Here is a 288,358-nt window from a genome sequence, read left to right as displayed (position 1 = left end):
AAATTTTGAAATTCAGGCGTAGGAAGAAGCATACAGTCTATCGAAATATTTGTTAAAAAATTATGTAGTGTATATGTTACCGTGAAAGACCGAAATTGGAGAATGTCAACTTTCACCGGAGAATGTCAACATTCACCAAATACGTCGGTGAAAGATCGAATATTTCTTTACATTCTTGTACATTCGGACCCTCACCGGTGTATGTCGACAATCACAGATATGCTCTGGTGTAGATCGAAAAGAGAGGAGTATATGTATACGCTGCCATTCCAAAAGGAAGTGTTCCACAAATAAATGCAGTTGTAAAAGCAAGGGCCTCTTGTGCAATTCAAAGTGTCATAATAGTTTAAGTTGTTGCAATAAATAAGATTTGAATCACATAATTTGGTAAGTTTATAACTTCTATTATTTTCCTTTCTCATTTTGAATGTACTGTGTGTTTTAAGTTCTTATTCTGAGTCTCAAGTGCGTTTTTTCGCGAATGAATTACGGAGAAGGAAATATAATATTCTTACATGTTCAACATTCACCATTAGTATATGGTGAATGTGGACATTCACCGGTGTAAGTCAGAAATAAGAGTATTTGGAAAATATTTCGGACATACACCAAGCGACTATGTGAATGTTGACATTCACCGGTGAAAGTCGACATTTTCCAGATTTCGGTGTTTCACCGTAACATATACAAGCAGAAGAAACAATAACTATTGAATCTAGAATTTTTACTCATTTCCGATCACTTTCATCAATTCAGCGAAAACTCAGTTATGATTGGAAAACGACTAAGATTACTAATGCGACTGGATGCACCATCGTATTATTGTCATGATGCTGTAACTAATATTCAGATTTTTTAATTAATTCAAATTTACAAATTACGATAAAATTATAGTGTATCAATTCAGAGACGAATTCTTTCGGGCTTAAAAGCATAAAACTGAACGTATCATCATGCGACAAAGTTTGCTTTTGTCATACATTTTTGACGCTTCCAAGAGCTTCTCCTTTAATTAAGATAATATTTCGAAATTAAAACTTCTCCTTTATTAAAATGAAAAGAACATCCGTTTTAACCGAGTAGTCTAGTTCTAACCTTTCGAATCCTTTGTATTCTATGATATTTAAATGCTGAAATCGCGTACATAGTAAAAATCCAAAATACATTGCCTTCAATGAAGAATAAAAGAATGTATTTTGTTCGGGGAGTTTTCATTAAATATATTATGAAATCATACAGTTTTTGAGGAATTACCAATTTGACCATACGTTCTGTTGTGGTGTAAGTTATTAGGACATCTAGCTAGCAGTTGGAATGACCGTGATTCCGTGTCGACATACGGTGTATCCGACACGGAATGTCCGTAATTCAAATCCCCGCAAAGTCTCCGTTGATCTTTCATGTCTCTTGCTTCGAAAAACGCAAAAGTTTCTGCAGTGATGTCCGAACTAAAATGTAGTAGACAATCATTCGTCATCACTTTCTATCTACTTGACTAGGTCTCGTGTTTCTCCCCATTAACCCTTTAATTGGGGAAGAATGTAAGGAATCAAATCATCAAACCCCCTTGACTGCTTTCGTAGTATAAGCGATTAGCTCATCCAGCTAGCCTTTGGATGATACGGGGTTCAAATCTTGCTGAAGGTAGGGTTGATTACTCATCTTTATCGCTCTGAAAAATTTAAATAGTCTCTACAACTTACGCCATGTGAAATTGCCCTTAACCATGTAAATCCTCATTTTCATCTGTTTCAAAGGGGAACTGGCTCGGATATATGTTACACATGGGGATAACCACGAAAACGCCCATGCAGCCAACCCTTTCGTCGGATTTCGAGCTGCGGACCGAACTATCAGTGTTCAGCCACTTTACCGAGCCGCGGGTAGGCCCACCCAATTCAGTGCAAAGTAGCATACATACTACACAAAAAAATGTAACTACCATCTCTACTTATAAGTATCAAAAATAGGTCTGAGTTTCATTTTAAAGATATTTTACATATTTTCATTAAACGCAATTTCTCTCATTGCATACTTTTCTATTTTAATTATTTTCTGAATATTTTTTGTGAATATATAATTAATAATGAAAATTCAGGTTATTGATTACCTGTCAGAGAAGTGTCTGTACCGCAGGCATTTCAGGCCCTGTTCCGCCGATCTTAGTAAGAGAGGTTTCTTGCTCTGGAGTCAAACTACCCTTTTATACTTTTGCATTAAGTCATCTGTTTCTTTTTTGGAGTTCCATAATTAAGTTTATTTCTTTCAGGTCAATGAATTCACTTTTAAGGAAAAACACCCTTGGCCCATTGGGAGTTGGCTTCAACCCCATGACAGTCATATACCCAACACCACAAATATCGTGAAAGGCCGTTTATACCCAACATCATTCACATTTTTCCATCATGTTCAAGACGAAATTCGAGATATCTTTCAATTTCAGGATACCATCCGACACTACGCGCAAAATGTACTACGACATGTGAAACGCTTACGGCCTTGGACTGAAGTTTACATCGGGGTATGTCATTAATACTTTCTTAATAATCACTATTTAAACTAGTAGTAAAGCACTTTAAATATCCCATTTTCATAATTTACGTTATAGATAAGAGTGCGAATTTCTCCTCAAAGGCTAACACAAGTTAAACACTTTTATTACTTTTGGCAAGCTGAGTTTCAAATAGATTTAGATTTCTAAATGAGTTCTAAAATTTTTCTGAAGAGCATAAGATTTATCAAATTGTGGTAAACATTCTAAGATATCGTACGATTTGTATTCTTTACATATATAAAGTAAAAGAAATCGCATAGAAACTGAGAATGCATTAACTGTTAGAAATGATGTTAATAGTTATGTAGAAACCGTTAGTTTTCTTTTGATACATGATTCAGAAATTTCATTAATGAAGAAAAAATAATTGAAAAGTAGTTTCAGATACATGGGATGAGAACTTTCTAAGGTGTCATATGACTAGTAAATCATATATCAATAGCACAGTGTTGGAAACATACAAAAAACATCCATAATGTTATTATTATTATCCTTAATGTTCTTTTTTCTTTCTTCATGCCTTCGTGGTGTAACGATTAGCAAAATCTGCGCGTATTCGAGAGGTCCAGGTTCGAGTCCCGGTGAGAGCACTGCTCATTTTTCATGTCTCCTTCTTCTAAATAACCTAATGACGATACAATGAATTCCTTTTATAGTTTGTACTGCATTATCATCCATATATATAGGACGGAAAGGGTGAAAGCAGAATATTGCTGTCTATCCATATCGATATGGATATGTATTGTGTGTTTACAGTGTTAATCTATTCGATGTAAAATCTGGCAAAATAAAAATAATGTAATAGTTCAGTTTTCCAGAGTTGTCATATTCCATTTACAAAAGAATGTCAATAACGTGTTTGCTGTAATAGTTCCTTCTGTAAAGGAGAATAAAAATTAATTTTCTTTTCTCTGAGTGAAGATAAATGAATAATTCGTCTGACACTCAACATAGTGGTGACACCCGGACGTGCTCTTTGGGAAATGGGGTCAGTTTGTTTTTCTATTCAATTTTTTTTCTTAATTATTGAATTAGTGTTCTCAATAGATGTTTTAGTAAGAAAAAGGAGGCCGATTATGGCTGAATTCACCAAAACATCCAATTACTTAATAGAAAAATAAGGAAAGCAAAAGGCTAATTTTCAAGTTATAAAATTACTATATTAGACCGTTTGTTTATTAAATTAAAAATGGTTGACGCTGATACTTTTTAGAAGCCAAATGACACAAGTTAATATTTCTGGTTTCGCTAGTTCACCGCCAACTTCCGATAAAAGAAAATTGCGTTTTACCTCAAAGTGAGCTGAAATTTTTCGGGGATGACGAAGTAAAAGACTGGCTCACTTTTTGAAACCAGTTCAAAAGTATAAATGAAGATCAAGAGATGGAAAGGAAAAACAAATTTCATTATTTGTTGCAGACTGCTATTAACGGTACGAGAGCTTGGGATATTGTGGAAAGCCTTCCTGTCATTTCGGAGAATTATGAGAAAGTTATTGAATGTTTTAAAAATAGATTTGATAAATAAGATAAATAGATTTGGTTTGATTTTTAAAAATAGATTTTGATTAGTTTTATGTAAGTGAATTGTTTAGTCTCGTAGTAAAAAACGCTACCGGAATTAAGCTAAAATTAAATGTAGCGATTTTATATGATAAATTAGAATCCTATTTAAGAGTATTAGAATTAGTTCGAGTAATTAGTAACAAATATGCCGCCATGCTGTTTCCTTAATCGAATCAGGCATTCCTAAAAAAATATTAGGAGTTTGGTCAAGAAATAACGTAACGATTAATAATCAAGAAAGTTCTTTCTACGAAACGCTTAAGGCAGTTACTTTTGTTTTTGAGAAATGAGGTCGAGAGGGAACAGAGAATTTTGCTTAATAAGTTAGTATTTAAAATGCTTGAATCAATATTATATAAAGAAAAAAATATAAAGAGGAAACGCTTATTCCCACAGCAAATGATTTGTTTTCGAGGAAAGGGATGCAAAATTAAATGAAGTAAATCTGTGCATATTTTGTAATAAATATCATGAAATTAAAGACTGTTTTTTTTTTTTTAGTATAAATCTAGTTTTAGGATTGGGCATCGTGTGAAGCATTGTAAGTCTAAGGTGTGATGATTAAATTTGTTTCAAAAAGACATTGGGCAATTGTATATCCAGAACTGACAACAAATCAACAAGTTTCTGAAACTGAAAATCCACTGAGTAAAATCCATAGAATCAAATAAATTCAACATGTCATTAGCTCATTCCTATTGTGCTGAAGAAATAGTATTTCTTCAAACTTTATTAGTAAATATGGTAATCAATGGAAAAAATCGCTTTGCTCGAATTTTAATCGATCCGAGCTATCAACGATATTTTAAAAACTAAGTGAAGGTCTGTAGAGACATTAGGTTTTTTTCGAAGCAGGAGATATAAAAAATGAGCAATGCCCTCGCCGGGACTCGAACCACGGACCTCTCGATTGCGCGTCGAGTGTGCTGACCGCTACACATTGAAAGCATGCTAAGAAAGCAGGAGAAATATATTTTATATACTCCCTCTATTAAAGGTCGATTGGGGGATTAGGGGATCCAATCGCCAAATCCTGGTGGTGGAGAATCATCATCGAGCACATTTTTTTTTAGTTCGTACGCAACTGTAGAGACATTAGGATTTTTTGGAAGTAGGTGATGTGAAAAATTAGCAATGTCCTCGCCGAGACTCGAACCACGGACCTCTCGATTACGCGTTGAGTGTGCTGACCACTACACCACGAAAGCATGCTGAGAAGGCGGAAGAAATACCTTATAGGTCAACTACAAATAGTAATTTAGATGGGTGCTGATGAAGCTGGAAAATTAAGCACTAGGAAACTATATAGTCTGTCCCAATGCACTTATTATACAGACTTAGCTCGATTGAGTGATAATGGGGAAATGAGCGGACTTTTCTGCAGTCACAGTCATTCTAAAGAGCTAATATCTCTAGTCACTCAGAGTAAAATTCTGGAATATTTATGAAAATTAGAAACTATTGAAATTGCAGATGCATGTGAAAGTATTTTGAAAAGTGAAACTGGAAAAAAAAAAAAAAAAGGCCGTTATTAGACATTTTGAGGAAACAGTGAAATCGAATTCTGAAGGAACTACCTTACCTTGAAAACGAAATTACCTTACCATGGGTAAATGATACAAATGATCTAACTATAAACAAACCATAGGCCGAGAAACGATTTAATTCTTAATTTACACCTGAGTTTATCTCATGCTGGGTTACACCGTATTGATGGCAAAGTTGAGGGAAACCTTTTGGATTATGAAAAGTAGGAAAACAATTCGTAAAGTACCAGATGTGTATAGTGCACCAGATGCAAAAGACATGAAGACAAAAGATTACAGTGAGTTCTAGCTATATTACCAGAAAATAGAGTCTGAGACAATCTCGCGTTTGAGATGCTAGGTCTTGATCCCACAGGACCTCTTATACTGAAAATCAAGAAAAAGGCTTTAGTAATTATATTAATCTGTGCAGTACAGAGGAATAACCGACTAAATCTGATAACATCTTTATCTAACCCAAATGTTTTGCTTGGACTCAGCAGATCCATCGCAAGAACAGGATATTGAAAAATAATTTATAGTGACAATGGAAGCAGTTTTGTTGGTTCTTGCAGTCTTCTAAAATCATTTGACTGGAAGGTGAGAGAGGTGACGACATCTATAAGAAGAATTCAGTGGATTTTTGCATCCCCTTGGACGGGTGGATTTTGGAAAAGAATGATTCGGATGGTTAAAAAACTTCTACGCAGAGTCTTAGATTGACATTACTGAAATACAAAGAGTTAATGAGTATTCTTTGAAAATGGGAAGCTACAATAAACTCAAGAGCTTATTCTATTGATATCCGCAATGTTTACGAACGACACTGTTGAAGCGGGTGTGTCATATTAGATCATCTTAATTGGGGAAATCTGAATAAAAAAAATTGGATATCAGCAACGACTGAGAGATATTTTGAAGGAGAGATTTAGAAATGAGTATCTCAATTAACTTTTACAAAGGAAGGAAAACGTTAAGATACAAAAATCGGAGATAAATTCCATGGAGCATGCCTGAGACATTAGCCGTTGATGTGTTGTGTATAGAAATCATCATTCCCGAACATTGCAGGTTCTTCAGTATCACCCTGAGTGATGGAATGAGACATTATGACCCAAATTCTCCTTATCAGTTTAGGGAACAGAATAGATAACAATATTAAGCAGAATAGATAATGAGGGATTGACACCTATCATAGAAGATAATATACTATAATGAGGGATTAATATTCGCTATCATTCCAGGGAGTAGAAACATTTTCCATCCTTAAATTACTCCAACAAGGAGTTTCTTCTTTTTTTATCTTCTTTTTCTATGCTGCGAAACCTGAACCATTTTACGGTTTAAAGAATGTATAATAGCGTCTTTTTCTAAATACATGTTAAGTCAGAAGTCAAACAACAAAAATCAGCGTTAATTTACAAAATTTTCACAGGACTAGTTTCGATGGTTTTACCGAAACATCATCTTCAGCTGCAAAACCGCAAATATTTGCGGTTTTGCAGCTGAAGATGATGTTTCGGTAAAACCATCGAAACTAGTCCTGTGAAAATTTTGTAAATTAACGCTGATTTTTGTTGTTTGACTTCTGAATTAGTATTTATTCGGCGTGTTATTGTGTCTTAATTACATGTTAAGTTTCAATTCTTCAATCAATATCTGTTATTCATTGTTCCGAAATTATGTCTATTCTTTAGCAAATGACAATTAGTGTACCTAATTTTCGCCAATTTTCGTTTGAAAAAGTGAATATATTAAATTTTGCACTTAATCGCTAAGACATGTAAATTTCGCATTTATTCGGGTCTATTTCGTAAATACGAAACTTGCGTATTAGTAATAATGCAACATTCATTTTTCCTAATTTGGTTTTATGTACCATAGTAAAATATCGTATTTAATAAAATATTTTTTCTCTCATGCTAATCAGAAACAAATTAATTTAAATTAGAACCTTGCTCTTATCAAATATTCAGTTATATTTTTATTCTTTAACGTTTATCCTAAATTATGAGGGAGATCTTTTTGATGGAGTGTTTTTTCTGGGGTCTGAGTATGCGATCGGCATGGTCTTATCAACAGGGTAAATGCGGTAAATTTCCAACTCTTAATTAATAATCGTTGTAAACCAAATAAATATAAATTGGAAAAACATGTAAATGTCAAACGGACAAATTAATTTTTAAAAGTACCCACTTCTGTCAGTTTAAGATTTTAGAAACGAAGACAGAAATCTTAAGATTTCACTTATTACAGTTATTCAGTCACTCATCACTTACATATCAAAATGTAAGTAGAAAGAAATGAGTAAGAATTAAGCTTAACGGGAAGCAAAGAAGTTACACTGAAGGTTGTAGGTGTCGTAGCCTGAATACCACATGTTACTGTTAAAAGCAGAATACCTTAGATTTTAACCAAATCATTAAACTGTCTTCCAAAATTTATCAGTAGTTGAACGAAATTGGTAGACATAAGTGCTACTTTACCTTTTAATCTCGCTAACGTCGCAAAGCTATTGTTCTCTGCTCGGAAAAAGGTGAAGTCATGCAAAAAGCTGGTAAGTCGTTCTCCCTGCATATAAAATTTGAGAAGCGTAATATCTGATTTATCTTCGCACTTTTCTTCATGCAATATAATCTAAGCTTGAGGTAAATGGCTTTTAAAAATCCTCTAGAAGAACTTCTGGTCGAAGCAAATCATTATTTTGCTCTTGCAGGTACACGTGCGCAGAGGTGATTATCTGTCAAAGTCAAAAGGTGGATGGCTCCGAGCATTCGAAGGTAGAGAAGTGGATATAGAATACTTTAGAAAAGCTGTTGACTACTTTCGACGCAAATATAGTAATCTCACCTTCATAGCAGTAAGCGATGACCGGCAATGGTGCAAAAAATATCTACCTCAATTCCATATTCTGACTCTCCCCTTTTCTCCTAGTCCGGCTCATGACCTGGCTATCATGGCTGAATGCAATCATACTATCATAACTTACGGCACTTTCAGTTTCTGGAGTGGATATCTGGCTGGAGGTGAGGTTATCTATTTTTCAAATTTCGTAAATCCGAAAAGACGCAGCAACTTTCCAGAAGAGAAAATGTACCCTCCAAAATGGATAGGGATCTCTACTACACCGAAAGGATTCTGGGATTCATATAAAAATCCATTTCTTGATCATGATGGAAACAATGTAAGCGTCTCAAAAGAAATCATACTGTAGCTCAAAAACGAAACATTGAAATCTAAAACAAATATTTTAAATATAAAATTCACTTGAGCTTGGCAACATTATTTCTACTAATTCAGAAATGCTAAAACTTGAAGTCTTTAGCACAGATTATGAAAAGAAACTTTGTTCAGAATAGAAAACGATATTAAACTGCTATAATGCATTGAAACCACAGTGGGAGAAAAACAGAGGTTCTTGGAAACCGTAAAAGGCAAAAAGTGCAACAGCCAAAATGCATTACAATCTAGTGTCAAGTCCGCCAAAAAGTATCACAATCCAGTGTCGAGAAATATCGAACTTCATTAATCCTGTGTAGTTTACAACCATTTCTTTTTTCTGCTAATAAATGTTTCACAATTAAATTGTATTTCCAATTAGAAAATTTCTGTTAAAAATAAATATTTTTCAGCTGATCAGGATAAAAAAAAGTTGAATTTTTGGAAGAAATACATTGTATAATAAAAAGATGTTCAGGTAGTTGTGTATTTTCTTATCTTCGAAGAAATAAAATACTAATGGGATGTTTGTGCACTTTTTATTATCATTAAGGTTGCCACATTATTAAGAAAGTTATACAATGAATTTTAAATTATTTTAGCTTTATTTGTCCACATTTCTTCTAGAAGAGCGTTTGTTGCCATATTTACTGATGTCAAACTTAACGGTCTAGCTCGTAGTCATTACTCCAGTTCATCCCAATGGTGTCTATGGGACTGAAGTCTGGGATTTCAGCAGATAATATTTTTACTCAATTGTAACACCATCAAACAAATGTAACCCAACCTACAAATACAGACGGTCTCGTAATCAATTTGAAACAAAAACAGACCTTCAAAAAATTATTGTAACAATGAAGGACCATGGAATTGTCTAAAATAATTAAGACAAGGTCCAGTACGTAACAGTCGAGTTCATGCTTGCTTTTCCATTCAAACTAACACGGTGTGAAAATGCACTTCATTAAAAAGACTTCATACATCATTCAATATGAACTATATTCTAATGAATAGTTTTAATTTTAACTAAGGATTGTTTATAAGTAGTTAGCTGTGTGCGCTATAATTAAAAGCATTTGTTTAACTTCATAGAAATGAATAAGCAGCCTCGAACAGCAGGGAACTTTACTCTCATCGTTGGCCCTCCAAAATGGATAGGGATCTCTACTACACTGAAAGGATTCTGGGATTCATATAAAAATCCATTTCTTGATCAAGATGAAAACAAAGTAAGCGGCTCAAAAGAAATCATACTGTAGCTCGACTGTTACGCACTGGACCTTTTTCATGGTGGCTGCAACCATGAAAAAAAAAACCCAAAATATTACGGTTTTACCAACAAACTCAATATTTGGGTATAATACAGTAGGCAGTAATATTTAAGGTAGTTTTCAATAGATATTCGGTTACCGGTAAAAACATTGCGGGGAAAAAAAAAAAAAAAAAAAAAAAAAAAAAAACAAGCAAAGTTATGTTTGTCACTGGGTGTTTTGTAGCTACTGTATTTTTGCAGGATATTTCCTTTAACGACATTTTGAAATTACAAAGTTTTGTACCTTCTCTATTTACTACCATAGTGTTTTGATCTCCTCCATTACAATGTTTTGCGCGACGAGGGAATGTTTCCTTTGCAATGAATGCAACGTTTCCCTCGTGACGATTTTATTGTAATGTTTTCGACAGATACCGTATTCTCATCTTATACATCATAATATATACTGTAAACCATAGAAATGATATACGGTGAGATGTTTTGCGGAAATTTAAAGAAATTTGTATTATAAACTCAGTGATATAAAAACAATGCGAATTAGGAACGGATAAGTCCAGGACAGTCATTAAGAACATCTGGTCATGGCTTGCAAAGACTGGAACGTCAACATTAGCTAGCTATAATGATTGATGAACTCTCACATAGTACCCAAGCCGCATGGAATGAAGTACTCGTATTTATCATACGAACTCGACTTGAAGCCATGCACAGCAGGATTGCCGCCGTTGTTCTGCGTACTGAATTCTGCATGGTGTGTACCCCGGACCACCCTCAATTTAATCATGTCTTCCTCCCATTATACTATGTTAGAGTAAATAGCATTCTATTGCTTCCTTTCCTTCATGATATGGAAATTTTAATGGCTAGCAGTTATAGACTCCTCAATTAATACAGACCTTTTTCTAATCAAGTCGTCCTTATCCAGTAAATAAACGATATTGTTATAAAGTTTATACTAGTCCAGAACTCTCCAGACGTATTCATGCATTTTAAGCAGTTATCAAATGTAACGTAATCATTATATAACAGGTGTTAAATCTTCGAAAACGACAAGCCTGTTTTTAGGGGGGGCTGACGCTCATCTTCAGTAACCGAAACTAGTTGCTGATATGAAGTGAGAATAATCCAGATTCTAGGATGAAAACCTATTATTTCATATATTAAGAGGCATCTTTCAGTGAAAATGCAAATGACACAGGTTGCTGAAGAGAAAGTCTTGTATTTATTGACTTTGTATTTTATTGACATGTTATGCAATGACATACTTACATGTCTTAAAATCCTTTTGTTCTGATTACATTTCAAGATTCTTAAATGAAATTTTCTCTATGAATATTTTTAGATCGTGGTAATGAAAGACTTTCTCATATTAACAATTTCTAATATTTTACTTACTACTTTCGCAGAGGCATTCTTTAGGCTGTACTGTATATGGGACATTTTTTGCTATTCTTAATAGAAAAAATGACCAGCATAACTTAAACAGATTTTTCAGTGAATCACTCACATTCTTGTCAGCGGTTCTCCGGAAAATCTATTTCTCTTTCATCTCAATTAGTTTTATATCTCAAAGTATGTAGTACCAAGAAAGTATATCTGTGGTTGAACCTATTCCTTGCCATGAGTTTGATCACATGCTTGCTGGTGACATTATGTTTTTTTATAACTCATGTACTGTACGGCGAATCATTTACTCATTTTTACTTTATTTTGGTGCATTGTTTTTCTTTTTAATAAGTATAGCTGACAATTCATTTGCATGTTTTGCCATTTTTTATATATTTACTTGAATATCAGTTTCATCCGCTTATATCATCAAACCTATTCAAAAATTAGTTAAATTCGAATTTCTACACAGTTTTATTTGTTTCATGACAAATACTATGAATTTTCAAGTATTTGACCCTTGCAGTAATGAGCTATAAAAGTTATTTTCTTTCTAACAAATCGGAAAAAACTGTAAATGACACTGCGTTCTTTGATAACGATAAGGCTACAAATATGATCAATGTTGTGAAATTTCCAACTGAAGATGGTGACATAACGTCTCTTGCAGATACCGACGAAAATAAGCACAAAGAAGATATATCACTTGAGATGTCCTAGGAGCGATAAAGCTTCATGATCCTGAAGAAACAATAACTAAGGCAATTTTACTGAAAATACAAATCTTGAGGACCTTCCATTGAAAAAAAAAAATAGGAATACTAAACCCATTGCAAAGTGATTCTTTCTATGAAAAATGATGTCTAATACAGACATTAAACATACTATTCATTATTTTTGTGATTTATCATTAGTCTGAAAAATTATTAATTCTTTCAGTTACGTTTTCGGAAACATGCTGTTAACAGACAAAAGTTCATTTTTTATGCGGAATAAAAATTTCCCTAGTTTAGAAACGAAAACTGATTTAATAAATAGGCATCTAGTGATCACTAATGAGTAAACCGTTGAAACAGAATGGACTGGTTTTATATATGTGTTTGCCAATAAGTTCTTCACTGACGCGTCTGCCACACAGTACTGAAGTTAAAAATTTTTACTTACTTAAAAAATCAATAATCACATTAGCAAAGATCTGCACCCTCGTAGAAAAAAGAAGCTTTAAAGAAGATAATTGGTCAATAGATCTTAAGTTAAACTTTAACCATGCAAAATCCAAGACCATGTTTATTGATAGAAAAAATACTACTTATGAAGGATATCAATTGCTTTTAAATGACAATCCCCTTGGTGAATGAAATTAAATATTTAGGTGTTTTGTTGGACAGCAAATTAAACTGGAAAAAAGCATATTTACTACATTTCTAATAAATGTGAGAGACTTCAGCGTGGGCTGAATCGAATTGCATGTAATAATAGTATTTTGCAATGTAATAATATTTTGGTGTTAAATCGAATGTTAGCGCAATTATTTATAAACAAGGCATTGTATCCTTTATTTCATATGGATGTAGAGCTTGGGGATTGTCTCTAAAAAAGAAAATTAAACGCCTGCTTCGAGTTCAAAGACGAATTTTGCTGCGAGTTATAAGGGGATACCAAACTATTAGTTACAATGCTGTTTTCTCTCTTGCCGGATTTCCACCACTGGATTTGTTTATTCTGACCTTTATAGATTACAAGAATAGTCTTGCAAACTACTCCAGTTCTCATTTTGATCGCTTATTGTCTTTGTCTGTTCTTCCACATCCTTCTGTAAGACAACCAGTACAGATTCTGGATAGTATGGACACTGATGTAAAATCATTCTCACTTGTGTTGTATACGGATGGTAGTAGGATTGATGATAAAGTTGGTTTTGCTTATGTTATTTTTGAAGATGATATTGAAATTGAGTGTCATCAATTTCGCATTAGAAATGAATGTACTGTATATATTTCTGAGCTTCTGTGTATTAGTTTTGCAGTTAAGTGGATAATTTGCCAGGATGGACGTTGTTCCAGCTACTTAAATCTGTACGGATTCACTCTCTTCTCTGGAATCCCTTAAAAATATCTCTTTATGTAATGATATTATAGTTAATATACAGCAGTTTCTCGGAGATCTAGAGAAGAAGGGTATTTCAGTGTTTTTTACATTTGTCCGTGGTCATTCGGGTAATTATGGGAACGAGAGAGCTGATTGGCTTGCTAAGAATGCAACTAAAAATGATATTAATGTTGATGTAAATATTCCAAAATCTTACTTAAAAAACATTCAAAGTTAAAATGATTGAGCAGTGGAACTGTGATTATATCTCTTTTGATAAGGGATCTGTTACAAAAACATTCTTCCCAACTATTTTTGAAAGACTGAAAAGTAAGGACTTGTTGCTCAGTTTTAAAGTAACGCAATTTTTGTCTGGACATGGTAAGTTTAATGTTTATCTTGAACGAGTTAAGCTGACATTTTGCAATTTATGTTATTGCAATCTTAGCGTTCAGCAAAGTGTTTTCCACCTGCTTTTTGACTGCCCATTGCTTGATAAAGCAAGAAATCTACTGAAATGCAGATTAAAATTAATTGGAATTCATTGGTCGCCGAAATGCTAATTTGTGTCTTCAGCTTCGGCCTACCGAGCTTTCAACGATTTTGTTGACTTTTATTTTAAACATTGTATATGATTTCTCTATACAATTTTATACTTATGTATTTACTTTTTTTTTGTGTTTTTTCTTTGTGTATGATTTCATTGTATTATTGAAAACTGCTGTTATTACTTACAATTTTGCCTTTTTTACTTACGATTTGTAAGTCTCGTGTGATACTTTGTGGTGCACGAGGATTTCTTTTCCTTTAAATAAATATTAAAAAAAAAAAAGGAGATAATTGCAATCACAATAAAAACTTCAACAATCTAATAGCAAATGGATGCGGAAATTGCCAAAATATCAGATGTGGCCAGTATATGACATCCCGACACTTCTACGCTTTAACAACGAGCAAAGCATCAAGTGATACTTTACTTAAAGTTAATTGCTATTTAAAACATAGAATTGACTGATTGATCGTTTGTAAATAAAATCTAATATGTTTACAAAGTTTATGGTTCAAATGTTAATTATAAACGCTACTCATTTTTTATTATTCTGGAATAAATGGATTATTCTGGAAATAATAAATATAAAATGCAAAATGATAACTATACCTGCTCACGAACACTGCGGGGAGGGGGAAGGAAAAAAGTAATAGCTCTATAGCTGTATATCTTCTGTTCTATTGGGCCGATTCACGAAATTCAACTTGCGTTTTTCATGTCTCGAAAGTGCGACATAGGATATGTATTAGATTTATACATAGCGCTGTCCTAATATAGGTATTTTAACATAAAATCGGACTTTTTCTGAAATGACATGCCAATGATTTTTCATATTTCGATTCTACAACTTAAATTTTGCCAAACTGCCAAGTTTTGTAAAAAAAAAGACGAGAAAAAATTAGCTCTCAAAATTTTAGCTCCTCAATTTTAATTCAAAATTTGGTATGTATTTATTAATATCTCTTTTTTATTACACTTACTTGATTCTTCCTTTCACATTTCGAAATTTAGATTCGTTCCAAATAAAATTCGTCCATCTTTATGATTTATTTTTAAAATTTGTATTTTAAAATAATTTTTATAAATTTTTCGAAAAAAAAATTTGAATTCCAATCTATAAAATTTTTACCATCATCTTCTAAGCATACCTGCAAAATATTAGAGCTTTTTATTCAAAATTTCCGAAGATATACGTGCATTTATATGTTGGCGCGTTTTGAAATTTGGCGTATTTGTTGAAAGCGATAATAATATCTAATGCGGTTTACGCATTTTGTTAAAATTATTTGAAAGTAGGAACGATGTGACCTTTTTTCCACTTATGCACAATTTAAAAAGGGAAAGAAAAGTATGTGAAGTTCGCCAAGTGAATTATACTTGGCGCAAACTGAAAAAAAAATACGCCAAGATAAATTTTATAATTTCTCCCTAAATTTCGCACCAAATTTTACAAAATTTAGTATTTAAGCATAATTTGAGTAGTAGAATCGGAATAGGGAAAATAATTGGCATGTTATTTCAGAAAAAGGTCCGTTTTTGTGTCAAAGTACCTACATTAGAACAAAGCTATATATAAATCTAATATATGTCCTGAGTCGTGCTTTCGAGATGTGAAAAACGCAATTTGAATTTCGTCAATCGGCCCAGTAGAACAAAAGGAAGATATAAAACTGCCCCCCCTTTTTTTTTTTTTTTTTTTTTTGCGGTGTACATATTCGTTTTCACACTTTCATTTAAAATTATTGGATCGATGGTAGTATATCCTATGGTCATATAGTGTAAATCAATGACTTAAAATCACAAAATTTTTAAAAGCCGACTATCTTAAGAATTCCGGATAAGTGTTAGCATACATTTTCCAATCTTTTCTCAATTCATGATATCAACGTTCAGTTTTCTTAACAAGATAGCATCTTTTTTTTTTTTTTTTTTTTTTTTTTTTTTTTTTTGTCTTTTGCCATTTTAGCTCTATTTATTAAATATCACTTTCATTGCACTTACGCGGCATAAAATGTAACAACAGGATCATAAAATCTTTAAATGCACTGTATATTTAGAATTCCCAATACAGTGTTAAATGTTGTTATACATTTTTTTTTACATTCTATATACTACATATATTTTCTATAGTTTTTCTTTAAAAATACATAGCGATGACATTTAATGGCAGCATTATTTTATTTGAAAAGGGAAACGGGCACAAATTTGAGAACTGAAGCTAATACTTCGATAGCTCAATACAATACTGACTAGTACTCATCTTCATAATCAGGTTATTCCCAGTGTATTTGGCTTAATTCCAAGAATGCATCTAAAGCTTATTAATGTAATATTTTGTTCTCAGTTACGTACATGCTTTAAGTGACAAATCTGAGAAGTTTCGGATTACCTCACAATATATTTTTTTCTATATTTATAATATTATGTGTATTGCATAATATGTTTATAATCTCTCAATATGTTCTAATACATACTGTAAATCTGTTAAGAGCTTCAAGTAAAGTATCACTACCAGTTTAAGCCAAAATCTAATTGGTGTTTCCTATAAGTCTTAAATACTAAACTTAAAGTTAGAAAGTTTTGGATTCTATTTTAATATAGTTTTTCATTAAAAACTGTTACGGACTGCAAGGATGAGGCTATATTCAATAGGGATGGCATATTCAGTCACCACAATCAAAATTTGTGGGCTCAAGAAAATTCCTATGATGTGCGGCACCACGTGGCACGAGCAGCGCTTCAAAGTTAATGTGTTAATGCCTGCTCATCTTGAATTGGATGTTCGTAGCCATTTGAACAGATCATTCCCGCATCAATGGATTGGGCATGGTGGACCGATTCCCTGGCCCCCACGCTCACCGGATTTATCGAGCCTTGATTTCTTTTTGTGGGGAGCCATCAAAAGTATCGTATATCACGATCCTGCTGTGTCTGAAATGGATCTCGTGGCAAGACTTGCCTGCGCAGCTGCTACAATCAAAGAAACTCCCGGTGTGTTTAAACATGTTCGGCAATCAATGGTCTGTCTGTGTCAGGCATGTTTGGCGTCTGATGGTGCAAATTTCGAGTAACATTCAAGCTATCGTACACCATTTGTATTCATGTCCAATAAATGTATCAAATTAATCACTCTCTTATTTCTTTTCCAATCTTTTACCTCTGCCACTTACCCCTGACATTTCCGAGCATGAAATCCTACGTAATTCTTAATCCTAATGATGTGCCCTACCGCGAGAGGTAAAAAATTCCTTTGAGGTAAATGAATGACCTTAACTAGAAGGAAATGAGAAAACTGTTACTTGATTTTACTGTCAAAAATTTGATTTGATCAGCCCATGATCTCCCGCCAGTGCTATTATTAAGACATGAAATTAGTGGGATAGGAAATGAGCTTTAAGTAAATTAAAATCACTTCCATTCAATTCGTTTGAAAATACAATCTAATTTGTTTAAAGACTTTAAGGCTCAATGCTAATTATAAACACTACGCATTTTTTTTATTATTCCATCCTCCATGAACAATGATAACTATACGTATCGTGTACACATCAGTTCTCTTGCTTTGATCTGAAAATATCGCATCGATCGTAGTATACCTTCTGGTCATACACTGTTTTGGTTTCACAAATCAATGATTTAACAATTGCAAAAATTTTAAAAGCAGCATACCTTTACAATTACCAGTAGAGTTAAGTGTTACCATACATTTATTTTTATATTCGCTATATTACTTATATTTTCTATACTACTTCTTTAAAAATAATACGCAGAGATAACATTTGGTGGTAACAGCCTTTTACTTGAAAAATAATTCGATACAAAAGTGAAACGAGCACAAAATTGAGAACTGACGCTCATATATTTAATTGTTTCATAGCGAGAACTTGCTTTCATAATGATCTTATTCTCGTAGCATTTAACATATTTCCAAGAATGTAACGCGTTGTTCTCAATCATATACCTATTTTAAATACCTACTAATTCGAGGTGTTTTGGATTATTTCATAATATATTTTTTACGAAAGTCCATTTTTACTCCCATTGATACAAAACTATTAAATACTAAAACTGAAATGATTTGAATTATATTTTAACATAGTTTCTCATTAAAAACTGTTATGAACATCGTATAAAGTACCACTTCCAGTTGTCCATTAGAGACTGCTATGGGCTTCCCATAAAGAACCACTTCCGGTAGCCCAATTTCATAAAAAATCTAATCGACACTTAATATGAATGTAGAAAGCTTAAATACGGAATATTTATGTAAGTTTCATGTAAGAGTTATCATGGACGAAAAGAAGTCATCCACAGACATCATTCTACAAATAGTAAAATGGTGGTGTGTTGTGCGAACCCTAATTCTTCCTTATTCACTGAAAACTCACTACAGAATTTTTGGGCAAAAACATTACTTTCCTTGCCGTATTTTTAAAGTTATTAACTTACATAAATACATTTAGACAGAATTTAAATATCGAAAAATTAAGTTCTAATAACATTCTGTGATATCTGAACTCTGATTTAGAGATTAACTTAGAATCCATACGTCTTAAAATTTAAGTAGATGCGTAACATAGCCTAAAGCGTGTAGCAACGCTGATCTGAAAAATCTAACTTTAAGAATAACTCCTTTTTTATTTCTCATTTTTAACTACAATCCAAATTATGGCATGATAAAAAATGTCTTAAACAAAATACGGCTTAACCAAAACAACTGAGAAAAATGTCATTGAATCAGGGAGTCCGAGAACCACTTATCTCTAGTTTTTAAACCAACTTTTTCATTGCTTAGTTTTTTTTTTTTTTTTTTTTTTTTTTTTTTTTTTTTTAATAACTGCACATTTTACAACGTAAACAAGCAATCTCAACGCACTGCTCTGAAAAATAGTAGTCTTTAGAATTTCTAAATAGGAATGACTTTCAAGTATTAAGTCACTTATTGAATCCCGTTAGTTAAAATTTACTTCATACTAAAACACAAATCTTGTACACTTTGCACGAAAAAAAATTGGAAAGATCTGTATCTCCCATTCTCAATTGACGAAATTTAACTTGCATTTTTCATGTCTCGAAAGTACGACTTAGGATATATATTAGATTTTTATATAGCATTGTTTTAACATAGGTATTCTGACACAAAATCGGACTTTTTCTGAAATTACATTCCGATTTTTTTCCAAATTTCAATTCTACGACTCAAATTATACCAAAGTTTTGTAAAAATAGCACAAGTAATTTTAAAATAAAACTAACTCTCAAAATTTTAGCTCCTCAGTGTTAACTGAATTTGGTTGAATATTGTATATATTTATTAATATCCCTTTTTCTTATTAAACTTAAATGATTCCTTCTTTCACAATTCGAAATTTAGGTTCAATCGAAAGGAAATTCGCAGCCTATTTCTGATTTATATCTTAAATTTTTATTTGTTAGTAATTTTTATAAATTTTTCCAAAAAAATTGTTTAAATTATGATCAATAAAATTTTTACATTATCTTAAAGTAGATGTATTTCTAGTCATACCTGCAAAAAAATTAGTTTTTTATTCAAAATTTCCAAAGATACACATGAATTTGTATATTCGTGCGTTTTCAAATTTCGCAAATTTGTTATAAGTGATAATAACGTCAAATGTGATTTACGCACTTAGTGAAAATTATTTGAAAGAATGATCGATGCACCTTTTTTCTTCCATTCGTGCGCGGTGAAAAAAAGGGAAAGGTGAATAGGTTGCTATGTATATTAAGAATTTCGCCAAGTAAATTATTATTAACGCAAACTGAAGAAAGTGCGCCAAGATTAAGAAAATTTAAAATTTCTCGATAAGTTTCTCACCAAATTTTACAAAATTTAATATTTGACCATAATTTCAGTCGTAGAATCGAAATATGAAAAACAATTATGCATGCCATTTCAGTTGATTCACGATAAACGGCAATCATTTTTAAAATTATTGCCACCAAATATTAGAGTCCTGTATTATATTTGAAGAAATTAGATAATGAAGAGTCTGCATAAATGCATGTATATTTCTCGCATTGTGATAAAACAGCGGTACCTAAAGCTATCAAATTTTGAATAACGTACATCTCCACCTGAAAATGGGCATCTGAAAGCTCAAATTTGGAATTTGTTTTATTATCTATTTCATATTTTGTAAAGCATTTATGAGTTTTTGATTAAGAAACTCAACGATTTCAAAGTGAGCAATTGCAACACTGTACGGAAGGGAAAAAAAAAAAAAAAAAAAAAATGCCTCCAGCGCGCGAGACTGTGCATCGGAAATTCTAAAGATATGCTCTTTTAAATATTTTGTAATTTTTCTGTTGAATTGAATTTTCTGGTTTAAGTGCGAAGAACATATTAAATAAATAAAGGTAATACACAAAACTTTAAAAAATCCCACTTTGGGCGTAATTTTTTTTTTCTTTTTGTGCAAGGTGTACATTAAAGATACAAAAATTGTAGAACACTTTCATAAGATTCCAAATGAATTTTTGCCATTCTTGTCAGTGGATTACAAGAGCATTCTAGAAGAGAATTTTTAAAGCTTGATTTACTTTTTTATGAGATCAAATGAGTACTTCCTTTTAAACTTCATAATTTTACAAACTGAAGCATTTTGAAAATAATTTTGTGTATCACCTGTAGCGACTTAGGATATCTATTAGATTAATATTAATATTATATATTAATTAATTTTTATCATGAGTTCTTAATTTCACTTAGCAGTTGGTTTCGTAATTTAAAAATAACCGTTGTAAAGAAATAATAAATTTTAAGAATTACAAATTGAACGGTTTCCTGTACGTGGTCTAAATGAAAATGACAAACTGAATAATTAAATAAAAATGCTAAATTGGAAAGAAAAATGCTTAAGTTTATTTTAGACTAAAAGTATGCATAATGTCGAATATAATATGTACAAAGATGAGTCCTTTCTGTTTTAACGAAAACGGAAAATAAATTTTATTTACCTGTAAGCAAAAAGTATGCTATTCGAAATAAATCAAGCAACGTAGGTTCTGATAAATGCCATTCTACTGTAGATTTATTGTAGAAAGTGGCATTGTCTATTTTATATACTACTGTAAAAAGCGGATGTACAGTATTTTAAAGTCAACAAATATTATTATTCCTCATTTTGGCGAAAATAATTATTTTTCTTAAACTTTTAAAAGTAAGAATTATCAGTTTTTCTACAGCAAGTGGAACCTTTTGCTTGAATTATCCTAAAGATTGTTAGCTTTCATAACTGTTTGCATAAATTACTGTATTGGCAGTGTTAAGTGTTTTACTGTCTTAGAACTCAATAAAAACACTTAATATTAAACTCTGCAAGAAAGTTGCGGATAGTAGGAAAAAGATAGTGATAAAAATATATGATTTGAATATGGATGCCAATCTATTCAGTCCCTTTGGGGTATGTATGTATAATATCTCGATGCAGCAGCAGCTTGTATGAAAATTATTTTATTCTTTGAGTATAGTAGATCACTGATATTAATTTTAAGTATAAATACATTATTTGCATTTTTACATATACGTAGCACCCGCAGAAAGCGATAAAGAACTTTCAAAGACAGGATTGTGTAAGATGGTCACTCATCGGAATTGTCTCACAGTGTGTTACATCTTAATAACTCACCATTAAAAGCCACGTATTTTCTACTGATTATGTATTTCTTTTTAACTTAACCTTAGTCTACATGTTTACGATATTCATTTATCCGAAAAGTTATTAGAAGTATTGCAGTTATGCTTGCCATTAAAGTAAAATGACTGAATTTCTTTTTCATGTCCAGGTCAAAGCAAATATATCCAAAGAAGAATAAAACATAGTTAAGAACAGTGGATTGATCTGAAAAATCGAATAAATTTTAAAACGCTTTTATGAAGAACACTAAAATCGCACGTAACAAATAAAAAAGATAATAACATTCTTTCTAAAAAAATTTAGGTTCATACACTTTAAGCGGATGTACATTTTTTTTTAAAACTTTCATATGTAAAGAACTGTTAATAACAATTTTATTAATAACTGTTTAATTATTAGTAACCGTTTTCAATTATGTGGCTGTTTAACTGACAGTTCTTTCAGAGAATTCACTTTCTAAATTAAAACTGAGCATACGTACGTCCTTAATTGTTCAAGCATTAAAATCCTCTTTATAGGAATTTTTCAGTATTTTTAGTGTTATGTTACGTAATTTACCAGGGTATGTATCATCAACACGTCCTAAAATTTTTTTCCGTTCTTAAAAAACATCAGATTTTTAACTTAACTTCCATCCTTCATGTGTCGTGGCAAACACTTCTCAGAGCTATTACCAATCGACGTGACATAAATTCTTTGATTTACGTTTCGAATCATAATGGTAGTTGTAGACCATTTCTTAGTCATATTTATGACAAAAAGCACATGAAGATAGTGCAACACATTCTTTACATATTATCTATTTTCAGTTTTCGCAGAAGGAAGAAAATTCTTAAATTAATATATTGGAATCCACCAATACCTTTGTATTCATAGGCAGAAAAGTAAGGACTTACTTCGATTTCACATTTTACTTTGATTTTATATGCTTATTTGCTTTAAGTGTGCAATGAATTGCAGGTATAAGTAAGCTACCTGTTTTTAATTAGAAGTTAAGAAAAAGCAAACAGAAAGAAAGAGAAGAAAAAGCAATATTTCTGTGCAGTTCTTATACATACTGCAAGCAAGAAATAAGTTCGAAAAAATTTCCCGCCATCACTAATTTACAAACTACTTTGATTATATGCAAACTGCTGGCAAATTTAAACAATTAGGAATGACCCTTAATTGTTTCATAAGCAATTTATATAGTCAATCATTTTTTTATAGAAAAGCTTTATGATAGCGCCTGCAGACATTTCTTTGGATTGGATTACTTAATTTAGTCAAATCGGAAGAGGATTATTTGTTATTTCAAGTTCCATTCTAGTTTTCAACCGAAGTTTGTCCAGGGAATGGGATATGACAAACTCGTAACTTTCATCCCGAACCGCATATCTCTCTCGAGAGCTTCTGGACCAAGATATTTTTAAGTGTTCCCATTCCTCAAAGATACTGTAAACACAAACGTCCATGCCCTTTCTGGGATTTGAAGTTAGACCCAAATCAGTACGCAGTTAACCTTCGCTAACCCAATGCTGTTAGGAAGGCCAATATTTATTTAGAAACATTGACTGTAAGTTTGCGTACTGCTTTCTGAAGTGCAGCAGTGCTGAGAAAACTGAGTTTAATTCAACTTCTGAATTTCTTTTTGTTATTTCAAACCCTTGAAGGAATGTTGGTTATAAAAGATTCATAAGTTTAGCCCTAAGAAGGTATGTATTCATTTTTCCTCATCCACTCTGCATTAGAATAAAACACAGTAAAGTTTTGTAAGACATTCTTTTGAGATGAATTAGATTTTCAAACATATTATTGACAATAAGATCTGAGTTCACCTGGCACTTTATTAAATCACTTTTTGTTTATGTGCTGCAAGAAGTTTGAGGTACATGCATCAAATAAATATTATCACTGTGGCTTTAGAGGCAACATTGCACTTCAGGTACTTGTTAATGTAATTTTGGAGTACATTACATTATGGTGAGCATTGCTATTTCTGTTAAGCACTGACATCACTATTTCGGCTATGGAAAGTGCAGGCTTGCATCTGAATATTGGAAGAATGAATTTACTTGACTTCTTCTGGAAAAGGCCCAGCCATAACAGTTCTTGCAAAAGCTATAAGAGAAAATATTTTTTTTGTAGTAGAGTGAACATTAATAAAGATAGAAAATTTACATTAAAAAAATGAATAATGAAAATTTATTTACAATTTTTATTTGATTTTTCAAAATTTTTAAGAATAGCGTTCTATTTTTAGTTTTAATGAATCAGAAGCTCTTATCTTATTTAGGAAAAGAGTAGTTTGATTATAAAGTCACTGATTACATATTGCTATATGTTTTGTTTGAATGTCTGGAGCAGAACTAGAAGACATTATAACTTCCCCTACATCCTCCGTATAACTCTTCCCTTATAGCTATAAAGTTGGCGGCAGTATAGAATTACTTATCCCTACATATGTTGTGTTCTGATGTGTTTCTTAATATAATATAATGGAGTTGTGCTACTTAATTCAGGAGTGGTAATATTTAAACCATTAAATTAACGTACATAGCTTATTATTACTTCTAATTTCAGTGAAGTAAATCATTAAAAATCTGATTAACTTACGTATGACATTGTAACTAAAAATTTAAGAAACTTTCAATTATTTTTATTATTTTATATTTGTTTTTTGAATAGATTAGATCAGGAGTTCTCAAGCATAGAGGAATTCGCCCCTATGGGGGGGAGTTCCTAGTTTCAGGGGGGAATGCGGTCAGCCTTTTATCCCCCTATTAAGTATACAGTTTTATTTTATGAATATAAAAAAACTACTTTTATTCAAGTTTTGGTACTTATTAACATTTTCTATACTTTTCTTGTTTAACTTATGAAACAAATTAAAAAATAATCTAAATTTAAATAAATGTATATATAGTTTTCGAGTTTTGGAATGAGGAAGGGGAATGATAGACTAGCAATGGTAAAAAGGGTGCATGAAGCAAAAATGGTCTGGAACTCCTGACTTAGATGAAGTGGATTAGTTAGATTACTTAAAGCATATATAATAAAATAATGCTCTTTCAGGTATTCTCAAATTCTCATGCTTGCCAATCCCATTCATACGTTTTTTTCCTTTCGTAGAACTCTTTAGACAAAAATGATTTTGATATGAACAGTTGTTTATATAATAATAACAATAATAATAATTGTAATAACATAAAATGAAACATACAGAAGAGAATATATGTTCATGTAAAATACCCATTTTTACAGATCCGTTTTTACCTATATCTTTACTTATTTTTGTTTATTTTTATAATAATTACATTTCATAAAACAAGTTGTTTCTTTAAATTATTATTTGTTTGGAAAATGGAATTAACACAAGGTATAAAATATTAGGGCAAACAATTTACTTGGCTACAACTGCTAACTGTTTCATAATAATGATTACCTTTTAACGTGAAAGAAAAATTTTAGCTTCTAAGTAATATGGCATTTTAATCAGCTTTGCTCTTAAAGGAAATTCAGTTTGAGATATTTTACATCCAGACAGACGTAAGATCCAAACTGGTACATTGATAGCAACAAGACTAATACGCACTGAATAGCCTTCTTTCAATTTCTGATTAAGTCTCGCATGTTTTTCTTAAGTAATTAAATGATTCCAAAAAGAATTCTGAAGTAATTAGATGATTCAAAAAAAAAAAAAAAAAAAAAAAAAAAAAAGATAAAGTAACTAAAATTGCACAGTTTTTTTAGGAATAAATCAGTTTCTAACGTAAGCAATTTCTTACCCAAAGTATTATATGATTTTCTGAGATACGAGAAATGCTTTCAAAGTTATTAAAAATTTTTTCCTATGTTCAGAAATTTTTCTCTACCTTTCACGATTTTATCAACTGAATCGAATCTTTCAAAACATTAACAATAAAATTTATCGGTTATACTGAAAAAAAGAAAAGAAGTAACTTTAAAAATAAATTACACATAAGCAGTGAAGGGATTCTAATAACTGAACAACCAATTAGCTGTCCAAATAAACAATAATTCACTATATTAACTAAATAATGGTCAACTGTCAAAATAATTATTACAATTTGATTTTAACTCAGAGTAAAAGAAATAGTTCTGCCGAATCGATTGTAACCAAAACTAAAAATTAAGAACAGCCTTGAGATATATAGAATATAGAAGTATTTAAAGAAGAACATAGTATATATTACTTGTATAAATAATTAGAAATTAATAAAAAAATGCTCTTAAGACCTGTTACAGCATTTATAAGACCTGTATTTTAAGATTCTATGTTCTTACAGCTATCAGTAGAGCTGCATCTCGTGCTCACATTATACACAAACTCCCTCAGCTAGTGAGTTCAGTGAAGCAGTAAGGAATCAAATGCGAGCTGAACGCCCAGCGTTCAATTTATGTTAGATGAGATTATTTGAACATGATAAACCACACGAGGGCTATTTGTCTAAGGAAAGGAATGCCTTCGTGGAGAGCTTTCTAAGGAAAACTGGCTCATGTTCAAGTTAAACATGGAGAAAACCGTGGAAAAGAACCATGCAGCCGGCCCCATTCGCTTGGGTTCGAATCCGGGATGAACTCAATAGCCTTTAACTGCCTAGCCATGGTAAGCCCAGCGTTCAGTAGAATCAACCGCCAGTGAACTCTATTTCCAAAGTATTTCAAATACATTTGTTAGAATTTGGTATTTGCTTCATTTCTTTGCGTCCTAGACCGAAAATAATTAAATTTAGAACTTCTGTTATAATAAAATTAAATTTACAGGTTTAAATTCAGATAATACATTCTCAAGCATTTATATTGCTGAAACGGAAAACAACAAAGAAATATGCAGTCCGGTCACATTTAAGCTTAACAGAAGCTGAGGAATAATATTTTGTTAATTACTAAAAGAATCAAATCATTAGTGAGCACCTCTTAAGGTTTGACCTTTTCGCATTGATAAGTCTATCGATCCTCAGATATTTATCCTTTAGAAAATTCCTGGTTTATGTTCACTTATCACTTCCAACTAATTTTTAGCATCCCTACTTTCATACATTCATAAATAATGAGAATCTACAAGACAGAATTACTGCTTCTTATCAAGCATATGCTTAAGGGGGAAAAATTGAACGGAAGAAGTTTGTTTTAGCTGATTCATCACCAACTAACTCCCCCACTCGATTAAAATAGCCATAGTGAGGAAGACGGATATTTGGGAGAGACTCGTTAAGAGAACCTATTTTTAGTTACTTTCGACTTATTTGAAACACTAAGTTTTTTAGATTTACCCAAACTATTTTTGCTAAAATTAATATATATATGTATAAAGATACCAGTTTTTGTTTATTATAAAAATATACAGTTTCAGAATTAAAAAAATAATTAAAAAATCATAAAATAAAATTACTATCGATAAAATAAAAGATTTTTGGAAATGAAACTTAGAAATAATGGATATGAAGAAAATCAAAATCAAGGCAAAATATGGCGTGCTCACGTTCATATTTCAGAAATCCGTCATCATCTTCGGTACCTCCACATGATCTTAAAATATCTTCGCACTCAGCGTCTGTCAGTCGTTCACCTAAACACACAAGGAGTTAAAAATATAGAAGTTTAGGGATCTTACAGATATATAAAATATTAGCATCATTTTTTAACAGCACTGAAGACTAGCTTGACGCTATTTAACAACAAGCCAGCTAAGAACCAGAAGTTACAAATTTTCTTTCATTATAACGCTTTTTAAGTTACTAGATAAGATATCGAATATGTATATTATAATATAATAATATATTTATGAAAGCGCACAAATGAAAAATGTAAGCAAATATAGCACACAACTCAAAAATAAAATCTTCAGTGTAAGTTTATTATATTCAGAAGAGTACAATAATTTGCTAAATATGTGTTAAAGTACGTAAAATCTTTACTACAAGAATTTTATTAAAGGTAACTTTCAGATCTAAATACGGTAAAAAAATCACACAGATATATAGTAATTTAAATATAGATAGATATCACATATTAATGGAGATTAAGCAAAGCTTCTAGAGGATGTAATAAATTAAATAAGAACTGAGCCCGCCACCCAGGTGGTATAGTGACGCTGGCTACTGTGCAGAAAGCACGGGCTCGAATCCCGGAGAAAGCGTGGATGTTTGTAAATGCACAGTGGTGGTGTATTTAATTATGGCAAAGCACACTAGGGCTATCTGCCTAAGAGGGAGGGATGCCTTTCGTGGAGGACTTTCTAAGGGAAACTGGCTCGTATACACGTTACACATGGGGAAAACACCCATGCAGCCAGCCCGTTCGCGGGATTCGAACCTCGGACCGAACTACCAGTGTTCAGCGACTTTACCACTCGGCCGCTGGTGGGCCGTAAATGCACAGTGCCTTCGTGGAATGGGGGCACACTAAATATGCGGCGAACCGTGTAAAGACATTAGGATTTTTTGGAGCAGGCAAGATGAAAAATATGCAAAGCTTTCGCCTGGAATCGAACCATTGACCTCTCAATTACGCGCTGAGTGTGCTGACCACCTAAACACGAAGGCTCGCTAAGAAGGCGGGAAAAATACCTTATATACTCCCCCTTTTAAAGGGCGACTGGGGGTTTTAAGGGAACCCAATCGCCAAATCGTGGGTGAGGAGAATCATCATCCAACACCTTTTTACACTCATGTCCATAAATTAAGGATAATGCAAAATCAGGCAAAGGAAGAGTTAGAAGCAAAACAAATTTGACTTATTTGTAAAGCTCATTTATTAAACAAAAGGTAAAGAGCAAAAAAAGATGCTATATGTTTGATATTATTTAAAAAATTAGCGATTTTTTCTCCCTGGAGAAAATTACAAAAAAAGACCTATTTACAAAAAAACAATTTTACATGGTTGGTATGATTGTTAATACATTGTATGTCTCCCAGACGATGCAATAGCCTAGGCATGTTGAGTATTAAATTATCGATCTGATCTTGGGGGATATTACACCATTCAAAAAGCAATGCTTTCCGAAGTTCTGGTAGACATGTAGGAGGAGGTTGACGGGCTGCAACTCGTCGGCCAAGCATGTCTGACACGTGCTCTACTGAATTCAAGTCCGGTGAGAATGCTGGCCAGTCCATACGGGTGATATCCTCCGATTGAAGGCATTCGCTTACGATGTTTGCACGGTGAGGACGGGCATTATCATCCATAAACACAAATTGTGCGCCTATGGCGCCCCGAAACAAACGTACATGTTGTTCCAGAATGACGTCCCGATAGATTTGGCTTTTCATGGTTCCAATTTAAAGATGCAGGTCAGTTCTGGAACCCAGAATAATTCCACCCCAAACGAGCACACCTGCACCACCGTAACGGTGTCATTAAATGATGTTTTCTAGGTGGTAACGGGTACCTGGAGCTCTCCATATGAAAGTCCGGCGAGAATCAGACTGCAAGCTAATCCTGGACTCGTCGGAAAACATCACACAAGCCCACTGTTGCGGTGTCCACAATGCATGCTCTCTACTCCAGGCTAACCGCAGGCGACAGTGAGTTGCAGTAAGTGGAACACATCTGACAGGTCTACGAGCATATAGACCAATCTGCCCTAAGCGTCTGTACACGGTCTGCCTTGAAATTGTCGTACCAGTGGCTGAAGAGAGCTCACGAGACAGGTCTGAGGCTGTGCTCCGCCTGTTTCTTGTGGCAGTAACTACCAAATACCGGTCATCATTCGATGTTGTAACTCTGGGGCGACCTGTGCTGTAACGTCTACTCACATTACCATCATCTTGGAATCGTTGCCAAAGCCTGGAGATGACACTCTGGGCCATTCCAAGTTCTTCTGAAACTTCCAGTTGGGTACGCCCACATTCCAGACGGCCGATAATTCTACCACGTATAAAGTCATCCATATGCATCCTTTGTGTCATAACTATTCGGTTATTGCACTGAAATGCTTATAAAGCGCCTGCGAACAATTTTAGTTCTTTGCCTGTATTCCTTATATATCACTCTCTTACACTCTCGTCATTGTGACGTACCATCGATGTCATCTGGTTACTTCCTGAAATTTGCATATGATTCTTGAAGATGTGTGTAGTGATTTTACAGGTGATATATTTATTTTAGAGTTCGATTTCCGCGTGACTCCGAATTATCCTTAATTTATGGACATGAGTGTAGTTCGAGCGCCACTGTAGAGACATTAGGTATATTTTTGGAAGCAGGAGAATTGGAAAATTAGCAAACGCTTTCGCCGGGAATCGAACCACGGACCTCTGGATACCGGCCCAGTGTACAGAACCACTACACCACGAAGGCACGCTAGGAAAGTGGGTGAAATACTTTATAACCGAAAGTCCTATAAAACAAACTGAAGATATTGCTATTTATTACACATCTTCAATTTGGGCTTGAAGAATAAGGCCTAAATTTATTTCAATACTTATTTTAATTGTTTCAAAATATTCTAGGACATAATTTAGTTTAATTTTGCCTAGACAACTCTGAACAAACAATTTTTATCTTGGAAAATAAATGGTATTAGTAAATGTTCTAAGATTACGGCGCTGTTAAAAGAATTGTGAAAGCCCTTACTGATACCTATTCTAAATACCGATTTCTGTGAAACCGTAAAATTAACCCTCATATATATATATAATTAAACGAAAGCATTTTATTTCAGCATTAGTTTTTCCGATGGTCAAAACGAATTTAAGCTGTATGCTTTTATTCAAAAGTCACTTTTTGAAATGAATATTCCTTTTAATGGGAAGAGTTAAAACAGCAAGAATCAGCGTAATGTTCATAAATTTGCAGGATCAGTTTCGAAGGTTTAAATTTGTAATGAATATTACGCTTTCAGCATGTTACTCTCAAAGTTTGAAATCTCTGCCTCAAAATATATACTTACCATTATAGTACAAATACGTCGCAAACATATAAACAATATGAGTAATAATGGGAAAAGGAAACGCTATCTAGTTGGTTTGTTAACTGAATTGCACCAAAATCAGCTAACTCTGAGCTTTATTAGGGTTGCCTACGTAGGACTTCTGCATAAATAAATAAACAATAACAATAAACTTATAAACAATATGAGTAATAAACAATATGACTTATAAACAATATGAGTAATAATGGAAAAAGGAAACGCTATCTGGTTGGTTTGTTAACTGAATTGCACCAAAATCAGCTAACTCTGAGCTTTATTAGGGTTGCTTACGTAGGACTTCTGAAGCTTGGTTCCTAACCATATTGCACATGGGGGGGGGAGAGTCCCCAAACCCTATGCAACTGGCTTGTTCGCCGATAACCGCTTCCAATTGCAAATTTTCAGCTGTCGTTTCCACTCGGCCAGTAACGGATCGGGTAAAAAAAAGGAACATGAACTTAAATAATTTAGTTTTGAGTAAAACAGGTTCAAAAATTAAATTAAATTGAAGCTTGGTTCCTAACCATATTGCACATGGGGGGGGGAAAGTCCCAAATCCCTATGCAACTAGCTTGTTCGCCGATAACCGCTTCCAATTGCAAATTTTCAGCGATCGTTTCCACTCGGCCAGTAACGGATCGGGTAAAAAAAAGAAACATGAACTTAAATAATTTAGTTTTGAGTAAAACAGGCTCAAAAATTAATATTTTTTTAATAATTAAAAAAATATTAACTAATTAACTAACTATTAATTTACTAATTAAATTTTAATTTAATTAGTAAATTTTATAATTGTCAACAATTGTAAATTTTTACGAAATGCAGTACTAATTTTGGGCAACTGATATCTCCTTCAATACTCGTATTTTAATTTTGCATTATTCTGATAATGTATGTTTATTCTCACTTGAGCATTTTCTCCTCCGTAACTTATTCATCTTCTAATTTTATTCACTTCCAAATTCCAATTTTTCGAAACTGCAACATTTATTTATTTATGCTGAAGTAAATCAAGGAAGAGCATCATAATTTTTCAATTTTACGTTTCCAGACACGTAAACCTTATCCAGAGAGAGGAATTTAGGTCATAGTTTACAAAATCATTAGGGTTTTGCATATACTTGAAAAATTATGAAAAGGCTAATTCTCTAAATACTGATTTAAAGCATTACATGATAGGAAGAAGGATACATACATGCGAGTCTTGGTGTTAGGTGTAAAAATAAAAGGCTCCTATAAAATAGCAATGAATCCAGAGGGTTACAAAGTATGACTAAAAATATAACGTTAGTGCCCCCCCCCACTTTAATGCTACTAAAAAGGCAACAAGCAATAGTCGGTTGATTCTACGAGAAATCGAGCAGCAGTATAAAAATATTGCTGCAATCTACGGGTTCGTGGATTTAGAGTGATGGATGACAACAGTTGGTGAAGAATCAAACACACAATTTATTCGTTAGTATTCCACAGGACAGTTCCAAAAACAGGTTTACAGTCCTCGAAAATCTACGACAAAGACGCTGATACAATCACCAACACCGCCTTCAGGCTACAACGGTGAAGACAGCTTCCCGGCAAAGCACTACAGTACAGCTCCTGACTAGGTTCGGTCGCTCTCGGAGCTCAACTCTCTCAAAATACTCTTCACGATAAAACTCGCGATACACTGACAATAAATTCACGATGCACTGCTACTCCGCATACAGGCAGAGTTTATAGAGCTTTTAGCCTGCCTTTGAGAATGCGTATCACCAATTTTGTCGCCAAATAGGCGATTTCGCGCCAAAACTGACAACCCTGCCTCTCCTCGTCATTTTCTAGCAACACTCAACCTCCTTTGCGGGGAAGTTATCTTACCGCGGCTAGGCATTTCGTAACAATATGTATACTTTATGGCAAAACCAAATGAAAAAACATCTAAAAAAGTAGTTCAAGGCAACAGGGGGATTATTTAGAAGAAACTGTCTTTACATAATTATGAATAAGCTTAACACTGCTGTTGGAAAAAGGGAAAAATAAAAGCAAAATGAAAACATGGCCTAAATACTTATAGAGAATTGGGTGAGGTACACGAAACTGTTTTTTATATTGAGAATCCTACTAACGTTACATTTAATTTGAAAGATATAGAAAAACATCATTATGAACCTTTAATTTTTCGCCTCAATAAAACAACGTGCCGTAACAAAAATGTTCGATATTATTTTGTACAATGATATTTTAAAAAAAATTTAATCATTAATTTAAAAAAAATCACGTAATTTTCCGGCTGCAAACGAAAAAGCTGTATTGAAGAAGTCAAGAGAAAGAAAGAAATTTAAAATGAAAATCGTTTAAGAAATCTGAAAATGAAGCTTTTATCTTTATTAGAAGATTTGTTTCGTTTTTATTTTAAGAGTTATAAATTTCAAATTGCTTTCGATTTCAGATAATTTTGAAAAAAAAAAAAGAAGAAGAAGGTGAGAATGTATGTGTTGGTGTATTTAATTATGGCAAAGCACACTAGGGCTATCTGCCTAAGGGGAGGGATGCCTTCGTGGAGGACTTCCTAAGGGAGACTGGCTCGTATACACGTTATACATGGGGAAAAACACGAAAACGCCCATGCAGCCAGCCCATTCGCGAAATTCGAATCGAACTACCAGTGTTCAGCGACTTTACCGCTCGGCCGCTGGTGGGCCGAGAATGTATGTGAGAGGGATAGCTAACACATTAGCAACTTGACAAAAAAGCAACCCACCCCCGAAAAACAAATTCACAGTTTGAGGTGTTTAGATCATAGGCTCTTAAAACTTCCTATTTAAGAGCTTTCAACTAAACAATTTCTGCATCAGGAACCTGGTAACATGAAGAACTCTACTGTCGCACGCTTAAACATACGTTGCTATTGGCAGTGATCAATATCTCGATGTTAGGTTGGATTATCGTACAATTGGGATGATATCTTTTTGCATGTCGCAACTACTCAAGTGACGTCGCTAGTACTTATACAATGCCCCCCTTAAAAGAATTAAAAATAAATAAATACATAATTTTTTTTAAATCAGATTTTACATTACGCCCAAAGGGGCTTTTTTAACGTTTTGCGTGTCTTTATTTATTAACTATGTTCTTCCACTTAAACCAGAAAATTTAGTTCAACAGCAATGTCCCAAATTATTTAAAAATGCGCATAGCTTTAGAATTTCCGATACGCAGTCTCGTGCGCTGGCGATTAAAATGTTTTTTCCCCGCGCAGTGTTGCCATTGTTCCCTTTGATTTGGTTTGGTTTTATTAGATTACGGCAAAGCACTCGAGGGCTATCTGCTTTAAGGGAGGGATGCCTTCGGGGAGGACTTTCTAAGGGAAACTGGCTCGTATACACGTTACACATGGGGAAAACGACGAAAACGCTCATGCAGCCAGCCCGTTCGCGGGATTCGAACCTCGGACCGAACTATCAGTGTTCAGCGACGTTACCGCTCGGCCGCTGGTAGGCCTTGTTTCCTTTGAAATCGTTGAGATTGTTAATCAAAGATTCACTAAAGTTTTACAAAATATGAAATAGATAATAAAACAAATTCCAAATTCGGGCTTCCAGATGCCCATATTCGGGTGCAAACGTACGTTATTCAAAATTTGATGGCTCTATGTACCGTTGTTTTATCAGAACGCGAGAAACACATTTATGCAGATTCTTCATTGTTTAATTTCTTTAAATATAATGCAGGATCTAATATTTGGTAGCAACAATTTGAAAAGTGAATCAACGTTCATAGTGAATGAACGCAAAATGCCAAAACGAAATTAATAGTCCTTCTCGGAAAATTGCCCCTTTGGACTAAAAAAAAAAAAAGAAGGCCGACGCATATAGTCAACCTTGGATACATTTGGTAGCCATGATGCTATGGATATATGGATATCAGATATTCTACGTACAACAATTCTGAGAGTGAAAAATATTTTACTAATCGCACGGCTCGATTCCAGCCATATATAGGTCACCTTAGGTATGGTAGCCTTTTTTATGGATGGGTTCGTAGAGCTATCAGACGGTGGCTTGCCTCTGCATATATTTCGTCATCTAAGTCATATAATTACCACAGTTTGGGACATAGTTTACAGATATTCTGCTATATCATATAAGTCTCCTGACAAAATTTTGTTATCAATAAGCTCATTCTCAAATCAGATTTCACTTGCAGAAACATTCCCAAAATAATGGTTTCCTTTCTTCTTTCAAAATGAAATGAAAACACAGCGATAAAAAAAGCAATATTTTTCAAATTTTAGAAACTTACCTAGTGAAAGTAAAACATGTGCTAACTCTGCTGCGAGCATAGTTCCATTCTCTGCTTTATCGTATACTTTTAGACCTTCCATAAAATCTTCTAAGGTGCCAATTTCTTTTTCTTTCCTAATCTGACTATAGATTGGTAAAAATTCTTCAAAGGTTAACTTCTTTTCTCCTAAAATAATGCATTTTACAGTAAGAAAGAAACATATTACTTCGAAAAACAGTTTACAATAAAAATTACTTTGAAATAGCCATGAAATAACTTGCATTTACAGTTCCGCGTATTAGCGCTTATTAGAATGTTGATTTGTAATTATTATTCGTAAAATAATAAACGTAAATTTAACATTTAATCACAACTATTATTAATTTACAAATAAATCAGCTAATAATATAAATAAATTAGTTTAAAAATTTGGTCAAAGTTGTCTTAATATTCGTTGTGATGATTTCATTTATACACAATCTATTCAATTGATTTTATTTATAGTATACAAATGAAACAGATTCTAATTCTCATCATCAAGTTTGAAGAGCTTTTAAATAATAAAAATTTCTCCAAATTTAACGCGTTAAAAATTGTTCTTGAGGTTGACGTTTTAAATAAAAACGTATTAACTGAATATATTGACTAGTGTAAAATACTCTAAGTCATCCTATGCGTAGTCATGCTATTTCAAAATAATCGTTTTGTGTAATACATGTAATGAGAATGGAAAGTAAATATGTGTGAAACATCTTAGTCAGGTAGTTTATTTATCTAATTTGGTTCCCTTAGAAAATTTTTTCTCGATTAGTTAATCGATTTCCCTTTCCCGCACACAGACACCTCAGAGCAATAGCCCAGAACGTTACGCTATATATGTCAATGAAGTTTCCTGTTACAATCGAAGTTCTATTCTCATTTCATATTTCAACAGAGATAAAGAATTCGTGGAATTTTGATAAATGACATAAGTTAACGAAATTTTGTGTTTTTCACAATGATGATTTTCAAAACACACCGCATAATTTATGATATTGTTTATTTTGTAAGAAGAATTACATAACATTTTACGAATGTTTTGCTTAAAATTCATGTACGTATAATACAGCAGGAAAATTCAAATGTTCGGTAATGTAGTAAAACTTTGAAAAGTGTAATGATAACAAAAAGGGTTCATTCGTACGATGCTTATGAATTAGTTTTCTTCCTCATCAAACATGCCTGATAGCAATAACTCTTTTAAATAATTTTCTACTTTAAATATGTAAACTGTTTTTTGTTCACTAAAATAAAAGTTGAAGATAATCTGAGAATTCAAGAAACATACAATAATAAAACTAGTGATGTGTGGTAGTAGGTTAAATGTGTCTTAGCATTTGTAAGGAGATGTAATAAATAAAGCAGATTAATTCACAATTACAGAATAAAATTGTTAAGAAACAATATGTAAGCAAGTTAAAAATGTAAAATTCTATTTCCTGTTCACAAAAATTATGAAATAGTTGCCTTTTTCAAATATATAGCATGAATTGTAGTGGGAAACGAGGAGGCTATAGAAATGAATAAATTAGAATGGAATGAAAGAAATTCAAGAAATAAGTAGTAAATAATAATAATAATAATAATAATAAATATAAAAAAAAAATGGCTTTTAAATAACGGTAGATAGAAATCATTTCCACCGTTCTTAAAATAAAACTGTTCGTTCCAACTAAAACACTAGGATTGTATAAGTAAAAAATACGGAAATTACAAAATTAAACAAATTATGCGATAATAAATTTAAAAACACAGTTTTAATTAACTCCCTGCTTTTGTATTTCTATTCTTTACTATATATTCTGGACCTATATATATATAATGAAACACGTCGTTCGGCATTCATTAAAAGCTTCAAATGTTTCAAGTTTTTTTCAAATGTTCAAATGTTTTAAAAGACGAGTTTAAAGTATCAAATGCTAACCCCTTGAAAAATTCTGTTTGAAGCATTAAACATAGGTTAATTAATTGTTTATTCGTACTTTTGCACTTTTAAAAATTTTTATAATTTTTTAATTTAGTTAGTTACACCAATTATTAAATTTTTTAGCAGTAATGACACTTAGGACGACTGATTTACATCTCAAGCTCAAATAAATTTGTTTCACTTCTAATTAGCAGGATATAATTTATTTCCCCTGTTCATTTTTCCTCATATACATATACTTATCACTTAGATATGGATATTAGAGAAGAAACGCAGAACAGAATCAAAGCAAAAAAGCCTTTACAATATATGATTGCTGCACACTGGAATTAGTACGTAATTTTATTTTTTCATGCCTACAAAGGTAAAATTATTTCATTAGAATAAAGACAAGATCCATTACTTGCCACAATGCATTGTTTAAATATACCATCACAGCACACTGCATAAAAGTTGTAATAAGAAAGGATTATGAAGAACGACACTAAAATGGATATTAACACCAAATACATTGACGAAAGAGATAATGATATTAAGTGATGGATTTCCATCATACTTGTAATAATATCAAACTATGCTAAAGGAAGTGCCTTTATGTATTCTGTAAAGTTCAAGTTTGCTAGTCAGAATCATGATCAGTTTAATGGTCAGGATTGCTATTTCAAGAACAATACCTTTCTTGAAACTAATAATATATTTTAAATAAAAGACTTAATAAAAAATATAGTTAATATATACACACACACATATATATGATGTGTTAATTTTTACTATGAATTAAGATGTTATATCGAATCAAACGGAATGTCAAATAATGGCATTCTACAGTGTACAGTGACACTACTACAGGGTGCTATACATTGTTGCCACCTGGTGCAACCTTCGCCTTTCTAAATTCTGCCGTCCAGTTCTTCCAAAATTCCGAAACATTACTGCCTCTGATTACCGAAAAACGGTGCTCCGCTCTGGCGCCAGCCCTGTGCAAGATGATGAACCTTCATGAAGAGAGATGCCTTCATGAAGCACTTTCTGAAGGACACTGGTCCCTAGTAACATTACACATAGAAGAAGCTACGAAAACCAACCATTTAGCCAGGCCATTAGCCTGGATTCTAACCCAAATCAGTTCGAATTACCAGTATTCAGCAATTTAAACCACTCAGACACTGGTGGGGCCACTTTGTCCACAAAACTGTTTGCAGAATAAAACAAACATTGGCAAATAAGGCAAATTTTTATTTACTGCAGCATGGTTAATGCCACTTAATCTAACTTTCTTAAACTGTGGGTGTGACACCCAAGGGGGTCGCGGGACCTGCAGCAGGGGTTGCCAAAAATTTTAGCAGTTTTGATATTTCTTATTATAATAATTTTACAATTACCAAATATTTTTACACAATGTATCTGAAAAAAGATAAAGAAAATACAATACAGACAAAGAAAAAAACGACAACGTTTCGACGGATTCTTTTTATAATATAAATGTTCATTTTCCTTGCTTTGTGTGTTCACGTGACGTTGTCACTTCGTCTGTTATTTATTTAGAATTTTCACATTGTTCTATGTCTTAAAATTAGAAATTAAAGTTAATGACCTAAAACTGCAGTAGTATATTACCGTACAAGTGAAAAAATTGACAGTTTCACTCACGCGTGCGTCGAATTTGCGCAATACTTATGGGGTCCCACAAAAGTTTTGTAAATATTATGGAGTCCTGGGAGTCGCGAAAAAATCTCAGTAATAAAAAGGGGCCGCGACTGAAAAAAAGTTTAAGAAACCCTGATCTAACATAAGAATATTTTGAATGCAGTGTCGTTTGAACGCCTTAGAATTTTTAGTGCAATTTTTAACCTTGGTTTGTGTTGTTGTTCACTAATACTGTTATACAGGACTGGATTAAGATTGCGACAACTGGCAGCAGGAATTTTTTATAGAGCCCGTTTTCCCTTCATGTCCTAACCACGTGCTTATTTTGCCGAACGGTTAATCCGGCTCTGCTGTAATTCATACTTTAAATGATTCACAATTAGCTAATTTTTATAAGCTACAAAAAAAAAGTGAAAAAGTGTTTGGAAAGGAATTTTAAATTATTTCAACCTGCCTTAAATAAATTTTCCAGTATTTTATAAAGTGTATTACCTTGAAATTTGCGTTAAACAGAAACATTTAAAATTACAGGTAACAGCAGAAATGTACAAAAATAATAAAGAATTAAGTAAAACTAAGTTTCTTAAGAGTCATATTACTAAAATTATTCCTCAGGAGATTTAAAATAATTATAGTGCTTAGAACCATTCTTGATATGAAATGGAGAATTATTTCTTACGTTTTCCTTTACATAATAGGCTATGCATATTCAATGACTTTTTAACATTAGTAATACTATATAATCACTCACCTTTCTTTTCCGAACCACCATTCTTTTTAACGGTAGCAAGAGTCGGCTTACAGTCTAAAGATCTTAGAAGATCCCCTAAGTCTTTAGCATCGATCTTACCCTCTCCTTCAAAATCATAGATTTCGAAGTGTTCTCGAGCCTCTGTTAAAGAAAAAATATATATATAATAAAATATATGTAAAAATAAGCTTAATTTTTCGTAGATTATTGTGAATTCCACGATTCCTTTCAAATAAAGTACAGACATTATTTGAATAACGAAAGGAAGTAAAAAATTTAGGCTTTTATCTTATTTAACTCAGTCATATTATTCTTTTGCCATTATTTTCACTTCTACTTTCGTCAGCTCCCACCAAAACGCAAATTCATTAAGGTACACTGCGCAAAAAAAGGGGGGGACAGTTCTGCCGTCTTCCTGGGCCAATTGACGAAATTCAAATTGCGTTTTTCATGTCTCGAAAGCGCGACTCAGTATATATATTAGATTTATATCCAACATCATTTTAACATAGGCATTTTGACACAAAATCAAACTTTTTCTGTAATGACATGCCAATTTTTTTTCCATATTTCGATTCTACGACTCAAATTATGCCTAATATTAAATTTTGTAAAATTTGCTGCGAAAGTCTCTTGAGTACGGAATACGGTCTTTGACAGCTGTCATTGAGAAGTCACTTACTTTGGAGGCCATTCATTAGCGTCTATCCGAGCTGGTTTACTTTAATTAATTTGATTACGGCAAAGCACACGAGGGCTATCTACCTAAGGGGAGGGATGCCTTCATGGAGGACACCGTGAAAATTCACATGCAGCCAGCCTGTTCACCGGGTTTCGAACCCCAGACCAAACTATCAGTGTTCAACGAATTTACCGTTCGGCCGCTGGTGGGCCTTATGCGAGCTAATGGAGAGAAATGTCGCAAGCAGCATAGATTCAGGAAGACGAAAACCCAATTTTTCGGCACAAGGAAATTACGATTTTCCAGCTGAAAAAACTCAGTTTCGTGCCAGAATATTTCAAAACAAGCTGGCTAGTAAAATTCACATAAATTTGTAGAGACATTAGGTAATTTTTTGGAAGCAAACAGATTAAAAAATTAGCAACGCCTTCGCCAGCAATCGAACCACGGACCTCTGGAATACCGGCCCAGTGTGCAGAACCACTACACCACGAAGGCACGCTAGGAAAGCGGGAGAAATACCTTATATACTCCCCTTTCTAAAGGGCGACTGGGGTTTTTAAGGCGCCCAATCGCCAAATGCTGGGTGCGGAGAATCATCATCCACAACTCTTTTAGTTCGGGCGCAACTGTAGAGACATTAGGTATATTTTTGAAAGCAGGTAAGATGAAAAATAGCAACCGCCTTCGCCGGGAATCGAACCACGGACCTCTGGAATACACCACGAAGACACGCTAGGAAAGCGGGAGAAATAAATACCTTATAAATTAATCACAAATCCTACAAACAGACGTTTACAAAATGACTAAGTAACTAGACTCACTGAATGCGGTTGGTTAGTTTTGCCTTCCATTCAATTCCTAGCAGCTGCCGTGCCATTTCATTAAATATTTCAAAAAGCTATTTTTAAAGTTCATTTTTTCCCCAATTTAACTCAGAAAGGTGGGAATACCTTAATATAGGGTAGAGCAAAAGTTACTTTACGATTTTAAAATGATACCATGCAAATGTGTTATAACTCATGTTTCTTTACTTTAGTTCAGGTTAAAGTACGTCTTAAGGTATTCGATTGCGTTTGGCCCTGAGATTTTGAAAAATAATACAAATAAATCTGTTATTAGTGTTATTTAGTTGAATGCTGCTTAAGATGACTGAAATAGTGGATAAATATATTATCAGAGCATAATTCTTTCTCTTTTTTTTGCATATTTTGGTTTAAAAATATGTTAAAATTTCAGGATTACTAGATATATTCCCACAAAAATATTTATAAATATTTTACTTTTATTTTTTTAGCTTCCATTTATTAAGACATATGGAATTAAAGGGACTAAAATCTAAATGTCAGTTTAAAATGTCTACTAAATGTACCTGTTCGAGTGCATGCACTAGCTATTTTTTCGAGAAATTTTTCTCTTTTCATTTACAAAGTTGTTTTTCAAAAATTTTAATACGTACATAAACCTAAGCTTTTACTCAATTTAATTCACATTATTTCATAAAATATTTGCGGAACATTTCGTAGAACTACTATATTAATATTTTAAGTTAGTTTTTTTTTTTTTTTTTTTTTTTTTTTTTTTAACAGAAACGTTGAAAAAAAAATGAAATTTTTCAAAACAAATAAGTTCAATATAATGAAAATAAAACGTTGCCAAATCTGTTTCCGAGCTAATCTTGTTCCCGAGCGCTTAATAACAAATAGAAAGTTTCAGAGCCATCTTCTGAACATCACCAAAAGTATTCAGAGGAAAAATGTTCAGTTTGAAGGCATTTAAAATAATATGTGTCCCTTTTAAACATCAACGTCCGGGCTACTTCTGGTTCACGGTGTAGAACATGAACGGCCGTAACTCTGTTTCTAATCACCGCAGAGACAAACCCAAAGTAGTTTCGGGAAGCTTTAAAATATAGTAATAAAAAGAGCTGAAAATTTTCATCCAAATTGACGATTAGAACGTAATCGGCTACCTCCATGTTAAACAAATCTACCTTAAGGATATTTGTTTAACATGGAGCGGTATACACCTAGACAACGTGCAAAAATTGTGCAGCTATTTTTTGAATATCAGCGTTCCACAACACAGCGAACTTAACGGTAAATCAATAATATCCGACAGGCACCCTCGAAACCAGTCATCCGAAATCTGGTTCAAAGATTTCAACAGTCGGGGTTCTCTGCCGAATCAAGGCGTGTAAAGGAAGACCGAGAGCTGTTCGATCTGTGGAAAACACTGACGCGGTATAGACAAGAGTTGCTGAAATCTCAGAAACAGAATCGTGTATCGTTGTACCGATTTCAGGCGTCATTAGTTAGCTATTATTTTTTAAATGTTTTAAAAAAATTGAAAGAAAAAACCTTTTTTTTCGTCCTAAATAAAGTAATTCTTATCCTCAATTATGTACGTTATGAGGAAAAAAACCGGAAAGTAACTTTTGCGCAATCCTGCTTATGCATATTCTGAGTATGCATTCGCAAGGCAATAATGATTTTAATACACTATGCATGAATGTTTCCAAATTCCTTTCGCAGGTTTGTAAAGAAAAAACTATAATTATTTTAATTTAAATTTTATTTTAATTTAAAATAATTGTTTTCCTTCAGTTTCGTTGCATTCTTTTTTATGCATCTGTAATTAAATACACCGTTATCGTTTTTATCGAATACTTTCAGATTTTTTAATTCTACAAAATATACATTTTTTTTAAATACCAAATTTCATTTACAGATTAATAATTCTATTAGTTACGTCCTATCAAAATTTTTGATTTGAGGTGCAACTGCTTTGGATTTCTTGTTAATATTCTCGAAACGCTTTTAACCTATTTTATGTCTAGCTCAAATAGGTTGGATAGGTCTAGACGCTAAATTTTGCAACCTTCGGGTAGTTTGCTTTTCTTTTCTTTCTACTTTCCTTTTCGACTAATAAAACTGGGTTTTGTTTGAAAGCTTTTCAACACAAAACATAAATTTATGAGGCTTAACTTGAAATGTCAGACACGATAAATTTCTGCTGCCTGGCAGTCTTTCTGTAAGCAAATGCGGATGCGGAAAATTTCTTTCCACAGGTTTTCATGAAATAAATTTCAAATCATAAAACCAGCAGGGAGCGAGTTTCCAGAGAAAAAAAAATAAGCATTGTAGAGAGAGAGAAAGAAATTTTAAATTATTCAGAATATATTGTGGATGATTAAAAGAGAAAAGGAGAGCCTCCCCCCCATTCAAAAGCTGAATGATACAGGCTATGTTTCAAATGTTGCTTAACAGAAATTTCACTGTTAAGCAACATTTGAAACATAGCCTAAACACATGCACTTAACCATGCACACCTGAACACATGCACTTAACCAAGCCAAATCGCAACCACATTTATTGGAAATCAAAGAAAAAACAAATTCACAAAACAAGAAATATTCCAAATAAATTCACTAAAAGAGTAAATGCAGATCCCTAATTAATGATGAAACTTGGTAGAGATGCTTTCAGAAGCTGACATTCCAAGCAGTGCAGTAATACAACATAAATGTTAATACTCATGGAGAAAAAAAAAATAAAACAAAAAATGTGCTGCTTTAACAACTTACGTTGAATCTACAAAAGTTTTGTTAAATTTACACAGACACAGTAAGTTAACTAAGGTACTCGATCAAAGCCGGCTCTTAGCATATGCGACTTAGGCAGCCTCATATAGCACCGATTTTTTTTAAGGCGTCAGCTAAATTGTTCTCATAAGCGGCAAATAAAATAAAGGAATACTTTAAATTTTTAATTTATACGAGCGCCCAACGAACTGACTACTTAGGGCGCCGAAAATGCTGCAGCCGGACCTTTATTCACTACTTATCCCACAGACTATATACCACTACATATCCCACAGTTTGCGAATAATTGTAAATATAATTATGAAAAATCAATAATAACAACACTGAACATTTTAACGGAGCTTTGTATGTTAATCTGGCATTATTGCCGGGTATAATAGTTTCCTTCTTTAGCTGTGTGTATGTTTGTATCAATGAGCAATAAAGAAAACTAAAAATCACTATCTGAAAATGATGACCTAATACCTCGCTTCGATGACATGTTTGTGATGACCTTATAAGGTATTTCTCCCGCCTTCTTAACATGCCTTCGTAGTGTAGTGGTCAGCACACTCGGCGCGTATTCGAGATGTCCGTGGTTCGAGTCCCGGCGAGGGCAATGCTCATTTTTCGTGTCTCCTGATTAAAAAGAACCTAATGTCTCTACAACCTGATCAGAAACAACATGACATGTGAGGGAATACAGAGGACTGACCATCTTCTGATTTGCAATTTTCTGATTCATGATGATGGAATTAAGGTAGGTAGGTTTCTCTCGATTCTGTTTTGAGGTATTATGATTTTATATGTGATAGGAAGTTATGATTTAATTACGGGCGATTTAATTATTGGTTCTAGTGAATTATTAGAAGTTAGTTTTGAAAACGGAAATGCATGGTGCAAGCATAATGAAGAAAGTGAAAGGGTTAGACATAAACGAAAATGTGTTAGGCAACATTTTTCTAATCTGTAATGTTGTAGTAACTCTTCTAAATTAAACTTTGAGAACTTTTATGGAGAGCAGTTCTTGATCGAATTCATGTGAATAGCTTATTCATGATAATCATCCTTTAAGTTAAAGTTAAGAAATTTTCTTATTTGAAATCATGTTTAGAAGGCACCGCTTGTCAGAAATTTCAACTTTCTAGTTAAAAACGAAAATTGTATATTCCTCAATAAATTGTTCAAAGAAAGATTTGATAATGAGTTGGTGCATGAAACAAACCTTAGTTAATAGATGCGTAAAAACATACGCCACATAACAGCATTGAGAAGAACGTGTGATATAAATGAAATCAATTTCGATCACTAAAAGCTTTTGGAATTTTAGCAAGCACTCACAGAAGTCTGTTTAGTCCAGTGATAGTGCGAAGAATTGAATTTGAATAACAGTAGACAACACAATGCGGGTGCGTTATTTTATATAGAACAGTTTTTCAAGAAGGAAGTCAAAATCAGAGAAGCGTTATAAGGTATTTCTCCCGCCTTCTTAGCGTGCTTTCGTGGTGTAGTGGTCTGTACGCTGGGCGCGTATTCCAGAGTTCCGCAGTTCGATTCCCGGCGAAGGCGTTGCTCATTTTTCATCTTGCCTGCTTCCAAAAATACCTAATGTCTCTACAACGTCTTCCTTGTTAGTAGTTAAAAAAAATTAAGAGAACCGAAATTTCATTTAGTAAAAAGGTACTTAGTAAAAATTTACAGAGCAGAAATTGCATATACTCAAAATGAAACGTTTCGAAACTACATATTCCAGCAGCCATTGCTTTAACAACTACAGTAGTAAATAATTTTTTTGTTTGTTTGTTTGTTTGTTCTAATAATGTAGTGAAATTATAAAATGTCTTTTGTCATTAACAGAGAAAAGATATTTTTTAAATACAGAGCATAGAAACGATGTTGTATATGTCTGAAAAAAAGACATATAAGGTATTTTCTCCCTTCGTGGTGCAACGGTAGCACACTCGACGCGTATTCGAGAGGTCCAGGTTCGAGTCCCGGTGAGGGCATTGCTCATTTTTCATATCTTCCGCTTAAAAATAACCTAATGACTTTACAGACATAACAACATAAATCAGAATTTTGCTGAAAAACAGACCACCTGTGCAAAATTTGTGGGATAACATCAAATTCATTTGAATCAAAACAAAATGAACCCTTATTAAATAAGCTGCAAACTTTGGATTGATTCCAGACTAAGAAAGCATAGCAAAAACTGAGCTTTACTTAAAGCTCCTAGTTTTTTAAAACATGGAAATGTTTGATCGTTTATGAATAAAATCTAATAAGTTTACAAACTTTATGGCTCAGTATTAGTTATAAACACTACTCATTTTTTATTATTCTGCTCTCCCATAGAATTGAAAATGATAACTATACGTGCTTATGTATACATCCGTTCTCATGCTTCCCCTTTGAAAATATCACATCGATCGTAGTGTATTCTCTGGGCACATAGTGCTTCAGATTCACAAATCAGACTAAATAATCACAAAATTTTTTAAAGTAGCATATCTTTAGAATTCACGGTAGAATGATAGGTGTTGCCATACACTTTTCCCAGTCTTTGCTCAGTTCGTTATATTGAAGTTCAGTTTTCTTTATAAGATGACAACTTTTCTATTTGTTCTTTTAGCTTTATTTATTACACATCGTTTTATTACACATCATTACACAAGCCGTATAAAATTTAAGACACAAAATCTTTTTTTGAAAGCAGAATATCTTTAGAATTCTCAATAGAGTGTTAAATGCTATCATCCATTATTAGCCCAAAGGGACACAGTTTGCCCAGAAGGGCTATTAATTTCGTTTTGGCCTTTTGCGTTGGTTCACTTTAAACGGCCTTTCACTTTTCAAATTGTTGCCACTAAATATTGGAGCCTTGCATTATATTTAAAGAAATTATACAATGAAGAATCTGCATGAATGTATGTTTCTCGCACTGTAAAAAAACAACAGTACCTAGAGACATCAAATTCTGAATAACGTAGTACTCCACTCATATGGGCATCTAAAAACCCAAATTTGGAATTTGTTTTATTGTGTATTTCCTATTTTGTAAAATGTTAACGAATTTCTGATTAACACACTCAACGATTTCAAAGCTAGTGATAGCAACACTGTACGGGGGGGGGGGATTATCTCCAGTACGCGAGACTCCGTATCGGAAGTTCTAAAGATATGCTCATTTTAAAATTATTTTGCGATATTGCTGTTGAATTAAATTTTATAGTTTAAGTAGGAAGAACATCATATTTAATAAATAAAGGCACACACAAAGCGTTAAAAAATGCGCTTTTATACGTAATATAAAATCTGAATGCTTTCAGACTTTTTTTAATTTAATTTAATTTATTTTTATATTCGCTATTCTACTTATATGTGCTACATTATTTCATTAAAAATAATACATGGTGATAAAATTTGGTGTCAGCATCTTTTCGCTTGAAAAGTGATGCGACACGAAAGTGAAACGAACGAAAACTTGAGGATTGAGTCTAATATACATTTAGTTACTTCATAACGAGAACTCATCTTCATAATGAGTTTATTCTCGTTGCATTTGCCATAATTCCAAAAATATAGTATGGCTTATAAATGTAATATATTGCTCTCAATCAAATACATGTTTCAAGTGCCAAATTTAAGAAGTTTTGGATTATTTCATAATATAATTTTCTCGAAAATCTGCTCAAAGCTTAAAGTAAAGTAAAACTTCCGTTTTATCATTTTGAACCAAAATCTAATATGTTGTTCCCATCGATATAAAAGTCTTAAATACTAAAATTAGAAAATTTGGGTTACATTTTAGCGTTTGGAGGAAATATACGCTATAAAAATTAAACATGAGACTAAATTGTACTGGAAGGATATTTATCAATAATCATGAGACTGCAGAAAGTCGTTTAATCAGTTTAAATAATAAGTTTAGACATGATCCATATTTACACATTCTTCACAAAGCAATTATAAATGAGCATTTAAGGTGAGGTACAGTTGATTAAGTCGAATTTCAACAATTGGGTTTTCATCATGCCATAGTAGGCGAATCAAAGAAAAGTACAAAGATCGAAATCTTGTATTATACAGATACAAAGGAAGACTGGACTTTGGCTCAATTACTGCTCATAATCCCTTTAATCTCAATCAAGATTTACTCATAATTATTTTAAATTTAATTTTGCAAATGATATTCAGAAAGCATTTTTAGAGATTGGTATGTGAAAAGAAGATTAAAAAAAAATTAGCTGTTTTGATGGAAAAATGAGAAGCAAAAAAATTAACAAGCTGCAGGTTTAGAAATTGAAAATACGTGCATTCGAAAAAGTTTAGGAAGCCGAAAGCTTATGGATGTTGCAAACTTCAAGATTAGATACTATAAAAACATGGGAACAAATTTTATAATTTCAAAATGTCGATTAGTTCCACTCAGAAAATAACTTGACAGTGATTAGAACTGTTACGTGCCTTAGTTAATGTATGCTTGTTTTGTTATATATTATTCACATTTTCTTCCTTGAAAGAAAGTGATATTTACTTGTAAATTCATTGGCGAATATGTGTAGGATTAGAGGAGTAGAAGATGATTAGAAACAGTTTGTCCATTGCAAAATAAACTTCTTTTGCAGCTAATTTTCGAAGCAGAACAAGGGATCTTACTTTCTTCCCTAATTTGATACGATATTATTCGGAAAACTCTTTTCTCATAAGCCAACCAATTTTTAAATTCAAATGTTCTTAAATTATTTTACAAACCGAAATTCTAATAAGGAATCTTAACCTGTCACGAGATGATAGCTTTGATAACTAATCTTCCAGAACCAAGTTACTTATTTTCTTAATTTTTCCTTATAGAGAGAGAGTAGGAAGCTATTAAAAAGATGTCCAATAAACATAACATAATAATGCGCTATCGTAGAAATTTTAACAACTTCCTAACATCTCTAAGCATTGAAAAGTTATTCGATATAAAATGTGGAGAAAGTGGGCTGCGAAGTTTGAAATTTAATTTTAAATTTTCGTAAGTAGGTAATTTTAGCATAAAGTTTTCCGTTTTGAGAAAGTACATTTCATAATATACAAAATTTAAAAAATACTTCAGTAGCTCTAAAAAAGCGAACTAAGTATAACTAAATGAGAGATTTCTCCCCAAAATTTTCAGTCTTTGCAGGTATCAGGCTAGTAGCTTTGCAGGTACCAGCTACGGTTTCCGATAGAAGAGAAACATGGTTTTAATGAGCAGATTTGTAGAATATGCATTATTTTAGAAACTCTCTGTTTTACCTTTTTTATAATAAGATCAACATTCTTATAATCTCATCGAAAAGGTCTCTAATTCCATATTCTTTTACGGCAAAATTTTATGATTCTTTTATAGTAAAATCCTTTAGATATTGGTAGAGAGATCTTGTACCACATTGTGTGATTTTACTTCTGTTTAAACTATACGTAATAAATTTAGCAAAAATAGAATGTGATCCCCCCGGCGTATTTCACTTATTATTTTTCTTTCGTTACATGCATATATTTGTATGAATTTCTTTTATAATTCTTTCGCCCGTGAAAGCACTTATTTATGCTGTTAATATAAATATATTTAAGGCTCCCCATAATTTTAATATGCTGTATAGTTATGTGAATACCTGTACCTGTAAGTTAATTGCATTCAAACCGCGTTTAAATCTTAAATTGACTCTATTTAAAGCAAACGTTTAATGAGTGTCTATAAAAGCTGAATGATATATTACTAAAGGAACAGCACTACATGTTTATGTTAATTTATAATAAAGAATTTTTCACTTTCCCCGCTGAGTGAGCCCATGGTATAATTCTTAGCACATCCGGCTAGCAATCGACTCCGACTAAAATGTGATGGATGGATAATTCGTCATTACCTGAGTTTGATGACTGGGTCTCCTCCTTCCCCAGTCGCCATTCAAGTGAAGAGAGCATTAAGAAGGTTTGTTTCCCCCACTGCATGCTGTCGTAGCGTAAAAGGTAGCATAGCAGGCCAGCAATACGAAGATCCGGAGTTCGAATCCCAGCGAGTACATAGCTGCTTTTTTGTGCTTCCTTCTCCAGATAAATATCTAATACCTTTACGAACTTATTTATTTAGAGAAAGCACTCAAAAGCTATCTGTGTTATATATCTCTTTACAGTTTCTGTAATAATTCCATTATAAGCTTGATAAAATCCGATTATTTTCTTTAAAATACTTTTGCTTTAACAGTATTTTTTTTTAAAGTTTTATTTGATACAGGATCATAATCTTATGCAAGTAATGATAAGATTTTTCGAAAAACCATTTTTAAATTACCGTAGCTCTGTTCTAAGAGATATAGATGGGCCCATCATAAGTATAAACAACAGAAATTCAATAGTTATCTACATATATATTAATGCAAACTAAATACATTTTTTGTAATGTTTTTCATAATTTTATCTGCTTAAATGAAGTTAAAAAATTCGATCGCGTCTTTTAAATGCCGTCGATACCACACAAAGAAACGTATAACTTCACTGCAATATTCACCCAGAAGTGAAATGCCGCTCTTTAAAAAAAAAAAAAAAAAAATTTGACTGATTATACGTCGCCGAGAAAAAGCTCTCCGCTGTCTTACAAAGATTATACTCTTTCATCTGGGGAAATGAACTTGTATTTATGGTACATACGATCAAAACAAAATAATCATGCAGGCAACTCATTTAGCTTCGATAGAATAAATTACATAAAGCGTAATACACTAAAATTTTTCTCATTTTCTACAGAATACACAGAGGTATTTGTTTCTTAAGGAGGATGGGATTTTAAAAAAATCATGCATTTATGGTACATAAGATAAAAACAAAATAATCATGCAGGCAACTGATTTAGCCTCGATAGAATTAATTACATAAAGCGTAATAAACTCAAATTTTTCTCATTTTCTACAGAATACACAGAGGTATTTGTTTCTTAAGGAGGATGGGATTTTAAAAAATCATGCATTTATGGTACATAAGATAAAAACAAAATAATCATGCAGGCAAATCATTTAGCCTCGATAGAATTAATTATATAAAGCGTAATAAACTCAAATTTTTCTCATTTTCTATAGAATACACGGAGGTATTTGTTTCTTAGGAGAACGAGATTTTAAAAAATCATGCATTTATGGTACATAAGATTAAAAAAAAAATCATGCAGGCAACTCATTTAGCCTTGATAGAATTAATTACATAAAGCGTAATAAACTCAAATTTTTCTCATTTTCTACAGAATACACAGAGGTATTTGTTTCTTAGGAGGACGAGATTTTAAAAAATCAACTGTGCCGTTGTCGTAACTTGAACCCGAGTCTTCACTACATACTATTGTTATACTGACCACTGCGCCACAAGAATACAAAGAAGGAATGTCTTAGGTATCACAGTTAGCCACTCCAAGTTAATGACAAACTATCGTTCACCTTATTTCAGTATGGAGCGCCACTTTAAAGATATATGGGTTTCTTGGAAAGTCTCGAAAAATCACCAACACTTTTGCTAGGAATCGGACACTACTCGACACAAACCACTGATATCTTGACCACTGTTTACTCCACAAGAGCACTTAGGAACAATGCCTTTAAATTCTTACGTTTTCAATCATGTAAAGTTCTGCAAGTTATTTAAATTACTCTGTATGCTTTAATAGTAACCCATACTTACCTTAAACAAAATTACCTGTAATAAAAGTTTACATTCTCGACCACAAACAAGATATAATTCTATCTCGAGAGATCTCCATTCTCGAGAAGTTCTGTTGTTTCGGAGCTCCTAATTCTCTAGACTGGTTTGGTTTATTTGATTACGGTAAAGCATACGAGGGCTATGTGCCTAAGCGGAGGGATGCCTTTATGGAACACGCTTATAAAGAAACGTGCCATGTTACACATGGAGAAAACTATCATACAGCATAACGTGAATGCAACCAGTCCTTTCATATCCAGGTCGAATTATCAATGTTCGGAATCCTCCAGAAAAATTCTTAAACTGGAGAATTTAAAAGGAGTTACGTTACCTTTAACAACAAGTAATTTCGTAAATCGAAAGGTTTTCTCTGCCAAAGTGTGCAAAAGAGCTACAGCTTCTCAAATATTTGATTAAATGGAATGAAATATAAAAAAAAGTACTGAAAATTTTTAAAAAGTTAAACAATTTATACTTAAAATCGTTAATGAGATTACTTGTGACCGTGAAGATTATTCGTGAAATAAAATGACATTACACACAATCAGCAATAGTCTCGCTTCGAAGGGCAAGAGTTTGCATGGTGCAAACAAAATGTCATTTGATATACCCTTTATCAATCAGAACTGAGAAAAAGATGATATTACAGGGTGGAGTGAAATTTAGCAAACCAATTAGTTTTCAAATTATATCTATTTATCGATGTTACTGTCTTTGTGCTGCTACAGGGATTTTATCATAACCATGTCGTGTCTCTCACCTATATTATATATGTAGAAAACCACGAAGTCTCCATGCAATCAGCCTTTTCAAGGGAATCGAACCTGGATTGGACTACCAGTGTTGGACTACCAGTGTTCAAAAGTGTTTAAACTACTTGGCCATTCGTTATCATGACCGTAAGGTTGCGTTTTCAGTGTCGACAGTAGCGTATGGGTAGAAAAATTAGAGAAAGCTTTTGTAGCAAAAATATATAATTTATGATTTAGAATTTAAAAAGGCTAAAAAATGCACTATTTTGCATAAAACTAGGTTAAAGGATTCTTTAACCTAAAAAAATGTTATTATTTTGGAAATTCGAGAATCTTCACTAAGCATTGCGTTCGGAAAAATTCAATCTCTAAGTATCCTTAACAACTAAAAAATTTCTCTTAAATAGTTATTCGCATTATTCCTAGTTAAAAAAAAATGTAGTGAAAACATCATTCATTACCATAAAATTGATTATGCAGTCCTTCACACTTTGATTTGTATTATAAGGTATTTCTCCCACTTCCTTAGCGTGCCTTCGTGGTGTAGTGGTTCTGTACGCTGGGCCGGTATTCCAGAGGTCCGTGGTTCGATTCCCGGCGAAGGCGTTGTTAATTTTTCATCTTGCCTACTTCCAAAAATATACCTAATGACTCTACAAGTGGCGCCCGAACTAAAAGGGTTGCGGATGATGATTCTCCGCACCCAGGATTTGGCGACTAGGTCCCCTAAAACCCTAGTCGCCTTTTAAAAAGGGGAGTATATAAGGTATTTCTCCCACTTCCCTAGCGTGCCTTCGTGGTGTAACGGTAGCACGCTGGGCCGGTATTCCAGAGGTCCGTGGTTCGATTCCCGACGAAGGCGGTTGTATATTTTTCATCTTTTCTGCTTCCAGTTAACTTAATGACTCTACAGTATATATTTTGAGAACTAACTGTATGAATTAAAATACCTTACGAAACACGGATGCTAAGTTACGATACTTGATTACGGTACTAGATAGTGACTGAGAGATTTGCATAACACAGTTTAAAAAATGACATCGTGAATGGGAAAATTCGTTATTAAATTCAGAAACTCATTGAAAGAATCTTACGTAACAAGGTGCATGATTGGTTACCTGTGATACACATGGAATAATTTAAAATATGTTCGACTCAAAATGTAACTTTAACGTTTTTAAAAATTCAAATTTAGTAATAAAATAATTTCATATTTTATAAAGCAGTAAATAAAAATACTCAAAATATACAAGGTGACCACCTCGAAATGGAATAAATAACAGTTTTAAAGTTAGGATAGTAATATTTGATCGTCCATAAAGTACAGTATGATTCTTCAACCACCTTTGAAATAAGACAGGATGAATAAATCGTATTCAACAGAAAGCTGTTTCATCGAATGTGAGATTTGGTAAAGGTATATTGAATTTAAAAAGTAATCGTAAATTTTTGTAATTTAATAGAATTTCATGTTACCGTGACCGATTATTTTTACCTGTATATTCAACAAGAAGTTTTTAAAGGTAACTTAATAATAGATTAAATTCTTACACTGCAGAATAACGGGCAAAATTTTTTAACTTAATTCTAAAGCCCGCTCTCACACATATGAGGAAGTTTCATTCTCTTTTTCTGTAGGAGTAAATTCCCATTTTTTCAGACTTATGTAGGTGAAGGAAGGAGCAAAGTAATATATGAAGTCTACGAATGCTTCACCTCTAAGTCACATGAATGTAAACATCATCATTGTAATCCAAAACTGCATTACATTTTTAAAGTTTTATATATTGAATAAAAAATCTAAGTACTATATGGATTATCTCTGATGATGTCCGTGTCCCATTGCCTAAGTCTAGAGCCATATGTGCCAAAAAGTTTGAAGTCCTTGAAATTGCAGTGAGGGATTTATGGTGCTGGGGTGAAGAGCTCTCTAGAGGGGAGGAGGGGGTGGAATGGAAGGTGTCTGTGATGCATCTTAACCGCTGAGTAAACAGCCGCTTTCCGAAGCCCTAGTATGAGCAGGCGGGGGTGTTATCTGTGCTCTCCCTAATAAGGTATGCAAGACAAGATCTGGAAGAGGTTCACGAGACTCTGTCTAAAAATGGCACGCGGAATATTAAGGGCCAAGCGAAAAACATGTTTTAAGAAAGTTCTGCTTATTCGCCAAGAATGTAACATATCGAGGCAGAACGTAAGAAAAACATACGTCACTCTAGCGGAAATCAGAGCACTCTTGAATCCTTTAGATGTGGGAGGAAAAGAGAGTATAAACACTTATTTTCTTTTTTGGAACTTTCGGGGAATGTTTAAACTCATTTCCTGATTTTTTTTTTAAAAAAAAAAAAAAAATGACACTTACTTTCAACTTCTGAGGATTTGAGGTCAGCCTGTGGAAAAAATATAAATGATTAAATCACATACTTGGAATTATTTTGTCAAAAGTAGATTAAATATGTATATTTAAGCACGAAATTTGAAAAATTAATTACACACGCCTAATCAAACCACATATTAAAATCAGAAAAATCATATTACTTCTACGCGAAATGCGAAACTTTCAGCTTTCACAAAAATTACTTCACATGCTGTGAATTTTTCTCATTTTACAAGTTTGTTGCTTGAAATGATCTTGTTAACAAAGGAAATGAGCATTTATGCCATATGTTCATAAGAAAATATTAGATCATTTAAAGTTATTAGACACTTTAATAAGCGGCTTTAATAGGGAAAGTTTATAATTAATTTGCTATGAGTTGTCGCTGTACAGTTCTTTTACCCACATGAAGTTTAATTAGACAATAATCAATGGTCTAAAACGGGTTCCTAGTAAATTAAAAAATTCTTAGGCTTCGTCAGGCCTCGAGATTTTCTAAAAGGCGAAGCTCTTATTATTTGTTTTAAAATAAGCTTAGAATTTCAGAAATCATCTTATTCCATTTTCTGAGATCCGTCTGATTTAAAACTACTCTAATAGTTTTTGTTTTACAGCAGGAATGAGGCTGTTATATTCTCTGACATTGTTGGCCTATATATATATATATATATACAGTTATATTTCCTTCGCTTGATTAAGGCTAAGACACTCTTAAAATCATTTAGAAAGCGCTTTCAAGATAACATTTAAATTCATTCGAAATCTTTACTTCAGCAGATTTTCGATGAGCTTCCCTCAGTTGTATTTGAATTTAATGAAAAAACTTTATGCAAATTGAATCTAAATTTATTTCAGGCGGCTTTTGATTTTTTTAACTTTTATCTTGTTAAGAGTTTTCAAGCAGTAAGATACCTTAAAATTTTTGTCACGAGTAACATACAAGCATTAGAGGGGGAAAAGCTTAAATAGAGTTTAAAATAAAGGAAAAGAACTTAAAAAAGAGCTTAAAAATAAAGGAAACCAATACTCAGACATTAGTAAAAGTTCAGATATTAAAATTCCTTTCCTTTTTTCCCCTCCCCTCTACATTTTTTTTACAAGAGTATACTTAGGAAACTACAACAAGTATAGTCACTGTTTTGGGGATCAAACTGACGCCATCCTAAAAGAAATGAGCAACTAACTCCCTTAATGTGATATCTTAAATTAAAAGAACTCTAATAATTTAGCAATGAATTTCACTATCTCGTAGTAACTTAGGCTTTTGAATAAGGAAAAATAATTCTTATATGAGAGAGAGATAAATTCGCCGTCTCACAAATAATATGAATATAGGTTTCGATTTTAGTGAACCAAGCAGCGGAGTAGCTAGAATTTTGCCGCCGGGGGGTCTCGGAGTTTGCCTCCTCTGGCGGTTCTCGAAATTGAGGCTCCTCTTGATATACAAACAATATCAAAACTACATCTAGAGAAATAAATTAAAACTCTACATCCATTTTTGTAAAAAACTTTAATTCCAACATTTTAAAATTATATGACTATTTTGCTTGTTTCTTTGTCTGCTAAATCACCAATGAGATTGTAGGGGTCTATTTGATTGCTCCAGTTGCTGTTATGTAGACAGTAAAGAAAGATTTCTTAAATACAAAATATATACTTGCAGTTCTTAAATACTTCTTAAATGAATTTTATTTAAAAAACGCTTCTCACAGCTAGCAACATTTACAGCAATTAAGAGGAAATTTCTCAGTAGCATTACAATATTTAGAACTTCTGGAGACTGTATTTTAGAATAAACAGCAAAAATTCAGACTGCTCTTCCAAGTTCCTGTTTCGTTTTCCCTAGCAGTAACGGAAATAAACCTCTCAAATGCCTTTTTTTTCCCCCCTTAACGAGAAATTTTTTCTTATTGTAACCGTGATCATAATTTAGTTGATGCTCGTAATTTGCATTCAAAAGTTTCGACGGAGTAAAAAATGTACAACAAAATGATGTGGTGGTTGTCTGCATGGCAATATAGAATCTAATTACTCTTCACCTGCCTCGACGATCCACCTGACCAACCCCAATAAAATAATGTTTTATGAAAAAAATTCCGCCCCTAAAAATGTGCCGCCTGGATCAGACCGCCTCTCTCTAGCTATGCCACTGCAACCAAGTGTTGCATACTCGCATAATAAGCTGTATTGAACAATCAGTTTAATAATAAAGCATATGGACTGCATCTCATTTGAAGCTCAAAATCGAAAGTTTGGATATGTTTCGAATTCCTTTGGAGATTCATAAATGCCAATACGTTTATGTTTTAGGCAGATGGCAGTTTAATTATTTGCATTATGTTAAATTTCTAAGTTAAAGAGAGCTTGGCTTAAAACGCTGTTAAAAACACTTACAATGTATTTTAATATTTTATCGCTAAATTAAGATTTTTTTCCCGAAGAACTGTCAAAGATTTTATATGCATTCCCCCTCCCCATATTTCTGATGTATTATAACCGATGATACAGTTATAAATTTTCAAAGTCTGCATGCTTTGTTAAAGGGATTCAGCAAACGGCTGTATAGTTAGTGCAGCAAACCCTGCGAAGGTTATCAATCTACGAGAAGAATATTCCTCTTAAAAGACTTCATAAGCTTTCGTCGATACGTTACATTAAAAGAAAAACGCGAAAAGTTTATTTTAATTTATCAGTTAAATTGTATTTTTGGCTTTTCTTTACTCCTGCTTTCATCAACTTTCACCAGAAAGCAAATTAGTATAAAATATATATAAGAGTTAGTTTCAGAGTTTATCAGAGAGCATTTAGCAGCTTAAGCTGACCGTTACTGTACTTTGACATTCTTCTGTTTGCATTACAGTGGCGGCAAAATTTTAGTTTAAGTTAGCTTTGCTTAAAAAATAGTTTAAGTTAGGCTTTGCTAATAGTGCGAATAGCATTCTGTTTAACTGGAATTTATGTTGAGAAACTGTTATTCTACCCTCAATATAGCAGACTTTTCTTTTTTTTAGTAAATTTCAATTGTTGGAACCATCAGGGCGATTTATTAAGAAATACGTTTATTTGAGATTTTACGTTGGTTGTAATACTTCTAGCAAAAACGTCACAAGGCAAGAAAATTCATTAACAGCCTTTAAGAATTGTAAAGTAGTTAGCTGATACTTTAACTATAACATTGTATCAAATTTTATTGCGTATCGAACATTTTACGCAACTACCAGAGTTTAGTGATATAATCTATTCGTTCACTGGCCAGCCAATTATAGCGCATAAATAGTTCGATTTATTTCGAGTTGAAAAATGCACTGAATGATTGTTTCTTCAGATTACAGACGATAAATTGCACCTCAAATGCTCTTAAAACGATTTTCAAAAAATGATGCCATTAGATACTATCTTTTGTATTTGCATTTTTATACAGAAAAGCAATGGTTACACTTTAAAAAGAGAATGCGCCAATTTGGGAAATTTAAAATAGGGCATATCCAACCTCACATTGATGTTAACTGTACAGAAAAAAATACGTTTTTCAAGGCAAGATGACATGAGTCCTTCAGAATACGGAGAATCTTTTTATAAAGCTCTCCTCAAACGAAAGATGAATTTTGTCTAATTTTTAAACAGAGATTCTTTATTTACCAAAGCATTCAAATATAAAAGTCGCTCTCCTTTGTTCGATTCATATTTAATCCGTTTTAAAAGATCTTTCGCACTAATCAAAAGGAAACGTTTAAAGTTTTAGTATTGGCAATATTTAATGGAAAGAAAATGTAAAATTATGTTAATGTGTTTAAATTAATGTAGAAAATAAACATTCCTTTAAACACTCATAATAATATAATACTACTTCTCTAAAAACGTGCTTTTCTGAAATGATGATGAAAACTTAAAGGAGAAATTCCTTGCTTATGTTTAAAATATAAGTTATTTCATTACAGTAGATTTCATCTGAACTTCCATTTTAAGACTTATTCTCTTGTCTTATGAATATGAACTTTCTAAAGCAATAAATGCAAATGTAATAGGGAGGGAAAAAGGGAAAAGCAACCAAAATATTTCGCCAAAATAAGACCACTATTGTTATAAAATTTAATATAGAAAATTTAAAATATTAAATTAAAAAGTGAATAATGACAAAAGAAAAATTTGAATTTGATAAGTTAGTAAAGTAGCAGTAAATTGCATTCAAATTAAAAATTTTCAGAAGCAAAATGAATATTTTTAAGTAAATAAGTGTGCTGAATATATATATATATATTCAAATATATTCTCTCTCTGTCTCTTCCTTTATTTATTTATTTATTTTTGATTTTAGAAAAGTATTTTATTTTCAGTACAGAATAATGTATTCTTTCAGAGAAAACAATTTTAATGCATTTATATTGAAATACAATAACCCAAAAATGTTATTTTTATTATAAAAATTATTTTCCTTCCTTTTTTGTATTCAAATTTTAGTAATAGTTTTTGAAAGTGTTAGAATGTAGTAAAAGTGTGTGGGAAATGGTCATAATTGTCTGTTTATTTGTTTAACTGGGAAAAATCACTATTTTGTAGTTCCTAAAAGAGCTATTAATATCTATAATTTTATTCTAATTTTTTTCAGAATTTTTAATTAAATTAACTAAATACTGGATCATACCAAATTCTTCCCTTAGCTCTCGCTTTTCTTTATTCATGCATTTCTTCCCGAACTAGAATCAAATTCTATAAAATTTAAAATATAAACGGTTTAAATCTCATGCCATTTTCCAAAAATCTTTCTAGGAAAGATTTTTCTGTAGTGTATATAATCTGCATATAATCTTAACAAAAATTGTGAGTATTGGAAATTGCATTATATGTCATACATGCGAAATCATAATAAAAATTTCTGCTTAAGATATGTGAAACAGTTTTCACTAAAAAAGAAATCTAATGCTATTTAGGGAAGGAGACAGAAAGAACGGGAAAGAAATATATAACAAAAAATATTTAAAAAATATTAATCTAAATCTCATTTGTAGCCACGTAACTTCAAATATTTAAAATACATTTCTGTCATTTTTGTTCAGTGTTTTATTTCAAGCATTTTTTAATGAAGTTTTATGTGGTAACAATTATAGAAAAGTGCATACTAAATGACAAAGAACTTAGTTTTCTTTTCTGATGACCAAAGAATATAATATAAAAAATTTTGAACACATAAAAACTTAAATATTTTGACCACGCAAAGACCTTTGAAAAACTTTTAAACTCACCATTGCTTCGAAATCTTGAAAAGCGGAAATCTGGAATAAAAACTTCAAACTGAAACGAAAGCCGCAAGAATTTTCGAATTATATACTTCTACCGGTTCACTAAAGATGGCGCTGCGAAAAGGATAGGGAGAATTTTTTGGAGGATTTAAAATGTTCTATATAATGAAAGTAATATAGCAGTTATTCATAGAAAAAGAAAAAAAAATATTGGCTTGGTAATTATTTCATTCTTGACATTGGTTTCACAAAATTGACATTGCTATTATTAATGACGTAACACAGCTGCCGATCTTCACATTTGATACTTTATTGCAGTTTTGGCACACTTTGAGAACATAGAGTTGGTACAAATTTGCCGATACATTTGATTGAAAAAAAAAATCAGTTTATTGAAAAAAAAAAGTCAGACTACTATTTTGAATAATGCAACTAAAAATTAATTAGTTGTATGTAATAATTCAGAATTTAGGTGATGGAATATTTAACAAAGCGTTGTCCGTTTTTTAATTTATGGCAACCAGGCTGGCGCATAATGGAAACGATCATGCCGTACACCGGATGGGGAAATTGTGATATAGTTATTAAGAGACTGTAATTGAGTGGAATTTTAAATTCTCTTTTTCGTTAATAGAAGTATGGTAATTTATATACGGTAGCAGAGCATTCATTGGGAGTTGACATTGCTTCATTCATCAGTAACTTAATGTGTGGACTTCGAGCAAATACTTCAAAATGTTTTCTGTGTATTTGTGGAAAGTACATACTGTAAAAAAGGAATACAGTTTTAAGTAGTTTAAAAATAAATTATGGCTGAAGTTACACATTCAGGTAATAAGTACATAAAATGTCTTAACTTTTATTTACGTTTTATCTTCCTGAACACGAAATTTAGATTAGCTAAAAATTATTGCCTGTTTCGTTTCGAAAAGTTACCTCGTATATATTTTCATTAGTTTTCTGTGAATTAGAAAATTTCGTACCTTTAATCAATAATTAAAATAATTTCTGCCATTTTAAGAGTGTCGAAGTTGTTAAGGCAAGTTCAGTTTTAAAATGTAGTGTAATTTATTGTGTTCTAAACTTTAACATAAGAAATGAATAAAAATAATTGTCCTTAATGTGGCTATTTTATTTAAGTATCTATGTTTTGATAAAACGGGGAAAGGGCCATATAATCCTGTCACTTCAGTGCATTCTTTCCAAAGCATAATTATATACTAAATATCTGGTAAATGATAACTTTTGGGGACAGTGAAAGTGTGTAGAATGTTTATATTCAGCTGTGAAATTTGGTAGACCATATTTTTTAATTATTATATGTGATTATAGTTAAGATAGTCTTGTGCAAATGAAATACACCAAAAATATGAATAAAACTGTATGTTTAAAATGATAGCAGGTAGTATAGGACAAAAAAGCAACAAATTTTAAAAATATTGTATCTTATTTTTTTATTTGTTTATTTGTAAATAAAAAAATATATTCTGAAATGTAATATTTTGTAAATTTTGAATAGGATGTGAATGGTCAGTGTCAAGATAATTTTGAAATTTTTTATTTTAAGAATGAGCTACAGTTAGTCACAAAAGTCTGCATACAGACTAAATTTTAAATTAAAAAAACACTTAAAGCATAGAAAAATGTATTTTGATCATTGCAATTTTTTTTTCTTCTATTAGCTAAAATTGTAAGCTTAAATAAAAAAGTAAATAATATCAGTGCAATACTTTTTACTTTTTTTCAAAAATATATTTTGTCAAAAAAACTCAGAAATTCCCTCCAATAAGTCTGCGTACACTTTCAAAAAAAAAAAAAAAACAAAAAAAAAAAAAAAAGCAAAATATAAGTTTTTTTATATTGCTTCAATACTTTGTAGGATATCCTTTATTCTTCAAAACAGCTTGCAGACGTCTGGGCATTGACTGAACTAGTTTTTCAGTGTCATCCGACGTAAATTTCGCCCATTCTTCCTGCAATTAACTAATTAGCTTATTTCGCGACGTAATATTGTGTTTTCGAATTCGTTTCTCCAATTTTGCCCACAAATGTTCGATTGGATTGAGGTCTGGTGACTGTGGAGTAGTACGCAACTGTCTTGGAGTGTGATAGAGGAGATATTCCTTCACAATTTTAGCTGTATGTTTCGGGTCGTTGACTTGTTGGAAAATAAAGGTATTAAAGGTTTAAATTTCGGGCACTGTCTCGTAGATTTTTCTTCAGAATATCCAGATAAACATACTTATCCATGACTTTATCAATAATGTGAAAATTTCCAACTCCTTTCGACGACATACACCCCCATACCATCACACCGCCAACTCCATGTTTGACAGTTGGATTTAAATTTCTCAGATTCAGTTCTGTTCCTGGTTTTCTCTATACAATAGGGTGGCCATTAACTTTAAATATTGTAAATTTACTTTCATCTGACCAAATTACATTGTTCCAGAAGTCCTGTGAAGAGTTTAAATATGTTTTGGCAAAAGCAATTATTTTCTTTCTATTTGTTTCAGAAATGTATGGCTTAGACCTAGGTTTGCGTCTACGATAATTGGACTTTCGCAGCACTTTTCGTACAGTTTTAGGAGAAATTTCCTTGTTGCTAGTTAAAAAAATGTCTTTTGCAATGCTTGCAGCAGAAAGTTTAGGATTTTGTTTAATTCGTAAAAGAATTTTTCTTTCTTCTCTCTCCGTTAGCTTCTTCGGTCTCCCACATCTTGGTTTTACAGCAAGACTACCAGTGTCAAGATAGTTTTGAATAACTCTTTGCACGCTAGAAAATGATTTTCCAATGGTTTTACCAATATAACGAAGAGTTTTACCTTCATCTCTCAATTTGATAATTAGTTGTCTCGTAACTAAAGGAATTTCTTTATTGGTTGTCATTTTCGTCAAAGAAAATAGAAATAGCAACTTCCAATCAACGTGAAATTTGCTTCGGAAGTCAATGACCTTAAAAGTGTGACCTTCTTTGCATTCTCAAATTTGAAGTTTAAAAGTTAGATAAGAAATCCCCCACCTCCTTCGCGTTGTACGCAAATTTATTAGCTTTGATTTCTGGCCACTTATCTTTTAAAAATTAGTGTGCATAAATTATTAGATATGAAAATATTACAATTAAATAGTTTCAAAGTCACTTATTGAAACTAAATATTTAAAAAATAAAACTTTAAGAAACTACCCTTTTTGCACCTTAAAATTTGGATTTGATATTACTTTTCTTGATGTACGCAGACTTTATTGACTAACTGTATTTGTTTGCAACTGATTCTTGGAAATTTAGGATATTCTACTCTTTTTTCAAAATCACTGAGAAAAGGGTGAGCTGATAGTTATGGATCCCTGAAAGTGTAATTTGTTACATACAGTCAAAAGTCGTTAATCCGAACTCGTCGGGACTTCGGTGATTCTGGATTATCGATTTTTCCGGATTATAGATCATCAGTTTAAATCTGGAAAGATGGCATGCAGAAATTACAAAATTAAAAATAGGAAACCGTAATTTATGAAATAAAGAACAATTATGATCTAAAGGATATCAAAATTTACAAAAAGAAAAAGCTTAATATTTATTTGTTTACTTTATTAAACATTTCATTCAATGTAAGTTGTTTAAGTTGCTTCGTTTCATGTGATAATACTTTCTCTTTAATTCTATTAAACAGACATAATTTCTTGTTTAGTTACAAAGTTCCGCTGTTGAAATCCTATAATTGCTGTGTTGAGAATACCGACTAATTTGTCAATCGAAATTTTTTTGTTTTCAATAACCTCTGGGTCACTTTCTTCACTATCGGAAGCGAATTATAATGATGAGGAACTTGATTTAAATCGTATCAAAGACGAAGTACATCGAGATGAAATACTACATTTAGTAAGGAATTATAAGGCAAATAAAATAAAAACATCTGCCCTGAAGATAAGGATAGTGCTGACAGATCAACTTCCAATTCATTGCGCGCCGCAGTGTGAAATTGATAAACGGATTTCGAATTTCGAAACATACTTTCGCTTTGTAGATCCTTTACGTATTAATAAATATATATCGGAAATTCTGTTTGACATAATCGAAAGTTCAAGCTTACTTTTATAAAATTGCTCTAACAGTCTGCAAAAAATAATAAGCCGGATCCAATTCAAAGATTAAGGAACAACGCAATCTGCAACATTAACTGAATTAGATAATTTTAGCTTATCTTATACCATCCGTTACATATTAAACGTGCATGCGCACACACATATTCGCAGCCGTAAAGGTCTTAACGCGCACTCGTAAACGCCTATGCGCATGCGTGAACGCGACGCATGCGCAGAAAGTTTGTAGCTTTGAGGTCCGGATTATGGGTGTCCGAATTAACGACTTTTGACCGTATTAGTTAGGGCTGTTTAATTTCTTACTTTAGCTGGAGTTAGTGTCTTTTATTTTAAATTTTTCATAATGTTGTTTGATTGCGTGAATGTGTTTTACTTTGTCTGTGTGGGAAAGGGTGTAAACTTAATACTTTTTTTTTTTTTTTTTTTTTATTTAGTGTCCTTTAGTCATTTGAATTTGGATGATTAAAATTTTAATCTAGTGTTCATTATTAGTTAAGTACTGTAGAATATCTTTTTTAAGTTATAAATTTTAAAAATTAATATTTTAAATTCAGTTTTACCAAGTTCTTGTTTTTTCATATGAGGAAAATATGTTGAGATATTAGCAGCATTTGGGTTTTGTTTCGTATTCTTTTATTTATTTATTTATTTATTGTGCTGTGGAGTTTTCTTGGATTAAGAAAAGTTGCGAAGTCAGATTAATATTTTGTAGTTCATCTTGCTGCCAGAAAGTGAGAATTTAACTTTATATTATCATAGCTGTATGTAAATCCTTTCAGTCATTGTTTTTAAACAACTAATACAGATGACTTCAGTTTGTAATTAAAAATATTATATGATATTAAAAATTCCATATAAAAATCAATTCGAATTCAATCCATATAAAAATACTATGGATTGAATTCAGATATTGAGGCTCTACCTGTACTTGAAAGACTCCGAAAATGAGTCGCCAACATTCGTCCAGCAGTCGCTGGATCATGAGGCTCCATCATGACTATGTGCCGAACCACAGCATCTTCGTTGTCATGAACTTCCTGACAAAATATGATGTCACACAGCTTTCCCAGCCACCTTACAGTCCAGATGTTGCTCCTTCAGACTTCTTCCTCTCCTCCTGACTGAAAAGGGTCATGAAAGAATGGCACCACGGCTCGGGCCAAGCCATTCAAGAGGCTGTAACAAAGGAGCTGAAGAGCATTTCTGTTTCTGGGTTCCAGGGAGTCTTCAGTGATTGGCAAAGTCACTGGAAATGCCATGTTGATGTTGCAGGGGCATATTTAGAAAATTATAAGACGATGTTTCAAAATTATGAATAAATTGTTTTTAAAAATTTCAGTCGTACTATTTTCTGGACAAACCCTGTATTCTGCTGCTTTAGCAACAAAATCACCACTCAAATGTAAACTAAGTCTGGATGCAAAGCAGAGGTCTCTGCGATTATGCAGAAAATTATGTAGATCATATAAAATCATTTGTATTCTGTAAACTGGGTAAGTTTTACGAGTTAGTTCTTGGAGGTTAACTCAAAGAATATAGGATTATTTCTAAGAATATGAGCAGCTCAGCTCTTCACATTGGATTAAAGATGTGCTTTTGAGGAAAATTTATTTGTGTGCCATTAAAGAAATATTTTCCCAATTAACTGAAGCAATTTATGCATGCTAGTTTGCAGATCTCAAATGTGAGCTAATCTCATTCATGACCACCAAAGTGCTAAAATACCATATATGCTCTAATTTGTATTAGATTGTCAACTTTGTACATCTAAATGCTTTTGTTATCTACTAATGAAGCAATTGCAACTATCACAGTAAAAGCAAGGGTAGAATGTCCTTATACAAGGGTAGAATAAGATAAATCTATATGATGCAAGATAAATTATAAGCAACTAATATAATAATTCTTATATGTCTTTGTAACATTAAACTTTTCGGTTAATCTTCGGATTATGGTAACTTGGCGATTTTTTGGCGACCAACCCTGCTACAGCAACCTGCTAGTTTTTTTTTTGGACGCCATTTTGTTTTCACGAAGTAAAGGCTTTTTTTTTACTCAACATTTTTTCCAACAATCTGCTAGCTGAATTACGCATATACTTTTATGGAACAAAAGTGCTTAATCATGACAAAGATTAGGTGCGAAATTGGGAGAAAGTGCAGAATCGCCCACTGCTTGCCGCGTTTTTAAGAATTGCACATACACGGTATCGTCCATGTACACGTCGACCTATTTTCACTTAAAAAAAATATCGCAGAATTGCACAAAAATGGCATTGCGCACCCTCTTAACTTTATCCATGTACACTGCTAAAGTACTAGCTAGTAACCTTTATCGCCTTACCAAAATGTCGCCAAACTACCCGTTACCATATTCCAAAGATTAGCCAACTTTTCTTATGTAATTTATGTATATATTAATATCTTTCAAAATAATTACCATTTATAATGTATAAATATTATAAATTGACAGCTAAATTTTTCTATTGTTGCTGTATATTATCTTAATTTTTTCGTGGTGGTTTTGGATTAGACTTGTGTTAATTTCATTTTGGAAGCATATAGTTGTTATGTAGTATGTTTTATATTTCTTTTCAATACTTGCAGTTGTTTTTTCATCTGATGGGCACTGGAGAAACAGACCTCCCAGCAAAATTCCCTCATTGTGGAAATCATATTGTATGTTGTTTTCTTAATTTTAGTAAAATTCCTTTTTTGTTTTCGATACTATGTGTTTTTAAGAATACATTTTCAAGGGAAATTCTCTTTCTTAGTATATCAGTTACAACAACAGGCTCCTATTCCAAAAAGAATTCTCTGTAACCGAGAGGTATGTTTTAGATCTTAAGCTTTATATCTATAATCTGGTACTTTCTTCAACTGTTAAATGAAATATAGTACATTTTTACAGATGTTGTTATTCTTTTGTAGGTACATGGAAAGCCATCGCATTATGGAAGAGAGTAAGCTATTTATGAAGTATATGTTTGAAAATAATTGTGGTTGACTTGATTTTATTTGCTGTGACGTAGTAGGGTGAACAGGATATTATATCCTGGATGGCACATTTTTTGGTGCAACAATTTCATATGAAATTTGATTTAATACTTTCTAATTATCCACTTGTCTACTAAAAGTCACCAAAAAATTATTCTTGAGGTAAAGCGGACTGTTGTTAAAATAAATAGTTATGTGGCAAACCATGATATAAAAAGTATTTATGTATCAACTCTGTTATGTGCATAGCATGTCTTTCTATTGTTTAATGCCAAATTTGTAGGATTCCGAGTTTGTGCAGTTCTCTGATTTTTAAGTGAAGACAGATCATTGTGCAGATGGGGAAAACAACAGAAAAAAAACCCCACCTAGGTATACAAGTAACACATGGTTATTTGGGCCAATTCGCAGTGCCAAAGTTGTGTTAGGCTGAGTTTGTGATGTTATTTTTAAAACAAAACATTGCCATGTACATGGGGAGAACAGTGGTCCAAAAAAAAAAAAAAAAAATCACAAAAATGGCAAATGTTTTATTACCAGTATTTCCTACTTTTTAATTGGTTGACTGTTCTTGTATGAAATTCTTAGAGAAGTGCCATTTTGAAACTGACTGTTGCCTTTTGTGCCATAGTTTGTGAAAAATTAATTGCAAATGAATAAATGTTGTGCAGTCAGTAAAAAGTTCTCACCTTCTTAGTGGTGATACAAATAATCAGAGAGTATACTTTATTCTAAAATACAGGAGTTAATCATGTGGATCATCAAAGCGGGTGAAGAATAAAGAGATTCTGTATTGCCATATAGGATTAAATTGAGAAGAAAAATAGTTTTTACTCTAGATAAGTATTAAATAAAGGAAATCAACATGTAATTTCAGCAGCTACATACTTTTGTTATATCTTCATTACTCTTCCGAAATTTCTGAATGTAAAATATGAGTATTGGCTAAATTATGATCGCAATTACTTTCATAAGGAAAAATTCCTCTTTAAGAGAGAAAATTCAAGAGTTTTATTTCCTTTATTTGTTAGGCTAAAACATAGGGACATGGAAGGGCAAACTTTTTGAACTTTTGCAGTGTAATTTTAAAATACATTCTCAAGAACAAAGTTCTGGATACTGTAATACTGCTGTGACCTAGCCTCATAACTTCTTGTAAGTGTTGCTTATTGTGAGAAGAAAGAGATAAGTAAAAAAAAAAAAAAAAAAAAAAATTAACCTTTTTTTGAGAACTAGGACATAATGTTTCATGTTTTCACTACATTAACCCCTTAACTGCCACGGAAAATGTATAAGATTCACTCCCTAGTGCCACTGTTTTTTTACACAAGCGCACATAGTTATGCGATGTATTGGGGGGGGGGAAATAAGTGCAAGTTTTGATGTCTAAAAACTGTTTACTTACACAAAATAAGGAATAAAATAAAAAATAAAAATACAAAATTTAATGTTTAGAATAAAAATATAATAAAAAATATGTAAGTGTAATAAATATTATTTTTGTATAATCATAATAAAAAAGATCCCCAATAATTGAGATTAATTTATTTTTAGACCAGTGTAAGTCTAAAAGTGTAATATCTGGTCTCAGTGTTATACCTTGTAAAATCAGTATACCTAAAAAAACATATTTCTTCTGTATTGGTTGGCTGCCAGGGTTTTGTTCTTGATTTTTCTTTTGCAGGATGTTGGTTCATATACTGGTTTGCAAAACAGTTTCAGTAACAATATGAAGGACGAGCAGTTTATCAAAAAAGATACGTGGATTTGGAACATCCGTTATCTTTCTTTATTCCCGACACACACTACGAACAGTAAACTAAAACAGAAGACCCGGAATAAAACAAATACTTTTTATTCAAACAGAAACACGAGCTATAACGGCACAGTTATTACTTTCATCACCACCTACTACAAAAAGAAACTGTTGCAAACAGTAAATGAAAACAGCAGACGCAGAATAAAAAAAAAAAAAAAATGTTTTACTCGAACAGAAATACGAGCAATAGCCATGCAGTCATTACTTTTCAGCGTTTTAGAAACATCCCAGTCTCGAATTCCTCCCCCTTTTTCTGAAATAGTATCTTTTGCATACTCTGTCAAAGTCATTGTGATGTTGCATTCCAAAACTTTGTATGCTGTTTTACTGGTAGCAGCACAAAGCAAATGATAGTATTTTGGAAGGGTGTATATATATGCCTCGGACAGTTAAAGCATCGGCTGAGTAAGGTGTATGTATACATTTGTTGCAGTTAGGGGGTTCGATAAGTCTTAAATTTAACTTTACTATGGAAATTTGTTACTTAATACGGAGCAGGAAATGGCAGACTATGTCAGTTTGTTGTTCTGTGCCATGCTAAATTGAATATTTGACTAAATGGCTTCAATTCATGAAAAAAATTAGTCTTGTGGGGAAAAGGTTAAAAAAATTATGACCTATGCTACCTAGATATGCTATCAGAATTGATGTTATCTTAGTTGGTGGAAGCAGTTTCTGCTTCATTCTGCAGGAAGACGATGCTCTACCACAATGGCATAAAAACGTAAACCACTACCTGAATGATAGTCAAGCCTAACCCTGAATTGGCCATGCTGGGTAGCGATATGCGATTGCTTTGTTGGTACTGGGTGTTTCATATTTAATGGGTACAAAAAGAGTAGCTTAGTACAAATTCTTTAATTTTTTTTTTTTTTTTTTTAAGTGAAAACAAATTTTGAAACTACAGTTATGCAAGTTTTATCTGGCAGTGATGAAAAATCTTCCAGTAACGAATCGTCATTACAAGCACTGTTAATCAAAATGGTGTCATCCATGCAGAAGAAAGCATACTATGGTTTCTTCTGCACCCAAACATCATCGTTTATTGTTATTTCAAAAGCATTATCACGCGAAATTTTGTAAAGAACCATCGAATGGTGGATGAAACACTTTGAGATCATGGGCTGCTTGTGCGGGAAAACCAGCACAAGACAAACACAAGCCAAAACTGAAGTGGTTAAAAAAATTTGTGAAATGTTTTCCACAAAATCAGTGTGTCATGGGAGTTCTAAACTTAGTGCCTTACCATATTTAGTACCCTGGGCAAAAAATAAATAAATAAATAAAAATTTTTAAAAAATCTGTAGTTGCTTTCTCCTAAAAATCAAAAGTAGCAAAATCATGATAAAACTTTTCACAGCAGATAAATATACCTTACTGTTAAAGATTTGACATTTAAACCTGATTAAATTATTGTATAGATATCTATAAAACTGATTTTAAACTATTTAAGTTAATAATTGAAAACTATATTAATCTTTTTGTCAGCAAAATCTCTTACTAAAAAGAAATGGAATGCCATTTTCATAAACCACCTGTGTTTTTAATGCCATTTTCATACACTGAATAATGTGCATATGATAAAAGTAAAGCTAGTGACTTATTTTATGTAGAAGCTGAATTATCGATGAGGAAGTCATTTGTCTTTTCTAGTAGAAATCTATAAAAAAATTTCAACTTAAGCAGAATTTTTGTTTTGAGAAAGTTTTTAATAAGAATTTAATTTAAAATTTTGGAGAACGTTTATTGAAAAGCAATTTATTAGCCAGCGGCAAATTAAATTTCGTATATAATTAGAATTCTCGAGATTTATTTTCTCAACATAATTTGACAAAAAATATTTAAATAATGGCTGAAATGTTTTAAAATTTTTCCAAAATCTTTATGGGGATCTGAGCAGACTAATGGAATTATCTTCTAGTAGAAATATCGGATTAAAATACTGCATGCTACTGAAAGGAAGCCATGGCTGAAGAGTTTAAATGGTAGACAAGTGGAGTTGTGTTTGAAACAGCACTTGCATATCATGGAATTAATTGCCAGAAACATCTAAGATTTATTAGTAGTTGGTTATCTGTGTATGGAATTATTATTGAGATGATTTAAGAGCTTTTGAGAAAGTACAGTTCAGTACTTGCTACAAAATTTTGGCCATTTCCAATGCATTGCAACATATTACTGAGACAGTGTGACACACAGAACTGCAATGAGCTGATACTGGTGACTTATTTACCATAAAAATTGTAGCAGTCATTTATTTATTTTTTTAAATGAAAGTTGCTGTACATTAATGAAACTAGTCTTTCCTGAGTTTAGTTTTGAAACATATAACGCCTTATTGGTTAGGATTCAAATGATTAGAAAAGTATAGATTGAATTTTTGGATCTTTTAAAATATTCATGAGATTGAAGCATTCAACTGTTCCATCTTGAATGTTTTTTCCATCGGAGACAAACCTTTCTGAATATTTTGAAACTTTTTTAAAACTGTTTTAAGGTTTGTTGTATTTTAACCAGTCTCAGCTTCTCCCAAAATTATCTATTTTTGATTCCAAAATTTGGAAGAAGAAATTTTATTTTTAGATGAATTGTGTGCAATAAATGTCATTCATGTGTGAAAAATAAAGTAAAGTAAAAGCCTGACTATCCTGCATTCAACTAACCGGAATGGTCAAATAGCTGAAATATTTTTGAATTTTAGCAGCTTTTTGTTTGTTAAAAAAAAAAAAAAAAAAAAAAAAAAAATTAAGCAAATAAGAAACTTGCAACTTCATCATAAAGGTCTATGACTCAAAGTAAACAAAACTTTCACTGAATAATGCAATTTAGTTCTAGTAATGACATCTCAATGCAATCGTAAGATTTTTGCTTCATCATAAACCTAATTAATTCCTGATAAGTTGGTTTAATTTTTTTTAAATTTTATATAAGTGAACTATTACGTAGCAGTTTTTCAGTGCCATTTTGAAAAATGGGTTAAATTTTGAGAATTGACTTAAACAGTATAACATACAGTGGAGTATTTTCAAGGTTACTGGATCCCGTTGTCAAGAAAATTGTGACTTTCATGAAAAGGGATGAACATTTGCTGTACAACATGAAAAATTATGATAAGCTATTTAAAATTTTTGTGTGTCTAATTTATACAAGTTGATTCTACATGATGTTTACTTGATAAAGAGCAATCTGCCACAGTGATTGGTGCAAATTTAGTGAGATCTCTGCCAGTTTTTCTGGTTGATGAAATTTTATAATTGAATGCAATGTTTAACTTCAGCGTTTATATCTGAAATGCCCTTTTTTCTTTCAAAATTTCACATACTTTAAATGTAAGTGTTTGATATTCAAGTTAACAACAAGTAAAATTACTGTTTTTATCATTTCAGACCAGAATTTTTTTTTCTTTTTCTATTGATTTGGCTTTCTACTGTGCACTGGCTATTTTATATGCTCATGTATATATAACTCATCATTTCCCAAGCTATCCAGATAGTGGAGCTTTTACTGTATATATGAAGAGAAGTTACAATTACCCTTATAATGTTGGCTTTTTGCACATGCCTAAGTATTAGTAGTAAGCTTATTTTATGTAAATTATCCTGTAATGTTGTCTAACACATGCGGGAGTAATAAATATTTTACATAGCTTTACATTTTGTATTTATTGCACATCTGGAATTTTTGGTGTAACTTAATATTACATTACTTTATGCTCTATTTTTTAAACAAAGGCTCAGGAATGCTATTTTTCGATAAATTATGAAACCAGGAATAAACAAAAATTACAATAATAAAACTTATGTTGTTTTATGCTTATAATAAGATTACAAAAGTTTAGTAATATGTAACAAAACTGTACTAAGTGAAATATTTAGCAAATGCAACACAATGTATCTACAAGAAAGCAAATGTTTCACTATGAATTCAATAGCAAACAAGGGGGGGGGGACCCTATGAATTTGTTCTTATTGTCAGGTAACACCATTTAGAAACAGAGAAACTAAAAGTAAATAATATGGAATAGTCAGTAACTAAAATGCTGAAAATGACATTTCTGAACCACATACAGACAAATCGGGCTGCACAGAAAAGGGATCGCTGATATGATGCTACGGGCAAAACTGTTAAGAGGTTAGATTTTCATTCAGCATTCTGTCTTTTAACAAGAAAGTACAATGTTAAGTAAAGTGTAGTATTTGCCATCTTTTTTACTTATATGTACCTAACAAGAAAGAAGAAAATATTTGAGGACTGGCTTATTGTAGTAAAAATGCCTTATTGCATGTAGTATTAACATTTCTTTTCATTGATTATTGCACTTCATTTTCAGATTTCATGGGAAAATATCGAGAGAAGAAGCAGAACGCCTCTTGGTTGAAGATGGATGTTATTTAGTTCGAGAAAGTCAGAGAGCTGTGGGTCAATATACATTAAGCATGAAGTACGGTACTTTATCTACGTAATTTATGCTGAATGTATTTTCTTAACAAAATCTTTAGTGTACCTTGAATATTATGGAAGTTTAAAACGTTTGTGTTCAAAAATTGTTAGAACATAAATATCTTTAATACTGGTACTTAAAAAAGGTCTTCCAATCTTAAATGTGAAATTGGTTTGAAAGAATGCAGTTGATTTGAGTGCATTTAGAATTGTCAGTTAAAATTAGCAGCTGAACCCACGTAGGTAATTTTAAAAAATTTTAAGTTTTTGTGTTTTGGCTGCATTTTTCAAGTAGTTTTATTTATTCATACATATTAACAGAAATTTGTATTTTTTATATGAATTTTTCCAAAAATGTGAACTAGCGCATCAAAAATTAAAACTTATTGGTATCCATAAATAATAAATGTAATGAATGAAACTCATAGCTGAACAGACTTATGTATATAAAGATTCTGTATGTGTCTGTGCATTTTTTTTTTGGGGGGGGGGTAAGGCCAGTTAGTTATTTGAGGGTTTGTCTGCTACAAATTTTTTAACACAGCTGCTGCTGTTTTGATGTGCTTAGGTACTTACAGTAGTCTCATTTGAAATGCTGAAATATCTGGATTACAAATTTACATTCGGACAGCCACAGAATTCAATATCCGTTCATGGTTTTCAAGTTATCTTGCTGCTGATCATCCTATTGGGGTGTCCTGGGCCAAATTATAGAATTGTTATAGACTATGCTTTGCTACATATACTAGAGGTTGTTATATATATATATAATGATATAATATACAATTCTTGCCCTGTTGATTGCATTTAAAAACTTTCAGTTCATTTACCTGATCTTTTCTTCCTTAATTGTCATTCATTACTTTTCATATGCCACATAATAGCAGCAGCAAATTCATTATTATTTCCAGAAACCTCTTCTGTAAATATTTATCACAAATGCATTGCAAGTTCTATGATACCGTTACAAAATACCCAACTGTGGTAGGATAGGTTAGGGTTTCCAGATTTGACATGAAATCACCCATTTAGTGACATGCCATAAACGGAGTGAGAATATTCCAGAACACATTCTTAGCGGTTTCCTCATAAATATTCTTTAAAGTATGCTAAAGCGATATATACCCTGAATATCCTGGGAGAAAGGAGTATCTTGAATTTAGTAGTGTAGTAGTGACTTAAGTTCAGAGATTAGTTTTGGAACGATCGACTGCATCGGAAGCTGAACTTTAGTGCTTTGCCGCGATAGCTGTCTTCACTGTTATAGCCTGAAAACTGTGTTGCTGATTGTTTCAGCATGTTTATCATAGTTTTTTGATGACTGTTAATGTGCCTTTCGAACTAACCTGTGTAACAGCACTTACTGGCTAATAACTTGTGTGTTGAGTTTTCACTAAGTATTGTCATCAATCACTCCAAATCCACGAACCTGTACAATGGAATAATACTTTAATTATCACATTTTGAAAATGCATTCTGTAAAAGATGTTTGGATTTGAATTTATCTGAAATCAATTTCCAAAGCACAGAGATGTGGGGCATTTTTGGTCTTCTAATTAAAGTGTCAGTAGAAATAGTCAGTAGAAATAGTTAATGAAAGAGTAACACAACATATATTTGTTAATTTCTTTAAACATATTTTAATTATTTAATTTATTATGTAACAGCACTTCTTAGTGTGTACTGAATTAGTTTTTTTATTGTGAAATTTTTTGTTTTTACAAATGAATGCAAAATAAATCTAACTTTTAAAATTCAGTCTGTTATTATAAAAAGAATATTGAATATTATTTGAAGCATTACCTGTTTTCATCTAAAATCTTTTTGTCATTATGGAGTTTTTTTGTAAGATATGCTTTCATTGATATAGGTTTGGGGGAGTAACGAAGAACTTTAAATTGTATTATGATGGAAAACATTACGTGGGGGAGAAGAGATTTGATACTATACAGGATCTTGTTGCTGATGGCCTCATTTCGCTGTACCTGGATGCTCATGCTGGGGATTACATTGCTACTATGTGTATGGAGTCTAAATATGAAGACAGTCCTTATATGACTTTAAATTCATACAAAAGAAAAATGACTCGAAATCATTCCAGAAGCACCTTTAAACATGCTAAAGATGAACTTGCTTTAAAAAAGGAATTATCTAAGCCTGAAACATTCCACGAATATGATAGACCTCCAGTAGAGGTAAAAATCATAAGTACTGTATTTTTTGTGAATATTGTGTCTGTACATATGTATTATTGAAATGCAGGTAAAAAATTTTGCATAGTGCCATAGACTTCACACAATATTTGTATTCTTAGCATGGATAATTATAGCTTTTAAATACAGTGATGCAAAAAACATGCAATAATTAAAAAAGTGAGGTGATAGTATTTTGAAAGTGTGGAAGAGAAATGCCATACTTTCTCCCCTTTTAAAAATGTATGAGATAAAAATCTACATATTTGTATTTGCAGTCTGAGTGAAGGAAGGGAAGAATTATTTTTAGACAATACTATAAAATGGTAAAATTAATTTTTTGACAGATTATTTTTATTGAAAATTTTAGTTTAAAATAGTGTTCAATAGATATTTTTTTTTTTCCTTTTAGTATTATAAGTTTTATCAGTGGTGTTACACAGAGTCTGCAAAAATACGTTTATACTCTTTAATATGTTTTAATATTAAATTTATTTATGCATTCATTATGAGATGAATACAGAGTTGCCTTTAAATTACAAATGGTGTTTGTTGTAAGCGATAGCTTTCAATGGGCAGACACTTATTACAATGGTGAACTGGTTCTCAAGCAGTGACTGTCAAAATTGTACATGGAAATTGTTATGTATGCTGCTTTAATTTATATAGTTAAGTCTGCCTGTAGCCTGTTTTCAGCATCGCATACTATTTATCATCCCTTATTATAAGAGTAAAGGTTTTGAATAAAGCAACTGCAGTGGGAATTCAAACGCTGTTCTTTCTGCTGTTCAGCATGCTTGGAAATTCTCATCCATGTAAGCCACACTTGTTCTGCTTCGCAGCGACACTGGCTGCCATATTTTTCTGTTCGCTTTGGGATCCAGAAGGCGTGGATGTTTGTGAGTGTACAATGCATGAGGATTTCTAAATTACTGGCTAGCCTGAAGTCCTGTAGATAGGCTTGGTGGTCCTGTAGATAGGAAAGAGGGATGGGAGATCCATGGATCCATCCCTGTGCTGTTCTCTTTGAAAATTTAAATAAAGTTAGTGTGGGATCAACTATGCCTGCAAAATCACTGGTGAAGTTGCAGTGTCCCACCCACTCTGTCCTGTCCAGTCCCAGTATATATAGTGTAGCAGATTTTTGTGGTGAGTGAGTAAACTTTTCCAACACCATTGCTAATAAAACAGAACTGTTACTGGGCAAAGCAGCCTGTTGAATTCTAACACATGTGTATCACAAATGATATGCATCTCAACTTTATCGTAAAGGTTCGTGAATGTCGTGCTGTAAGTTGTGTTGTGAATTCGTGAATCTCGTGTTGTAAGTTGTGTTGTGAATTTGTGCTGCTAATAACTTCAACTCCATTCTTAATCTTGAGATACATATTTAAAATGTTATGCTTCTTCCTAATGTAATTGTGTTTTGAAAAAATTAATTTACTTCTGTTATGTTACATATTCATTTCACAGACAAGAGGAGATCATGCTTCAAGTTGCTATCATTTGATGCAACTTCTAAAAAGATCTACAAATCTAATCTATTGAAATGTGTATACTTTTTGTTTCTTTTTGTGGACTCTGTGTAAATAACAGATGGCAATAATGATAGAAATTGTGTATATCAAAAGCTTATACGTATATTTTGCGACTGAAAGAGGGAAGCCCACCTAAATTACAAGCTAACCTTAGATGTAAGCATGGGTGAGAAATAAGTTGAGAATGAATGATGATTCAGAGCAGTGCTTTTTTTTTAAATTTTATTTTTAATTCCTAATGTGATAGATGTGTAGATTAGTCTTATAGATTTAGTATGTTATGTGTTTCAGGTGTATAGTTTTTGTTAAATAATGAAATACAAATTTTTGCTATATTAATCCCAAATTGAACCTTTTTTAGAATTCTTCCAGTGATAAATCTTTTCATGAAAATGGAGATGATATTGATGTAATGCAGTTTGAGAAACCTCATGTTTTTAAGGTGGGTATAGTAGTTATTCAGAAGTTTTGGATTGAAAGTAAAAAATGTATAGAATTGTTCAGAAATATAATTAGTTGTTAATATAAAATGTGTTTAATAAAACAAAATTTTGTATTTGATTAGTTAATACATTTCTTTGTTATTCATTAAATGTTACTATAGAAATATTCATGTCTAATCGCTGAAAGCATGCAGGCATAATTTACTAGTCTTCAGTGTAGTGTAGTGCAGTGGGATTACCTGAGTTATGTTCTTTTGCATGTTATGTAGTTTCATGTAGCTTTACAGAAGTATGCAACATTGCTTACATGCTTCTGTTAAGTTGCTGTAACTCGGACCTTTTTTGAAATACTTATTTGGTGCTACTCACATAGAGCCATTGTTACACGTTACACAAATGAGGCATTGCATAAGGCAGAGGTTTAAAAGGGTGACTAAAAGAATTAGTGTAACTGTGGTTATTTTGTTTCTCTTGCAATGGAATCTGTGTCTTGAGCTTCAGATAGGAAAGAAAAATCTATTTCTATGTCCATCAGCATAACTGTATTACATTTCAAATCATGTCAAAAACATCTGCTTGCTACTCCCACGTGTTGGATTTGTACTTCAAACTCAGGAATAAATAAAAATTGGCTGTGTAATTGCATAGGATGGTAAGTATGAATTTGGCTGTTCATTACTGTATGTGCAGCAGTTTAAGACTTTCTGCATATTTAAAGATTGCATCAAAGGAACTGATGGGCTTACCTCAAGCATCAGCCAAAATTCGGTCGTTGATTGTATCGTTAGATGAGGTATTCAACTCCACACCATTATGAACTGAATCCACGTAAGAGAACTGTCTTAAGTTGATATTCTAGATACCTTGATGTTTCTTAAAATTTTGCTTGATCTCAACCAGCAGTTAAATGTATAAGTTCACAAAGTTTTTTAATGTAATATATATTTTGTTAGCTCTATAACCATTACTTTTATACTTTGCTTAATGCTAAGTAGAGGAGTATTTTCTTGTTTTTCCAGCCATATATTTTTCATTGTGGAAATGATTAGAATCTCAAGCTAAGTTCACATAATTATAATGCAAAAATTTGCTCTGTCAAGAAAATAAATATTTGTAACAATAACATAATTATGAAAAGTAAATTATATTAATGCAGGATAGGTGATGTCATTTCTTTACTAGATTTGCTGTGTTTGAAATATGTATAAAGTGCAGGATTAAGAGCACGTAAGGACTTGAAAACTTTTGGTGCCTTTAGTGGCAGAGTTATGAATTTGGAGGTTCATCTCATGTTAACTTTTAGCAATCCCTCGTTGTAAGATGTAGGGCATTTTTTATTAAAAAAAAAATTAATGATTTATGAGTACCTTGAAACACAAGCCTCTTGTGACTGTAATTTGATCAACCTCTTTAAGTGTATTCCAAGTAATATATATATGTGTGTGCATAAACATATATATGAGAAATATATCTAGGTCTGTGAGAAAAGTGATAATTAGAGAACTTTTTATATACCAACTCCAAGGAACAGAAATTCAAACCGTGAATTATTAAAAGGAAAAACATTTTTAGTCAGTATTTTAATTAGTATTTTAAATTAGTATTTTCTGTACCTCTATTACTTGAAAAACTGTAAAGAAAAGTCCTTAATCTCAAAAAAAAGAAAATCAAAAGTAAAAATTTTAAGTATTGTAAAAGTAGCTATTGTCATTGATCGCAGATTAATTGACTTGTCAAGAGGAACAAACCAATCTACTGTCAATTAACAACTGAATTAAGCGAGTATTTCATAGTAGATTGGTTTGTTCCCTTTGACAAATCATTTAATCTGCAATCAATGACAATAGCTCCTTTTTCAATATGTAAAATTTTTACTTTTAATTTTGTTTTTCTTGTGATTAAGGATATTTCTTTACAGTTTATGTTTTTCAAGCAATGGAGGTATAAAAAATACTACTTTAAAACTTTTTTTCCTTTTAATAATTCATGGTTGTAATTGAATTTCTGTTTCTTAGAGATGGTATATAAAAAGTTTTCTAATTGTAAATTATTAGTTTATTACATTTCAACTTTAGTGCAGGTAATAAGCTTTTTAATTTACTCATAATTACTTTTATTTAGAATATATGTATGTAATAATTTAAGCTTTCAGTCGTGAATCCGGTACTTGAACTTCTGGCTGTAGACTTGGCTGGGCGGAAAAGGCAGGAATAAAATGTTGATAAAACTGAACTAAAGAATCACTATCTCTATTTTTACACATTTGAAATAATTTCTTTGGCAAACAAATTGCTTTTCAATCATCGTCAAGTACAATAAATTTTTATGCAATGGGAAAAAGATACGACGCCATTTCAGGCAGGGAAGCATAGCAGCGTGGAGATATTGGCATGGCAGAAACTAGGAAAAAAGAAAAGCAGTTTGTTACGAAGCAGTATTCATACTGCTTAAGTGCATATGTGAATCTAAGCCATTATTGTTTAATTTTACTTTTAGTTACCTTTTTTCAAGTAGTGGTATGTAATTTGGAATGATCTCAAATTTGGGAGAAGAGATGAATTTAGGGGTAAAGCATAAAATCTAGAATAGTTAATTTTGATGTCTCCAATTATTCTTAAAACAGTCATCGTATTTTATTATATCTTGCATATCACCCCCCTTCAAGGAGAAAAAGGGCATAGTGGCCTTTTTAAAGAAAAAGCATTAAAGCACCAGCAAACGAAGAAAAATGTAAATCATAAAATTTTGATCAACATAATTAAATAACTATAAAGTATAAATTTTGAATACAATTCTTAAGAGTCCTTTTAAATTTTTCAGCATTTCAGTCCAAATTCTCTTTCTTTGAGAGTTCACATAATCAATTCTTTGGGGAAGGTTCTTGTTATCACAGATTATCACAAATAAAAACTTTTACAGAATCATTATTTATAATTAAATGTAACACACATAAATATTTATGATACTAATTTCCATATTTATAAATTGTATTTTAACGCCGTAAATATAATAAGAGTGACTTTCAGAAAATATGGTTTCACCGTTAAGTTCTTTCATTTGCAATTCCTTACTTTACCAAACTGAAAGTCCTCACAGTACTTCTAAACAAACATTTCTATCAGTAGGGATATCCTCTTGAGCTAACCAGTGTGTACTTCTGCACCAGTGGCTCAGAAATGCCTAGGCAGTAACTTAAAAAGGCCTCTGTTCCTTTACATAAGGTAACTGGCCTTTGTGAACTGCACTAATACATTCCATAATAAAAAGTATAATATATAAAAAATTACACTCAATTATAAAATGAGAGTTTTCATTATCTTACATCAAGAGAGTGAAAGGAACAACTGTACAGAGGTAATAACAGGCCTCTGTTTCGGAACCAGTACTCCCTCAATATACTGCATACTTAACATACAGTTATCAATAAATTTAAACATGCATTTACCATAATTTCGTATTATTTATCTGTACTAATTTCACTTATTTTCTATATCCGCTTCATTTTTATAATAATTATAAAATTCTTATTCAAAATTTTCAACAAAAATTCAAAAATATAATTATTTATTATAACAGCCTTCCTTAAAAATAATTGAAAATCTAACAATTCTTTACTAAATTATTAGAATTTCTATCGTTAACCTTTGGAGGCCAGGGCTTTGGTAGCAGTATAAGCTACCAAAGGACGGGGAATCTTGAACCGAATACTTTCCCTCCTTTAAAAAATCCCCTCCTATTTGCAACAAAGATTCTTGTGTGTAGTATAATGGATTCTCAGAGAGGTGCATCTGTGTTGCAAAAGGAAGACCTTTGAAAGAGATAAGTGGTTAAACGCCCGTGACATTTCACCCCACTTTTCAGCCTGGAAAATGGGGGAAAAAGACATGGCCACTAAAGTGGACAACCCCGTCTTTTCAAAGAGAGGACTCTATGGCCACTATAATAGCCATCCCGTCTTGAAAAGTTTAAATTATATTTTTCATATCACAGTGCTACAATTTTAATATCTGATTTCTTAAGAAAAATATCAGTTCCCAATGTAGATTCAATTATGCAAAAGCAGAAGTAAAAATTTTCTGGCTCTTACTTCAAGTGTAATTTTAATCCTGTAACTGGCAAAAGAAGATCCTAATTTATTTGCGTAAAAGCCGGATCAAGATATGCAGTTCAATGACCTTCGAAGCACTGGAATGATTTGAAACATTGACACTCTCAAAAACACTCGTCATTTTGCTATAAACAAGCACTGGATTAATTTTTAACAGCTGGCACCAGATTTCATTTTTAAGCACTCGCAGCAATCTGATTTGATTTTTTTTCACATTTTGATATTGCTGTTGAATTACATTGCACTTTAAATCACAGCATATATTGAATTAAATTTTGAAGAACGGATTTTGACTTTATATAAGGTAGCATTAAAACATAAATTGTAACATTTAAAACTTGTAACACGCTTGTTTTGGCACAATTCGGAGCAAATGATTTGCTGATTCCAGGCTGCTCGCATGGATTGACGGAGCTGTAGATATCTTGAAGATTAGCACATGAAGGCATTAATTAACCAATTCTCTTTCACAATCATAGCCATACTTTCCATGATAACACTTCAGTGAAGTGTAGGTACACATCTCTCACTACATCGTTTTAGATGTAATAATTTAAGTGCACAGTAGTGAATCCGGTATTCTAACTTATGGCTATAGACATGGCTGGGTGGAAAAGGCAGGATCAGGGAAAATATCTTATGATGTTGATAAAACTGAATTGAAGAATCACCACCTCTATTTTTACATATTTGAAATCATCTCTTTGGCAAACAAATTGCTTTTCAGTCATCGGCGGATACAAAAAATTTTTATGTAACAGGAAAAAAGGTACGACATCATTTCAGGCAGGGAAGCATAGCAGCGTGGAGATGTTGGCATGGCAGCAGCTAGGAAAAAAGGGAACATGGTTCCTCGCAAAAGCAGTATTTATACTTGATAGTTGCATGTGTGAATCTAAGCTGTGATTGGTTAATTTTACTTTTAATTACCTTTTGTCAAGTAGTGTTATGTAATTTGAAATGATCTCGGATTTGGGAGAACAGGTGAATTTAGGAGGAGAGCATAAAATCTAGAATAGTTAATTTTGAGGTCACCAATTATTCTTAAAGCAGCCATCTTATTTTATTATACGTTATATATATGAGGAAAGTTTTTAATACCATCCCCAAGAAACATAAATTTAATTCGTGTTATGAATTATTGGAATAAATGGGAGATACTTGTATTATGTAGTATTATACACTGTGTTCATAAAAGTCCTTATCTGGCCTTTATTTTCACAAGAGTTGGTCGCAGGCATACACTTCCAATCATAAAATAGTTTTAAATGATGCAGATTCATGTTTGGGCATTTTCAACTTTTAAAAAAAAAGAAAATATCAATTTTGTAAAAATTACAAAATCAAAATTTTTATATGTTCTTCTAGTCTCTATATTTAGAAACATTTTGTACTTAAAAAAATAAAACACAAAGCTTGACCAAGATATTTGATGTAGAAATTTGGAATCATATTTAGGGGCCATAATCAAATTGTATGAAATATTTGCATTTATATGTAACAGAAATAAAATATCATTTAGAAAAAGGTTATGTTTCTGATGATAAAGAAATTATGTGAAAGCATTTCTATGCCATTTATCAAGAACTATATTCTTCAGAGTTCTTTCCCCCTCACCCAAAAAGGTGATCTTATTATAGTGTATCTTATAGAATTTGTGTGGTGCCTGTTTCCTTTAATGCCACAGACACTTGCTTATTTTGCTTGGTATTTAATTCAGAACTGTGTATGTGCATATCTGGCTTGTCATCCATTTCAGTTTTGGTATTGGCTTTTCATGGTGAAATATTGTCGTTTATTTTTCTTGTGGGAATTTGATTTTTAAATTAGGCATCATAATATCTAAAAGAAAATAGTTACTTTTTTGTTTAATAAACTCTATCTGTAAAAGCACATTACAATTTTGAACTTTCAAAACTTATGTTTATTCAAATAAAAAATGTGGCTTTTGAAGGTAATTATATACCAGCAAAATGTACTTTATTACTGTATAATGTAATTAGCTGATAAATGAAAATTTTTTAATAATCGAAACACATTTCCATAATTAAGAATGTAAACTAAAAATTTTTTTTAAAGAAATTCTGGTCAATAGAGCGAAGTTACATCAACAGTAATGTCTATTCCTGAGCAAATAATGCTGGATGGAGATGATTTGTATGCATACTTACTGCATTCTCAAAACATGGCATATGTTAATCTCTCTCTTTTTTTTTTCTTTTTGTAGACAAACAACTTTATAGGACTGCCTTGGTGTGATTTTTGTGGAAATTTCATGTGGGGCTTAATAGCTCAAGGAGTTAAATGTGAAGGTAAGGTGACATTTTCCACAAAATGAAATATATGGATTTAAAACATAAGAATTAAATGCATACTTTATATTTTAGATTGTGGCTTTAGTGCACATAAGAAATGTTCAGAGAAAATTCCCAATGATTGTATGCCAGATTTAAAGTATGTGAAAAGAGTCTTTGGTATTGACCTTATAACGCTTGTCAAAGCACATAACACTTTGAGACCTTTTGTGGTTGATCTTTGCATTAAAGAAACAGAGAAAAGAGGTAATAATATTTTCATTATATCTTGATATAAGTAAACAGTTGAATGAATTTTATGACTAGAGTTAGCTATAGAAAATGTAACTTTCAGATATGTATCCATTTATTTGTGATGTGTTTCTCTGTGGCTGCAGTATTGTTTAGCAAGTTTTCCATTTTTAGGATAACTGTGCACTGTTACATTAGTCATGTACATTATTATGATGACACTTCAACAAGCTGTAAGGAATAAAAAATAGTTTAAGTTAAAATTTCTGAAACTGCATGATGTAGAGTTTCACTGCAGTCTGTGGTGAAGGATATGTAAAAACTATTTTAATGAATTTATAGTTCTTTGAATGCATATTCAATTAATTTCCTAGTTAAGTTTGCACAAAAATGTTACTTCAGTAAAATTTAGAGAGCACTTAAGTAAATTTGTGTGTTTTTTCTATACGTGTATTATAATTTTCTGAAATTTGAATTATTTGTTCTCATCATGTGGAATCAGCTTAATCTTCAATTCCCATGTATGACAGGGATGAGAAAGAATATGTGGAATAATCAAGCTAGACATATTACTGTACTTTACAATTTATGCTAGTTTAAAAAATAATACAAAAAAGAGCTTGAAATTGAATAAATATTTTACCTGCAAAATCATAGAACAATGAACAATTTCTCATTAAAAGCGAAAAAATTATGAAATAAAAAAATAGTTGTATTTTTGAATATCTGCTTATCTGTGATTGATTTGGAACACATCAAAAACAAAAATAAATTGAAAAAAAAAAATAACATCAAGGCAATAATGTTTAATAGATATATATAAGCATTACTGTACTAGTGTTCAGAATTAAGGGATTATTAAATCCATACTAAATTTTTGGTACTGAACAAAAGAGCATGAAGGAAATGTATATAAATGTTTATAAACATATATTATACTAATTTAGAAGTCTTTATTTTTTTTTCACTTTTGCAGCTGAGTGTGATGGTTCGGTAAAGCTATCGAAACTAGTCCTGTGAAAATTTGAAAATATAAAGCTGATTTTTGTTGTTTGACTTTTAAATTAGTACTTGTTCAGCGTGTAATGGGAATCACAAATGTATTATGTTTGGAAGTTGAATAATGGTAAAAGATATGTGTATGATTTCTCGGATATCTTTCTCCTTAAAATACGTAAACCACCATCAAAGAAACTATGTCTTTCATGAATATAGAATGATAGATGTTATTTAAAGCTACATGTTAAAGTCTTTCTAGATGAAAGTAGCTCCAGAATCACTATTTCAACTGCATTCGGATTCATCCATGAACAGTCATCTTGCTTAGTTGACAATGAAGTAAACACCATTTTAAACACTTTCCTGTGGAATGTGAATTAAAATTTAACACAATATAGTAGTCTTCTGGGCATAAAGCCGTAGGTTTTTCTTATTTGCATTTCAGTAGCTACTAAGAGGCTCCTAAGTTAGTTGTCCGGTTATTGTGTAATGTGTGGTACGGAAATAATGATAAGTAATTACCTTTAGATCCTGTAGTTATTCTTTAGTGGTCTTCACAAACTGTTTGCTTAAAAAGCATCCTTGAATGTTTTATGTCATGCTTTGGGAAACATTCAACTGTCTGGTAAAGCTGAGCTCTGTGTGAGCTGTTCAAAGTCTTCCAGCACTTGCCACATGTAGCCTTCATCTTAATGTCTGTTGGACGTGATTAAAAGCTTGTGACTGCTTTCAAGCTTAACAGATTTGATCATGATATGTGCTTCATATCGAACATGTTTCCTTTTATCATTTGCTTATGTTTGGTCTTATTTGCATAGTCTGTGGATCTATTTATTTTTGCATTATTATATGTAATTATCATAATTGCATTCAGTAGAATTTTAATATCTTTGTGCAGTTAGCATTACTTTGAAAATTATCTGTCAGTTTTAAATAACAGTGTATGATAAAGTTATTTTTCCACTTGTTCACTTGATTAATTATACTCTTGGTCAAGGTTTACTGTTTATGAATGATAAATGCTACAGCTGTTTTTTGGGTCATGGAAAAACTTAAGGGCATTTGGGAATTTGATTGGCCTCTGTGTTCTTCAAGCCTAAATGCTGTATAATGTTAACAAGATGTTCTGGGATATGATAATGACTTATTAATTTACCATGGAAGGCATCCATTAGATGAAGACTGGGCTGTTGGAGGGATGAGTAGGCACCATCGGTGCAGAATAATGAATCAGCTGATAAATTATCAAGCATTTTATATTTGCTTGTACAGTCAAAAGTCTTTAATTCGGACTCGTCAGGACTTCAGTGATTCCAGATTGATTTTTCCGGGTTATCGATCATGGGTTTAAATCTGGTAAGATGGCATGCAGAAATTATAAAATTAAAAATATGAAACCGTAATTTATGAAATAAAGAGCAATTATGATCTAAAGGGTATCAAAATTTACAAAAAAAAGCTTAATATTTATTTGTTTACTTTATTAAACATTTCTTTCAACGCGCGTACATGTAAAGCATACATCCCGCACAGTCGAAATTAGAAAATTGAAACCAGAAAACTATTTGATGTGTACTCGTGATATTTATAATGACGAGGAATTTGATTTAAATCATATCAAAGACGGAATACATCGAGATGAAATACTACATTTAGTAAGGAATTATAAGCTGAATAAAATAAAAATATCTGCCCTGAAGATAAGGATAGTGCTGACAGATCAACTTCCAGTTCATTGCGCGCCGCGAAGTCCCCCCCCCCCCGGCAGAACAGCGTGAAATTGATAAGCAGATTTCGGAATGGTTAGAGAAACAAAAGATATACCTTTATCCATTTTTTGCAGCAATTCCACTTTTTGTTTGCTGGACATCGAAACATACCTTCGCTTTGTGGATTCTTTACATATTAGTAAATATATATCGGAAATTCTATTTGACATAATCAAAAGTTCAAGCTTACTTTTATTTAATTGCTCTAACAGTCTGCAAAAAATAATAAGCCGGATCCAATTCAAAGATTAAGAAACAACGCAATCTGCAACATTAACTGAAATAGATAATTAGATAATTTTAGCTTAGCTTATACCGTCCGTTATACATTAAATGCGTAAACATAATATGCGCATGCGTAAAAGTATTACGTGCATGCGTGAACGCATTATGCATTGACACATGCGCAGAAAGTTTGTAGCTTTGAGGTCCAGATTATAGATCATTCCGGATTATGGGTGTTCAAATTAACGACTTTTGACTGTATCACTTTTGAAATCATTTGAGCAGAAACTATATTTTTCTTTTTATCACCCAGCCTTACAATTGCTTTATGGAATATGATTCTATTTTCTGGATTGCATGTAGTGGCCATCACCTGAGGGAAAATGCTGTCATGGAAAACATTTTAAGGCAAATTGGCCCACATTCACATTACACTTAACTTCATGGAAATGCAACTTTGAGATATTTTTTGGCAGATTAAGAGAAAAGTTTGCATTGTCACCATGCATGATAATGTATAAGGGTGTGATATTATTTTTTAGCAGATAAAAGTTTGCATTTTCATCATGCATGAGAATGCATAAAGTGAAAAATCACTTAAAAATATGATTAATTTATGAATATATGTAAATCAAAGACTGATTTTTTTAAAAAATTCATTTAAATTTCACAGTACAAGATGTGATTGACAGTAACAGTGATAAACCATGCTTTATTTTGTACTAGGTGTACCCGCCCGGCGTTGCCCGTGCATTTAGAAAATGCAGATAAGTGAATAGCGCAGGAATGGTAGTGTAGGACATGTAGACTGTCTCTCTCTCTTCCCCCCCCCACAAGCTACAAAAAAGAAATGAATTGTAATTAATCGATTTAATGTATCGTCAAAACAGCAAACTAACGCTAGAATAAAGAAATCAATTGTTACAATCGAACGTTATTTGAAAACAAATAATAATATCAGTGAGTCAAAAAAACCGTGATTAATAAATTATAAATAATTTTTTTAAAATTTTTCTAATTCAAAAATCGAAAATCGGGCTTCGAGGTCTGGTGGCCAGCCCCTTTGTGCTTCCGTATAAAAAATTCCAGGTCCCTGCGTGCGATAGATTTGGCTGGAGAGCTCGGTCAGACAGACAGACAGACACATTACACTTGCTTTTATTATTATAGATTGTGCCAATTGAAATTAATTTTTTTAATGCAAGAATGAAAAGAGGCTTTAAACATACATCTGCATTTTATTTATCAAAATCATTTTCTACATTGCAGAATTACATGTTGTAATAGAGCAGTAAGCACTGCTACATTGCTTTGTTAGTCATATCTATCCTGCAGTAATGTAAGAAACTTTGAACAAAGTATATGGCTGCTTTTCAGTCCATTGATGGTGGAGAGCCATACGACATTTGATAGACTGCTGTTCTTAACTTTCTGCTTGTTAACCGCTTGCGCTACGACTAAACTGCACAGTTGCGGTGCCGTGTGCTACAATATAGCAAGCGGTAAAGTGTCTCATTTACGCCGCTCCGCGTCTGCGAGTGCAATTCAGAGCTGTAACTCGAGAAATAATCTCGTTGTTAGGTGATGTGTGCACCACGTTATTTTCATTTTTGCGATAAGTGCCTATCGACGTGGTGTTCACGTTGCTCGAGCTTTGAGACAAAAGCATCTTGACATGCGTGGCACGTCTTTTTAGTGCAAGTGGTTAATAAAACTAAATGAATTGTTGCTGTGTTTCAATGCAAACCTTTTCCAGTCATTGCTGAGAAAGTTAGTTGAGACCATATCTGAGATTCTGAAATGTTGAATGGCACCTAAGTAAATAACAAGTAAGGATTACAGGTATGAGGGTTTTGCTTTATTTTCTGTTATTTATAAAAGCTTTTGGAAGCTTTATTGTATTGTATTTTCTGAAATTAAGTATGGATTGTCAAAAATAAAATGGTTGTGAAACTGCTAAGAGTGATTAAGTTGTGATATGTATTCTTGAATCATTTTGTAAGACCAAAATATGCTTTTCACCTGTTACATTTGTAGAGTAAATGCTTTACATATATGTGAACATTTATCTCTTAGCTTTCAAATTAATTTTTCTATATTATTTGTATTACAGTACAAGCTGTTATATTGCTTTGGATGTGAATTTTATTAACTAAAATTTTAATGCCAGTATTGCTATCATTGTTCCCTTTGATTATTAATTATTTTATATATATTTTAGCAAGTAATTAGACAGTGGTATCTGTCGTTACTTAATCTTCTGCAGCAATTTGTCTCAGAACGTGTATTTATTTTTGGTGTTGCCTTGCCATGTGACTAATAATGTTTTAACTTCCAGGTGTGGATGTTGAAGGATTGTATCGAGTTTCAGGTTTCAGTGATGAAATAGAAATGTGTAGAATGGTCTTTGAGCGGGGTATGAAAGTATCAGTGTATCTTCGTATTTAACTAATATAGTAGAATTCCGATAATCTGGACGCTACAGGACTGAGGGTTATGCGGATTAACGAATTTTGCAGATGTCTTTGTTTGCACTTTTCCTTGTTTAATTTTTATACTAAATCTGGATTGTTTGTACTTAAATATCCAAAATACTGTGATGCCCTGCAAATGATATAATTGAGATTTATTGAATACAAAATTAATGTCTTTTTTTATGCAAGTATGTACAAAAAGTAATGTCACTGCAAGACAAAAACATTTTAAAGGGATTAATGTATAGAAAACGTTTTGAGTAGGTAAGAAACTGTGAAAATGTGTCACAATATTTGATACAAAACAAAATGTGTATCAACTAATAAAAATACTTTTAGATCCAGAGGGATAATAAATTTATAAATAAATGCACTGTTTTCCCAAAACCTCACAGTAAGGATTTTCCTCAGTTAAATCCAAGCTTTAACTCTGCCATTATAATCTGCCCATAGGCATAGGATATATTAACAACTAAGGAAGAAGAATTGAAATATTGGATTTATTTATTTATTTATTTTAAATCTTTCTTTAGTGACTGTATCAGATTTTCCATTTCTAATGCTTTAAAAACACTAATAATTAACTGAAGCATGTGAGTTGCTGTAAAGTTCTAGACAAATAAGTTCCTGATACATGCCTCAATTTAAAAGTTAATTACTTGCATAAATTATAAATTGATATTAAGAAAGGGGGTGTAATGTGTGCCCAAATGTAGGGATATATCAGATTTGCAGTATGTTTATTATAAAAAGAGCAGACGTGGACCTGAAAATGTTAAATAAGTTCAGAAGCAAAATTAATTTGCTATTGTAACTAAACTATTTTATAAATACAGTGTATTCTTTTTAAGTGTATCTTGATGTACATGTAAGTGAAAAAGTGACAGTAACTTTGCTATGTTGAATTTTCTGTGAAATCAAAATTTTGTTTATGTTCAATATTGAGTGCAAATTACAGACATTCAGGGATTAAGTGCTCTAACATTATCGGAATTCTACAGAGTACGGAAATTGTTTCTCAATTCAATGTGTTACTTTTTTGGGGGTGACAAATAATTTAACTTTGTATCATTTTATTTAGATTGTGAAAGTGCAGATATCAGCAGAAATGCATTTGAAGATATCAATGTAATAACTGGTGTACTGAAATTATTCTTTCGCCTTCTGCCAGTTCCATTAATAACTTTTGAAGCATACAGTTCCTTTATTGCTGCTGCAAGTAATACATTTTGGTATTTTAAAATTCATTTATTGATTTTAAAAAAAAAAATTATGATTAAATGGGTGAATAGATTTATCTAATTTTCAAGCATTCAATGTTAATAACTTAAGAATGAATTGACTACATATATTTCACAGAATTTTATTCTGTATAGGATTTTCAAATGCAGTAATGACCTCATATTCAGCATACTTAGGTCTTGATATCTTTTCAAATTTTGGAAAGCTTTTGGCAAATTCTTTTTGATGATGTGTATTAAAACGAATCATCACAATATCTTTTCATTTTAAAGAATAGCACTAAAAGCTTTTACTTTCCTTAATTTTTACTGGTGAAAATATTGTAAGGTAATCACATATGTAGGAAGCATTCAGCATTAAGTTTCATATTTTATGCTGCTCTTGGTTAACATGAAAGCATTTAGCAATTGATGCTTTTTTATAAGTAACATAGCAAATTCATATATTTGAAATGTAGATTTTATGATTAGTGTATTCTCTTTTTTAATGCATCAAAAAGATGTTACTGTTTTCATTTAGTAATAAAATCTTATTTCTTGCAAGTAAAGGTCAGAAATGTAAGAGAGTGTTGTTGCCATTACCATTCCACAAAATCTTATTTGTCTTCTGTTCGATAAAAGTATGTTTCACATCAGTGCGGGAAGGTAAATCATTTGAAAAGTTATTGTATATGTATTTTGAAATAACATTTTCTAACAATACAAAGTGTTTTATGTGATCATTATGATAAAGTATATTTTTAACCTGTAATATGTAAAATTTCTAAACTCTACTTTTGCATACCATTACGTGTTTTCAAAATGTAAATTTTGAAACAAGTGAAATTTGTAGTCTGCTGTCTATAACACATTGCAACCTTCTTTTTATTGTGATATTTCTTAAGTTTATTCACCCTGCAATAAACATTGTTAATATTTTTCTATTTTTGTTTTATGCTGTTTTACATTAAAAAAAAGTAGGAAGAAGAGCTATTAGAGCTTTTAAAAGTGAAATTCTTTTTGAACTGAACTTCAGTGTCTTTCAGTATTCAGATTTGAAGTCTGTGAATTGGAACTTTATTTTTAATTTTTTTATTTAAAAACACCTATTTAAACATAATTTTCTTTCTTTTCAAAATAGCTTAATATGTATAAGTTAATACATTTCATATACTGATTATAAAATTATTTTCATACTTGTTGTGATCTGATATTTTCAGCTGAAATTATTTTAATGTTAGTGCATTTTATTAATTTTTGTGTCTTGAGTTTAAGCATTACAAGAGGGCTGTGATTGCTGTTTAAGTTATTTCAAATTGAGCCAAGGAATGCATTGCTGCAATAAGTTGAAGTATTTTCAGAATTTTACATATTCTCAGTTAAAATGGATATTTACGTTTAGATTTCTTCAAATCTATAATAATGCCTAGTTCATGCCATAGCAGGATATATATTAGGATGGTTGTTCTGTTAGGATTAGGATGGCTATTCTTTGTGTAGGCAGCTATTTCTGTGAAAGCCCATGTGGGAATTACCCTAAATGAAGACTCCTCTACTAAAGATGCACTTCCTGTACCTGAATCTGAAATTATGAATATAAAGCATCTAAAGTCATATCTAAAAAAGCAGCTCTCAAAAAAACTTAATGTGTTTTGACAGAGCAATTGGAAATCTGCACTTGAAGGCAAAATGTATGAATGATGATAGATGGAAAGTCTCACTAACTGATAGATGGGTAATAGGTCTCACTAACCTCTGTTTCAAATCTTGTCACAGCACCTTCCCCACTTACTTCTGTGAGAGAGATATATCTTCCTCAGCCATCTGCATTTATGGCAAAAGGGGCAGGCCACAGCCATTACCTTTGTTCATGTCCATTAGCACAAGCATATCATTATGTCGGATCACCCATGAATGAGCCCAAGTTCCTAAGGCATTTGATACACACTCCAAAATTTTAAAACATCAAGAAAATTGTTGAGTGCCTTTTTGAAGAAATCTAGGATATATGTGAGCAGTATTTGTCATGAAAAATATCTTTGTATTTATAATGTATGTACCAATCAAAAGTAATAGCTGTTTAAAAATGTTTTGAAATTAAGCAGCGTAGAGACCCTGTAGAGTGTCGCATTGGATCAACTGTGTTCTGGGATAGCATCTGTCTTTAACAGTGTCTGTCCAGACCAAGTGGAATTTTACGATTGCCATTTTTATTTGGGACATGAAACAAGTAAACTGTCAGTTTTTTAATACTGTGTGAAATCATGTACTTCTTTAACATGCAGCCACTAATGAAATACATAATTTTCAAACTGGGAGAGTCTAAATCTAGTTCATGAAAGTGGAAATAAAAAATTATGAAAGTAGTTTATATGAATAGCTCTTCAGTACGTCTTGTAATGTGTGAATTTTAGTTTTAAAATTAAGTAATCTGTATTATTTGTTTGCTTATAAATTTTGTTAATGTTTTACTATTTTAGATTGGAACAGGGATTAATTTCTAAAATCAAAAGCGCTGGAGACCTTTGTTAAATCATTAGGAATGATGCATAAAAATTGGAATGAACAAAATAATAGTTGAAACACTAAATTATGAGAAATGAAAGTTAAATGAAATATAAAATGCATTATTATTTTGCTATTAAATACATTATAAGTAAATAAATAATTGATTAAATAAGTAAAAATATACTGCAAGGATTAAATCAGACGTGAAAACAATGCGATATGAGAAAATAATACAGTAGGTTACAAAGGATAAAAGATGAGTAAATACTGTAAATAATTTTTCTCAACTGTAATATATGCTTTTAATTCAATTAATATTAATTTTCATATCTGAATAAAAACATTTATCATAAATAATTTTGTAGAGAGACACAAAAACTTAGTTACATTTAAAAAAAATTTTTTTTCGTTCTATCTTCACACCAGCTCTATTTTGAACATTAAATTTTATCCAAAAAAACTATTAAAAAAAATTAGATTTTTAATAATGACTGTTAAATTTTTATGTAATTTTTTCCAAACCTTATACTTCAAATTACAGGGAAAAAAATGCCGAAGATTAATTTGCGCTCCTGAAATGTAAGATTTTTCTTAAGAACTGTTGCTAAAAGGTAAAATAATGCTTACGTATTCTGCTATCTTATTTCTGCATGAAATTCTTTAAAACAATAGATTTTGATGACATTTAAACTGATATATTTAATATAAATATGTTCTAAGCAGATTTTTAATTTGCTGGTAAAAGAATTGTCTGAGGATGATTTTTTGCATAACTTAATAATGAGGTCATGTAACATGCACAAAGATGTGTATATCTTCTCACTAGGATTAACGAAAATGTATCTCGGGCATAATTTGGAGTTTGTCTTGTCGACTTTAGTTTTATGATTATTGACTTAGTTCTTAATGTTACTTATGGTACTAAAGTTCAGTTTTTCACATTGCTTAAAAGGTTTAAAATATGCAGAAATTTAAAAGATGATGACAAAAGTTTATGCACAATTTGAATTTTAATGCACTAATTTCTTAAGTAAGCAAAAGTAATTAAACTTTTAATTTTGAATATCAGAACAATATGTGAAAAAAATAACATATATGGAAATAAAATAAAAATACTTATGACAACATGGAAAAAAACATGCAAATTGTAAAAATATAAAAATTTGGTTTTCTGATAAATTAATTTGATGTTTGTTAACCCTTTCCAGATGGGTATCCCATATATGCATTCCCTACGAACGTCTCCCACCCGTGCACCACCGGAGATTGCACTGATGGGACAGGTGATGCATATATGCATTTTAAGCTGGACCATTTTTTTAAGGGTCATAGATGTGTCCTATGTCCATTACTTTTGAACTGAGCATAGTTTTAAGATCGCAATCTTCAGTTTGATCTCATTCTGCCTCGGTTGTTGCGTAGAAGGAGAGGAAGCTAATGTAAACAAACATCTTTTTAACTCAGCACATGATATAAACATTCCCATTTCTGATATCCCTTCAAATCAATTTCTTTTAGGGTTACTGTGTGGGGTTCTGTTATGCTTTGCATTGCTTTTATCACTTGCATTTAATGTACTCTTTTTTTATTTTGAAAAGCCTTGACTACAGTTTGTTATGGTGACCAAGCATTATTTATTAGAGGAAGGTCATACTAGTATGATAAATGAGTCAATTAGTGACATGAGAGTAATGGTCCATTTTTTTAAGTGTTGGAGAGCGATATTGCAGGGATTCTGAAATGGAGATTCTGATATTTAAGAGAATGAACTCACTGAGTGCTTGCCTTCCACTTTCCATGTGAAAAGATTCTGTTACTTCTTGTAAATAGTCTTTCTTATATTTTTTATTAATTTTAAAGTTTTTTAAGGAATTTTTTCAATTGAAACTTTGGAATAATTTGAATAGCATTTCTGAAAATTATTTCTCAGAGTAAGCAATTTTTCTTTAATATTTTAATGAAAGTAAAGGAAAAAGATTTTTAAATGCTAAGTTTAACATATAGTTGATATCTTAAGTAATAGTCTAAAATGATACCGAAAGTTTGACATTAGGACTTCAAACTCCCTTCCTCTAAAGTTAGGCTTAACGACATGAAGCCGGTGTCCTATGGGACGATTCCTTTTGACTTCCATCCATCTCAAGGGAATATGTGCCATCTCGAAAGGGTTAAACTGAATCGTTGAAAAGTTTTAAATTACTGAAGTTCAATTTCATCAATGAATTTGTTATTCAGTACTTATTTTTAAAGTAAAAAAAAAAAAAAAAGCACTTGCATTATTTGTTAGAAAATATATTGTAGAATCTGTACTTACTGTCTAGGAATATGATGTTTGTAAACTTACTTCCGATGTGGCTGTCTAGGGGCTTGAAATGACTAATTCGACTTATGAATAACTCGAATATTTAATGAAACATAAATAGTTGCTACAGACTACAAAATGATTACATGTGTAGAAAGATGAATTTATATAGATGATATATACAGATGAAGAGAATCGACTGTCTTTTACATGTAAACATCTTTCAGTTGCGTCATTGTCTTAATGGCGGAATCGTCTGACTTCATCCTCGAAAAAAGTAAAAGATTTATTCTCCTAACTTGTCGCGTCATCCGATTATAATGAACGATGCCATCTCACAACTGCTCGTCCATCCTGATGGAATGCGGCCTCGCATTCTCGTAGCACCAGCGTCTCATCTAGGGATCTGAAAAATAATATTTAAAAAAAAAAAAAAAAAAAAAAGATTTTTAAAAAAGATTTTTAGTTACTATTGAGGGAAAAGTCATCCTAAATGGTTTATTTCAGCCATCTTCCCTTATCATCTTAACATCCTCAGAAATAACGGCATTAGCTCTTCTTAAATGCTTTCTCAGTGTTCGTTCATCTTGAACAGTCTATCTGAATACATTTATTTTACAAACACGTCTTCCTTTGATGTTGTCTGGAACAATTCATCTTCATATTTACGTCTTCTTAAACATCATATTGATACGTCTTCTGAATGCATCGTCTTAGATACCATCTTCTTGAAGTTGTCTTCCTTCATACTCTTCATTCTTACAATAGTTCATTAATCAAATCGGGAAAAATTAGTCAAGTCAGGAGAAGTCTAAATCAGGAATCATCAAAATCGGTATTTCAGTATCAAAGATTTTCAATTTTCTTCCTGGATCTTCTGAATCTGCTTTTTCGCTTCTTTTTTTCTCATTTTCTTTAATTTCTTTTGTTCTGTCTTTGCTTTCTGTATCAGCATCGTTGCGATCGGGTTTTTCTGACTGACTTCTGCTTTTCAATCTTTTCTTCTTCGGTGGTCTCTGTAGTTTCTTCGTCTCCAGTGGCTTCTTTTGCTTCTCTGTTGCAGGGTATTTTACTGAAATTGTTTTAGTAGAATTCGCATTTGATTCATCATCTTTAGCAAATGACTCTTCGGGAGAATGCTTCTCTTCAGAATCTCCTTCTGCAGTGGCGTTTCTCCTCGTTGGCTTCTGAACTAATTGCATTCTGCTTGAGTTTCCTTTTTGCACTAATTCATCTTTAATAGCATCATTTTCATTTACAGCAGAATCTGCATCACTTGGGACGTCATCAGAATCCAAAATCAGGGAATCATTGCCACTAGCTTTGATTGTAGATGAAGTGTCCAGTTTGATCACATTCTGTACTGTAACAGAAACTATACTAACAGGATCATATGTCAAGATGTGTTTCAATTCATTAAAAGCTTAAAGTTCTTTAGTTTCGAATTTAAATTTAGAATCTTTCTTCAGTAAATCACTAAGCAGTTTTGCAATTGATGAATAATTAGGTATAAATTTTCTGAAGTAACCAGTTAAACCTAAATAACTTTGAACATCTTTTACACATTTAGGTTCTGGAAAGTTAATTACTGCTTTCGTTTTAGAAGAAGAAGGATATAATTTCCCATCTTTAATTTTGTGTCCTAAAAATTCGATTTCGTGCTTCAAAAATTGACATTTCTTAATGTTTAGGTCTAGTCCATATTCCGATGCAGTCTGTAATACACGTTTCAATTTTTTAATTCCCTGAGCTTCATTTTCGGAAGGAATAATGATGCCGTCCATATAGATTACAACAATATTGTCCGTCAAAAGATCACGAAATATATCGTGGATGTATCTTTGGAAAACACTTGGGCTGTTGGCAAGACCGAACGGGACTTTCAGAAATTCATACTGTCCGTTTTGTGTCACAAAAAATGTGTATTTTCTACTGTGTTCGTCCACTTCAACATGAAAAAAACCGTTCTTTAAATCTAGTGTTGTAAATACCATTGCTGCTTGTAATTTATCAATAACATCATCAGTTAATGGCAGAGGAAAGCGATCGCGAATTATTTTTTTATTCAGGCGCCTATAATCTACGCAAAGTCTCAATGAGCCACATTTTTTTACTTGCGTAATCAGAACAGCTTTGTTTAATGATTTGTTTCTCTAACCACTCCGAAATCTGTTTATCAATTTCATGCTGCTCAGGGGGGGGGAAGTGTCGCGGCGAGCAATAAACCGGAAGTTGATCTGTCATCACTATTCGCATCTTCAGGCCAGATGTTTTTATTTTATTCAGCTCATAATTCCTTACTAAGTGTAGTATTTCATTTCTATGTACTCCGTCTTTGATATGACTTAAATCAATTTCCTCGTCATTATAAATATCGCGAATGCACATCAAATAGTTTTCAGGTTGCAATTTTCTAATTTTGACTCCTTTTTTATTTACAGTTAATTCCCCTTGCCGTATAATATAAGTACCAATGATCGTTTGTAAAAACATTTCGTTTTCTGCGATAACACACATATTTGATCGAAATGAAGAACCATCGATTTCGAATTCACCATCAAATTTTCCTATAGGCTTAATTTTCCCATTACCAAACCCCGTTAACTGTAGATCTGCCGACTTAAGTTCAGGAGAACCTATCTTCTTATGTATATCTTCTCAGATTAACGTTACCTGACTACCAGTATCTATTAAAGCATCAATCTGCAAATTATCCAAATTAACAGTTTTATGCATTTCTTTCTGACAAGTCTGAGTTATTGGAGTAACAGCTTTGGCATCTTGGATATTTTTAGATGTTTTCGAACAATCTACGGCTTTGTGTCCAAACAATTTGCATTTAAAACACTTAATCCTTTACTCTTATTGTTACACGAATTAGATTTATGGTCTGAACTTCCACAATTATAACACCTTGGTTCTTTACTCTTATTAGGTATACCGCATGCTTTATTTTGTGTGTTATTACTTGAATAACTCTTATTCTTCGTATCTGGAACGCAAATTTTCTCATAAATTTTTAATTTCTCTTTGAATTCAGAAATAGTTTTACACCCATACAAAATAATTTAATTACTACTCTGATCTGGTATCCCATTGATTACATAATCAAGAATTGATGAATCATCACCAGAACTGCGACTGGCTATTTCATGCATGGCAATTAAATATTCAGAAAGTGATTCACCGGGTTTTAAGTGTCGTTTCTGTAACAAATTATGAAGTTGTGCATTGTTTATTTTAGAACCAAATTCAGATAAAAGATTTTCTTTTAATTTGTCCCATGATATTATACCCTTCAAAGACCTAATAAATACTTTAGCCGAACCAGCAAGCAATTTTTTAGCAAACACAATTTTCTGTAATTCCGATAACTTAAATAATTTAAAAGATTCTTCTAAATCACCAATGAAGGATTCAACTGGATATGTATCAGTGCCATTAAATTCAGAAACAGTTTCTAAGATATCACGAAAATGTAGGGAAATATTGCTAGGCATTATAATGTTTTCATCCACTGAGTTATTTATGGGAGGTGATTCTGACCGAACAGAATTAATATCATCATTTTTATCAGAATCATAAACACTTTCGTTTTCAGATAACTCATCATCGTCATCACTTTCGGATTTTAAAAGCTTAAAATCACAAAAACTATTCAATATTAAATCACAGTTTTTATCAGGATTTGAATCATAATTAAGATGTAACAAATTACACACAGAAATAAAATCATTTGCAGTAAGAGTTTTAAGTAATTTTTGTTTTGTTTCTTCAATATTAAAATCAGATGGAAAACCACAAAAGTCATGCAATCTAGCTCTATTTTTTCGATCACCCAAAGTTCCAAACACAATTTGATGTAAAAGTTTAATTGACTTAGTAGGCCCAGTCTTTAAAGAATTTGAAATTCTAGGAATAGAATTTAAGGTAGTCATCTTAATTCACAGTATCATAGAACACTATTCTTAGAAGTAAAAATGTGGAAATAATCGTATCAAAACTTACTTCTCTTCTTTTGTAATATTCATCATGCTTCTTTCTAGGCTCATACCAGCCTGAGCGCCCAATTCTGTAGAATCGGTACTTACTGTCTAGGAATATGATGTTTGTAAACTTACTTCCGATGTGGCTGTCTAGGGACTTGAAATGACTAATTCGACTTATGAATAACTCGAATATTTAATGAAACATAAATAGTTGCTACAGACTACAAAATGATTACATGTGTAGAGAGATGAATTTACATAGATGATATATACAGATGAAGAGAATCGACTGTCTTTTACATGTAAACATCTTTCAGTCGCGTCATCGTCTTAATGGCGGAATCGTCTGACTTCATCCTCGAAAAAAAGTAAAAGATTTATTCTCACAGCTTGTCACGTCATCTGATTATAATGAACGATGCCATCCCACAATATCATACAATAATACTTCTTCCAGAAAAGCAACTCTTAATTTTGAATTTATACATATCTTTATGGGAACAGATCTTGTGTTTCTCTATATAGGAAAATTGTTTAAATTCATCTTTTTCCAGCACATACCCTTTTGATTAAAAGGGTAAATGTTGAAATAAGTTAATATAAATGACATTTTTTAGCTTTACATTTTTTTAAGTGTTAAAAATAGTAGGAAAAATTACACTTAAACACAGAAATACAAAAGGTAATAAAAATTTATATACATTATGTGAATCTTAGTATTAATGTAGTGTATGTTTTTCACACACATAAAAATTAAGCAATGTTTTCCTAAACTGTTAATAATAAATGCTAGAAATATGAATATAATAATCAAACAGAACTATTTTTATCAGTTAATAGTGGATAATATTATTGAAATTTGAATTTTTAATACAGTCAGAATTCAGATTTTCAAATAAATTAGCCTGATGTTTTGTTAAACTAAGCTGTTAATAAGTTTTAAACTGTTCGAGTTTCATTTTTCTAATACTGTTAATGAATCTTTTTTTGTGCTAACAGTTTATGAAGAAGGTTATTGAAATATTTTCCACAAATCAACCAAATCCTGATCTTCTATTTGTTTTTCTCTCTGTTTTGATTGACTGTTTACTGCACTATAATGACCTGTAGCTAGCCATGTACACTGCACACACAAAAAAAGACAGTATCTCCCGTTCTGAGTCAGTTGCTGAAATTCAACTTGCATTTTTCATGTCTCGAAAGCGCAACTTAGGATATGTATTCGACTTATATATAGCATTATTCTAATATAGGTATTTTGACAAAAAATCGGACTTTTTCTGAAATGATGTCAAATTTTTTCCATATTTCAATTGTGCGACTGAAATTATGCCAAAGTGTGAAGTTTTGTAAAAAAGCGCAAGAGTAGTATTTTAAAAATCAGCTCTCAAAACTTTACCTCCTCCATGTTAACCCTTTAGCAGCTGGGTTGTGTTGATTCAACAGTCAAAATAAATGCATATATAAATATAACTACCAAAGTTATTTTATACCAGCAGATGATTTTGTGTAGTATGTTTGTATTATGAAGATTATTTATGTAACAATAATTTTGTTTATAATAATTAATCTCGTACTTTAAGCAAAATTTTCGACAGGGTATTTTTGCTGAAAATATTTTAAGGAAAGAATCGCTGTCTTTATGAGTGATCTATTTTTAGTCAAAGTCACCATTTATCAGAACATTACATCAATCAGATGTTTATATTTGTGTTGGGAAGGAAGTGAAAACAGGTGTTGTGCCGACACAACGTCAGCAGGAAAACGGGATTCTTTCAATTGAAATAATTTGTATTTGTAAAAGAAATATAATGTATATTTTAATATTAAATTAATTACAAGTAAAGTGATTTGTAGATTTATAAAACATTATACAGCTAAAAAGTAATCCAGTGCTCCACTTAAAGGAAACATCGCACAGGTACAATCCTACTCACTAAACATCTGTAGTCTTATTCCACAATTAAGTTCATTGTGGAAAATCCTCCCTTGCACTTGGCATTAGAAACTGGTTTACAGTTTGCTGATTACAAAAATTTCTGTAATGCAGAATTTATTTCCTTTCTGTTAGTGTCTTTAAAAACCGTAAATTCCATTGAAGTTTCTCGTTCATTTATGTGGAATCTTTTGCACAAATTTCTATTTCTTGTCTTCCATATATTACATCAGGTGGCGAAAAAGGCCAAAATTTTGGGTTGAGTCCTTTAATTTCTTTTATGATTTCTTCATATTCATCGCCAATGTTTTGAGCATGAACAGATAGTAGTCTACTTTTCATCGAATCAGCAAGGACTTCTGTATAATTGACTAAGCTGAATTTTGGAGTAGATTTCCTGCTTTTGCTTAGGCTTGCATCTTTGAACTTCCTGAGTGGGTACGAAACAAAAAAGTGTTGCAGGATAATTGTGGTGAGAGAGAATGTTCTCTTTGACCTTGACTACACTGCTGATATAATTATAGCCATCAATCGGAATGTGTTCAGGGGTGCAGAGAGACCAGAATCTGACTCCTAAGAATGAAAGTAAAGTTGCTTGTGACACTCCCTCTCCCAGTCAGTATTTCCAGTATGAAAGAACTCCATTTTTTTTTTAAATAAAAAGAAGTAATGGAGCTCATCTTATTTAGGGCTCTGGTGCATTGCGGCTAGAATTCTAATTTATCTTGAAATCTAAGCAGTACTGGAGCCGAGCTCTGGCACCTGGCAGTGGCCTTTTTTTTTTTTTTTTTTTGAAGGAAAAGAAATCCTCGTCTACCACAAAGTATCACACGAGACTAACAAATCATGGCAGTTTCGTGGAAGATATTTTACTTACATTTGGATTAATTATTTTTGTAATTACCTTCAGGTAATCCCACCTACTCTTTCAACATATCTAAATCTAAATTCCAGTTTTTGTTTCTGCCGTTGGGGGCTCTGTAATTGCAATGCCTCTTTGCAGGTGGTTACTGTTTCACATATCTAGAATATTGTATTGAAATCATTGTAAACATGTGTGCCACATAAAGACAAAAGTTATTTAATATTATGCCATAAAACTCAAAAGTCATAATACCCAGTTGTTAATACAATTTGCGAAGTGCATTGCACCAATCAATTATTTTGCTGTTGATGGAACTTGCAAGCACATTACTTAATCGGTGGTTTTGTTATAAGCAACTAGTGAGGATGACGAATAAGTGGCTAATTGTGAGTATTAAATCTGCTGTCCTTTGCTTCATGTACTATTAAACACTTTATAAATTCAATGCCTGTACTTAATCTAATGTCATTTTCTGCTTTAAAATTATAAATGTAATACTCACATAATAAAATTCAGTCATAAATTTGTAGTAAAGTGACAAATTCATACATAATGTTTAAAATATTCTTGAACGTTTTTAAATTTTTTTTTTTTTTTTTTTAGGGAATTTGTTTCCTTCAAGATAATAGAATGTGAATAAATCTGATGGTGCTTTTAAATCAAGTTATATGAAAACAGTGTCATAATTATTGCAAATTCTGTTATTTTTTAAATTTTAACCTTGGCAAAATTTTTTCTTTACTTTATAGTTTGCTTTTTCATTTTACAGTTTTATGTGATAGGATTTAATTCCTGAGATATATACAAGACATAATTTTATGGCACGTACATTATGTGTGAATTATGTGGTCTTCTTTTAAACTTGATATATACATTTAAAGCTTTTGACAGCATTTTGATAGTATAGGTACTGAAGTGTAATTTTATTTTGCTGTATTGCAGGGGGGGGCATAGTGGGGCTTTCGCAGGCGAATATTGCATCTGTTGTGCAAGTCAAATATATGTATGCAATATAGTAAACTAAAGTTACTGAATGTCCAAAAGAGTAATTAATTAATTAAATTTCTTTTTTCAGAGTTGTTAGAAAATTTTTAGCTGATGAATGTGTAAATGCTATTGTTTTATTTCTTGTTAGTTAAGAAACTTAGTAATGCTATTCAAAAATACAGAAATATGCTGATTCAATCAAACAATTTTGTAAAGAAAATCTTTAAAAGGTAGATTTGCTCCTGCAAGCTTTGTGAAATGGATACATGAATGCTTGTGGATGATTTACAGGATCAGTGTGCTGAATTTTTGAATCATTATTAACAATAGAAACTAAATTAGAGTGGCCTGTAAGCAAAACAGAAAATGCTTGTAATATCATACAGAATTTGATCTAATTTAAAAATAGTTTGGAGTTGATTTCATGTCCAAATGGATAAAAAATTACAGCAATTGGAAGCTTTAAATCAATCATAGCTTACAAAACGGTGTTACGTTTAAAGAAGTTCAAAAATCTGTATTTGATTACAGCAGATATACATCTCACTTGCTGTGAAACAAGCATGTGGGAAAGTAATGGCATAATTTTGACGTAGCAGAAAAATGACTTGAGTCACTCTGGCACAGATTTAAGAAGAATTCAAAGTTTCAGGAGCATTACAAAGATGTAATAGATTAACATGTACAAGAAAGTATTGGAAGAATCAGAGTATTTAAAAAATGAATAATACTTTTTACCACATTAAGTTGTAGTTAGAGAAAACGAAGACACTACAAAACTTAGTTTTGTCTTGGACGTATCGTCAGATGCTTAAAGAAAAACTGTCACTGAAAGATTGTTCAGAATCATGTTTTTCTTTCCATTTAAAACCTACTTTTAAAATGATGTAAATATGGATTTGTTGCTTTTGGGAAAATCTAGTTGTGACCCTTGAACTTTTGAATTCCAGCACGTGAATCTTACGGACATAAAGTTTGGCCGCTCTTGGTATTTTGTAATATTTTCCTGTGCTCTATGAGATAGAAACTGGAAGTTAAATATAAATATCTGCTTTGTTTAAGAATTTCTGTCTGCTCATGTAGGAAGAAAACAATTCTCTTGATTTTAAATCTTTCTTGATAATTTTAATATGTTTTTTCATTTTGTTAGTTTTGTGTTTTTAATAGGGGATATTATGTTCTCATTCTTTATTGTAAATTTTTTCTTGAACTTCTACATTTAAAGTTCCTCTTTATTGCAGAAAAACCTGCCTTAAGAGAAAAGTTAGAATCACTGAAGGAAGCCTTGAAAACATTACCGCCTGCTCATTATCAAACACTTAAATTTTTGATGGCTCATCTGAATAGGTATGTATTCATTGCTATCTTAAGAAAAGTATAAAACTTTTCATCCTTTATATCTGGTAATTGAGAACATAGATTCTGGAGAAAATAAGAACTTCATCTACATTTAAATTACAAATGTAAGTAGCTCCAATAGTGTTGTTCCATAGGTAGATTAGGATTAATTTATCTATAAGCTGTGCTTTAAATATTTTTATAGATTCTTCTTTAGCACCTTGTCCGAAACAAAAAGCAAAGTCTATTTTTTATCCTTGAGTGTCTAACCTTTTCTGTTACTTAAGAAAAATTATTTCTTGAGTTCAGAGCACAAGCCTTAATACATATCGAGTATGTGATGCATTTTATATATTAACATGTGTGCATGAATTATTTTATAGTAACTAAGGGTAGATCTGTAAAGTAGAGGTAATTAGTCCCAGATTCTATTCCAGGTTGCAGTGAAACATACTAAAAGCATAAAGGTTTTGGGATTTTCCCCATGAATAATTTAAATAAAGTCTACCATCCCTAAAACAACATCTTTGAAGACATTTCCCCCTAGGGGTAGTTATTGTAGTGTTCTTTGTAAACCAATCTGGTCACAGTAATAAACAATTTATTTGGAGTATTTAAATACTTTTCCATTTAATTATGAGGGGTTTGCTTTACATCTTGTAATGATATCCATAACAAAAACAAAAAGTAATAAGCAAGGAGCAAATGTGGTTTGTCTGACCAGCATAGCAGACTAGTTCAGTAGCATTTAAAATAAAAATCTGATGCTAGATTACAAAGTTTGCATTAAGTTTTTATCTTTATCTTTCACTCTTTTTTTAGCATTATTAAATTAATTTTATTTTTATGGATTTTGTGTTTTAGTCTAATTGAATTATGCAGTTAAAAATATTTCATTGATTTCAAATCATTTATATCAAGTGAAAGTTCAGCCATAGGCATCTCTGAAAGTTTTCCAAATTTCCAATAGCCCTGTGCATCTCTGTTAAGAGCCTTTGCTGTTTACAGATATTGTAACCTGAATTGTTAAGAGTTTGCATATGTAGTGTGTTATCAAGGAAAAACAAGTGATGATTTCTAATTAAAACAGAACAACATATATAAAATTCCTGTCATCAGTCTAGTATAGTATGTTGTTAAATATTGATGAGTTTAGCTGTAGATCAATAGTGTCTCTCTATCTTTACCAGTAATGTACACTGATGTGCCCTGAATTAGGGATAGACATAGCTGTGCAAATTGTGGAGCACTGCATCACATTTATACTCATGTGAGGCCATTGTGGTAACTGCATATATAGCTAGTACTGTGGCTGTTGTTAATCAGGCATTTCAATTGCTAGTGTGTGTAAATCTTATGATTGAGACACCTTCGATCAGGGAACACATTGTAGGTACTCAAAGCATGGGCCATTGTTTCCAAAATCATCAGAGGGCTAGGATTTTCAATGTCCACAGTGTCAAAAGTATACCGAGAATATATGGATGGTGAGGGGGAAAACTATCTATTAGGCAGATTGCGAAGGACAGTTAGCCTTGTATGAGCATTGCGTGAGAGGCAGTGATGCCAAACGTTAGCTCAAATTACCACCCAGTTAAATCAGGGCCCCAGTTGTATAGTCAGTAAACAGACCATGCAATGCTTGCCTCAATGTATTTGCTTCGGGAGCATTAGACCCACAAGAGTACCATTGCTCGGTGTATACCATTGAGCTGCACACAAGGAATGGACTTTAGAAGACAAAACGAGTCGCATGGAGTAATGAGTCTCGATTTCGACTACTTAACACCAATGAGAAGCTGAGAATATGGTATCAGGCTCAACAAGCCTTGGATCCAGCATGCCAGTTTGGAACTGTACAAGACCATGGTTGCTTAATCATTGCCTGAGGTGTTTTTTGTTGGCAGTGTTTGGGATCTTTGGTGCTTGTACTAACCTCCCTCGGAATAATTTGGTACATAGAGTTACTGGGCGATCATCTCCATCCATTACTGTTGTCTTGTCATTCACACTCAAATGGAGTATTCTAGCAAGGTAACTGCACCTCTTGCAGGTCCCAGTTGGACTGCCTGTTTGAATAAGCATTCCTGTGACTTCTCTGTTGTGAATTGGCTACCTAGAAGCGCTGACTTAAATCCTACTGAGCACCTTTTTAATGTTTTGGGGAAAGCTGTGAAACTACATCACACAACACTAACAACCCTTCCTGAATTACGGACACCTCTGTCCGGTGTTTGGCAAAAGTGCTTCCGCAAACATTTTGAATCTATGCCTCACCGTGTGGCAGCTATTATGAAGGTTAGAGGTGGCCCAACTCATTATTCACATCCCTAATTCAATGTCAATTCAGTGTATATAGTGGTGGGTGGTCATTTAATTTGTCTGCCTAGAAACTTATTTTTTCTTTACTTCTATGCTTTTTTCCTTTCTGATGGCTTTTGCAATTTTTGCAATTTTTATTTTTTTAAGTTAGTAGTGCATGAAATTATTGTGACCCACTGAAGAATTTTGTTTTTTCTAACTTTGTGCAACCATATAAAAAAAATGACCTGGAAAACTTGTAAGTAAATACAGATTTAAAAAAAAAAAACATTCACTTTCGATATGCTAATATTAGTTAAGAATTGCCGTCTTTTTTCATGTGTAATGGCATATAAACCAGTTTCCCTTAGTCCATGAAGGTATTTCTTCCCTTAGGCATACCACCCTAATGTGCTTTGCCATCATAAAATAAACTCTTGGTGCTGGGAAATATAAAAATGGTGTCTTAATGCTTGTAGAATTCAAAGCTTCTCAGACGCAAATCAGATGCTGTGAAATTTTAAAAGTTCAGATTAGTTCAAACAGTATTGAAAATAACCTGCTTTCTCTCTTATTTTTTCATTCATTACCTCCTCCATTGTAATCATTTTTTACAAGGCTGTAAATTCAGCTGTGGATGTACCATATAAATTCTGTTTTCTGGACAAAGTAAACTGCAAGCAGTGTTGTTAATCAAGGCTTGGATACCAAAGTGCTGGTACATTCATTTTATCTGGTTTACGTAGACAGAGTCAGAGAAAAATGGAACAGTTCTATATTTATCGTTTTAATCCATTTACAGACAAATTTCAGCTTATATTTTAAGTAACTCAAAAGAGCGACTTTGGGTATGTACTACTATTTTTATATATAGCATTGTTCTAACATGCATATTTTGGCACAAAATTGGACTTTTTCAGAATTGACATGCTTATATTTTTCTGTTGTGTGATTCTACCTCTGAAGTTATGCCAAAGGTCTGCGGTCTGCAATTGCAAATGATTTGTGGTTTCGTAGCTGAGGATGGTGGTTCGGTAAAACCATCGAAACTAGTCCTGTGAAAATTTTGAAAATATAACACTGATTTTTGTTGTTTGACTTCTGAATTAGTATTTTACTGACTGTTTATTATTATGGGCTTTGATTCTTGCTGTAACATTAATAACTCAGGCCAGTAATAGGCCCTTAACTGGCTGAGCTACTTGCATGAGCCTTTTGTGGTTTTTCTCTTCTGTAATATGAATATTATCCTCTTTTCCATAGAAAGACCTCCAAGAAAGCATTCTTTGCATTAAACAGTTAAACAGTTCCTAGTATGCTTTGTCATAATTAGTTAACAACAGTAACCTGTGTAAGAAAAATAAAATGGTATTGATTTATTTTTAAAATTTCTTCAACTGTTAGAAAAATTTACTTATACCTGACTAGCTTTATATGTTGGGCAGTATTGATCTATAGATTTCACAACATACTTATGCAGACTTCCTATGTGCTGCTATTATATCAATATCCTCTTTTTTTCCCCCTCCCTAAGAAATAGCGAATTTAACTTTCTATAGCTTGAATGTCACTACTATTGCAATTTGACTGATCCATAGAATAAGCACTGTGATTGACCATTAGTATCTGTTATTATAGTGTGCTTCTCAATTTTATCACACTATCAGAATTTAGCTATTTAATTTATAGTTTATTTGGATGTTTGTGAAATGGTTCTGTTTAATGCTAAATTTTGCCATGTGTGTTATAAGTTTAATTATTGTATTTTAGTGTTTAATCGAAATTTTTCCTCATTCCTTTCAGGGTTGCTGAGAGACAAAAGTACAACTTGATGACTCCTCAAAACTTAAGCACTGTATTTTGCCCAACTCTGCTTAGATGTCCTGAGGTTGGTGGTGTTCCTGATCAGTTAACAGCATGGCATGCAGAAAGTACTGTTATTGAGCTATTAATTACCCACCAGAAACAACTCTTTGATCACTGACATTCATGTATCTAAACTTTTCATAATATAATTTATTTCTCACTGTCAGCCTAAACTCTGATATGTTTTAATGCTTCCTGCCAGTATGCTTTGTGCTCTTTGCATTTTAGCAGGGAGTTTCAGAGTGATCGCCGGAAAAATGTTTTATTAAAAGTTTGTATTACTTTGTTAAAAAATTATTAAGTATTTGATATAGGTGTAATTGGTAGAGGTATGCATGATTAGGAATTATGAATGTGTCAAAGAAAGCATACTACTTACAACTGAAATTAAGTGTTACGCCTCTGTAATGTTAAATAGGTTTTTATACTGGCAATATAATGATGTACTTAAAATAATGACCCATGTTAGTAGGAATGTATGCATTTTCACAGTGTTTTTAATTAAATTCAAAGTGGGAAAAGAAAAAAGATAGAATTGTAACATAAACATGTAAAATATTAGTGACAACCAAAACGGTGATCATGATAAAATTGTGGTCTTTATATGGAAGTAGTTTTATCGTGTTGAACTTTTAAATAAAGTATTTAAAAATTTTGAAAGCGTAGCTTAAATGCATAAGATGTCTTGCAGTGTATCAGTAACTTTTAAAATAAACCTTCTTTATAAACTGAAATTGTTTTTAGGAAATTTCAGTAATCTGAAACATTAAAAAAGGATTCACGATTAGAATAATTAATTTATTACAAGAATTCTTTCTCAGTCTTATTAGACTGTGTTTTAAAATTTTCTTCTGAAGTCATTCATGAATTTAGTCTAAATCAGTTCGGGAGCCTCAAAAAGCGGGTATGCTGCAAAGTGTTGTATAAATTGTGTTGTTGCGATATATGTAAATTAACAGCTGTATACTCGAAAGATTATCATAAGAGTTTGTAAAGTTTTAAAAGCTATCTTGGAACATATTTGAATGATGTTTATTCTGCTGTTTTCTTTCTGATCTATATTTTATTTCTGTGTTATTTCATACATATGTGTATAGAGAGAATAAAAATGAGGTATAAAATATTAACCTGATAAAATTTGCAAAATTAGTGATCATTAACAGTGTGCAAATGCCACCATCATAATGTGTAAATATTTTACATACTAGTATTTAATCTTTTAATATCTCACAAACTAAACCTTATTACAATACAAAGTCCGACATCTGGACTCGTCGGAACTTTGGCGATTCGGGATTTTTCCAGATATTAGATCATCAGCTTAAATCTATTAAGGTGTCATATAGAAATTATAAAATGAAAAATATGTAATCGTAATTAATGAAGTAATGAGGAGTTCAATCTAAAAAAATATCAAAATTTACAAAAAAAAAAAAAATTGTGTACTTCATTAACTCTCGCATCGAGAGAGGACCAAATCTGTTTTCCTCAAACATCGAAAATGCTGGTGTGTAGGAATTTCTCTTGGAATGGTTTTCCTTCCCCCCATGACAAGTAGAATGCTAACAGTAACCTGCTTAAGTAAAGCAACAACTTCTTTCTTGGATGTCTTCACCACTGTGTGCATTTCCCCCTTGGGACAGGATTGCAACTTCAGGCATCAATATGTAAATATTGACAGTAAACAAAGAAAGCATTAGGTACATTAAAATAACAGAACTGCATTTAGTTGCTCCAGAAAAATGATTGACATGTCATTTAAAAACTCCTGAAAGCAATGGGTAGTGCACTAACATGATGGGGGGAAAGCACTAGATAGAAAATGATTCAGGCAATCGGGCGACATGCCGATGTCTGAGTGGTCAGGTGTTTCGGCAACTTTCGTGCGAAAGAGTTAAACCGTTTCTTTCAATGTAAGTTATTTAATTTACTTTTTTTTTTTTTTGTGCTAATACATTCTCTTTAATTCTATAGACAGACATAATTTCTTGTTCAGTTACAAAGTTCCATTGTTCAAGTTCTGTAATTGTCGTGTCAAGAATTCCAACTAACTTGTTAATCAAACTTTTTTCGTTTTTAATAACTATCACTTTCTTCACTGTTGGTATTTTCTGGATCTAGAACCATACTGCAGATTTCGCTATCCATTAGTTGATTGATGATTGGGGCATTGTCATCACAATGAAAAACTTAATTTATAATTAATCCACATTCTCTTATGCAGGATTGAGTTCTTTAATAACGAGGTATTTTGTTTAGTGCCGAAGTGAAATTAAGAATTGGGCTCCACATATGATATATTATGGGGGGGGGGGGGTAAAAATCAAATGCACATGCGTAAGGCATACAAAAAAATTCATTAAAAAAAAAAAAAACAAGATTATTGCTGGCTTTGAGGTCCAGATCTCGGACTTTACTGTAATGAAAAATTAACCAGGTGGTAAATTTTTCATTCATGAAGTGTCTTTTCAGATGTGAAAGTCACCAAGATCTACTAAGTGTTTATCCTCAGCTTAATTTTTTTACTTTAGGTATGTCTCTGTGTAAATTATTGTTTTAATTTTTTATATGTTATTAAAATATGCTAGTGGTTTAATGAATTTTTTTGTTTTTTATTTTTTTATGTAGGTAACATTAGAGAACATTGACCAGTCCTTTTACTTTGTTGTTCAAATTATATTTATCGGGTTAATTTAATTTTTGAGGTAATATTTCCCTAATATCAATACATGAGATTTTATTTGGGAAGGGGGCAGATGTGTACACAAATCTTCTCATGTTAGATCATTTTAAGAGCAAACTGTTTCTTGATAAAATTAGCTTAATATTAACTATTATTGTTGGCTTAAATTCATCTGGTAAGTTTTTAAAAAAATGGACAGTTTGACATTAGATAATGGGAAGAGTGAGGAGATCCTATCGAGTGAGACGTTATTGGATTTCTTTGCAATTTTTGTTGACTTTGTGTGACTATTCACAGTTTACTTTATTTTATGCAACAATTTGTTATTTTCTAATTTTTGGGTGTTGTGTTCACCATATTAATTTTTTCTTTGTAAGGTGTTTTGTGAGGTATTTAAGATTTTTGAACTATTAATAGTTAGTGCATATGTATATAAACACACATTGAGTTATAATTTTAGAGTAACACTAATATCTGATAATTGTTTTTAGGAAAAATTATTTTTTTGTATTTTTCCTATAAATTTTTCTAGCAAATATGCATTGCTTTGTTGCAACTTTATGCAATCCTGTTCTGTTGAATATTTGTATTCTTACTGCAGGGTTCTCACTGACTTGTTCCATCATAAAAATGAAAAATAGTCAGAAAAAATTAATATTTTTAAAAAATTCACATTTTAAAAAAAGTGAAAATCAAGCTATTCAAATAATTAAATGACATACGGTTTTCAAAAAAATCTTTTTAGAGAAAAAAAAAAAAAATTATACTAATTTGTAGAAGAGTTACTGTAATGTTTTCTTCCAGAAAGTATCATAAGATCACCTATTAGTGAGCATCACTCTTCTCTTTAGAAATGTTACTGTTTTACTTACCTTTCTATTCAGAAGTATAATTGTCTTTCATATTTAAGTAGTTCAGTTGTGTGGATATGCATTCAAATAATTTATGTTAACAGTCTAGTGTCATTTTAATCTCTTCAGTTATATTTTGAAATGCCAAAAGAGTAATATTTGTTGAGAATAAATATTTATTTAAATTCAATGATATATAATTCATTTTATTCGTAATGAATATTTATTGATGTTCAGTCATTATGCATATTTCTTCTGTTGAAGAAATATTTTCCCCCAGAGTTTAAAATTTTCCTTTAAAAACTCTGCCTACTTTTTGAATGTTTTAGATGCACTATCGTATCTAAACCCTTCAAAGAAGTTGGTATTTCCTCTATCTACTATATTTGAGAATGAGATTGCCTTGAATGCAAGACATTCCTTATATTTTAGAATAAATTTTAAGAAATAAGAAGTATAGATGAATTGTTATTTTGTCTTGCAATAGTTCTGAGAAAGAATCTTGTTTTATTATCCTTCCTTCGAATTTTTCTAAAATATTATTATTGGTTAGCTGTGGCCAAAAGAAAAATTGTGATGTATTGTAACCTGTTTGTTTTCAGAAATATATGTATACTGGATGCAGGTCTAAATGAAAATCACTCAGCTAAATATGACTAGTATTATGCATATATGGTAATTACCTGTATGGTTTCTTCAGTATTTAAAGAACATAATTTTCTTATGCACTATGATAAGTTCCTTTCTCTCATTCTGCAATTTAGCCGGCCAAAATATCCAATAAAAACCCTACCAGATATCGGATAAAACATGTTTTTAAAATTGGGTGTGTAGGTTATTTTCAAGAAAATGCAGTATTACTCTTATTTCCTTTAAGCAAATGACTAAGACAAATTTCAAATATTTATAATTATCATAGTTATTTTCCTGCTTTTTATACTAAAAGTATGGAATTATTCAGTTATATTTGATATGATGACTAGTTTTCTGTGTTTCGTCTATTAAAATCAAATTTGAATTTTCTATGGGATCCGTGTATGGCAGAGAGAATGTTATCTTTTTTATTAAGTATGGGATTTTCATAATATATTAGAAAAGAAAATGAAAAATATAAATGTATACTGTAATTTTATATATTGTCAGGATTGCAGGGTATTTCTATCACTGAAGAATGTATGAATTCTTCTGTTTATGATATTGAATATTTTTGTAGATCTTAATCATTGTATTTGAGAAGTTTTTCAAATTGTCATATTTCTTATTCATGAAACTTTGTCCATTTGCCGAAGCCTTTTCATATCTATGCAGTCTTAATTTGGAAAAAGAGTGTGCTATTTCTCATTTTAATTTGTGTTTTTTGATTGTTCTGTTATTCCTGTTTGTTTGGTGTTGCTAGTTTTGGGGGAAAAGTGCTTCATTTTAATGCAGTTGAGGAAGATTAGATATAAGGAATCAGTTATCAGTGATGTACTCAAATTTGTTTAAATTTCATTAAAAGTGATTTTCTTATATTGTATTTGCATTCAATAAAAAGTATCTGTGATATTAATGAAACTTAATGTTGGTATTGCTGAGAATAAAATTTTGTTTGTTGCATATTTATTGAATATGTATTGTATGTTGGATATTTGTGCTTTGTAAACTTAAACCAACTTGTTGCTTATTTAGTGATTTTATATACTATTAAGGGTAACTACTAGTAATTTCAACTAGTAATTTTTGTGATATGTATCATGAAAATAAAAATGTTTTTGTTTATTGTAACTGATTCACAAAGAATATAGTGATGGATTTTTTTTATATATTCTCACCTATTGTTAACTCTAATATTTTGTTAATGTTCATTTTTCCAGTTCTTCAATATTTTTTTCATTATTATTTGTACATATTTTTACAGTATTACTTTTTAATTTAGTCTTTTTGAAGTGGCATTTCAGTATGCCTAAAACAGTAATTTTGGTTGCTGAACATTTTATGAACTTGGGTTCCTTAGTTTTCCAGTATTATTCTGGCATTTGAGAAGACTATGCATTAAAAGTTGGTGTGCATGCCTAAGATGTATTTAAGTATGATTGATTTAAAGGGAGAATGTTCTTGGTGCTATGTATACAACTTTAATATATTGCAGTCTCTCCATCCTGTTTTCTTCCTTAAGTGATATATATATATAATCATTGTAACTTTGGTTATAAAACATTTGTGAAATATTCTATTTTCGTTGTTGTTCTTAACCTATTAAAAATTTCACATCTTGGTAACTAGTAATATAAAGTTAAAAATATGTAGTATTAATTTTTTACAATAAAATTTCGAAGAAATTTAAGAGATTTACGAATAATACTTTTTCTTAAGAGTTTTTTTTTTCCTTTCAAAAAAATTGGATACCCTAAAGCTACGTTATTTTGCATTTTAACATGTTGACTGCCAGTTACAAATAATTTACTGTAAAGCTGCCTGCATCAGCTACAAGATAGCTAACTCGTAGTTGCTGGACTTGGCTTTTTTGTACAGGTGCAACTGCATTCCTAGTATGTAAATATAATTAAAGGTAGTTGGTCTCTCAGAAGAGGGAAGAAAATGCAATTGGCATACGTGGATAATTTATTCATACAATGGAAACCAAATATAAATTAATGGAATATTTTTTATTTTGTGTGATATTTTATAAACCAAGCATACAAATTTGTCATGATTTTCATGATTTGTCATGAGGTACATTTATTTTTCAGTAAATGGAATCCTTCTTTATGAAATATGAAATAGTTTTTCCAAGCTAATTTTCTTTAAATTTGGTAGAATTTGTGCTCTTGGTAGTGTGTTAGAAAAAAACTTTTTTAACTTAAAATTAGTTCTAGAAACAATATGAATATTTTAAATATATTTCTATAAAACATAATATAATCTTTTGGCCATCAAATGATCTTTCTTATAAGTGAAAAGTATAGCAACATTTAATCTGATTGGCCATTGCTAAACATTCTCTTGTAATAATGTTGAATTACATTTATTCTGTGAAAGTCCTAGCCTGAAGTGCGGTGCTGTGAGGCCCCTGTGTCTTTGAAGCTAGGGCTAATTTTTAGAAAGCAAACATTGTTATTACAATCTTAAAAATGCACCTGTTCAGTTGCCTGTGATACTTAAACTGTTTCCTGGTGCAAGAATATGATTCATCCTTGGGGCAGCTGAGTATTTTTAATGTGATATGAGCAGATGTGATTGCTTATCATGATTGAGCCCATATGGGTATGATTGTAAGCCCTGTTCACTGATGTAGATAATCATTGATTTGGTGGACAAGCCTAGTTGGATCCTTTGTTTGCTTTGTGAGGAATGAACAGTGGCATATGCAAGGTTTATTTGCTGCAAGATGAGCGGAGGTGCATTATTCGTGTCATGTTTGAGGTTATCCATGTATCCTGTGCCCATTCACAGAGGAAGGACTAGATGGGATGCCTTCCTTCTACTATGGCTGATGCAGCACTCCCAAGCTTTGGTAGCCAAAGAGGATGTGGCACTTTTGTTTATGTTCAGAGCATGATACTTTTAAAATGGTTTAGTATTATTTCCACATAAATCGAAAAGCAGGGACAGTGCTAAACAAAAGAGACATTCATTGCTCGATGACTAATAGCACTTTGTATAATTTAGTGGCATTTCTGCACAAATCACATTTTGGTTAACTTTCAGTAACTTGTAACAGTGATTTTGTTTCTGAATATTTTATAAAATTCCAAGCTGTTTGACTACAAAAATATAGATTTTAGCAAAATGTTTATGTGTAAAGAATAATAAATACCTTAAAACCTGTAAAGCATCAAAATATCATGAAAATAGAACACGTTAAAGTTCAATTTCCTTATAACTAACTGTTATAAGCGTGAAAATTTTTATACTTGTTCCTTAATATTTTATTTGCTACTTTTATTTTATGTTTCAAATATCAAAATGTTTTAAATAAAATAGATTTTTTGTCATCCGGATAATATTGTAATATGCACTGCGCTCAACATTGTGGATAAACAAATCACTGTTTCTAGCTATTTTTTCTTAGATAAAAAAAAAATGTATAGTTAAAACTACTTACATTAAAAATAAAATTTGGGATTGCATAATCAGTTATTATTTAACATAAAATTAAAGGTGATTTCTAAAATTTTTAGGAAAGAGGCGTAATAATCGCTTATTTTAAACTCATTGTCTTATTTTTATTTAATTGAAAAATAATCACTTTGGATTTTTATATATTAACTGAAAAATGAAATTTCCTGTAATCCTTGTTAAAATTAATAATTATTTTGACAGACAAGCTGTCAAGTTAACTTTATTTCAAATAAATTTGTACACAAATGTGTAAAAACTTATTTGAAATGTGTAAATTTTTACACATTTACACAAATGTGTAAAAAATTATTTGAAAACATCTGGCTATTTGACAGAAGTGCTGTGTGCAGTGAAGTTTGATACGAATGTATAAATGTGCCATATCATCATGACAGTTTATTAAGAATTTGAAAATAAGGTGATTATTCCATCAGAAGGTGTCCTATCACAAATGATCCTCTTATTATCTATCACAAATAATCTCCCACCTTGTTAAATGTTTCTAATGCAAGTCTTTTTCTTCCTGGAAATTTGAGGTCCATGCTCATCTCCTAATGCCCTATGTGTAATACTATCATATACTCAAGTGTATTCATCATGAGAGCTTCCTTTGCTTTTGGATGCACAAATAAGCATTCAAAACAGATTCCAGACATAACATTTCACAGATAAGCATAGATTTAATTTCAGTTTTTAGTATACGACAGATTTATATTAATTATGAAAACGTAGACTAATAAAATGAAATGAAGGTAACTTAATATTTGAAAACTACTTTTGACACTTAACTGACATTAAGAATCACTTTTATTTTTCATACCATAGAATTAAATTATACAATTTTGTATATAATACACATTTAAGCTTTTATTTATTTTAAAGTAAGATTTAAGTAAGAAATAGAGTACTCAAATATTTATTAAGCTGTTTATAAATGTATTTGGAAATGAAGAATTTGTTCATTCATAAACTCCTGTGAAGAAATTTAGTTATTAAACATCTAAAGTCATAATGATTGTAAATATTATCTAAATGTATAATGACCTTAACATTTAATTGTCAACATAAATTGAAATTCTGTGACAAATATATTAAGCAAGAATTGATCTATTAAAAAAGTGTTGTAAAGCACGGTATTATGAGAGAGTACATAAGGAAGTATTAAAGTAGAATTTCTGGAATGTCTGTTGCTGAAATCAAGGGTAAAAAATATTTTGATAGTATTAAAAGAATTATTTCCTTACACTTTATAATCGTTCAGTTGCAAGTTTTAAAAATATTAATAAGCCCTCCTTTTTAATCTTTTTTCGGAAATCCTGATGGGAAATTAAGTACATACAAGTCAGCAGCAGTATTTAACAAATTTTAACTATTAAAATATAAATTTAAAATGAAATAGACAAAGCATTAAGTATGGAATTTTTTTTTTTTTTTTTTTTTTTTTTTTAAGAGATGCCCCAGCAGCTGAAAATCATCCTTTATCTGAGAAAGTACTTCAGAAAGAAGCTTCGCAAATGGGAAAAATAAAAATGTGTGATTTTAATACTAATAATACAGTTAACTTTGATTTTCATTTTTGTAACCATTAACCAATTAAAATCGAATTACCTTAAAATATCTAATATAATTAGCAAAGACTTGGGAAAAGTGTAGCATTTAATTCTGTTGAGAATAAAATATTGTTTAAAAATATGTTCTGTTACATACTTAGGATTCTGAAACGTTGTAGAAAATTATACATTTATACTTATATTTACTATGTAATTATGAAATGTTTATGTACGGACATGTCAGAACCTATTGATCATGATGGCAAGACACTGGTTGTTTTTGTAAACAAAGGGTGGTGTCACTCTTCAAGGAAGTATGTGGAGAAAAAAAAAAAAAAACTATTTAGGCCTCTGTTTTTCCTTCCTCCATCATTTCATGGCAGTTGAATATTGTATCCCCATTCCAAAACTGTGCCTATGTGATTGCTTCCAGTATATGAATGTTCTATTGCAAGCATCTGATTGGCTGTAAGGACTAATAAATATGATAGTTTCCACTGTGGTTGAGAAGCCTGTATGGTTTTAACAATATTCAAGTTGGAAAGATGGCATTTTTCATGTCTTTCCATTTAGATACTGTAGGACATTTTTGCTGCCCAGAATAGCTCGTAGTTTTTCATTTACTACCTCGTAGGATTCCCCTTTTTTGTTTACTATGTAGTGTTATATATATTGCAGTTAATTATTTTAATAAAATTATCCATATTTTGTATGTGTCCCTTATTAAGAAATTCTTCAAGTAAATGAAAAACTTTAGAGGTATGTACCAAACTACTGCAAATTTCCTCAGATGTACTGCAATTAAATTTTCAGAAGTATACCATCATATTTTCAGTATCCATCTTACCTTGTATAGTCTGTCAGAAAATCATTCATGTTATCATTTATGTAAAAGAATAACACCTAGGAGCTGTTTCTACTTATATTTGATCATCAAAACATAGGATTATAAAAATTTTTCTCTAATGCTTAATTGCTGAAAAAGTGCTAGAGTCCATATGTAATAAAAGTCCATGGAATTTTCTCACAGAAGCTTTACATTTTCTCGCTGAGCATGTAAGTTTGTTAAACCAATTGGGCAAGAAGTTCGATCTCCACTCAGTCAGTGGTGTTTCTGTTGTAAATCCTGTTGTGACCAATTTTAAATTAATTTAGGATGTTGTATTTCAATTCAGATATTATTTGTATTTTTTGCTGCTGCTTGGGAAGTATCCACATTATGTTTCAGAGCTGGTTAGAATTCCATCTTTGCTATCCTCATTTAAATCCTCAGGAAGTTTATAATTATTTCTGTTGTAACCATCCTGAATAAAAATGTTGGTCACTCAGGTTAGTGTAATATAGTTTCTTCAATCAGTGGTCTTTTTTATAGATGTTGTGGGGTTGATTTTAAAACAGAATAGTCAAGAAAGGAGTAAAGGTAGCATACTTGATTAAGTTTGATCCATTACTGAAGAATGTACACACATGTTGCTGATCTTGCTTAGGAAAACAATGACAAATCAAAATGTGAGTATAACTTAACTCTTAGATGGCAGCTGTGAAAAACTTTGTTAATAACTGACTCATAGACTCACGAGACCATTTTTCAAAAAAAGTCCATTTTTATGTGATGATTATATAATGTAACTAGAATTTAATGTGATATGATTACATCAAATTAATTTTGAGATCTAAATCTTGGAAACTGGCATGGCAGGCAACATGTTAAGAGGACTCGAGCTTTGTAATAAAGCATTTAAATTTCTTGTTCAAACGAATTAATTATCCATAAGTGTTGTTCTAACTGTATGAAAGCATCTCATTAATTATATCCTATTATGTATCTAAATTTACTAGGTGATAAATCAGAGGTGGGGCATATGCAGTTAGAAAATTTTATGTACAGTTTTAAGTAAACATCTGCTGTGCTATAATTGTAGGTCATTTTTAATTATATTAGATTTGATAATCTATTAGACTTTGTGTGATTGCTTTCTTCATACAGAAAGGATGTAATTTAGATTAATCCCCCAATTTGTTGTAATATAATATGTTATATTTTGTGCAAACTTAAAATTTGAAAAATTTGGTTTTGTATTGTAATGAAATATTTTATGCCTAAGCTTATATGAAAGCAGTTAAATTGCAAACTGTAAAATTATCATGCAAGAATACCATATTGCCCTGGTTAGTGTTTTTTCATTAAAAGTACATTTCTGAAACCTTATTGCATATGTAAATTAACATTTTTTAAAAAGGCTGTAATGAAGTGTATCACTGTCATATTCAGATATGTATTGAAATAAGATATAGTTAGTTACTTTCACCATAAGACCTCTTATTTAGGCAATTTAATTTTCTTTCCTGTTGAATACCTTCAGCATATCAAACTCATGTAAAACTATGCAAAGAAAGCAAAATAGTCATGGATTCGGCATAGGTTAACAAAAAATGTCATGCATCTCACCCACTTCTTTTTCAAGAACAAAATTTTTACTTCTAAAGAAGAGGGGCATATTAAAAGTGCAGCTGTAGGTTATCTTGTGCTTAGAAAGATTCATAAAAATTTTAAATGTTTCTCATTTGTTATTTAACTACTAAGAATTTTTATGATGATATGTATCAGAGTTTGCTTTTAAAGATATAGTTGCCTTGTAAACAGGTAAGATATTATTTCTCATACCCAAACTAATCATACATTGGCATGTTTCTGTTCGCATTAAATAATCAAGCTCATATTTGCAAGTCTCTCTTATATGCAGCCCTTTTGTCGCATAAAATACGTAGAAAAGTGTTCACATCTGAGGCCATTTTATATTTGGCCGAAATATGGTTTGAATTCTGTGTACAAAAAACACTTTTTTAATTTTGATAAATTAATAGCTTAAAGGTAATGTGCTACTTTTCAGTATTTTTTATTTGTATTGTAAATCTTATTTTCTTTGTGTTTTTTAGTGTATGATAAAGTCTTAGTATTAAAAATGCAGCTAGGTTATTTTGTATTCAGAAAGGTTCTTAAAATTTTTAAATATACACTCATGTCCAAAATTATGTTTACATTCATAAATTCACGGATTTCTCAGAGACTATGACTTATAATTTAATGAATTTTCGTGGAATCATACATAACATGATGACACATAAATGCAAAAGAAAAAATTGAAGATCACCTCATATGATATAAAATTGTAGCATGAAACAATAAAAATGGTAGTAAAGTGTGACAAAGAGAGTTAAGAAAAAAAGGAATGATTCAGAAAAAGAATTAAGTCTTACGAATTTAATATGGAATATGATCTCCCCTGACTTGTACACACATATCACAACGTGTTTTAAGGCTGGAAATAACGTTGTTAACCACAGTTTGGGGAATTAATCTCCACTCTTCCAGCAATGCCGTCTTCACAGCATTTACATCTCTAGGAGGAGGATGTATACGTGCAATTGCTCTTCCAAGGTAGTCCCATAAGTTCTCTATCGGGTTAAGGTCAGGAGAGTTTGGTGGCCAAGGTATTTGCTTAATGTCTTTACTTTCAAGGAATTCATCAACGAGGTTTGCTCGATGTGGACGGGCATTATCATCCATAAATAAAAAGTCAGGTCCATATGCACCCCTGAAAAGTCTTACATAAGGATCTAAGACCTCATCTCGATATATATGGCCTGTCACAGATCTGCTGCTGAACACGTGTAGGGGCGTACGTCCATCGATCATTATTCCACCCCATACCATCACACCTCCACTACCGAAACGGTCACGTTCCACAATGTTCGAGGGATCATTTTGTGTTCCTGACTCGCTCCAGATGTAAACACGTTTAGAATCACCAGTTAAACTAAACCGCGACTCATCAGTAAAGAGAACATGGGACCATTGATGTTCAGTCCAGTTTTGATGTTCTTTACACCAATTAAAGCGATCCCTCTTTTTCTGTGAAGACAGTAAAACACACACCCTTGGCTTTCTGGCATAAAGGCCTTTTTCATTAAGCCTTCTGTATATTGTTTGCCGTGATGCAACAGTTCCAGTGGCGGCTGCAAGCTCTGAACTTAACTGGCGAGCAGTAGCCTTTCTGTTTCGACGGGCAGTTAATGCCAGATACCGATCTTCAGAAGCAGTTGTCATTCGTTTCCGACCTTGTCCAGGCCTCCTTACAACACTTCCATCATTTTGAAACTGTTTCCATAGCTTAGAGACTGTCTGTCTTGAAATATTCAGACATGTGGCTGTTTCCATAATTGACTGCCCTGCTTCTAAACGGCCGATAATTCGCCACTTTACAGATTCTTCCATATGATACTTCGAAGTCATAACAAACCGCTTTGAGTCCCTACACACTGAAATAAAACACTATGTTGCAGAAATTCACTCAAATATTCAGTTTGCGCAAAGCGCTTGATTCACCCTTGGATGACGTAACGCCTAGATTTGCATATCATAAACTGTTTGATTACTTTTGATTGGATAATGCTAATTAGGCTTGGTTTTCACACATTCCCTGCAAATACGGATCACATTGATTCGATATTTTATTGAATATCATCATTTTTGGGTATGTAAAGATAATTTTGGACATGAGTATATATTTCCACTCTTGAAATATGATGTAGCTGATGATCAGATGTTCAACTAACTAAGATTTTTTGTGACTTCTAAAGTGAGCTTCTAGAGAAGTAACTGCTTGTAAACATATAGCATAATGCTGAAAATAAGCAAATATTTGTGTTTAAAATTTGGTTAAGTTAATGAGTTAAGATCTGTAAATGAATTGTTAAAGTAATTAAGGTACAATTCAGAAGACACATTAAAAATTGCAGCTTTTAAGCAAAGAATATCATATTTGAATCATTTACATTATTTTATTTTATATTTTGACTCCAGTAAAATTGTTTAATAGTTTATTTTTCTGCAGAACATATTTTCATTTTCGTACTGCATTACGTGAGGTGGATATATTAAGCTGTTTCAGTATTTATTGAGGTATTTGTTTAAAGGTTCAATTAATCTAGTGAAGTTTTATTGTATATTTTTACATATTTATCTATATTCATGTGTATATATATATATATATATATATGACATTTTAATGCAAAACCTATTGTATAAAATACGCATTGATGACAGAAAATAAAAAATGTTCTTAAACCTTTGATTATAACACTGAGTACTTTCTCTTGATTTTTCAGATTCTCTGATTATCTGTCATCATGGTCTTTTGTTTGCTGTTGCTTAAAAGCACTTTTAAAACATATTTGAAAGCCATTGAATTTTCAGTTACTTTCCTTAAGTCCTTATTTGTACATTGCAATCTAAGTACTCTGAAGTGAATTTTACAGACAGTTATATTGGTTAATGTAATAAATTGTTATATCTTTTGAAGATTCAGCTTGAATAACACAACCACTTTAAACAGGAAACATTGAAAGGAAATGGAATTTGCCTTAATTAATGCTACCAATGATAATTTAATTTTAAGACTTCAAAATTTATATCAATTTATTCATATTTCATAAGAAACATCAGTAAGAAAATGCCAATACTCTTTTACTTGAACATTACTTCAACATATTCAAACCACTGTACTGTCAAGGTTGTGCTTTAATTTTTTATTACATATCGTGCAAATATTTCAAAAAGATATAATTCTTTTCCTCTGTCTGTTCAATTTCAAGCAGTATTTAACCAGCACACAGAACTCTTTACTTTACTTTTAATGAAACTGTTTAAGTTTGAATTGTATGTTTCATTTTTAGTCCTATCTATATTATACTCCAAAGCGAACATTCGTAACTAGGTATCAAGACTACATATACATATGCTATGCTGTGCTTTTCGTTAATTTACAATCTATTTGCTTATCCATGAAACTTCATTCTTAAAATATTAAAAGGATTGCTGGTTTTAGCATTCTTAGTGCATTTTGTATGTTACAAATAGTTGTTCTTCAGCAGCATTTTCATTTTCTGTGCATCCCTAAGACGAATATTGAGCATTATCTTTCTAAGGTGAACTGAAAACTAAAAAGATGTGGAATCATGAGTGGTTACCTTAAAAAGGGTGCATTACATTTCGCATTTAGATATTTGTTATAAGTAGTTTAAAAATATTTAATTTCTTTGGATATATTTGAAGTGAACTAAAAACTTCTGAAAGTGAAGCATATAGTAATAATTATTTGTAAACACTGGCATTAAATCTCATTCCTCTAAGATGGCCATCTGTCTGTACTAAAGTAAACTACAACCTTAGAGAAGATTCATTGTATTTAATGCTCCTGTATAGATATTTTTATTTAATTTTAGTAAATCATATTTAATTTTTAGGGTAATCTTATTTGAAAAATAATTTTTCGTGATGTTTCATAATACAGCGTGAACATCCCATGGCAACCTCACCTAAAAATGACCAATACTAACTTTGCTATAAAAAACTTCCATATGATATTAGGTAGATATTTTATCATGGTAAACATGCTGTAGGATTTTCATTTAGGCAATATGCCTTCAATAAGAATATTCTAAGGAAAAACAACTTATATTAGTAACTAGAGCAGATAGCCTTGTGTTTTTTATTTCTTAAGGTCATGTTTTTGCTTGGAGTTGCACAGTTTTCAAGAATATGCAGGCATTTTAGAAATTATAAGTGTTCTGGATGCAAATTTCATTTCATGTTCACTGTATATCCTAGGATGCTTCTTAACAATTAATACTGTATTGACTTTTTTCACCTGTAAATTTTTAATCAAACTTTAGTAAATAAATATTTCATTAGACTTCTCTTCAAGGGTTAAAACTGAATGTATTTTATATTTACTTCTATTTTGAATGAATGAACTGTTTTAAGTAAAATTTTCTCACAGCAATTTCATAAGCAAATTTTTTTAAAATAAATATTATCTATTATCTATAATGCATGATTTAACTACTCTGTAAATGGATGATGTTGAATGTGTAAATCATAAAAAAATTCAATAGATTTTTTCAATAGATTCTCATGATTAATTTTAATTTTCGTGATCAGCATAAAATACTTTTTTCAGTAAAAAGAAGCTATTTTATGTTTTTATACAGTAATTAAAAGTATTTTGCAAGACTCATAGTTTGACTTGAAATTTAAACAAAAATAATTTTGTATTTTTACAAAATTTATTTATTTTAAAGCAAGCTAGAAACAAAATTTTATTTTTAAATGATTTATATTTCAATACTGTTCTTTACACGTAATGGGAATTTAAGGTTTCCTTTTTATTTGTGAAATAAAGGAGGCTTAACTGTTAGCATATCATAAGCTTAGCTGCTAAGTTTAAAAACATTTCATTTTATAGATCTCATTGATAACTAAATTAATATGAACTGTGCAACAAATGAAATATTAAATTTTACTAATGCAGTTTGTGAAAAAATTTTTTGTAATCCAAAATAAATGAATAAAAGGTCACTGATTAATCAGTTAGGATGTGTTTATAATATGATATTAACTCATTTTAAACTAACATTAACTAACTGCATTGACTAATTTTAAAATCAAAGAATGTATATTTAAGGGTTATGGTTTGACGAATATAAAAGTTTAGTTCATCCATGCAGAAACTCATGGCAACCAAAATAAAAACAATAAAAATACACTTACAGCCCGAAACCTTCAGATTACTGTTTAACATTTTAAAAGTTCTTGGTAAAATACCATAAAAATAGTATTTGATTTCGAGTGAACCTGTTACCATCCATCAAACATCCGTGAAAGAGATTCATATGGAGAAGGCAATGTCTGTGTTTGGGTGGAGCCACAAATCTCCATGTCTTTCCATGTGGAACCCTGTAGAGATGACATCCTTGATGCTTCTGTGTGCCCTGATGCCGGGGCAATAGGTGATGATTTCCTGCTGCAGGTTGACAGTGCTAAACCGCACTGAATCATTTGCTATCTTCAGCAGCAAATGATTCAGTCATGGAGTGGCCAGCTTGACCACTGAGCCTGAATCCTATCGAGCGTGTTTGAAATGAATTCGGAAGACATATAACTGCTCTCATTCCGTCTCTTCAAGCGTCTGCCATGCTTGCAAGAGCAGTGGCTCTCACTTCCTACAGAACTGATAGACTACATAACTGACAGCATCACATATCACTGTATTGCTTCTAGGGAAGACCATTCTCCATGTTGAAGGAAATTTTTGTATACCAAACTAACATTTCCCATTTGTTCATTTTATACATATGCTAATTTCTATGACATCATAATAGTCTTAATTTCTTCTAATGTTATTTTATACCTTACTAATGTGTTTTCCACTGTGGGCCAGTTTCGTTAAAATCTACATTAATTCTTCATTAAATTCTCAAAATGTGACTTTTTGAGTAATCGTCATTTTTGAGATTATTCCTTAATTAACGATAACAAATGTGTATTGTTATCATTAATTAAAGAAAAATCACACACATATATATCAGACATGGCCAAACTGCTGCTTGCGACCTTGTGGCTCTTTAGCCCATTAAATGCCACTTGCTATCGACAAACAGTAGCTTAACTTTGGATATACAGTTGCATTTTGAAATAGAAAGCATGCTATGATGTATTTCTTTACCGATTACTAATTTGATTTTTTAAATTTTATTACACATGTATCAATTTATTCGATTTCAAAATGTCCTCTGCAAGTTTATCGTCAGAATAACTAACAGATTTGCAAATAGCTCCATTTCTGTCAACTGCTATCACAGCCATGCATTTTTAGAGCGGATAATGACCATTGTGATAGCATAAAATATACATTAGGAGGGCAGTTTAAAAGTAATGCTCCCTAATATTTTTTCTCAGGTTAATATTATTTCAGGCAGTTCCTGCTTACGTTCTTTTTGTGCAAACCCCTTGCTTCACAATGACAGTCTTGGTCCATTGTCTTGGAAGATTTTCTATTTCTCCCAGAATACTAGTTTTATTCAGTCTTTGAATAGCTTGGTAAATATTGAAAAAAAAAAGTTCTTTCAGGGAGGGACACTGTTCACATAAGGACAGTTTTAATTTGGGGAAGAATTTGAAATGTGGGAATTTTATAGTTAACCATTTTACAGGCATCCTTTGAACTTAATTCCTAATCCTTAAGCATTTTAGGTCATTTTTATGCAATGTTTTTCACATTTGTTTTGCAACCATTTACAGTAAATGCTGCAGTGACACTTTTTGCACATGAAACACATTTTTTCATATTTTGCATCTTTTGCAATAAAGCCTTGATAATCTTAAGCAAAGATATCCTTTATGTAACCAACAGTTGAGCATATTGAAATTTTGGGGGTGGCAGAGAGAAGGAACTCCACTGGATTAACAACGATTTCAGTCCTGGTCAAAATTTTTAATTCAGGTAAGTTATTAGCTGTAGAAATTTTTCATCTTTATCATCAATCAGATCTTCGTTTTAGTAATGCTGCATCAAGAAATGAGTCATCAAGTGCACGTAAACTGTTTTTTAATGTAGTCAGAATATACAGCTTCATTCAAAATACCGATGGTAATAAATGCGCTTTGTCTCGTTATTTTTTCTTGCATGTTGCTTAACGAACTTATTCTTGTTTCTAGCCCTTCACAAATATCGCAATAGATTGGAACCGGTGCTAAGATGTCTGTCGCCGGGTGCTTCTAAAACTTTTCATCTTTTAATTCTGCTGAATAGTGTAGCTGAACAGGTTGTCTGTGTTCTAGTTCCTGCACTACAGTTCTTTAATCATTTGATATTTTTTATATTCTTAAACTTCGATCATCTTGTATCTTTGACCTGTCCTTCACAAAAACTTAAGAGCCCAAAGGAATGCTGTACTTCTCTCCACTCCCTGATCAGTAAAATTTCACGTAATGTACGGTAAAATTCTGCTGGATTTTAACCCCATAAACATTTCGTTTTGAACTATGATCTTTTATTTTCTGAACTGCCCCGTATGCATACAGATTCCATTTGAAATAAGTTTCACTTTAAACTGCCGTTTTCTAGAGAATTTAAGTAGATACCTTTACTTTTGCCTCAGAACTTTAGTTTCAAATAACACAAATTTATGCAACCTCTTTCGCCTTTGAGAGATTAATATAGAATTTTCTATGAGAAATGCACAGAGCATTTATCAAAACTGAATGGAAGATTTGATGGTACTGTCGTCAAATCTGGAATCCCAAACCATCAAAACTGGAACCTACATCTAGCTAATCTACCATCAAACATACTTTCGCTGTAAAATATAGCCAATGTATGAAAGCTACATAAGAGAAAATGAGCATGCAAATGAAAAAAAAATAAAAAAATAGCGCGTTTTCTGTAGAAATATCAGAGCTCTTCATTCTTCAACTAGTATGTAGCATGTTTGAAAAGGAAGATTATCTTATGCCTACTTCTCAACAGGACTTGATAACAATTAAAGCAGTGGTAAGAAATGCACAGAGCGTTTACCAAAACTGAATGGAAGATTTGATGGCACTGTCGTCAAATCTGGAATCCAAAACCATCAAAACTGGAACCTACATCTAGCTAATCTACCATCAAACATGCTTTCGCTGTAAAATATAGCCAATTTATGAAAGCTACATAAGAGAAAATGAGCATGCAAATGAAAAAAAAATTGCGTGTTTTCTGTAGAAATATCAGAACTTTTCATTCTTCAACTAGTATGTAGAACGTTTGAAAAGGAAGATTATCTTATGCCTACTTCTCAACAGGACTTAATAACAATTAAAGCAGTGGTAAGGCGAGGAAGTCTGCTCAATTGATCAAGCTCTGTTATCGCTTGCAGGGAGTTCTGTGTTTAGTAACATGTTACCTAATTATTCTGCATTTATTTTCATTTCTAGTTTCGTCGGTTCCCGCCAGTATCCACATTAGTTTATGTATTAAACACGGAGATCTTGACAGAAATCTTTTAGCATCTATAGCTAACATCTCACTGTTACTTCTCTTAGCAACTGTGTTACTTATTTTATCTCTAGTTTGTTAGCTGTAAATGTTGGTGAAAGTTTGAGGGCCTGAATCCAAATTTGTAGGCTCACTTTATCTTGTAAATTAATATCGTAATTTTATTAGAGCTGTAGTTTCTGATGTAAAAGCTATATAACAGTTAGTGTGACAATTAGAAAAGAAGGTTTATTCTAAACTACTGAAATGAAGTTATTTTACTTAGAACTTTAAGAAACGATAAGCCATATGACTAGAATAAGATGGATCCGTACACTTCTGTGGCAAGAACTCGGGATCTAAACGATCATGTAGGCATTTTCCATACTAAAACTTTCAAATTGAACATTTATGCATGCCTGTAGAAATTTGGAGAGCTGAACTTCCATTTTACATCTGTATTCGTAAAATAAATTCATTGCAATAGTCATAAGTATCATTTCTTTCTGTACCATTGATTTTGATTTTGCTGCGTTTGAAAACCAGCTCAAAATTCAACAGCCATTGCTGAAGCTGATATAAAGATGGAATATGTGACTGAAGCAACATTTATAAATCACGACAGAAGTTGCTAGATTTATTAGTTATCTATGTCCAAAATTATCGGGACAGTTCCAGAGATAATTTCGAAAATCCTCAATGATGCGCAGCGTATTAATTACGTAAAAATTCTGCCAAATTTCGTTGGAAATTATACTGAAACAGTGCTGCGCTGAGGGGACTTCAGAGTAAAAATGATGATTCCGATAATATTGAAATTGCAGTCATCTTCATTTTTAGTGAATTCTGTTATATTGGGCTTCAATAAAACTGGTCATTCCAAAGTTTTGATTTCAAACGATTAACAATTTTTTTAGATTTGGGTTCGAAAGATTCGATCGAGATTTATAATTTAAACACTTTCTTTGAAAATTGTACATTTTCTCATCTAATGAATGAATTCAATTATTTAAAGTTAGATATGATCCCAGTATGTTAGCCCTCATGTTAATTGTGTGGAAAAATAAGCCTAGAAAGTAATAGCTTATTCTAAAATAATTTCTATTTCTCGAATAGCAGTTTCTCTGCTGTCCTGTGTCACTTATTTTATGGTTTCTAAAACAATATGTAGGACTAATTCAGAAGACAAACAACAAAATTCAGCGTTATATTTACAAAATTTTCACAGGACTAGTTTCAATGGTTTTACCGAACCTAGTCCTGTGAAAATTTTGTAAATATAACGCTGATTTTTGTTGTTTGTCTTCTGAATTAGTATTTATTCGGCGTGTTATTGTGTCTTAATCAATATGTAGGAGTTAAAAATTTAAGGAAAATTATTCAATTTGCTTTTTAAAACGAGTGATTTATTCATTCAAATGAAAAACCTTTTAGAATATGCATTTCTAAAGACCAGTACGTATTTTTTCGACTTCAGCTCACTTCTAATAAAAACAAACAACAATTATGGACGAAGAGGAATAAAGGAAACCAAAAGAAAATGCTTGTTTTTTACCTAAAAGAAGAATGCTTAATTGCATTGTACAGTAGTCTCAAATTTATAAATTTCTGGTTTATAATTTATTGTTTCTGAACACAAAGTAGGAGAAATATAGCTTCGCATTTTTCTCCAGGCATAATGATTGCATAAAAATGCAAAGTTCTCATTAATTAACTTCAAATGTTCATTATTTTTTTATATAAATATGAATTTGCGGCTCTTGGGATATACAGCTACGGCTCTGGAACATTTTTGAAATCTATCATGCGGCTCTTATCGTCATGAAGTTTGGCCAGCCCTGATACAGATGGAGGACAAAATAATACGAACACCTGTGAAATAATGGAAAATCTTTATTAATAGAGGGTTGGACCACCCTTTGACTGAAGAACAGATTGAATGCGACGTGGGATAGATGCATAAAGGTCATGGACAATATTTAAAGGAATATTCAGCCATTCCTCCTGCAGAGCGGTCTCTAATTCCGAAAGTCGGGATGGAGGTGGAAATAGGGAACGAAGTTTGGACTCCAAATATGCCCATAAATGTTCAATAATATTCAAGTCCGGAGTCTGAGGGGGAGCAAGCGAAATGTTCCATTGCATCGTCATGCTCTTCGAACCATTCTTGAATACACCTAGCAGTTTTCGTCTTGAAAAAGCGGTCGCTCCCCAGGGAATACAGTCTCGACAAAATGCCCTAGAATGCTTAGATAGTGATCCTCCCATGCAGAATAACAAGTGGCCCAAGATTTCGCACCCCATACTATAATGGCAGCATCCCCATGCTTCACAGACAAGAGGCAGTCAGGATGAAACGCTTCTTTGGGCGTTCTCCAGACATAAATTCTTCCGGTCGTCTGAAATAGAGTGAATGACGATTCATCTGAACAAATTACCTGTTGCCACTGCTGTGGGGGGTGGCCCAGCCTTTGTAATCTTTGCACCATTGGCGTCGCTTGAAAGCATTAGTTGCTGTCACCAAGGGTTTACGAATTGCCACTCTGCCATAAATGTTCGCAGCATGAAATCCCCTTTTGACAGTTTTTGTTGAAACGGGGTCCTGGAGATGTCTTTTCATTTCGGATGTTATCTCGGATAACGATTGCTTGTGCTTTCGGGCTACTATGCGCTTCAAGATCCGTCTATCCCTATCAGCCAGCTTTGACTTTCGGCCACTGTTGTGCTTTGAAGACGTCGTCTTACCCTCTTTCGTGTTCGCTGTCATAACAGCTGATACCCTATTCCTTGCACTCCTCACAAGGTTTGCTGATTCCGTAACCTATACTCCACTTAAACGCGCTCCAATTATCATTCCTCTTTGGAACTCTGACAAGTCTGACATTTCCACTTCTCACAGGCAGTTCGATCGAAACATGCAACGCAGGTGACTGCTGTTGAGAGACTGAGACTGATACCTTCCTCTTCACGCTCGACCCACCATTTTACCCTCGGCCCACAAGTGGCCGAGCGGTAAAATTGCTGAACACTGGTAGTTCGGTCCGAGGTTCGAATCCCGCGAACGGACTGGCAGCATGGGCATTTTCGTGGTTTTCCCCATGTGTAACGAGTATACGAACCAGTCTCCCTTAAAAAGTCCTCCATGAAGGCATCCCTCCCCTTAGGCAGATAGCCCTAGCGTACTTTGCCGTATTGTCAAAACACACCACCTCTTCACGCTCACTAGATGGCAGACTTCTGTTGCAGGTGGCCCGGCTGTACTCCAGGTGTGAAATACGTCATACTTTTTTACAGGTGTTCCCATTATTTTGTCTTCCATCTGTATATATATTATACACCCTGGTCATCAAAATTAAAGGATAATGAGGAAAAATATGCTCACCAAAAATTAATGTTTCAACCAATGCCCAATGCTGTAATTATTTATGTTTATTAAATATAACTGAAAACAAAACTGCACTTCCGAGCATACGTTAGCTCCGGGAATAAACAATTTCAGTGACTGACAATGTGATGCGCAATGGAAGCCTGTTGGAATTCCGGTCTGTAGTGTTGTTTAATGTGAATGTGGTTTCTGAGAGTAATCAGTGTTCAGTAGTTATGGCTCAAAGGAATTTAAGTGAAGGTCGAAACTGGTGAATAATTGGTAAAATCGAGGGAATTCAAACACAAATGGAGGTCGCCCAAGGTTTGAACATCCCTCAAAGTATCATATCAAGAGTTTGGAGCTGCTTTTCAAGCCCTGGATCAGTTGATAGCCTAGTCAAGAGCGACCAAGAGCAATAACTGCAACAAATGACCGTTTTCTGTCGTTGTCAGCTCGAAGAGCCGCGAAGCAACTTATAGGATATTTAGTTTTAGATCTTCAGGTTGTCACAATAATAAGCCGTTCTGCTGCTGCACGAAGACTTAACGAAGTTGGACTGTATAAAAGAAAATCAATGGTTTGTGGCCAACTCACTCCAGCTTGCAGATGGCCCTTTCAAACTGGTGTCGTCTTCATGTTCAACGGAGCCAAGACGATTGCTTTTTTACTGCATTAATCTGTTCTTCACTTGTGTTCTTGGAATTTGTTCTTACGCTTATTTTGTACCCTTAGAGTTGGTCAAGAAGGTGACTGTGTGTGTGGTCAAGAAGTTAAGGAACGCCTATTAAATATTTTTACACTTTCAGGTCTAATTTCAATTCTTAATGTTCTGAATTTACAATACAGCACTTCCGTTGATGACTGTTATAATACCATCGTGAATGCTTAAACTAATTTCGATCTTTTATTAGTATACTACAGTATCAGATTCCAATTCTATTGGAGCTCAGATGCTTGTTTATATAAACATCCAATAAATAATATGCATGGTATATCATAGGTGGTAAGCCTAACAAAAATTCAGGATAACTTTCCGTGATTTATACTACTGTATTAAATCGTTTGACGGTCCTTCTGATTATCTAGTAGAATCTTTTTTAAAGGACCTAGAATTATTATTTTAGTTGAATAGAATTGTGAATGATATTCACAAGATTATATTTAACAAAACAAAAACAAAAACAAAATTATCGGGCTATGCTAAAACTTTTGAAATAATTTATAGAGTGTCAAAATTTATTGGAAGAGCAGATTTGCATAAAACGATGTTTAAAAGGAAAGCCAAGCGAAACCTTATTCGACAATTTTATTGCTATGAGAGAAATTGGTTCCCGAGGTAAAATCGAGTTGTCTTCGATTTTTGATTATGTTATGAATGATATCCCAGACAACCGTAACACAGTTTTATCATAATGTTGTAAAATTAAGTGAATTCAAAGTTAAAGACGATTATCCATATCTGAACAACGAATTTGTAGAAGCTCAAATCCAGCAGTGGCTGAAAAGTGGAATAATCAAACCTAGTTGTTCTGATTTTGCCACCTTTATTGTCTTCCCCCAAAACAAAATGTACCTTATCGCCTATGTGTAGATTGCCGACGTCTTAAATACTGAAAGGCAAATTTCCTCTACCTCTCATAGAACAAATTCTTGATAATTTACAAGCTTCCAAGATCCTCATATCTCTGGAGTTTAAAAACGGCTTTTTTCGTGTTCCAATGGATCCCCGCCAAGCACCAAATACATTTAATTTGTTAGTCGCGAAGGTCAGTACGAATTCCTTAAAGTTCCCTTTGAACTGTGCATCTGTAGTAGCTTTTCTCAAAGATTTATGAACACCATTAGTGATCAAACTGTTATAATTTATGTGAATGATATAATCATTCCATCTAAGAACGAAGACGAATTCAGAAATTATGAGAGTCCTTTAAGTTGCCTCGGGCAATGGTCTAGAAATAAACTTTCAGAAGTGCAACTTTCTGCAGGAAAAAATTGAGAATTCCTAGGCTATATTATCGAAAATAGCACCATTAGACCTTCGCCATTCACAACACGGACTGTACAGTCATTTCCTGAGGAAAAAAAAAAAAAAAAAAACAGCTTAAAAGGTTTAAAGTTTTTGTGGATTAACTGGGTTCTTTCCAGAATTATGCCACACTCGCAAAACAACATCTCAGTGACTTATTACGAGATTGAACTCATTTTGAGTTTGGTCCTGCTCAATAGCATGCTTACTTAAATCCGAAACAGTCACTTTCCAGTGATCCTGTTCTACACCTTTACCAAAAAAATTACCTCTTCAACTTCATTGCGAACGGTTATGGATCTATTCTCTTGCAGGAAAGTATTGATTGTTCTTTTTAGCCAATTTACTATATGAGCAAGAAAACTGCCACACAAGAAGAGAAATACTGCAGCTATGAATTATAAATCCTAGCCATCACTGAATCTCTTAAAAAATTTAGACGTTTTTTAGCTGGAACAAAATTTGACATTTTTGCAGATTGTTCTGCTTTAAAAAAAAATTAAAAAAAAAAAAAGTCTTAAAAGTGTATAACACCTAAAATTGCTCGATGAGCTTTTTACCTTGAAGATTTTGATTATTCGATAAAACACCCTGTATATCTAATGAAACATGTACATGCTTTAAGTCGTTTCCCGACTTAAAGCATGTACATGTTTAATTGCCGCCAATAGTGCCGCTCAAAAGATTATTGACGTACAATCAACTGATGACTTCATTACCGGGATCAAGCAAACCTTTAGGTGAAAAAAAAATTAAATGACTACTCCTTAAAAAACGGCATTATGTATAAAATAGTTAAAGACCAAGAACTGTTAGTTGTAACCCATGCCGTGCAAAAAAGAAATATTGCATAATGTTCACTCTAATGGTAATTTCTCTGCTCTTAAAACGCAATGCATTGGCGATATACAACTAGCATATGGACTTTCTGGGACCAGTGCCATCAACAAACAAGAACTACAAATATCTTTTTCGCGTTGTTGATGCAATCACAATTTCTTTGGCGTTATCCTGCTAAATCGACAACCGTCAGGATGCTCTTGACGAACTGAAATTACAGCAAATAACTTTTAGTAATTCCCGAAGCATTATCTCAAATAAAAGAGCAGTTCTTACTTCATCTGAATTTCAAACTTTTTCTCATGACGAGAATATTGAACGTATGACAATACCTATGGGCATTCCACGTGTAAATGGGCAGACTGAACGGTATTTTGATTCCCGTTTTAACCAAGTTACCCTTACAAGATCCCGAAAAATGGTTTAAACATGTTGCTTCTATGCAAAGAATCATTAATAGCACTATACTATATTTCACACCATCAGCTTCTCATCCCTTGAGCTACTTTTTGGCATCAAGATGAGCAATAATGAAGGTGTCAAAATTAAGCAAATACTTGAGGAGGAGGATAAGCAAATACTTGAGGAGGAGTCTTAATCCACCTTACAAGAAAACGCAAGATTTTCAAAATTCAAGAAGGAAACAGACGTCACTATGTAGGGTCGTTCTCTGTTTTTCCACATAAACAAAATTAAATCCTACAGTGAACCTGGCGAATTCTCGCACAAGCGCGAATAAATACCAGCACAGAAGAAGGGTGAAAGTAAACCTTTATTAAATTCAACTAGTTAACAGAAAGGCGCGATCTTCGTGCGTTACAATGGCACCGTCAACTTGCGGTGAAACTCAAAACGTAGAATATAGTTCAAGTCAAAAATCTAAAATATGTAGTGCTAAATAGCACGTAAGTTACGCCTGAGAGGTTGACTCACAAAAACCTAACAGGCGTGATGATAATTCGAAATGGCCAAGAGGCTTACTAGCGTAATAGGGAAACAACAACGAAACGTGCGCTGGCTAGCAAAAATACGCTCTGAATAAACTCAGAGATTCATCCGTTTAAATCCGCACTTCATTTAACTTTAAATTTACATCCAGGCGAGAAAATGTGAGGGAAAGTTGAGAAGTTCAGTAAAGGTCTCAAACTTAAAATAAATTTGTTATGCAAAATAAGGGAAACCCTACAACTATAATAAGCCCCATAAATGACCAACCTTAGACAAAATTAGTGATCAAGTAGCACTTTAACGTACTCAATTTTGAACTGGAATGAAGCTCAGTTCCAAATTTTTACGACCCTACAAAGTACAGGTGTTAAGCTACATGACCGCTATGAAGTCAAGAAAGTCGGAATACATGAACTCCCTAATAAAACTTCAACTGCTTCTATGATGAAACCATGGCCTTCTTTGTAGTGAAATTTTTATTTAGAATTGATATGACACACAAATGGACATCTAGTATTTACTACCTCTATTTTTCAACTCCAGATTTTTTCTTTTGTATGATTTTTCATTCTTTGTTAATATTAATTTTTTTTCTATTCATTAATTTCTTTTAATTAGTTGACAAGATTTTTCTTCTCCTCTACACATTTAATTTATTTACTAAAGTAATATTGATTGTATTATAAAGTTAGTAGAATGTATCTGAGTGAAGTAACCCAGAAGTATGAGATTTAATCCCGAAAATAATATTTTTAAAGGAACTTGAATTTAAATGCAAACTTTTAGTATGAAAATTAATAAACCAAATAATTATCGTCATTGATCCGAAATTGGTTGTCTTTTCAAGGGGAACAAACCAACCCCGTTCAATAAACAATAATTAATAATATGCGAAGGTGTTTCGTCTTTTACTCAAGTAAGAATCACGATACCAAACTGGCAATTTTAGTTAAGGCCAAAGTTGTAAGTCGAGTTTTAATTCAATAATGAGATTAAAGTGAGATGAGTCAAAGTGAAGTACTATAAAGAATTCATTTTGAATGTAGCAGTTCCTTTAAATTAATGGATTTTTTAGAAATCTGGAGATTATATAGCCAAATTAAATAGGAGTAAAAATTTCTCTGCTGGATAAAGTAGAGGTAAATTTTTTTTTATCATATACTTGAGTAAAGTGTCCCCCGACACCCTAGCTTTCATGTATGTTAATTCATAAAAATAACACAAGCTATTTTTATGAACATAAATAGAATTGAATCTTTGTTATATTTATGAAATAGAACTCAAAGTAATCGTTATAAACATGATAAACATAATAAACAATGCAATCTTTGCAAAATTAATGGAATATGTAGCAAAATCAATGAAATTGTTCACTTGGATAAAAAACGGAGTATTTTTTTTTAAATTCGTAATCAAAGGGTTAAGATGTTTAAACAATTAAGACGGTCTGGAGAAAAGACGATCCTTTTTTTCCCCTTCCTCTAAACGATCCAGCGACGCACAAAAGAACATTTTTTTTTTTTTTTTTTTTTTTTTTTTTTTTTTTAAGTTGAGCTATTTCAGATTTTGCGGTATTTCCTCCGTCACCAGGATGATCTGTCGTATCAGGATGCTTGACTGTGAGTATCAGGAGTGCGGCAAAACAACACAACTGATAGCGGTCGCAGGCAGGAAATGAAAGAAATGTGCACGCTTCGACTACGACTAAGACGTAAGGACGATGGCGCGAATATGTAACATCTCAATCATCACTTTTTTTCATCTGTAAGCAATCATTTTTATGTTGCTCCACTAATAGCTAAATTAAATAATTTAGTCATCTAGATATGTTTAATTTGTCTAATCCCCTAGATGCCGAGCTTACATGTATATATGTATATGCAAAATACATTAAAATATTACGTTTAAAAGCCTTCCTATATTCATAACAAAGCAAACCGTTTACAAAAAACAAAAGCTAGAAGCACAGTTACAGACTAAATGATAGGCGCAAAAAATGAAAAGGAAGAAGAAAATTTGCATCTTTCGCTGTCTCGTCATCCAGGAGGTCGTGCAACGAAAGACATAAATACATCACCCTGTTTCTTTGAACCAAAGACACAAAGTTTAATACCGTGTACTCGTGGTTTATTGATACACACAATCTAAAGGCTGAACTAATAGCTTTAATATACCTGCAATAACTGTCATGTCTGTATCACATTCTTTCAACAATTTCTTCTTATCCGTCAGGTGGAATCCTACACCAAGACTTTCTGCATTATTTAAGGCAACAAGACGCTTTTACCAAACATTTCTATCCACATTTTCATACGTTTTTGTCAATCCATTATTTTTCGTCAACATGAATGAAAATACTATTTGGGAAGTTATTTTAATTTTATACTGTCCGCTGAGCAAGAAAGCATTACGGTGAGGTGAAATTTTTCGTGACCTGTTGTTTTTATGTTGACCGATTTTATTCCTTTCATATGAATTGTTTTATTTCATATGATATCAAACATGATTGGAGTTTTATCCATATTTCCGATATGTGAAAGTAAATAATTTTTTTGCCTTCGCAGGGCAATTACATAATTCTGGAAATTTATTAGTTTGTTGTCCAAACTTTTCGGAAGAAAACTTTTTTTCTAAACTAAATTAAACTAAATTATTTCCAACCTTAAATCGATTACACCAACTCAAAATTGCTTTATAGTCTTCACTTTCATTTGCATCCCTTTTTACCCACTTTAAGGCAAATAAGTATAAGCTGTTTCTTGTTACAATTAACCCATCATGGTGATTTTCTAGGACCCAGTTCATAATACTATTCTTCTTCTTAAGCCATTTCGTTACTCTTTTACGTAAAGCACATTTATTTTCTGGCATATTAATTATTGTGATTTCACTTTTCTTCCATTCACATATGGAGCTTTCACCAACAGCAAACATACTTGTTGCAGCGCGATTTCCATTTTCTTTCGCAAACTGAATGATTTTGCATTTGAAACCAGCATTGTGTTTGCTTCGTTGAAGGAGCCATACTTACTACTGAAAAGAACAGTAAATCAAATGTGTTTCAATTAAGGCAAAAGCGATTTACTGAAGCCTTCAATGTTCATTTCAAAATCACAGCTTCAAATGACTACAGAAAGAAAAAAATATCTGACTCCTAATTCTGTGAATTCATTTGGGTCGGAAGTGCATTCTTCTCCTAAATCTTGTCCCTTCTTTTAAGGAGAATCTAGATTAACATTTTTCTGCATACCTGCATTGAATGCAACCCATCCTGTTTATAGAATTATGTACTTCCTTAATCATTTCCCCACATACATATTTTCTCCCTTATCACTTGTCAGTTCTGTATACCACTGTCTGATAGCCTGGGAAAAATCTTCAAAATAAATGACTTCAAAAGGTAACAGCATTACAGATATGCATTTCAGGTTTATTTATAATGAAAAGGGGTGCACATTATGTGGGGAACATATCTAAAAATTTTAAAATGTGGTTTGAAATTATAAGTGCGCGTTATGCATCGTAATATACAGCACTTAATCTCAGAAAGTTAATCAAAGTTATCTGTATCTTTATCAGTGCAGCCTCTACAAGCCGTGGAATATTGTGCAAAAATTGCAAAATCATAGCATAAAAATCATAAAAAAGCTTAATTTTTTTTTGAGCAAACCGAGTCTAAAACAGAAACTATGTAAATACAAACAATTCAACACATGAAGAAATAATAACATATGAAAATCAGAAACCTTACAGGCCGGAGTGAAAATTGTTTTTAGCAAAATTATAGTATCAAAATCATAAAGAAGCAAAACAGTTTAAAGCTCTACTAAAACATTTTTTTTTTATTTAAGCGGATTGAGTCCAAAAAGTGTAGAGAGACAATCCAACATATGAAAATAATAATAATAATAATAATAATAACAAATAGAAATTTGATCCAAAAAACTAAATAAAAATAAAAAGAGCAGCAAGTTCTTAAAATTTGTAACATTTGAGCAGCAAAAGTTTGGAAAAAAATATTAATTCGACATGCCAGTAGCAAAAAACTGTTGTTAAGCCTAATATGTGCTGAGTAACAGGCTGATCGGTACAGCAGTTAGCCCTCCTGCCTGCTGTATCGTTGGGCTCGGGTTCGAATTCTGGAGAACGCCTGGATTTTGGTGACTGTTATAATATCTATGCGGCAGTCAAAATACTGGAAAGCCCTCTAAAGAAGTTTGGTGGTAGGGGAAGAGAGGTGGAAGACTCTCTCTTCATCAAAACTGGCACGGAACATTTCCGTTCGATGGAGGTATGAGGTAGGAAGTTCTTTCTTACCACAATTGTTCCGTTATCGCGGGTGTAAAATCGGTCGCCTCCCTGTGATACACACCGGACAATGTCCTCAGTGATGACTGCCAAATAACCAATAATCTTTCCGGACGAATGCATTAAGCTGCAAGCGAAGAAGAAACCCACTTGAAGTTCTTTGATAACTTGATGGAAAATAAAACGGATATTGATATCGTGTCGCGAATTTTAATTACGCTAATGTAATTTGAATAATTACTATTAGGTTTTTTTTAAGAATCTCTTTTTAGCGGGGGGGGGGCGAATTATTTGGTTAGTGTTCCACAAACGGATTCTCTTGGCGGGTTGTGTATAGCATTTACAGAGAGAAAGTTAAGTCAAATAAATTAGTTAGTTTCAAAAACCTGAAATATTATTACATAAAATTTTCTCTGTTACATATTTTTACGTTTTTCCTATTCTTCTGACACCAGCTGTTGCGTTATTTTCTTACTTCACGTTCGTACGGGGTTCGTAGATTTGGAGTGAATAACGACGACATTGGATGAAGTATCGAAACACACTTTATTTATCAATATTAATCAGGACAGCTTGAAAACACTTTTACAGTCGTCGAAGATCTACTATAAACACGCTGGAACAATCAGCGACATAGCCTTCAGGTTATCAGGCTATCACGGTGGAGACAGCTTCCTGCAAAGCACCCGACTCTGCTTTCCGGAGTACAGCTCCCGACTCTGCTTGGTTGTTCTCGGAACTCCACGTACTCTCAAGACTCTCCACGCTACACCTCGCGATGCATTCGACGACACACGGGCACAGTTCCTGACTCTTCGGTTCAGTCTTTCCCGGAGCTCATCACGCTCTCTCGACGATGCACTAACCGCGATACACTAACATACTCCTTCAGTGGACTCGACGACCCACTCGGCACTCGCAGCCCGGCTATCAACTCGATCGACTCCGCAGGGATTGACTCGCTAGACGAGGCTCACACACTCGATGAGAGACGCACACTAGCTGACTGCGGACCAGCTGGGTTTATATAGCTTTTGGCTCGTGTTCGGGAACATTCTGAACTAAACCGGTATGAATTCGTTCCAGAAGGTTCTCCTACCGTCCATGGGATATCGCCAATTTTGTCGTCAAATGTCGCCAAATGTGCGATTTCTCGCTAAATGCGGCAACCCTGCCTTCCCTTGCCATTCTATGGCAACCCTAAAACTGCTTTGCGGGGAAGCCATCTCACCGCGCCTGTACATTTCATAACAATATCAATGGTGCCGTAACCTCGCTACTGATAGACCACTATAAATATATGTGTTTCGAATTATATACGTAATTTCATTTAAATAAAAACCTAATAGTAATAAATTACACAGTTAAAATTCGCGACACAACATAGACGTTAATGAAGTGTTTTGTTTGTCATAAAGGGTTGATCTACAAATTGATCGAGATGAAAATCAGGAAATTTCCTTTGTCCTCAATGCCTTTCTTACGGACTGTACTTTTAGTGTTAGCCAAGGAAATGCCTATTCTGACTTAAAAACATCACTGCAGGAGGGAACCACGGCACCCATTCTTGCACCCATTCTCTACCTTTTTTATGTAATCGATTTTCCCAGAGGCAAACTAGATCATAACTTTATGTTAGCTTGCTACGCCGATGATACGACACTAACCGTCAACTCCTTCCAAACTAATCATGCCATTTTCAAACTCCACAATTTTGTTTTAGATATTGAGGATTGATGTAGGAAATGGATGATCAGAATAAATGCCTGTAAGCTCCTACTTATCAGGAGGCGCAAGTTTCGGCAAATAGCATTGAACGACCTCTACTTATTTGGGGAAATTGTGAACCATGTAAATAATGTAAGTTATCTGGGAGTTAGGCTTATATGGACTCTTCATATTAAGCACGTCTTAGGAAAAGCCTCTAGTATCGCCAACCAACTTTCTGTACTCCTAGGAAACTACCCTGGACTGTTTCTCACCAAAAAGAGAAGGATTTAAGAATCTATTATAAGCCCAGTTCTATGGTATACATCTCCAGCCTGAGCCTTAAATGCGAATTTCTATAAGCTTCAAATAGTACAGAATAAGATTCTGAGAACTGTAAATGCTCATTACCTGATTAGAAACAAACTGATTCATGATCATGATTAACTGATAAACTGATTCATGATTAAAAATCAACTTTATAGTGGACCATATTTGTAAATTTAAGAAATGTTTCTTCATCACTGGACATAGCAGCGAGGCTGAAAAATTTTGGGTGTCCTTAATTACCAAATCCTTCCAGACGATAATTTGGCCAGACCATTTGCTACTCACATGATTAGAGACAACAATTTCGTAACCTAGCTTGATCGCGGACTTTTTTCTTGCGTGATGTAACTTTTGTGTTTCGCCACTTTCCGTCTGATTGGCATCTTTACAATATTGGAGACAATGGTTCTCTCCCACCTTTATTGACAGTTTTCGGAGTTTCACCAGCTAGCTCGTCGTCATGTGCCTTTAGACCAGAGTGTCTTAAACTGTGGGTCGTAACCCCAAAGGGGTCGCTAAAAATTTTAGCAGTTTTGATATTTCTTTAACTTATTATAATAATTTTACAATTACCAAATATTTTTACACAATGCATCTGAAAATAGATAAAGATAAGACAATACAAACAAAGAAAAAAACGAAAACGTTTCGACGCATTCTTTTTATAATATAAACGTTCATTTTCATTGTTTGCACGTGACGCTGTCATTTTTATCTGTTACTTATTTAAAATTTTCACGTTATTCTATGTCTTAAAATTAGAAATTAAAGTTAATGACCGAAAACTGCAAGAGTGTATCATAGTACAAGTGAAAAAATTGACAGTTTCACTCATGCGTGTGTCGGATTTGAGCAATATTTATGGGATCCCACAAAATTTTTGTAAATATTGTGGGGTCCTGGGGATCACGAAAAAAATCTCAGTGATAAAAAGAAGTCGCGACAGAAAAAAGTTTAAGAAACCCTGCTTTAGACGATTAATTTTCTTATATATCTTATTGAGGCTGCCTCTTAGGCCATACAGACAACTTAATAATCCGCATCCCTAAGTTACATAGAGAATTTTGGCAGTAGTGCTGATCATTGTCATATTTCCTTTTCCAACTCCGTGAGTTACTTTAGACTGGCGTTAGCTTTTTGTTAGCAGAGTTACTCGCGGAATAAGATTCGGTCGAGCTGACGCTTGACAGTCTTTTACTTTATGAATATCCAGCTTTAAATTACTTTTAATTTTAATCGACATTTTATATTATCTGAAATCCCGTAAGCACCGGAGATAGTTCTGTAAGCATAAGCCGCGTATTTGTTAAGTTTAAAGCTTTTAATTAGAAAAGGTTGTTAAAACCTTTTTCTGAGTTGGAGTTAATTAAGTTGTACAGCTATTAGGTATTTTTGAAGCAAGAGAGATGAAAAATGAGCAACGCCTTTGCCCGCAATCGACCCACGGACCTTTGGAATACGCGCCTAGTGTGCAGACCACTACACCACGAAGGCAAGCTAAGAAAGTGTGAGAAATACCTTATAAAGTAAACAAGGCGATAAGTCGCTTGACAGTCTCACTAGGGGCAAAGTTTAGCTAAATATGTGAGTGTTTCACTACAACAGGGAAGTAAGAAAAGAATAATGACATCAAATGTAATGTGAATGATTTTAATTCCTTAAGATTTCGTTTCTTGCAAGCCTTTTTTCTCCCTATGAATTTCAACTGCACTCATTGTTGATATACATTTATGGAAGGCAGCCGAGCGGTAACGTCGCTGAACACTGGTAGTTCGGTCTGAGGTTCGAATCCCGCGAACGGGCTGCCTCCATGGGTGTTTTCGTGGTTTTCCGCATGTGTAACGTGTATACGAGCCAGTTTCCCTTAAAAAGTCCTTCATGAAGGCATCCCTCCCTTAAGGCAGATAGCCCTCGAGTGCTTTGCCGTAATCTAATAAACCAATAAACCAACCATTTATGGAATTAGCAAACACGCAGCTAATTTCATAGTTATGTAATCATATTTTTCTTAATCCTTAATCATCCTTCTCTTAAACTTCCATAGTTATGTAATCATCTTTTTCCAGAAGCACTACATCCTTTACATTAAACTCTTTACACCTAAGGGCAATAAGAAAAGTAATCTCATGTAAGACGCATTCTATTAGTAATCATAGTTTTTCTAATAATGGAGCAGTTTTATCCGTCCCTTTATAGGAGGCAAACGTGGTCCACCTATTAACTGCCTCTATGATAAAGAGACCACCGTTTCCAGCCTTAGTAGTGGCCAATGCCTGTTAACGACTAGACACCGACATTAGAAAAAAAATAATGGGATAGCAATTTAAAGCTGAAAACAAAATGTAACAAATCATATTGAACAGTCTCGAACCTAAACGGCATTAAGGTATTCTTTAGCGCAGCAGGAATGATGTCCCCGAAAACTATATCCAATCACGAGAATGAAATTTTCTCTGCATTCATTGAGCAGGACGACTTCCTTAAGTGCTGCCCGGCCATCATGGCTGCGTGGCTGCAACATGTTTAATGTGCCATAAAGTCATCATGAGTACTGCCATATGTTTCGTATTCAACTAGATAAACTGTCTTCTTCCTTTCCTTGTCATTGTTTACCTATATTACATAGTGATCGCAGCTAAGGAAACGTTCACCGCCAACGCCTATACGACATTACTATGAGTTACACTAGTTAGCGCGTTTAGCAGAACAATAGTATATAACTTTCGTATCAAATTATCATATCAATATTTAAGTTTGGATGATTTCTTTATGATCATCAGACTATGATCCACCTCTTTATTCTCCCAAATATGCGGAAATATTTTGTGTCTTCGTATCTAGTAAGCTAAAATGTACAGAATAGAAATTATGTACACTAGAAAAGAAGCATTTCAAAATCATTCTTTCTAACAGATACTGTTTTAACAATTAAAATAACTGATATATATCTTTTCTAATAGACTTCACATAATCCAGAAATATCCTTTACCACTGCATATTATATTACACGCCAAAAAATATTCATTAGAAACACACGGACGACATTATATCTGTCCAAAACCAGGACTTAAAAGAGAAGGGCTAGCTCATAGAGCTTTTCCCCCTGAAACAGGCAGTGGGGAGTGATGACGTAGCCATGATGAGACTGAGCGCGGAGATGCGTTTGACAACATGGAAATTAGCGTTTTAAATCTGAAGAACCAGCGTTTAAAATGAGCTGTGTGTGAAAGATAGCTATAATTTAGAAGAGACAATGTCACTGCAGTATGCATTTTATACTGAACGTTAAAAAATTTAACAGTACTTACTCAATTTTAAAATAACAGATAAAATGCGCTACTCTTAGCATAAAGTTCCTTTTTGTTTAATTTGCGGGGATTTTTTTCTTTAAATGCCTGTTTACTTTTAATCATTTCTTTATCTGCATGTTAACTAAGAGAACTGTACTGCTTCTAAGGTAACTATAATAATAGCTATTTAAAATTTATCAAAAAACAACCTTAAATTGGCATGGTTTTCAAAATTTCTGCTAATCTAAGTTTGAGTTTCAGCTTAATTGTAAATTTTACATTGGCATATTTTTCTCCCGATTCAATATAATAACATATATTTTTTAGAATAATTTTGTAACTTATGCTTACATCAATATTACATTTAAATAAATTCATGTAAGATTGTTATCTTAATTTTGTCAAAACAACTTTACTCACAGTACCTAAAAAAATTATTTAATTTTTCAAAAGTTGGGGTTAAGGAGGCAGGTTTTCTTATGCCAATTACTTTAATGTTATACTATTATATTTTATCTAGAATCTTAAGCTAGCACAAAATCGAATTATTAATAACACAGGATACAATAAAAATAACAATAACTTAACAAAATTAGTTCTCATTTGAAATATGCTTTACGCTATTAACTTCTAAAATGTCATCTAGAAATATTTCAAATCAAAACATATTATATATGCTTACTTGTAGAGTCACAATGCAACTACAAGTTGTTGAAATATTATTTATTGGCTACCACATTCGAAGCAATCCACTTTTTTGCCTTTTGGGTTGCTTTTCTTTGGGAAAAAACATATGCATTTCTATTTAAGAAACGTATTCTTCAGAGTTCTTATGAGAATGCAACGTAAAATATCTTTACAAGTCCACCTGATTTTTCCTTGTCTTCTAGCAATGCGTTAATCTGCGTATTTGTAAAAATATGCTTTAGACGTTTTTCCAAATTTTCCGATCTGTTCTGTTTTTTCCTAAATTTTGCTATTCGGGATTTTAATTTCTGAATTTCCGTTACAAATTTCTTTCTAGATGTCGTCCCCCTTCTTTGTCGCTGAGCAAACATTCTATAAAATTTTTCTTTTCAATATTTTGTTACAATTTTCTAAGGATATTATTTTGTTCTTCAAATTATCAATACATTCTTGTTTATCTTTACACTTAGATCATTCAGGGATATTGTCCCTTAGGGCATTGTCACTTGTGAATTTTATTTCAAAATCATTCACATTTGATTTATTACTGACAGCTTCAATTTCGTTCTCGGCCTCAAAATAAATTTTCTTTGGGCTTAATTCGTGTAGTCTTTCAAAAGCACTCTGCATTAGTTTTCTTTTCAAATGTCTCCGTTTTCTTAGTGTTATTTCGTTTACTGCACACGATAAATTTACTTTCGGCACAGAACTGCATTTCAACAGTTTCTTTTGCGGCAATCCAAGCAAGCGATTTCTCATGTCATCTTCATAATCACTGCACAGAAAATATTCGCGCAAATTCTTGCGTTTTCCACATTAATAGAATCCTGTCTTCGACATTCATGTATCCATTCTTTCGACAAAAGCAAATTGTCCTTCGGGAAAGCATGAAATACAATATCTCTTCCTTTCGTTTTACTATAAGTGTTACGGCACGTTGCTACAGCACAAGAAGCCATATTACATAAAGGATACTTTAAATATAGAATTTAAAAGGAAAACTGACTAAAACTATATATATATATATAACAAATAATACAAATTATTAAATATACACAAATTATTAAATATTTGAATTATTAGAAAACAAATATGTATGATTAAAATTAATTTGGGAAATGCGACCTCCAGAAAATCGTCTCGCAACTGAATGAAACTACAGTTTTTAAACGCGCGAAATCAGAGCAGGAGCAACACAGACACGTCAGACTACTTCTAGTTAACCCCCTTCATGAGGCTCGCGTCGGCGAGGAGTCGAGCAAAGGAATGACCTAGCCCTTCTGTTTACCACTGGTCCAAAACGCTGCCGTATATGAAAACTTTTGTTAAAAAAAGAACCTCTAAATTAAATTTGAAAACAATTTTAAATTTGTACAGTTATCTAATGTTCGATAAAACATCCCAATTCCCACCAGGGTCCTAACAATTAAAGTCTACTGAATACTTCCTGGATTGGAATATAGTGCTTCCTGGATTCGAATATAGGCGAATTGGCTGACTGTATAGTTGGTTTTTGTGGTTTCCTTATACGTGGTAAAAGGATACTGAACTGGTTTTGTAGTTTCCTTATATGTGGTAAAAGGATACTGTTAATTATATTAGTTTCTCTTAGAAAGTTCTTCATGAAGCCATCTCTTCCCTTAGATAATAGCCCTCGGGTGCTTTACCATGTTCAGATAACCTAATCTAACATCCACTAAACGCTGGGAGCTCAGCTCGTATTTAATTCCGAGCCACTGGTTGTTCATATATCTGGGAAGGTTTTACGGCCCAGCAATGCAATCAGGTAGTTGCTCCACTATCAGCTGACGGAATCCATGAAGCTAGTCTGTTTAAAATTACATAAATTACTTTTATTGGTCTCTTATTTACAAAATAATTTATAATATCTTCATCTGATTATTTACTTGCGCAGTTACCCACCAATTCTTCATGAAGTTGTATCTAACCTGAGCGTCAAACATTTCCTTCTGGCATTTCATTGATTTACATTAAGAAGAGGTGACAGGCGAATTATTAATTCTGACACTATCAAGACTTTCAAGGGAATACATGTAGAACTGAAGAAATTACATGCATACAGATATTACTGATTTATATGTAAAAAATATTTTTTTTAAATAAAGGGAATAGCATAGCATTTCATAGTTGAAAGAATAGCTAGGGGGGATGGATACTGGGGAAGAATGTTTTAAACTACAAAAATTGTTTTGAGAAAGGTATTAGAAAAGACCTCGGTTTCTATTGAAGAATTTGGAACTATTTTGAAGGAAATAGAATCCATTTCAAATTCTAGAATTATCTTAATTTCAGATTCTAGACTTATCTTAATTTCAGATTCTAGACTTAGTAATACTTATCTTTTCTAGGCCATTAGGCGCGTTTAATACTGTCAGTATTTAACGTTTAAAAGTCAGAATCATTAACTTTCACCCCTGCTCATTTTCCAAGAGGAAAATGGCTAACGTCCTTACCTCACTAGGCTGGTCATGCAGAAGAAATATTTCAAATAATAAAGTAATTTTATGTTCTAAAAATATTTGTACTGTGAAAAATTTTCAGCGATTTTTGGAGAAGGTGGAACAGAGAGTATCTTCTCCAATTACATAATGTAAGTTATGTTAAACCCATTAATGTAACTAATAAATTTAATGTAAATGAGGAAGTTTTAATAGGTGATGATAAATTACCCCCACAGTTGTCGAATCTAGAAAAAGCTGATGGAACTTCATAGAGGTCGTAATCCAAGGTTAGGAAGTATAACACTAAAATATCTTCAGGTACACTTAAAAGACCTATTCAGTGGTTACACCATTTGGAACTCCCCAAAACTGGTAATTTACTGTTCTAAGAATTTCAGGTAGTTTTTTGTATTTTTTTTCGCTATCTGAAATTTTTAACATCATATTATTGAAGCATTCATTATTTTGATAGTACTTATTTCTTGTTTACATATAGAATATAGCAACTAGGACTATAAAAATGCACTTTGATACTATTTATTCGTTATATATTGTATTTGCTATTTTTTTATCCTGTTGGAGTTTGAGGTCTACAACTTCATTGTGAAGTTTCTATTTCGGATAACATCTTGGGTCGGAAGAATTTTAATGCATACATGTGCACATGTATATAAAACATGCATTAATGCAATATTATTTGTATGTCATATGCTAGTAATATGAATCAAGATAACAACTTTAATTACGAAATTTCATACAAAACAAATTATAGCTTTTCATTAACTTTCTTTAAGATAATCTTTAATGTTTTTATGAAATATATAAATAAACACCGTTTTTCTTACTACCAATAAACTAATACTATCGCTCTTAAAGAAAACATTCTCTTCTGATATATTGCCATCCAAAAACCGTCAAATGCGTGGCATTTTCTGCTTTGATATCTCAAGCATAATATTTAAACAAATATGAAAGACATTTTAATTTTAATTGCATTGATAATACTTTTATAAAAAATAACGCATTAGATAATCATTTAGAAATTTTTACGATGAGGCACTTATTCATAAACTGGAAGTACAAATGAAACGAAATGACTTCCTATCTATGTACGTAATATATAATAACGTAATACCTGTATACGTAATATATGATATTGAAAGTAGTTCTTAATTATCGTAAAATATCAAATGCCTATACCAGTTGAATATATGATAAACTAAATAAATTTTAAATTATGTTCAGAGCATATACTGTTAAAAGATAAAAAATTGTAAACGATGTCATTAAAATGCGCGTAAGTACAAGTAAGAAATATTTTATACTCTTTATTGCCATAAATTGTTGTTAAATATTTCAGTATAATTTAGCACCAACGACAATAATTAAATCTTACGGAAAAAATAGGCAATAGAATAAAGATTTTGATGACAAGCATTTGCAAACTTATCAGTTTTCATAGTGTATATCATTGGTCATTTGCAATACTAAAATCCACCAAAAACAGGACCCCGTGAAAATGACTTTTGGGATTTCATGAAATCTTTAAGAAGCATGCATGATTCAAATGGACTGAAATTGCATTTAATTCATACACAAAGCTTCCGCGCAAAATTAATAAGTTTCAACATGTATATCGTTAACAGACAGAAGTTACTCGTACAACGTTATACAGTTTCAATCAGTATTCTGCAAGGACATTAAACGCAAAGCTTGCAGTTGCTCAGGTCAAAATTATCTATTCTCTCTCAGTAAATTTCATTCTTATGAAAGCCCTATGGGAAGAAATTTAGTGAAGTAAGGCCAGGGTTAAAAATCAAATAGAAAACCAGCGATTTTACTCACCCTGCATATTATCCACAAAGTGAGACGGAGTTCAATCATTTTAAAAGAAGGTACATTTCGGGGAAAAATAAGGGGGGGACAGTTCTATATCTCTCTGTTCTACTGATCTGATTGACGAATTTCACTTGCGTTTTTCATGTCTCGAAAGCGCGACATAAGACATGTATTAGATTTATATATAACGTTGTTCTACTATAGGTATTTTGATACAAAATCGGACTTTTTCTGAAATTACATTCCAATTTTTTTCTATATTTCGATTCTACGACTTAAATTATGCCAAACTGCCAAGTTTTGTAAAAATCGCACGAGTAGATTTTAAAAAATTTTAGCTCCTCAATGTTAATTGAATTTGGTTATATATTTGTTAATACCTCTTTTTTTATTAAACTTAAATGATTCTTTCTTTCACATTTCGAAATTTAGGTTCATTCCAAACAAAATTTGCCCATCTTTTATGATTTATTTTTAGAATTTGCATTTTTAAGGAATTTTTATAAATTTTTCGAAAAAAAATTTGAATTATAACCTATCAAATTTTTACCATCATCTTAAAGTAGATGTATTTCTAGGCGCACCTGCAAAAAAATTAGAGTTTTTTTATTCAAACTTTTTTACATGAATTTACCTATTGGCGCGTTTTGAAATTTAGCATATTTGTTATAAGCGATAATAACGCCAAATGTGGTTTACGCACTTTGTTAAAATTATTTGAAAGTATAAACGATGACTATTTTTAGAATCGAAATATGAAAAAAAGGGCATGCCAATTCAGAAAAAGTCCTGTTTTGTGTCAAACTACCTGCGTTAGAATATTTCTATATATAAATTTAATATATATCTTAAGTCGTGCTTTCGAGACATGGAAAACGCAAGTTAAATTTCGATAATCGGTCCAGTAAATAGGGAGATATACAACTGCCTTCCCCCCTTTTTTTTCAAGGCGTATATTTGCATTTGTTTTGATTTATTTTTACACAGTTTAAGTCTCATCCGCCTTTGTTTCTTGTACATTTTGATTTAAGTATATAAAAATAATTTAAAATTGCTTAAGGTCTGCATTTATTTCCCTCTATGATTGAGTAAGTTTTAATTTATTTTAAAATTATTTACGATTTGTTTAATATTTTTGGTGTTTATTTGTTTAATAATTTATTTGCTATTGAATTTATCTTCTTTATTTTTGTCAACTGTTTTAAGCCACATTATTAATTTCGTTTATTTATGTTTTTGGCCTGAAGTTTGCATCGATGTTACTTCGAAATGTTGTTATAAAATTTTAAACAAATAAATCCAAACACATTGTGAGGTTCTTATTTTTACTCGAAATTAATAATATTTATTTGTTTCAATTTGATAACAACTTTCATGTTTCACTTTTCCTTTATTTCTCATGTTTGGATGAAGGGTCGCTGCTTATTAAGTAATTTATTTAATCCATAGCAAATGAAAATTTAGAAAATAGGCTATTTTTATACTGTATAATTTTTGATAGAAACTTGGGCATGGTTTCAGCTTTCTGTAACGTAAATATGAGTTGTTTTTGTTTTAAGGTGTTTTTTCTCAACGAAGGTGCTTCATTCAGGGAAAGCAGATAAAACGTCTCAAGTTGGTAGTTTGATCAAGGTTCAAATCCCCGTGGAGTGTCTGGCTGCATGACCATTTTCGATGGTTTTCCTATGTCTAACGGGACTAGCAATGTTGTTAACATAAAGTCCTCCTCCTTTCTCTTAGGCAGACAGCTATCAAGTGTTGTATAATCAAGTGTTGTACAATTTAATTGTACATAACCTGGAATATAAAAACATTATTAAATCATCCGCTATACTAAATCATTAAAAAATAAAGTTTACAGCTATTAATCTGTTCTGGTCGAAATAAATAAGTATAATAAAAAATGGTTCTGAGTGTATAAATATTGTTGTCAAAAATAAAATTGTTGCATAATTAAATCCTAAGTTTCATTTGTTGTAATTTCTCATGATTCATTTTCTCTAAATTAAATAGAAATTTTTTCTTGCATTTCTAATTAAATAGAAAAATGAAGGGATGACTAGAGTGACTTTTGTAAAGAAATAGCACTTTCCTGCTGAGAACGGCGACTTTTGTTAGAAAGTAACATTCTCTTACTTTTGCTTAGTAAAATCAGATGAGGGCAGGTGAAGAAGCATCCGTCGAGACGACTTGCAACATTGCCAAACTTTCTCACTTCTCTCTCCCTCCTCCTCCTAAGATGGGATGCCAGGACCAGGTATCTCAGATCTGCACATAAGATGTTGCATTCAAGCAGGGAAAATATGGCAGCACTTGTTTAAATCAGTTCTGTAAAAACATGGGAAGTGGATATGTTATCTTTCTGACATTTGCTTGAAACAGAAAATATGTTCGATATTCAGGTGGACAATATCATTTTGAGGACTTATTTGCATTTAAATTTTGTCACAGGAAATGAATAAAACGGCTTAATATTTGCCATTTAATAGAAGTTACAAAGTACTCATGTGTTCAATTACTTCTTTGGCAAGTTCTTCAACTTCATTTGTTATATATACATGTCATTTTCTCTCACGTGTATAAATATATGTACCTGCACGTTTCAAATACCCTGCGTTCACTTTGATTGGCTGTTCTTATAAACTGCTGCATAAGCAAATCAAAATGAAGATTTCAATGACAGGATTACTTTTTGTGATATTTGTAGCATCATCTTCTTTTGTTAAAGGTAAGAAAGTCTCAACTTTCTATTTAAAGCAGCACATTGTCAAATACTGTAATTTATTTATAGAGCTATTAAGAGCCTCAAAGGATTCATAATTGTACTGTGAAACTGGCAAACTCTTACTTTAGTACTGATAATGCGGAAACTAGTACAAATTAATAATAAAAAAGTCAGTTACAAGAATTAATTAATTACCACTGAAAGAATAATTCAACACGTTCTTTTTTTGATCTTACAATTAATGTTTTTAATTGGTTTAATGCTAAAAACTTAATAAAGTCAGTTCTGATAAATGAAAATAAAATTATCAAATTCCGAAAATTTTTGAAAATTTTATTATTGAAATTTTAAAATTTCTTCAATGAATAAACGGAAGATTTTACTATTCCGGAGTTTCATGAACAGTTAAAGAAAAAAAAATTGCTATTAAATCGAACTTTTTTTGTACTAAACTATGTGATGAGAATGCATCATTGTTTAAATTATATATAATAAACAGCTTATTGCTTACATTTATTCTAAAGAAATCGGATTTCCGATTTTTCTATATTGTTGTTGTTATTAATGAGCCTATTAAACATCATGTTTCGTAGATTCAATGTTCAGTATTTGTTTGAAATTTTAAATAAGTTTCAAAATATTTCTGTTATTTAACTAAAATGCAGTTCCCTCAAAATTAGATTTTAGTTTATTTTTCTGCAAATGATTATTTACTTATTTACTGTTTATTCATTGGGATATTTAGATATTCTCAGTTTTGCTTCTTTTTCTGTTCCCAGAACTTAAGGTAATTTGAAATTTACGAGTTGATGCTTGTTGGAAGTGCTGCAATTGTTCGTCTAAGGAAAAGCATACAGTACGTTTTTAATCAATAAATTTTTAAATATATAGGTAAATCCTAAAATATATGCAACAACTATTCAAGTACAAAAGCTTCAAATCGAAGACCAAAATTTTTTTCTAGGGGTAATTATAAAGGATGGTATGTCTTTCAGTAAATGGTCTTTAGAGCGTAAAGATATCTCAAAAAAGCGCATGCTCTCAAACGAAAATTTCTTGTAACTATTTACCTACATAAGCACTTTATTTTATTTCTTCAGTTATATTTCCTCTGACAAGAGCAAATGAGGTTGTGAATTATATTCTTCGCTATAACCTTTACTACAAAAGTTCCAGAACATCTTTCAAAACAATATTCTTTCACATATTCAAAAATCAATCTTCTTGCCTTAGTAAGTTCCGTTTAAGTTGTGTCATGCTGGCATAACTCCAGTCTCGAAGCATCTTACTTTAGTACGTACAAAAATAACTGCTAAATTTACCCAGCATTTACTCTGACAGTCTGCACTTAATTGGGTTCTTGTTTTAATGTGGATGAAAATGGTGTGCTGTTAACTTTATAGAAGTTGAAATATTTGAACAAAGAAAATTTACAAAAAAAATTTCAATATTAAAATAAACAATATCAGGTATTTGAAATCCAAAGTTAAAATCACATATAAAGCTTAAATTGATTGATTGGCTGTATTTTAAAAATTAGGTAAACCTTTTTTTTAAAGGGAAGTCATAAACTTATTAATAATTATGTAAACTTAATGCATGCTCAATATTTATATAAAAAAGCTGAATAAACGAAGATTCTGAAAAAGCAGTAAATTCATGTAATGTGATGACTGTTGTGGTAAATGTAAATATGATAACTGTTTTCAGAATTTCATTTCACAGCTCCGAAATGCATGTAACTTAAAGGAAAATTTCGCTTACAAATAACATTTTGATATTAGTGATTAGAACTGAGTTTCTCGACAATCAATATTGAAATAATTTTTTAATATGAACATTAGTCTTATTAATTAATATTTAAATGATAATTTGAACACTTTTTCATCAATATTATTTATTATTACAGTTTTAATAACCCTTCTTCTCGGTTTTTTTATTATACTATTATTTCAGAAACAAAAATTCCCAATGAAGTATGCATCATTTAAATGGAAACTACAATATCTGTTATTAGGTTGCTTTACACTCTGTGGACGTCGAATTGCTCATGGATAATGAGAAATTAGTTTTCCGTTAATAAAATGAAAATATTGACTTGACCTTTTAACGGAATCGAGGTTATTTACATAATATGAAATCAGCAAAGCATTTTAAAGCATATTTATATTTCGGACCTCCCCTTGCCCCCAAAAGAATTGTCTGTGAACAGTTGACGACGCTAACCCCTTTCTCTCTTTTTCGTGAGCAACGGAGACAAAGATACAAAGAAGCTATTCTTAGATAACTGCATTTTCTGCTCAATCTAATCCTGTCTCAATATATAGGGCTTGGAAAATCACCAGCGATTTAAAACTCCGACTCTGTTTTATTCGTTTTACGAAGATTTTAATGTTTTCTTGCTTAACATTTCCTTGTTTGGCATTCATAGTCGACAAATTTAGGGTGTGAATAAACAAATTCGTCTTTTGTGCATCAGTAACCTGTTCATATTTATTCAGTCTGAATTATTTGAATCAATATATTTTAACACCGAGTATGAAACAGGACTAAATTAAATAATTATTTTTTTAAGTACGATCAGGCACCATGTTATATCAAACTAAAATTGATGTATTATCTTTGATATGGTGGACGTTTATTAATGAGGACATAATGTCTTTAAAAATAAACTAATGTTCGCGCTCAGTATCTTTAAGAAATAAACTAGTGTATAATTCGAATATTGATATAGTTTACCATACACAAATTTTTCTTAAAACCAGCATAATCGAAGGATTTGATCAAATGAAACGCAGTGATGGCCTATAGAACAGTCATCATGTGAAACCGGAAAAGATAACATTGGGTAAAAGGTATCGTCAGGTATAATTTAGAGAGCATCACAATGCTAGAAAAATACTTAATATATTTTTACATACTCAGGAGTGAATTCTTTCCTTAAATTAAATTCAGGTGTGAGACAGAAAATCACATTAAAGAGTTAATAATATCTAAGTACAAAATTCACAGTGGATAAAGAATACTTGATCAAAAAAAATATCTTGTTTACATGGAACACATTCTTATTTCTCATAAGTGAGTTTAATCCAAGCACGAACCGAACATTTCTAAAATGAAATAATGAGCAACAGATAGAAAATTTGATTTAATTTGATGCACATAGTAATAAACAGATAACAGAGATAGCTGCATAAAGTAGGCTTAACGCTGCAAAACTATAAAATACCTGGTTTTGAATTCAAATAAGATGCTGATCTAATACTCTGGTTTCCATAAATTAAAGAACAATTAGAAAAATCAAGGGAAATACTAAATGCCTGTGTAGAAGTTTTTGATAAAATTTGGATAGAATTACAATAAGATTTTAGTTGACCATAAAGTTGTTTTATGCTATAAATATCATGCTTACTTTCTAGATGAAAGCACGTCTATGTGAACTGCTTTTGCAGTGCTAAGCTGTATTATTTAAGCTTTAAACTGATATAAAAGTACTTGAAAAATTTGTATTACACTTTATATAAGAAACATTTTCATTGAAAATTTAGCTGTTAGAGGAAAGGCAGTGTACATAATTATGCTTTGTGGTTACTTTTCTCAACCATTCAAGACTAGCGGAAATGTTTTACATTGTTTATAATGTTGCCTATAAACTCAGTTGGATGTAAAGACTATATTTTTCCTTTAAAAGCAGGTTTTCTTTATCACTTGGCAGTATGAAGATTGAACGATGTCTTTCTACAACATAATGACATGTTTAAGCTAGTTCAAATCTTCAAATCAAGTTGATAAATATATGAGCATAATGGCATCCTTTTAAATGAGATGTATCTCATTGTAATGCTAATGTTTCTCGTACTGACCCCACATCAGAGTCACTTTCAGCAACCGTAGTAATACTCAATATTGTAAGACCTTCAGAAAAAGAAATGTTTAAACTGAACATGCTGGATGATATTATCATGTAGCAAATTCCGAGAGGAAAAGAAATTATGCTTCTTCTTAGAAAGAAGAGAGTAATTAACGTACCAGCTTCATATGGTCCCTACCTGCCTGTTATGTGACTGGGAAAGAACCTACGAAATATAAAAGTTAAACTTTTGCATTACCACTTACATCGAACTGATCGTAATCGCAAGAAGCATTACAGTTTAAAAGCTGGGAAATGCATACATCATGCAGTTCGTAGCCTTCTGAGTAATCTACACGCTAACAAATGTAACTATGAACACATAATCCCACAATTTTCATGGAGATTCCAAATCTCCATTGTGACCTGGTGCTTTGTAGTCTGTAACTATGCTAATTACTGACTACCTAGGAGACGCAATTGTCTAGTATCGGTAGACTATGATAAACTGAAGCATCTTGTTAATTGTGGTTTCTCGTAAAGCTTACATCTGTATACCGTTCTTAACAACGTGACTGCTAATATGCTCTTGCTTTATTTTCAAACAGCCATTTGTACCAGTATACAAGCTCTCGTGGACGATTTCTTTTTGGTGGCAGTAGGATCTTCCTGAAAATTCTCAATACAGCCGTCTCGAGCTAAGCCTTACCATTTTCGAAGTTGGGCTAAAGACGTCGAACGAAGTATTTTTTTCTTTTATTTCGAATTACCAAGCCAAATATCCTGAGGGATTCTTAGTTAAAGTCGTGAAATTATATTGAATTAAATCCTCAATGTAAGTTGAAAGTTAGTTAGATGAAAGTATTTTTCTTCGTCATAAGAAAACTAAGCAGACTTGCTGACTGATATGAAGATTTAGAAAGGAGAGCTTATTATTTCACTTGCCCTGAGACGTACTAATATAGTTGTGTCAAATAATGCCATGAAAAGTGACTAAATGTTTTATAAGATTTTACGGAAAATCACTTATAAGCGTATAAATCACATATAATGCGTAGTCAATTCACATTATTAATATGAAATATTTTTGTTTCAATTAACTTTTTTTGTGAATTTTAAAGTCCTGTGCAATTTAATGAATTCACAATTGTTACCCAGATGTAGGAAATATAGCCCTAAGGTAACTTATTCTTTACTTATATTTGAATGCTGTGGTGTTCAGTGCGGTAAAATTTATAAAACTCCTCCTTTTGTGAATATATACCATACCGTTAAATTTCTTAAAAACAGAAAAATATCATAAGCACGCTTCTATCTTGCTGAGTTTGTTAAAGAAACTTCACGCTTGAGTTCTGACTTCTAATAATGTTAAGTATGGTATGTTATTTGGCGTCCTAGTAGTTACGTTGTACGGTGTAGTTTTCTCTACTTCTAATTTAACATTGGAAAGACATTAGGATTTTTTTAAAAGCAGGAGTGATGAAAAATTAGCCTTCGCCGGGAATCGGACCACGGACCTCTGAAATACCGGCTCAGTGGGCTGACGACTACACGAAGGCACACTAGGAAGACGTGAGAAATACCTTATAACATTTAATTATGAAGCTCCACTTATCTGAAGTAAGTTATCACTTTGTAAAGTCCAGTTAATATACTTCTGTGTTAAAACAGGGATAGTAGTAACTCCATGGGAGAAGGTTAAAAGTACCCTTTATTAATTCTTTAAAATTTGCAAAGCGTCAACTCAACGCTAACAAACTTCGCCTCTAATTGAGCGATAACTGTAAAATCATATAATGAAACTAAAAGTTGAAGATATTAACAAGAGATAGAACTAAACTACAGGGCTCAGCGACATTCAGTAACTTTATCAGGTTCTGTGTTCCTCCTTACTTGCTTTGGGAACATTAAATGACCTGATTCGGAACAGGGAGCTTACTAAAGCTATGTTCAATAAATGTGGGAAGTAGACAATACACACAAGAAGGGTATACGAAACCCTTTAATTTTCTCTCTTTACAATGATTTCCAGACTTCGGAATACAGAGACCAACCACTTGTGGTCTGAACGTAAGAATATAAAAATATTAACTAAACTCTAACTAAACTAACTTTGGATTAATAAACAAGTGCCTACTCGAAGATTGGCCGTATATTAACAGAAAGCCGTATGTAGTACAGAGAACTGCTAACACTACAATACGTTTAAAATTATCAAGAGGATTAAACCTCTGGCCTTGAAGGCAACCAGCAACCGAGTAAAACTGCTATGGCAAGCGGCCTGCTCCTAATCACTCCTTCCTCTCTCTTGCTTGGCAAAAAGCCACAACTTAAGTACTTGGCGTTCGCAAGACAAATTTGCATAAATAAGTTAAAGCTTTTAATTCTGTTCTTTTTTGCTTCTTTAATTAATTTTTCTATATCACCCATTTTAAATTCTGGGGCTCTTTGTTGAACATAAAATAATTTATCTAACGGCGTTATAATCTTTCTGCCTAAAAATAACTCAGCAGGAGTTTTGCGCGTTGTATCATGTTTTGCGGTCCTAAGGGCGAAAGCTAATTGATTGACATAGTTATCCCAGCTTTTATGAAAATTTTTAACATAACTACGGATAATTTTCACTATATTTCTATTGACCCGTTCCGCTATATTTGATTGCGGCCGATACGGGACCATTTTTAAATGACGTATGCCCAGTATTTTGCACATGTCTTCAAATACATTACTTACAAATTGAGGACCATTATCCGATATAACTTTTAGGAGCTCCCCGTATTTTAAAATATATCTATTTAAAATAGAATCAGTAACTAATTTCGCGGAGGCTCGTTTTAAGGGAACAATTTCGGTCCACTTACTAAAATGATCAACCATAACAAGGAGATACCGACTTTTATTTAACTGACTTTTTGGGAAAGTGCCCAATAAATCGATGCCAATTATTTCATTTGGAAATTCGGATTTAATGCTATTTAGAAACCCGGCCGGGCGGAAATTAATATAATTAACTGCTTGACATGTTGGGCAGGACTGGACATACGCCCTTGTTAACTTTTGCAGTTCAGGAAAATAGACTGCTTCGCGTACGCGTTGGATAGTTTTTCGAATACCAGCATGAGAAGCTAAAGGGAAGTCGTGTAACTCCTGCAGGATATTTAATCTAAGACTAGCTAGGATAACAGGTCGAAATTAGTTGTTGGAATTTGTAGTTTTTGTATAAAATAATATACCATCTATTAGTTCGTAATGGGCCGCCCTATTTCTTATCGCCACAATATCTTGGTGGCTAAAATTTTCAGGATCCTTTAAATACTCATAAACGTTTTTAAACTCAGGATCCTTACGCAGTTCGGTTATTACAGTTTCTCGGGAATTTATCGTACATGCTGTGAGCATTGCCACCTTTACAGTATTACCTTCTTCATCTATTTTTATCTGGATAGGGCATCTGCTACGATATTTTCCTTTCCGGGGGTGTGCTTGATTACCAGATTATACTCTTGTAACTTGAGTACCCATCTTATTAACCTTGGGAATAAGTTTTTCCCTGAGTACAATCTAGTTATCGCCGCATGATCAGAACACACTGTTATTGGCGCCCTTCCAAAATAGACTCGGAACTTTTGCACTGCTAACAGAACTGCAAGTGCCTCTTTCTAAGTCGCGGAATAATTTCTTTGTGTTTGATTTAAAGTTCGACTAAAAAATGCCACCGGCTGCTGATTTTGCGAAAGTACCGCTCCTACCGCATAATCCGAAGCATCCGCTGAAATTTCTAAATTCTCATCCTTTTCAGGAAATTTCAACACAGGGGCTTGCGTTAATGCTTGCTTTAATTTTTCGAAAGCACTATTGGCTTCGGCCGTCCACGAGAATCTTGCCTTTTTCCTTTTTAATTTTAACAATGGTTCAGCAATAGCTGCAAAATCTTTTATAAAGGACCTATAATATGAACAAAGTCCTAGAAAAGAAGAGAGCTTCTTCGCCGTATTTGGCGGCGGATACTTTTGCACAGCGATTATTTTTGATTCGTCTGTCTCGATTCCTTTCTGAGATATTTTGTAACCTAAGTATTTTAATTCAGGGGCTACAAATTTGCACTTTTCGACGTTAAATTTTAGACCGGCCTCATTTAATAATGAAAACACCTGTTTTAAATCCTGTACATGTTGGTCCAGATTATCACTAGTAATAATGATATCGTCTAAATAGATAAATGTGGACTTTCCAAGAACAGGCCTTAGCATAATGTCCATACATCGCTGAAATGTTGCCGGTGCCACTGAAAGGCCAAACGGCATACGCTGGAATGCATAAGTACCAGACTTGGTTATAAAAGCAGTCTTAGGCACATCTTCCGGTCTAACCCCTATTTGAAAATAACCAGTCGTTAAGTCTAAAGTAGTCATGTATTTGGTAGAAGTTATGTTCCTTAGAAATTCTTCAATAATAGGTAACGGATATACCGGATATTTAGTCATGGAGTTTAATTTACGATAATCAATCGCAAAACGCCACCTTTTTGGATGTGTTACTGGATAGTCATTGTTTTTCTTACATAAAACAACCGGGCTAGCATAACTACTTAAGATGGGCTTTATGATCTTTTTACGTAACATATCTCTAATGTGCCACTCTATAATTTTTTCTTTATTCTTATCATATCGGTATGGTTTGTGGCGAACTGGCAGTGAATCTCCGGTGTCGATACTATGGTTAGTAACTTGAGTAAATCCTGGAATATCACAAAATAATGAAGCAAATTCACTTACCACTTGTCGAATTTTTTGTTGCTCTTCCTTAGGCAGGTGGTCCAGGTTTAACATTGGTGGTTCAGTTTTTTCTTCTCGAACTGGTTTCATCGTCAGCTTAAGGGACGCTCCGTTAAAATCCAGCATTGCTTCTGCCTCTGAAAGAAAATCTATCCCTAAGATGATATGTGCTTGCAAATTCTTTACTATAAAAAAAATAATCTTTACTTGCTCGTCCTTGATACGAATGTGTAACGGTAATTTACCTATGCACTTGCATCTTTCTCTCTGCGCAGCTAACACTGTCGTATTATCCGAATTATATATGCGGTATTTACGGAAATACTTCCTAAAAAATCTTCTGCCACACAGGAACACTTCGCGCCTGTATCCAGGAGTGCGATGGCTGGGATGTTATTCACCAACACTTCAATCTTTGGAAGAGTCAAATTTTTCACCATCACTGTATTTAACTTGAAGGAAGAGGGGTTTTCTTGGCCTTCGGATTTCCACACCCTCCCGTCAGCAGAAATCCGTTTTAGTTTAAATCTTGTTTCTTCCTTTTCGTGCCTTCCTTCTTTTTCCACTGGCCTTCAGACTTTTTTCCTGGCTTACTATTGAACTGTCGACGTTCGCCGGTTGTTTTTGGATACTCGGGTTTCCTTGCCCACTGATTCGCTTTGCTTCCGTAGCCGTGTTCTTGACTTTGCTGTGGTCTTGGCGCACCAAATTGGTTTCGTTTCTCATACTGGCGTCTTCTTTCAATGTCCGCCGTTCTTCTACTTTCAAACTGGATTGCTAGCTCAAATAACTTTTCCAGTGTAGTCGGATTCCTTAATTCAATAAAGTCTTGTACTTGGGGAAGTAACCTCGGCAAAATCATTTGAATTATCTCAGGATCCGGACGGTTTCCATACAAGAGTTTGAAGACGTGAACTTTTCTTAAAATAAAGGTGGAAAGATTTTCGATTCGTTGCTGATATATGCTGAAAAGTTCCGTTTCTAATTTTGCACGATCTCTTACGACAGGGAGGGCTTTTACTAAGGCAGTCTTGAAATTTTCGTAAGTATAGGTGGGACTTCCCGTTTGACCCAAGAGGCTTCTGCCTATACATTTGAACCAATTAAGCGCTTGGCCCATCAAAGCGCTGGTAGGTAAGGTGACTTTCTGGAACTCATGCACGGGATACAGCATGAAGTGGTCATCCAATTTTTCCAAAAAACTGGTTACCGGTGAGTTTCCATTAAATGTTTCTTCTGGTTTCATCGAAGCGCGCATGGTCTGGACGATGTAACAAAATCCTTCCAGGGCGGCAGCTGGCATTTCTGGATTCTGAGCCTCTTCTGCAGGCAGCACAGCTTCTTCTTGAAACTCGGCCATGGTTATTCTTCTTCGTCGGGCACCACTATCAGGTTCTGTGTTCCTCCTTACTTGCTTTGGGAACATTAAATGACCTGATTCGGAACAGGGAGCTTACTAAAGCTATGTTCAATAAATGTGGGAAGTAGACAATACACACAAGAAGGGTATACGAAACCCTTTAATTTTCTCTCTTTACAATGATTTCCAGACTTCGGAATACAGAGACCAACCACTTGTGGTCTGAACGTAAGAATATAAAAATATTAACTAAACTCTAACTAAACTAACTTTGGATTAATAAACAAGTGCCTACTCGAAGATTGGCCGTATATTAACAGAAAGCCGTATGTAGTACAGAGAACTGCTAACACTACAATACGTTTAAAATTATCAAGAGGATTAAACCTCTGGCCTTGAAGGCAACCAGCAACCGAGTAAAACTGCTATGGCAAGCGGCCTGCTCCTAATCACTCCTTCCTCTCTCTTGCTTGGCAAAAAGCCACAACTTAAGTACTTGGCGTTCGCAAGACAAATTTGCATAAATAAGTTAAAGCTTTTAATTCTGTTCTTTTTTGCTTCTTTAATTAATTTTTCTATATCACCCATTTTAAATTCTGGGGCTCTTTGTTGAACATAAAATAATTTATCTAACGGCGTTATAATCTTTCTGCCTAAAAATAACTCAGCAGGAGTTTTGCGCGTTGTATCATGTTTTGCGGTCCTAAGGGCGAAAGCTAATTGATTGACATAGTTATCCCAGCTTTTATGAAAATTTTTAACATAACTACGGATAATTTTCACTATATTTCTATTGACCCGTTCCGCTATATTTGATTGCGGCCGATACGGGACCATTTTTAAATGACGTATGCCCAGTATTTTGCACATGTCTTCAAATACATTACTTACAAATTGAGGACCATTATCCGATATAACTTTTAGGAGCTCCCCGTATTTTAAAATATATCTATTTAAAATAGAATCAGTAACTAATTTCGCGGAGGCTCGTTTTAAGGGAACAATTTCGGTCCACTTACTAAAATGATCAACCATAACAAGGAGATACCGACTTTTATTTAACTGACTTTTTGGGAAAGTGCCCAATAAATCGATGCCAATTATTTCATTTGGAAATTCGGATTTAATGCTATTTAGAAACCCGGCCGGGCGGAAATTAATATAATTAACTGCTTGACATGTTGGGCAGGACTGGACATACGCCCTTGTTAACTTTTGCAGTTCAGGAAAATAGACTGCTTCGCGTACGCGTTGGATAGTTTTTCGAATACCAGCATGAGAAGCTAAAGGGAAGTCGTGTAACTCCTGCAGGATATTTAATCTAAGACTAGCTAGGATAACAGGTCGAAATTAGTTGTTGGAATTTGTAGTTTTTGTATAAAATAATATACCATCTATTAGTTCGTAATGGGCCGCCCTATTTCTTATCGCCACAATATCTTGGTGGCTAAAATTTTCAGGATCCTTTAAATACTCATAAACGTTTTTAAACTCAGGATCCTTACGCAGTTCGGTTATTACAGTTTCTCGGGAATTTATCGTACATGCTGTGAGCATTGCCACCTTTACAGTATTACCTTCTTCATCTATTTTTATCTGGATAGGGCATCTGCTACGATATTTTCCTTTCCGGGGGTGTGCTTGATTACCAGATTATACTCTTGTAACTTGAGTACCCATCTTATTAACCTTGGGAATAAGTTTTTCCCTGAGTACAATCTAGTTATCGCCGCATGATCAGAACACACTGTTATTGGCGCCCTTCCAAAATAGACTCGGAACTTTTGCACTGCTAACAGAACTGCAAGTGCCTCTTTCTAAGTCGCGGAATAATTTCTTTGTGTTTGATTTAAAGTTCGACTAAAAAATGCCACCGGCTGCTGATTTTGCGAAAGTACCGCTCCTACCGCATAATCCGAAGCATCCGCTGAAATTTCTAAATTCTCATCCTTTTCAGGAAATTTCAACACAGGGGCTTGCGTTAATGCTTGCTTTAATTTTTCGAAAGCACTATTGGCTTCGGCCGTCCACGAGAATCTTGCCTTTTTCCTTTTTAATTTTAACAATGGTTCAGCAATAGCTGCAAAATCTTTTATAAAGGACCTATAATATGAACAAAGTCCTAGAAAAGAAGAGAGCTTCTTCGCCGTATTTGGCGGCGGATACTTTTGCACAGCGATTATTTTTGATTCGTCTGTCTCGATTCCTTTCTGAGATATTTTGTAACCTAAGTATTTTAATTCAGGGGCTACAAATTTGCACTTTTCGACGTTAAATTTTAGACCGGCCTCATTTAATAATGAAAACACCTGTTTTAAATCCTGTACATGTTGGTCCAGATTATCACTAGTAATAATGATATCGTCTAAATAGATAAATGTGGACTTTCCAAGAACAGGCCTTAGCATAATGTCCATACATCGCTGAAATGTTGCCGGTGCCACTGAAAGGCCAAACGGCATACGCTGGAATGCATAAGTACCAGACTTGGTTATAAAAGCAGTCTTAGGCACATCTTCCGGTCTAACCCCTATTTGAAAATAACCAGTCGTTAAGTCTAAAGTAGTCATGTATTTGGTAGAAGTTATGTTCCTTAGAAATTCTTCAATAATAGGTAACGGATATACCGGATATTTAGTCATGGAGTTTAATTTACGATAATCAATCGCAAAACGCCACCTTTTTGGATGTGTTACTGGATAGTCATTGTTTTTCTTACATAAAACAACCGGGCTAGCATAACTACTTAAGATGGGCTTTATGATCTTTTTACGTAACATATCTCTAATGTGCCACTCTATAATTTTTTCTTTATTCTTATCATATCGGTATGGTTTGTGGCGAACTGGCAGTGAATCTCCGGTGTCGATACTATGGTTAGTAACTTGAGTAAATCCTGGAATATCACAAAATAATGAAGCAAATTCACTTACCACTTGTCGAATTTTTTGTTGCTCTTCCTTAGGCAGGTGGTCCAGGTTTAACATTGGTGGTTCAGTTTTTTCTTCTCGAACTGGTTTCATCGTCAGCTTAAGGGACGCTCCGTTAAAATCCAGCATTGCTTCTGCCTCTGAAAGAAAATCTATCCCTAAGATGATATGTGCTTGCAAATTCTTTACTATAAAAAAAATAATCTTTACTTGCTCGTCCTTGATACGAATGTGTAACGGTAATTTACCTATGCACTTGCATCTTTCTCTCTGCGCAGCTAACACTGTCGTATTATCCGAATTATATATGCGGTATTTACGGAAATACTTCCTAAAAAATCTTCTGCCACACAGGAACACTTCGCGCCTGTATCCAGGAGTGCGATGGCTGGGATGTTATTCACCAACACTTCAATCTTTGGAAGAGTCAAATTTTTCACCATCACTGTATTTAACTTGAAGGAAGAGGGGTTTTCTTGGCCTTCGGATTTCCACACCCTCCCGTCAGCAGAAATCCGTTTTAGTTTAAATCTTGTTTCTTCCTTTTCGTGCCTTCCTTCTTTTTCCACTGGCCTTCAGACTTTTTTCCTGGCTTACTATTGAACTGTCGACGTTCGCCGGTTGTTTTTGGATACTCGGGTTTCCTTGCCCACTGATTCGCTTTGCTTCCGTAGCCGTGTTCTTGACTTTGCTGTGGTCTTGGCGCACCAAATTGGTTTCGTTTCTCATACTGGCGTCTTCTTTCAATGTCCGCCGTTCTTCTACTTTCAAACTGGATTGCTAGCTCAAATAACTTTTCCAGTGTAGTCGGATTCCTTAATTCAATAAAGTCTTGTACTTGGGGAAGTAACCTCGGCAAAATCATTTGAATTATCTCAGGATCCGGACGGTTTCCATACAAGAGTTTGAAGACGTGAACTTTTCTTAAAATAAAGGTGGAAAGATTTTCGATTCGTTGCTGATATATGCTGAAAAGTTCCGTTTCTAATTTTGCACGATCTCTTACGACAGGGAGGGCTTTTACTAAGGCAGTCTTGAAATTTTCGTAAGTATAGGTGGGACTTCCCGTTTGACCCAAGAGGCTTCTGCCTATACATTTGAACCAATTAAGCGCTTGGCCCATCAAAGCGCTGGTAGGTAAGGTGACTTTCTGGAACTCATGCACGGGATACAGCATGAAGTGGTCATCCAATTTTTCCAAAAAACTGGTTACCGGTGAGTTTCCATTAAATGTTTCTTCTGGTTTCATCGAAGCGCGCATGGTCTGGACGATGTAACAAAATCCTTCCAGGGCGGCAGCTGGCATTTCTGGATTCTGAGCCTCTTCTGCAGGCAGCACAGCTTCTTCTTGAAACTCGGCCATGGTTATTCTTCTTCGTCGGGCACCACTATCAGGTTCTGTGTTCCTCCTTACTTGCTTTGGGAACATTAAATGACCTGATTCGGAACAGGGAGCTTACTAAAGCTATGTTCAATAAATGTGGGAAGTAGACAATACACACAAGAAGGGTATACGAAACCCTTTATTTTTCTCTCTTTACAATGATTTCCGGACTTCGGAATACAGAGACCAACCACTTGTGGTCTGAAAGTAAGAATATAAAAATATTAACTAAACTCTAACTAAACTAACTTTGGATTAATAAACAAGTGCCTACTCGAAGATTGGCCGTATATTAACAGAAAGCCGTATGTAGTACAGAGAACTGCTAACACTACAATACGTTTAAAATTATCAAGAGGATTAAACCTCTGGCCTTGAAGGCAACCAGCAACCGAGTAAAACTGCTATGGCAAGCGGCCTGCTCCTAATCACTCCTTCCTCTCTCTTGCTTGGCAAAAAGCCACAACTTAAGTACTTGGCGTTCGCAAGACAAATTTGCATAAATAAGTTAAAGCTTTTAATTCTGGCCGGAAGTAGAAAATAAGAAGTGATAGTAAAGATTTAAAATAAAATAAACGTTAGTAAAACTTAAGATCCTTACAACTTAAACCCCCTTCGAAACTAGTGGCAGCAAGTGAATGCAATTAAGCCACGTGAACCAGCAATAAGCAAATGTATCTACGGCAGAGGTTGCGGTTATAGCCTAAATATCCTTTCTCCTACCGAAACTCGGCTGTTAAATACTTTCTTCAAAGTAGAAACTTGCATTCCTTCACGCGCGCTACAAAATGTAAATATTTTGGCACTGACAGTTAGGGGAATGAAGGCTTATAAGAAAGGTTCAAATTAAACTATTACTTGTTATTTAAAATAAATATAAATCCCTAAAACTTTCAAACATTGAAACACAGTAATTTAAAATTTAACTTAAACACAGATACAAATATGTAGTTGTAAATAAAGGCTTATTAATGCTCGACTTGGATGTAAAATGAAATTAAAAACTAAAATTTCAGGTTTTGGGAAAATTCGTAAGTGTGACAAGTATTTATGTACTAACACACGACTACATCATTCGCCTACAAACGAATTTCTCACCTCAAACCTCCTCTTGAACACAGAGTTTTGAAACTTAAAATTCGTTTAATTCCTCTTTTCAATTCAGAAAGAGGAATAAGCCTCTTACAAATTAAAATTTTGATGTGGTCGGCGGTAGCAAATAGCTTAAATGTAACAGAAAATAGCCGGACGGTAAAAACCGAGAAAGGAAAATGGCCAAATTGGAGACTAATCACTCTCGCTTTTCTTTCTTCTCTTTTTTATACAAGAAATGTAGTCAACTGTTATTCTGAAGAGGAAAACAAATCTCATTTCCAATAAAATGGAGTAATTTTCTGCACTTAAATTTGATTCTGAATTCAATAAAATTCTAATGAGAAACATTTTATCCTAAAATTAATTAATTTTTTTACTGATTATTAATTACTGCTGTAAAATATCGTCACAGGAGGAGAATACTTCGTTGCAATGAATATTTGTTGAGAATATGAGCTCCTTCTTTTATGCAAAGCTGTCTTTGTCACTGTACATAAAATCCTAGATAGTATTTCAGTTATTTATTATTATTATTCAATTCGACTGGAATTACTAATATCATAGAGGAAAGGACCTGTCTGGACTTAATAATCCATAAGAAAATCTTGATAGATTTTCTATTAGCCTAATGTAAATTTTCTCTCAATATAACGACTCGCAGATCATTCAAAATCGCATTATAACTGCCTTCTTGAATGTTCTAAGGAAATAAAATATCAGCATTTTTCTGAGACACATGTAATTTATTTTCTGCTAGGGAAAATTTAAATGTAAGCAAAGCAAGCGAATTTAAGTATGAGTATGCCAGCCATTTTCCAGCAGGCATGCATCATACTGAAACTCAATATTGTTGGAATTTAAAGACAAGTATACTGTATTGTAATGACCCTACTTTTATCCTCTCTTGAACCGAGTACTTAACCTCAATTAATTCCACTGAACGCTCACTGCAAGTGAAAAAAACATATTTGTTCAAACGAGACTCTCCTTGTCGGTGGCCGAGAGGTTAAGATCCTTGAATTCTGGATGTTTGAAGCGGGTCCGATTCCAGCGAAGGGGCTGGCTGCATGGTAAGTTTTCGTGATTTTACCAAAGTGTAACGTGAATAAAAGCAACTTTCCCTTAGAACGTTGTCTCCAGGAAGGCATCCCCTTCTCCAAGAAGGCCCAAGAAGGCAGATAGCTTTCTTATGCATTGGCATACAAACCTAAAATGAGACTGTGTTAAAGTAGTGTTTTGTTATTTTCTTTCTCATTTTCTCGCAAGTTATTCTTTCGGTTAACACATGGAAGAAGAACAACGATGTGTATCAATAAAAAATGCAATAGTTTCTAACTGGAATGTGGCGGAATTTCTTCACAGGAGAAAAAAATTAAAGCAAATAATTCGCATTAATCAATACTTTCAGATGGGAAAAATCAAAGTTCCAGATGTCACTTAAGACAGCATAATATGAATGATTTTGCCAAAAACATTAACTTCTGCTTATCTAAGTTATTAAGAATGCCTTTATTTCTCTTATTTGTTATAGATTAGGAGAAATTTTCAAGTATGATTTTTTTATTTAAGTATTTATTTAAGTATGACTATATTTTAAATATATATTTCATTTATTAAAACTTCATCTAAACATATAGCTTTAGCTTAATTTCTTGGTTATTTTAAGTTTTAGTAGGGTAGCAAGCTGATAAATAAATTTTGCCGAGTTTTAAGAAATATTTTTTACAAAGAATATTCGATACAAAGTCCTTCATTACGGTCCCTAGAGGGTCAATACGAATTAATTACATTAAATTTATTTAAAATTAATATTTGTCATTATTCAAACAATGTCAAAAGACATCATTTAAATATTAAAAAGTGCTAAATCCTCCAAGGCTGTTTTAATTACTGCGAAACACAAAATTATTGTGCAATTTACGGTTTAAATAAATTGATACAAAACTGAAAAAAGACTTGTAATCTGAAAATATTGGACTGCGGTCTAGTACCTCAAAGAAGAGTTTTAAACTAAAACTAAAAACTAAAAGAAGAAGAAAAATCTGAAAGCCTTCAGATTTTACATTACGCCCAAAGGGGCGTGTTTTAACGCTTTGTGTGTTACCTTTATTTATTAAATATTATATTCTTCGCACTTAAACCATAAAATTCAATTCAACAGCAATATCGTAAAATAATTTTAAAATGAGTTAATCTTTAGATTTTCCGATACACAGTCTGGCGAGCTGGAAATAAATATGTTTTTTTTTTTCGTATAGTGTTGCCGTTCCTCGCTTTGAAATCGTTGAGTTTGTTAATCAAAAATTCTTTAATATCTGACAAAATATGAAATAGATAATAAAACAAATTTAAAATTCAAAATTATGGCTTCCAGATTCCCATATTCAGTGGAGAATCACGTTATTCAAAACTTGATGGCTCTAGGTACCGTTGTTTTATCACAACGCGAGAAACATACATACATTTATGCAGATTCTTCATTATTTAATTTCTTTCGGTTCTAGTATTCTTTCGGTTAACATATGGAGGAAGAACAACGATGTGTATCAATAAAAAATGCAATAGTTTCTAACTGGAATGTGGCGGAATTTCTTCACAGGAGAAAAAAATTAAAGCAAATAATTCGCATTAATCAATACTTTCAGATGGGGAAAATCAAAGTTCCAGATGTGACTTAAGGCAGCATAGTATGAATGATTTTGCCAAAAACGTTAACTTCTGCTTATCTAAGTTATTAAGAATGCAGGGCTGTAATATTTGGTGGCAAAAGCTTGAAAAGGGAATCAACGCAGAAAGTGAATCGACGCAAAATGCCAAAACGAAATTAATAGCCCTTAATGCCAAACAAAATTAATGGCCTTTTCGTTAAAAAAATATTTAAACTAAAAAACATTAAAATTTTCAAAAATTAAAGACAGATTAAAAATTTTTGAAAATAATTAAAAAAAGTTAGTATATAATTTTCAAATTCAATTTCCAATTCAGTAGCTGACTTATTTTCAAGCTAAAATATATCCTTCTAGTTTAAGATTTAAATCCCAGAAATCCTAGATGTAAAATCTAAAATTACATATTTAAAGGAGGTGTTCAAAATTGCAGTGTCAAATGGTAGGAAGTAAGTTCCTGTTGTACTATTCCATCCTAAATAACAACACCCGAAATCTTTCATTCTTATTTAATTAAAAAAAAAAAGGATTATTTCAAACATAGTTTTGCGTTTTTTTCATTGGATCTCTTGAACTCGAGACTTGCAACTTACAAATATTACAAAACACACTCACACACACAAAAAAAAGATTTATTTTAAATTTATTAACAAAAGGGGATTATAGTTATGTTTAGTAAATGCACAAAAGTCGCATTTGAACATTTGCACAGCTTTTAGTTTCACTAACAGCCTCAACTCACCATTGTGACCAGTATGTCATCTCAACCATGCAATAATGCAACAGTAAGTATTTTTGGCCATTTCCTTGATTTGCATATTTTTTGCGCATTTAATTATTGTGCCAGAATTATTCCTTTTTACTGCTTTTCAATAATAATAATAATTAATAATAATAATAATAATAATTATACTACTAATAATACCAATAATAATAATATTAATTTCATTTTGGAAGAAAATATGATACGCTTGTTTTCCTCTTCTTCCATAATAAAGCAAGAGTGATCATTAACAAAGTTTACATAATTCCAAGGATGTAATTTCTCAACGACTTCAGGATCTCTGGAAACTTTTGTATAACTGCTAATCTATATAAGAGACAGTTTACAAATTATTTTCACCTGATTTGGAGTTGCAAACACTTTCCTCCTTATTTGTAGTTTTATCCTGTTTACTTACCTGCAGACACTTTTTTTTTTTTTTTTTTTTTTTTTTGTGAGTGCTGGATTTATTCTGGCATAAATCTATTCTATCTCTTGACGTCTTCATCTGAGGCACTTTTACCAAATTGGAAAATTCATCTTGATTAATGTCAAAATACCATAAAATTACTAAACACTTTTTTGCAGAAAAAAATTCATAGCCTTATTACATTTACATTTCTACTATTATTAAAGTTATAACCATATTATAATATTAGTTTACTTTTCGATTTACAGGCTGCCAAAAGACCTAAAACTTCTAAAACACTCTAATATATGCATGACACAATAAATTATATGCAATAGTATAATTATCAAAAGTGTGGAACCCATTTCTAATAGAATCCAAATATCCTTTCAAGTTTTTCAAAATATTAAAAATAAAAATTATTGGAACATTGGAAGGCAAATGTAACTGAAATCATACCTCTTTCAAAGTTTTTACACATAAATATTTAAAAATTTTTTTTCTCAGAAACTAATTCATTAATTGCAAAATCGATGTTTAACGCTATTAAGAACATTTTGATAAACATAAGAAAAAAATTTGGGATAAAAATATTGAAAATTGTAGGAGAAGAAAGATATTTTAATCCTTAAATTTTTCTTTAAAAATAATTAATTTAAATTTTTCTTTAAAAAATTTAAATTAAAAACATACAAGCAAAAATTTTTTTTTCAGCTTGAAATAATAATCATAGAAAACCTTAGCTTAATATTCATAAAAAAAAGGATGAAAGTTCTTAAATGAAAAAAAAAATATTCAAAAGGTACAAAGTTCCCTTAACTAAATCTGCTAAATACTTTTTCTGTTTGAGAGGATTACTAATATTCCTATGTTCCAAGAAGTCTGACAAACAAACAAAAATTTATCGTTTGTTTGTATTTGATTATATTTCCTATTTTCCATTGTTAATGATTTTTCGACATTCGGAATAGGTCTAACAAGCTCGATCGCTCATCGCATTAACCAAGGATTTTATATTTTCCTTCAACCAGTAGATTATGGGTTCGAATCTATGAGTTTCTGATTTTTCGACTCAAAATAAAGGTTTTATTGAATTCTGTAAACAGTTTTGTTAAGATAAAAAATTATTAAAATTTTTGCATACGTTATTCTATAATTATACAAAAAATTTTATATCAATTATTTATTCACATAATAATTTTAAAATAATTATATACACAGAAGAGCCAAAACATTATAACCACCTACTTAATAACCCATTTCGGGACCTTTGGCCTGCAAAACAACTGCAACTCGCCTTTGCATGGATGCCATAAGTTCTTGATAGATGACTGGAGGCAGGCTGTATCAAATGTCTAAACAGCGGTCACGCAGTGTCGAGATATTCTGACATGGTGGTATCCGAGCTCTGAGCTGTCGTTATCTACGTGATTCATCCGACCAGGCAACTTTCTTCCACTTATCCATGGTCCAGTCTCGATGTTCTCGGACCCACTGCAGGTGTAGTTTACAGTGACGCTTGGTCAGCACACGAGTGAGATATCTGCTGCACAGTCCCATATCCAACAGTGTTCCGAAACACTTGCACTTCGATCTGCACTGTATTGGGCTGTCAGCTGAGCCACTTTCTTGCGCCGATTTTGCTGTACTAAGCGGAACAGTCTTCGACGTCCTTTCTCTTTGATGACGCGCGAACTTCCAACACCTTGGCGTCTACTGCTGGTTACACCGTCATTTATCTACTTTGCATAAATACTAAAATCGGTTGATTGCGAACAACCAACCTACCAGTCATGCAGTTTTGGAGACACTCGTTCCGAGACTTCGGACCATTACAATCAGCCGTCTATCAAATTAGGTTAGATCAGCGGTTTTCTCATCACTCGCAAAAGTAAGTGCAAGGATGATTCTTTTTACCATTTCCAGCAGCAGTTAAATACCATTTCCAATTTAATCACATGCCCTCCACGTCCTCGAGAAGAGTTCATTGAAAAATGTGGCACTAGTCATAATGTTTTGACTCGTCAATGTAAATATAATTGTTAAATTTTTACGTTATTTATAAAGTGATAAAATTTGCTTTTCCTCTTTCATGTATTTAAACAGATGCTTTATTATGAATCTACTTATTAGCAGTATATGTTATATTTTATGCTATACATGAAGTAATCGATTTCTTTCCACTCTTTATGCAATGGTTATATATAATATATATTACATTTCGCAATTAATTGCTTTTCTTTCCTACTTTATTAATTTTTTTTTCAATATACAATTTTTATTTATTTTTCGTATTTTACATTTTTTTGCATTTTGATTGACACTTTTAATCACTATTACTTTCTGTCTGCTACTAAGCCTTCTGTTTATTATTATTATTATTATTACAAGGTATTTTAAAAGATAACATTGAAAACTTTGCGAACCTGAAAAATAAAGGCATTGAAAACTTTGCGAATTATTATGTTTGTTGAGAGATAGATGGAGGTTTCCTACTGGATGCAAATTACGTCATCTGCTTTGACCACTCTGAATGACTTAATAGTTCAGAGAAACTTGAACACAAATTCTCTTTGTGGGAATGAAATGCTGTCAGTAGAAACGACTGCGAGGGAGACTTGTTCCGAGATATGTCTCCTCGTGTAGACGAGGCTTAAGGGAGTGATGGCTTAGGGATAGACTTCTTGGGAAACTAGTTTATATTATATTTATGCCATATATAACAGAGTAAATGTAAGATTTATAAAAATAAATAGTAACGTGCAAGTTCAACCTTTTATTTATAACAGTTGGATTCTAAACAAATTCTCGTCTTTTGCAACAAAATTCCCAGGTTTTTTTCTAACACTGCACATTCCCTTGCCTCAGTGCCGTCATTTCAACGCACTGCCACCAGAATCGCAACTAATTAAAAATGAAACCTCAGAACTTTCTTAAGTAACACACTCACTTCGCTTGACAGTAGCACTTAAGTAGAAATTAAAACTTTCTGAGATATTTTTGAGTTCCTTCAGAAAATTGACAAAGTTCTAATGCTAAAAATTTTTAAGGAGCTTGCTAAAACCTTATTTTTCGTACTCTTATTTAGAATACTTATTTAGTCCTTGAAAACCAGTTAAACGAAATGTCTAATTTTTGTATTTAGCTAAGTTAGTCGAATCACCGTGTGCTTTCATATCACTAGCTTCAAATCTAGTGATATGATCTAGCGATCTAGTGATCCAAGATTGTGGCTGGATTTATCTACAAAACCGTATTAATCAATGGTCAAAATACTGAAGTTTTAAAATTATCTCAGTAAGAAAAACGTAGAAGCTTGTCTAAATTTATTTTTTTTCTCAGAAGTTTATAAATTCATAATAATTCCTCAGAGTATTAAATGCAGTTGTCATTTTTTATAAGATTTGTCTTAAAACCAGTCCAGTCATTTGAAGTAGTTCGTCACACGAAGGAGGAGAAGTATGTTGTAATTGCTTCTATCTTAAGTTAAAGATTCACGCATGTCCGCGTCGAGGCGATCGTAGTGTGTGCCTTGGGATCCTGGGACCCAAAGAATGAATGTACTATTAGACGGCTTTTCTCAAGTACGTATACCAAACTGATGAAGAAGCTGGTTATCAGCGACCCAATTCGTGCATCTAGGGACTATGTGGAACATCTGACTGGCAAAAGTCAACAAAACAAACCCTCCTCTTACCATATCTGTTCTTACTGCGTCAAACGTCCTAATGGTGACTATTTGGACTCTGTAAATACCACTATAAATATTGTCTATTCTGTTGTTGTACATGTAAATATCGCTTGCAAGTTGAATTTATTATTACAAAATGCTCCTGATTGAAAGAACGTATTAATGAGCTTGGGTAAGAAAGCTAAGAAATGGTGTAAATAAAATGTCGAAGCAAAATAGAATATTTTTTCCCCTGCTAGCTAGAATGTAAAGATTATGAGCATAAAAGCTTAATTTGATAAATAAAGCATAGATTATGTTTCATAAACTTTTCGAAAGACTGGTGGTTATACGTACGACCATTTAAGAATTTTTTATTTATTTATTTTTTTTAATTAAGCTGTTTCTCATTAGAATTGAAATACGCAGTGTTTCTTTGCATTTTGCTCAGCACAATTATAAGCGTTATGATTACAATCAACTCCCAATTAACCTGGGTAACACTGGGAACCACGTGCATGGCTAATTCAAAATCAGGGTTAGCACAAGGGCATTAAAAGAACTTACTAAAGAGGAAAAACTCTTATTATAATTAACAGAAAAATACTATCAACTATCTGATTGTGTAATCAAGCAGCAGTTTAATCTAGAGAATAATTTCATTTGTCTGTACAAATATTTAATCAGTATTCAAAGTACTTTTCTCTCGAGCGAGCGAGCGAGCGAGCGCTCAACCTCTTTTTCTTTTTACACTCATCTGACGAACGTCAAAATCATATGAAAGGAAGAAGAGGTTGAGATATGCAATTGATTAGTATTTCAGCCCATTTAGACGACGCAGGAGGGAGAAACGACATCTGAAGCACTGCGTAAAAGAAAAGCTGTGTAGTGGATTTTTTAACTCGTAAAGCACTTTGTAAGGTAGGAGTTTTATCAGAATATCGTTTTATACCTCGATAATAAGAAGAAATGTTTACCAACAAGTGTCGGAATTCGATAGAGGCAGGTTCATTGCCTATGGAGAGTGTGGATTATCGTTCCGTGATATTGCCCGTCGCACTGGTCGGCATCCAAACACATTCATACGAATGTGAAATCAATGGGTTGCTGAGTGTCATACTGAACGGCATGCTCAGCGCCTTACTATGACTAACGCCCGAGATGACAGGCATATTCTGAGGTCAGCCCTGAGAAACCGTATAATCATATCATGGACCATTAGTCAGGAAATGGGTATGTTTGCAGCACGCAAGTATCTGCTCGTACAGAGTATCGAGTTTTGCAGCAGCGTGGATTATCAGCAGGGCAACCGTTACTTTGACTTCCTTTGACAATGCAGCATAGAGAGAGAAGGCAACTCTGGTGCGTCGAATGAGAAAGCTGGATACAAGTGTGGCACAATGTCGTCTTTTCAGACGAGTGCTGCCTTGGCCTGCACGGTCTCCAGATCTGTTACCCATTGAAAACATCTGTTCATGGGTTGCTGAGAGAGTGGCGCACCACCCCTCTCCAGGCAATACGGTTGATGAAGTGCGACAGAAACGTGAAGCAGCATGGAATGAGTTGTTCGTTTCTGTCATCCAAGCCAAGTTCGACTTCATGCCTAGCCGGGTAAGGGCCATTTCATCTGCCAGGTGTGACAGCTGTTTCTGCTAATTTCGCACCCCCCGTAAATTCCCAAACTGCTTACAAATTTAATCATTTTGATTCGGTCATTTATCAGCTTAATTTTGTCTTGGTCAATATCAATTTGATGATTTTGATTTCGGTCTCAGCACACTGTCTTTAGAATCATCTTGACCCCCCCCAGTGGAGCTATGGGTTCAAAATGCTGAGTTTGAATGAATGAGGTGATGGCTGATGCTGGGGATTTGACTCCTTCACTTTAGCCGTTCTGTCCGTTTGGGAGTTGGAGGTGATTTTAATTTTGAATTCAGTTTTCCAGGTTGATTTAATTCGGTTACGACTGTTAATCGTTATAGCCCATCGCTCTTGAATGCATTGCCTTTGACTGTACTTGCTTTGCCTTCTCCCAAATAAGTGGCCACGTCACTCGACTGTGTTGAGTTTTGCATTGTATTTCTAGCTTTTGATTTGCCTTCGAGAACATTCTCGGGAAAACCAGTAAGAATTCGTTCTAGAATGTTCTTGCTCCGTCTATGGCATACTCCCAATTTTGTCGACTAAATAGGCGATTTTATGCCAAATCTGGCAACTCTGCCTTTGCTAGCCACTTCCTAGCAACCCTAAACCCGTTTTTCGGGGAAGCTATCTTACCGCAGCTGGGCATTTCGTAACAATATTAAGCTACACTGGAATAGAACTCGTTAACTCCCTTAGTGGACCGTTTATGAGTGATGAAACAGACTTTTCTTGTTGTGTTTAATGACTTTTTAATAAATGTTACTCATTTGCGGATAATTTATCTTTTTTCCTGCTGGTTGGCATTGCTGACGACAACTGCGTGGTGTATCTTTCTCACAAATGAACAAATGTTTTTGGATTTAGAGCCTTTCAGTATTTACTTTCAAACTCGAATTTTTCAGTTTAAATCAGGAAAAAGATTGCTAAATTTAGTACCAGAATTTATTATCAGACTCTTTTTATCAGCCATCTTGTATATGAACATTTTCTTTTGTGACGGATATATGTGTCTTTAAAAATTTGGATTGAATATGGGATTTGTAGCCTGATTATGGCAAAGCGCAGTAAAGCCTAAGGGAAAGAATTTCTACGTGGAAAACCTTTCTAAAAGAAACTGTCTTATATTCACTTTAAATTTTAGAAAAACTTTGAAAATTGCCATGCAATCAGTCACTTATCCAAGATTAGAACCGAAGTCAAACTACGGTGTTCAACGATTTTTTTCCACTGCGTGTTTACTGGACGCTTAGTTTCAAGATCTAAAGCTCCATGGCTTATGACTTAGCCACAGTGAAATTTCCATGTTATGTTGATTTCCGTGAGCGACTGTCTAATAAGCTCACTGGATTAAATTTTCAAATGTATGCTGAATACCTTCATTTGTTACTTGTGATAAAAATCTCTATCTGCAAAGCAAAATTATATTTAGCCTGTTTTTATTTGGATGGATCAAATTATAAACCCCTTTTTACGAAATTTTAAAATTTGTGGATGCATGCCTTGAAGTTAAAAAAGTCATTAATGAAAGTAAGTTAAAATTCCAAAGAATATTAATGTTTCACTTTTCAGTATTCGTTAGTGGGTAGTTTAGCTTCTTATTTGGGAAACAAACTGTTTAAGTTCATCATTTTTATTGTTTCGGTCAAAGTAAGTTTGAGAACATAAATACATGTTTCATTTTTTTTGTACAGTGTTAAACTGATGATTTGTGACCATAGCAATTGTTTTATGAAATTAGGCTATATTTAATTCTTTCCTTTTGATTTGCGGTACTGTCGACAGTTTCTCTGAAAATATTTTCGCGAACTCTCATAAATATAGCCAATGATTCAATTCTACAAAGTCGAGTTGTTCCTGAAAAAATAATATTACATATCTTTTATTCAAATGTTGTACCAAAGGTCGTCGTCATAAATCCATTGAATAACTTAATTATTTCAGACAGACGCTAGCTGCAATGAAACTTTTACTATCTTCTCTATATTTTCGGTGGTTTAGTGATGCCACATTCACTTAGACATGACATATCTTGTTCTTTACAACTGCAGCATTGTTTTCCGTTTCTGCTAAACATAAGAGAGGAAACCTTCCGCATAGCAATAGCCTTTTATCTTTTAAATTCATTTATACCCATGGGAGTCTCTAGAGGGGCCCTAATGAAATCGAGTAAAAAATGTGCTTTTTCATTGAAGCAAGTTCAGCACGTGTGTTTTATTATTGAAGCAATGCTGTATTCTATAATCGGCTTGTGAATCTCCCAAAATTAATAGTTAAATAACAATTGGCGTAATTTTTGGTTTCTAATGTTTTCCCTTCCCCTCCTCCTGGAAATCTTTCTGAGGACACTTATGCTGTTATATTTAAGTATTACTCATTCACCTGTCGTAGTAATGAATTCTCATCAATAAAACTGTATAGGTTTCATTCCTCCCATTTCATTCCTCATTCCAGAAGTCTCATAATACTTCACTGGTTGTTGACAGTTGCAAGGGCAGAGCCATCTTCGCAAACTGCTTCCTATGCCGTAGGTGTACTAAGCATACATTGGCTGTTCAAGGCCCTCCTGTTACGTGCCTGACGTGACAATATCTATTTTTATATGCAACATTTAATATAACATTATAACGTTTATAGTTTCCTTCTGAAGGGCTTAATACATACCCTTCTAATTATACAATGTTCAAACATTTGGTCCCTAAATGATCCAGGAAGAAGTTATACCGATTATCAAAGTCGCGAAAGTGAAAAAATCTTAAATTTTCTCATTTATTATTACATGATGTTGCTAAGCTGTGAGTATTATTTAAGTGATTTAAACTGAAGTCGTTCAATTAGTTAATCAATAGGTAATTGAATGTACTGGTAGAAAATTTAAATAATTCAGTTAATTATTCAATAATTAAACTAGCCTATTAATAGTAAGTTTAAGTCAAGTTAATTAAATTAATCTGTTACACTTCGTATTTCCTTTAAAGAATTAAATTATTTTTTTAAATTAATTACAGTTTCATTATAACACTGTTCTGTTACCATAGTGTCATTTACAAGTTTACCTTTATTTTAAAAGAAGTTCGCTCATTTAAGTTTTGTGTCTTGAAGTCACTTAAGTTTTGTGTCTATAATACGTAAGATGTTTTAACACTTTTCTATCATCATTTAAATGAAATATAAAATTTTCTTATGTCGAAAAGAAGCTGTGAGAACGACTTACCCTGCTCCAAATTTACTGCACCTTCCTCGGCCTTAATAACTCCCGTGACTTCCACTGTGATGACTTATTTATAAATACTCTGAATTTACGAATAGTCCTAAGACTCAGTGTCAGTTAATTACCTTTCTACTATATTAAAATTTGATTATTATAAACCACCCACTCTCTAGAGAGCTCAAGTTGGAGGTCTTGTAATTCGACTATCATAAACTTGGCTAGAACGCAAGGCTTTGCCAAATCTTCAGTTTAAGGTAGTATGCCTAACCATAATCAATGCCAGTATAAATTTCTATTTAACATATAGTTCCGCAAATATATTTTTCCGTCATTAAAATTAGTGCTGTCTCGGTTGCCCTAGAATTCAAGGTCGTTTGTTTTTTTCATTAACGTTCAGCCATGGCTATCTGCCAAAAGGAAGGGATGCCTTTGGGGAAGACTTCTTATGAAAAATTGGCTTCCATTCACGTTACACATAGGAAAAATTCTCATGTAGCTGGCCCGTTCGTCTGGAATCGGAAACTGGTCGAGCTACGAATGTTTAGGGGCTTTACTGCTCGATTGCTGATGGGTCTCGGAAGTGGGAAAGCGAATGAAGGTACCTTTTCTATATTTTCCGCGGCTAATCAATAAGCATTTTTTCTGACATCATTGAAACCAACGTTTAGCATGGACACAAATGCTTTCCTATGGGTTACCCCACTGTGAAGTTACTTGTAAAGTCCACTTGTAAAGCTCCCAAAAGGCTGCTGTTGTTGAAGTTCGTGAATTCAAGAGAATGCTTAGTTTTGCCGCAAACTGAATAGTTTGAATAGTCGTTTTGTTGTTGCGGTTGCACACACACAAACACATATATATATGTAATAATAAAATTCCATAGTCAAGAATACACTTAAATTTCTAACTGTATGTTCTTTTCATTTTAATGGCGACGTTCTCTTATTTTGAAAGTACGTGGAATTAAATCCACAGCCCCGTAGTCAAGTTGTTTTTCCCGCCTTTTCTACACGTACAGTTATAGAATGTTCTCGAGATATTTAAAGCGAACTGGATTGGCTGACAAGGCTGACGTCATTTCTTGGAAGCTCCGCCTTTCCAGAGGCTATAAAAAGACTCGCAAAAGGAATATCGGGGCTTTTTCTTAAATGTCACGATGCAGTAAACTTCATACAAAAAGTTATTAGTAATTCTTTTATTTACTCCGGATATCTGATTTTTGTAACTGCTATTTTCTCCTGAATAATAAATAATGGATCCTGTTTTTTAAACTTATCGTCTGATTATTTAAGCTACGATTACATTTATGATTCTTCAGCATTCTATTTATTCCGGACAAAAGCTGGTACATCACATATATATAATAAATAATTATATATAATAAATTCAAAATTATTCAGGATTCCCAGGCACAAGTGCGTACGCTGGCTTGAAATTTAGAGTGCTACATTCGTAAAGTCTTTCAATTTTCTTCTCTAGATTCTGTACCAATCTCACATTAAAGTGGTGTATATGGCGAAGTGATACCCGTTCCTCAGTGCTAAATTTATACTCCATAGTCAGAAACTTCAGGCTACTACGTTCAGTAATTTGTGAGCGATTTGTTTTCGATTCATTAAAATCTAGCAGACAGGCATATATGATACCAAGCTCTGTCATGGTAATCAAGGTAAGGAATTTTGAAACAAGAATGCGTTATGTTTTACATAACATTGCCTCCATTTCTCCTTCAGTTGTTGTATCTGCTATTTCAACTTTCAAATAGATTATACACTGAAGTGACTAAAGTCATGGGATAGCAATATGCAAATATACAGATGGCAGTAGTATCGCGTAGAAAATGTATAAATGCGAAGTGCTTTGGCAGGGCTTTCATTTGTGTTGAAGTTATTCATGTGAAGAGGCTTTGACGTGATTATGGCCCCACGACGAGAATTAACAGACTTTGAACGTGGAGTGGTAGATGGATCTAGACGCATGGGTCATTCCATTTAGGATATCGTTAGGGAATTCAACACTCTGAGATCCACAGTGTCAAGAGTGTGCCGAGAGTATCTAATTTCAGGCATAACATCCCACCATGGACAGCGCAGTGGCCAACCACCTGCACTTAACGACCGAGACCAGCGACGTCTGCGTAGAGTTGTCAATGTTCACAGACAAACAACACTGCGTCAAATAACCGCAGAAATCAAAGTGGGACGTACGAGGGATGTGCCCGATAGGACAGTGGGGCGAAATTTGTCTTTCTTGGGCTATTCCAGCAGAAGACCGACTCGAGTGCCTTTACTGACAGCACGACATCGCCTGCAGCGACTCTCGTGGGCTCGTGAACATATCGGTTGGTCCCTAAATGAATGGAAAACCGTGGCGGGGTCAGATGAGTCACGATTTCAGTTGGTAAGAGCTGATGGTAGGGTTCGAGTGTGGCGCAGGCCCCACGAAGCCATAGACCCAAGTTGTCAACAAGGCACTGTTCAAGCTGGTGGTGGTTCCATAATGGTCTGGGCTGTTTTTACATGGCATGGACTCGGTCCTCTGGTGCAACTGAACCGATTATTGACTGGAAATGGATACCTTCAGCTACTTGGAGATCACTTACAGCCATTCATAGACTTCACGTACCCAAACAACGATGAGATTTTTATGGATGACAATGCGCCATGTCACCGGGCCACAATTGTTCGCGATTGGTTAGAAGAACCTTCTGGACAATTCCAGCGAATGATGGCCACCTAGATCGCCCGTCATGAATCCCATCGAACATTTATGGGACATCATCGAGAGGTCAGTTCGTGCTCAAAACCCTGCACCGTCAACACTTTCACAATTATGGACGTCTATAGAGGCAGCATGGCTCAATATTCCTGCAGGGGACTTCCACCGACTTATTGAGTACATGCTACGTCGAGTTGCTGCACTTCGCCGGGCAAAAGGAGGACCGACAAAATATTAGGAGGTATCCCATGACTTTTGTCACTTCAGTGTAAGGTATTTCTCCCGCCTTCTTAGCGAACCGTCGTGGTGTAGTGGTCTGCACGCTTATCGCGTAATTGAGAGGTGCGCGGTTCGATTCCCGGCAAAGGCGTTGTTAATCTTTCATCTTGCCTGCTTCAAAAAATACCTAATGTCTCTACAAGATTAATAAATAAATAAATAAAATTATATAAATAAAATTTCCTTAAACTATTGCGAGTCATATTTTAAAATGGCATTTTCCCCTTTCTTCCTTATTTGATTCTTGGAAAACTTATAATAAACAAAAACCTTCCTAACCTACCACTTTGCAAAACACTGATCTAGAATATAAAATTATCTAAAAGTCTGAATTAATGGTAATCTGATTGTTTTCTTTCATTCTAATGTACGAGTATTATGATAGGATGAAAAATTTACTGTAAAATCGCATTCATTTAACAAACACAATTCATTTCATTCTATTTTATTTAGAATTAGTATCACTGAAAATTTACCATGTTCATTTGTATTTAGCGAAAGAAAAGATATGCGGCTTCCCAGGAACTCCAGCGTACGGATTCGTGAAACCGGATGACATTGGTTATGTCGAAGGAGCTGTGGTTACTTATACCTGCAGAGTTGGTTACATTCTTCTTGGATCTCCAATAAGCAGATGCACTAGTAATGGTTCCTGGTCTGAAGAGGTGCCTATATGCGGTAAGTTTATTACCACTTTGGTTGAAATATCCCGTTTCTTATTTTTACTAAACAGTTTGAAAATTCTTATGAAGTTTTAACCAGCTGCTGTTGCTTTTAGGTAATGAAAATTAAGCCTATTAAGTCTAAGATATTTGTATTATATTACATTTGCTTTCTCACAGCAGTAGATATCAATGGATTTGGAAGTGTCATTCATTAGAATAGAGACTACCTTTTTTTTTTTCTTTTTTCGGGATTTGAAATTTAGAAGTTTTATGATGCTAAAGAAATTATTTTTAGCGATAGGGAAAACACGAATTGTCTCAACACGATTATATAGTAAAGACAAGTAATACATTTCTGTTGTAGAAATTAAAAGAAAATTTAATTATTGATATTACTCTGTAGGGACATTAGAATATTTTTTAGAGCAAAAGAGATGAAAAATTAGCAACCGCCTTCGCCGGGAATCGAACCACGGACTTCTGGAATACCGAACCAGCGTGCAGAACCACTATACTACGAAGGCACGCTAGGAAAGTGGGAGAAATACTTTATCTACTCCTCTTTTTAAAGGGCGACTGGGGTTTTTAGGGGACTCAATCGCCATATCCCGGGTGTGAAGAGTCATCATCCACAACCCTTTTAGTTCGCGCGCCACTTGTAGAGACATTAGAATATTTTTAGAGCAAGAGAGATGAAACATTAGCAATCGCCTTCGCCGGGAATCGAACCGCGGACATCTGGAATACCGGCGCAGCGTGCAGAACCACTACACCACGAAGGCACCCTAGGAAAGTGGGAGAAATACCTTATAACTCTCAGCAATAAGAAGAGAAGATTAAAATGAAAGACCTTATGTTATATATTCATTTTAAAATCTTTAATTTTTTATTTAGTGTTTACATAGTTGTAAACAAGGAGAGTTTCGAATCTGCAGTACCAAACTTAATACCTAAAAGGTATAAAATTTTCTTGAAGGGTTTTAGAGGCAAGGTTTGGAGACTAAATTCAGTAAAAAGCTTTTCTTCTTGAATTTCTCCTTATGTTACATAAATACGTATAAATATTCTTTAGAAAATCTCTACGGGCCCTTTAGTAGTCTTATGGGTACACTGCACACAAACGTGACCAATGAGTTACTAATATTTCATTGTTGGCGTCTGCAATTAAAGGAACATCTTCAAAATTGCAGTCCTGGCTATGGGCCTCAAAGAAATTGTACATGAATTCATCAGAATGGCGACGTTATCGGAGAAAACGAGAAGTAGCCAGAAGTTACAACCTTTTTCATTCATTAGATGATAAAAGAACATGTAAACTTACTATTTGGAACTAGTAGATGGTACTGTACGTGCATAAGCTTTCATGGCAAATGCTACGCATTACTTGTCATATTGTAATTGTTACTCACAATTTGTTGCAATGAGGTGATATTGGCCAAGCTATGATAACTATGATTGTTTACGCGAATGATACACTATTTATTGTTAACGTTAACATTAGAGAGCAGAGGGAAAATCATTGCAATGTTATTATTTTATTCGATGCACTCTGTCGAAAACATAAATTAGCATTTTAGAAAACAAATCTTAAGCTCCAATAATCAGTAAACTAGCGAAAACCGAAGCCATATCCTATTTTCAAAACCAATCGAAATAGAATTAAATGTTGTTGCGTGCGTAGGGCCTCGCAATAGATTGAATGCATACAGGTCCTATGATTGAATGATACAATTTACTTTATCAAACGAAACACTTCAGTGTTCTGGAACTTTCCGCAGAAATAATCATACAACTTTTCACAATATCACAGAGTAAAATCAGTATTTACACTTCAAACTATTATGAACGTTAAACACAACGCAAAGCAAAGCGCAGCTAAGAGAAAGCTACTCGGAGATATCTCAATATTCCGAACTCACTGAGCTAACACTCAACAACAGCAACTGAGAACAGATGTTCTCACCAGCCTTATATAGTTTTCACCGGACTGTCGAGATATTCCTAGTAATTTCTGCCGCTCGAAATTACTGGAATGCAATATGAAGGTCGAATTACGATTACAGCTAATATACTGCCCAATTACATTTATTCAATTCCAAACCTATTACGCTGATACAGGAACCGGAACAAAATGTCGCCAAATGTAAGCAAAGTTTGGCGACGTTGGTGATTTCTGGCCAAATTTGGCGCCAAAGTTTCCGGATACCCCTTTACTCAATGTTAAATGGACTTGCCCTGTATTCTTACTTTTCCGGCATAATTTTTCTGTCTAATTTTTTTTTTTTTATGTCACATTAAACAGAAAAATATAATTTCACGTATTATTGCACTAAAATCACCTATCTATGTACAAAATTCGTAGCACTGCCTCCCCCTCCAAAGGACTGCACATCCCGGGCAGTACAATCCCCGAACTGGAAACAGTACTTAAGGCTAAAGCAAATTAATATAATACTAAAACAAAAATTTCAGGAAATAACTAATAACTGACTGCATAAACTTACAAATTTAGACACAAATAGGATCATGGTCTTATACTATTTGCATTATATACACTACGTACTATGGCCATAGCAAGGGGCTAACCTGTCGTAAGAATTTGGACTTAGAATTCGGTGACTTTGACGTCGCTTAGCCTGTTTATGACTGTGTAACGAGAAGGAGCCGGAAATTACAACCTCTATCACTCAGTACGTCGTTTAGCCTGTTTACGACTGTGTAAGTGACTGCAGTTTAGGAGAGAATTCTTTCCATCGAATCCGATTCCACAACCACACCTTGTCACATTCGTTTGTTGAATCGATGTCCTATAACTCTTGTGCAATATCGGGTCATCATCTTCTCCGTAGCCACGCTGACTCGCTCTCGGGCAAAACTGTGCATTATAAGGCATTTCTCCCACCTTCTAATCATACCTTCGTGGTGTAATGGCCAGCACATTCGGCGCGTATACGAGAGGTCCATGGTTCGAGTGTCGACAAGGGCATTGCACATTTTCACATCTCCCGCTTAAAAAAATACTAATGTCTGTATGGTATCACTTCAAACCGTGCCTGAGGTCTTGAATGCGGATGCTCAGACGATGAAGGTGCATCCGGAGAGCGACCAAAGAAAATATCATAAAGCAGATGAAGATCATCACGGAATAGCATCTGGGATGGGAGTAGCCGGTAGTTTCGTGGACAACACAGTAACACAGAGGTAACTTCTTGTACCAGTAAAAACAGAGGTAACTTCTTGTACCAGTAAAAACAGAGGTAACTTCTTGTACCAGTTCTATTGAATTCTGAAAACCACCAGCGAGCTGCGATTAAGGATGGTTCAATTAAACCTATCTACCGTGCCGTCCAACTGTGGATGTAAAGGTGTTGTTTGGGTTTCATCGATGCCGAGTAGCTTACAGAGTTCTTTAATTACAGCCAATGCAAAATTTTTTCGTTTATCGGAATGTAACTGAAAAGGCACTCAGAGCCTGGAAATCCAATGCTGTGTCATTACCTCTGTTACCGTGACAACCTCTTGATCAGGAATAGAATAAGCTTCAGGCCACTTTGTGAAGTAATCAATGACAACCAGGATATATTTGCTGCTATCAGCAGTTCGACACAAGAAGTCAAAGGCGATGCGTTCAAAAGGCGCACCGACGTTATATCGTTGGAGCTTCCCTCGACTGCATTTCTTCTGTTCTTTCCGACCCACACAAGCATCGCAAGACGGCCACCACTTTTCGACGTCAGCACTTGCGTTACTCCAGTAAAAGTGCTCTCGAACTCTCTGCAGATTCTTGGATTTTTAATTTATTTATTTATGAAAATTATGATGATCACTCTCCTGATATTTACAATGTTTTCTATATTCAATTCACAACTTTTGGCTTTTCTTATCTTAGAAACAGTTCTAAGCAATTTGTTATACACGTACTGTATATCCCTTACAATTTCCCATAGGTTCCTTGGTGAGCCTGGATAGCATCTGTTCTTCACCGGGTCGTAAAAATTATGTTCGTTCTCCAGCAACGAAATTCCAACACCTCTTTACTTTCCACTTTTTCTTCCAACTCATTACTAGATTCTTTGCTATGATTACTCTGTTTCCATATTACTCACCAAACTTATTAAAGTATATTAATATAACAGTGGTGGCAGTTAAATGGCGATAACTTATTCCTTCGCCCCCCCCCATGCAAAAGCGATAAGCAGTAAGAAATTTTCTATAACACCTTTGCTGTTTATTTTTATAAACATGATCGGTATACAGTTCTTGGAAGCAAATTAAATTTTCAAGTTCAGCATCTCTGTGTATGTTGTAAAACTTTGCATTATATGAACTAAATGCTCAAGAATACAGAAATTATCCATATAATTTAGCGTTACGTAAGTGAACATGCAGAGCTATAGCTTTGAAATACAGCCTTTTCGTTAGCTGCGATTGTAAAAATTAGGCTTAAGGAAATACACGCTGACATGAAGATAACAGGAGGTTCCAGAGATTTCCAATCAAATGACTAGAAAATGAAACCCCTAATGCCATTTATTGGGAAAACGTAATATTTTCGGTAAAAATAAATTCATAAACTCGCCATCGCGCGTAATTGCTCGGAAGAAAATCACACTTTCCAGTTCTCGGAAGCCAAAATTATTCAGAAAATGTCTTCAGTTGACAAACTAGATTTCTTGGAAGTTTTTCTAGATCCATAAAATAATTTCGTACTAGCTACTGATCCGAACTCCGAACTCTATTTCTCGTGAGCCGAAGAAAAGGAGAAAAGGATTCATCACTGCTTCTCTTTCCCTGCTTCACTAATAAAGACGCTGAGTATTACATTTCCTATCATTGCGTCAGAAAACAACGTAAATTTTCTGTGTTCTCACGTAAGCATATTTTTCTTTTTGTCGTTTTTCTTATTCGTAGTTGAAAAAGTTTTGATTCAGCTTTGAAACTGACTTTTTTTCCCCAATGGCCCCCATAGTTCGTCGTAAGTTTTAGTATCAGCGTAACTAACTACCTGCGGAAAGCGCGGAGGAGGACATCTGTCATATATTATTTTTAAGTATCAATAAGTGTATATGTAGAAGGAAATAAACAAAAATATTGATTTTTATGTAGCTTTGATTTATTTATTGCATTTAAAAAAACCTATCATTTTATAAAAGGAGCTATATTAACAGTTCTTTTGAATAAGTTGTTTCTTTCAGATGATAGTATGACAACACTTGGAATTGCATACTCCAGTTCAACAGTTCCCGGTTTTCCTGCTGAACTCGCCATAGATCGAGACAAAGAAACGTGCGCTTATTTAAAACCCAAGAAAATAAGATGGTGGCGATTAGATTTGGGACAAGAGCATAAAGTTTTGACTGTTGCTATTACTATGCTTTCATCAGGTAATGTGAAATAATTACTTTTGCCTTTTGCACAGATGATTACCAAACAATCGTCCTTATAAAGATTATTATTATTATAAATTGTCGGAAAGACACTTTACTCAATATTATTTATTACAGAAAACTGTTTTCCAACTTTAAAAACTCTTAAAGTTAAAATACTTCTTTTGAATTGACACTATTTTTTATAGAATACAAACATACAAGTAGTTATGATTAATGTGACCTTACTCAGAGCTATTCAGACTCTCTTCTGACGTATTTTCACTGAAATTTTGTATGCATGTTATATGTACAATGAGGAAAAGAAAACTGTATAAAACAATAAAGAAACTATAACAAGTAATAGTTCAAGTTTTGGCCTCCAGATGAAAAGGAAAAGCATAATGATCAAGAAATACAAATGGGAATCATAAAACACTATTAATCACAACTTTTGTTCAATGAGCATTCTATTAGCGTCAATCACACTCTCAATGTGAGTCATATCATGTTTAAACATTAGCACAAAAATATTTTTGAAATATTGCTGCAACACAGCATGCTACGCTTGTTTCCAATTCAGGCAAAGTCTGTATGCTTAATTTACATACAATGCCCTCAACCAGAAGTCATCGGGATTCATACTCGAAGAACAAAGAGTTCAGGCATTCGAAAATATTCTCGAAATTACCCGATAGTCTCCAAAGTGACCTAAAGCAGTTCCTACATTTGTAGACCAATATGAGGTTTTGCACCATCTTACACGTAGATATTCATTAAACATTCTCGATCTTGTAAGGCAAGAACGGTTTGCAGCTGCAGATGTTCGCAATAACGAACACTCTAGCGTTATACCTTTAAGGTTCTTGAAAAATACTCTTTTCGAAGAAAAAAGGGTCAAGAATGAAGTCAGTAGTAAAAACAATTCTATAGAGACATATATTTAGAATACAGAAGTTATTCAGTCTCTAGATTGGAATTTCTAGCACCTCATAAACGACAGTTCTGGGTACTTATTGCTCTGTCTGGGTAAAATGCTCTTTACCTGAATGCCAAATGTTTCAAGGCCATTTATTGTGAACGGCTGTTCTCCAGCAAAATCAGGCCGTTGATGCGGATATTGAAGAAGCAGCTTTTGGACCATGGGGATCTTGTATGAATACCATTTTAAAATGGATCACAAAACTTTCCTTACCGTAGATCAGAAGATAGACAAAACACGTGACACCACTCGAGCAGTTGTCGCAGAATTGAGAGAGTAGAATGCGCTGACAATTATAGCAATAGTAACTTCTTCCCCAGTTTCAATTGCAAACTGTCTTCGTCCTCTTTCTGACAGCACATTAACTGCCCATTCTCTACAAATTTAGTAATCATCTTGTACAAGCCAAAAGATATCTTCGATGCTGACGGAACCGGCTTATTTTATCAATGTTTATCGCAGAGAACACAAGCATTCAAAAAAGAGAAATGCTTTGAAGGCAAGCACAGCAAAGTCAGAGTTACTGTATTGCTATGTGCATTATGAAAGAAAATGAAATATTGAAACCTTTGCTTATAGAAGAGAGAATAAAAATCCAAGAAGTCTTATTAAATCACTAGTATTAAATTACTAGTATTAAATCACTGGAAGTAGATTATTATTTTGAAAAGATTTCGTGGATGGCCTTAGACATTTTTGGAAAGTGACTAAAATATTTAGGCAAATTCATAGCTGTACAGAAACGAAAAATTGCTCTAGTGATAGAAAGTGGCGGTGCTTACCCTCAAAATTCAAAGACAAGCATAAAAATGTTAAGATATTTCTCTTTCTTCCAAATACCACTGAGAAACTGTAACCTATGAATCAAGGTGTGATAAAAAGTGTTAAGACGCGTTATCGTAAAAGAACTTTGAAGGAATAAGGAGAATTGAAAGGAATCGGCCTTAATGTCTAATAAGTTTGCTTGATTTCTTATCTGAACTTGCAAAAGTATGAGATTATGATTGCTACTGAAAACACTGTTCGCAATGACTTAAAAAAAAACTGCTTTCGTTACCAAGATTCATACTGCTTATAATAGTAATGTTACTGACGACGATGAGCAAAACGAGGAACATATGTGGCATCAACTGAAAAACAAAGACAGTTAAAGAATAATGAACAATTACGCAATTATTTATTTATAAAAAACGATATTGAAACCTCAGGAATTCCAGTTGAAAAGGTCATATTGAAGAGCATAAAAATAGCAGCTAGAAAGATGTTGATAACGAGGAAGAAGATGAAAATGCTAGTGAAAATGTATGTAAAAAATATTTGCCAAAAGAAATGTTAAATGCGTTTGATACTTATCGACTCGGTTTTCAGTTTGAAGAAAGTGTAACAGAAGAAGTTTTCTGTACGTTATAAACACATGAGACTTATTATGACATGGAATGTTTCCTGACAATCAAAATAAACTATAGTAACTGATTATTTTTCGATTTATGCAATTTTCATGCTTAACTTTGATGCACAAGTATATGTCATTTTGCATTTATATTTCATTTGACAACTATTTTACATTTAAAATTTAAAACATTTTTCATCTCAAATCATGTTTTATTATAACCTCCATTTTGTGAATTCCTCCATATACAGAAGTCTTTTTCAGATTCGTTAAATAGTTTGATTGCATTCGTGCAGTTCCAATAAAACAACTTGATTAACCAAGCTCCACTTTTCTTCTCTGTGAAGAATGATGCTACGTACTTTCGTACTTTCTACAGTACATGGAAAGAGTCATCTAGGGATCATAATTTGAACTATTATGCTTTATTACACTTTTTTCCTTCCCATGGTCCCTATAACGCATATACCAAATTTTAACAAAACACATCAATCAGAAGAGACCTACGGTCACTTTAATTATACGGATTGTAATTGAAGTAGTCACTTTAATTACAATTATCCTGCGCTCTGTTTGTAAATAATATTTTCATTAGATACTCTCTCACTCAGAATTTGCTTGGCATTTATTATTTTGTGGTTTTTAATTTTAATTTGACGCAACGCTCATATTTTCTTATTTTTTTTTTTTCAGACAAGAACGTAAATTTTCACGTTTATATTATTAAAACTGTAGAGACAAGTGCTTTATTTTCGAGTTGTGCATCCTTTAACGGGAAGTTTGGTAAGTCAGCATCATATAAATTAGTAAAACTTTAAAGAAATATTTGTTTGAGGCCTTCACGTTTATGATTATTTGACTTTTCGTGAATTTTCTTCGGTGCGTTGTAAATTAATTCAACTCATGTTTCCTTTAACTTACACTGTTTTCCATCTAAGTGTTCGCAAAATATTTCAGGAACACAAACAGTTATTTTGCCCTGTGCTAATGGCAAAGGTATTGAAGGCCAAAAAGTGCACATTGAAGTTAAGGGCGACTCAGAAGGATTGTTCGATATCTGCGAAGTTGAGGTTCAGGTCGAAAAAGGTAATTTTTTTTTTACTTATGTGTAAAAAATATTCATATTTAGATTTGGAAATATTGATTTTATTTAATTATTGCAAAGCAAGCGAGGGCTATCTACCTAAGGGGAGGGATAGCCTTCGTGGAGGATTTACTAAGGGAAACTGACTCCTATACGCGTTACACACAGTGTTCAGCGACTTTGCCGCTCGGCCGCTGATGGGCTAGAAGATATTGATAAACTTTATTCGCAAACACTTTCAGTCAGAGAAGAAAACTGAAAATACTTCGATAGCTTTCTATAACTTATTAACAACAATGTACAAAATCTATTTGTTTGATATTTTCCAGGAGCAAAATTTGGTTGGATGTATAAAACTAATTAAGATTTTAGAAAAAATAAATTTAATCAACATACAGAGCCTCGTATTTCTACGTAACGTAAACTCACGAGCTCTCAAAAGATTGTAGGAGGAATTATTCTCAGGTCTTGCACAACAGAAAAGTCAGAAGATTTCAAATGACCCTTTATTCAATCACATAGAGTTGAACAGGTGACACCACTTGGGCTTACATAAAACCAACATTTCTGGCTTAACTCAAAGGGTAATGTTGACCGAAAAATAAAATGTAATTAAATTAGCCCACCAGCTCACATGATAATTTAGGAAGGCTCTGACTAGTAGAAGCAGGCAGAGACAAGCTTGACGGCTAGAAACATCCAACGCCGCAGAATCAGTTCGCTAGTAATTCAAAGTTCCAACTGGCCTTCAAACAGGCATAACAAGCTCTAAAATCCCCTACCACAAGCTTCACTTAAATAGCACTTCTTTCTACCTTAATTTGAATACGCGCATGCTATCTGATTAGCATTTTGGTAGGAAAGCGTGGGTGAAAATGAGAGTGAAAGGAAAGTTTTAACTAAAAATTAACTATTTTCAAAATAAATGAATCTCCACAAACAGGAATTTAGAAGGATTCAGAAAGTTTTCTCTAACAGACGTTTTTGCAAAAACATGAAGGGAAGGCATTTTTGTAAAGTTCTACCAGGTGTCACTTTCGTTATGTAAAATAACGTAATTTATCTACCCAGAGTAATAAAGGCACCGTCTTTTTATAGATTAAATCAATTAATTATTGTAGCGAAAATTACCCCATTCGACCGAGCTCCTCATAGCTTAGCGGAGAAGACGCAGGACTTGAAACCCATCAACGGCAAGATACCTGATAATTGTTTTTTTATGTAAATTTTCTTCTTGTTAATGTTATCTTATTTATGTAAATTTCCTCCTTATTCTTCCAGAACATTTCGAGTCTGGAATGTTCCAGCATGTTCACCAGCTGTATATAAGTAGTTCTTCATTCAGTTTCGAGTTAATAAAAAGTCTTGAGTTTAGGCTTGAGTACTTGCTTGTTCATTTGTACGATCCCTTTATCTACGCTACAATACCATATTTTAGGCATTCAAACGCCTGCGCTGAGGGCGGGGGAGAGATGCGAAAGTAGAAACTGCAGCTGCAACTGTCTACAGCACTTTAAATTAAAATGAAATATAACTTTGGTTTTAGAAGAGAGAAAAAAAGAAATACTCATTTCGAAAGAAGGCGTGTTTCTCTTATTCTAGAAGCAAAAATATTCTGCGCGATAGGTTAGAAGTACGTAACCCAAAAAGGCAAAATAAAACTGATAAGTTGAAAAAAAAATAATAAATAAATGTAACTATCAAAGACCCAGATGATTACAAAATTAGTCATCCTAATCGGTACAGTGGTTAGCGGTGATAGCTAACGTATCGTACGGCCCAGTGTCCAATCCCGGATAAGGCTTGGGATGTTTGCAAGTGTGTAACGTCTGTGCGGTATGAGAGTACTTAATATGTCGAAGAGCCGATATTCCTCTCCAGGGGTTTAGTGGTAAGAAAAGAGGGGTGGAAGACTGTAGGATCTCCCCAGGGAAGACTCCTTCAAGACTGGTATGGAATTGGGTAAAGTCATACTGTCATCTATAAGGGAATCCATCTCCCCAGATGTTCTTTATCAAATGTGGTACGCACTCGGCAGACAGTTCGGTGGAACTATACCTATGCGACCAATGCTCAAATTCTGGTGTCCGGCTCATTTCTACTTGTACCTGTCGAAAAAATTCTAATAAAAAAAAATCAAAATTTTGAAATAAAAGTTTTAAAGCTTCGGTAAAAACAGGACTTGTATCAGAATCATTAACTGAACTTGGCAGGTTTTTAATATAGAAGGCGACATTTCTCTAGATCAAGAAGTCTTTTGGATAATTTTTCTTTTCTGCTGTAAGTCCTTTAATACCTTATTTTAGTCCTGGTTAGTTGGCAGATGTACGTCAAAACGTTTTAAAAACGATTACCATAAATTACCGAAGAGTTACGGTCTAAAATATCGTTTATAAGGACTGAACAATGAACTATATAAATAACAGAAGAAACTGGTAATTTGTTTAATTAATGAAAGTAAGAAAATAAATGCAAGATTATTGTTGTTGATTTTAGCAGATTTTTTTACAATATTAAGACCAAATTTTTTAAAGGCTTTTAGCAGTTAAAGAAGATGAGAAAACGTTTTCAATAACAACATCTCACAAACAATTCAGTTCCTGAGCGAAAGAAGACAGTGAAAGAAAAAGAAAAAAAACTTAATAGAAAAAAAATGCTTTGAGTGAAATTATTTTGGTCTGGATATTCATATCTCCAAAGAGGATTGGAGGATCGTTGTTAAGAATAAATCTTAAATCGTTGTTAAGAACAAATACATGCTCTAATGAAGTTACTAAACTATTAATCGACTGGCCGGTCAGTATAGCTCTAAAGCTTCTTAAACTCTTCTGACCACTCTTAAGTGAAATTTTACTTTCAATCTTCTTATATTTATTCAAATCATCCAAAACAATCGCTAATTCTACCTATTGAGCTTGACTTCATTTTCTTCCCAAACTTCACATCGAATTTAAAATGAGATCAAGGATTAAAGATTAGTTATTTTGGAGTACTTATAGTTTAGAACCATATACCTCCACATCGTAATTATCTAATAAGGAAGAAAAATTAGGAGAAAATACATGAAAGACGTAAAGGAATATATAAAGGAAGTAAACAAGACTTGAGAAAGTTTAAAGAGAGGACGGAAAATTTTTTAAATATGATTACACGTTTTAAGGTACTTTTGGTAAATTTTATACTTACAATTTTTTTATATTTTATATTTTTATTTATTTTTTTTTCTTTTATGATATTTTAAAACAAAACAAATTTTAAAAAGATAAAAGCGAACAGAAAATTGATCAAGGTTAGAAGGCTCTTGGGTCACATGATTGTTAAATCAGCATATAGCAATACTGAATTTGAAACGCAAGGAATTTTTTAAAGGAGATATACCTCATACCCATTAGTTAAATATGTAGTTAGACATCAGATTTACTTTAGCCTTGCAAGTCGTAACGGATCTTTGAATTATATTTTATATTTATTTTGTACTATAAAGCATGCATATATTAATAAAATTCTACGTAATTTTATTTTAAATTTGAGTGTTTATTTTCATCTATAGTAATAATCATGGGGGAGGAAGAAACTTCCCCGAATACTCAGTTTCTAACCGTTATTAAAGGTAAAGGGACAGAATTTTCAAGCTAGGATTTTAGAAGATACTATGTATTGTTTGTTCAATCTATGATAAGAAATTAAGACATATTAAAAAATTGCGTCATTCAAGTTTAGTGATAGATTTGGTTTTAAATATTTCACGTTGGAAATAAACTGATTTGCATAACTAAGTTAAATTTATAGATGTTGTCTTGTAGAGTCATTAGGTTATTTTAAAACAGGAGACATGAAAAACGAGCAATGCCTTCACCGGGACTCGAACCTGGACCTCCCGAATACGCGCTAAGTGTGCTATCGTTACAGCACGAAAGCGCTCAGAAAAGAGGGAGAAAATACCTTACCTTATCCTGGTTATGGAGAATCATCATCCACCACCTTTTAGTTCGGGCGTCACTGTAGAGTCATTAGGATTTTTTATGTAGGAGACGTGAAAAATGAGGGAATGAACCTGGATCTCTCGAATACACGCCAGGTGTGCTACCGTTACACCATGAAGGCATGCAGAAAGAAGGGAGAAAATACCTTATATATTCGTCCTTTTAAAGGGCGACTGGGCATTAGGGGACCCGATAGCCAAATCCTGGGGGTGAAGAATCATCATCCAACACCTTTTAGTTCGGGCGTCACAGCAGAATCATTAGGATTTTTGATGTAGGAGACGTGAAAAATGAGCATTGCAGTCGCCAGGACTCGAACTTGGACCTCTCGGATACGCGTCGAGTGTGCTACCGTTACACCAAGAAGGCATGCAGAAAGGAGGGAGAAAATAAGTTATAATCTTAACCTGGAAATAAAATTATAACATTTTTTTTTACTCTAAGATGGTCAACAAAGAAACAATTTTCAAAAAGAAAAATTTTGTTAATTTTTTTCTCAGTCAAAATACAAATCTCATTTTGACAGCTAGCATATTATTTGTCGAATCAGTGAGGTAATCTCTTTTAATTTCTCCACAACTATGAAGGATTGAGGGGATTCTTAAAACTTTATACTTAGATAAAAGAATTATATATATGGTAATTAAGGTAATATATTAGGTAAACATTGTTAATATTAAATTTGTAAAGTATACATTTAGTTTTACTAACCATTTATGTTATCTTAATTACCTTTACTATTTTTCTCTCTTTCCATTTGCCTGCCAAAATGCTAATTTCTTGATCGCGCGTATTCAAATGAGGTAGAAAGAGAGAGTATTTAAAGGAGGGCTTCAGATGGTAGAATCAGAGTGTCTTCCGCCTGCTGAAGGCCACATTTGCTACTTGATTCTCTTGAAAGCTGGTTTTCTGCGGCATTCCGTTATTCTCGCAATTAAGCTTGATACGCCTACTTGCGCATATTTTGTCTGTGTAGCCTTTTGGTCTACATACGATTAACTTAGTCTAATCTAAATTCTCTTACATTTTGAGTTAAATCATAAATGCTGGCTGGTTGTACAAGCTCGAGCAATGCCTTCTGTTAAACTTTTATCTGAATTAAATAAAAGGGTCTTTTACACCTTTCCCATGTTTCTGTAGCTATTTCAAAGGCATAGCGATGAGTTAAGTCTTAGGCAGAGTTCTCATAGTTTATGTTACCCAATCCTGTAAAACTATAAAATTTTTAGCTTTGAAGTCGACGAGAATATATCAATTATAAAGTACAAGATTTCTTTTAAATTTTTAGCTGTTACAGAGTTGCAAAGAATGCAGTTTTTAAACAATAGTTAGAAAATGAAAAGTCAGTTAAATACGCGAAAATTACATGCTAGCTGTAACGTGTTTTGCGCTGCAGTCTTGGATAAAAGTTTCTTTAATTTGGCCAGAAAAACAGCAATGAAAGGAAATTCTATTTCTATTCTATTATTATTTTTTATAATATTTGTTTTGTGATTTAAATTAATACCGAAACAGGGAAATATAATCGATGCATGAGTATTGATGATAACATTCATGAATATTATTGTTTTTATAACGTTTTCCCATACCTCTCATATTTTAGATACGGGCTATGACTGCGGGAGGCCAAGTCGCAATTTCTATTCTGTAGTTTACGAACACAGAAATGATAAAGTCAGTTATGGATGTATTAAAGGATATCAGCTCGTAGGCCAAGAGTATAGATCTTGTCTAAGCTCAGGCCAGTGGTCTGGGAGGCCCCCTGCGTGTAAACGTATGTATTCACGTTACAGTTAATTTTTTTCTTCCTTCTTACTGTTACGGTTTTTATATTGATTTAGCTATTTTTAAATAGAATTAATTAAAACTGTTTTATATTACCGTGCAATGTAGCACGAGACTTATTTGAAGAGAAAGCTACGCCGGAAAAATTAAAAATACAGGAGCACGCGCATTTAATAAATAGATGTCTCGTAATTGTACGCTTTTGGTTTCCGGAAAAATCGAGAAAATACTAGAATATTCTCGTACTGATTAAAAAGCTTATAAAAGCGGGAGGAAAGCATCTCAATTCAGTTGTTTACTTATCGCTGTTAATGATTGTAGCGAATTCGAGGTGAAATCGGATTAGCTTTCTCTGTTTTGAATTAAGTTGTTAAACGTGTTAGTAGTTTAAAATATAACTACTGTCAGATATTGCAATATTGTACGAATATCTAAGGAAATTTAAACATTTTGTTTTATTTGTTGTGATAATAATAAATTTTATTCACTTTTCATCGGACTTCTGCATTCAATTTTTTACGAGCCCGTATGCACGCAATTGACGTTACTTTCATAGTTTATTCCTAAATCCCATTTAACTAATTTTATATAATATTTAACAAATAGGCCTCTTTGGTTTCTAAAACTTTTCATAAAAATGTAAGAAATTTCAATTAATTTAGTTTTTGTATATGAATATATTGGGCTTGGCGTAGATTTAGTCAAGAACTCAGTCTATTACGAGGGCAAACAGGTACAAGTAGCTTTTCATCAGAAGCAAAGAAATCTGCAAGACTAGAAAGCAACGATCGCAAATGGTCGTATTTATATCCTACACAGCAGTAAAGCGAAAGAGAAAGTACTAAGAAGGTACCAAGAGGAGAAAGAGAATGTAAGGTTTCTTGACTAAATCTACGCCCAACATAAGGTTGCTGTTTTGTTACTTTTATGTTTCACTTTGGCTTGTTTCTCTTCTGTTTTGATTTTAAGCATTTTTATGCTTTCATTGATTTTGCAGATCAAATGTATTAGGGATAAAAATTTCTCAAATTTCAGTCTAAATTCTAATATTATGTTTTGGAGAAATAAATTCATTCTAAATATCTGAATGTAGAGCTTGTCTTAAAAAGTTTCAGTACCTTTCTATACCACATTGTAAAGATAACATTTATCTTGAGATAACAGATTAGTAGACTTACAAACTTTGAACCATATGTGTATCATTTACTGATATGGAGAAGCCATTGTGAATTTGATGTCAAACAGCACCCTCATGTAACAGAGATACATTTTTAAGAGCGGAACATGGCATTACCTATATACATTTAACATAAACAGATGAGAATTTCAAGAATTTCGCACTCAGTTTAGGTGCGTACCAAAAACAGATATATATTTAAAAGAAACTACACTGCACTTCACATAAGTATATAACACAAAACAGGTAATTATTTCAAGGCTGCACATGTGGGGACTAAAAAAAAATATATGTATCCAGAATATGGCGTATCATATAGATATTTATCAAAAAAATAAGGTAAGTGATTTAAGAATATGGATTGAAACGATGTCGCTAAACTAAGTACATGCTCTTTTTCTCAAAACAATGTTATCTAAAAATTAAAATTTAAAGTAACTTACAATATTTCCTCTTAATTTTTTATCTTACTTCTGCAGCAATCATCTGCGAAGAACTAGAGGAACTAGAGCACGGTCGTATTGAGATAACGGACAGCCAGACGGAGACAAAAGACATTTCTTCAGGGAGTGTATTATTAGAGGGAGACATAATCTCTTATGTGTGTGATGAAGGTTACAGGTTAGACGGATTACATGCACGACAATGTCTGAAAGATGGAACATGGAGTGGGAGAACTCCAAAATGCCTTGGTAAGAAAGAATTTTTGAATGAACTTATGCCGCTCCACCCTACCTTAACTATCAACGCCTTGAACCGTAAAGGTACTCAAACGTCTTATCGTTCCTCCCTAACTTCTAAAGTAGAGAAAAACTCAGATGAAGGTTTAAAATAAATGTCTTAATTTGCTGTTCAGACGGTTACACGATATATCCAAGAACATAAAAGCCAAAACCGTTACTTTTGGAAACAAATATTCCTGTCAAATTAAATTAAATGCAAGGTTACACACTCCTACTAAGTTTGGGGCTTTAGCCTTTGACGAAGCCTCATTCGCTCCCTCAGTCTTTGACAAAGCAATTATTGCTAGAAAGGCTAAAGGCCATTTACGTCATTTAGAAGCAAGGAGAAATAATCCGATCACGGATGGTTGCCAAGGACTCTCTTCTTGAACTCAAGAACACTGCGTTTGTATACATTAACTAGATTGCATCCTAATAGGAGCAGACAGAAGTGGAAATGAATGTACATACGAAACAAAACAAAAAAAGGTTAATGAACATAAAACCTTACAGTTACTCTCACTGGATTTCTAATAATTCGAAAAAAATTTGTGATGATCTTGATAGAGAATTTTAAATTGTAAAACGTATTAAGAGCCAAAGCTTTCACAAACTAATAGGATATATGCCAAAATTCACAGAATAGAACTGCAATCTATGGTATCTGAAGTCTTCTCTCTACCTGTCCTGGGAGAAAAATATTTCAGTACTGATTTCAAAACATATTCTTCACACTCTTAGTCTATGCATAACCAACGGTAATTTCATAAAAATTTGCTTCAATACGTTTATTACTTCCAGGTCTCGAGTTTAATGTACGTGTGAACAGCCGTCTGTGTTATGTAAAGCCAACTTCTATCTCCTAGTGCAAATCCTACCTTGGTTAATTTACTTAATACAATTTACTTTGAAAATGCACTATTTCATAATGTAGACTAATGCCTCCCTTTATTTAATTTGATATCAGAAACAAAATATTTCTGGAAAACCTTCCTCTAAAATTGCTAACATATTTCATTTATACTAACTCTTTCATGACATTTAATAAATTTCTAGCGCACTTCATTTTCACCAACTCTTTCATTACATTTATGCTATTTTTCAAATGTAATGAAAAGTACAGTAAGTTGCTATTATTCCCAATCTCGCTAAGAAGGTAAAACCTTTATATGGTCCGGATTATCAGGGGATCCGCAAATTTAAATCAAAATTCAAAAACAAATTTTACGTACCGTGTGTACAATATAGTTGTAGAGTTCCTCACTCTTATTCTACTAAAGTAAATGTCGATAAACCTATTGAACTGTTAGTTCAAATAACAGGAATCGTAAACTCAAGAAGAGTTAACTACCCTTATTTCATTCAAAATAAGATGAAAAGTCGGTCCCTTTTTATGGGCTTACATTAAGGCAACCACTTGGGCTTAAACTCAAAAATAAGAAATAAGAACTAGCTATAACTAACTAAGATACTTAGTCGAAGCTAACACAAATCTAACATAGTTGGCCCTTAATTTAGAACTAGAAGGCGACTATCAAAAGGCACGTAATATACGGCCAAGCGTAACAGCTTCTAACAAGACTTAGCCCGAAGGCAAACACGCGGTACTCAGGATTCCTAGCTCTTTCTCTCTCGAAGTAAGTTAAACCTTTCTTAAGTACCACATCTTATTCATTTGCATTCAACGCGATTCTTAAAAACTCCTTCTGGTAGGGAGTCGTAAGTTGAAAAAAAGAACGATTGGAAAGCACAAATAAATTAAAATAACTGTTATGAAATTGGAATATACCTTACATAGTAAATAACTAAAACAATTAAATAAAATGTTTTTTTTATTTCTACTCTTGATGTTATCTAAAATAACTCTACACCATTTTTATTGATAATAATTCTAAGTACACAGTTGGCCATTAAAATTGGTACACCAGGAAGGCGGCGTGCAAAAAACGCCAAATTTGCATGAAAGATACTACACGCTGGGATGCATTCTAGCGCATACGCACAAGGCAGGTATGAGTAATTTCTTATACATTATGTAGCAAAGGGAAGATTTCACAGATGGGTTTTCTCATTTGGAAATCTCATTCGAACGATGTTTGTTTGTATGAAAGTAAATAGTAATGTTATGCCTCATGTAAGAAGGAGAATCTCCTACCAGCACTTCTCAGAATTCGACCACGTCAGGATCGTGACCTGTCGGGACTTCTGTTCATTGTTTCGCGACATTGCTGCTTGTGTTAATCGGATTCTATGACTGTCAGGCAAATTTGGAATCGATGGATCCAGAATTCCATACTGAACGTCATGCACGATCTCAGCGTCTTCGGTTCGCTAACGCCCGAATGAACAGACATTCTGCTTTGGTCTTCTTGGCTTTGTGGAATAGCACAGCCACGTCACGTACCCTGAGACAGGAACCTGGTTGCGCACAGCATCATGGTGGACATATCCGCAGTTGGAAGCACCGAAGAGAGCAAACGTTGTAAATGTGCATTCGTCATCATCATACGAAGCAAGCAACTGACCCGCTGATATGGAGTGCGTTTGGGTACACCTCCCGATTAGGTTTTATAGCCGGTAATATGGACAACCGTAGTTACACTTCTGATGTGTTAAAGCCCATGGTTGTGCCTTTTCGAGGCTAGTATGACGGTATCTTTCAACAAAATTATGCACGACTGCACGTTGCCCGTGTGGTCTTGACCTTCCTCGATACAGAAGATGTTCGACTGTTGCTTTGGCCAGCACGTTCTCTAAATTTCTCACCCACTGAGAACATCTGGTCATCATTTCCGAGAGACTGGCAAGCGCCTAGGATTGATTAAGTCTGGAATAGAGTTGAAGCCATATGCCATGAAGATCCATATGCATACTAGGTTTTTATCTGAGCTAACGAAAACATCCGGCACAGCCAACCCTGCTCTACTGTGTAAAAATAAGCACTCTTTCTTCAGTTGAAAAGTCTGAACTACACGTTTAGCGGAGTTAACCGAACGACTCCGTTAGCTCATATAAATCCCAGTGTGAACGCCTCTTGCTTGTCATCCAAGGTTAGTTCGAATCGATGTCAATCCTGATTATACTCATTGTTACTGCCGGAGGTGGTAGTTCCTGAATTTTGCACGCTTTGTACCCCAAATCACATGCAAATTTAATTATGTCTTCCATTCATAATACTGTATATGTGCATTAAATAAGATTCTACAATTTGCTTTCCTACCTAATGTAGCAATTTGAATGGCCAGCTGCGTAATTACTTATTTTAGTCGGTTTTTATTAGTAGGATCCTTCTTAATCTGATGTAAACAAAGCAGGTGAGGAAACAATCAGAGAGAATCATTCTTCTGTCTGTCTGCCCAAGAGTCCATTTCTTATGTTTTTATTCATAAAACGTAAAAATGCGTTTATTTCTTGGGATGTCTAGTATTATCTTATAAGGTATTTCTCCCCCCTTCTTAGCATGCCTTCGTAGTGTAGCGGTCAGCACGCTGGGCGCGTATTCCAGAGGTCCGTGGTTGGATTCTCGGCGAGGACATTGCTCATTTTTCCCTTCTTCTGCTTCCAAAAAGTACCTAATGTCTCTATAATCTTTTATCTAACTCAGAGGGCCAATCGCTCCGTTTTCTCCATAGTTCTACTTGTTAATTTATAATTCAGAGTTAGTTATGACTGATAACTAAACTGACTCGATACTGAAAACTAAACAGCCAGTAAGGAAAACATGATACTTGATTAAAATTTCATTAAAATTATCCTGAAATTTCTAACAAAACCAGAAAGATTTAACGCCCTTCCACTATTTTATTTGAGCGAAAAATTATTTTCAACCTTTATAGTAATAAAAAACAAAATTCAGAAATATATTGAATACCGAAAGTAAAATGCACTTCTAGACAACGCCAATAGAACCAGATTTCGATTTTTTGTGTAATTTATTACAAGCGCATTCAACTATTCAATTTACACTATATGATAGTTAAAAAGAAATTCATACTTATGAAATTTGTGTTTAAATTTATTCAATAAAAATTATGATGAAATAATGATTCTCTTTTCACGTGAAGTTAACCCAATATTGGTCCACCAGCGGCCGAGCCGTAAAATCGCTGAATACTGGCAGTTTGACCTGGGTTCGATTTCAGACGAACGGGCTGTTTGCATGAGCGTTTTCGTGAGCGTCAAGAAAATATTTAAACAACTTATTATTTATTTAATACCGAAAACTATTAAATTTACAGTAATAATGTTGTATTCCAACAGAAAGTTTTCATGTAATAATTTCCAGTTATGACACGCTTGATGCTTATGTGTATAAATTCAAATTACGATTTTGCTTTCATTTAAGCAAAAATCTAAATTTATTTTACAGAAAATATATCGATATTAACAATCCTATGTATTTTAGCTTAAGCTAATATGTGTAAAAAGTTAATTAAGATAACTTAAAGCAGCATTTTCTGGGAAAAGTACAAATGGAGTATTGTGGCACTGTTGATGAACGAAATATTTAATGTCCTACTAAATAATAATATACATTAAGAAAAACACAAAAATCTTTTAACTAGTTTCTTTCTTTCCTTAGAGATCCGATGTCCACTTCCAGACGAGAAATCTCTTGGTGGTACTTACAGGTTACTCAATCAGTCAAACACCATGGGAAGCATGGGTGTATTGAAATGCAGAAAATATTACAAATTGGTCGGAAAAAATCCTTACATTATATGCACAGAAGACGGCGAATGGACCAAATCTGATGCTCGATGTGAAGCGCGTAAGTAATAGCGCTGAAATATGAATTATCTTGTCTCATATATTATCATCACATTACAACTAAATGAGGTTAGATACTTCTTTAACGAGTTTTTAGTTCAAGAAATATAACATACATCCCTTATCAATATTACTTAAAAAAGAGTCGTCTTCCTATATATATTTAAAAATGTTTAAAATGCAAAAAGGATATAAAAAGGGGGATTTGTTTTAAACAGTAAGCAGATTCTTTCATTTTTTATCTTGTAAACACATTATTAATATATTTAGACTTCAGAAACATTTATGCCTAGTTATATTTTTCATTTTTTACGGGTGTTACGTTTTATTATGTTCGGTATATTATGCTATCAAGACATTAATAATTCACGCTGTCTGTCAGGCTTTGTCACTTCTTATATTTCATTTAATGATGAATTTTCACATTTCATGAAATTATAGTACGAGATAATATTTGATTAAATAATGTACACAAATATATTTATACATAATCTTTACAATAGGTTATTAAATAACATCCAAAAGCATAGAAAAATACAGCCATATGCTAATGTAGCTTAGTTTCTTTCAGCTCCCGGAGCACAGCACAGAAATTTATCACTAGAAGAAAAGGAACAACCAATAATACAACATCGAGGAGGTAAGAATCTGAGAGCAAGTAAGTCTGTTAGTAATGATTTGAATGAGCTGTACGTAATATAACCTCCCACCATTTGATGCATTCATAATACATTTTTAGGATTTCCTGCTCAATAATTTTAATATGATTTATTCAGAGTAATAGAAAATTTAAGTAACGAAAATATTTTATGAAATCAACAGAAAAGGACTATTCAGCATTTTATTCATTGTAACGTTTTCCAAGCAAGACAACTAAGTTATCACTTCTAATCTTATAAATATATTAGGTTGCCAGATAAGTTCGTTCGTTTCATCCCCCCCCAATTATTTTAATCGTAATTTTTCTCACAACTTTTAAAGAATCAGTTTATAAGCTTTCCTTTCGCTGTTTCTTACCAACCTTCTACTAGCATGTCATTTTCTCGAAAATAAAAATCACCGGTTCTTGAATTGAAGAATATGTCTAGTCATAATTTCAGCTCCATATCATTACTGAAAGTAATGTCTTGCAGATGGTCTGCTAACAATTGCAAAAGTGATAATCTGACGCCGCTAGATTGACAGAATGTAGGACTTCTAAAGTGAGCAACGAAATAGCGGTTATGGTCAGACAAGTTACGCGAGGGCGAACGTTATTGTATTGAAGTAGCACACCGTGACGTCGATCGCGTTACTGCTACTTGATTTCTTCGTTTAGCCATTGCATTTGCTGATTGTAAAGCTTTGCTTTAACCGTTTCATTTTTTCAAACATTTCTTAATGCACACCTTTCTAAACCTGTCTAGTCCCAACAAATGCATAGCATCCTCTTGTGTGGAAAAGCTTTATATTCCTAGAGGTGCTCTTTGCTTATTAGGATTCAACTACTTTGCTTCATATTCTTTGCTTTATAATACCAGTTTTCATCGCCGATGATGATGCGGTGAAAAGATTTCTGCTTGTGTTGAGCGAGCGAACTTTGGCAAGAGTGGAGCTCTGAAATTGGTTTCTTTCGCTTCGAGTTTTCTGCTTGTGTTGAGCGAGCGAACTTTGGCGAGAGTGGAGGTCTGGAATTGGTTTCTTTCGCTCCGAGTTTATAGTACCTATGCAACTGAGTTTTGGGGCTTTGCCCATTGAGTGAAGGTGATAGAAGACGGTGCCTCGAGAAAATCACATCTCAGGTGACAGTTCCATAACTGATTGACTCAAATGCTTTTGGATAAATCTGTGAGATCGGATTTTCCCTCTTTGAAGCAAGAAAACAATTTCTGTGTTGTTCTTTCATATAAAGCCTTTCCCATACAGAGCACAATTGTCTTGACAGCTTTGGTTGATTTGGAGCTTTGACCGAAGATGAAGATAAGCAGATGTCGAAAATGCTTATTTTTAACGACATGGCATTTCATTTTCACATCATTAAAAAAAATTGATCAAATTTCAAAAACGAACAATAAAAGTTTTAGAATAAGAATACAGTTATAGAAAATCATATAACATTTCTATAAACTACTTTTCATTTTAATATAAATATTGATAGGAGAAACACTGAACGAAGCCATCCAACAACTCTATAATTTAACGCATCCTTAATTTTTGCTATAACTCATATGATTCAAATAATGCTATTTATTATTGTATATATTTATTATAATAAGTAACTGACATTATTCATTGATAACGGTCGATCTTACTTTTTTGTGATTCAAATAACTCCATTTTGAACATCTGTTTCTAATACGTTTCCTTATCTAGGTTTATTATTTATTATATGCATGTTTATCTTTAACAACATTTGTGATATGTTCGGACAAAAACCATGCTAATAGTAGCGTATATTTTTCAGCTTTAATCTTTGGAATGATTATCGCAGGAATAATGATTGTTGTCGTCCTAGTTGCACTCTATCTCTACACGCAAAAGAGGTAAAATAAGTGGATTTAATTTTTTATTCAGAATTTATTTTTTTAACTTTCTTACGTAATTAAATAATAGCGAGTCATTAAAAATAATTGATTTTATTGTGTGCCTAACGAAATATTTGTAATTCCATTTTTGATTGTTGCATTTGGTTTAACTCCGATTCTCTTTAAAGAAAGCAACCTTTGTGGGGTAATTGTTATAGTAATACACATGAAAATTTTAGCTAGTATCAATGTTTTCGAAGCATTTGTTTAAAATTTCATATGTGAAGCAAAATTTAATATATTTTTTGCAAACATATATAAGAGTTAGGAGCCGGCTGACGGAGTGAATTCCTGTGACATATACTATGCTCTGCAAATTTTTATTTGATATTCGGTATAATTATCATAAATAGGATGCTTAAGGGCCAATCGTATATTACCAGATAAATATGCTTACTTGAAAATTGCTTTTATATTTTTCATGAACATGGCAAGGGGGGAATTAAAGTTTACAATAAAACGTAGACTTCATTTTATAAAAACATTTTCTTGAAATTAATTTTTGTCAAAAGTATTAGACCACATTATTGTAAAGACCAAAATACTAGACCACCAGCAATTAATAACAAATTTCGAATAGTATTTTTCGCTGGTAATAAAGGATATGAACTCATCGATTCTAGCTGATCAGTTGATGCTCACTGACGGTCATGCGCATGCGCATGTCTTCGCAAGACATTTAAGTTAATTTGGTAGTATGAGGATTCCAAATCTTTTATTATGGATGGAAAGTGAGCTATTGATAATCATTGCTTCTACGAACATAATGGTCATTTAAAGGAGTTCATGTGCAATATATCGCACTGAAAGTTTAGTTTATTTAAATTACGATAAAGTACGCGAGATATCTTCGTGGAAGACTTTCTTAAGAAAAATATCTCATATTCATGTCATGCATGGTGGAAACTATGAAAATATCCATGTAGCTAGTAAATATCCATGTACCCTTTCTTTGCGATTTGAACTCACCGATCAGCTGTCTCACTGCGGCTTACCTGATCACAACAAAGCTTATGAAGCCTTCGTGGAGATTTCTCTAAGAAAAAGGTATTCTTATTTATGGTATACATTGGGAAATCCACATAATGAAGCAATTAACTTTAGAGTGTATTGATAATGATGGGAGACTTGGAAACACTATTATTAACATGACTGAAAAAAAGGATTTAAAAAACACTTAACGATGGAACTTCAGATAAAAATATATCAACTTATGCAATAGTAATCTTCTACGCACCTTTGAATATTTTTCGGCTTTTGGTGTGTTCTGAATATTTTTTTATTTTGAGAGTACACACAGTCTGATATTCATTAGCTACATTTCAAAAACTATTCAGCTACATTTCAAAAACTGAATAAAAGAAGCTCAATTTAAATCGTATTGAAGAACCGAGAACTCTAGTGCCGCTACAGATTTTAAGGAATCCTTCTCATAACAGAAAAAAGCAATGCAACCAAGAGTTTTAGGAATTACTTTTGATGCTTTGTAAGTTTTCAGTTTTACGTCAAAATACAGTGATTTTTCTCCACCAGGACTATCTTTGACATTTTATTTTGACATATTGGTCCACTGTGCCTTGACCGTTTTTAAATATGTAATATTGAGATCACTGTACCACTGTGTTTTAAAATATGTAATATTGAGATCAGAGGTATTCTTTTCTAATAGCATTTTTAAGACCTCACTGAGTGGAAATTTTCTTTCATTTAGTTCCGTTTTTCAGATACATCCACATAAAACAATAGCATTGTTGGAACATCAAGATTGTCTGACGTTCACTGGTAACGGTGCTTTATGAACTGAATCTCTGCGTTTAAATTTTGTACAGATTACACTCTAAACTGATTTTAGCATACGGCTGAACAAAATATAAAGTTTGGTTAATTCATTTGTAGAAATAACTGTCATAATTCTTTAGGATGAGCAATCGAAGTTAATGGAATTAAATCAAATCTTTTTGGACCACGGCTGATGTATTGAAAATTTTGATTTGGGGTCTCGAAACTGAAGTCTGAGCCCAAGCCTTATTTTTATTTTATTTATTTATTTATTATTTTATTTCATTTTACTTATTTTGTTTATGTTACATATTTGTTTCACAGAAGCTTGTAGAGAAGCATGAATGCCTTTTTATGGCTTCGAATTTTTATTTCCACTGATCTAACTCAAAGATAATTCAGTTTAAATGGCAGACTGTGGAGACCATTAGGCATTTTCTTTCGAAGCAGATGTGCAATGCCCTCTCTGGAACTCGAACTACGGACATTACGATGCTAGCTGGACGTGCTTTCCAACTACACCATGAAGATACGCGGTAGGGAGGCGTCAATTATGACAGTTCATCTAAAAATTTTGAAGTCCTCCTTGACACAAGGTAAAAATTCCAATGCCAAATCAAGCAAAAGAATTAAATTAGACCGTTTTTTGACTATTCTAATCAAATACTTCAGAATAATTCATCGACTTGTTTTGAATACAGAAACGCAGTAGTTTTCAAGCTGAAGGGGACAGTAATTGAGTGTGATGTATTCTCTTCTTGTGTTATGTATAATGTTATATCAGATTTGATTGAATTCCTCTTCTTTTATATTTTTTCTGGTTTGGGCATTTTTTTCAGCCTTTTTAATTTTTAGGTTTTAGTTTCCCATTTCTTTAATTCTTATTTTGCATATTTTTAGGATATTTTGAAATTTATTGGTTTTGAATTTCACTTTTTGGGGTCTTTAAGTAAAACTGGTTGTAAATTTCTTTCGTCTATACTAATCAATTTTCAGCAGTATATTGCGCGGCAATATTTGGAATAATTATGTTTTTAAATAAAATATTTTGTGGTACTTTCTCTCTGTCTCTCTCTCTATATATATGTATGTACGTATGTATCGATAATATTTCCAATATTTTAATTTAACGTTGCATAATTACATGCACATGTATCTGCATATAAACACGCAACACATTTTTCCACATATGTATGAATATGTAAGATATAAATATAAAAAACAATTACTATCAAATTAATAACTTAATTTAGCAGTAGCCCTTTTAATTCCTGATTTAATTTAGATCCTCTTCGAAAAATCTGTACTGCACCATTTATGTCATTAAATCCTTCTTATTGAGTAAGTTATCTATGATACCCTGCTGGCCATTAAAATTGCAACACCACGAAGGAAAGCAAATGCAAAGAAAGGTATTTATTGTACTTAAAAAAAACAATATGGCATGAAGACAAAATGATTAAATTTGTAAGAAGTTTAGGTCTTTATAGGCGCGCGAAATTTGTAGAAACAGCTGCCACCCCTGGCAGCTAAAACGGCCCTCACCCGGTTAGGCACGATGTCGAACTGAGCTTGGATGACAGAAACGGGCAAATCATTCCATGCTGATTCAAGTCTATGCCACATATTATCAACGTATTAGCTGTAGAGGGGTGACGGGCCAGTCTCTCAGCAATCCATGACCAAATGTTTTCAATGGGTGACAGATCTGGAGACCGTGCAGGCCAGGGCAGTAATCGAATATCCTTGGTATCGAGGAAGACTAGAACACGACGTGCAACATGTGGTCTTGTATTATCTTGTTGGAAGATGGCGTTTGGCAGGCCTCGAAAATAGGCGATGTCAGAAATGTTCTCGATGTCAGAAATGTAAGGATCTGCGTTCAAATTACCGTCGATTTGAACTAGAGATGTGCGTGTCATGTACCCAATGGCTGCCAAAACTATCACACCAGGTGCAGAGCCCCTATGTCGTACCGAATGCAAGCAAGCGACGTGCGGTCTCCACGGAGCCTCCAGACCGTAAACGGACATCAGAATATTGTACGCAAAATCGGCACTCGTCTGAAAAGACGACATTGTGCCACTCGTGTATCCAGCTTTGTTGTTCGGCGCACTAGAGTCGCCGGCTGCATTGTCAAGGAAAGCCGAAGTTGTGAACATCCTGCTGATAGGCCACGCTACTGTAAACGTCGACGCACCGTACGAGCGGATTATGGGCTTGCTTCAAACATGCCCATTTCCTAACTAATGTCTTTGATATGGTTGTACAGTTTTGCAGGACTGACCTCACAATATGTCTGTCCTCTCGGGCGTTAGTCATGGGAGGGCGTTGAGATCCTGGATGCGGTTCAGTATCACCCTCAGCAACCCATTAATTTCATATTCGCGTGACAGTAGTTGGGTGTCGACCAGTGTGACGGGCGATATCACGGAATGATAATCCACACTCTTTATAGGCAACGATGCTGCTTCTATCGAATTCCGGCATTTGCTGGTAAGCATTTCTTCTTATTATTCGAAGCATAACATAATATTCTGAGCAAACGCTGACCTTACAAAGCGCTTTCCGAATGAGAAATCCACTGTATAACTTTTCTTTTGTGCAGTGCTTCAGATGCCATTTCTTCCTTCTGCGTCATCTAAATGCGCTGAAGTACTAATCATCTGCATATCCCAATATATGTTCTTCCTTTCATGTGATTTTGACGTTCTTAAGCTCATTCCTTCCTGGTGCTGCATCTTTAATGGCCAGCAGTGTACAAATGCTCATCGAGAAAAGCAACTCAAATTTCTCGCAACCACACTTGAAGTACATTTTTCAATCTCACACCAGTGATAGAGGAAGGTAACTTAATTTACTCGATGACATATTTGATGCATTCGGTGACGCTAACTTTAAGGCCGATGAACACGAAAGCAATGGCAAAAATATGTCGAATTGCAATTTCGTACAAGACTCTTTTTCAACGAAAAGGCCTGATCTTGGCCTATCACTTCAGTAGCCCATTTTTTTCCTTTCGTCTTTTCTCGTACATTGACTTGGATTTAACTGTAATAGACTGGGAAGCTTTATCACATTAAATATTTAAAACTTGTAACTTCAATAATAATATAATTGTAAAAATGATCATATTTTTTTAAAGATTTTTTTGAAGGAGAAACACTTTTCGATGACACATACCTGGAAAGGAACTTATGATGGCTTTGTCTTCCCGGCTGTTTATTTTCCAATATTTTTACAGAAGAAGGCACCAATTAATTTTTTAGTCACGACCGGAATGGTGATAAAAGCAGCATGCATGCAGATTGCGTCGTGACTAGGTTGAAGTTTGGAAAACCACAAATAACTGGATAATCCCAACAAAACTTTATTTCTCAATGACAGATCTGTTAAGACATATTTTCTTGATTGACACAACACTATGGGTGCTACAGGAGCTGCACAGATTTATATGAAGCACATTCCATTTTAATATGAAAGCTGCAAACAGGCCAACAAATACTAGTTAGATGAGGGAAGACAGGAAATAAGACTGCATATGAGAGAATAATCTAAAAAGAGACTCCGTATGAGAAGCTGGGGTATTTATAAGCTCGGCTCCTTTGTTTCAGTTTTAAATAGTGATTGGATAAAAGTACACAGCATTGTGAGCACAGCAGAAGAATTTAATGACGTAAGCGGCGCAGAACAGGGTATTTGAAGGGGAGTTATCTAAATTAAATCAGGAATTAAAAGGGCTACTGCCAAATTAAATTAGTAATTTGTTAGTTATTGTCTTTCATATAACTTACACACGCACACACACACACACACACATATATATATATATATGATGAAAATTTTTAAAAAATAAATCCATTACGTATTGAAACAGATGCATGCTAATATAAAAATAAAAAATAAAATTATTTGCTTAAGCAATAAACCATTGTGAATAAATATACTAGTCCAGAAGTGAAATCAGTAACGAAGTACGTAAATGCTCGAAAAGTACAAAATACTAAATGTGCAATAGTATTGTATTTTTTAATAATTTTTTAATTATTATTTTTCATGGAAGGCATGCAGCTTAGAGTGCACGTTACAATTATATTTTTTTTACTATTCTGCTTCATTTTTTAGTTTTATATTAGCATGCAACAGTTTGAATATGCATTGGATCTAAATGTTTTTTGTATTTTCAATACTGTCACCAGCTGTTATAGTTTACAGCGCATGACTAAATATTGGTTTTAGAACATGTCTTTTGTATTGTATTTATATACAAGGTGGTTCAAAACTGTATGTCAAAAATCTAAAGACAAGTAGAGGGGACTAAATAAACAGATTTCGTATATTAAAGTGTGCGGTAATGCCGCGTTGAGCTGGAAGAGAGCGCCGAGTGAGACGTATAAAATAGCTGCCTTAATCTGGATTCTTCATTTTCCGCACGGATCTCGAGCAGCATGCATCTTTACACCAAATGCAGAACTTGTCAACATGCATTTCATGTATGGGGCTGCACAATAAAAGGGATTAGCTGCTCAAAGGATGTACAAGGAGCAATTCCTGAATAGGAATCACTAAATCGTAGACTAGTTGAGCGTTTTCATCGAGTTAAGCATAAGTGGATCGTTTTATGCGTCTAGGCGTGATACTAGCATTGGAAGATATCGCAGAATTCCTGCAGTGGAAGAAAGAATACTAAACATAGTAGGTGATAATCCTCCATCACGTTCGAGTGCTGAAGGACGTGTGTTAGGTGTGAGCCATGCAACTGTTTTGAGGACTTTACATGAAGACGGAGTGCATCCGTATCATCTACAGAGGATGTAAGCAATGGCCCCTGATAATTATCTTCCACGACTCGTCTTTGTCCGTTGGTACCTACAGCAGACTGCAGGCAATCAGACTTTTTCTGCAAATGTTTTCATCACTGATGAGGCTACCTTTACGCGGACGGGTATGTTTAACATCCGTAATTCTAACCTGTGGACTCATGATAACCCACATGGCACAATAACACACGCCTACCAAGAAAGGTTTCCCCTTAATATTTGGACAGACATTGTGCACGATAACTTAGTAGGATCGTACATTCTACCTAGTCGTTTAACCGGCCACATGTACAGCATCTTCCTACAGGAGGTCTTCGCTGAAATTTTGTTCGATGTTCCTCCAGCTTTTCGGAGACGAATGTGGTTCCAGCACGATAGATTCCCAGCTCACTTCAGCCAGAACGTCGGGAATCACCTGGACGCTGTCTACGGCTAGCATTAGATCGGATGGGGCGGACCAGTTCCCTGGCCACAACGTTCTTCTAATTTAACCTGCTTGGATTTCTTCTTTGGGGTCATACTAAAAGCCTCGTGTACGAGATTCCCGTCCCATCTGCAGAAGATCTTGGAGCCCGCTTGTTTGTTACTGCTGGACATGTGCTCGACATGCCTGATGTCTTTTCTACCGTACGCCTATCCACGCCACCGCTGTGAATCTTGTATCTCTCTTGGTAACTGCTCTTTCGAGCACCTATTGTAAAATGGTATTTTTTTCTTTTGTCTTTACTTGTCTTTTCAGTTTCCTGTGATTCCTACTGCTTTGCGTGCTAGCGCTTTAATGCGGCATTACCGCACACACATTCGTATACGAAATCTGCTTATTCAGGTCCCTCTACCTACCTTTGCATTTTTGACATATATTTTTGAACCATCCTGTATATACACATGCATATATGCACAGACACACAAGCAGAAACAGGGATAATTACTTTATTACATTCATATGTCTAAAGAGTGCTATCATTTTAGAACTTTATGAACAAAATCTTGAAAAGAGTCTTTGTATGAAAATCACGGAATATCTTGATGAAAAGATGTGGAAAGAATTTAGCTAATCAAAAATTATTTATTTTAATCATCATTAGAAAATTCTTAATGCTTTTGATATGAACTTAATTAAAATATATAAACAAGAAGTAGCTTCTAAATTCATAAAATGATGTCAATAAATTTAATAATGGTCTTCAAGAATCCGCTTAACGTGAGTAATTTTGTAGGATTATTTTCTGAAGGTTAAATAAAACTATCTTCATCAGTTGCGGGAGCTGATGAAGATATACTTCATAAACAGTACGAAGTTGTTCTAAACCATCATAGTCCACAACTGTGTTTATGCATGCTGTATGCGGAAAGGTAAATATTTTTTTACGAGAAAGCTTTCTAGGTCTATCTATCTCAGATGTGTTATATTTCTGGAGGATTTCTACAGACCAGTATACTTGTATTCACGTTACACCTGAAGCAGATCACAAAAAAATAAGCATCTAACCAGTTCAGTTACTGTAAATCGAATTTTAAATGTATTTGAACTTGCTTTTAAGTGCCTCATTAGTTCAACTGTTCAGCTTAAGGATAATTAGCTAGAATTATTAGGATATTATTTGCTACGATAAATTAGAAAAATTACTCATAGGATACTCGAAATCCATCTTATATGTATTCAATGAAGTAAACATAAAATAAAATCAAAGCTTAACTTTGGGTGAAGCTTACTCTACTCGATGAATCTTACAATGAGTAAGACTTTAAAACTAATAATTAAGAGTTTAGAATCCTTCGATCAAAGGAAATTCAGTTGCCGACACATCTCGTCTGCATTAGTTGCAGCATTTCTATAATTTAAATAGTTTTATAGCATGGATAAAAGATTAATTAATAAATAATTACTTCAAGATACTCAAAAACTGTACAGGATGCCGAAGAAATTTCCTTACCATTTGTCTGAATATCACAGAGAGTTACCTTAGCGTAATTCTAGAGATGGGTGCGTCTCCATGCCCTCCTTGACATGCTGCGGAGCTTTTGAGGGCTTATCTTTCGAAAGGCTTCCTCCACACTTTCGCCCTGTACCGACGATGAGAGACATGTGACTTGATTATTCCCCACATTGAGATGCCTGGTGTTGGAAGGCCTTACTTTGTAAGGACCGTTTCATTGCGGATGATGCTGAAGAACCACGCCCAGTCCAGCGGCCTGGAAATTTTTTGTTCACCTGAAGTAATACTACTACATTACATGTAAGCACCTGAACAGCAAAATGGGCTGGAGTGCTGTCCTGTTGCATCCACACATGATGCATGGTTTACTTCTCTTGCAGCTCCGGTATTTATCACGTTTGCAGCGTATGTAAATGAAAATTTTAGTTTACACATTCGTCAAAAAATATAGCTTGTACATGAAAGAAGTATTGTCAGTACCACAACAGATTATAGTATAACTAAAATTACACTAAAACGTTTCTCTGTGATTCTCAAACCTAGACGTACGGGGACTTCTCGGACACCCTGTATATCTTAAATAAGATAATTACATAGAGCATTTTCTGAGAGAAATTAATTCGCATTTACATTACTTAAAGCAAAAATTATATCCTACTTTACAGGATACATAATGAAATCTCTCACTTTCTTCAAATCTTTTATTAAAAATGTTTCAAACCGTTGGATTACATTGATGCTCTTTAAGACTTTATTACTTTTTGACAATACTGTTACTTTGATGAAAATTGTTATCAGAAAATTCTTTTCCTCTTTTACCTACTCATTTCTTTCATTACAAAAAAAGAATTAACGTTTTATATAACATAACATTTAAAGATTAGTATTCTACAGCAATGCAATTTAAATACTATTCATATTTAATTTAAAATCATTTTTTTTAACTTGTTTGCCTTGTACAGGTATCTAGTGGTAGCCAAAATATTACTAGCTAATCATTACCTTCATGTATTTCCCAGGTTCTCGTTGAGATACAGTATAAACTTTGGGAAGATCTCTGAATTATATTTTATTGCAGAAATCTCGAAACAGCATTAGTTCTATCGTAGTCATTCTGTAGCAATACACATTTGTTGTTCAAAAGAGCACAAACATTTAGAGTAATATCTTTGAGCTGCAAGCTTACCTAAAACACAGTGGGGTAGCATTATAATTTAAAAGTGACTTTTCCTAAAGGTTGCAGAGTATTATTCTCCTGATAAAACAGACACAGTTAGGCCAAGGAATATTTTATTTAAAAACGTGTGTTTAATAAGACAGCCAACTTCAAATCTTTTTTTTTTTTTTTTTTTTTTTTTTTTTATTATTAAAGGCGCGAAGTTGAAAAGCCTAAGCTTCCTAGCCGTTTACTCGAGCCTCCAGCTCCCCCACCAAGGCCTCCCCCACGAACGAAAGGCGAAGCCTTCAAGTCTGCTATCATCGGCCTACTAAACCGGGACGCAGAAAAGCCAGAAGACCAGGTGGCACTTAAGAATTCGTGGAAAACGCAGAGCCTTCCTTCAGACAACACATACTTAGGCAACGAAGTAGACGCCGAGAAGGGCCCAAAAAGGGCGTTATCGCATGGACAAAGCCTTATGAACGAAGATAAACCATCCCTGGTAGAAGTCGATATTGAACCTCACAATGATTTTCGGAATAAAGGAGTTTTCCCCACTGTTCCTGAAGAAAATGGAGATGCAAGTCCTGAAAATGTCATTATTGATGTCGAAGGTAAACGAAAGGAGCAAAAATATGATTCATGTTCTCCCCATATTTCTGACTCCAATCATAATTTCTTCTATCGTCTAGATTTTTCTGCACCGCATATACTATAATCAGATACTCACTCCACATAGAGAAAATTTAGAAATTTTAACTCGATATTTAATTGAATTAATATTTTAATAATCATTAATTATGGATTATTTTGTCTAATATAATATGTCTTATATTAACTTGCCTTATGTTAAGATAGTCAGATGTATTTAATGTTTATGCTGATTTAATTTTTGAAGATATTTTAACTGACATTCGATTGTGAATATGTATTAAAAATTTAATTATATCATTACTGCAAGCAGAGAACTACTGATACAGATCTATCTACGATTTCAGCCTAGAATTCTTTGAAGAATATTCTTCAGAACTAATTTTCAGTTTTTACGATGCATGCGGAAATGAATAAGAACAACGTTTAGAGCTATTTGTAGTTAAATAGAAAGTAAAGATTAAACTATTTGGACGTTTCTTCACAGTTCTTACTGTTAATAACTGGAAGTCTGCCTTTTATGGCTAATAAAGTAGAAACGGATATTAAGTAGAATTTTTTTAAAATTTGTGTATACTTTTGGTGACTTGAAATTATTTAAAATACTTTAAAATTAAAAGTGTCAAAACCTTAAATTAGAATTTTATTTCATGCTTTAATATTATAACAGAATGTTTTGACATGACAGTACAAATGATGAATAACATTAATTTCTGCGTTTTCTGTAAAAGAAAATTAATAATTAATTTGCTTGCATTAATTCAAATATTTTGGCTAATTTCAGGGGATTCTTCAAAGCCAAAAGATAGCGGAGGAGATTACGCTGCAGTGAATTTTGAGGAAAAGAGACAATCCCGCCTGTTGAAACAACAGGATTCCGCAGAATCCTCTTCGACTGCTGCAGCGAGCCCTCTACCATTTGACGAACCAGATAAAAAAGAAGAATCTCGTTCCCCAACTCCACCAAAACATATTAATCGGAATGATACAGAAGAAGAAAGCTCTGTTAGTGAACCTGTTACGCCGAGTTCCAAACCTAAACCAGAAAGATTAAAGAAAAAAGACAAAAGCGAACAGAGGAAAGTAAAACAGGCTGAAGAAGACAGAAAGGCTGAAGAGGAAAGAAAGGCAGAAGAGGCAAGAAAAATGGAAGAAGAAAGAAAAGCGGATGAAGAAAGAAAAGCAGAAGAAGAAAGAAGAGCGGAAGAAGAAAGAAGAGCGGAAGAGGAAAGAAAGGCGGAAGAAGAACGAAAGGCCGAAGAAGAGAAAAAGGCGGAAGAAGAAAAGAAAAAAGAAGCAGAGAAAGAAAAGAAAGCAGAAGAGGAAGGTGAGAAAAAAGTGCCAGGGCGAAGGAGAAGAGTTAGAGAGCCATCTCCACCAGTGGAAGAAAGACCAGTTCTAAGAAGAGTCAGAAGGCAGCTATAAGAACGTCTTAATCCGTGATTAAAGAGGAAAAAATACCGAAAGTAAATGCTTGTGGATTTCTTTAAAAGAAAAACATGAGTTCGATGGTTTCAGAATTTATTTCGTAATGATGAAAGTTGTTAGAGTTGACATTCCTTTCTTGTATGAAAAAACTTCCTTTATGAGTTCAGAAACTGTCATTATTGTTTCATTGAAGAGGAATAATTTAAAAATCTAAGAAAGTGAGAAGAAATCTTTGTAATTAAATATTCGAATTTTGTGATCATATTTTTTTGTTCGATTCAGGAAATGAATTCTTTTGTAAAATGTTTCAGAAAAGGCATGAACTGAGTATAAAGTTAGCAAGATAATAATTTTTGAGCACAAATTTGGAATTATAATTCACATTTAAGATGACACATGTGTAGATAAAAAGAATTATATTGTGTTATTTTTCCTTTCTTTTCAAAAATATATTACTTTATTGTTACTTCTATATTTAATTATAGAACATTTCTTTTAATAAGTCATAATTTTTTTCTGAATTTAATTCTTTACCTGTCTAAGCTTTAACTGTGAATAAAAATATGTGTTTCGCATTATATTCTTTTAACAAATAACAGATAAATACATTGTTGTAACACATGGGCGAAAAGAAATAAAATTGTATTTCTTGGCGTCACAGTTAAACAAACATACTTAAACAAAGGCTTCTCTACTTCTCGTAAGAGGAAATTAGCAGTGCTGGTATTCGAATCATCAAGTGCTGCAGTCACCCCTTCGAAATCAAAAAATTATGTGTTATACTGCGAATTAATGCTATGTGGCAGAAACAAATATTAGGCGCAACTTTTAAATTTGAAATAAATAGATCAATTTCACTGGCTTTCGATAAAATCCTTGAGTAGTAAGAATCATACATGAACGTACATACCCATCTTTACGTTTATAAACGTCTTCTATAATTTCAAGAGACGATAATAGTTTTCATTTAATCGACCTCCCCAGCGATAACATCCTCACCCTTTCTAAGATTCCTTTCAGAAGATGGATTCAGAAAACTGTGCTCAGATCGCAGTTGTAGGAGATAATTCTCCTTCCACGTTTTCAAAATTTGTTTCAAAAGTTTAGTCTGATACAGTATTCTCCTAGTTAAAGTCTTCCTGTTAAATGGCTCATTCCTGAAAAAGGTCGGCGAAATGTACAGGAAAAGAAACGTAGTCCTGCCCTGGAAACAAGAAATGGGCAGATGTGAGAGTTTGGTCGCTCTTTTACTTCATTGTGGACATATGTAAGAGGTATGTGATTCAAAATTAACTCAATTTCTGAAGAGTAGTCATCATTTTCTCAAAGTCAAGGAGGCCTTTCCAAGAATTTTCGTAAAGGTTCTTTGATGCTTTTCATGAGCCTTTCACGAAACCCACCTCACCAAGGCGCGTGAGGCGCATTATGTTTTCAAGCTAGGCCGTTTGTTGGTATGAAATTCTTTAATTTTGAATCTACTATAATTTTTGCAAATTCTTTCTGACTTTCATTAGTAGCTCTGAAACTCTTAAACGTTGTCTAATATTATAACTTTACAATTTCCTCTCCTAGCCAAAAATTTCCTCAATGACAAAATAAAACGTTTTTTTGACATATTTGTGATTAATTCAATGTATACAGCTCTAGGCATAGTGCACGTAAACACTATGTAAATCTTTTGAGGTACCTTTCCTGATTTTACTAAACTGAGCCAGTAAAATCAGCAAAAGGAGGGTTTTCTGTAATTCTATTTTGGGGCAATTGGCTAGTTATTTATTTAGCTGTTTTCAAACTGTATTTTCGACTAATTAAGCATTTCCTAGTTACTCATTTTGCAATTTGTCTACCTAGTGGAATCCAAAATCTAGACCTAATTTTGACAAGCGTAAATGTCACTTACCGTGAAAATTTTTATTTTGCTCTCGAATAATAATTAACTCTGTAAGCTTAGACTGCTTAGGAAGAAACACAGGGTGCTCATTCTTTGTAAATGCTGCTTCTTTGAATCTTCCTTTTATATGCAACATCCCGCCATTGTCGAGAAATGGGGCTAAATTCAAAAGTGGAGATTCTTTAGGAATCGACTTACCATTTTTGATATTCTGTAATTCGAAGTTAATCCAATGTTTGCAATAAAATTTTGATGCAATAAAAGTCTGATGTTGTTTAATAATTAGTAGTTTGATAATAGTTTAGTAACGTAGTTACCTCCTACTGCTGTTGGTAGAATAGTCGAGATAACAAAATGCTTTTCATGGCAATGTCTGGCTCATTAAATATTATTAATCAGGAAAAGAAAATAAATATTTTTAAATTGAGAGAATTTTTTTGATATGCTTCTCCAAATAATTAGGCAAAACCTCAAAACTGAGAAAACAACGACTTGCTCATTGAATAGTAAACCTATTGAAAATTCATTAAACACTGGGGCTTCTGGAATGCTTCAGAGCATGGCAGAAATAATAAACAAATAAAATGCTTTCTGTATTTGTTTATTGTGCTTTGGTTTTCTTTCTTTTAAAATATTCTGCTTGTGAATGCATATGGCTATGCTGTCAGTTTTTCTACGCGTAAAAACTTTTGGAAGTCCTTTGTTTTTGAAGCCGTGGAGTACTGACTGCAATTCTTGAATATCGAAGGCAGTTCTAAACTGACGAGCTTTCAATTTTATTTTTAATCTGTAGAGCAAAGTGAAATCACAGAGAATTAGAACAGGTGTATGGGGAGGATGGATAGCAGTAATCACATGGCTGTTTGCTAAAACCAGAGTTCACGTGAAGGCCGGAGCACAAAAGAAAAAACATCTACTGGGCACAACGACCCAGTCAAAATGTTTTCAATATAATCTCCTGGAAAACTTCATAATTGCTTTAGACGCTGTCTACAAATTCACGGACTCTTACGCGATGATCCTCTCGGGTGAATTTACAAATATTTTTTGCCGTTTTTCCGCCCTGAATGCTCGTCGTCTTCCTCTGGAGCGGTCTTGAAATGCGACTGCCATATAAAAATAAGTGCCCATCAAAAATACAACCATGAAAAGCTGTTACAAGCATGTCAAGAGTTTCGGCTATAAATTTACAGCGTTTCATAAAATGTTTTATGGGAATACGTTTGTCGAAATAGCAGCCAAAACCGAGCAAAAATTTTAAAAATTACTCGCATAAAAATTTCCATGCTCCGCCTGTCGACGTGAGTAGGTAAAATGATGCAAGAAGGTAGCCGAATTTATGATCTTGATCTACTTTTGTTTTTTAGTTTCTCCACTTGAGAATGCAACAATAATAAACCGGTAGCTTTCTGGTATTTATGGTACCTTTAATTTCAGATCAACAAATGATGATTAAATCAAAATATTTTTCTTTGTTACTAGACTTTACACCATATGCAGCTAAACAAATGACAGTTAGTGACATATTAGTGAGCAAAAATGAAACAATTATAATTATTCTTGAAGAAACTCTGTTCAAACAGTTTCTAGAAAATCCTAATTCAATAAAAAATATGTTTGTCGACATACACGTTAGAGAAATTAAGTTTAGGTATTAAGAATTCGTGTCTAAAAGTATGTGATAAGTAGACAAGCATGCAAGGAAAACTCAGTCATGTTGTTGAAAAATGTATCGAATATTAACCTTCGAGCACTCTTTGTCTTATGCGTACTACACACGTTAAATCTGATAATCGCTGATACTGCTAAAGTTGATATTGAAAATGTGAAATTTTTGGTGCTATGGCAAGAAATCTACAATCTTTTCGGTGATTCGATAGGAAGACGAAATACCGAAAATAAAAATAAAAAAGAATAAAAGAATACCGAATTTGAACTTAGGGACTGGCTGGCATACACTAAATGAGAAGCAATGATAATGCATTTATTTCGCGTAGAAATAATATTGGAGAAGTTTCACATTCTTTTGTGAAATTAAAAATTTTATTGAAATTGCTAAGAAATATGAAGAAATATGAAGCGAAATCATGAACTTCAAAAATAAAGAATTCTGAATTTTTTTCGGTGTTGACCTGTGATCCAATATAACTTTCTATAGTGTCCATATAGCGAGTAAAATACTTGGAAATTCAAATACGAATACCTGTGACTCTATAAAGCTCTAAATAACAAAATCGACTCTTCCAGAGAATTTAGACCCATCATTTAGTTGAATGGATAACGCCATTGAACATTGGTACTTCGTTCCTGCTTCGGTTCCCCGTTCCTCGTTGCACGAGTTTTATCCATGTGAAACGCCAGTTTCTCTACGAAACTTCTCTATGAAAATAGTCCCTCTAATCAAGTAGTCTTCGGCTCTTCGGCTTTCCATTATCATTCAGCCAACCAAATAAAGAAATAATTTAAATCGAATGGAAATGTTAGTGATATGTTCAACAGAACAGAAAGGATTAAATTTAGAAATTTCTGAGTTCAACCAAAGTAACAAATAACATAGATATAAAAGAAAATTAGTTTGTTATCGAATGTCAATGTGTGTTAACACGTAAAATAACTTTACATAACATTTTCCCTCAGTAACGGTTTCATCATGAAGTCTTTAGCTTCATCTGCTGATATATTTATCTAATTTTAAACAATTTCCAGTGTTATAAGGTATTTTCTCCCTCCTTTTTGCATGCCTTCGTGGTGTAACGGTAATACACTCGGCACGTATATTCGAGAAGTCTAGGTTCGAGTCCCGACGAGCACATTGACATTTTCCATGTCTCCTGCTTCAAAATAGCTGAATGAATCTAGAGTAGTTGATGTTGCTTCTTCACCACCAAAGTTGGTTGATGATGCTTCTTCACCACCAGAATTTGGCGGTTGAATCCCCTAATCTTCAGTCGCCCCTTAAAAGAGGGGTTAATATTTTCTCCCTCCTTTCTGCATGCCTTCTCGGTGTAACTGTAGCACACGCGGTGTGTTTTTGAGAGGTCCAGGTTCGAGTCCCGGCGAAGGCACTGCTAATTTTTCACATCTCCAGCATCAAAATAACCTTCTGACTCTACATACTACTTTAAGGAAACTTTAAACATGTATGAGCACATTTTTAGAGGAATCATGTTCACATCATTGCATTACATAATGAAACACAAAGGGAAATATAGACGATAAGTGAGGGTCTTAAAAATATGTATCTTTGTCACCCAGCACAATTTGACCTAATGGACACCATCCATATAAACTCCGATTCTCCGGCGCAAAATGATCATGCATTATACACTGATGGATCTAAGACAAAGGCTGGCACAGAATGTGGATTCTACGAATTGGATAAAGGCAGCATTATCTTCTCCTGGAAGCGAAGACTGAACGAAAGTAATTCAGTGTTTCAGGCAGAACTCATAGCCTTACACGCAGCAATCATCCACAGTCGTAGGAATGGTCTTAATCAAGTTCTTATTTATACGGACTCCGCGTCAAGCCTCTAAGCACTTTCAAGCATGCACAGCAGAAGCCCTCTGGTTAACAAAATACAAAGAACTCTCCTTAGTATCCCTATACCTTTCCGTCCTGTACTCTGTTGGGTGCCATACTAGGAAATGAAAGTGCAGACGTTGTGGCTAAAGAAGCTGCCAATAGTGCATCCTTACTTGAGTGCCCCACACTTCCAACCTCGCTGCTAAAGCATTCCACATGCAAACTTCTTATAAGACAGTGGCAAACCCGCTGGAATAATGATGCTACAACGGGTCGTCGTACACATGCAATGCTCCCAAGTGTAAGCATGGATCTGCAGAGCAAAACTGGCAGCATGTCACATTTCCTTACAGGACATGGACCGTACAAAGCCTATCTGCATAGGTTTGGTCTATTCAACACAGACATCTGCCATTGTGGGAAAGTGGGCAGTCTAGACCACTATTACTTTGAATGCCGCTTGACGGCGAAGTTCCATCTAAAAAAACCAGCACCCATGTTTCGCGCAGCGTGGTGGAATAATATTCAAAATAACAATGTTGCTCTATCGAAACTACATGCTATCACTACCTACTGCGCTGCAAAAACAAAGTAACCTGGAACAGCTCTCATCACAGTCATTCCCCAAATAGCTAAATTACTGTTTCAGCTCCTGTAATATAAATATTTTTTATACATATATATACATATATATATTATTTATCTTTTTTTTTACATAAATGTATGTATTTAACCCTTTTGTTATAAAAATCTTTGTGCCATCGAATCAACTTCTTAACATATACAAATATTTGTACTCATCCGGTGTAATACATTGTTCATACAGTCATCTAACTTTTTTAATATAAGTGTTCATTCCAATATAGTAAATATGCCAACCTAACACATGAAATACCAATAACAATGTTTCATAATGTCTATATATTTCTGTAGTGTAAAAATATTTCTTCCACATTGATTGTCATCACTTAAATGTATCACATTTGACTTATTTATATACTAAATGTAGCATTCATTTAATGCACTGCCAAATGCATATATGTGTATACATACAATATAATTTCCCTAATATATAGTATTGATTTATGTTATAAGAGTGTTCATGTGTAATACTGTGCTTTTCAAAATATCTTGTAACAAAAGAAAATAATATGTTCTGAACAACAGGCCTTGTATGCCAATGTAACTGATTTCCGCAGAAATGACGTTCAATTCCGTACGGCAAGAACTAGGACGGATGTCATCTCCGCGGTGTTTAGTATGTAAACAGAGGATGTATAACATGGGACGCCTTCCTAATCGTATTGTACGCTGAAATGAGAATGAATGATACTATTAAAAGTATATTAATAGCATTGGTAATTAAATGTAGATGTACAGTTAATTTATTGTAATAAACGCTGGGATTTTCGCTAAGATTTGGCAAGCACTACAGCTCAAAACCATGATGAAAGAAAATCTTATAATTGCAAATGTATAAATAGCTTTCTTCTTATTATTTTAACGTTATTATTTAACATGTAGTATTCTTGTGTCAAACTAAGTAACTTTGATTTTATTCTTCATTTTAATTTCTTCTTTCCGTATTCCTCACCAGAATGCAAATTAGCTTGTAGTGTATTTGAGCTGAGGATTCTGGATCTCGTGGAAGAGAAAGAGTTTCTTGGCGCTCGCGCAGCGTTGTTAGAATTCTGCCAGTTCTGGCTAAATGTAATTTCTTTTGCTCTGTATGCTTACCCTCCGTTAAATTATTTGAGTCAGCTTTTAGCTTAGTTATTGAATCTTAGACTATAAAGTAAATCAACGCTTAAATTTAAGAGACCGTTATTATTTAACTGGCATCGCCACATGTTGTGGTTAACAATAATACGTGCTATGCCCTATTTTGGTTAATAGTTCAGTTTAATAAAAATGTTATTTAAACATTTGCAAGTCTTTATCATACTATTTTAGACAGAGCGATAGTTCGCTTCTAGTCTAGGAAAGTTGTAAGACTTAAGTTTCAGTATTAGGCCAAGAATAACCTTATAAATTTATTATATTTTATATTTAGGATTCCTCTCATTTTTATCAAGTACCATATTCTCTATACTCTGTACAACACTAGTGCTAAAAAATAAGCAACAAATACTAAAAGAAGAGGTACGAATGTAAAAAGGGCCATATGAGGCAGAGGTTCTATCGCCGTATGCAAATAGGCAACCAAATTAGCATAAAACGCAATCCCGCAGTTTCAGCACAGCGCATTAAAAAAGGGGCATGCGGGACTTATGCGTCAGTTTACAAGCAATGAAAATAGTTCCTTGGAATCCGAGTTAGCCAAAGCGAAAACAGGAGCCGAAAACACTATTTGCAGGATGAAATGCGTTGGAGTGCTGTAGGTATGTTGCAAGCTGGAACAAGACAATCCGCTGTTGAGAGAGAGCTCAGTGTGCACCGTAGTGGTAGGCTGTGGAATCGTAACCAAATGGATCAAAACTCTGTAGAGGATGTGGGTCTGGACGCCGGGGGATTACAACAACGACGGCAGATGTGCAAGACGCCGTAGATCACTAACAGCACGACAGCTGGCGTAGCATCTCTCTGCTGCTGCAGGACGCCCATATCCCACCAGAGTTTGTCGCTTCGATTGCATGAAAGTAAACTGAACACCCGATAGCCCGTGGTTTGTGTTCCTTTGCCCCCCATCGCATGTCAGAGAGCGGTTGAACTGGACCCGTGAACAACGCAGTTGGACACCAGAGCAGTGGAGCCACGTGCTTTTTACGGATGAATCTCTATTTCCCATATAGAACGATTTCCGAAGGGCAATCATATGATGAGAGCCAGGGATGCGATGTCGAGCGTCACGCATCGTCAAAAGAGACCATTACAGAGGTGGAAGCTTACTTGTATGGGATGAAAGAGCAACGAACGACCGCAACAACCTCTACGTGATGCCTGGTGGTTCCGTTACAGCCGTCTGATATCGCGACGACATTCTACACCCCGTAGTGCTTCCTTTTATCGCTTCAGTGCGATACCGACGCAATATTTATAGACAATAACGACCATCTGCACAGAGTTCTAGTGGTGGGGAATTAGCTGGAGAATAAAACAATTTCACATCTGCCGTGGCCTGCTAGATCACCGGACCTGAATACCATAGAGTAGGTGCGGGACATGTTGGGACGACGGATAGCAGGTGGTAGTGTGCTTCCATGCACCAATGAAGACCAATGAACCAATGAAACGAATAAACTCTGATAGCTTGATCCGGCGAAGGAGCTGCCTAATGGAAGATTTTGTGGCTTTCCACTTGTGTAATGGAAATATGAGTCAGTTTTCCTTAGAAACATCCTTTATAAAGGTATCCCTACTTTTATACAGATAGACTTCTCATGATTTTCAGTAATCCAAGTAATCCTATATTCACATATGTATATTTTCTAAAGAACATTGTACAAGGTAATGGAAATATAAATCCAGTAAACATTTAGCAATATACATGCATAAACTGTTCAAAAAGCGTCAAATTTCCTTCAAATAATCTTCAACACTTCTAGTTTTAATGACAATATCTTTCAAGTTTGGAACATACCTAACATCTGCAATAGTGCCAAAAATTAACATTCGTAAATGACAAGTATTTTTAGGTACGTAAATAAGCTTTAGTTCTATGACTCATTATAATTTGCCCAACCACAATTCTGAAACTTTTGCAGACGTGAAGATTAGAGTAGTGCATCTTCCAATTACTTCTTACGCATTTTCAACAAACTGAGTTATTCTCAGGCTTAGTGTGTAAGATATGTTCTCCCTCCTTATCTCGTGCCTTTGTGGAATAATTGAAAACCTACCGGCTAGAATGGTAAGGTCCGGAGTTCAAAACCCGGCGAGGGCATTCACTTTTTTTTTTTTTTTTTTTTGCTTTCCTGTTTCCAAAAACCTATAGTCTGTACAATGATTCCCGGGTATGATTTTGAAATTGATTTGAATTTTTTTTTGTGCATGGTTTCGAAGCATCATTTAGAGGAATTTTCTGTGCTTGATATGTAAGATTCATAGCAAGGCAATCAAATAAGATGGCTAAATATCTAAGTTGTCTTAATAAAATGTAATACATATCTGAAAAGAGTTTTAAAACAGTGGAAATGTTTTCTAATGGGCTAAATAAAGGCAAAAGTAATGACATATTCGGAAGATTCATTTTCCTCTGTAGTGATACATCGCAACGTGGAGGAATTCTCAGGGGCCTCAAACCTATGGATCAAAACAAAACGTGTATATCAATTTCACAAAATGTCTTCCGTGTATGGAAACTAATATTTATAAGGCCCTCTAACGTCTCGCCTAAGAACATATCTGAATTTGTGCCGAGAAATGCATGCAAATATTGCAAGCAAAATTAGCTTCTTCCTTTCACGATTTCTTTAATATATCACGTATTTTCTGCACTGTTCAGTTTTAGAGAAAAGTTGCTTTCTAAATTTTCAGCATTTAAATTTTAAGTGTCTTTTGAAACTCACGAAGGGTAAATGTCTTAATAATGCATCAGAGCATCAATACTCTTACCGCCAACCGCGAAAACATATATTTCTATTTTTATTTCAATATTAACTAATTAATTCCATGGTTTTCAATGACATTTGTATTAAACTGATACTTCTTTCACTTTGTAATTAAGCTGATTAATAAATTTTATCCGCTTTTTAAAATTACCGTGAACTCTACTTGTTTGCCTTCTGAGACTAGTATATTTGCTGTCTCTTACACATAGCAAGTTTTAAACATCTCTGCATTAAATATAGCGGTACAGTATTTGGAAATCATTTATGCTTTCATTTCTATTGCTATTTATTATTTGTTAATTATGATTACATTTATCTCTTTATTATTAAATTAGCATTACCCCTCTGATTGGCATCACGTTTCTTCTCAAAACTGCCATAAGAAAGAGGCATTTTCGTGAGTTTAATACCAAAATTCTCCTTGTACTTTATACCTGGATTTACATGCTTTTAATATATTTCCTTAATTCTTTTATATATTTCAAGATGCACGTGCTATATACTTCATTAAAAACGTCACAAAAATTATTATAGCCCGTATAAATGCGGCCTTTGCCGGTCAGAAAAGGCATCTTACTAAGAAAAGAAATTCAGCTATTAAAACTCTAGCAATAAAGTAAATATAGATAACTGAAATCAAAACTCCAGTTAATACACTGTTTACTTACCCCTCCCCGCAAATCATTTAAAATTAAGTTTGTTGTTAATTTCTAGATGTGTTTTTAATTTTTTCCTTGACATAAGAAATGCAAAAAAGTAAAACAGCATATACTTAAAAGGCTATAAAATTAATCTGGGTGAATAAGTATGGCATGCTATTGGTTTACAATTAAAAAATATTGCAAGCCAACAACTAAGCCATGCCTATTTAATTCAACAATATGCCGTTACATCAGTAAAGCACCCCGTATATCATTCAGCAAATATGTAAACTTTCAGTAGCATATTATCACATGTCAATAAAATGTCAGCACATTATAGCGTTTGGCAATTATGTAAGCTTTCAACAATGTGTCTCAGCAATAAAAAAAGTTACTCTTCTCCGTTTACTTCGTAACTGTTGCCGTTATGTGTAATATAAGGATTTTGATTTATTTTCTCACGACTTCATTATGTATATTAATACATTTTTCTCACGACCTTATTTTTATAACTAATTTTCAGTAGAATGTCAGTAGTCGACAACGCATAATATCTTCTAGTCTATATTTCAGATTATAAATGTATTTGCTCGACAAAATGAGCAATTTTAAAAATTTTAAATGTACATTTTAATTATTGACACCTTATTTTACTTTTTAATAATATGCTTACTTAATATAATTAAAAATATGTTTATTTTTCTAGTATGCATAATTGATATATTTTAAACATTTGCAGCCGTATTGTACGACTGGCGCTTGAAATAGGTTGGTTTCCGTAGGTACCAGCAAAGGGGAAGACTAAAATGGGGCATTTATCTTCCCTGGAATCGTATAAAAATACATATTTGTATTAATGCGTGCAATTTTTTGTATATATGATTTTTTAGTAATATATAGGTAAATATATTTTTGCGTAATAATAAAGCTTTTTTTTTTCTAATGGTGGGCACTTGCCTATGCCGGCATAGGTCACTCCTAAGGTCAGATGTGGTGGTCTCTTTATTACGGAGGCACCCGATAGATGGGCCACCATTGTCTCCTATGAAGGGACAGACAATTTTTACATGCATGCCTTCTCCGGGATTCGAACCCGGGCTCTTCGGTATTGCAGCCAGGCTCCCCTAACCACTATACCATCAGGGAGGCATATCTTTTCTAAAAATAAAAACAAGCAAACAGTCATTGAAATATTTTGTTCTTTCTTCGTGCAAGGAACTTTTGTCATATGATGTGCAAAGCAACTGCTGTTATTTATTTTCTGTTTGTTTTCCGGTACATGTCACGTTATTTTTGAGTGAGATTTCTTATTCCTGGAGAGGGGAGAATATCGTGTTTTTCTTCATTTTTCAAATATATTACTTTTAACTGTGCAGAGTCATTAGGTTTTTTTTGAAGAAGGAGTGGCGAAAACTGAGCAATGCTCTGCCCGGGACTCGAACCTGGACCTCTCGAATACGCGCCGAGTGTGGTATCGTTACACCACGCAGACATGCTGGGAGGAGGTAGAAAATACCTTATAATTGCATAAACTCTTTTAAAGATTAAAGTAAACGGAAAAAATGTTCTTACTTGTTTTACCATAAATATGCAGTTGGCTTACAAACTGAGTCAAACAGAAATTCTAATGTTCAAATTATTTGAATGGGCTGCAATTACAGTCAGTCCAAATTACAAATTTTGCTACATATTTTAATTCAAAAATTGTTTAAAGAACTTTTAAATTGAAGCCAATTTTCCGCAGATCAAATAAGTATTGTTAATAGTATGTGTTAGCTAGTGATACAAATAACGTAAAAGCTTTATGCTAGTCGACTGATCTGTTAACTCCTAATTAATCGTTGAATGGAAGTTAAATTGATTGTTTCCAGCTCCTGTTCTACATAGGGCCAAGCATTTCTATTTTTAAACATTAGCCTAAAACTCAGTCAACGAGCACGCATGGATAGATTCTTTCGAGTTAACCCGAAATGAATCAGATAGATGTGACATTCCGAGGCTGAAAAGCTGGCGACTTTTTTTAACAAGCGTGCCTCCTTTGGCGGCGTTCCAGATCAGTCCCGGCGGATCTTCATTTTTCTATCATTTGGGAGAAACCAACAAGCACTTCTTGAGACTCACTTTCATTAACGAAGATTTAATTTTTTATGTTATTTATTTATTTATTTATTTATTGGTATTTTTATTAGTCAGCCATGGATGTTTTTCATATAAACCTCTTCCTGCTGTTGTCACAAAGCATGCTGATCTCTTCTTCGCTTATCCATCTAGATGGCAATGGATATAAAGGAATAGTTGTAGCGATTCATGGTAGTGTTCCGGAAAATGGGAAAATAGTGCAGAATATAAAGGTAACGTCTAATATTTATTTTTTTAATTAAGTTAGATTTTCCTTAAGAAATCGAAAATAATAAAACTGTAATTTTTCTTCTGAATCTTATGTCAGATCAGCCTTTAAAAATTAATTATTACATAAAGTCATTATATAGAAATTATAGCACAATTATCTCTCTTACTGAAGTATTATCGCTGTTCAGTTTAAGAATTATTATATGAATCTATGTTCAGTTTTTTAAAATTTTCTGAAACTGTAAGTTGCGTGCCCTGCGTATAATGAAAGAATGTGTACTGTTGTTTAAATTTATTAACCTTAACAGAATATACAACCTCATGCGTAAACCTTTTAATAAAATGGAATGTTTCCTTTTAATAAAATGGAATTCAAATTCTAACCAACTCCCTGCAAATCATCATTTAAAAAAATGCCTTGAAAGACTATTTACTATTTTTTTTTTTTTTTTTTTTTTTTTTTTGTTCTATAATAAAACAAAAATAGACAAGGTATCGAATTGAATGAATGGGCATTATAATTTATAAAAATTAAGAATTATATTGTAAAATTTAGGATGCTAAAGAGCATGTGGTCATTCTGTTTGCTATAGGTTTCAGATAGATTTTGTGAATACTGTAGGGTTTAGTTATCATAATATTTAATTTGATTTAATAATAAAGACGATTAACTAAATGACGATTTAGATTAGACTTAATAAGGCTCCTGACTGTGTGTAAGGAAAAAACCTTTCGCGGAAATGATGGGTCTTCAATAACGGATTGATGATCTTAAGGAGTGGTCCACCAGCGACCAAGTGAATAACATCACTGAACATTGGTGGCTTGATCCTAATTAAAATACTTCCGTATAAGCTGATATAGACATTTTCGTGTTTTTACTCATGGGTATGATAACAATTTTTTATCAGAAAGCCCGTCAGGAAGGCATCCCTTTGTATTCGCAGGCAGTCTTCCCATACTCTGCTATAATTGTTTAAATTAAACAAGTATATTAACTGCTTCGACCTCATTAGTTTCTATACTAACATATATATACACACACACGCATATCTATCTATATATATATATATAGAGAGAGAGAGAGAGAGAGCAGAAGTACTGGAGGACTCTTGGTCTAATGACTAGCATTCAAAACGCACGATATTTGAAATAAATAACTAATATTTCTAATAGTTAGTTCAAAGAGACAACTGTACTTAATGATGCAATTGCTATGTTTGACGGACAGTTTCAAGACTTGTTTAAACAAACATTTTCAAAGAGTGTTTGGTACTGTCCTCTCCCCACCGTAGTGAAGGCAAACTATTTAAGTTATTTATCAAGGTACGTTTTTCCTTATCTGAGTCTGAAAGGCCTTAGAATAGCACTCGACATAAAGTAAAACGCAATGAAAAAAGTTGATTACATTTACGTATTCTTAAGTATAAACAAGAAGAAACAGCCTATATTGAAGTCACATGCATTCAGTTCAAAGCATTACAGTTGCGATATAAGAAGAAATTAATTAAATAAACCACACTGTTTTTACCAAATATGACATTCGTTACATATGTCATTCGAACTAACATCTATTAATCATAATAATGTTACGAAATTTATCAGTTGGGACTATTATAAACTGAAATTATTATAAAGGTTTATAATGTATTATAAATATATATTAAATGGATGTATTTTAAATTACCGAGATTTTAATGCATATCAGATTGGATTAACTAATCAGATATTCATTAAAACCTGGGCATTAGGATAATTCAGCGAGCCATAGGATAAGTCATCTATGCTGAGTTACCACGTTTAGAGGGAAATTTAGGGAGGAGACTTCTAGCAACTTAAAAGACTAAAATTATCTTTTTCATTTTCTTTACCTTAACATAAACGATTTTCTTGATTTTTTTACTTTTTTAAATTGCACACTGCAACAATATTTATTGCAATGCATAAATACCTATGAACTTGTTTGAATAAATTTTATTTTTAAATATTTTTTAAAAAGTCTTCAATTATAGTTTCCATGCCGAGATTCGCGAAGTAGAGCTTAAGAGCAAACTTATTTATTCTGTTACTGTCTCAAGGAAAAATAAGGGAAAAGGAATTTTTAATGGGAATGAAAAGAAATTTTTGTTGATCTAAAGTGCTTATTTGTTTTGCGACATCAAGTTAGCGAAATTTGTCTTCATAATACGGATCAAAGAAAATTTTACGAAAAACATACTGTTCGGATAAGGCGAGGATAGCGAGTTTCCACTGTATCATTAAAAAAATGAAATCAAAATGTAAGCTAATAAGAAGTGGTTATTTATTTCTTTTAATCGCTCACTTTCTTAAGCAAATGCTATTACATACTGAAATACGAAAAGTATTTGTGCCAGATTATTAATTTAATAGAACATGCATAAATACCGTTGTGTACTACAAATAAATTTCTCTGGATATGTATTAAATCTTAAATGTATTCGAAGATGTTCAGACCATAAGCACATAAAAGTTTAATTTATGTGATTAATTACCCCATAAAACTATGTGCAATGTTTATCCAAAGAGCTTTTGCAGCGGAAACCCCAGTCTTACAAAGGTTTATGAAACTTATTTTAGAACCCCATAACTCCTGATAATTCATTCCCCTTATCCGGTTTTAATGCTCGGGAGACGTAATTACTATTTTTGAACACTTGGTATAAAACGTCAACTCTGTTAAGAAGGAGACGTTTCTTTCTAACTGTGCAGTTTTTCTTATCGTTAATTTATTTATGTAAACAGGAAGAGGTCCTCTTCGTTTTTAAACATTAGCATCCTAAGGAAACTATAGAAAGTTAATGACAAAAACAGCAAAGTATAGAAAATGCAGCACGAAGATGCTGAGTTAAATCGAATATTTTTGCTAGTGCCTTTTCTGTGTTCATTCATACAACTTCTGTGCAATCCAGTTGGTTTTCTATAAAAAAAAAAATTCTGATTTTTTTGTATTCGAGTTTACGTATTTCAGTTTTTAATATTTATAAACTCATAATTCTCAGCTGCGCTGATAATAAGATCGAAGTGGTTTCGAATCATTAGATCTATATACACTATTTAAAATCAATCAGAGTCTAAAGCAGTTGATAAAATATGGTCGGACTTATTGATTAAATATGCAATTTATAAATGTTCAGACTATTAATATTTGTAAGTAAAATATGTTTCTCAATACGCTTTGAGCTAATTACTAAAATTATTATGTACTTGTTAATTTAATAAATTGTATGTACTAGAATTGTCTAAATGCAAATAAATAATTCATTTAAATTTTAGAATACATTATAAAAAAAACAAATCGGCTCAAAATTTTTTAAGCCGAATAAAATATTTTTATTCGAAATGAGTGTTAACTCAAGGGTGAATTCTGCCCGTTTTAAAGCTAAAGTACTTCTGGTACACTTATCATCTTTTTATTAATTATTTAGTCTCAACGAAACATAAGGCACGACTTCTGTGACCATTGTGGCTGTTCGGGTTAAGCAATAACAGACAATTAAACGCAAACGCGGGTAACGTAGTCTAAGGCTACACATTCAATAAAATAAGCTGTAAACTAGCTCAGTTATTTTTCGGCGCGTAAGCTTAAAGTAACCGGCTAGTAAGAGAATGTCAAAACCTGAATATTGCTTTTAGATAGAGCTGGTGGGTAATTCTAACAGCAGAAGCCCTCTCTCCAAGATTCAAAATCCTCAGCTTAAATACTCTCAAACGAATTGCATTCTGATGAGGAATACGGAGGTCAGAAGTTACAGTAAAGATCAAAATCACAACAACTGGTTAATTAACATATAATACATATAATACAATACCTATAATATACATTCAATATAATACATAACGTATAATACATATTATACTTCATGTGTTACATTAATTTTTTAATATTTTATATATACGTATTTATATATACCCCTACACCTTGTTACGCTGAGTAAACAAGTTGTCTCAGAACAGACCGAGAATAGAAGTTCATGGCCTTTTTCTAAGAATTTCCCACGATTAACAAGATTTTTTGTATACATGCCTTTGATTTGTTGCATTAACTAAAAAATAATAAAGTTTTAAGCATCAGGTAATTTTGTTAAATATAAAAATTATATCTAGTTATAAAAATTTTTTAATTCAATTCAGTTTTTGCCCTTCTTGTGCGAATTTTTTTTTTATTTTATTATATCGAGTGGGAATTTATTTAAAAATATAAACTTGTATACGTGTCAGCAAGTCGAACTAACCGCTCATTCATGTTTGGTGTTTTATGAATTCAAACATAAACTGATTGCTCCTACTTATTTTTTGCCATCTAACCATATTCGTCTTTCTACTTGTCTGTTTCTACATTCACTAAACAACAAGAACTAAAAAATGGAACAACAAGAACTAAAAAATGGAACAACAAGAACTGAAAGAATGTGAAATAATTCATTCGTAGTTTCATCTAATTCTACTCTTACTTCACTGAGTTTTCTGCTTTATGTAAAACTTATTTCCGCAGTAGTGTTACAAAGTGAATTAGGACAAAACACTCAGCGTTTGTCTGCCTAAGCATCTCTAGTGATAGAATTAGACCTCCAAGGATGAAATTCGAAAGTCTGTTACAGCATTTATTTCCTGCTCTTTAGAAAAATTAACTCTGCGGTGGCTTTTAAGTAGGGACTGCGATGGATTTTAAGTTCTCGTTTCCATAAAGACAGTACAGTGACAACTATCCTTCACTTATTCGGGACTCGAAACGTAACCTAACGAATTAGTAATAACATCTACTATCCACGACATTAACCCGTCTGGGGGTATTCTGAATAGCAACTGAATCAGCTTCATCAATTAATCCAAAATCGAGTGAAGTATAGTGCGGAACATTGCCTAAATATTATTACTGTTATTTTACGCTGCTACAACGTGGGAAATATTGTAAGGCATTTATTTACACAGAGTAACATTCTAATATTGCTTATGCAAGACATTATCAGGGTCAAAGGAAGCCTATTAACAAGCTTTAAATTTTAAAGCAGGCAACAAATAAACGAAGTATTTCACTTTTGCTTTTAATTTTAATTAGCTGATATGTTCTCAGCTTAACTGATAAGTTGGTTGATGATTTAATTGTAGCACAAAATATGGGGTTGTCTGCCTAAGGAGGAATGTGTAAAGAAATCATTCCTTGATTATCTGACGCATGAAATTTTTTTTAGCTAACCATCCCTTTCAGCTGCTAAGAATTAGACACGGAAAGAACTACCACTACAAACATTTAACCTGCATATGTATAGTTATTAAAGAAATGTAATAAAATACTTATCGTCTTTATTAACTGTATACCTTTTGAACAGAAAAGTCGCTCTCATTTTGCAAATATTTAGGACGGAAAAAATAACATTTTAATCCAGCCAAAATTGCAAACATCACCTCTATACTATACTCTAATTAACATTTACAGAAACTTGAATGCATAAACTTATCGCATACTTAGAAGGACATTTTTTTTCTCATTTCATTTGTAATATAAAGTCCGGTCCCTTCAGCTACTGATAGAACAGTTGCCATCAGATACTGTCTCCGGCTTATGTAAATATTCGAATACTTACATTATAACGTATTTCTCCCGCTTTCCTAGCGTGCCTTCGTGGTGTAATGGTTCTGCACGCTGGGCCGGTATTCCAGAGGTTCGTGGTTCGATTCCCGGCGAAGGCGGTTGCTAATTTTTCATCTCTCCTGCTTTTCCAATTATCCTAATGTCTCTACAGTGGCGCTCGATCTAAAAGGGCGTTGGATGAGGATTCTCCACACCCAAGATTTGGCGATTGGGTTCCCCCAAAACCCCAGTCGCCCTTTAAAAAGGGGAGTGTATAAGGTATCCCCCCCCGCTTTCCTAGCCTGCCTTCGTGGTGTAGTGGTTCTGCACGCTGGGCCAGTATTCCAGAGGTCCATGGTTTTTCATCTCTCCAGCTTTTGGGGGAGCAAGAAAAAGGTAGAAAGATGCCTGAAGCTGCAAAATGCTACACAATTGCTGCGAAGATAATGCAGCAAAATCTAGACCAAATACTGTGCGAAATCTGATTGAAAACTTCGCATGTTATTATGATAATGAAAAAACACATTTGCTTACAATTTTTTAAATAAAATTTTTAAAAAATAATGTATAAGGTATTTCTCCCGCCTTCTTAGCGTGCTTTTATGCTGTAGTGGTCTGCAAGCTGGGGTCCGTGGTTCGATTCCTGGTGAAGGCGTTGCTCATTTTTCACTTCTCCTGCTTCCAAAAAGTACCCAATGTCTTTAAAGTGGCGCCCGAACTAAAAGGGTGGTGGATAATGATTCTCCACACCCAGGATTTGGCGATTGGGTCCCTTAAAACCCCAGTCGCACTTTAAAAGGGGGAGTATATAAGGTATTTCTCCCGCTTTCTTAGCATACCTTCGTGGTGTGGTGGTCTGCACGCTGGGCTCGTATTCCAGAGGTCCGTTGTTCGATTCCCGGCGAGGGCGTTGCTCATTTTTCACGTCTTCCTGATTCCAAAATATCTAATGTCTTTACAAATGTATAAACTGTTCTGTAAATAAAAGCAATATGAAGACACCTTTTTCATTTTACAGTATTAAAAATTCCAATTTATAAAATGCCGCTATTATTTATTGAGTTATATATTGTTGCTCACTACGCAAAAAAAGAAAAAAGGTCCGTTGTCAAACATCGATAACCTACGCAGCTTGAACGGAAAGCCCACTGCCGGTTCCTAATGAACGACGTAGCGCTGACTGTGTTAACTTATATGCTTAATTCTACCGTTTCAGCTTCACGTGTTTCTAAAGTCTAATTACATATAAATTTTATATCATAACTAGTAACTCCAACAACAGAGTTCGAATAGAATGGTTAGCATTTCAACCTCCTATGTTTTCCTTCTGCACCTATATCTCCACCCTTACTGGTGAAATAACTATTTTACATCACAATGCATAAGGTGGTAAGTTTACTTTTTATGAAGTTAGAAAGGCAGTGCAAGGCCATCGCACACCTGAATTTCGTCCTAAAGCAAGGAGGAAGTGATGAGATGGCGCTCTTCCTTTATTCGCGTTATTAGGGATGTGCTTCAGACTACACCTAATACGTCTTAAATGCCAATGCGGAAGTAAACTGTGCGCCGATATATTTATTATCTTTTCACATTCTTAGAGATTGGCAGACAAAGGAAGCGAACTTACAAATACAAGAAAAGAATAAAAAGCAAATTCTTAGATGCCATGGTAAAAAAAAAAAAAAAAAAAAAGAGTTTCATTGTGTCATGGTTTTAAAAATCATTGCAAATAAGAACAAACCACAAAAAAAACAAAACAAAAAAAAATCATAAAGTAGGGTTAAGTGTGAAAAGCATTTAAAAAACGAATTTAGAAACTGTAATTTAATAACTTTTATTTTATATATATGTTAATATAACAGTATTTATACTAACAGTTACTGGCAAAAAATTACACAACTCTGAACATAAACTGAAAAATTGAACGAACAGTGAAATTTTGTTACATGCAGATTGTTTCGCAAACATTGTACGACCGAGTATCATTTGCAAGATTGGTCGTAGATTCATGGTTACAACAACAGAAAAAAATCAAATAAAGCAAGCCTTTCAGGATATAATAATTTTGGTCGGATGATATCTTTTAACAAACATAGTCTAAATTTTTATACATATCCTCTGTTAAGAAAGTTCCAGTTAGTAAATCCTTAGCCAATTAAAGATTTGGGGCTGTGGGTCATAATATGAAATGATATTCATAATATGAGATGACATCATTCTTTCTCTGCTAGACACGCCTTGTCACTATCAGTCTTCAATAGTACACTTCCATATCGTTTGTTTACATTTCATTTTCAACACTCGATTACAGTTTCAGGATTTAATATATATATATTATAAACGAAGTGCGTTTTGGGTGTTAATGTGAGTTTACATTTCTTACTACCTTAACATGTGGTGAGTCTATTATAAACTTGCAACGTTTTATTATGCTTGCGAGTACGCTAATTTTGCAAATGTGTATTAATATTGATTTCTATCGAAGTTCATAGCAACAAAAGGCTTTTGGTAAATGTTTTTTGAAGAATTAAAATTTTTTACATTAAGAATGGACTCACATTAAGGTATGCCTTACTGCAACAAATCCTTACGGGACACCAGAGTATTGACACTTTGACAGTACAAACAAAGCCGCGTTCTGCAAAGTTGACTTTCTATGGAAAATTTATATAGGTATAATTCAGGTTATAAAGTTATGGATAATTTAAAACAATCCAAATATTAGTTGTAACCAAAAGAATATACTTTGTGACATTTAGGAGCCGTTGTTAGATATCAATTTCAAAAGATGCTTGTAAAAAAAGATCTTTCTCTTTATCTTACCTTATAAAATGGGACACCGTAAGAAAGGTATATTTAAACAGTTATGTTAAACTCAGTGTCTGTTTCAAAATCTCGAAATCAGTTTCTCATCTCCTTTTACAGACCCGATTTTCCTGAAATTTTCGCAGATTTCTGTTTCCAGAAACAATAAATTATTCAAAAAGAATATTCTAAACCAGGGTTCCTTAAACTGTGGATCGCGACCCCCGATGAACTCGTGGGACCTGCTGCAGGGGGTCGCAAAAAATTTTAGCACTTTTTATATTTCTTTAACTTATTATAATAATTTTGGAACTACCAAATATTTTTACACTATGTATCTGAAAATAGATAAAAATAAGCCAATACAGACAGAAAAAATGAAAATGTTTCGATGCATTCTTTTTATAATATAAACGTTCATTTTCCTTGCTTTTCACGTGACGCTGTCATTTCGTCTGTTATTTATTTAAAATTTTCACATTGTTCTATGTCTTAAAATTAGAAATTAAAGTTAATGACCTAAACTGCAATAGTATATTACAGTACAAGTGAAAAAATTGACAGTTTCACTCACGCGTGTGTCGGATTTGCGCAATACTTATCTCACAAAATTTTTGTAAATATTATGGGATCCTGGGGGTCGCGAAAAAATCTCAATGATAAAAAGGGGTCGCGCGACTGTAAAAAGTTCCCTGAAAAGAAGAGAAACCCTGTTCTAAACATTTGAAAATTTATTTATTTATATATTTGGAACTGAATATATTCTCTCACATTCTTGTTTAATGATCAAACTATACAGTATATATTTTTCGATCTTCCCTCTACCGATAGATAAAAAATACACTTGAAAAGAAATTTTCAAAGTTTCTGAAATTATTTATCCATATTTGTCAGTTTTTAGCAAAAAACAATTATTTTAACTATTGCATAATTTGTATTCATTTATTCTTAGCAGCATCATGATTTTAACTGACATCAGCTTCCTAAATCAAACAGAAATTTAAATCTAAAATGCAAATATATGCTGTGGGATAGATCAGAAAATCTTACATCTGCTGCGCTGAATAAAAGGAATACTTTTTCTGCATTCAAAGGCAGGAGAATAATTTTCTTTCTGTATCATTTTTTTCAGCATTCTAAAATTTTAAAATAAAATACATATACATTTTTTAAGTAATGTAATTTTATTTACATGCATTAAGAATTAAAAAAAAATTTAGCTGTTGTTTTTTTAGCTGCTTGACTATATATTTTTTATTTTGTAACTTTTTTATGTTACATATTTTATTGCTAGCTACTGATAAATATTAATAACAGTGTGTTGAAATATAACACTGCTCAACGATTAAGGTGTGATAAATAAATATGAAAATAAGAAGGAAACAATCTTCTTTTACGGTAGATTAATTCATGGGGTTCGTTACAGTTTTGCAATTCCGTGAACGAGTAAAACCGTCTTCAAAAAGTGCACACAAATGTTTTTCTCCAGGTTCCGCTGCTCAGTAAAAATATCGCAAGCCTGATATTTTGATTCTTTATACTTTAGTTGTTTAATATGGTGTTCAGCAGGAGATTTAGTTGTTTAATTTGGCAAGACGAGGAGAAATCTTTCCTCGTCTTCCCAGATACTTAGGAAGTCCCGCAGAGTTCTTTATATGAAACTTCATGAGTACTTGCAAAGTCCGGGAATCGAAATATTCTCCGTTGGGAAATGGAGCTAAGAGAATAGCGTGCAAATCTTACTCATGTTACTTAGCAGCCAGATGTCATTTTAGCTGTGAATAACCCATGGAGGTAGGAAAGGGAGGAGGGGCCATTCCGCGCTAGAAGTGAAGCACTACTTTGAAGCTTGGGTCACCAGACGGGGTGTTCTTTGTTTACATTCAGAAGCTCGCTTGATAAGATTCTGATAGTATTTCGACACACGACAGTTCCATAGAAATCGAAAAAGGGACACTCTCGCATGAAAGAAACATTCATAGTGTAATGGATAATAGCAATTTGTATAGTTTACTGACATTTACGCAAAAATCACATCTTGGTTATTTTTCGATAACTAACAACAGCGATTTTGATTATGAATTTGTTTTATAAAATTCTAAGCTGTTGCACTACAAAAATATAGATTTTAAGAAAATTGCTAAAAGAGATCTGCCAAAATTTATTTTCTAGAAGATTTGAAAAGTTTGAAACTTGATGGCTAAATGTAAATATAAAATTATGTATGTTAAAATATTTCTAATTAGGCACATAGGTCAGATTAAGTTTTTATTAAATAGAGTAACGCATGCAAGGGCTATCTGCCTAAAGAGAGAGATGCCATCGTGGACGAATTTTGAAGAAAAACTGACCTTTGAGTGGGTATTAAAAATAATACTTATAATTTTCATTCAAATTATATTCATATATATTTTTTATGTAAAACTTTCGGGTGTATGCTAAATTAGTGTAAATTACTTTACACGAAAAATATAGTGAATGCACAGAAATTAAAGATTTGCACATGCCGGAAATGATAAATAGGAAATATGTATGGGTATTTATGCATGTGCTTGCAAAAAGCATGTATCTGCCTTTGACAAAATACTTAAATATTCATTAAATTATTTATAAATGTATTTGAAATGAAGAATTTATTCACTTATAAATAACTGTGAAAGTACAGTGAAGAAATCTAATGATTAAATGTATCTAATTTATAATGATTATAAATGTTATCTAAATATATAATAACCTTAATATTGAATTGTAAACATAAATTGAAATCCTGTTGACAAATACGTTATAAAACTATTTAAACAAGAATTGTTCGTATTGGAAAGCAATCTGTTAAAAGGTATTGTAAAGCAAATGCTATGAGATGCGCACTTAAGAACGTAATAAAGAGTTTTGGAATATGTATTGTTGAAATTAAGAGTAAAAAAAAAAAATCTGATAAGTATAATTAAAAGAATTATTCCCTTTACATTTTATAATAACTCAGTTACAAGTTTTAAATAATACTTTAAAAAAAAAACTTATTTTATTCCCTTTCAGAAATGTTCAGAGAAGTCAAATACTATTTAATACCTATTTAATTATTAGGAATTAGCGAAATACTTATTTAAAGTATTTCGCTAATTCCTAATAATTCTCTAATTTAAAATGAACCGAATAGAGCATTAATTATAAATTGACTTTCGATTTAAAATTTTTCGATTTAAAAGAAGCCAAAAAATCATGTCATATTTAAGAAAGTATTTTAGGAAGAAGCTCTATAAATAGAAAAGAAATAATGCATAATTTTAATATTAATAATACAATAAACTTTGATCTTAATTTTTGTACCTTAACCGAATAAAATCGAATTACCTTAATTTTTTTTCTAATGTAATTAACGAAAACTTGTGAAAATATCTCATTCAAATTAAACCATTCTGAGAAAACTGTCCTGTGAAAAGTATAGCATTTAATTCCGTTCAGAATGAAATGTTGTTTAAAAATATGTTGTTTTCACATACTTAGGACTCTGAAGTGTTGTAGAAAAAGAAAATATATACATTTATATGTATATTTGCGACGTAATTACAAAATATTTACACCCGAACGCGTCAAATCCCATAGAACTCAATGGTAAATGACCCAATGTTTTGGTCACCACGTAGGGATCGCCGGTGCTTCAGAGCAGGGTACGGAGAAACTTGTTTAGGGCGACTCCATCTTACTTCCTACCTCCATGGAATAACCACGAAAATAGATTTTGCCCTATGATCGCTGTGCGTTACGGTTTTCTTAAATGAATACCATAAATTTTAATAGTTTATTTTTATTAGTTATTGTGCTATAGCATGCTTGTCCAACATATGGCCAGTCAAAAGACTTCATCCGGCCTCCTTGCTGCAATTTTAATTTTTAAAAATTCCTAAGTTTAAAAAGTTAACTACTAGAATGGTTAAATTTATTATGCATAATATTCGGTAATATTTTTATTAATGTAAGCAAAAAATCATACCATTTTATTTCTCAACTTTCTATGATGAATATAAGAAAAGCATCAGCAAAAGGCCATAAAATAATACAGATATTGAAGGCTGTTTGAATTTTAATACGGGAGAGATACGTGAGCGCTGCCTGCCAAAGAAAGAGTGACTTAAGGGATAACCAATGGTAATTACGCTACACGGGTCGAAAACTGCGAAAAGCAACCTACGCTGCTACCTTGCTCTTCTTTAGTTGAACCTTGATTGAATTGCTAGTACTCAGATGTTATCCATTCGTTCAATTCTGGAGAACGGGTTGGTATGCACATTTTAGTGTTTTTCCGGTGCTTAACGTGGATACGGTTCACATTCCCTTAAAATTCCTCCAAGAAGACATCCCTCCCCTTAAGCAGATAACCTTTGCGTGCTTTTTTATAATCAAGCAAGCATTAACCGGACTTTTGACCACTGGAGGGCTCAATAAATGTTAATCTAAAGTTGTGATGTCTAAATTTGTACTAACTGTAACTAATTTTTCTGATGTTTATATTGTGGAAAATAACACTGTAAATTAGTGTGGCAGTTTGTAATGTCTAATTTTATCATTCAATCCCAGTTTGTTTTGCGTTATTATATGCTTTATGGAACACGCAGTAATTTATAGCTCCCGAGCATTCTGAAGAACATTTAAATATTCCTTCATACAAAAAGCTGGGTAATCCTTTGTTGAATAATTGCTTATATTTCGTGTGATGCACTGCAGGATACGCAAACCAGTTCCAGGAAAAATAACCACTGGAATATTCCTTAAGAAAACTAATCACCTTATCATTTTATAAATCTCATAAAGGAAAATTTTGTCGAAAAATGGAAGTCCATTTCTCAAGTTTTGGTGATAATATTGCTTAATTGGCCACTCTGGATAAGTCTGCTGCCAACAGTTTCACTTCATCCCAAATTTGGTTCCAGACGAACGGACTGCCTGCATAGTGTTTTTATAATTTTTCTCTTGGGTAAAGTGAAAGTGAACCAGTTTCCCTTAGATTCCAAGAAAGTATTCCATTCCTCCTCTAGCAGATAGTTTAGTATGCTTTGTTATAATCAGTTAAGCAAAAATTGACCAGTTGAATGTTAAGAAGAAAATAATAGGGCCCTGTAATTCTAAATAGCAGTCCTGTTATTTAGTAAATATTAAATAGCAGTAATTTAAATTATAATTAAAAACTGTAATTCTCTTACGTGTGATTTTCTGTATCGTAAGTACAGAAACAAACAGGAATGACATAAATACAGAATGATAATTTTGCAGTAAAAACTATTCTTTCATATAAAGTTGTCCCATGCAAATGATAACTGCTTCATAAATGGTATTAAATAAGTTGTTACAGGCTTCCTTTCCTTAAACATTGACACAGATATGTATTCCTAATTTTAAAGTTTATCAAATGAGGTAAAACGATTTATAAAAACATTTTCAATACTGTGGGTAAAACGTTTCACTGTGGGTGTAAATATCAAATTTAACTTTTTAATATGATCACCGTAAAGGAAAGATTCCAGTAAGTAGAATATTCATTAGCAAGGTGACCACTCATAAAAATATTTCGTAGATAATTATACAAGGAAATGGTAACATATCTGGGAAAATATGTCATTAAATTTCTTCGTATTTCAGTTTCTGGGGATTTTGTGATACTGTGATATTGCTATGTTCATGGTCCAGTTAGAATAGTCTGAGCTTCTGCACAACTTTCTTTCCGGGGTTTCCAGTGCTCATTCTCTTTGGTTTTATTACAAAAACACACTATTATGAGAACACTTATAGTAATTTAGATGCTCTTAAAAGGTCTTAGGTCCCAAGCTTGTGAACCTAGGCAGTATCGAACCTTGATTAACTTATGCTGTAGATAATTTCCAAGTAAAACTGTTTGACAAAAAAGAAAAAACAAGTCAAAATCCATCACTTTGTAGGCATTTACGAAGCTCATATTTTAATTATTTAATATTTTTCATTTATGCAACTTGCATATAGCAATTAATTTATTTAATATTCTTACTGTTATATGTAATCTTGCAGGAAAAACCGTTGGAAATATTTACTCATTATTTTTAGCGGATTTTGCTAAATTAACTCTTAAGAAATGGTAAAACTGTCCTGATGAATGTTTTAATTTCTCCTTTTCAAAAGTAAACGTTCTCTAAGGGAGTTTATTTCTTCTTTATTCTTATTCATTATTACTGCAAGAAATATTCTTTCAGTTGGTGTTGGTGAATGAGGAATCCACAATGCTGCTTTACTAACAATATTAAATTAGTAAACAATTGCTTTCCTACAGCATTTTCATTTCAAAAATAATAACGCTTAAATAAATTCAGTACTCAACAGATGACACCCTGCATCAAAATCATAGTACCATCAGTAAAATTTGTTTCTTACTTAGTAAAATCAGTTCTTTCTTAGTAAAATCAGTTTCTTACCTTCAGTAAAATTTTTAAACTGGAAACAAACGACATTATAATGCAAAAACAGTGCCCATTTCAGAATTCAACATCGTTAAATTTTTAATACAGAATCTTTGAAATTTATTCGTTTGGAAGCATGGTTAAGAATCAAAACAATATCTACAAGTATTTTATCTTTAAAATCTTTTTCTGGAACTTCAATGTAAATTCATTCAAAAGATCTACTCTCGCACAGAATCCTCAATGTATAGTTTCTGTGTTTAAAACTGAGCATTATCAGCTTGGATTTATCTTTTGAGATGATACTGTTTATCATATTAAAATTTCATGATCATATTTATTTTATTTCCTTCTTATGAAATAAGAAAACGAAAGCAATATTCATTCAAAACTACTCATTTAAATTTAGATTTATTGTAGGGTGAATGTTGAGGAGATAAAATATTTCTCTAATATCTAAATTGTTCTTAGTGTAATTAAAAGTGTTTCTGACTTGCTAAATGCTATTTTCTGCTGCACTCAGGGTGCGACACTACAAGATGTATTTTATGTCAATTAATCCATTTCCTGATTTAGGTCTGTACTGTCACTTTCATTTTCATTAGCTCTCACCAAAATGCGAATGAAGTACGACTATTTAAGGCAAAGGTTTGAGCATTTTAGATATAGAGTTCTGGCAATGATGCTAGCAGCTTTACTTCCGCTAGCCTAGCTCTGCTAAGTTAGTGTTCCGGCATTAAACATTTTACCGTTCAAAGTTAAATCGCGCAATTAAAACTTTTGAACCGATGCTAACTTAGGCAAATTTGTAGGGTTTTAAGTTACAAATCCATTTCAGTTTATAAATTCAGTTTGCTTTTCGTTGATACCCGCAAATAACGGAGTTTTATTTTTGTGTTCCAGTTGTGTCATTAAGTTTAATATTTAAATGAAAAGTGTTATTTGCAACTTTCATAAGCCTTTGCAGCACTTTTCTTAGACTGAGCGATAGCACGACTTGCAGGTGACTAACACGGCTAGGGTCTAAAGAGTTTCAAAATTAGATTTACAGAGGATAAGGCATATAGTATAAATTTATGTGTCTAATATTGTCACATTTCTTTTATTGTTACTGCTCGGGAAAAAGTGTTAAAGCTAAAGATAAACGTATTATAACACTAAAGTTTTATAACACGTGCTATATCTAGTTAGAAAATACTAGCAGTCATCCACCTATTCTTTAGGCCTTAAGCAGCGATTAAACATAAAATATTCCTTCTTTTTACAAGTAAAATTTCAAGATATATGAGTAATTAATATTTTTAGTAGGCTAACTACACATATTATAACAAGTGCTTTTTTGCTCAATGCAGAGTAATTAATAGCCGAAACGAGCAACTACTGTTTGTAATTGTTCCCCCAAATTCAAAATGCCCGGGATTTTTGTGAATCACAGCAAAAACCTCTGAAACTAATGAGTTAGTCCAAGTGATACTCCTAATAATCATGAATAGCGATCTATGTCAATCAATTAGTTTCCGAATATGTCCATGAATTTCACGCATAAGTGCATGCAACTTATTATTTTTACTTAATTAATAGATATTAAACAGTTTCTATTTGGAATATTTTACAGTGATATATAAAAAGATAGGTTTTTATATCTACAAAGCCGTCCCCGCATTATGATGCTGAAACTATTTTCATAACATTCTGTACATTATTGTGAGGAACCTTGTTAGCTAGAAGTACCCGTTCTAGGATCAATATTTGGAAATACAGATTGCATCCACCTTTTTCTAACATTCTCTATTAACACAAAATGCATGTAACTATCTTCTATATACATACGTTGTAGAATTATAGAAGAAAAGTTATATAATTATATTGTTTTATAACATAATTATATTCTATAAATATATAATCATCATCTATAAATTAACAATTACAAAATTAGCTTTTTGTTTTCCGCAGAGAACAAGTTAAACAAAATCGTATTCTACCATTTAAGAGAGATGACCAGATTGAAGTTGGTTGTTTGGTGTTTACATCAAATCAGCCAAGGACTATTTGCTGTAGAAGGAAGGCCTTAGTGGAGGATATAACAAAAGAAATGAGCTTGAAACCGTTATACATTTAGAGAAAGCATAAAAAACTTATGCAGTCGCCTCATTTACCGGGACCAAAACTAGGCACTAACCACTATTCTTCAGCCATCTTTTATCCATTCATCTGCTGCTGGGACATCGACCAATTTCAAATAAAATAATTAGATACTAGAAAATAATAGATAAGATATCGCCTTGTATTGTGGGCGAAAGCAATGATTTCAAGCAGCTTTGCTGTTTGCTATTTGACTAGTAGATTAGTAGATAATAGATTGAATGCGATTAGACTGAGTGAGAAAATAGATTGAATGTTTGGTAGATAATAGTTATAACAAACTGAATGCGATATATTTAAGTCACGTTCACTCTGCTATCGTCAAAAGTTCTGAAGAACTGCTATATTTTTGTCTACATTTACGTCCTTTTATGTTAATAAATTATCCTCATTTCCTGTCCTTTCATCATTTTCTGTTACCTCTAAAGAGAGTAAAAGTTGGGATTTGGAAGATGTCAATAAATAAACCAGAGCGCTTTAAATATTGTGGACAATATGAAGGAAGAGAAAATTGATCTCTGAGGTCGAACTTATTGGCTAGTGCTCAACTGAAATTTGTTTAAAGAAAAAACTTGAGAGTTATTTATGTGTATGTGTGTCTGCGTGTGTGTATTTTTTGTTAGTACTGTTGACTGTTGTTGGCATTAAAGATAGGCATAAATAAGTACCTATCGTTCTTCTTTCTATTTTGAGATACGTGTGAATTGTGCTAGAAACTCGTTTTACTATTTTTTGCAAGCTTTGTTCCTGGCAAGAAGCAGTTTTTGTTTATTATGAGTTTAAATATGACAAACTTAAATATTATTTAATCCTTTGAAGCAAGCTGTTTTCCTCCTCTAAACTTTTGAGCAACTTTTTCGGTGTGTTACGTATGCGTAATTATTAAATGCCCTGACAGCAAAATTATAGACATCCAACTGCGTGTTTTACTATTAAGAAACTGTTAATTACTTAATTGCCAGTTCAGGGCACCAAAGTTTATAAATTTTGGTAGTTTCATATTTAATTTTAGTTATATATTCCTAATCAATAAATACATATAAATTTTTGTATAGACCCTGCTAATGCAGATTTTAACAAATTATGCAATTATTGCATTATATACTATTGTACCAGAGTAATACATAATGTATAGAAAATAAAAGTTCAGTAAACAGAAAATTAATTCTTGCGCAACTTGAGTAAGCTGTTTATAAGGATTCTGATTCATTTAAATATACAACCATACTTAAATGCATACTTTGGCGAAACTTTTCTTATAGGTCTTTAAAGTACTCAAGCATTATTCATTAAAAATTTTGATAAACTGCTTTAAATGTTGTGCTTTAAACCAGATAAAGTTCCAATACCTTCATAAAAAGTGTCTGTCCTCTTGAAGTTTTAAAGAATCCTTTAAACAAGTTCAGAACATTTTCTGGGAGCACTTATGGCAAAACGTTATAGAGGCATTAGGTTATATCAATGAAGGAAAGTGAAAAATGTGCATTGCCCTGGCCGGGATTCGCCCTTCAGCCCTCTCAAATACGCGTCGAGCTTCCAGTGCATGCTGAAAGGAGAGAGAAAATACCTTATATACTCCCTCTTTTAAAGAGCGACTGAGGATTAGGGTACCCAGTCACCGAATCCTGGTGGTGACAAATTATCGTCCACCGCCTTCTAGTTCTGACGTCACTTGTCGAGTCTTTTTATAATTTTTCAAAGTCAGGAAACTGAAGAAATCTGCAGTGGCTCGCCTGGATTCAAGCTCCAGAACTCCAGAAAACACGTCGAGTGTCCTTTCCAGTTACACCCCGAAGGTATCCGGGAAGGAGGGAGAATATACCGTATGAAGTTTTTAACTTCTTTATATTACTTGGCAGAAAACTTATACTCCCATGGACAAATTCCTGTTTTCCTGAGAGAATATTCAACATCTGTTCCTGTAAACCTTAATTTTCTAATGTTTTAATGACAAATATGCCGATAGCTTAATTTCATCACAATGGTTGGAAATGCATCAGTGGTGCAGATCTGTCAGTTAATTTCTTTATATAAAAAAATCCCTTCTTTTTGAGTAAAACATTCACAATATAGTTGATGATTAATGTACATGCGTGGAATTATTTTAAACGGAGAATAAACGGAATTTTACCTGTTATACCCTTTTAAATTATGTTCAAAAATTTCCTTTACTTTAACTTCATGAATTCTTCGTAATGGTAAATCAAGTTTAATAGTTTATTCAATTGGTTACAATAAATTATACTAAATCACAAATATTGAAATTCTTTCTTGTTTCAATGTCAGCATAGCTACAAAGTTAAGTTAGAAAGAATTTGTATGGTATAAAATGAAAATATTCCCCGCTGTTATTTCCCTCCATACTCTACTGAAAGCACACATATTTCTCACTTAGAAATAGTTTTGTTCTGCTGACACTTAAATGACATTTACAGATAGATGGACCTGCAGGTAGATAATTTTAAAATGTGTGAGAGAAAATCGATAAATTACTATTTTATAGGAGACAAATGAGAATATCTTCTGTATGCTTTTTATAGGGTTTTAAGCTGTTTTCAAATTATAAGAAAAGGATTTGAATTTAGATTTGTCATCTTACAAGACATCTTACGTATTATATGGTTTTACTTTTATTTAAAATAAGCTTCACATGAATGCGAAACATTTGAGTGTCATTTCCTATGTATCTGAATCAGAGAATAAAAATTGTTTTAATTCTCAATTGTAAATTTACTCTCGTTTATTTTCAGACATTATTTTCTAAGGCGTCAGAGTATTTATATAATTCTACAAGAAACGGCGTGTATTTCAAAGAAGTTACAATTGTTGTGCCATCCACGTGGTCTAAACAGCCCGAATATGAAATTCAGCAAGGGAACTTCTTCAGCACTGCTCACGTGAGAGTAGACAATGAGAATCCAGAGTATAAAGATACTCCCTACACACTACAGCCGGGAGGATGCGGTGACCCTGGCCATTATATACATTTAACTCCTTGGTTTCTAGAAGAACTCGAAGGAAAAACTGTGGAAATGTTTGGAGCACCTGGTAAGTTATTCTTCTACAAGCAATAGTTTGAAAGAACTTTATTTACTATATTTTCTACTCTATTATTAAGAAATATTAATTAGGAATAATTTCAACAATATAAAAAGGGCTTAGTACTTATTCACATTAATATATTAGCTGCCTTTCCACTTTTAATAGTTTACGTTTTTTCTCTCAAATCATTTTAAACCTTCAGAAGCTCCTGATTCATTGGAGACGAACGAACTGGCCTTGTCTATTTTTTTTTCCGGAATGATAGAAGAATTACTTTCACAAACCATCAGCGTAAAACAAAATTTTCTACAGAAAATACAAAATATGAAAAGAAAAATGGGTTTGATAATAGCTGTGATAGCAGGTGATAATATAATACTTCGAGTTATTTTTAATCATCTGCTACACAACAACATCTCTCGAAACGCAGGAGTATGTAAGCAAAAATGAACAGCAGATGTACACTGAAGTGTGGAAGAAAATAAAACAGAGAGGGGAAGAAACAGAGAAAGAGGTTTATTTTTGCTTTTAATTCTAATTTAATTTAAACAATCAAATAATTTTTTCCGCAGATTAAAATGCTCTAAAACACAGCTAATTTTTTAACAGCATTTTACTGCTAATTATAATATCCTTTTTTCTGTGCTTTTCAACTGCCCTGGATTTATCGTAATTTTAATTTTGAGTTAACCGTGGATAGTTAGCGGAGGGGTTGACTCTCTGCAAAGAATTATTCCAATTTTTATATGTGCTATAGACCTCAAAACTTTGAAAGATATATTTTTAATAATCAGCTTCAAATAAAAAGCATCATAGCATAGGAAAAAAACATTTCAGCTGAACTTAAATAAAAGTCTTTAATATTCTTTTAAACATAGTGAGCTTCAATATAATAAAATGTTAAATTTTAACAGATGGAGTTTTACGAGTTCATTCATTTATTCCTAGATAAAGTCAAGAAAAGGAAACAATATTAGAAATTTTACTAAACAAAAACGCTTAATAAATAATTGTAAAATGTTACTCTATATTCTGAGAGATGATTTATTCTAAATTTATAAGGATATTATTTTAAAAATAAAGTTCAAACAATTTTTCTAAAGATTTTTTGTTATTTAGTAATCTTTCTAATTCACAATTTAAACTGAATCAAGAAAAATAAAAAATGATAATAAATTTCCAATGCAGTGAATTAAAGCGATATAAAGTTCTCTAAGTTATGTTGCCGTAAAGTGAAACTAAGACATATGCTTTTCTGCTTTAACAAGGCTACCTTCCAAAACGCTTTTTAAAGTAAACTGCCTCATGTTAAGCTGAGCTACCGAAAACCGCGTAACTACGCCGCCAAATATTCCACGAGAAATTAGAAGTCAGTTTGCTTTGGCTTATCTGATTATGGCAAAGTATATGTGGGCTAACTTCCTAAGAGCAGAGATGCCTTCCGGCAGGACTTTCTAAGAAAACCTGGCTCGTATTCATGAAATTACAAGTCGGAAAGAAACTGTTAATTTTCGACTTCTATGCTTGGCGACTACTATAAAAATTTTTAATAGCACAATTTCTAAACTAATTTAAAGAATATTTGACTAATATTTCAAAGGAATTGACTGATGAGACCTCGAAAATTAATATCAATGATCATACCATTTTGCAAACCACAAAGATTCGATATTGTAGCAAGTGAAATAAGCAGAACCCCCTTATCTTCACTGTCAACACATGTTTCTTATGACCGACCTTAATGCTGTTTGTATGGTGATACTGTTATGAGGCTTCATTTCCAGTTTCTGTACATTTTCACTGAAGACTTTGCTTCACTGGATGACCTTATTATTTTATCATTTATCAAATAAAACAGCAACTTAATTTGGTTTTCTTTAATAAATGTCAGCAGTATAGGTAACAAAATTTCTCTGCAGCTTTCAGTAATACATTTGGTTTTCAACCAGCCTTTCGTCGCCTAAGAAGCATTCAAGAGTTATTATCTAAATGGCAGAAACTAATGGAATATCTAACGGAATATAAATGGAACTAAGAGCATCTGTCCACCTTTTATCTCTGTTCTTTGCGCACGGAGCTAACTGATATGCATTTTATCTCTGGGGTTACGGCTAAAACGAAGCTGATATGCATTTTATCTCTGGAACTGCGGCTCAGAGGAAGCAGCTGCTTAGTTGTGGTACAAAGAATAATACCTGAATATCTCCTTTGTGCAACTGCTCCGTTTCCGTCCGCAGCCCCATAGATAAAATACACAGTCGGCAAGTTATGTTCCTTATGTCTGCTGAAGGTGCTGTTTCTGGCTTGCTCTGGCGCAGCCCGCAAAAAGGCCATAGGGCGACGTAAAGTCTGCCAGGAAGGTCGGACTGCGTCCCTCATATCATATCATATCATATCATATCATAACACCAAGCTTCACATTTGAATAGCAATGCATACCACTCGAAACCCGGACCGACTTACGCCAGGAAAATGCTTTTATCTGCTGCTCAATAGCGCCCTGTATCATTTCAGAGTGCCATTTCTGAACAAATATTCCATCACATAATCTCCTTATTTCGTTCATCTCTACCTACCTTTACATTTTTACCAGATAGTTTTTGGTTACCCTGTATGCAGTATTCTCAGTATCAAGTATCTTATACAGCCAATCCGTTTACAGTTTCTTAAAGAATGGAGTTTATTTTTCTTGGCAATATACGTTAATAAAAAGTTCTACCTCATTCATCCTTACAAAAACATATTTAATGGTTTTCGGCTATTTTGCACCTACACGAACTGACTTTTTATCTACAGTGCTCAAACATGTAAATGCACCCATCTCATCTACACGGTGCCTTAAGTTTAAAATGCGGATAAAATCTCTATTTGACCAGTTAAGGCCAAACAAATGGAAGTTAAAATTTACTGAAGTTCTCTTTCTGCTGTGAAACAACTAGAGAAATTATTTGATTCTGTATTGGAAAAGGGAATTTAAATTTATAATTTTATGCTATAATTAATGAATTTCAATGAAGAGGAATTGAATATAATCTGTGCAGCTGTTATTTAACCTGTAAATAATCAATATTGATTGCTAACTATGTGAAATCTAATGCATTTCGAATTAGGAAACACGAAAAATCATGTATGGACTCGTCGGTATTCGAACTCCTGATCTTCCGATCGTTAGATGGATGTGCTACCACTTACAGCACGATGTCACCCAGTGGGAAAGGTGAAAATGCCTTATAACTAAATGAGCTAAACTCAGCCCAACATTGGAACATTAGATGTAGTATATAGCGTATTTTGTTTATCAAGAATATTGTTTTATGATTTTAAATAGTCTTATTTTTAAAATTATATTACGAAATAAATGTTATTAGGGAGAGAAATAATTTAATGAGAAACGAAATTTTGCATATTTAAAAAAAATTCCTTTCCAAATTTTTATTCAAAAATGTCATATCAATCTGATTACTAGCGGAAAAGGCTTTTGTTTTCGTGTTCATTTGGCGACAAAATAACAGTAACTTACTGTCTTCCCCGACCTTTTTACTGACATGCATTCGTTAATCCAAATAATAGGTAGTTGAACACAAATCTTGTTGAGATTTAATTTCGAATAAAATGACCTATCGTGTTTCAGGATTTAAAAGAATATGCTTCGAATGCTCTGTAATAAATTATTTTGTTTAAAGGTGTTGGTATAACCACAAATGCAACGCAGAAGGTATATAAAAGTTAAATTTTAAAAGTTTGTAAATCCAGGGAATTTTTAATGCTTATACATTCAACAATAAAATGAAATCTTGAATGATTCTTTGATAAACGAGACTTATTTTAGCGTTATTATCATATCTGAAAATATCACCATCGACTGTCTGCAACTTCTAAACTCATGTGCATTTTAAACAAATTAGACGAGATAAGGGCCACAAAGGAAATTTTAAGAACTTCCTTATATTTCCAACTCTAGCTATCAATATAGAGAAAGAAAAGTAAATATAACCTCAGATTAATTGAGGAGATACTGTTGAGGAGAGAGGTCACCAAGATCACAAATACAAGATAAGATTTCGATACATTTAAAAGAAATTTTTTTCTTCGGAATTCTGAAGTAAATTTTCATGAAAAAAAATCGTAATCTTTCTGCGATCTAGTGAATATTTGTTTACTAAGTTCACTGTCATTCCGTCCTCTTTAATTTAGTTCAGTACCCAATTTTCAGCTCATATACCGCTATATTCAGAAATTTAACACGTAGGAAACGTATATTTACGACGCCCTCAGAACAGTGACTTGTTTACAAGGAAAAAAAAATCCCTTATTTGTTTTAGTTAAACAGAACTCCAAAATCCAAAATCAAAATTTATTTGACGGATTCTGTATGTTTAATTGTATAAAACTCATATTTATTTTCTTGTGAATATAACGCGAAAAAAACTGTTTTTATCTGACATGAAAAGATGAAATGGCTTCTGTGTTCATAACAGCACTGTGATTAATGAAGATGGAATTTAAAATTCCGACAGAAAGAGGAGTGGAACAAGGAAAAAAAAAAAAATTTCCCCCATTTTCCGTTTTTTCTTCATGTAATTATATCCCTCCTTAGCGGCAGCACTCAAGCATCGTTTTTCTTCCGAGTCACATTCTTTCCCCTCAACTTTTTTCTTGAATTATTTACTTAATTTTGAGCTCGTTTAACACTAATCAGTATTCTGGAAATTTTAGCCACTAATTTTTATAAAGAACAGTTTTAAATGAGAAAAAATACTTTTAGTAATTCGATCATGGCTAAATATTTCTTAAATTTAAATAAAGTATGAAGAATGTATGAAGACCTTAAATTAACAAAATAATATAGCCTTTTAAAGTAGTTAAATATCTCTCTTTGCAATGCTAGTATTGAAGAGCGTTTTTAAAATTACGAATTACACTTTTTAAATTATGAATTATAATGCTTGATTTTGCAGGGGCAAATTTGTTTGCTGGCTGAAGAAAGTTCATTGAAATGGGAACAGAAATACTTTAAAATGCAATAAAATTTAGCGGTTTTTCTTTTAAATTTATTTATTTGTTTATTTGTTTTGTGTTAGTTTGATTAACGAATATTCTGCGAATGTCACGTTTTGCTCCGATTTACCCTTGAGTCGTTTCTCGTCTACTTTTGCTTCATGAACACCTTGTACTAAAAAAAAAAATTTTAAAAAATACAGTTCTATATCTCCCTCTCTACTAAACCGATTGTCGAAATTTAACTTGCGTTTTCCATGTCTCGAAAATGCAACTTAGGATATATATTAGATTTATATATTGCATTTTTGACACAAAATCGGACTTTTTCCCAAATAACATACCATTTTTTCCATATTTGGATTCTACATCTCAAATTATGCCAAAGTGCGAAGTTTTGTAAAAATCTCCTGAGTAGTTTGTAAAAAATTAACTCTCAAAATTTATATTGTTTCTAAAATTTAAATTTCCAAAATTGTTCTCAATATTTTATTTTTCCCAATTTAATTGAATTTGGTATATATTTACTAATATCTCTTTTTTAATTAAACTTATTTGATTCTTTCTTTTACATTTCGAAATTTAGATTTATTCCAAATAAAATTCGTCCATTTTTTATTAATTATTTTTATTTATTTATTTTTATTGTTAAGTAATTTTTATAAATTTTTCGAAAACAACTTTGAATTATAACCTATACCTTAATCTTAAATGTTTACCTTAATGTTTACCTTAAATGTTTACCTTAAATGTTTACCTTATATGTTTACCTTCATCTTAAAGTAGATGTATTATTAACCATACCTGCAAATTATTAGAGTATTTTATTCAAAATTTCCTAAGATATACGTGAATTTACATAATGGTGCGTTCTGAAATTTGGCACATATGTTATAAGCGATAATAACGCCAAATGTAATTTAAACATTTTGTTGAAATTATTTGAAATGATGACCTTTTTTTCGCTCATGTACAATGAAAAAAGAAAAGGAAAATAGGTTCCTATAAATTAAGAAGTTCGTCAAGTGAATTATTCTTGGCGGAAACTTTAAAAAAATGCTCCAAGATAAATTTTTAAATTTCTCCATAAGACTCTCACCAAAAATTACAAAATTTAGTATTTAGGCATGATTTGAGTCGTAGAATCGAAATATGAAAAACAAATAGGTATGTTATTCCGAAAAAAGTTGGATTTCGTGTCAAAATACCTATGTTAGAATATTGCTATATATAAATCTAATATCTATCTTAAGTCGCGCTTTCGAGACATGGAGAACGCAAGTTAAATTTCCACAATCGGTCCAGTAGAAAGGGAGATATAAAACTGTCCCATTTTTTGTGCAAGTGTAATTTGCATTTGTTTTGATTTATTTTTACAAAGTTTAAGTCTCATCTGCATTTATTTCTCGTACACTTTTATTAAAGTATATAAAAATAATTTTAAATTGCTTAAGATCTGCATTTGTTGCCCCCTATGATTGATTAAGTTTTGATTTATTTTAAAATTATTTACAATTTGTTTAATATTTTTGGTGTTTATTTATTTAATCATTTATTTGATATTAAATTTATGTTCTATATTTTCGTCAACTGTTCTAGGTCACATTATTACTTACGTTTATTTATGTTTTTCGGCTGAAGTTTGCATACATGTTCCTTCGAAATGTTGTTACAAGATTTTAAACAAGCAAATACGAGCACATTGTGAGGTTCTTATTTTCATTTTCATTTTCATATTTCGAACACATTGTGAGGTTTATTATTGTGAGGTACTAGTTTCTCGAAAACTACCTGCTTAAGAACATTTGCGTTTGTAGGGGAATTTAATCAAGGATTATCTAATTCGCGTCCGTTCTTATCTATTTAATCGCCAGCCATTCATGAGATGACACAAATTCTGGATTTCTTCGGATGCAGACGTTTTCTTCTAAAATCCCAGAAATGCTGAAATCATCCAAATTTGATCTCAAGGACTTGTAATAAGGACAGAGAGAAGCTGAAACATTTTGTCTGCCCTTAGAATCTTCTTAAAAGCTTACGCAACACCCTAGTTCGAAATTTCTTGATGAAAAAGGCTGGTAAATTTGCATAAGCCATAATTCAAGCTCGACTGCAATCCTAGGCACTTTAGCCAAATTCTGGGAAATATCTCTTCATAAATCAGTCGTCTTGGTTACCAAGAATTATATTTTAACAACAAAATTACCTTGATTACATTATTGAGAATGAGAAAAATAATATTACTTTAGGGAAGATTACAGATTTAGAATATTATTACTTTGTTTATAAAGTGCTTTTATTTTTAATTAAAGTCATCTTCGAACGATTCTTTTCTTTACAGAGAGACAGTTAGTGCACGAGTGGGCTCATTTGAGGTATGGCGTTTTTGACGAATATGGGATTCCGGGTGATAAACGTTATCCTATGTTTTATCATGAAAATAATAAAGTAAGTCTGTAATCAGTTACATCATGCATGTATAAATACAAGAATGTGAATTTGTAACTATATTTGATTTTGTGCTGTGTTCTGTTGGATTTTTTAACTTCCATTTTATACGAATAGTAAAGACCTGATGCTTTAAAATAAAGACCTGGAGAGCGATTATTTATACATATTTGTTTACTTTGAATTATCTATATACCTTTTGTATAAGAAAAATAGAAATAGAAATATAGTGTAAAATAGAAAGTTAAAACTTTTAACTGTAGACGAAACTGTAGATTGTGCTCATGAAATTTAAAAAAAAAAAAAAAGAAAAGAATAATAATAATGTAAAACTCTGAGCTGTCTACTTCTGGCTGATCCACTTCGAACAATAATGCCAAATGAGGGGAATATTCTCGAGTATTGTTTGAAGAGGTTATAGTGAAAAAAGGTTAAAACCCATGGTTATCCATACGTCGAAGAACCTTTGTTAAAACACAAAGGCTATCGTTATTGTAACAGAAAATTAGAAACAGTGGTTACTTCGAGAAGACAATTTAGAAACTGATTCTCAAAGCAGATCGCATTGCAGCGTTTATCTGAGAGCGTGCATCTGTGTGTGTGTATCGTGTATGGCACAGACAGGTTAAAAGCTGTGAAATTTAGAGCACATATTGCCTACACGCTGAAGGTGTGCCTCATCAAGGGATTTTTTTTTTTTAATTCAAGTTAGAATGTTTTTGAATTAATGTTGAAATTTTAGCACATATCCAAACGAGTATATTTATAACCTCAGACTTTTATTTTTCGCACTATTGAATACAATAAAAGAGCGTCTTTCAAATGAAATTTATTCTGAATCTCTAAATAAATTTATCGATTCTTGGTATTTTTTTTTTCAGTTATTACACATCCGTTATATTTAAATTTCAATACCTAAAATTGTATTTGTTATAAGTTTTAGAAATTTTCGTAGAATATAAAACAATTCTTCGTCTTCTTTTGAAAAAAAATGATAAAAAAAAAAGAATAAAAAAAAAAGAATTAGGTGATTTTTCTTTCTTTTTTTTTTCTTTTGTTTTCTCCCACCCCTCAATGTGGGTGACTGAGTAGAAACCAAAAAAAAATGCAAAAGTCGTGTAAAAGCGCGTCTCGGCTGTGTTACGGATATTTGGATCTATTTCTTAGAGCTACAGCAGAATGGGCTTTGGATATATACATGCAGACTTAGTAATGTATTAATTTATATTTTTATAAGGAGTTATCGCATTTCTCATGCGTTGTTTTGATATGTAATTGGTAGCTTGTCGATATAAGTGGAAGATATCAGTGGTACTGCATCCAGTTAGCAATTAGAAAACTCGTGGTTCGTAACCAGGCGAGTTCTTAGCTGATTTCTTTGTGTACCTACTCCGGGGGGAAAAGAATTTAATATGTACATTTCATATGTTGGGAGTAAGAATATACTATTTTTGTAGTGTTTTGAGAATGAAATGGGAAGTGGTACCAAATGATTATATACCAGAACTCTTCCAAAAGCTGATTTTCTAAATTTTATTACTGTCTATTTAATACTCAAATATATATTTCCCATTCAAGTGTTCTATTCTTTCATTCATTTAATTTCTTTTTCCTACTATGTTTCTGCTTAAAGTTTAATGTACTGAGTAGAATTTTCAGAACAAATATAAATTAATGTCTCACTCTGACAATCAGTAACTACGGAGTTTATTATACTCTTCTTCTGCCATTTTAGTGTATATATCCCATTAGACTGCCACGAAAACAGGAATGGAAAAGGTTTCTAAAGAAGAAGTTATTAGGTTTCAAATTTCATTCAATTTTCCTTTCTTTTTAATATTAAAATTTCATTTCATTTATTACGTGCTCCCCCATGAAGCACTACACTGAATTGAGGGATGCCTCGTGAAGGACGTTTTAAGGAAACTGGCTCGCATGCACGATGCATATGCGGAAAACGACGAAAACGCCCATGTAGGCAGTCCTCTTTCGTCGGGACTCGAATCCCGGACCGAACTACCAGTGTTCAGCGGCTGTTACTACTCGGCCGCTGGTGGACAGTGCTCTGTAGGGCTGTGTAGAAGAATGTTCTGAGATTAAGAATTAATTAAATCCGTCGTTGCCAATGAATATCTGTTAAAAACGCCTGCAATTTTCGAAGTAAAATTCAAAGCAACGGTTCCTTACTCCGAGAAGATTTATACAATTGCTCTCAAAATTCTGGGAGAGGGCAGTTAAACTAATCTAAGAAGCACCGAAAGCTGAGATGTTGTAGAGTCATTAGGTTATTCTGAAGCAGGAGATATGAAAAAGGAGCAATGCCCTTTCCGGGACTCGAACCTAGACCTTTCGAATACTCGCCGAGTGTGCTACCGTTACACCATGAAGGCATGCTGGAAGGAGGGAGAAAATACCTTATATACTCCCACTTTTAAAGGACGATTGGGAATTAGGGGACCTAGTTACCAAATCCTGGTGGTGACAGATTAGGATTATTGTCTACCACCGCTTAATTTGAGCGTCACTGCACAGTCGGTAGCATTTTTTTTTAAATTGACAAACGTGAAAATTGTACAATGCCGTCACCGGAATTCGAACCAGTACCTCTCGAATACGCGCCGTGCGAGCTACTGTTATACCACGCAGGCATGCTGGAAGGAAGTAAAATAAATAAATAAATAAATAAATAAACTTTATAGTGTTAGTTTAGCAGAAAGCTGCTCTGCTATAGTAAGCACGTTGGAAAGGTGTGAGCAATAAAGAAAGTTCGCACACACATGCTATACAGAGATTTTACACTAGTTAAACATTGTCATAAGAAAATCAGTTGTACATATGGCTACACGTGACATGATTAAATATAGAAATTTCTCGAACATATTTAGCGATAGTGAGTTTTAAATTACGCCAGATACATATGCGCGATTGCAACAGATAAACCTTAGGAAAGATAATTTTTGTTGGAAGTAAAAGAACTTTCTTCCATCTCGTTCGCTTTAAATGGTTATTCATAAAATTGTGATCTGAAAAAAAGAAACATTTGTGCCTTTGAAAACACATTATTCCATTAATCAGGGATTATTCCATGTTATACAAAACGTGTGAAATGTTATAAAACTACTAAGGCCTGTTATTTATATGGTTCAAACCTCGCACCAGAAAGAAGGGCATCATTTAGTATGGGAAATGTAAGAGTTTGGATCAACAGCAACAGTGGTGAAGAGAGATTCAGTTTACACAGTGGTTTCTACTGACGTCAAGGGAATGTGATTGCTACTCTTGTGGGGAAAGAGTATGAAAAAAAAAAAACATGTCAAATGAATATACGCCCTTGTACGCGTTTATGAACTTGCAAGTGATAATAGAGGTGGAGTGTTAAAATATTCTATAAGGAGTCTCAGTAGTGACACTTTTTATAACTTTGCTTAAATCAGTCATGATAATTCTCATCCACGCAAAACTAAAAAAAATTTTGGGACACACTGAAAAGAGTTATTGAAAACTGTCTAATTGCTTCAAGAGCATTCCAAGCAATAAAATATATTTTGTGAAGGAGAGACGTTAATGCCTGAAGTTTTAATAAATACTTTTATTTCATAGTACTTAGTCCCATTGTGATATCTGTGCAAGGTCAGAAGTGATTACATATCTTAATTCATTCAAAAATCATAAACAATTTTTAAGTCACTTCATTTTTTAGAAATCTCTTTTTCTAAGTATTTATAATTTTACATTTAAATTATGTTAGCATTTATAACTACTTCCAGTTTAAAAAATTATATACTGCAATATTAATTGTCATTTTAGATTCGCCCTACAAGTTGTGTTCGTGATATCAAGGGATGGATAGAGTCACGTGATGGAGGACCCTGTTCGATAACTACGAACGGCGATGTTGATACCGACTGCATATTTATACCTAATATGCACAGCAATGAAGCTAAAGCTTCCATTATGTACATGCCTTTCATACCTTCTGTGAGTCACCCTATATTTTATCTTATTACTGCGAGAATTTATTGTATGAGGCTATCATTATTTTTTCTTATATTAATTTAATGCTTTTGCGTTTCACATTTTTGCATATTTATTGTATTGTTGATTTGTAGGAAATCTATACGAATGAAATGTGCCAGATAACATATACAATCAATGACAACGATATAATTGATAAGACTGTGTTGATTAACTAAAGGAAAATACATTTTTATATCTTCTATGATATATTGCAGTTGCAATTAACACACGGGTGTTGTCCGAAACCGTTTATATATAACACGTTCCGGAATGACATGCCTAACAACAAAACGTTGATAAATCAAGAGCCGGTCTGTAAATATCCCAGTTTATTATAATATAACCTGAAGCAATAAACCTGTGCTAAAACAATTCAAAAGTTTCATTTTATAGAAATAAATAAAAAATTTTAAAAAATTGAAATTTTCAGAATTTTTTTAAGAAATAATTTTATAAATTATACTATCAAATGATACATGGGCCGCCTTACGGAAGTAAATGTGCTTACAAGAGCATGAGGATGTTTTGGTTCACGTGCACATGCCCACATATCGATCATATCTATGGTTTATTTAATAATGGTTTTCGTGAATTATTTTTATGCATTTAAATCAGCAAAATATAAAAGTTAAAAGTAGTTTAAAAATAAAAAACTTTAAAATTCACAGGATAGTAAATTAAACGCTAACTGATAATATTTTAATAATTATCAAGCGAAAGTGCCTCTACTTAATCATTTTTCTTCCTCTTTACGTTAGAAACCTTTATATCTATGGTCTTTCTAGCTATGGGGATAGTTACGTTTCCAGGGTAATTATTATCACTCACGCGACTAGATAATGTAGCCGTTCCAAGAAATATAAGCCTTTTTGATAGTTTACACGCAGTAGGTAACAGCCAGTTCTCAGAGTGTTGCTTTCCTACGTGGCATTAGATCTTTAATTTATTTCCTTCAGTTTTAACTTCAGTTGCTTAATAATTTGAGATATCTAAAAGCAATAAACGTAATTCCTAATAGTTAATACATTTATGTTTTTAGTAATGTATTTTACTGAAATAGGTTCTAATACATTTAACTGATGTAATTTTGTAACATAATAGAATTTTAATAAGTCGAATTGAAAATGTCAAAACGTAGACATGGAAATTAATGTTAACATTCAGCAATTAATTCATTTCTTTATATGCGGAATTTCTATGAACATTTACTCCATTACTATAGTTCATAAAAGGAGTTCGTAAAGCCACATATCACATATCTTGATAGAGAATATTCGCTTGGTTTCTAACATAAACAATTAACCCATGCTTGAGAATTATTAATATTTTTGGTTCTGTATTTTCATAGCTTAACTCTTAATTACTGTTTAATCGTTCCGGATTGCAATCGGAAATATATTTTCTTTACTTAAAAGCTTCTAGTCTAATTATTTCTTATATATAGTGCCTGCATAATCAGAATGTAAACTATTATGTAATCGATGGTGAGCTTTCCAAGTATAAATACTGAAATTACTGTTTAAGTTATTTCTTTTAAGATGGAAGGTTTCTGCGATGACGATACTCACAAGCACAACATGTTTGCACCTACAAAGCATAATGCAATGTGTAACTACAGGAGCACTTGGGATGTCATTTCAAATCATCCTGACTTCCAGACACTTAGGTAATTTAGTTATATATCATATTCTGTAATATTTGGATTTGAAATAAAACTTAAATGTAGAGAACTTTCTTATGAAGAATTTATTTATTTCAGAGCAAAACGAGATACGAGTTCGGAGTTTTCTGATACATTGTTCCGTATACTTCAGTCACCAAAAAGTGCAAATTCACGTTATGTTCTTGTCCTAGATATTTCTGGAAGCATGAATGTCAGTTATTAACATTTTATTCTTATACGATGTATTTTTATTAAAGCAACTGAAATTTGCAAGTTTAATAACCAACATTTTATTTTTGTTCTCCTTGCTAGGGACAACCTATGAAACTTCTGCATAGCGCGGCTACCAGACTAATCGAAGATCGTGTTCCTGATGGTACACGCCTTGGCATCGTAGAGTTCAGTTCAACAGCTCGGATTTTAAATAACCTCACTGAAGTGAATAATGTCACAAGAGATCAGCTTAGCCGAAATTTGCCGGCAAAGGATGATGGTGGACTAACAGCAATTGGCAAAGCTTTAGAAAAAGCTATACAAGTCAGTCATCATGTTTCTTATAATAATTCTAGTCAATATTTATGTTTCTTATTATAATGCCATTCGCTTATTAATGTATTTTCTGTTTCTTTTATCATTTTTGTAGGTGTATGTAAATGTATTGTTTAAAACCTTTTTGGAAAAAATTAATTGAGCATGTATGATAAAAATAATGACCGATATACAATAACTAGCTATTTTAAATTGGCTCCTTGCAGTATGATAAAAAGGGAAGGACATTTTCCACAAATTAGCAAATCTTCTTTGAAATCATCGGAAATGAAAGTTGGCTAATACCTGAATGAAAGGAGGGAATTCTTTTGGGTTAATTCCGTTATTTCGATGTCATATCTTGAAGGCATTCGATCTTAGTTAATCGTATTACATGTGAATTGTTAATTTAATTTAGTATATTGCCCTTCAGAAGGTAAGGAACAAATAGCTTATAGGGAGGAGATTTTAAACGCAAACAGTACAGAAACATGAAAATACGTACATATCTGAACCATGTAATGAGTTGCTACATTTCATAAGAGTTATGCATCTTCTGTTCCTGGAAAAAAGTATAAGTCCAGGTTATCAGCAAACCCATAGTTAATGAGATTTGGAGCAAATGTCTTTTGCTCAAATAAGTTAGAAGAATAAATTTATTATGGAATATGTTTTCTTCTGGCGCGAATGTTGTCTTGATAGCTCTTCATCATGTTGTCGATTAATTAGATACTTCCTTCATTTGACAGCAAAGATAACACCCCTTTCTATACCCCTTTGAAACTCATTTAAGAACTTTGGAGGAAAAGACGAAACGGCAGCTCTCTTCCCATTACTATCTGGTGCTCGAGTTGGCTGTTGCATTCTCTGAATACCTTTCTCGTAATGGTTGCCAGCACATGTTATCGACCATTAAAATTGCCTGTACATGGTCTTATATAAGAAGTGAGGATGTGGCTCCTGTATGTTTGAGCTATGACAGATCCCGCTAGCAATACAGGAGTGTAGGTCATCTTAACCGATTCCTATTGAAGTGAAGATAACATCGCCTCACTATGTGTCATGTTCAACAAGATTTAATAGTTAAGACACAATAACACGCCGAATAAATACTGATTCAGAAGTCAAACAACAAAAATCAGCGTTAATTCACAAAATTTTCACAGGACTAGTTTCGATGGTTTTACCGAACCATCATCTTCAGCTACAAAACCGCAAATGAACAAGATAGGAAATAATGTTTAGATAAGATAAGAAAGCCTGGATAAGAATAAGCAAGTGGCGCCATCTGTTGGCGAAACCAGAACTAAAACATAATTTCTCTAAAAGCCGAAGGCAAATTTGGATTGGAATTAGGATCGTTAACTAGAACAGAAAGATTTTTATGAATGTGAAATGCCTCTAGAAAATCCAGTTCTCCAATGGAAGATGTTTTTTGAATAATTTTGGCAGCAGAAAAATTGAAAGTGTGATTTTCGGACCAACAATGTTGAGCAACAGAAGACTTCTGTGTTTCCTTTTTTCTAACATATGCCTCATGTTCTTTGACGCGATATTTTAAGGCTCTCTTAGTTTGGCCAATGTAAATTAAACCGCACTGGCAAGGAATCCTATAAATACCCCAGGAATTCATATCCGGAATGGGGTCCTTGAGTATAGAAGTTGGAATTTTATTGATGGGAGAGTAAACAACCCGAAAGTTAAATTTCTGCAAAATATGTGCAACTATATAGCTAATTGATGGAAAGAAGGGAATGACAACAGAATTTTTATAATCTCCTAAAATAAGAGTGTGGCTTTTAGTGTGTTGAGATGAGAATTTTTTAACTGCTTGATTAATAATGTTGGGTGAAAAGCCCCTGTCAATAGCTATTGCTTTTAAATAATTTAGTTCTTCATCAAGGGCTAGTTTGGAGGAGCAAACTTGAAGAGCACGGAAAACATAGGAATAAAATGAAGCTAACTTTTGTTTAGTCGGATGACATGATTTAAAGTGTGGTGGAAGGCAAACCGATGAAGGTTTACGGTAAACTGTAGTACTGAAGTTGGATGTGTTACGTGTGACCAGAATGTCGAGAAACGGAAGAGAATTGCAAGTCTCAAGTTCAAAAGTGAACTGAATAGCAGGATCAATAGAATTCATTGTTGAAAGAACTCTATTTAAATCATCTTTATTACCTTCAAACAGGGTAAAAGTATCGTCTACGTAGCGGAACCATGCCGGGAAGTTTAAAGTTTCAAACAATTTTGATTCATAATAATGCATGTAGATATCAGCCAGGATGGGACTGAGGGGGCTTCCCATGGCTAATCCCTCAGTTTGCTTGTAATATTTATTTTGGAAAACAAAATGTGTTTGTTTCAAACAAAGTTGAGTAAGAGAAATTAGCTCATCAATTTCGATGCAAGAGAAATGAAATTCGCGAAGTCTGGTTTCTAGACATCTTAATGCACCCTCCATTGGGACATTGGTGAATAATGATTTTACATCAAAAGAAACCATGAGTAAATTACGAGGAGAAATGTTTTTAACCTTTTTTACAAACTCTATTGAATTTTTTATGGTGTAAATGTTATTGTCTAATAGAGTGGAAAATCTAGAAACTAAATATTTAGCTAATGGATACGATCTAACATTATTTCCTATCTTGTTCATTTGCGGTTTTGCAGCTGAAGATGATGGTTCGGTAAAACCATCGAAACTAGTCCTGTGAAAATTTTGTGAATTAACGCTGATTTTTGTTGTTTGACTTCTGAATCAAGATTTAATAGCTTTATGATATTCATTAAACTTTATAGTTTACAACACAAAGTGAATCCCTCTGTAGATAATATCTGTAACAATGAGTTTTGTAAATGTGCCTTAAGTACAGTGCAATGGTCAATGCAATGCATATTATAAGATGTACATATAGTGTAATAAGTATGTATAGCACTGTGTTAACATGCGATGTAACCAGGAGAAGGTTTAATTCCGCATGCAGAAAACTCTGATACTTTGCCCTTGTATGGCCATGTATTGTCTCAATTTCGGAGTGTGGCTTCAGATAGTTGCGGAATCCGGATGATACCCGATTAGTTTAGGCTAGCCGCCCGGACCTGCTTTCACCTGTCACCTGTAGATAATACCTGTAGACTAAGCTGTAAACAATGCTAAGAATGACAGCCGCTAATAATGCTGTAAATAATGCTCTACTGTCTGCTTCGCGTGACATGTTCTGTTGCCCATCTCAGTCGTTGTGCTCTGTAGGAAGAGGTGACTGGAATCAACCAGCCGATCTTCTTAACAAGCATTCCATGCATATGCAGTCTTCTTTCCACAGTAGATTAAGGTATTCTTTCCCTTGCAAGTGCAGAAATAACGGCGACAAGCTGAGGCATCATTCTCTTTTGTCATCATCAAGCCGGAAAAAAAAAAAATCAGAAAGCGCTCTTCAGGAGTTGTCACCACCGCAAGTTCTGAAAATGTTCATCTCGTCTCCGTACTTTCGCTGAGAAATTGATTTCTCAGTCTGTGGAAGATAATACGGCTCATATTTAATTGTCTTTCAGATTTAGCCTGCAAAATTCCATCCAGCCAAATACTTGTAATCTTAAAATTCCAGCAAATGATTTCTCTCTAGAATATCGTTTCCAGTATTTTCATAGAGGAATCTTCAGCAAATATAAATGCTTTTCAAAATAAATTTCTTATCATCTAAAGAATATCGTCACGTATATCTGAATTTAAATTTATGTGCCAACGCTTTATAAGAGATAGTGACACTTTTCTATCGATTGTATTTTGCATCATACGTTTTTTCTTAATAAGGGTTTTGACGTTCTTATTAGTTTTAGGGGCAACACTAAAGCTGAAAAGAATATTTTTTCCTTAACTTTTTAAGGGCAATATAGTTACCACGCTACTAAATATAGCTATACTTTTACCGAATATTGCATAATGCATAAACAGAAAAATTTAACCGTAATTACAGAATTCCTAAGATGCGAATACTGTGAAGATAGATATCGACCTGTGGAAGAATGTTTCGCTCATATACATATCACGACGCTTCCCCGTCAAACCTCAAATAAAGACGACGGCAATCATTTTCAAGGCATATACAGAGTGCTCGTAAAGTATCAAACAGAAAGATAGAGGCGACAATAAAAACCAGATTTGTAATGGAATGTGAATGCTCAAATGGAGTGTTTTAAGTGGTAGAGAGTGCTATTGTATGGGAGGCAAAAGCATTCTTATGGCGTGAATTGTCATTCTCCGTGCAGATTTCGAATGAAGTATATTGTTAACCGAAAGCAGCAGCTGCCCAAAGGTGTTACATGGGTTAAACAGTCGTTCATTATACTTCTTTTTTTTTTTATCTGTTCCGTTGTAGTCACAAACCCATAGATAAAATGCATATCAGCGAGCTTTACGCTTTGTTTGCGGAGCGATGCGTACCGCTAGAAACCGCGCTGGGAAAGGCATATTCGCCATCTGAACACTTTTACCTTACGCTTCCTGTACCGCCTCAATGAGCTATTTTGGCACACACATTCCATTACAAAATCTGCTTGTTTCAGTCTCTTCTCTCTGCCTCTACATTTTTGCTAGATATTTTCAGAGCGCCCTGTAATTTCCAGGTGATAAACTGTAATAAAATAGCTATTCAGTAAAAAACGTTTCTTTCATCATTCTTATTCCTTTTCGGAACAGATTATGCATCGATATTTCCTTATCGGTTGTATGAAATTTACATGTGAAGTATGTCCAACAAATTTCGCGGCATCGAGTGTAAACTTTTTAAAGAGTAGCAGTACAACTTAAGGAAACGGGGTCAATTTATTTATAAATATAATGCGTAAATAACTCTAAAATATTTCGATGTTAACTTATAAGGTATTTCTCCCGCCTTCCTAGCGTGCCACCGTGGTGTAGTGGTTCTGCACGCTGGACCGGTATTCCAGAGGTCCGTGGTTCGATTCCCGGCGAAGGCGTTTGCTAATTTTTCATCTTGCCTGCTTCCAAAAATACCTAATGTCTCTACAAACTTATTTCTTTAAAATAAAAAATCTCAAAATCAAACTGCACTGTTTAAATTTTTATCTACTGAAATAAATTGGTCAAAATTTGCACTTATTATAAGTTACATTTTTAAATGTTTCTAACTTTCACAGAATAAGATACTAAAAGAAAAGTTTTCATCTATTTTATGCGTTATTCATACACTACATACGTTTACTTTTATGCTTCATTTACATTGAATAATAATAAAACAATTAATAAGGTAAAATTCAGGAGACCCATAAAATTTCCGTAAATCTTCCCTAGAAGATAATTCAAATATCTTTGGATAGCTCTTCCCCCCCCAAAAAAAAATTAATTAACCTGATAAAAGATTGTTGTTTGAGAAAAATAAGGGCCGAACAATGGTTCTGGTAAATAATCTACATGCCTGATTAAATTAAAAAACATTATAATATTTGAAATATCAGTTCTTATTTCGATTCAGTAATATGATTACATACATGGATAATTTTTTCCTATTCTATTAAGGTCCTAACGAATGATAATGGTACCGCAGAAGGTGGATTGATTATGCTAATAACAGATGGTGAAGAAAATGTCGAACCATTTATACAAGATATTCTTCCAGGAATTCTAAAGCACAATGTTGTCATAAATGCTGTTGCATTTGGCTCAAACGCTAGCGAAAAACTGGAAAATATGACAATGGTTACTGGTGGTAGAGGTTATTTTTTTGCCTATGACGGTAAACGTTCATCCTATGCCTTAGACTCGGCATTTTTGGAATCCATCACTTCCCAAGCCGATGTTGAATTGCAGCCTGTGCAGGTACGTTTCTCATTGCGCTCTTATTTTACATACTTAAATTACATCCAACACGTAGAAATTTCTTAAGCATGTCCATCCACATCATGATGTCTGTGTAATCACATGTCAAAACTAAGATCAGTTTATATTAACATTCATTTTTAGTTACAAATTGTAATTTAGTCAGTAATTGTTTTTGTACCTATCTAATGAAATTCATTCTTTAAAAATATTTGTTCCTTTAATAATAGCAAAATTTCCTGGTGTTAGGTCCATATGTTAGTTTGAGAATAGAGCTGTCTTTGATGTCCACTCTCGAAATTTCTCTCCCTCTACTCTCTCAGGTGTACTTCTAAATTTCTTTTAATTTATAATTATACTTTTTCAAATAAAGATTAATTATGTTTTTAATTTAGTGAAAATATTTAGTTTGCTTTATTTGAATATTTGAGGTTGCTAGCATCTGATTTTTCCTGAATCCTATGAGCTACTAACAATTTAGAAAACTGCAGTTCAGTTTATTAATCAAAGAACAATGTGTATTATTTCTTGTTTAATGAAACAGTATGTAACGCTCGTGAAGTGGGAAATTTAATTCTATCATACCGAAAAATTTAAAAAATAGAATCGAAAAATCGAATTTAACCTATCGTATCGAAAAATTTTTAAAAGGTTGTACAGTAATTCAATGCTCTTTCTTATAAGTATTAGGAGTCCTTCTAATAATGCATGTGAAATATATGCTCCATTTAAAAACTAAAACTAATTTATTATTTCAGCTCAAAGATGAAATGTTCGATCTTGACGAAGCTGTTATTACTAAATACGTGTACATAGATGAAGAGCTTGGTAAAGATACTGTTTTCACTGTTATGTCGTCTCACATAGAAAGAGTAGGAGACTTAATTTTGAGAAGTCCAAGTGGTACTTTATATGATCATACTTACCAACAGTATGACCGGGATGATCGTTCTCGGCAACGGATAAGAATATCTGTACCAGAATCTGAGGTAAGTGGAACAGAGAAACGCACAAGCTGTTTCATTGGTATTTTACCAAAAACATTTTATTAAGCTCTATACCATGGGTGGCCGTCTTTTCACTAAGAGCATTGTCCAGGGTTACGCCTGCAAAGGATAAAAGGCATAATTGAAACAACAGAACCTTGCATGATTGTTGAAGTAATTGCAAGAATGGAAGTGCTATACACATTTACTCATAGGAAACATTGGGTGTCCCTTTGCACTTCTACATGAACATGAAGTAATTGCACCTGCAAAGGAGATAAGGCATAACTGAAATAACCCAAAGGTTAGATGACTGCTGAAGTATCGCCCATCGCTATCAGATAGTCAGATAGTAGCCAGCCGCCGTTAACCATCACACCTTTTTGAGCAACTAAAGGTTTACAATATTATGCAACTTTTAAGACCTGTTATTAAAGTATAAAGGAATCTAAAAATATATCTTCAAAAAATTAAATTTAATGAAAATTTCACTAATGCGTTTTCAATCTGTGTTTCATTTATTTTATTTTCTACGAATTTAAATACCGTTTAACCTCTAAATACTCTCAGTTGCTTCATGGTGTATAATCATACCTCTCTGGGGGGGGCAGTAAATAAATTAAACGTTGTTACAAAGTTACAATTGTTTAAATTGTCGGTTATTACTTGATACTTGCGGAACAGCAAATCGTTCCCACAATTTTTCTCATGTGTATCATGAAATGGACCAATCACCTTAAAGTATCTGCGAGTAAGGCATATCCTCCGTAAGCAGGTAATCCTCGTGTGCTTAGTCTCAGCTTACACAAATATGTAGTCGTTGCTTGAACCACGGGATACCATCCCCCATGATATGTCCACGGAACTACTTTTGTACGTGGACGTGTGTGACAAAGTTTACTTTCATATTCGACTTCCAAAAAGCGGTTTTAGCTTCAGTTTTTCAGTAATGAGGCGTTCCGCCTAGAATCTCGAAAGGGCCAATTATTCAAAACTTGTGCATTTTAGTTGCATCAGTCTTTTTCCCAAACAAAGGTATGTCTCATGTACGTCTCGCTTCTCTCTCCTATCTGCCTCCCTGATATATTTTCATATTCATTCAAATGCCTTACTCAGGACCTGATTACAACTTAGTCCATGAGTATTCGGGCTTAATTGAAACTTAATTCAGTGCCTAGGGCGCTGGTGCTATTTCCAAGAGACTAGACGATGGTGACATAAATAACGAAAAATTCTTCGTTTAGCTAGAAATGCTTCAAAGTTTTATTTTCATTACTGCTAGAGAAAGCAAAATAGGGGCGTGTAAGAGCGGTTCTTTTGAATTTTTGCAGTTTATTCTAAAACATAGTCTCAAGAGCAAAGCTCCAAATGTTGTAATACCACAGCGAACTTTGCACACAATTGCTGTAATTTTTAACTAAGAGAGGAGATTTTTAAATAAAAATCATTTTAAAAGTTTTTAAGGAATGAAAATATATATTTCTCATTTAAGAAATTTTTCTGTACTATCTATATAACAACAGTAAACGCTTGTAATGTCATCGATGGTTATAATATAATTTTAAAATACTGTAGTTAAAGTTTAACTTAAAATAAACTTTAAGTAAAAATAACCATAGAGTTTTAATTTATTTCCCTACATGTAATTTTTGCTTTTTAATTGTTCTTTGCTTATGTATTAAGAGGAGCGGCAAATTTAGGGACCGCCACCCTTTCGAAAGGAGGACTGATGTACAGATCTCAAGCAAACTTTATGAAAAGTTAATTCTAACTTCTAGAGTAGTAAAACGTATTTTGAATGACTGAAATCTTTTTCTGTAAAAAACGTGCTAAAATAGTGTAAAAATCATGTTTCAGTAAACGATGTAAAAAAGGCTCATTTCCAGTCTCAAGTGACATTGTGAAAGTTGTATTACTATTACAGGCCCCATATTATATCCTCCTTTCGCGTTCGATTTTGCAGCCCTTTGTTTTAGACCTTCCTGAGCCGATAAACATTATGCCTAATCGTGAGTGTATACCAAAGCTGTTACATTGAATATATGATAAATTTTCAGTGTTATATCAACCTATGTCCATACCATATTTATTCAAAATCTACCCATCAGTTCTGGAAACAAAAGACCAAATGTGAAAATTACTATAATTGTGAACACCATTGTCAATGAACCGAGTCTAACGTGTCTAGACTTGCATTTACCATACGAAAAATAATCGGGTGTTATCTTTTCGCAAAAATACCCCACGAAAGAGAATGAAAAATATACGGTGGCAAAAGTGCACCCAGAAGTATTGCACTGCAAAAACCTGCAACATTTGGGATTCTACATGTAACTGTTTAGAAGTTTTCGAAATGCACTGCTTAACTCCTTAGGTCTACCAGCCTGCTTCTTATTTTTCCTTTATGACCTCATCACTAAATGTCTTATAGTCCATGTCTACTGCTTAACAGTAATGATTCAAATTTACTTTAATTCTGATCATAATCTGAGTTGAAAGCTACATAGTCCGTTGAATTTAAATAAAAAAAATTGTTGCTTTTTCAGGCAGGTAAATGGGAAGCAATAATTCGCAGAAGAGGAGATTCCTCGATACAGGTGAATTTTGCAGTCACATCTGAACCGAAGGATGTACGAGATCAGCCTATTCGAGTTCGCTCCTGGATGAATGAAATTCAGTTGCAATTCCCAGCTTATGCCAAAGTTTACGCCGAAGTGAAGAAAGGCTATATGGCTGTTATCGGGGCCACAGTTCTAGCTACTATTGAAAGACCGATGGGATCCCCAGTCGATATTGAATTACATGACAATGGAGTAGGTATGACAATTATTTTCTTTATTATGTATGTTAATTAACTAATAATTAATGTCTGCAAGATAATGCCGAGAATTTTTCAGAAAGTTGGAAGTACAAATTTCGTCAAAATTTGTTATCTGAATATTTATAAACCGAGTTGGCTGTAATTAGCTGAAAGCAGGTTTTCTTTTCATTTTATTGCTTTCCAATAAAACATAAATATGATTAACATTTCTCTAAACCTTTCTGGTTGATCATGTAAAGAAATAAGGCTCATTTTTTCTAGCAGAGTGAAAATGATTTTGGATTACAGGATAAGATCTGAAATCGAAAAGTAGAGGAGAGAATGATCCGGAATACTATAGTTATATTAAACGTAAACTTTTGAAGATTTTCCTGAAAGTTTTATTGTGTAATAAATGCATTTCGAACACGACAAAAATTACGAAAATAATTTTTTTCTGCTGTATTAGCAAGAAAAGTTTTCTAACATTAATTTGCTTTCAAAAACTACATCTGATTCCATATATTTAAAAGTAATGATAACAATAAAATCTAGCTACTAAAAACCCTAGAGATAATATAGAGAAAATTTTAAAAAACAAGTTTTTATCGATAAATAAAAACTTTTGATCACATTTGGCCCGTTTTTTGAGTCCTACTCTTCGAACGATGGCTTTACTATTTTGAAAGTGGTGAATGTTTTACCACAGTTGAACATCGCAATGACGAATTTAAAGAGCCCGGAAGTTCGACTCGCTGTAGCCAGCAGTTCATTATACCGTATATACCCGCGTATAAGTCGATACCGCGTATAAGTCGACCCCCCCCACTTCGACATAAAAAATTTGTAGAAAATAAGAAACCCGCGTATAAGTCGACCCCCCACTTCCGAAATCGATCGAGAAACTTCGAAAAAAATTTTTTTAAGTACTACATTTATTCAAAATCATCTGAGATTCAGTCTCGAACTCTGTATTGTTACAATCACTACTAGAGCCTTCGTCGTCATTTTCACTTTCAAAAACAGCATCATCTTCCGTGCCGTCTAGTTCGTTGCTGCTAATACAACATTTTTTAAATGATTTTATAATAATTTCAGAGGGACTCTATAATTAGTTCGTCACATAATTTAAGTCATGAAATTACTTCAAGTAAGTGACTTATTTAATAAGTCGTCCAATTTGAGTGCGGGAAGAAAACAACTGCATTATATAAAGAAATTTTTGAACTTCCGATTCTTTTAATTTTTTATGGCCCCGCGTATAAGTCGACCCCTCCCCCCACTTTGAAGTCTTTTTTTTTTGTCTAAAATATCTCGACTTATACGCGGGTATATACGGTAACTGATTCAATAATGATTAAAAGATGAGAAACAAAAACATGTGAAAACTAAATGATTAATCACAAAAGAAAGCGAGATAACATTGTCACATCTGCCAAAAGAAACGAACAATTGAACTAATTTTTAAAAAAAAACTCTGATGTGGCTAGAATATATTAAGAGAACTTTCACATCCAGTTGATCATTTGTAAATAAAATCTAACTTGTTTACAGACGTTATCGCTCAATGTTAATTATAAACACTACTCATGATTTATTATTTTATTTTCCTATACACTGGACAATGACAACTATGCGTTCTCATGTACTTATCATTTCACATGTTTTGATTTGACTATATTCCATCGATTGTAATATATTCTCTGGTCATTAGCATTTCGGATTCCCATATCAGTGACTTAACAAGAAGAATTCCCAATAGAGTGTTAAGGGTTACCATGCACTTCCTTTTCAGTGATTTCTCAGTTTATGATGTCGGTGTTCTATTTTCTTAAAAAGACAGCTAATTTTTTTATTTGGTATTTTAGCTTTATTTACTAAACATCGCTTTTTCTGCCTGACAGCTCAGTCAAAAAATTTGAATGGAATCAGAGAAACTATTCACACTCTTTGATTCAATAGTCACATACACCACCTCATATCGTAAGATATACTTATTGTTCCTCGTTCTCCTAGAACTGGGATCACATTTGTCCCGCAGTGTCTTTGTTTAGAAGAAAGTGGGAGTAAAGATAAAACAAAAATAACGTAAAGGTATTTTTGTTTTATCTGTTTGTTAACAAAAATAACGTAAAGGTTCCTTACGAATGGAAAGAGGATCCTAACATCCTAAACCTAAATGATTTTAAGGTCACTAATTTTCTCGTTAAAATTTCAATTACCGCCCAAGGGAGGCGTAGTTTGTTAGCGTCGAGTTGACGCATTGTAAATTTAAAGCGTTTGATAAAGGGTACTTCAATGTAGTTACTACGAGAACTTACTACACTTATAATTGTCACTTAGGAAGATAAGCAAATGAACCTTACAAGAGGATCATCTACACACCTTTAGGTGCTTGTTGTTCCTGTAGAACGATGTCTTGTTTAAGCGAGTAATGCGCCCCCCCCCCCATGATTCATACGTTGCACAGAAGTGATTCAAAAGTACAGCAGAAAGGATGGAATTACTCAACTGGCCTCTAAGATATGAATCTTTTAGAGCATCTATAGAACGAGTTGCAACGGCCTTTTTACTTTCTGGACTCATCACATTGGTCTGTGATGGATTCACGATCGAAACTGCAGGATTGCTTAGCGACCGTATCCCCATCTAGCTTTCAGTAGCTCATCTAATTACTTCCCAAATTGCTGTTATCCGCACAAAAGGTGTAGCCGCGCGTTACAGAACTATGTATAATCATTTGTCTTTTCAGCATTGGTATATGAAATTTTTTATGTGTTTCAGTTATAATCGTAATTATCGTGCTCTAACTTTTCCCCGTTTTGGGAATAGTCTGTTAGCAGTAGTCATTTGTTAGCAGTAGTAAATGTCAATCCCTTTTCTGCTTACTCATGTCTTGCTATCAAAAATCGCTGGCCGGAAAAATGCAGAAGGTAAATTTTGGTAGTTCGAATCACTTCAGGAAAGGATGAAGAAAAACATCTAATGAATAAAGGAAACCCTAATGAGGACTAAGTCCGCTTTTCATATTAGAGCTGCAGTTTCTTCGCCGTAAGAATTTTCGTCGTCGTGGTGTTATGTCGCTAGCAATACAGTAGCCATTTTGTCTTCCGTAAAATTCGAGACTTCATGCTTATTTACTCTTTAATATCTCGGACTCGAAGAAATTCTCGGCGTACACAAAAATTACTTCTTAAAAATTTTTCCGCTGCTCTGAAATTCCGCACTTAACTAGGTAACTAGCCCAGATGTTGATGGGTGGAATATCGCAAAATTGCCGTCAGGCATGAAGATTGTTTAAAACTTTAACTAATCCACATGGGTCCCTAGAGTCACGACTTCGCAAAGCTAAGAATTAGAAAAAACTGCTTTTCGTTAAAACAAAAAGAAAAAAAGAAAAGAAGAGGAAGAAGAAAAGAAAGAAAGTAGGAAAACGAGTAAAAACAAAGTAAAGAAAGTCGACAATCTGATTATCCCGACGCTGAGTCAGTTACGAACACTGCTTGCCAAAAGAAAAGCAAACATCCTGCATATTGAAAAAAAAAAAAAAAAAAAAAAGGTATGTTTTTTGACGGTGAAAATTCTTCACTATATTGATCATCCATTCACATAGAAATTTAAATATCTAAGGAATCATTTTAACCACATTCAAGAAACTGAATACACACGAAAATGCTCTTTGTTTTTACCAACTGCCTACAACAAAATTTAGGTGGGGGGGCTTTAACCTAGTTTAAAAGGGATTATTATGGCAATACAACCTGCTGATAAAAATTGGTTAGAAATAAGAATTCTCTTAGATTAAGAGGAATCTGCATTAAAATTGAGAGAAGATACTTCTTTAAGAAACGTCAAATTTCTTGAAACAAACTTTTAAAATTTCGATCAGTAGCAAACATTCAGTAACCTTCTGGGAAATAATCCCTTTTCCTTTAATAAGCACTTAAGTTAAATCTCAAAAGTTATGATCAGAAAATATATTTTAAATTATTTTCTTACAAGCACATTAAGAAATAAGGTCATTACTGTAATTAAAACTGAGCTTAGAATTTGATCTTGTTACGTTAGATGAAAGATAATAATTACTGAACACAAATTAAGATTAACATTGAAAAGAAATTAAAATATACAATATTGTTTTAATGAAAGCTCTTCCTCGATAATTTAACTAAGTTCGCAATCTATGCTTTGAAGCTAAACTATCAATCAGTACAGCTGACATTTTTTTTTTTTTTTTCTAATGTCAGATTGTGAACAGTTACAGTTTTGTAACAAAGTCCATTAATCTATACTAAGGCCAGATGTGGTGGTCTCTTTATTATGGAGGCACCTGATAGGTGGGCCACCATTGCCTCCTATGAAGGACGGACAGTTACAACCATGCCTTCTCCGGGATTCGAACGCAGGCCCTTCGGTATCGCAGTCAGGCTCCCCTACCCACTATACCGTCTGGGCGGCATTCCGCTGACATTAATGGTTACTTTTAATTATTTACATATTTTTATATATGAAAGTAAACTTTTGTTTAACTGAGTTATAAATTGTTTCACAAAATTCAGTTATTTATAGTCTCAAACTTTGATCCTAGTCCAAAAATGAGCTACTATAGAATGTATCATAATTTTGATTTTTTAAAGATACAGAATTAAGCTATATCATTAAATATCGTTGTCGGTTACCTTTTTGACCGCATACCTGCAGTGATTCAACGATATTTTTAACAGTTATACATTTCTAAATCGATTGCATTTAAAAAAAAAAAAAATAATAACATTGATTTTTATAATACTTTGTTGAAAGCTGTAGGTATAAGTTTCGTATTTTCAGAATTAATCATTACAGATTTTCAAGATATACCTTTATCTTCACAGAATTATTTACCATCCAAGTAGTAACTTATCTGCAGTATTATTCATAAAAGTTATAAAAAATATATTATACTCAGGAGCGGATGCAACGGAGGATGATGGAATCTACTCTGGTTATTTCACTTATTTCAACGGAAACGGCCGTTATGCTGTAATTGCAAGAGTTACAAATGATGGTCAAGCAAGGCTTAAAACTGGAAGCAAAGCATCTGCTGCTCCAGCAATGCCAATCCGAAAAGGTAATCAATTATCATTATCATCATGATCATCATCATCATCATTATTATTATCATTATAAACATAAAACGGTCATAAAACATAAAAGCTTAAATGTTTTATTTAAAATAGTTATTAATTTATGTCAGTGTACTGTAATGAAGAAATACATTGGCATATTTTGTGAGAAAAGTAGAAAATATTTTCCTGTATTAATTTTATGCAAAACTACACATATGAAATCGTAAAATTTGCAGCCAAATTATTAAGAATATTTTAGCATAACTGCAATTTTAAATTGTGAGGAGCATTATTAAAGACCTCTACTACTCACTCAAACAACTCTTTATTAATGATCATGCAGGACGTTTTATAAAGATTAAATATACTGTGAATTATTGGTCATTAATCGAAAGTTCTACTGTTTTAAGGAATGAATCAAATAGGTAGACTTCTAGACAATGGGGCATATTTCGGAAATTCTAGTACCGCCACATTTTTACTAAAAAAACATACAAAACTTAATTAAAATATAAAACATACTAATTTTCACTAAGCGCATAGAAGAAACTCATCCCCGCCCCCTTAAAAAAAGAATAATTTTTATAACAGAGTTAGGGAAAACAAAAAAGTCAAGCCAACTTTACACTATTAAAGTTATGTGTTTATGTCAGTGTATCATATGTGTATAACTTTACAAAATAAAGTTAACTCTGCCATTAAATAAAATTTTCTACTAATCACTTAGGATTAAGTAAGACTGTTTCTAAAGTCAGCAACCTATATCAGTTTTCGAATACAAATTTATAAAACTCCAATATTCTGAAAGTTTTTCAAAAGAGAAGCATAAAGGATGGATTTCATTTCTCATTCATAATTTAAATTCTCCTCTGAAGTCATTTCGAAACCTTTTATCAAATAAAATGTAGATTTTCCGATCACTAAAAATCAGAGTTTCGCTGTTAAGTAAAATGCATTTAAGCCACATAATTTTAATAAATTTCGAGCCAATTATGCATATTACAAATCAACTTTTAAAAAATATATATATTAAATAAATTGAGACTAACTAAACGTCCTTTACTGAGCACCCATATAAAATTTTTAATTTTCATTACTTTTTACTAGAAGCGTCATGTTCTTACGAATTGTGTAGGTATATGGATAATTTTAGTGCAATTATATGTAAATATTTATATATGTGAAGAATTATATTTTATCTGTATAATGTAACTGAAAGAAAGGAATGGTTGTTTAACGTTGAATTTTTTGTATAATGTAACATGAAAAAGAAAATGCTCTGCCGGTAAATTAAGAATTCAGGGGCAAGTTTAGTTAACATTGAGTAAATGGCTATCTTGCTAATTTGGCGAGATATCGCCAAGCTGGCAGTGCTTCTAACGGCTACTTTTTTTGCCAAATTTTGCGAAAAATCACTCAAAGTCGCCAAACCTGGCGACCATATGACAACATTTCGGTCCTGTCCCTGTTTAACTGCAATGAGTATCGTAGCTGAATAACTGTAATTGATCCTCTATGCAACTGTAACCGTATCCGGCCCTCATATGCCCTCCAGTAATTTCGAGAAGTACTAGAAAATTCTCTAGGCGGTCGGGGGAAAACTATGTAAGACAGGATACAGCATCAGTTTCTTAGTTGTTAACATTTAGTTCATAGCTAAATTCGGAGTATTTAGATATCCTTCTTAGCTTCTCTGTTTAGATGCGGTTTGCATTGCGTTGTGTTTAACGTCCTTAGTAGTTAAGTTAACGTCCTTAGTACTGCTAATAGTACTCTGTGATACTGTGAAGAGCTGTAAGGTAATTTTTGTGGAAAGTTCCAGAACTGCGAATCGTTTCTTCTGGTAAAATAAGTTTTATCAAGCTATCATCCGTTCTGTGTGCATTCAATCTATTACGAAACGATATGCATGCAGCAATACAATCAAAATTATGACAATCTAAAAGTCTGTCTAATTTTCTTTTAAACTGGAACCATCGGCCTTCCACAGGTTGTTTAAGAGATACATAGTCACGCAATTATTTGAAAAATTGTATGCCGCTTGTGTTACAAGTGGAATAGAATGCCTATAGTTTTGCTTATCATTAATACGCGCAACTGAACTGTAATTATTTATAATTTTCTGGAAACAAAGAAGTGTTGCCTTCGTGTGTGCTCTGAATGGCTATCATTTTTGCAAAAATTATGCCTTTAAAATTATATATCTTCTGTACGTAAAGATTCTGTCCAATGAATTTGCTAACATCATTTAATACATTTTTTAACATAACATTGCATTGAAAGAGTGTTTGCCGTCTCCTTTTGATTACATCATACAGTATTACATCAGCAAGTTCATGGATAAAATGTTTGACTTGGCTATGTTTGCTTATTACTAATAAGTATCATATTTTCATAAAATTCATACCATTTTTTTTTTCTTTATCATGTTCTAAAGGAAGATCTAAGGACACACCAGTAGGAGAATTCCTTCCTGAGGATTTTGAAATAACTGAAAAAAATGAGACTGCAAATGAGACAGGAGAAAATTATGAGGCTGCAAAAAAATTTGATCGTGTCTCCAATGCTGGAGCTTTTCGAGTGCAGGCATGGAAAGAAGATGCTGGAGATGTTATACCCCCCGGTGATATTACGGATTTGACTGTCATATCTATTTTCAAATTTTCAAAGAATGAAGATAAAGTGACACTGCAGTTCACCGCTCCGGGGAACGATATGGACGCCGGTCAAGGTATGACATTTTTCTTCTTTCCCATTTAAAAATACGAGAAGTTTATTTACATTCTCCCATCTAAACATCATAGTTTACCGATGCTTGTTTAAGCAATTAATTGATATTAAAGGTGCGATGAATTTAAGAAACAATTTATTTAATTCAGTACTGTATCAGGATTCAAAATACAAAATAAATATCCATTATTAAATTCCTACGAAAACATTTTTGTATATTTCATAATATATTAATGCTTTTAGGCAAATTTTTCCTTCCTATATTTTCCTATTTGACAAAATACACAACATCACTACTTTTTGAGAAGCTTTCGAAACACGTTTGAAAAGTTTAAATGTTTTCAAAATCTGGGTATTATTTTGTTATCAGCATAAACTGCTTTTTCTAATGCTCATTCCTAATGCTTTCGTTTTTAGTGCCTAATTTAAATTACGCACTAGATATGAGAAAGCATTAGAAAAAGTTGAAATGAATGAGAAAGCATTAGGAGTAAGTGTAAAATACAAATTCAGTTGTCAGTTGATGAACGTTTTGCTGAAATTGAACTCTTAAAGTCTGAAAATTTAGAAATTTTGCTCAGGATCATCCTAGGACACTTAGTATACTGTCCCAGAATTTCAGTAAATATAATTTCTATAAGAAAGGCACGCTTCTGACTGATTTTCTGCGTTTTCTGGCCAATATACTAAGAGATTGTCGACTCGATCATGATCATTATACTGGAAAAAGTTTTCATAATGACATGTAAGTTCCTAAATTAAATTAGATATATTTTTCTACAAATATATTTAAAAATACATCTGGACAAAAAAGAAAGAAATTTTATTTATCTTCTAACGGAAATAGAGACAAAAGTGTGTATGAGTCGTTCGTTTCATAGTATGCGTTATAAAAATGTATTTCGTTGTTGAAAGAAAATGTCTTGCTTTAAATATCTTAATTTTTGAAACAAAAGTATTGCTGCGTGCATACGGGTTCGTAATAGATTGAATGCACAAGTCCGATAAAAGGTTAATAAAATTTATTCTTATCAAAAGAAATATATTAGAACGCTTGAATTTTCTTCAAAGATATTCGCCCAAGTGGTCACAATATCACTCACTATAATCGGTAGTTATACCTAAATTACTAAAAACGTTAAAATACAACGCAATGCAAAGTATTACCTAAAGAGAAAGCTAATTCAGATATCTCAGTTCACGCGGAACTAAATAAATCCCAATAGTATAAACTAAACAACAACTGAACTGAGGGGTCTCGCTCCGGGCTTTAAATAGTTTTCAACCGACCGCGCGAGATAGTTCCTAGCATTTTATACTTCTCGAGATTTCTGGAACAACAGTGTAAAAGCAGTGCAATTACGGTTACAACTAACATAGTGGTGAATTACATTTATTAAATTTCAAAACAAATTACCGGGATATCCGTTTATTCAATGTTAAATGCACGTGCTCCTGTACTTTTACTTTCCTTGCATAGCTTTTTCTTAAAAATTGTCTCGCGCTACATTGCATGAGGAAATAAAACAATTCTAATTATAATTCTACTAAAATTAGCTATCTAAATACAAAATTTGTAACATTATGTAATCCTTCACAGTATCTTAAGACCATGACAGCCCTCTAATTCTAGTAATGCTGCAAAATAACTAAATATAATTAAATTTTGCATTTGTCAAATATTGTTCTCTTATGTTTTCCTATACATTATATTTTCTTAATCTTTTCAGTAACTCTGATCTGTATTAAAAGGCATCTGTGGAATTTAATTTTTAATTAGTATATTAAATTTTAACTTAGTTATATAAAGTTTCACTGACTGACCTAAAAATTTGAAATAAAGCATATAAATCAAATAGCGAGTTGTACCTTAGTCGAAATTATGATTTAGTTAAAGATGAAGTTTAAAATATATATATATATATATATATATATAATAAAACTTAATAAAGATTAGAGATAAGAGGTTGCACTGTGAGAACAGAAAGATGACTTCGCAATTTTAAAGTAATAAAAAAAATCTGGAAGCTTCCAGATTATATATTACTCCCAAAAGGGCTTTTTATAACGTTTTGTGTGTTACCTTTATTTATTAAGTATAATTTTCTTCGCACTTAAACCACATAAAATTCAATTCGGCAGCAATATCACAATGCCGTTGCCCGCTTTGAAATCGTTACGTTTGTTAATCAAAAATTCGTTAAAGTTTTACAAAATAGGAAATAGATAATAAAACAAATTCAGAATTCGGGCTTACTGGTGCCCACATTCGGGTAAGGATTACGTTATTCAAAATTTGACGGCTCTAGGTACCATCGCATTTCACAATGCGAGAAAAATACATACATTCATGCAGATTCTTCATTATTTAATTTCTTTAAATATAGTACAGAGCGATAATATTTAGTGGCAACTATTTAAAAAGTGACTATTAAAAATTTAAAAAGTGACACGCCGTTTATAATGAACCGACGCGATAATCCTCCTTTTCGCTAAAAAATTAATAAAGAAATCGAAATAACAGTGTGTGCACTCAACTTTAATTAATAACTACAATAAAAAGCTCAATATTTTTATTAACAATATATGCAAAATAAAATTGAAAAATTTCGTCCTTTTTAAAGTAGTATTCACGATATCCGGTGAAGTTTCTCAGCCCTTCAATACTTAGAAAATCCTTTCACAAGATGAACTCTCCTCTGACTTAAAACTGCGTATCCATTTGTATACCCCCTTTTTTTCATCTCATTGCTTGTTGTCATGAAGTCTTCTTGCCAGCTAATGCCTTCTTGAGAGGTCTGGCATTTTGATTTCTTACCACCATATCAAGGGTACTCTTTTACTCTTCCTGATATATTACAGAAAAAAAAAACTAATTTTTATTAGAATTCATGACCATTTCTTTCGAATTTCTGACATTAGTGATATGTAACAGATGTAACACAAGGATATAAATTTTAAAACTGGGGAAGTTTGTTTCAATTTTATTATTCTACTTTTCTCCTTAGAAATGTTTTCAAAATAAATGCAAATTATAACCTTAGTTTAAATTTCTTAATTAAAATATTTCTTTCTTTTTAGTTTCCTCTTTAGAGATTCGAGCGAGCAAAAATCAGGAAGAGCTCATTGCAAACTTTGAAAATGGAGAAAATATTAGTGACGTTTACTATAACTCGCCATACCCTCCTCCACCTGGTGAGAACACCCTTGTAACGATTACAGTTCCTGAGGTATTACGAGGAAATGACTCAGAGGCCTGGACAATTTATTTTGCCATGAAAGCAAGAGATGAAGCCGGTGGGATTTCCTCAGGTTTCAATATTGCTGCTGCAACTTTTGGAATTAATAAAAAAAATCATAGTCGCAGAACAGAAGATAAACATGGGGGTGAAGAAGAAATGTTAGAAGAAAGTTTGAATACATCAGAGACAGAAAAGAACAGCGACAGCAGTTCTGATTCTGGTCAAAATGGGAACATTTCTAGCAGTTCTTTTCATTGGTGGCCTGTTGCTGTTACTACAGGAGTCGTATTAATTATTGTAATGATTGCTGCTCTAATTACTGTTGTGATTTTAAAAAGAAATAAGATGAAAACTTATTTTTCTGTTCAAAGTGCTCAGTGTTAAGACATTCCTTCAAAATCAGATTACTCAACGCAAGCCCAATTATATTTTGTAACTTTATATTATGTAACATTGTATAGTTATTGCATTCCTTTCTAATATTAATAAATATTTTAACTTAGACCATTTGAGCCACAAAATGTTTTCAGAAAGTCTGAATTTAAGTGAATATTGATTCACTTTGTGCGCTATAACGTTAATTTTAAGTGATAGTCTTAATGACCCCTCGTATTCTGTGGGGCAACATTATGGACCACTTAGAAACCCAGGTACTAAAAACAATACGGAAGAATAGATCTCACGTAAAGGGGAGACTGGCGTAGAAGGGTAATGGATTGATGAACAGGTAGAAGTGGGCAGGACACTAGAAATTCAACACTAGTCGTAGAGGTTAGTTAGTTATTTCTAAGCGTTGGCACTC

At 33.0% G+C, this 288,358-nt stretch overlaps 5 protein-coding genes and 1 long non-coding RNA gene across 8 annotated transcripts in view; 4 read left to right on the top strand and 2 right to left on the bottom strand.

Moving 5' to 3' along the window:
* Positions 1–9,389, top strand: part of LOC118190819 (galactoside 2-alpha-L-fucosyltransferase SEC1-like) — a 15,143-nt gene extending 5,754 nt beyond the window's left edge. For both annotated transcript variants that reach the window (XM_035361600.1, XM_085807461.1), the window contains 2 exons: positions 2,270–2,521; positions 8,362–9,389. In XM_035361600.1, the coding sequence (XP_035217491.1) occupies positions 2,270–2,521; positions 8,362–8,859 (750 nt within the window). In that variant the 3' untranslated portion in view covers positions 8,860–9,389. The remainder of the gene's footprint in view (positions 1–2,269; positions 2,522–8,361) is intronic.
* A 14,239-nt stretch (positions 9,390–23,628) lies between these two features.
* LOC118190824 (myosin light chain 1-like) lies at positions 23,629–59,837 on the bottom strand. Its single transcript, XM_035361605.2, has 6 exons — positions 59,711–59,837; positions 54,456–54,483; positions 39,367–39,507; positions 35,021–35,188; positions 27,308–27,394; positions 23,629–23,922 (listed from the first exon to the last, which is right to left on the bottom strand). Exons 1-6 carry the CDS (start codon positions 59,711–59,713, stop codon positions 23,873–23,875), a joined length of 477 nt encoding a protein of 158 aa, XP_035217496.1. The 5' UTR covers positions 59,714–59,837; the 3' UTR covers positions 23,629–23,872.
* A 173-nt stretch (positions 59,838–60,010) lies between these two features.
* On the top strand, positions 60,011–124,606 carry LOC118190822 (N-chimaerin-like). Its single transcript, XM_035361603.2, has 13 exons — positions 60,011–60,538; positions 66,412–66,483; positions 66,579–66,634; positions 66,736–66,767; positions 72,951–73,061; positions 74,931–75,255; positions 77,152–77,232; positions 83,569–83,653; positions 83,729–83,902; positions 89,219–89,296; positions 90,436–90,573; positions 104,403–104,508; positions 108,604–124,606. Exons 1-13 carry the CDS (start codon positions 60,517–60,519, stop codon positions 108,782–108,784), a joined length of 1,461 nt encoding a protein of 486 aa, XP_035217494.1. The 5' UTR covers positions 60,011–60,516; the 3' UTR covers positions 108,785–124,606.
* A 25,378-nt stretch (positions 124,607–149,984) lies between these two features.
* On the bottom strand, positions 149,985–152,784 carry LOC118190827 (uncharacterized). Its single transcript, XR_004758486.2, has 2 exons — positions 152,648–152,784; positions 149,985–152,308 (listed from the first exon to the last, which is right to left on the bottom strand). It is a non-coding gene; the product is annotated as an uncharacterized LOC118190827 (long non-coding RNA).
* A 12-nt stretch (positions 152,785–152,796) lies between these two features.
* On the top strand, positions 152,797–220,824 carry LOC118190826 (uncharacterized). Its single transcript, XM_035361607.2, has 12 exons — positions 152,797–153,239; positions 184,480–184,662; positions 189,845–190,033; positions 193,081–193,170; positions 193,345–193,473; positions 199,058–199,228; positions 200,896–201,108; positions 205,721–205,909; positions 206,480–206,548; positions 208,352–208,430; positions 218,381–218,781; positions 219,603–220,824. Exons 1-12 carry the CDS (start codon positions 153,176–153,178, stop codon positions 220,241–220,243), a joined length of 2,418 nt encoding a protein of 805 aa, XP_035217498.1. The 5' UTR covers positions 152,797–153,175; the 3' UTR covers positions 220,244–220,824.
* Positions 220,825–232,893: 12,069 nt separating this feature from the next.
* LOC118190825 (calcium-activated chloride channel regulator 1-like) lies at positions 232,894–288,060 on the top strand. Of its 2 annotated transcripts, XM_035361606.2 has the most exons (13): positions 232,894–233,204; positions 252,912–253,209; positions 260,543–260,649; positions 264,457–264,627; positions 266,205–266,332; positions 266,426–266,540; positions 266,642–266,866; positions 272,394–272,693; positions 273,452–273,682; positions 276,226–276,496; positions 281,425–281,586; positions 284,022–284,315; positions 287,396–288,060. In XM_035361606.2, the coding sequence occupies exons 1-13, from the start codon at positions 233,049–233,051 to the stop codon at positions 287,938–287,940; spliced, it is 3,003 nt and encodes a 1,000-aa protein (XP_035217497.1). In that variant the 5' UTR covers positions 232,894–233,048; the 3' UTR covers positions 287,941–288,060. The 2 variants fall into 2 exon arrangements, with proteins under 2 accessions (XP_035217497.1, XP_085664834.1); XM_085808708.1 differs by lacking the exon at positions 252,912–253,209 and having other exon boundaries at positions 233,081–233,204.
* Positions 288,061–288,358: the final 298 nt, after the last annotated feature.

The sequence above is a fragment of the Stegodyphus dumicola genome, chromosome X1, assembly GCF_044657685.1.
Source record: "Stegodyphus dumicola isolate Sdum_Otavi_A_Nest chromosome X1, ASM4465768v1".
Classification (NCBI taxonomy): domain Eukaryota; kingdom Metazoa; phylum Arthropoda; class Arachnida; order Araneae; family Eresidae; genus Stegodyphus; species Stegodyphus dumicola.
Note: the sequence above shows the minus strand (reverse complement) of the source record. Positions and strands in the feature narration are given on the sequence as shown.

Excerpts from the sequence above, each read along its gene's own strand:
- LOC118190826 (XM_035361607.2), top strand. The coding sequence starts at position 153,176 with ATGAAGATTTCAATGACAGGATTACTTTTTGTGATATTTGTAGCATCA. Across the intron at positions 206,549-208,351 it reads AATAATACAACATCGAGGAG|CTTTAATCTTTGGAATGATT; the intron begins GTAAGAATCTGA and ends TATATTTTTCAG. Across the intron at positions 208,431-218,380 it reads TATCTCTACACGCAAAAGAG|GCGCGAAGTTGAAAAGCCTA; the intron begins GTAAAATAAGTG and ends TTATTATTAAAG.
- LOC118190822 (XM_035361603.2), top strand. The coding sequence starts at position 60,517 with ATGGCTGAAGTTACACATTCAG. Across the intron at positions 66,635-66,735 it reads GAATTCTCTGTAACCGAGAG|GTACATGGAAAGCCATCGCA; the intron begins GTATGTTTTAGA and ends ATTCTTTTGTAG. Across the intron at positions 66,768-72,950 it reads CCATCGCATTATGGAAGAGA|ATTTCATGGGAAAATATCGA; the intron begins GTAAGCTATTTA and ends CTTCATTTTCAG.
- LOC118190825 (XM_035361606.2), top strand. The coding sequence starts at position 233,049 with ATGGATGTTTTTCATATAAACCTCTTCCTGCTGTTGTCACAAAGCATG. Across the intron at positions 266,541-266,641 it reads ATATTTCTGGAAGCATGAAT|GGACAACCTATGAAACTTCT; the intron begins GTCAGTTATTAA and ends TCTCCTTGCTAG. Across the intron at positions 273,683-276,225 it reads TATCTGTACCAGAATCTGAG|GCAGGTAAATGGGAAGCAAT; the intron begins GTAAGTGGAACA and ends TTGCTTTTTCAG.
- LOC118190824 (XM_035361605.2), bottom strand. Across the intron at positions 39,508-54,455 it reads CAAATCCTCAGAAGTTGAAA|AGGCTCGAGAACACTTCGAA; the intron begins GTAAGTGTCATT and ends TTTCTTTAACAG. Across the intron at positions 23,923-27,307 it reads CGGATTTCTGAAATATGAAC|CTTTTGCAAGAACTGTTATG; the intron begins GTGAGCACGCCA and ends TTTCTCTTATAG.